The 248,545-nt window shown below is 43.5% G+C and overlaps 6 protein-coding genes, 2 non-coding genes and 1 pseudogene across 15 annotated transcripts; 4 read left to right on the forward strand and 5 right to left on the reverse strand.

Moving 5' to 3' along the window:
- Positions 1-6,466: 6,466 nt before the first annotated feature.
- Positions 6,467-56,602, forward strand: RHPN2 (rhophilin Rho GTPase binding protein 2). The gene is made up of 15 exons (XM_074369844.1): positions 6,467-6,624; positions 18,578-18,693; positions 29,954-30,082; positions 32,551-32,626; positions 39,634-39,711; positions 40,086-40,210; positions 42,091-42,257; positions 44,358-44,545; positions 44,953-45,109; positions 46,640-46,759; positions 48,216-48,410; positions 49,391-49,467; positions 49,808-49,954; positions 50,262-50,417; positions 55,317-56,602. The coding sequence occupies exons 1-15, from the start codon at positions 6,559-6,561 to the stop codon at positions 55,575-55,577; spliced, it is 2,058 nt and encodes a 685-aa protein (XP_074225945.1). The 5' UTR covers positions 6,467-6,558; the 3' UTR covers positions 55,578-56,602.
- Positions 56,603-56,604: 2 nt separating this feature from the next.
- Positions 56,605-60,129, reverse strand: FAAP24 (FA core complex associated protein 24). 2 transcript variants are annotated; one of them, XM_010950041.3, is made up of 5 exons: positions 60,068-60,129; positions 59,641-59,758; positions 59,380-59,519; positions 59,065-59,217; positions 56,605-57,741 (listed from the first exon to the last, which is right to left on the reverse strand). In XM_010950041.3, the coding sequence occupies exons 2-5, from the start codon at positions 59,744-59,746 to the stop codon at positions 57,493-57,495; spliced, it is 648 nt and encodes a 215-aa protein (XP_010948343.2). In that variant the 5' UTR covers positions 59,747-59,758; positions 60,068-60,129; the 3' UTR covers positions 56,605-57,492. The 2 variants fall into 2 exon arrangements, with proteins under 2 accessions (XP_010948343.2, XP_074225946.1); XM_074369845.1 differs by having other exon boundaries at positions 59,641-60,097.
- A 189-nt stretch (positions 60,130-60,318) lies between these two features.
- Positions 60,319-127,687, forward strand: CEP89 (centrosomal protein 89). The gene is made up of 19 exons (XM_010950037.3): positions 60,319-60,501; positions 63,794-63,900; positions 69,008-69,166; positions 72,156-72,342; positions 80,940-81,042; positions 83,720-83,748; positions 87,029-87,071; positions 89,324-89,542; positions 90,708-90,850; positions 97,394-97,444; positions 97,610-97,693; positions 100,431-100,534; positions 101,056-101,171; positions 103,212-103,392; positions 110,041-110,208; positions 110,788-110,929; positions 113,906-113,995; positions 120,136-120,305; positions 124,909-127,687. The coding sequence occupies exons 1-19, from the start codon at positions 60,463-60,465 to the stop codon at positions 125,147-125,149; spliced, it is 2,376 nt and encodes a 791-aa protein (XP_010948339.1). The 5' UTR covers positions 60,319-60,462; the 3' UTR covers positions 125,150-127,687.
- LOC123615371 (large ribosomal subunit protein eL31-like) lies at positions 63,976-66,998 on the reverse strand (annotated as a pseudogene).
- On the reverse strand, positions 64,640-64,711 carry TRNAD-AUC (transfer RNA aspartic acid (anticodon AUC)). The gene has a single exon. It is a non-coding gene; the product is annotated as a tRNA-Asp (tRNA).
- Positions 127,688-129,271: 1,584 nt separating the features above from the next.
- SLC7A9 (solute carrier family 7 member 9) lies at positions 129,272-164,581 on the forward strand. 7 transcript variants are annotated; one of them, XM_074369846.1, is made up of 15 exons: positions 129,272-129,411; positions 129,514-129,665; positions 135,245-135,292; positions 140,066-140,176; positions 142,185-142,332; positions 142,604-142,846; positions 143,312-143,437; positions 143,674-143,773; positions 144,526-144,570; positions 145,069-145,192; positions 145,999-146,102; positions 154,307-154,403; positions 155,394-155,543; positions 162,317-162,491; positions 164,281-164,581. In XM_074369846.1, exons 3-15 carry the CDS (start codon positions 135,266-135,268, stop codon positions 164,343-164,345), a joined length of 1,515 nt encoding a protein of 504 aa, XP_074225947.1. In that variant the 5' UTR covers positions 129,272-129,411; positions 129,514-129,665; positions 135,245-135,265; the 3' UTR covers positions 164,346-164,581. The 7 variants fall into 7 exon arrangements, with proteins under 7 accessions (XP_074225947.1, XP_010948338.1, XP_010948336.1 ...); XM_010950036.3 differs by lacking the exon at positions 135,245-135,292 and adding an exon at positions 137,106-139,717; XM_010950034.3 differs by lacking the exon at positions 135,245-135,292 and adding an exon at positions 137,106-139,450 and having other exon boundaries at positions 139,995-140,176.
- Positions 164,582-165,182: 601 nt separating this feature from the next.
- Positions 165,183-235,861, reverse strand: TDRD12 (tudor domain containing 12). The gene is made up of 33 exons (XM_074370862.1): positions 235,437-235,861; positions 227,060-227,218; positions 224,755-224,891; positions 223,142-223,261; positions 220,245-220,300; positions 219,049-219,134; positions 213,722-213,911; positions 213,086-213,175; positions 199,393-199,487; positions 198,752-198,828; positions 195,381-195,461; positions 193,965-194,025; positions 193,503-193,610; positions 191,201-191,386; positions 189,435-189,591; positions 188,812-188,939; positions 187,193-187,384; positions 186,828-186,956; positions 185,806-185,923; positions 185,050-185,189; positions 184,696-184,916; positions 182,329-182,428; positions 177,923-178,110; positions 176,965-177,175; positions 175,518-175,610; positions 173,567-173,739; positions 171,318-171,685; positions 169,170-169,538; positions 168,080-168,140; positions 167,883-167,996; positions 167,643-167,796; positions 167,486-167,558; positions 165,183-167,043 (listed from the first exon to the last, which is right to left on the reverse strand). The coding sequence occupies exons 1-33, from the start codon at positions 235,503-235,505 to the stop codon at positions 166,952-166,954; spliced, it is 4,596 nt and encodes a 1,531-aa protein (XP_074226963.1). The 5' UTR covers positions 235,506-235,861; the 3' UTR covers positions 165,183-166,951.
- LOC123615380 (U6 spliceosomal RNA) lies at positions 209,531-209,633 on the forward strand. Its single transcript, XR_006722957.1, has one exon. It is a non-coding gene; the product is annotated as a U6 spliceosomal RNA (small nuclear RNA).
- Positions 235,862-239,749: 3,888 nt separating the features above from the next.
- On the reverse strand, positions 239,750-247,695 carry NUDT19 (nudix hydrolase 19). Its single transcript, XM_010950032.3, has 3 exons — positions 246,809-247,695; positions 241,898-242,105; positions 239,750-241,033 (listed from the first exon to the last, which is right to left on the reverse strand). Exons 1-3 carry the CDS (start codon positions 247,514-247,516, stop codon positions 240,828-240,830), a joined length of 1,122 nt encoding a protein of 373 aa, XP_010948334.2. The 5' UTR covers positions 247,517-247,695; the 3' UTR covers positions 239,750-240,827.
- Positions 247,696-248,545: the final 850 nt, after the last annotated feature.

Consider the following 248,545-nt stretch of genomic DNA (forward strand, 5'->3'; position numbering starts at 1 on the left):
TTTGGCAGGTCTCCCATTGAAAAGTGGAGTCCATGTCTCCCCCCCTTGAACCTAGGCTCCATGACTGCTTGACCAAAAGAATACAGTGAAAGTGATAATATAACATTGCCCACACCCAACCTTTAAGAAACTGGTAGCTTCAACTTTCTGTTTCTTGGGATGCTGGCCCTTGATGGACCCAGCCTCCATTCTGTGCGGAAGCCTAGGCCATGAGGAGAGGCTATGTGTGGGCATTCCAGCCCATGACCCAGCCAAGGTTCCGGTTAACAATCAGTATCAATCACCAGACACGTAAGCAAGGAAGACTCAAAATGACTCCATTCTTGGGAGGGTATAGCTCAAGTGGTAGAGTGCTTAATTAGCATGCACAAGGTCCTGGGTTCAATCCCCAGTATCTCCTGGAAAAATAAATAAATAAATCACATGCCCCCTCAACAAAAAATTTTAAATAAATAAATTAAATTAAGTTAAACACACACACACACACCCAAAATGACTCCTTTTCTAACAACCATCTGACTATGACTGCATAGACCACAAGCAAGAACCCCCTAGCTGAGTTCAGTCACCTCTGGAACCATGAGTGATAATAATAAAATGATTGTTCTTGTTTGGACCCATTAAGATTTGGGGTAGTTTGTTAACATCAATAGGTAACTGGAATGACATAGATGATAGAAAACTATAAAGCATTTAAAAATGCTGATGGAGAATGATCGCCAACATATGCTGTTAAATGAGCAAAATCAGAGGAGACAGAGTACACAGGGTGTTGCCATTTATATTAAAAGAAAACATAAATTGCCAAATATATTGTGGCCATTATGTCTACAACATAGGGATACAGTACATCCACAAATATGCTGTAATATATCTGAATTGAACTCCCCAAAGAAAGTGATAACAGTTGTTGCCACTGATCAAAGGAAATCAGGGTAAGAGAGATACATGTATACAGCATTGTACCATTTGAATTTTTATTTTTAGCTACCTCCCTGGTATTGTTTCCAAAACACTTTTTGTCTGTGTCTTAGTTTTCATTTTAAAGGTTTTTGTATGTATTAGCCCCTTTCCTTCCTTGAGAAATTTTAAGTACAAAAGGGAAAGCATCCATCTTTGTTTCTTGAAGCCCTGCAGGGACCCAGCATCATCCTTTGACTATCAACTGTCAGTGGGAATAAATGTAGATATTGAAAGTAAAGAAGGTTGGGGGCTAGTCCATACACATAGACAAATCATGAAGCTCCATGATTTTATTTATAAACTACCTCCAACTAATTTTCTTACAGCTTATTGCTACTAAAGAGGCAAGCAAAAAAACAATAAATTTATTACTGAAAGTTTATTTAACTGGATTTCTGACAACCACAGCATTTGGTGAAACAGTAATAACCAATCTTTCTGGTCTTCAGAAGGAGCGACTGGGTGCTTCATCTGCAACCCTTGTCACTTACGTACCCAATGCTCCCGATTCTTGGCATCAGGAACCTACAAACAATGCGTTTTTATGCAAAGCTGTAGAAGCATTAATACCATATACACTTCCTTCCTTACTCAGACAAGTAAGAAAGCACAAATGTCAGGATCTTATCAGGAAACTGCACATAGGAAAATGAGCTGAATAACCTGGGCAGGGAGTAATTTCTTCCTCATGGTCCACACATGAGTGTTGGCAGTGGGATGGTTATTCATGACATACAAAGAAAACTGCTCTATATCTTGGCTATTGTATATAGTGCTGCTATCAACATTGTGTGTCTTTTCACATTAGAGTTCCCTCCGGATATATACCCAGAAGTGTGATTGCTGGATCATATGGTAAGTCTATTTTTAGTTTGTTGAGGAATCTCCATACTGTTTTCCATGATGGCTGCACCAAACTACAGTCCTACTAGCAGTGTAGGAGGGTTCCCTTTTCTCCACTCCCTCTCCAGAATTTATCATTCATGGACTTTTGAATAAAAGTCTGACAGGTGTGAGGTGATACCTCATTGTAGTTTTGATTACACAATAGCCAAGACATGGAAGCAACCTAAATGTTCATCGACAGATGATTGGATAAAGAAGTTGTGGCATATTTATATAATGGAATACTACTCTGCCATAAAAAAGAATAAAATAATGCCATTTGCAACAACATGGATGGACCTAGAGATCATAATTCTAAATGAAGTAAGCCAGAAAGAGAATGAAAAATACCGTATGATATCACTCATATGTGGAATCTGAAAAAAAGAAAAAGGACACTATGAACTCATCTACAAAACAGAAACAGACTTGCAGACTTAGTAAACAATCTTATGATTACTGGGAACAGAAACAGACTCACAGACTTAGTAAACAATCATGGTTACTGGGGAAAAGGGGTGGGAAGGGATAAATTTGGGAGTTTGAGATTTACAAATGTTAGCCACTATGTATAAAAATAGATTTTAAGAAAGTTTCATCTGTATAGCACAGGTAACTATGCTCAATATCTTATAATAATAATAACCTTTAATGAAAAAAATATGAAAATGAAAAAAAAACTGCTCTGTATGCTTGTGAATCAGTCACTCATTTTTTTCCCCACTGAATATTCTTATTGAAATACAGCATATGTACAGACAAATGCACAAATCATAAGCACACAGTTCTGTGCATTTTCACAAAGTGAACACACCCATATAACAACAGGTAGATCAAGAAATAGAAATTTTCCAGACTCCCAGAAGCAATAATCCCAGAACAGATTAAATTTATCTATTTTGTCCTTTATAATAAAATGGAATCATACTGTATTTTGTTTGGCTTCTTCAGCTCAACAATATTTTTGTGAGTTACTTATCCATTCTAAAGCTGATGGGCATTTGAGTAGTTTCTCCCTAAGGGCTATTTTGAAAAGTGTAGCTATGAATATTCTTGTACATGTTTTATGGAGGACAGATGTACGCATTTCTGTTGGGTATCTACCTAGACTTGGACTTGCTAGATCATAAGTTATGCACATATTCCTCTTTAGTAGAAAATGCCGAACAGTTTTCCAAAGTGGTGGTACCAGTTTACACTCCCACATGTAATGTATGAGCTTCTGGTTGTCCCACATTCTTTTGGTATTTTTTGCCATTCTGTCACTCATTTCTTTTTAATCCATAATCACTTCCCAATATGCCAAAATAAATCACAAAGGATTTAAATCCTCTTAAATCACAGAGAACAGTGTAGTGTAGCATAGTGCGTGGTGTAGCACCAGGCAGCCTAACTTACCAGACTGGTGACCTCTGAGCCACAGTGTCTTCCTCTGTAAAATGGGGATGATAAAGTACCCACTTCACAGGGTGGTGGACTGACTGAGATCATGCATGCAAAGTACATAGTATAGTGACTGGTATAGAGTGAGTATGCAATAAACTACTGCCCTGCATAAGACCATATTTCAGAGCTGGGGAAACTGAGGCCACAGGGATTAAAAGGATCTGGCCAAGGTGACTCAGTAGTAAAACCTGGTGTGGTTTTCTCAAGTCAGTCTTAAAAATTTCTAAGAATTTTTTCATAAAAATTGTAAAACTGGATCTACATTTACAATGAATTTTATTCACTTGTATTCACACATTATGAATTTTATTCACAATGAATTTTATTACCGTGTGATTTCTACTTCTAACTTGGCAGATTTCATCAGATTCTCCAAGAGAGGATGTAGGTCAGACTGCCCTCCAAGAAAATCCCAGTGCTCCTTTTGTCACCAAGCAGGTCTTAGGAGGAGAGATTTGCATTTTACTTGGAGAAACTGAGTCCCTGAACAGTCAACTATTGGCCTCTGCCAGATGGTAAAACAAGGACTTGACAAAATAGTTGTTTGCAGTTGAGATTTTAACCTTTGCCTATCTCAGAAATTCCCATCCAACTCAACTCTTTTGTTAGGAACACAAGGACTCATTGGCAGTTCTTGTGACACATACCACCAACTGGTTAACAAATAGGAGGTTAGATGTTACTCTCCTGCTGGGTCAGCAGCAGCAGCTCTCATTTCCTGATCACAGCAGGATCAGAGATATGGGGTCAGGCCTAGGAGCCATGAGAATGTCTTGAGATGTCTGGTCCTACCCAGCCCCAAGGAGTGACACGCAGAATGCTTACGTGGCCAGGAGATGCCTGCTGGGATGCATAGAGAAGCACTTCTTTTTCTTGGAAGACACCCAGGAGATAGTCTCAGGGTGGACTGGTGTGTTTTTACCACCATATGTTCTTTTCTTGCTCTTATTCTTTTTTAATAAAAGAAGCAGCCCTCAGAAGGCAAAAGGGTTGGGCTAGATTAATTAGCAGATTTTGGTTCTCATTATATTTACTTAAATGTGTCTCTCCCTATAAGGCAAAATACTGCTGGTTTTCCCCTTGTGGTTATGACAGTTATCTTTTAAAATAAAGTTTGTTTAAATAAAATGAGTAATTTTAAAGGAGGCCAGTAAGACAATAATAGTACAAGTGACAAGTTTATATGATAAATTATAAAGACGATTGGAGCTTCAAGGTAGTAGAAGGAGATGACACAAATCTGAAGGCGGTAGGGAGTGATCGGAGTCAGCAGCCCTGAACTAAAAACCTATCTCAGCCACTAATGGGGAGTGTGCCCTTAACCACTTCACGTTACTTCACTAGTCTTCTCACTTGTCAAACGGAGATTATTTAATCCTTTTACTTGCAGAAGGGTCGTGAGAATGAAACAGAATATCTGTAAACTTTTTGGCTAGAGTAGAGGTTCTATTAGTGATAACTTTAGTAGTAGTAGTAGTCGTTGTTGTTGTTTTATAAATGTAATAGAGTGACCCAACACCCCAAGATCCCTGAAACAGAAGCAGTTGTTTTTAAATCCCAGAGTGGGGAGGGGAGCAGATTAATTATAGCTTGACAGACAATGCTGAAATTAACTTGATACTCACTTCCCACCCTAAGAGACAAGGGAAGTTTCTGCAGCTACCACAGAGTTCCCCAAACACCTGTTCCAGCACCGGGCTGGTTAAGACAGTTCAGATTTCTCAGCATTAAAACAGGCTTCCCAGAAAACGCCTTTTCTTGTGCAGCATCTCAGAGCTGGCACATAGAAATGACTAGTTTTTCGTGTTTGTTTGTTTGACATTTGCTTGGTTGTTGTCACCGTTTATTTTAAACTCTCCAACACTCCAAAGGTAACTTTTTTTTTTTGCATGAGCTTTTGTCACTTTATTGTTAACCAATGAATGCTATACAAAATTACAGATGTAATTGTAACTTAATTGTAAAACACAAAATTATGCTAATGGTAAAAGCCTGTTGGAATTTGCCAAAAACTCATTAATATATTACATTTTTTTTTAAATAAGAGAAGGAAACGCTTGGCTTGTTTTGAAAGCAGTGTTGTGTTATCTATCTACCTGTGGCATCTACCGCCACTGCCGTACTCAGCCGTTGCAGCTCAAAGGCGTCCCTTGGTTGGGGAGGGGGTAGGAACTGCAGGACAGCGGCCAGGAGGGGCGTGGGCCCGAGAGCTGGGGGGCTTCCCGCTCCAGCAGCACAGTCTCAGCCTCCTGTCTGCCAGACTTCTGCCCTCGAAGTCCACTGATCAGCTGGGAGTAGGAGAGAGGGCGGTGCGATCCCTGTTTCTAGGAGTCCTCCTTCGCTCCTAAGCTATCTGCGTCCCTAAAACGCAGCTAAGGGTTTATAACCCACTTTGTTGCAATACCTTCCACCACCTCGAGAGAGGGCGATCCGGCCCGATTCTGCAGTAGAGAAAACTAAGATTTCAAGTGGTTAAGAAACGTGCTCAAGGACATTCGCCGCGTCTGTTGGGCACGAAACGCCTTCCGGGGATCCCTCCTTGGGTGGGCTTCTCTTCCCTCGCCATCGGTGACCCCCAGCGGACCCGCTTAGTCTCTGCAGCGGGCGAGTTGGGGGACAGGGGGTAGATCGCCGCGCCAACCGGACTGAGTCACCCGCCGAGGCCATAGGTAGCGCAGCCAACTCTCCCTCAGCGTCCCCGACCCGGCCCCGGGGTCCCTTTCGGCGAGAAGCTGTTCCTGACCGCTCCGCCTAGGGCCCAGCGCTCCCGCCGCATCCCCGATGTGGCGTCAGGTCTGGTCACTGTCCCATCGGGGTCCGCGTTCCTCTGTTGAGGAGCCGCGACTTCACCCGCGCACGCATTTACCGTCAAGGGTCCAGACGAGGGCCCGGTCCCCAATCCGGGCCTCGCTGCAGCCGCAGAGACCCCCGGCCCGCTCCGGCGCCAGCGGACTGAGATTGCAACGACACCCAGATTAAGAGCCTGAGGCGCGGGGAGAGCGGGCGACGAACCCGGGGTCTCCCGCACTCCGCTGGGCCAAACTCGCCTGGGGCGCCGGCTGCGGGAAACCAATCCGGGGCCGGGGCGGGGCCGGAGGCATGGTCTCCGTGGGCCCCTCCGGGTCTCCAGGGCTTGGAGCCTGTCCTCAGGCGTGGCTGGAGGGGCGGTCGCGCGGACGGGGCGGGACGGGGGCGGGGCCGGGCTCCCTCAAGGGCTGGCGCGCCACTGAGCTTCAGTCAGTGCCCCGCGCCCGCGCAACTAGCATGACCGATACACTGCTGCCCGCGGCTCCCCAGCCGCTGGAGGAGAGCGACGGCTACTTTCGGAAGGTGGGCAGCTTTGGGCGGGCTGGAAGTCTGCGGGCTCCAGACCTTTTCCCCCCGGGCTGTGGAACGCGTGGCTGGGGTCGACCAGGCCTGGAGGGGGAGGGGGCGTACTGGCCAGGGGCGCGCGGGGCGGAGGCTCGGGGTGAGGGGCGCGCCCGCAGTGCACCCGGCGCCCGAGAGCAGGTGACTTCCGGGGCGGGGAGGAGGGCGCCTGGAGCTGCCCCGCGCAGGTGTCGGCGGAGGATGGGGCCAGGAGGGGGTGCTTGGGGTCGCTCCCGCCGGCCGTCCCGCGCCCCTGGGGAAGGGATCCGTTTCTAGCGCTCTGGAGCCCTCGGCCTCGCGGCGTGTGGGGGACCTGAGCCCATCTTCCACCCGAGCGCTTGGCTGGGGCGCGTGGAAATAGAAGGAACACCCCCAGGAGGGTTGGCGTTCCCCCTTTGACTCTAGAATACTTCTAGTGTTCGCCTCTTTTACTTTTTAGAGGGTAGGAGGCCACCTCAGGCGTCGCCTCCTTCTCTGCCCCAAGTCACCCAGGAGGGCGTGCGCGCCACAGACGCAAGGGCCGCGGTCTCGCCGCTTCTCCACTTCAAGCTAAAGCGGATTTATCCGATTGTTGGAGATCTACGGGGAGTGCGGGCTCCGCGGGAGCTTGGCACATAGCGTGGGCTCCCTCCCAAGGGGTAACAAGTCTTCAGCTCTGTCCCTCAAAAGCGACCCCAATCCATGGAGCGGGGTTGCTAGGATGCCCACAGGTGGTAAGGCCTGGGCTACAAAGATGCTTTTGAGCCTGGGGTCACCGTGACACCTATCCTTTCTCCTTATGGGTCCCTGTGAGTCTAAAAATAGCCTTTGGAACTTGGCCAGGCTTGACTGGGTGGGTTGAGAAATTGTTTTTTTATATATGACGGTCGGCAGAGTGCGTAATTATAAACAGGGAAGTGAAACTCTTTCCCACAGAACAATCAATTCTTAATTGTTCCAAGCCTAAAGATCCGGTTGGTGAATGCACTTGGCATCTTCCTCCTTCTCCCTTGACATCTTCCTCCTTCTCCCTTGACGCTGCCTTTGGACTTTTGCTCTCTGGTGTGGGGCAGTGGCCCCAGGGGACAGGCAAGCGGGGACGCTGGAAACAGGTGAGGACAGAGTTGGAAAAAATCTTTTCGGTTAAATTGCTTTCAGCATTAAAAAAAAAAAAAAAGAGTAGTTTTAAGGTATAGTTAAGTTAAAACATGTCATCATGGAATTACAGGATTACTTCTAATTATATGTGGCATTTGGGACAGAGGATCACAGGCCATAGAATTGCAGAAGGAGGCCAGGCCTGGGAATCCCTGATCTCAGCCCTAGGGCCTCAGAGCCTGATTGCCACTCCCACAAAATTGCTTTGTAGCCTCCAGCAAGTTGCTCCCTCTCTCTGGGATTTCATTTCCTCCCTGAATTGTTTGTCCTCTGAAGAGTGGAGATCTGGACCTCCAGCAACATCTGGGGGAAATGACAGAGGGAGGGGCAGAAGACATAGTGAACACCTGCAAGGGTTATGTTCCCTAGTCTTCTGAAACAGGTTTTCCAGGGCAGGATCTGCATAGGAAGGAAAGTGGATGGCAACGAAGCTGTGAAAGGATTCAAAGCTAAGTGTTTTTAAGGTGCAGGTTCTCTGGTGGTAGATAAGAGAATAATGGGTGCAAAATAAGATGAATCACTGGTTTGCAATTAGAAATAATACCTCTTTTGAAAACGAGACCTGGTAATGATCATTGTGCTATGTCATACTAGTCCAAAGAATGTTCTTTGTGCAAGGTTAGTAGAAGGTGTTGATGTGGAACCCTCCCTGATCTGTGATCTAAGCCAGTTTGTCCTAAAACAAGTGCTTCTTGAATGAAAGAAAGGTAGACGTTACACAGGTGAAAAGGGGGAGGAAGAACACTTTGGGTAGAGAGAACAGCATAGGTGAAGGCATGGGATTGTGAGCACCTGTGAGTGAACTCTCTGGGGTGTGGAGGTGTAAATGGGAACTAGGCTGTTCAGGGGTCATGCATTCTGGGTGCATGGGAAGGGAACCCAGAGATCCATAAAAATGTTTAATGCAGGACCAGACATGTGAGATTTATGTCACAGAAAGACGACTTTGACAACTGAGTGGTCAGCGGGTGGAGGATGGGGAAGAGGCAGTGGTGGAGCCAGGCAGGGAGGAATGGGGAGGGTTTATCCCCCTCTAATCCTCATTGTCTCCGCCCTACTCTGATACCGACCACTGATGACTTTTCAGTTGGTTATGTAAAGTACAGCCTCATCACTCATCCTTTCCACCAGCTTGCAGCCCCTAACTCAAACCAGGGGTCCAGACTAGATGGAGGCAGGGATTCCAGTGGGGAAAGTGGAATGATGAGAGCCTGAGCTAAGTGGGGGTGGAAAGTACTAACGGACAAGATATGGTGGGGGAAGATGCTGCGGGACAGGAGCCCAAAACGTCTGCCTTAGGGGTCTGGGTAGAGGGTCAGCGCTTCACAGGGGTTGAGGAACCAGGAGACTGGTGTCGGGGGCAGTGGATTTGAGGCCCCCAAGAGACATATGAGTAGTGGTCCCGGTGGAGAGAGTCCACTCCGTAGACCTGGCAGCCACGAGAGTTCCCTGGCTGGAGATGCAGCTTTAGTGGGGACATCAGTGTGGGAGGCAGTGGGATGTTGTGAAAAAGGACCCAAAACAGAGGGAAATAATACCTCCACTGAAGGGACAGGCAGAGATGGGAGGGAAACCAGGAGAGTGACAGTGTCAAGGCAGCTGAGGCAAGAAAGCCATTTTAGTGGAGAGGAGAGGCTGATAAGTCAAAAGAGCCCTGGAAAATACTGGATTTAGTCCTTTAGGAGGTGGAGAATTGGAGACAAAAGTCTTTGTGATGAGGTGGGGGGTGGGGAGAAGGGCAGAGCAGATAGTTACTAGAAGGGGGATGCGGGTAGAGGAGAGAAGAAGGCAGGTTTGTTTCGAATGATAAGGGAGGTCTAGAGCCTTTTTAAAGCTGAAAGTGAAGAAGTTGTGGGGGGCAGGGTTTGAAGATTCAGGGAGAGAGAGCAAGCTGTGTGGAGAGGTCCCTGGAGGCCAGGATTGGAAACAGCTGGGGCACATATTAGCTGGATGAGCCAACCAGGGGCAGTGAGTGAGGACCCCAGACTGGAGATGTAATCGGGTCATCAGACAACTGCTCCTAAGGCGGTTCTCCCCTCCTTCCCCCCAACTCCATCTTATCTTGAGGATTTTACACACATTTACAGGACCAAATTAATTTCCACTAAAGTCAAGTTTCTCCTTCATCTTGTTCTCTTTATCCTACCTTGCCTCCCCTTCCTCCTCTCTCTTTTTTCTTTTTTCTTTTGAGCAGGGGAGGGCGATGATTAGTTTTGTTTATTTATTTTTAGAGGAGGTATTGGGGTTTGAACCCAGGACCTCATGCATGCTAAGCATGCGCTCTACCACGAGCTATATATCCCCTGGCTTCCTCTTCTCTTGAATGTGCCATTCTGCTCCATTCATTCAGAAAGCATTTACTGAATGACAGCTCTGAGCCTGACTGCTGTCACGTTCTGGGCACACTTGACCCTGGCTTCTGTGGCAGTTCATGGCAGGCCTCATTTGTTGGGGTGCCAAGCAGTGCTGGGAGTTGGATAGCTCAGGCCATGCTTGAATAAGAATCAGCTTCTTAGATTTAGTCCAGAGAGCAGAAAGTAGAGGGTTCCATGGTCCATATTCAGAGCTTCAAGTCTGTTTTGTGAGACTTGCACACAAAATGAAGACTAATTTCCCAAAAGTCCACTCTACCTGCTGGTCCTGGACCCTGAATGTGTAAGACAATCATTGGCAGAGAGGGAAGCCCCCTGGCAAATTAGGGTCTTTTGGGGGATGTGTGGGATATGACATGGCTTTACTGAGTCCAAGGACACAGACTCAATTTGACCCCAGGTCAGGCACGGACACCCTCAGCTCAGATCCCGGCCTCCTGAGCTAGCAGCCTGAGGGGATCTCTGAATTAAAAACAAACAAAAAGTGCAGAATACTTTCTGGTCTGTCGCAATAAGTTTCTCTCTTCTCTGGCTTCTCACTTTTCTTTCTTTACATTAATATGTTTAAATAGAGGTACAGCTATATAAGAATAATTAAATAATAAATTACTTTCTTAAAAGAATGACCAGTGGAAGTGGAGCTTCTTTTTCCCAAACAGATTTTTACAGTCCTCCTAAATGAAAGTCTTGGAAGAATGTGTGTTCTGGCCTATTGTTAACACAGAGTAATAGAAGTTTCCAAGACACTGCATCCTGAGAGCTGGTCCCGTCTCCGGGGCTCTCCGGGGTCTGTAGTCCTAAAACCCACAGGAAAACTTGTTCTTGGCCAAAAGAAAACCAGCCAGAGAAAAGCTCGAGAAAGATGTTCCCGGGGCTGTTGAAAGGTCTTAGCAGTATGTGGAAGAAGAGAGTGGTTACAAAGTGCAGCATTGTGGGACCTTATCTGCCTCTTCATCCTCTGGGAACGCTAATGACCCAAAATGAATTTAGCTCTATTGTTTTTACTCAAGAGCTGGAGGAGAAGTTGTTTCTTGTTCACAGAAGCTTCCAGGCTAGACAGGGCCCCAAGGTTCACCGTGTCCTGGTTTATGGCCCCTGTTTACTCTGGATTTCCTCAAGGCTCCAGCAGAGAAGGAAGGAGAAGAATTCTTTTTTTTTTTTTAATCCAAAGGCTCATCTTAGGTTCTTCTCTGCACCATTCATCTTAGTGGGGTGTACTTTCATGGTAGCATCATACATAAGCACACTTGTGTAGGGGGAAGCGTTCTGCTGGGCTGAGTCCGAGGAACACAGTGTGGGTCATGGGGGTGCATCAGCTCCAACTTTACTGGGCCGTGATGATGTCTCTTCAGGTGTTTGGACACATCCCCTTGGAGCCTTTAATCCTTTCCCAGGTAGGAGAGTGGGGAGGGAGGCAGAGGGGTGAAGGTTTGTGATGCTGCTTCCTACCCACCCCCTACCCCACCATGGTCTGAGGCAGGTCCTGAAGCCCAGGCTGGATCCAGGCTGATCGTGGCCTTGATGAGGGTCTGCCCAGCTGCACTGGTACACACCAGCGACCCAGAGGGCGTGTCGCACAAACACCGGTGCGCGTTGCTGGATCCTGGCCAGGAGGGGGTCCCCTGGCAGAAGCAGAATTTTCAGGTGACTCAGAGGAGAGTCAGTGTGATGAGCTGTAACTCTGTAAATGTCCCTTGCTTCCTGGGGCAATTTGGACAGATTCCAAGACACCACCTGATGATCCTGGGCATTGGCTTTAGAGTGATCACCACTTCCTCCTTTGGCTCAGGTACTGGAGTCTCGTGACACAAAGGCTACATTGGAGGTGGCCACAGAGGACAGTGGAACTGCAGGTGCAGCTAAGCCAAACTGGGTGTCAGACTGAGTGCCTGGCAGAGCGGGCAGCAAGAGGTGCTGGCCGGGGCCAGGTCTCCTGCCAGAGACAGGGAGAGATGCAGGGCCATCTGGCTGTCCTAGTCAGACCTGCAGAGCTCACCATGGCTGTGTGCCTCAGAAAATCCCAAGTTTCGATTGGATTCTAAGAGGAGAAAACAGCAAATGATCAAAAGCAACTTCAGAAAGTGTCTCTTTTTCTCCAATATTATTGTATTAGGACAGTAACATAAATAGTAAAAAGGGTAATTACAGAGGCGAATAAAATCATGCACGTATACCAGTCCCCCCCCTCCGCCCCTACACACCCAACCACCCACGTTCTAGGTAAAGACAGTAAACTATTGGTGAATACATCCTACCAGTTGAAATAAACATGTCATTAGCTGAGTCTGGAAATACATTTGACTCCTGGAAATTTTGGTGATTGTAAATCTTTGTCATTCATTCAGCATGTTGGAAAATAACTGTGAGTGGCACACACTTTGTGCACACACAGTAGGTGTTTATAAAGGTTTGTAGAAATGACTGAAGGGAGCCTCTAGTTAAAGATTATGGCCAAGTGTTGATTTGTATTGTGGCCTCCCTACCCCCATGGGGATGGATGGAGACACCCGAGGGAGGCATCTGGCAGAGATCCTGAAAGGGCAGAAGTCCTCTTTACAAGTGCCAGATTCTTGTTTTAATTTTTATGGACGTGGAAAAGCTAGATTCTGTCAATCTAAACTGCCCTCAATCTCCAGCATGGTGAAAAGTTTAATTAGATGTATGTGTGTATTGCAGGGTATTGTTTGCTATTTTTGTGCCTTCTGGTTGACAACTTCTGGCTAACTCATAAACAAACAATTCTGTTTTCCAGAGCTCGGTGGTTGAGTGAGGGATTGCATAACTAGGAAGGAGTGAGAAAGGCAGAGAAAAATATCTTTGCACTAGAAAAGCAGCCAAAAAACCCACTCTTCCATGCCCTGTGTGAGGGTCTCTAGTCAGGAGACCCTGCACGGTCACTTATCAGTCTTACTCCTGACCTGGAGACCCCAAGTTCACACTGTGCCCTCACTTTGCTGGAAGCACATCTACATGGGTGGGCTTTATCTTTTCTGCGTGAAAGAAAGGCCCTCACTGGTTCTCTGGGTGGAGGGGAGCCAGGTACCAGGCACTGCCTAGAGCCGGGCCCCAGCTGGGGAGGGAAAACTGCTCCATTCCCTCTGTGTCTGCCTTCCCACTGTCGGACTCTGCAAGTACCGGCTGATTATCCTTTCCTTTCTTCCAAATCAAGTACCTCTGGTATTGCCTGGGAGATGCTCTTAAATCCTTGTTTCCCTACCAAACAATTTGACTATACACTAAGGGCCTGTGGGTGTCTGTTGACAAATAGAGTTTTCACTCTGGGTGAACTTATTCTAGTTAGGAATTTTTTTAGTTGCAGTTACCAAAAAATCTAATCCCAGATGCTTAGGCAAATAAACATACTATGGTACATCCCAACAATGGAATTCGCAGCGACAAAAAGGAGCAAACCGCTGATAAGTACAATATGGGTGAATCTCAAAGCATATTATTGAGCAAAACAAGCCAGACACAGTAGAACAAATACCATATGATACCAATTTTTAAAAATGGCTTAAGCAAGGAAGGGAATGCATTTGGCTCCTGTAACTGAGAAATCCTGAGGAATGGCTTCAGGCCTGGCTTGATCCAGGGCTCATATACTACCACCCATCAAGACTCAGTTCCTTAGTTCTGCTCCCCACTGGATTGGCTTCATTTTGGGGGAGACACTTCCCTGCTGTGGTCATGTGGCTGTAGCTGCCCAGTCTCACATCCTCCTAGGTTCAAGACCGATGGGGAAAAATGAAAGCCCCTTCTTGGTGGGCTCTGGTTGTTCTATGGCAGGTGCTCACCCCAACTGATCTCAGGGCTGAGGCCTTTGATTTTCTTACCAGCCAGGCATGGGTCAGATGTTCTTCCCCTTGGAAAGGAGGTGTGGGAGTATGGATTTACCACCCCTGAACATTATGGCTGCGAGGTGGGGGAGTGGGACGTGGGTCACGGTGGTCAAAAGATGTGCAGTGATGCTGGACAGCCCTCAGCCAGGAAGCATGTAAAGGGCGTGTAGGGGTTGAGCTGTCCCAGCATTCCCACACATTCCTGCTGCTCAGGCTCATCTCAGAGTGGCAGGAAGGACATGGGCTTAAGTCCCATTCCCACCCTTACTGCCTCTAGCGTCCTGAGTCGCTCACTTAATCTCCAAGCTTCAGAACTGTGGGATTCGAGATGCATACCAGAGTCCACGTGGGCAGTCTGACACATGGGAGACCCCACTAAGCTAGGGAGCAAACTGAGCTTTCACTCTGTGCCTGCTTTTCTCAGGTGTTGGCAGCTGGACCATCCTTCCACGTATGGAGATGGGTCCCCATGCCCAGACCTTAGTCTGATCAAGGAACCGGCAGATTCCAAGTAGTGGACAGACTCAACTTCACTGTAGGGCTTGTGGACAGTGACCCTAGAGGCCAGGACAGCTCATTTGTTCCTACCACCCCTACACCATCCCTTCCCAGTTCCGAGGCCAGGCAGGCATGATGAGTGCTGCCTAGGTCCTGTGCACAAACCCTCAGTCCAGTTTTGGAGCAGCTCTACATCTTAAATGTGAACCGTTTAAGAGCTGAGGCATGGCTATGGGCTGCAGGGCCTCACCAGCACAGAACCCCTGGCAGGTGCCAGTGGACAGCTAGCAGCCTCAGATGATACCAGGGCTCCTTTCTGGTAGTCTCACCCAGATTCATCTCTCAGGGCTCTGGGAAGTTTCCAAACAGCCCCGTGGGCGTTCTGGGTGTTTCCAGCAGGCCCAGCATTCCTACCTGTCAGTAAGAAGTAATGTAGTTTGGGGTCCAATTACTCAGTCAGATCTAATCCTGAGCATTCCTATGTCTTATCTAGAAACTTGACCCCACATCTGTGGGCTAGTTAGGGTGTTGCAACTGCAGACCAGCCAGAAGTTGGGTGAAGTATGGGAGCAGGAAAAAGTTATCATCCGTGAGCTGGAATGGCTGCTTTATCTCAGCTCTGGGAATGTACGTAAAGGAATTAGTTATCAAGGCTTCTCTGTGAAATAGAACACAGCTTTGGTGAACCATGTAATTTTAAGTCAGATTGAGCCATCCCTTCATGGTAATTTCAGGAAGTGGGAAGGAGAGGGGCTGGCACTTATTTTAGCCCTTTAAGTTTAAGTTACCTTAATATTAAAGACATTTTAATCTTATATCTGAAAAAAAGAGAATTGGTTTTGTTTTTTAATTTTTCAGTTATATTAGGTAGAATTGTTACAATTTGACTGCACATATGCAACATATTGCATGTAAATACAAATATACAATATACTGCATATTTTTTTTAACTTACGTATATGTACTGTTCATTGTTTCTAAGAACAGTTTAGAGATTTAGCTTTTTGCACTTACATAGTTATCAAAGGAATAAAGCCAATCACAAAATAAGAATCAATAGAATGCAGTAATCCAGTCTTAAAGAACAGTCAAATGTGCTTACACATATTTAAGAAATCAGTCATCTAAGTTATAAGTTGTTCATTTGTGTCCCCCTTTTTTAGATTCCACATGTAAGTGATATCATATGGCATTTTTCTTTCTCCTGCCTACTTCACTTAGAATGGCGATCTCCAGGTCCATCCATTTTTTATGGCTGAGTAGTAGTCCATTTTAATTTTATTCTTTTTTATGGCTGAGTACTATTCCATTGTATGAAAAAAGAGAATTGGTTTTCTGAGGCAGCCTGCTGGGATATGAGAATGAGAGATCTCTAGAAGAAATGTGACTCATTTCTGACCAGATTTCTAGTCCGAAGGGCACTGATATGGGAAAATTTCAGAGAAACCTGGGTCTGTAAATAACCCATTTCTTTCTTCTTGGGGTCCGGGTTGAGGTCATGGGCGTGGCTTGGGCAGAGGTGTGGGAGGCCAGGTGTGTATATAGCTGTGATGGTAGGGATGAAGGCAGTGACGCAGCTGGAGAGAAAGGGCAGTCCCCTCACCAAATACTGCCCACCAGCCACACCCAGGATGTGAATACAAGCCCTGTCGTGGGTAGTACCTCAAGATAAGCTTCAAGAAGGAATGGAACCTTCACTTAGATTCCTGGGCTCCTACCTGCTGGGGTAGGAAGAACGCTATCAGGTTAAAAGGGAACTTTTTGAATTACTTTGTTGTACACCTGAAACTAACACAGTATTGTAAATCAATATACTTCAATTGAAAAATAAAAGGAAACTCTTATTCTGATCTTGAACTTTTCAAAATGAAGTATTATAATCTAAATGCACCAGGAAATAATGGACAGAAAACACAGTATTCACTGAAAAAGAAATTCAAGTGATCAATAATATATGAAAATATATTACCTTCACTAATAATAAATGCAAATTGGAAGAATGGGATATCTCTTTTTTGCATATCAACTTGGCAGAGATTTTAAAGTAATAGTTTGTGGGAGGAGGGTGTAGCTCAGTGGTAGAGCATCTGCTTAGCACTCACAAGGTCCGGGGTTTAATCCCCAGTATCTCCATTAAAAAAAAAATAAATAAATATACCCAGTTACCCCCCCCAAAATAAAAATAAATAAATAAATAAAAACTTTTAAGCTGAATAATAAAAGGACAGCCCAGTTTTAAAATGGGCAAGGACTCTGAATTGATCTTTCTCCCTATTCAAAAAATATACAAAATAAGCACGTGAAAAGAGGTTCCACTTCATTAACCATCAGGGAAATACAAATCAAAACCACAGTGGGATGAATAACGAAAAAAAAAAAAAAAACCCCACAGTGAGATGCCACACACCATAGGTTGGCTATAATAAGAAAGACAGACCATTACAAGTAGTGGTGAGGATAGAGGTAAATTGGAACCCTTGTATATTGTTGGTGGGAATGTAAACTAGGAGAGCTGCTTTGGAAAATAGTTGAACACTTCCTCAAATGGCTAAACGTAGAATGAACCATATGATACAGTAGTTCCACTCCTAGATAGGTACCCAAGAGAAAGGAGAAAATACATCCACATAAAAACTTCCACGTGCAAATTAGCAGCCCTTTTCATAAAAGCCAAAATGTGATGGAAAAAAAAAACAAACCCCCAAATGTCCTTCAACTGGATAAATAAATGTGTGATGGAATATTAGGAACAAAAAGGGGTGAAGTACTGATTTGTGCTAGCCCATGGATGAACCTTGAAAACATTACGCTAGGTAAAGGAAGCCAATCACAAAAGACTGCATTTTTCTACAATTCCTTTTATATGACATGTCCAGAATAAGCAAGTCTATACAGACAGAAAGTGGATTTGTGGTTGCCTAAGGCTAGTGGGGAGAGGGGACAGGGAATAGAGAGTGGCTTTCTTTCCTAGAGGATAATTGGAATGGTATGTGGGGGCGCTTAAAGAGGTGAGACTCCCTGGAATTTGGCCCTTTTATCTTAAAGGAAAAATTTGAGGTTTATAAAGATTCATGTTTACAAATATGCATCAAATAATTATAGATAAGAGCAGATACTTGGAAACAATCTAACTGTCCAACAACAAGGAGATGGGCAATATGATGTGATTATTAAAATCATGGTTTTGAGAAACATTTCCTAATAAAGGAAATTTTCATGCTAGAGTGTCAAGTGAGAAAACATGATAGTCTATGTGCCACTGTGTAGATAAAGGGTACCATAGCGGTTCTAAGGCTGCTTTCCTTAGGAAGACCTGCTTGCAAGTTAGGCCTCTGCCTGGCATCTGGGAACCTGGCTCTTGGAGTGTTCCCTCCATCCCCTAAGTGATAAAGTTGGCTTGCTGGTCCTGGACTGACAGTGAACACAATGTCATTTACAGCAAACACCTGCTTTCCTTCTGGGAGCCTAGAATTTTGGAACGTACTAGGCAGAGGGTACCTTGGTGATCAGTCCCTCATGAAAATTCTGAATTTTATTTTCTAATGGGCCAACCTGGGCAGTGACATACATGTTGCTGCATTTTTGTTGCTGGGGGAAGAGTGTGTTTGTGTGACCCTTCCTCGGAGGGAGAAAGCGTAAGGAAGTCTGAACGTGGATTCCTCCAGACTCTGCCTCTATCTTTCCCCCTTTGATCCAGCTATGTGTCCTTACTAAACCGATATCATAAATCTGAGCCATGAGTGCAGCCTATATGCTGTGTCCTGTGAAACTCCAAACATGGGGCTGGTCTGGGGAACTCCCGACACAGCCTCTAATGTAGAAAGTAACAATATGCATATATAAAGTAGGTGGGCGGGCTAGAAACCAATTCACAGTGGCTATTTTTGGAGTGATGTTATGATGAATGACTTTTTTATACTTTTCAGTATTTTATATTTTTTCCATGTTGATGTTATTATATTTATTTTCAGAAAGGGTGAGTTTTTAACACATTTTCTGTTGTATGATGTGTTGTTATCATTTTTAGAGTGGCTGACCTCTGAAGGGGCATCTCTTGTTTTCCCTTAGGGTTGCAATCCCCTTGCCCAAACTGGCCGGAGCAGACTGCAGAATCAGAGAGCTGCCTTGAACCAGCAGATCCTGAAAGCCATGCGGATGAGAACAGGAGCAGAGAACCTTCTGAAGTAAGTGTCTGCCAGCTCCACTGCCTCATCTGGGAGCCTGGAATCTCCTGAGACCTATCCATCTGCTCCCTAAACTGCCAGGCCTGCCTGGCTTCTTCTCAGCTTTCGGTTTTGGCTTTGAGTTTCCTCCTCATTCCTGGCACCTGGAGCAGACCCTTTGTCACCTCGAGCTTAGACATGCTAATGACAAGTATTTTACACAGCCTCTGTGTGTTTGGGAACAGGAGGGCAATGGAGGAAGCACAGTTGCCCTATTCTTATTTATTGTCCCTGCTTTCTTGGGACCCGCCTATTTTCTCTATTGCCTAGCACTATGTCTGAGCACTGCTTGCTAAATCTCTGATGAACGTGTAAAGAAAAGGCACTCAGAAAGGAGGGAATGGGGGCATTTCTCTTGCCAGTGTCCATATCTCTAATGAGAGGGGCCCTGTGCAGCCCTGCACTCTTAGGTCACTCATTATTAAGCTCTGGTGGTAAAATAGTTACTTATCAAGCGTTGAACTCACTGAAGCCTTACCTGTAGGCAGCTATAAGCCCTCCCCACACCCTTCAGTGCGACCAAGACAATGTGGCAGCTTCCTCTTGTTTACAAAGAATGTAGACTTTCTTCTTCAGAGTCGCTGTCAGCCCTGCGCTGCCTTCTGCACTGGGTGTGGAGGCAGCCACTAAGCCTGCTGCCCAGCCAAGTAGGCAGATGCCTCCTGGAGCTTCAGAAAGAGACGCAGAGTGTTTGCTGGGACCTGGAACCCGGAAGCCTGGCCGGGAACCCGGAAACCTGGCAGGATATGGATAATGGGTGTTCCCAATGGGTCAGCTTCACTGCTGGAGGACTTAGGGAGCCCTGCAGCTGCTCGGTGGCTGTTGGGAAAAACAAAGACACCAAACAGGCTGTTTATCAAAGAGCCCCAAGGCTCTGGTGGTCACAGATATGTACGGAAGGTGTGATCTGCTCTTCCATGGGCGTCACTCACCTGAGTGCTCAGTAAAGACAGAAGGAGCGTTTCTGACTATGAACTTGGGGTAGATTTATTTCTGAATCAGTCTGTATTTGCTCTTTAGGAAAGATCTCTGAGGTATGAAGTGGGGGAAAAGAAACATGCAGAACAACATGCCCGCATGTGTTTAAAAAGTTCGTACGTATGCTTTTGTGTCTGTGCAGACTTTTTCTAAAAAGGATGAAGAAAGAAGCTGTCAGTAGAGTGGGCTCTTGGGAGCAAGACCTGGGTTGGGGGGTGGGGGTTGGTTAGAGGTGACTCCTACTTGTCATTTTATCCTTTCAATGTTTGAATGGATTACTTTCATTCACTTTTATTGTAAAATACTGCAAAAGCCCAGAAAGATAATATAAGCAGCCCCCTGATGCTGCCCCCGGGTCAGAAACAACAGTGCTGTGCCTGTGTTGGTTTTGTTGCTCGTGGACACAAGTCCTGGGGAGGGGCACATGTCTGGGAACCTCTTTCTCCAGTTACTTCTGTACCAGGGTAGAAGGGACGTTGTTCCTGAGGAGACTGGGAAGATATTGTACCATTTCCGCTTTTAAAATGTCTGACAGTGTTCCTGTCCCCAGAGCAGTCTGGACCCAGGAGTTGTCAGGTCTGCTGCACAGCGGGTCTCAGCGGCCACTGCAGCTCAGGAGAGGCCCCCAATTTTGGGAGAGGCCTCCGATTTCAGGAGGGCCTGCCGTGCGCTGAGCTTGCAGTGCCAAGGAGGCTGCAGGCGCAGTTCCCTGCTTTCCTGATGCGTAATCTCTTGCAGGGGAGCCTTAATACACAAGCAAACAAATCCAGTCACGTCAGGAGGTGATGTTTTCTAGGGCGCTGATGAAAAGGAAATATGATAGAGGTTGACGCAGTGCAGCCCGGCCTTGGAGACGGAGGGTGGTCAGGGAGGCCCTCTCTGACGGAGACTTGGCGTTGCTAAGGCGGGGACTAGGGCAGTTTTGTCTGTCTTGCTCTGTTAACGACACCAGCAAATAGCCTCTCCGCGGCCCAGTGGCTCAAGCTCATTGTCAAGTCGGTGGTTGTTGAGCTGGCTGGGTGGGGGTGGGGTGGAGTTGTTAATGATTCTTGCAATGACCTAAAAGTTCAAAGTGCCCCTCTCTGGAGACTGTTGTCAGAGGAAACCCTAAAGGTATTTATTAATCTGACTTAACCGGCACCAACGGTTTCCCAAAAACAAACAGGGCATTTAGCCAAGCCCAGCTCTGACCCGTAGGTGTCCCTGGGCGGCCAGTTAGAGAGCTGTCTCTGCCAGCGAAGGGTAGTTTCACTCATAAACTGGACCCTGCTGTCCTTTCTGTCCATCTGTCTGTTTTCTGGTTCCCAAATGTCCCACCACAGCCCCCTGATAAAGTTAGAACAGTTGGAAAGTTTGGGGGGTGGACATTTGGGAAAATGTCCCCCCAAATGCAGGAATGTGAGGGTCCCAGTCCTTACCCACAGTGGTAAGGGGGCCTTAAGCCTGGGCAGACACTGTGAGGAGCTGTGTTTTGTACCCCATCAAGGCCTTCTCTGATGCATAGCAGCCAAGAGTCTGTGAGCTTCCTGGAGTCTGATTAGGAAGATATCAGATATTTTAAATGTACTTTTTCAGGCCAAGCAAGGACAATAATTTTCTCTCTTTTCCTAGCTCCCTTCCCTCCCTGGAGAAAAGCTGGGGTAGAAATGGGATGATGTTTCTCAGAAAACAGATGGCCTTTGTGAAATTTAAAGCCAGTTGCCACACAATTCAGTTTTAACTAACTGGTTCTTTGAACGAGGGCGGGTCATTTCACCTCTTTGGGCTTCGGGCTCTCTTCAGGGGGCCAGGTGGGCATGGAAGAGAGTGAAGAGGGCTGGGACTGGGACTGTGAGCAGTAGGGAGGGGTGGGGACTGTGGCGAAGTGCAGAGAATATGTTCTCTGGAGGGGCAACTACAATTCGGCCCATACAGAGGGCAGGGCCACAGTTGCCAGATCTTCAGTTTTGTTTTGTTTTGTTTTCTCAGGAGAAGCTAAGAGATATGCCTTTTTTTCTTTCTTTTTTTATCTTCTGATAGTTGAATTTTAAAATACAGGCAACTAGTTCAAGGGGGGAAAAATAACATTCTGAGAGCCAAGTGAGCAAATCCCATGGACCTCCAGTTTGTGACTTCTGGACCAGAGGCTCATGATGTTCTGGGGCAAGGGTGACCTGGGGTGGCTTCGGCTATATGAGTGACTTGAGGTTAATGACTACTCACACCATCAGTACTGAGAGGGGCTGACGTCTGTGCAGTGGGGTGCACAAGCCAAGGCCTTGGGGGCCTGCACCGACTCCGAGGCCTGCCTTCCTACAATGAGAGATGGGCTGGGAGCAGATGTCCTGCCAGATGGGCTGATCTGCTGCCTTAGCCCAATGGCCACATGAGGGCACCAAGCAGTTCTTGCTCCAGCCTTCCTGAATCCCTGGTAGAGCAGGATTTGGGGTCAGATGGATTAAGGACAAACTGCTCCAGTAAGGTCTCTGAAGCTGGTACAAGCTTGTCTTGCCTGTCAACAAGCCTGTTCCTGGAGGGACAATTTTACTAAAAGACTTGAGAGAAAAAAACATTTCACTAAAACAAATGGAGATATATAGGTCAGAATGCAAAATTCACATGCTTCTTTAAGACTAAACATGGAGACGTTAAAGAAATTTTGACCATCATCCCATAGGAGCATCTTGTGTGGAAAAGTTCTCAGAAGCTCCAGCTTGAAGGACATGTATGGATGTGGGTGGTAGCTTCAGGATATCATTCAATGTGGCCCTCCTTTTCCTGTTCACACATGGTGACTTGATCACTCATAAAGGGCAAGTGGGACACCTTTTAATTCTTGGCTTTTGCAGCACGTGTATGGGCTTCATGAAAAACCCAAGGGAGTAGGCCTTTCCTTGGTGTCCAGGCCAGAGGGAGGCCGTGGCAGGGAGACTCTGGGCAGGAAACAGCTGAAATGCCCTTCCACCTCATCCGGGTTGGCCTCTTTTGGTCGTAACATCAGTTACCAGACCACGGGGTCTCAGAGGAAGTGTGCACCCAAATGAAAGCTGAGAAAAGCCCCTGTTCTTCCAAGAAGGCCCCTAGAAAGGATTCATATTCATCTGGAAAGGCAGCCCAGGTGCAAGCACCTGTATTGAGGAGACCAAGGTTCTGGTCTTCATTGCTAATTCGGGCCCACCGATGCTATCCTTAGCCATTGCCCCAGACTGTTCCCCCGCACGGGCACACACACCACATTGAACGGGTGCACCTTATTCGAGAAGTGCCCTCTTGACTAGTGAATCAGTGAACAAAATCATGACTTGTACTAGAAATAGCTCCCACTCTAGGGTTGATTTCTGAATCATCATTGTAACCCTAAGGTCAGCATCGTGGACACCAACCCTGAGGGCCCCATGTGGCCACTGACCTTTTCCACAGTGACCTGTGACCCATGACCCACCCAAGGAGGTCCACATCCAAAGAGCATGTTGCGAATCCTAAATCTCAAGTTGTTGCCAAGTTGAGCGGAAGGAGGAGTGGCCGATCAATACATAGAGTTGGGAATATCAGGAGGTGGCATTTTTGGAGGTTCTCCAGGTATTTGGGTGGGACTCTTAGGGCCTAAATTGTCATATTTGAGTTGGACCCATTCTTTTGCTGGGAACCAGTCAATCCCCCCACCCCACCACACACACTTACACACCAGTGATGTAGAGGGTTAATAGGCAGAGGTTCTTACTATTTTCTATTTTTTTTTTTGAGGGGGGAGGTAATTAGGTTTGTTTATTTATTTATTTTTAGAGGAGGTACTGGGAATTGAACTCGGGACCTTGTGCATGCTAAGCATGTGCTCTAGCGCTTGAGCTATATCCTCCCCACAACAGGCAGAGGTTCTTGTCCCTCCAGGGGTTACAGTTGTTTGTCTTGCCTCATTCTAAAATGTACGTGAGGGAACTTAACTACTCATACACAGCATGTAAGATTAAAGGAGGAACAAGCAAGCATATGGGGGCATGAGGAAGAAGAAGAAAAGAGAAACTTAGCTGGAAATAAGGCTAGTACACACTAGAAAGTCTTATATCCTGTCTTAGACATCGGCCACAGTTTGTCTCTGAGTTTTCTGGCAGGCAGTGAGAAGGGAGTGTGATCTGGAACACATTTCATACCCATTAGCCAAAAGCCACCCAGTTGCTTCTAAGAAGAAGCTGCCCCAGTACGGAGAGCTGGGAGGACTTCCTTGCACGCTTGTGGACTTTATCGGCTAGTGAATCAGTCCTGTTCTCAGTAACATCTCTGTAGCTAAGGTTTTACAAGTGGCAGGTTGTGACGTATGGTGTGTAATGAAATCAATTCAGTGGGTTGCTGTGGTATAATAAATAAATATTTGGTCCTTGTGCCTTGTTCCTGGCACAGAGCTCCTAAAACCCTTGGCATCTCTTGAGTGTCTTTTGTATGCTAATGGTGACGCCTGATAGGGGAGGGGCCTTCAGGAGGGAGCGCTATTTGCCAGAAAGACCAAGCCCCACCCCTGGACTTCTGGAGAAGGCAGGGCTGGAGATTGAGTTCGGTCACCAATAGCAGAGGGTAGGGTATAGCTCAGTGGTAGAGTGTGTGCTTAGTATGCATGAAGTCCTGGGTTCAATCCCCAGCATCCCCAATGATTCAATCAGTTATGTCCACGTAATGAAGCAATAACACCTCCTTAAATCTCTAAACTGTGAGGAAATTCGAGGTTGGAGAACAGGTTGAGGCGCTGGGAGGGTGGCCTGCCTGGGGAAGGCGTGGTAGCTCCATACCTTCCTTGGCCTATGTCTCTTTTCCATCTGGCTGTTCCTTAGCTGTGTCCTTTAAAATAAACCACAGAGAATGTAAGTAAAATGTTCTCCTGAGCTTTTTGAGTCATTCCAGTGAATTATCGAACCTGAGAGAGGGTTGTGGAAACCTCTGATTTGTAGCTGGTCTGTCAGAAGTACAGGTGCCCCGCCCCCCACAACCCCCACCAACTTGTAACTGGCTCCTGAAGTCAGGGCAGCCTTGTGGCACTGAGCCCTTAACCTGTGGGCTCTCTGCTAACTCTGGGAGCTGGTGTCAGAACTGAATGGAATTGTTGGGCACCCAGTTGGTGTTGGAGAATCAGAGTTGGAGAGTTTCAAATATTACTGTTTTTTTTGTTTTTTGTCTTATTAAAGAAGGTATTAGATTAGAACAGGATATAGTGGAGTGTGTCTCATGTGTGGCAGTGTGGTTTTGTGAGACTTTTGTTTTGGGGGGCAGATGTTTATGCATGTACTGTGATACAAAATGCATTTCTTACTGGGGATCATGTCCTCCAAAAAAAAATTCTCAAACGAATAATCTTCACCAAACTGAGCTTCCAATATCTCATCGCCTGGCTGGGGAACCCAGGCAGGCGCCTGTGAAAACTTACTGGGCAGTGAAGGCAAGTTGCATTGTAACTGCGGGCAGGTCAAGCTCGGCTTCTTCTGAGGGGTCATAGGCTTGTTGTTGATCATGGAGAATGAGCTCAGGCAAGGGAGGGAGGGAGATGAAAGGGAGAGAGGAGATATGAATCCATCATGGAAAGAAACTGATGGGCCCAAATATGTCAAACATGTGGCAAGGCGGGGAGAGCCCCAGGGGAGAGGACGCACTGCAGGGCCCGTGGTGGACTTCGCTCTCTGGAGGAAAGGTGGACAGTTGGTGAGCAGAGCAGCAGATGGATTTCATCAGCTGATGGGGGGAGGTGGTCAGGTGCTGTCTCTGACTGGCTGGAGCTTTTGGCTGATAACCCTCAGGTGTCCTCACTCATGAAATGAGGGTAGTTCTAGAACCTGGTCTGAGCCAAGTCGGAGGACTTGCTGGGGTGGTTCAAGGAAATGTGCTTATTAGCAAGGCCTGGCTTAGTACTTGGTTGTCACTGCCACTGTTCGTTTTGCAGTGATTCCCAATCTGAAAAATGAGGGAGCACCTGAGGGTCTTCACGTATGTGTCCAGACCTCTGCTTTGAGAACTTGGGCAAAGTTTCTTCCTCCATCCTGCTTAACACTGTTCTGTTTTGTTTCTGCTTCGGGGGCTGCTATGAATAATGCTACTGTGAACATTCACAATCCTGTCTTGGTTTGGACATATGCTTTCATTTCTCTCATATGGATTCCTAGGAGAGCAATGACTCGGTTGTATGGTAAGTTTATGTTTTAGCATTTTTCAAAACTACCCAGCAAGTTTCTGTTCTAACATTTTTCAAAACTACCCAGCTATTTCCCGAAGAGGCTGTATCATTTACATTCAGCAGTGAATGAGGGGTCCAGTTTCTCTCCACCCTCACTAGCACTTGTTATTGTATGTCTTTTTCATTATAGCCAATCTAGTGGTTGTGTATTGGTATCTCATGGTTCTAATATGCATTTTCCAATTGACTGGTGACATTGAGCATCCTTTCATGTGCTTATTAGCCATTCATCTATCTTCTTTACTTGTCTATGCAAATCTTTTGCCCATTTTTATGAATTCAGTGAAGTTGCAGGATATATAAATCAATATAAAGAAATCAGTTGCACATCTATACACTAATAATGAACTATCAGAAAGATAAATTAAGAAAACAGTCCCAACACTTGGGCTCTGTTGGTGGGACTGTAAATCGGTGTGGCCGCTATGGAAAATAGGATGGAGATTCCTCAGAAAATTTAGAATAGAACTGCCATGTGACCCAGCTATTCTACTTCTGGGAATTTATCTGAAGAACTTAAAAATACCAATTCAAAGAGATATACGCACCCCTATGATCACTGAAGCATTATTTACAAAAGCAAAGATATGGAAACATCCTAAGTGTACATTGATAGATAAATGGATAAAGAAAAAAAGATACACACACACACATATATATAATGCAATATTACTTAGCCTCAAAAAAGAATGAAATCTTGCCCTTTGCAACAGCGTGGTTGGACCTTGAGGGCATTATGCTAAGTGAAACAAGTCAGAGAAAGACAGATACAGTGTGATCTTACTTATATGTGAAATCTAAAACAAAACCAAACAAACAACAAAAACAAGCTCATGAATAGAGAACAGATTGGTGGTTGCCAGAGATGGCGGTTTGGAGGTTAGATGAAATGGGTAAAGGTGGTCAAAAGGTACAAACTTACAGTTATAAAATATGTAAGTCTTGGGGATATAATGTATAGCATGGTGACTATAGTAAATAATACTGTGTTGTATATTTGGAAGTTGCTAAGAGAGTAAATCTGTTTGTCTGTCTATTTTGTTTTATTTTTGATTGGAGGGAGGTAGTAGGTTTATTTGTTTATTTTTAGAGGAGGTACTGGGGATTGAACCCAGGACTTTCTGTATGCTAAGCATATGGTCTACCACTTGTGCTATACCCTCCCCACTAAGAGAGTAAATCTTAGAAGTTCTCATCACAAGAAAAAAAATTCTGTGACTGTGTATGGTGACAGATGTCAAACAGACTTATTGTGGCGATCACTTTGCAATATATACAACTATAGAATCATTGTTTTGTACCTGCAACTAGCATAATGTTGTATGTCGGTTATAATTCAATTTTAAAAAATCTTCTGCCTATTAAAATTTTTTATTTTATTTATTTATTTAATTTTAGTTATTTAGTTATTTATTATTTATTTGATTATTTTTTATTATTTAATTAACAGAACTCTTTATATATTCTGTCTACAAATTCCTTATCAAATATACAATTTGCAAATATTTTCTTCCAGTCTATGGCTTGTCTTTTTCTTTTTAAAAAAATGATGTGTTTTGAAACACAGAAGTTTTTAAATTTGATAGAGTTTAGTTTATCAATTTCTTGTTTTATGAATTGTGCTTTTGGTGTGTAGCTAAGAATACTTTTTCCAGTTCAAGGTCATAAAGGTTTTGGAGTTTTTGCTTTTATACAAAGCTCTCTGATTCATTTTGACTTAATATTTGTCTTTGGTATGAGATTTAGATTGAGATTTATTTTTCGCCTGTTGTGCAGAAAGGAGTTATCATAGCAGACCTGAGATGGATATCCTTAGAAAGCCCTGCTTGCAAAGTTGGCGCTTGGCTGGTATCTGGAAACTTAGATTTCACGAGAGTTTCCACCATTCCCAGAACAGATAAGAGGGGCCCAATGTGCTTAATTTAAACTATTTGCACAAACAATATGGTTTATTTTGAACAAACTGCTTTCCTTCTAGGGGTCTGGAATTTGGGGACATGCTAGGCAGAGGTGTCTACCTGATCAGCCCCCAGTAAAAACCCTAAATGAGCTTCCTTGGGAGATAGTATTTTTCTCACGTGTTGTCACAACTGTTTGCTGGAGGAATTAAGTGTGTCCCGTGTGACTCACTGTGAGACAGAGAGCTCTTAGCAGCGTGTGTGTGGCTTCTTCTAGACCTCATCCTATACACCTTTCCCTTAGCTGATTTTGCTTGTTGCTGTAATAAATCAAAATCATGAATACAACTGTATTCTGAGTCCTGCAGGTCCTCCTTACTGAACCTGAAGGTCGTCTCGGAGCACAATTACTTCAGCATCATTTGTCAGGAAGACTGTCTTTCCCCCTTGAATTGTCTTGTCACCTTTGTCAAAATCAATTGACCGTAAATGTAAGGATTTATTTCTGGCTTCTGTTCTGTGCCATTGCCTATGCCACGTTGTCTTGATTCCTGAGGCTTTAAAGTAAGTTTTAAAATCAAATAACATAAATCCTCCAACTTGATTCTTCTTCAAAATTGTTTGGCTAGTCTAGGTCCTTTGCATTTCCATATACATTTTAGAGTCAGCGTGTCAGTTTCTACTAAAAAGCTTACTAGGGTTTTGATTGGAATCACATTGAATTGATAGATCAGTTAGAGAGAATTGACATCTTGACAATAGTGAGTCTTCCGATGCATTAAATGGAATGTCTCTCCATTTAATATCTCAGCAATGTTTCGAAGTTTTCGGTATACAAGTCTTGTGCTTCTTTTCTTAAATTTATTCCTAAATATTTTATTCTTTCAGATACTATTTTGAGTGAAGTTGTTTTTCAGTTTCTTTTGGGGGTGGGGTGGAGAATGTAATTAGGTTTATTTACTTATTTTTTTTATGACGGAGGTAGTGGGGATTGAACCCAGGACCTCACGCGTGCTGAGCATGCGCTCTACCACTGACCTGTACCCTCCCCTTCATTTTCATTTTAAAATTGCTCATTCCTAGTATACAGAAATAAAAATGGATTTTTGTGTATTGAATTGTATCCTGTGATCTTGCTAAATTTATTATTTCCAGTATTTGTTTTGTGAATGCCTGGGGATTTTATACATGCAAGATTATGTCCTCTGTGAATGAAGACAGTTTTACTTCTTCCTTTCAATCCAGATGCCTTTAATTTCTTTTTTTTTTTTTTTCCTTTAATTTCTTTATTTACCTCATTGCCACTGGCTTGAACCTCCAGTATAGTTCTGACTAGAAGTGGCGTAGGTAGACAGCTTTGCCTTGTTCCTGATCAAAAGAGGGGAGGAATCAGTCTTTCACCATTAAGTATAATGTGCGCTGTGGGGTTTTGTAGATGCCCTTTATCAAGTTTTGTAAATTCTCTTTTACAAAAAAAAGGGGATTTTTGTTGAGGATTTTTTTAATCATAAATCTGTGTCAGACATGCTTTTTTCCTGCAGCTATTGATTTAACAGTTTACTTTTTGTCCTTCATTCTGTTGATAAAGTATGTTACATTAATTGATTTTCAGGTGTCCTCGGATAAAGCCCACTTTGTCCCAATGTATAATCCTTTGTATACATTGCTAGGTTTGGGTTGCTAGTACACTGTTGAGGATTTTTGCATAAAGATTCATGAAGGATACTGATCTATTTTATTTTCTTGTGGCCTACCTCTGGTTTTGGATCAGCTCATAGGATGAGCTGGGGAGTGTTACCTCCTCCTCTGTTTTCTCTTCCATTTCCTTTTAAGGGAATAATTTATGCTCTCTTCTGGGTGATTGGGAGCAATTCTTTTTTCTCTTCTCAAGGCTAATTCTTTGCAGAGATGTCTTAGGATTCATGTCTGGCAGCTCAGTGGCATTGGCTATATCCTAGGTCCGCTGACTGGCAGGTATGGCTCAAAACGGGGCAGGTGCCCAGCATCCCTAAGACAACTTACCCAATCGCGTCTGGTATCTACATCTGCAGCAGACCCTCAGAGCCAGGGTGGGGGGGAGGGTGGTGTGTGTCAGCTCACACCGCAGCTGGGATGCTTGGCTGAGGATGCTTCTCCACTCTCTCTCTTTTAACAGAGCAGCCACAAACCAAAAGGTGCGGGAGCAGGTGCGCCTGGAACTGAGCTTCTTGAACTCAGATCTGCAAATGCTCAAGGAAGAGCTGGAGGGGCTCAACATCTCGGTGGGAGTCTATCAGAGCACAGAGTAAGTGGTGGCAACGCTTCTTCCAGATACTTTCTGAGCCTTGGAACATGCCTCCTGTATCAGAGATGCTGCACAGGTAGACCTGAGGGTGTGGCAGATCCCACTTTGAGAAGTGAGGGAATAATTAGGTTAGGGGTCTAGCAAGGTGCAAGACTTAAAAGGGATGAACCTGTGGAGTTTGGAAATACCTGGCCAGTTGGACAGGGACCCCTTGGGACATAGTGTTACAGGAGAGCTGCGTGACTGGGTCCAGCTGGGGAATGGCGTCTGTTGTGTGGCTTGAGTGGTGGGTCTGCCATAAAGATGCCTTGGAAGGGCGGCTGTGAGCTTGGAGAGCCAGCCTGTCGGGTGGGGCCCAGGGTGCCCTGCCTTCTTGCCTCTCAGCTTCAGCACCACGCACAGGGCCTGACTCCGGGTCATCCTGTTAATAGAGGGCAAAAACATATAAGCTGCCTTTTATATCAAAGATTTTGAGATGAGTTCCTAAAGACACAGTGTAACTAAGACACTTTGGAAATGTACCCCATTAAGTATTTGAGAAACAAATGTTCTAATTCAGAAGCATCCCTTGGGGAGTGTTTGTAGGGGGCCAGATGCTCAGATTTGGCCTTCGGCAAAGCTAAGAAAGCCTCCGGCCCCAGGGTGAGCTGCCTTTGAAAGAAAAGCCCATCTCTAAGAAGAAATAACTTTGAGAAGCTCTGAAGAAGGGTTTACATACTTTTCGTGTGGGGAAGAGGCACTTCACAAAAGGTAAGGGAGCCCCAAGGGAAACTCAGTCCGAAAATAGTTCCCTGGATTAACAGAAGGAAGCCATTGGGGAGCCTTGAGTCAGCTTGGAATGTGCTTTTTCTGATCCTCCCCAGTCCTCTGCCCTGCCCCTCCGGGGCATTTTTCAGAGCTACGTGTAAAACCTCTGCTTCTCCTTTGGTGACTGTCCATGAGCCGGTCCGCGTGTCCTGTCTCACTTACCTGGGAGCTCCCAGTGTGGTTCTGACATCTAATCAAAACAGCCAAGGAAGGCTTCCCCAAGCTTGAGCTCTGGTATTAAATTCCAGTGTTTTGCCCAAAAGGTCAAAGTTCCTTGAGACGGTGAGGCAGGGCCAGGCTCTGGTGATAAACGTAGGATGTTTCCTATTCCCCCTCATCCGACACTGGGATGTCCATCATGAGGGTGTTCCCCAGGGACATGTAGTTAAGGCCCCCGTGTGACCACGGCATGGCTCTGAAGTGGCCAGTCGGTCCCTTGTGCCTTTGGGAAGAGGATAGAGATGTGCAGATGCATAATGACACTTTGCATTTCCACCGGCCCCCTTCCTGTTTTCAAAGCAGGCTGTTTCTTGGCACAGTTGATCTTTAAACACTTCTGTGAGGCAGGGAAGAAACAGTCTCATTGTGCAGATGAGAAAACACAGGGAGGCCGGAGGTCACGGAAAAAGTTCTATTAGCCCAAGATTGAGGGTGGGGTGCCCTGGCAAGGAGGCCTTGGGACACTGGCTGTGCCTGGATGGTCACAGGAAGAGTAGACCTCGCCTCCAGCCGTGTGCTCAGTGAGGCCTGGAGCATGCTGGGGCCCTGAGGAGAGCGGCTGGTCCATCCTTGTCTCCTAGCCGGATCCAGCTTTCCCTGCAGCCTTTGGGGAAGCCACACACCCCGCTGGGGCTCGCCTGCTTTCATCGTAGTGGCCCTGTTGTTTTCTGTCCCCCACGGAGGCAGTGTCAGTTTACAGCCCATTGTCCGCTCACCCTGCCTGCATTCCTGGCCTCCTCCCCTAGCTGGGCCGAGCAGCCCCAGGTCTCCTGTTACAGGTCAGGGAGCTAAATCCCTGTTTGCAAAACACAGCTGAGCCCGGTTCACTTCCTGTTGTTCATGCTCTGCCCCTAAGACCACTCCCAGGGTGACCTGTGTGGTAACCAAATGGGAGAGGAGGTGGAGGGGAAGGGGACCCACTTGCACAGTAAGTGTCAGATGGGGTTCCCGCCCTCCAAGCCTTCCCTGTGCTGGGGGTGGGACACCTAGAGGGACACGCCCCTTGGGAGGAGCCCACCCACCACCAGAGCCCAGGGTTGGAGGTCTGCAGGAGAGTTGCGATCCACTGCAGTGAGGAGAGGACGAGGAGGGGTTAGGAATTGGGGGCAGCAGAGTGGAGATTGTGGAGCAGTGAGCAAGCCAGGTAACTTCCCAGCACAGCTACTGGAAGGAGAGTTGAGACTAGAGGGATAAATCAGGGTGGAGATGGTAGGGGGCTCCTGTGTTAGGCTGGGTTGTCCAGAAGTCACAGGGGGCCCAGGACCTGTTTTGGAATAGAGACAGGGATGTGACCAGAGTTGTCTTTACGGAAAATGAGCTGCTGTGTGCTAGCTTGGCGGGAGGACGGAGGGCAGGAACCTGAGCTGGGGTGCGGGGGGCAGGCTGTGGGGTACAAAGTGGCAGAATAGGGATGATCGTATCCCTTATTGTGTTCCTTCCAGGAAGGCGTTTATAATTCCCCTGATTCCACTCGGCTTGAAGGAGACCAAGGATGTTGACTTTTCCGTTGTTCTCAAGGTAAATCCGAAAGCAGTGGGCACTGGGCTCACTGTTTGATAGGAAAATGTAGAAATTATGTGTCCCTTGCGAGTGGCCTTAGGCTCAGTGGGCCCAGTGTCAGTTGACTTTGCAGGGTGGCCTTGCGCCCTCTCGGTGGCCACCCAGGGGACCTGTGTCGTCCTGTTACGTGCTCCTTTTCATCTGGTCGCTGGGGCTCCTCGCCTGCCTGGGGAGAGGGTTGGAAACCGGGAGGCCAAGGCAAAGAGGGTCTGTGGTGAATGCGTTTTGAGTTTTAAAATTATATCCTGTTTTAGTATCTTTTTTCTCACATTTTGTATCCAATTTACAAATGTTTTTGGAAGAATAGCCAAAGGTTTTTTCCTCAACATTTTATTGTGAAAATTTCCAAACTCCTGGAAAAATTGCAGGAATTTTACAGTGAACGCCTGTATACTCACTACGTAGATTCTCCCATGAACATTTTACTGTAGTCACTTTACCACATTTTTGCCTATTTGTCTGTGCATCCCTGTATCTATACATCAATCCATCTTATTTTTTGATACATTTTAAAGTAAATCACACAGGGAACGATATTTAATATCTTGTAATAATGGATAATGAAAAAGAATATGAAAAGGATATATGTATATGTATGACTGAAACGTTATGCTGTATACCAAAAATTGACAGAACATTGTAAACTGACTATACTTCAATTAAAAGAAAGAAAGAGAGAAAAAAAGTAAATCAAAGATGTTGGGGCAGGGAGGGTATAGCTCAGTGGTAGAGTTTGTGCCTAGCATGCCCAAGGTCCTGGGTTCAATCCCCAAGACCACCATTAAAATAAGTAAATAAACCTAATTACTTCCCTGCCCTAAAACAAACAAAAAACACAAAAAACCCCACAAAATTTTAAAAAAGATGTTGGTTCACTGCTCTTAAATAATTGAATGGCTAGAGTTTATGGGCCCCTTCCCCCCTAATTCCTGGATGTCTGCCTTCTCTTCTCTGTCTTTCTGTCTCTCCCCGACCTCTCTCTTTCACTCCTTTTCCCGCTCTCCCTTCTTTCCTTACACCTTTTTCTTTTTTAATACTTTTTTTTTCTTTTTAAACAGAGGTACTGGGGATTGAACCCAGGACCTTGTGCATAGTAAGCATGTGCTCTACCACTGATCTATACCCACCTCACCTTCCATCTTTTTTTTTAAATAACAACTTTAGAGGTGTAATTTATATACCATACACTTCACCTCTCTAAAGTGAAAAGCATCTGGCCTCCTCTTCGGCGTGTGTGTCTCTGGCAAGTAGCCGTCCATACCTGTAGGCCCACCTGCGTCTGTCCCTGTGCGGGGTGCTGGTGATGTTCCCAAGGCCTGTGCCTTTGAGGCCTGTGTTTCAGTGGGAGATTCAGGTGGGAAGTGGGAAAGTTGATTTGATGGAGACACCTAGCGATGCCTTGCCCCCAGGCCAGGGCCAGGAGTGGCCTCTCCATGCCTAGAATGCTTTTCTCTTCCCCCTTTCCCCAGATCCATCACTCTGAGTTTTAATGAATCACCTCAAACTTCCATTTAGGAGGAGAAGGTGGCAGTAAGGTGGAAGATGGTGCCTGTCTCTGAGCTTTCCAGCAACAGGCATGATGTTCAGGGATAAATCCCAGCATTGTGAAGAATGCTTCAAAGATTTTTTTTTTCATAGTAATCCTGTTAGTAGACTCATCTTGGACGGCTCTTAGTTTAGAAATGAAAAATGATCATAGGGCATTTTGGGCACTACAGAATATGTCCTTTTAAAAAGCAATTGGTTAATGCTTCGAAAGCTTTTGCATTTGACCTCTAATTTCAAGCAGAGGCTGTGATATGAGTCTAGTCCCTTGACATAAGCCCTTTCACTCAGGGCCTTGTGGATTGCTGCCTTATTTAAATCCAGGTCCTGGGGGGAAGGTAGAGCTCAGTGGTAGAGTGTGTGCTTAGCATGCACGAGGCCCTGGGTTCAATCCCCAGTACCTTCATTAAAATAAATAACTAAATAAACCTAATTATTGCCTCCACACTGCACCCCCCCCAAAAAAAAAGCAGGTCCTAGTCCCTGTTAGTTTGAGGGTTATTTTGAGTTTGGGTGGTGGGGGGGCGTTGGCAGTCTTGTTGGACCCAGGATTACCAAAGATTTGATTTTCTGGGTAGAAAACAATCTACAGCTATATATGCCAGCCTTTCACAAGGTACCTGAACTTTTAGGTATGACGGTTGCCACAGGTCTGTGAGATTCAAGACAATGCCTATGTCTGTGGAAATGTCTTCAGCTGCTTTTGTAGAATAGTTTCTTTAAAATTTAGTTTATTGCCCGGTGTCAGAGCTGCAAGAGTGCAGGCATTGGGGGGTGGGGAGAATAGGAATACAAACCTCCAGTTATATGATAAATAAGCCAGGGCATATAATATACAGCATAAGGAATGGGGTCAGTAATACTGTTATAACTTTCTGTTGGGACAGATGGTTACTAGACATCATGGCAATCACTTCATACACATATGCATATGTGAAATCATTATGTTCTACATCTGAAACTAACATAATATTATAGTCAGCTGTATTTCAATTTTAAAAAAAAACATACCTAGAACCACAAAATGTCTGAGTTTTGAAGGAATTGTGAAGGTCACCAAAAATTAAAAATTAAAAAAGAGTGCAGGTGTTTTAAAGGGAGACTCTTGGAGAAACTTGGGAATTCGATGGGCATCTGTAAGGATCTCAACATGTCATGTGCTGAATTCCACTTTAAAGCCAGTGGGGGCGGGGATCCCATGTTGTGGGCACGGCCAACTGCTATTCAGCTGAGGCTTCCAACCATGTCATTTTAACCTAAAAAGGACTCTGCAAATGTCAGTCATACAAAAATGAGAATGTTTGGGGGACCTTCTGGTTTTCATTCTATGTTTGTGCTTGAAAGTAACACAGGCACGTGCCACATAGAAGTAGTTTGGCTCACTGAATTAGGGCAGTTCAAGTTGTCTTTCAGATCTGTATGTATCCATGTGATATTTCACGATCAGTGAAACTTCACGGTCTGATTTTGTTCTATTTCAAATAAATGGGCTTTACAACGGCTTCAAGAAAAAGCACCAAAATAAATTCACTTTCCAGGAAATTAAAGGTAATTTTTTTCTTTTCAATATGGCTTTATTAATTTATTTTTCCCATTGAGAACAGTATTACAAAACGTTCAGAAAATACCAAGGCATGGTAAAGGTTTGTCACAGCACTTCCACCCAGCTCTGTAAGTAACTTGCTCAGCACTTAATCTGTGGACACCCAGTCTCGTCCTCTGATCAGGCGGGTAGGTGACTCGTCTGGTCCATTCAAGCTTAGTATGGTGGCTGCTGTTAATTTCATTCTTAAGGCAGCTTCCAAATATTTGCTATTGTCAGTGCCTCTGCTCTGAGCATCTTTGCACACTTCACTGAATATTACCTTTGGATAAATTTCTAGATGTGGATTTGGTAGGTCAAAGATACACATTACCTAATTACCCACCAGAAGTGGTCCTGCCTTATCCCATCGTGTGTGGGTATCACCCAGGAGTATGCTGGGTATCATTTTGATTTTGTGCAGTCAGGCAAAAATGATGTCATTACAGTTTGCATTTCTTTGATCAATACTAGAGTTGAATACAATCTCGTGTGTGTTTATTTGCCCCTGACATTTTTCCTTTTGGAAATACCTTTTTCTGTCCTTTGCTTTTCCATAGTATTGCTCTTCTGATTTTTTACAAGAGTTCTTTTCCACATGAAGGATATTAATCCTTGGTTATATACATAACAGATACTTCTCCCGGTATGTTCTCTCCTGTAACTTTTGTTTTACAAGCCATAACAGTTTCAAAAGTATAATATATCTTCCTCTGCCATACAAATTTTATGTTGTTAAGCTTATAAGTTCTTCCCTTTACAATTCTGCCTTGATGACATGTTCCAAAAGGCATTCCCCACACTAAGATGACATAAATATTTTGCTTTAGTTACTTCCAAGGCTTTGTTTAGAAATTTTTAACATTGAATCTGGAGTTTGTTTTGTGGTTAAAAAAAAAAAAAAGGATCAGGGCTCTTAACTTTTTATTTTCACTGAACGGGTAGCCAGTTCCATCTGCGATGCTGGATGCTGTCCCTTTCGTCCTGTGCCCCTCCCTCCCCGTCAGCACCCACAACTCCACCCATCCATCCTGCTCTATGCCAAGGAGGCAGCTACAGGCTCCTGGCCTGTGGCTTTCTGTTGGGTGTGGCCAAGGGGGAGGAGCACTAGCAGCAGATGAGAGGATGGGAGGAGAGGAAAGTTGGGGCTTTTAATTCTTCGGCTCCCTCAGCTGGCTACCTTTTGCCTTCCCCTCCACCAGGAAAAGTCGTGGTGGCTATTGGATGCCTATCTCAGATAGCCACGTGCCTCTCCGGGTTCCGTTGCTCCTCCTTCCCCTTGAATTGATTAGAGCTCTGGGGCTTTAATGGCTCTGGAGGTTCCGCCCCAGCCCTGTGGTTTCCCATAACCCTGACCACAGGACTGTAAGAGTTTTCCTTCAGTGCTCATCAGGCACACCTTTGTGTGCCCCTCCTTCCTCCTGGACCCAATGGATGCTCCAGCCTCTCCCACTTCTTTTTATGTTACATACCTGATTCTCGAATTTGCTTCAGTCTGTTTCTGTTCCATGGCTGGTTTCCTTGTCAGTCCGTTTCTCACTGTTTAATCCCTATGTGGTTTAACACCAAGTAGAGCAAGCCTCCTTTATTTCTGTACTTTTCCAAATGTTCTTGGTTCTTCTTCCATGTTTTGACCTCCATGTTTTGTTAAGTTTCTCCAAAATAGCACTTTTGGGTTTTGGCTGAAATTTCATTAGATTTATAGCTTAATTTGGACAAAATTGCATCTTTACAATATTATACATTTTCATCCATGAACATATTCCTTTTTTGGTGTCGGGGGAGTCATTAGATTGATTGATTGATTTTTTAATGGCGGTACTGGGGATTGAACCCAGGGCCTCGTGCATGCTAAGCATGTTCTCTACCGCTGAGCGATACCCTCACCCCTCTTTTAACTTCTTATTTTAAGTAATTTCTCCCTTAATTTTAAAAACATTTTTGCCAGTGTCCACAGTAGAACTTGACAGAGCAGGAGGCTACTCTAGAAAGGATACTGTTCTCATCCTTGGGCATCTCCTGATGGTGGTCCTTAACGCTGCTCTGAGGGATGTTGTCAGAGAAGCTCTAGCGGAACTTTGTCCCCAGATCATCCTTACTGTAATTAATGTCACTAATAACATAATTATATTCAAAAACCATTTCAGATTCTACACTATGTCATTATAGTAGTAGAGGAGCTGATTTCGAACATCAGCACTTAAAGTCGTAAAGAAAATCTGTAACAGCATCATAGAATGAAGGGAAAAGTTGGATAAAAATGACTAGATTAAAAAACAGAAGGAGCTTTCTGCATATCCTTGGACTCAGCAAAACGTCTTCTGTAGATGTATTCTGGGGAACTAATCAGAGGCGTGCACAAGGATGAATCTTTAATCACAAAAACTTACAAATGACTTAAATGCTAAGGAAAGGGTTAAGAATATCATGGTACATATTGGCTAGCACACACGTAGTGGGTGCTCCAGCAGTTGGATAAATGAACTGTACATTCCTCTGGAGGATTATATAACTATTAAAAGTTGTGTTGTAGAGTATCTTGTGACATATGAAAACATTTGATATGTTGCCAATTCAAGAAAAAAAAATCAAAGCAAAGTTCATTCAATACAATCCCATGTTTGTAAGTGGAGGGGTATATGGTTGTATGTGAGGATCTTCACTGAACATATAAAATGCAGAAAGGACTTTAATGTAGAAAGTATGTAAAGGGAATACTCACAGACACTTAAGAAAACGTAACTGCACAATCTCTCTCCTCTCAACTCTCTTGCAGCCAGGGAGGGCCAGCACTAAGGAGAACGTTATGCAAGAATCCATTCTCCAGACTCTTTCTGCTCTTCTTATTTTCTTCCTGTAATACTTGCCATCTTCCTATATACGATATAATTTACTTCTTCGTTGTGCCTGTTACATATTGCCCATGCTCTCTTGCAGGATGATAAGCTCCAAGGGGAAAGATACTTGTTTTGTTCACTTAGTAGCCCCAGCACTGTGACCAGTGCCTGGCGCTCGTCAATGTATCCTGTGACTGAGTGAACTCATGGAGTGGTCCTCAAACACCTAGTTGAGGAGGCGGGGGGTCCTTTCAGGGGTGCTTTGTGGACATGCCCAGAGCTGCTCTCAAAAAGGTTCCCATCACAGACCCTGGCATGAGTTTCCTTTGCTTGAAAGACCCCATGGTCTTCCTGGTACTGAGGGCAGCCCAAAGGATGAAGTTCTGAGCCCCCAGGTATCCGTGATGTTTGCCAGAATTATTTAACTTATTGTCACTTACACAAGTCACTTAACTGGGCTGCCAAGGCATGTATGTATGTATGTATGTATTTATTTTTGATAGAGGTACTGGGATTGAATCCAGGATCTCGTGCATGCTAAGCATGCTGTCTACTACTCAGCTATACCCACCCCCAACTTTAAAAAAAAATTTTTTTTTTAGTTGAAGTATAGTCAGTTTACAATGTTGTGTCAATTTCTGGCATACAGCACAATGTTTCAGTTATACACATACACACATATATTCGTTTTCATACTCTTTTTCGTTACAGGTTACTACAGGATATTGAATATAGTTAGCTGTGCTATATACCAAGACATTTTAAAATAAGAAATAACTTCAACTTCCCTCTTAACTGAAGCGACAAAAGCAACGTTTTAAAATACACATAAATAAAGTTAAGAAAATAAATCCCACCACTCAGAAAAATCACTGTAGCCTACAATCTCCCATAAGTTTTTTATGAATTCTACGTGTATTTTTAAGGGAAGAGGGGTACCTTACTCTTTTGCCTGTTTACGATTTTGAATCACACCTTACAGCATCTCATTTTTCTTACAGGATTTTATTCTGGAGCATTACAGTGAAGACAGCTACCTCTATGAAGACGAAATAGCAGACCTCATGGATCTGAGACAAGTACGTTTCTGTGCGGGGCAGGGCAGGAGGATGGCTGCTGGAGCTCACTGAGTCTTCAGAGGATCCCATCATTCAAGACAGGATCCCTTGAAGTCTTAAGGAGTCGCTGATGGTCGGGGTCGGAGTTGATAGGGAGGGGCTGTCAGAACCATCCAGTCAACTTGCCATGTAATAAGACGAGACAGACATGCACATCTGGAGCTGGGTTCCAGGACTTCTGAGTTCATCCCAGCCTTTTCCACCTCCCCCAGAGTTTATGATACCAGTAGCGGGGCCCAGGCTCCAGAGAAATAGCGTGTGTGAGCATCTTCCTGGGGGCGGGCCGGTCTGCTGTGGCTCCCCGCTCACCCTCTGGGTGGTTCCTTTCCTCTCAGGCCTGTCGGACGCCCAGTCGCAGTGAGGCCGGGGTCGAGCTGCTGATGAGTTACTTCATCCAGCTGGGTTTTGTCGAGAGCCGATTCTTCCCGCCCACCCGACAGATGGGGATCCTGTTTACGTGGTAGGTGCGGGGGGCTGCTGCTTTTCCACCCCTCCTCTGCACTGCCGCCCCTCCTTCTAATTGTCCCATGAATGCAGGGGAGCCCAGAGACGTGTGGAGAAACCCGTGTTTATTTATAACGGAGGTCCACGGAGGGGAGGTGCCCACAGACCGTGGTTTCTGACTTCTCAGAGCCAGCGAGCCGAGGAGAACAGTCTTTTTTTTTTTTTTTTTCATGCTCATGTTATCGTGGGGGAAACACCAGGGCTCTGAGGTGGAACTAACGAGAAGCAAGATTCTCGTCCCAGATGGGCTGGGGGGTGGGAATCAGGGTTTGTCCCAGTGATGAGGGCAGCAAGCAAATAGATCAGATTTTAAAAACTGAAGAAGCTCCTTTGAGTTTTCCCCAGAGTTGGTATTTTCCAACGATTAATGTTGATTAAACACTTGGAGATGGTGTACCTCCTCTCTGAGTTTGCTTAGCAGTGTGGCAAAAAAAAGAGTAAAAGGGTAGGGGGTTAGGAGGGTGGGGGTATAGCTTAGTGGTTGAACACATGCCTAGCATGCACGAGGTCCTGGGTTCAATCCCTAGTGCCTCCATTATACAAATAAATAAACCTAATTACCTCCCCCTCTCCCCACCAAAAAATATCAAACATAAAAGAGTAAAAGAATAAATCCCAAGAGCTAAGAGGCATATTCAGAATTAAAGTTCACCATGGCAGGTGGCTACTGAGGCTTTCCTTTTGAAAGGAAGGGCACATATCTTTTCCTAAAGATGCATTCGCTGCCTGCACATGGGTGAAAGGGCCAGACGTGATTCCTCCTTCGTGTTGGTTAGGAAGAAGCCCCATGTCTGCCCCCTGCTTGGTGTGGGAACTTTAAAACATGTCCCGAGTGTTTTAGACTTCAGGAAGAATTCGGAGAGGTTAGTGATAGCTGTATTTCACATAGGAGAAGCCTTATATTTTTAAGATACACTTTATTTTTTAGAGCAGTTTTGAGTTCACAGCAAAATTGAAGGAAAGGTTACACAGGATTTCCCATATTCCCCCTGCCCCCCTGCACACTCAGAACCTCCCCCACTTTGACATCCCCCACCAGAGTAGCACATATGTTACAACCGATGAGCCTACATTGGCACACCATCACCCAAAGTCCATCTTTTACATTAGGGTTCACCCTTGGTGGTGTACATTTCATGGGCTTGGACAAACGTATAATGACATGTATTCATATTATAGTATCATAAAGAGTAGTTTTTTGCACTGTCCTACAATCCTCTGTGCTCCACCTAGTCATCCCTTTCACTCTCCCCTAACCCTGGAAACCACTGATTCTGTGTTTCCATTGTTTTTGTCTTTTCCAGAATGTCATGTAGTTGGAATCATACAGTATGCAGTCTTTCCAGATTGGCTTCTTTCATTTAGTAGGAATGCATTTAAGGTTCCTCCATGTCTTTTCATGGCTTGATAGCTCATAGCTTTTTTTTTTTCCCCTTTCTTTTTTTTTTTTTTTTTTCTTTTTTCAGTTTTATTAGGTAGAATTATTACAGTCTGACTGCACATACACACTATATTGCATGTAAATACATATATACAGTATATTGCACATGATAACTCATAGCTTTTTAGTGCTGCATAATTTTCCACTGTATGGATATACCACAGTTTGTTTACCCATTCACCTATGGAAGGACATCTTGGCCTTGAAGCCTTATTTTTGTGTGTGATTGGGGATGTCTTTATTCAGATAGACCCATCATCTTGCTTGGAAATGAAAGCCTCATTGCATGTGCATCTTTGATTTTATTCAAGAAATAAATTTTGTCCATTTTCACCCCTATGTGGCATTAACTGGCCAAGGATTCCATATTCTCAAAACATGTTTCTTTTCAATAGGTATGACTCTCTCACTGGGGTTCCGGTTAGCCAACAGAACTTGCTGCTGGAGAAGGCCAGCGTTCTGTTTAATATTGGAGCCCTCTACACACAGATCGGGACCCGGTGCAACCGACAGACAGAAGCTGGGCTGGAGAGTGCAGTGGATGCCTTTCAGAGAGCTGCAGGTGTGTCTCTGCGGGGGCTGCAGGTGATAGAGACCTGGCCCAGCCAGGTGGGACTGGTACCCCAGCTGAAGAATGTCTTCGGGTCCTTCCCAGGCCCACCCTTGGTCTCACGAGCATGAAAGGGTCATCTTCTCACCCAGAAAATTGCTTGTGGGCTCAGACTCTGTTGTCTCCATCTGAGTGTGACTTGTGTACACAGTGGTTAATGATTAATCTTTTCCAAATGAGTGGCCCCACAGATGGCAGTGAATGAACTGTTGCTTTGAACCTTATTTTGAAGATGAGAATAAGTTTTCTCTAACAGCGAGAATGTAGGCTTTTTCTTTTTTCCTTCCATCGGGCGTACATATGACTCTCTGTGCCTTTCTGTTGTGCTCCTTCTGCAAAGCTTGCTCATCCGAGGTTGCTTGTCTCAGCCCCGTCCAGTGACACTTGCTGCCAGCCTATGGAGGACTGGGAGCTGCCAGGCTGGGTGCAGTGGGCAGGCCTGGCTCGTGGGTCCTACTCCCCTCTAGTAGGGCCTGTGTCCAGCAGTCTCTGCACGGGGAATGTGGGCACACGCAGCGGCACAGTGCACACCACCGCGTGATGCCTGAGCTGGTTCCTCAGAGTTTCCCTCTGTGCCGGTCTTCGTCACTCTGCTTCCGGGTGTTTCCCCCACCCCCACCTCTCCCCTCCACAGAAAACCTTTTGGGGTATCTCACTTTGCTCTACGAGCCCCATGAAGAACCACAGCTTTGCCATTTTGGCTAATCATGGAATTGCTTGGTTAAAAATGCTTGATCCCTTGGGATGAAACGACATACCGAAATTCCACGTGGGAGCCGATCTCTTTCATGTAAATCCTGTTCTGGGCTCATCTTTCTCTCTTGAGGAATCTTAAGCAGGTAATCTTGGTGACCCGTCTCCAAGATGACAGAGATATGGGCAAAAATGAAGCTTGAGAAGAGACTAGGAGTGGATCCCAGAGGGGAGGAACCTGCCCGCAGCCGCTGCCATCCTTCTGCAGGGCAGTTTATGGTTTGCAGCCGAACCAGAGGAACCAGTTAGATGGGATTCGTGCTGGAGATTTTATTTCAGCTCCAGGTTCATTGTTGGTTAATGCTGTGACAGTTTTCTAACATCTAAAAAAGTCAGCCGAGGTCTACAGCATGAAAATTTCTGCTGGAGTGGCTGAGTTGATCCTTCTTGAGGTCCTGGGGGAGAAGCTCTGGATTTCTCAATGACCCAGGGGTTAAATGTGAGTGTGTCCCCACTGAGAGCCCTTCAGTCCTCCTGTCTGCCTGCCCTCTGCTTTCACCTCCGTCAAATGCCTAGTCACGTGTGGAATTTCTCACAAGTGTCCCAGGTGAGACAGGAATGGACGGGTAGCAGGCTGGTTTCCCTGCCTGATACAGATATAAATGTTTTGGAGGAGAATTGGGTTTTTGTTTTCTAACCATGGTAAAACACGCAGAACAAAATTGCCATTTAAACCCTTTTTTAGAGCACCGCTCATTGGCATAAGTATATTCACATTGTTGTGCAACTATCCGTCTCCAGAACTTTCTCATCATCCCGCACTGGAACTCTGTGCCTATTGAACACTAACTCTCCATTCCCTCCTCCCTCCAGTGCCTGGGAAACACCATGCTGCTTCCTGACTCTATGAATTTTTACTATTCCAGACACTTCATCTCAGTAGAATCATACAGTATTTGGCTTATTTCACTTAGCGTAGTGTCTTCATTCATGTTGTAGCATGTGTCAGAACTGCCTTTTCAAGGCTGAAAATATTCCATTGTACGTATGTACCACATTTTGTTTATCCGCATATCTGTTGATGGACATTTGAATTGTTTTTTTGGCTTTGGGGAATAATGCCGCCATGAGCATTCCTGTACAAGTATCCCTTTAAGTCTCTGCATTTCAACTCTGCCGGGTTATACCTGGGAGAGGAATTGCTGGATCTTATGGTAATTGATATTCAGATTTTTTTTATTTAGAGATGCTTCATGACACCAGTTTTATATTTTTGCTTCTGTTGTTTTCGATACTCCTTAGCAGCATGGTGGAATAAATCTGATCCCCAACTAACGTGCAAAACCTTCCCACTTGTAGGAGTCTTAAACTACCTGAAAGAGACGTTCACTCACACTCCGAGTTACGACATGAGTCCCGCCATGCTCAGTGTGCTGGTCAAAATGATGCTCGCACAAGCCCACGAATGCACGTTTGAGAAAGTCTGCCTTCCCGGGATCCAGAACGAGTTCTTCATGCTGGTGAAGGTGGCTCAGGAGGCTGCCAAGGTAAGCCCCGCTGGTTCCTGTGACTCGCGGGGTGGGCGAGGTGCACTGGTGTGGGCCCACTGGAAGCAGTGGGGACTTCCCACGGCAGCTTGCCCGTGACCTGGGCAGCGTGCCCGCCCCGGCTGGCCAGAGTGCCGGCTTGCATTTTCTTGGCAAATAATGGCGTTTCAGATACGGATCACTGCTTCCATCTGCAGCTTAGCCTAAAAACCAGCATAATGACGGTGGCCTGATCTCCCTGTTCACTCTGACACAGACAGCACTAGGAGCCCTTGGAGTGGCTCCCAGATTGCAGAGTGGCCTCTGGCAGGGGCTGCTGCATAGAAGAAAGGGCTCTTTTTCTGCAGCCTGGGGATGTGAAGGGCCCTGTGCCAGGCTCCCCCTTGCCAGTGTTCCTTCTGTTTTAGGTGGGAGAGGTCTATCGGCAGCTGCACACAGCCATGAACCAGGAGCCAGTGAAGGAGAACATCCCCTACTCCTGGGCCAGCCTGGCCTGCGTGAAGGCCCACCACTATGAAGCCCTCGCCCACTACTTTGCAGCCACCCTCCTCGTCGACCACCAGCGTAAGGCTTGGCTGCTCAGGGCGCTGGGCTCTGGTCAGGATTGCAGTTTTGCTGCCTCTGGGCGATTCTGAGAGCTGTCTGCCTGTCCTCGAGATGCTCACAGCATGGGGGCTTAGGGTGGGAGTTACACGTTGGCCTAGTGACTGTCACACAGAGTGGGATTAGGGGTTATGCATTACTGCTGTTGGAGGAAGAGCGGTAGTGTTAATTGTGCCTGGGTTGGAGCAGACAGCTTGACGAGGAAGACGTTTCACTTGGAATCTAGGACCAGTGAGGCATTCGACTCAGGCACCAAACCTAAGGGAATGCCCATAAACTTAGCAGCCGAGACAATACTTTAACATAATAATTGTCAATGAATAAAAACTAATGCAAAAAAAAAAAAAAATCCACAGTGATTGAAATTTTAAATGAAGACACAGATTCATAACAGTGCTGTCCTGAGTCACACCGGAGCCTGAAGCAAAAAGAAATTTTGATGATTTGTTCATCATGAATATTTTTGCACTAGTTTTGATATTTAGAAGATTGCATTAAAATATTGCTGAGTTTGGGGCACCCCTTAAACTTTCAGCCTGAAGTGAGTGCCTCACTCTCCTCACCTTCATCTTGGTTCTAATCTGAGGTTGGGTGGCACTTTTGTTGGCAATTAGTGCTAATCAAGGCAGCCCTTAGAGTAACGAAAAGGATAACCTCTGGGGCCAGACTGCCTGGGGTCATATGTCAGCCCTGCCATTTACTGGCTGTGGGATCTTGGGTAAGTTACATAGCTGTTCTGTGCCTCCGTTTTCTCATCTGTAAAATGGGGGTGTGAATAGAGCCAATCTCATAGGCTGTTGTGAAAACTAAGTGCCTGTATGTGAAGCAAGACAGTGCCTTGTATGTAATGGACTCTCTGAGGGTGTTAGCTGCTGCTGGTAATGTCATATAATCTATTAGGCGGGACGAGTCATGAAAACCAGTGGAAACATAGCGCTTCAGTCATTGTGACAGGAACACTAATAAGGCAGCAGTTGGAGTCCTTGGTGTAGTCATAGATGGTTCCTCAGAGGTGGTGCCACTTGAGTTGGACTTGGAACTCTGAGGAGGACTGTTCCAGCTGAACAGGCAGGGAAAGGACGGCTAGAATGAGAACACGATCTGAGTGAGCCCTGGAATGGAGACTGGAAGTGTTGGGTGGTTTGGTGAGGTTAAGGGCACACATGCCAGGGAGGGTGCAGGCACAGAGGCCACCAGAGGCTTGAAGCAGGTCTGTGCCTGGAGGTTCATGGGATGGGTGACTTGGAGGAGGTCGAGAGTGAGGACTCAGAGCCAAATTGTGAGCCCCTAGCGTGTGGCAGGCCCCGTGCACAGAGACCTGTGGGCTGGATTGCCTTGGGGTGCCTAGGGATGGACAGGAGACCCGTTATCCCACGTGCCTTGCAGAGCTGGAGAAGGGAACCGGATGTGATTGAAAGAGGGATCTCTGAGTGGGTCTGTGGTGCTGTCTCCAGAGCCCAGAAGGGCTGTATCCTGTGGTTCTCATTGCAGTGAAGCCTGGCACAGATGAGGACCACCAGGAGAAGTGCCTGTCCGAGCTCTATGACCACATGCCAGAGGGACTGACACCCTTGGCCACGCTGAAAAACATTCACCAGCGCCAACAGCTGGGTGCGTGTCGGCTCTCCTGCTCCCTGTGCCCCATCTGATGCCCAGCAGCGCCTGCTCATGGACACCCTCAGACAGGTCCCCAGGGTAGGGCCCTGAGAGTAGGGCTTCCTGAGTCATTGTGGCCACTCTGGATTCAGATACCCTGAGGCGTAGTCCTCTAGCCTCAGCTGGCTTCCAAGGCTGTGTCCTCACAGGTCCCCTGAGGACCAGGCCTCCCATGGTCAAGCCAGAGCTTTGGCAGTCTTCCAGCACCCTAGTGGTCCAGGGGACGGTCCTTGGTCATCCTAATCTGGAAGGACACATTTCTTATGCCATACCTGGTCATAAATTGTCCTGGCTTGGTCTCTAACAAGTCTCAGAGTGAGTATCTCTTTCCATGTGAAAACCTGAATTCTTCCACCACCCAAACCTGCCCCCGACCCCACACAGTTTCCCCATCTCAGTGGTGGTAAATCCATTGCTCTAGGTGTGCAGGCCAGCAACTTTGGACTCACTCTCTGCCCACATCTTTCTTTCTCACCCGCTATTTGATCAGCAGATTTGGGAAAACACATCCCAAATCTGACCACTTCTTACCTACCACCTGATCCAAGCTATGCTTATGTAGTGCTTTCTTAACAAACCTTGACTCACTTAAACCTCACACAACCCTAAGAGATACATACGGTATGATCCCCGTTTTTCATTTAAGGAAACGGAGGCCCAGAGAGGCTGCATGGCTTGCCCAGCTTTTTGCCGGAAGCCCTTGTGGACTCCCATCTCACCTAGAAGGAGCAGAAGTCCTCACCTGCACTTCTGTGGTTGAACATGGTCTGGCCCTTGCTCCTCTCTGGCCTCATTGCCTACCCTTCTCTCCAGCCCTCACTCCCTGTAGCTGAACTCCCAACTCTTTGTTGTCCACTCGGGCAGGTTCCTGCCCCAGGGCCTTTGCACTTGCTGCTGTTCTTCTAGGAATGCTCTCTGTCTGATATCCTCATGACTGCTCCTTTACTTCAGGGCTCTGCTTAAAAATTACCTTTCAAAAGAGCTTTTTCTGATCACCCACCATAGCAAGGCAACTCCCCTTTCCCCATCCTCTCATGCCATGTCTGCCTACCCTGCTTCATTTTTCTCCAGAACTTTATTGCCACATGAGCCATCACCTGTTTCTTTGCTTGTGAATTATCTGTCTTCAACTACTAGCATGCAAACTCCATGAATGCAGAGGCTGGTTTTTCTTCACTGCTTTATCTGTAGTGCCTTGAACATTCGGTAAATGTTTGCTGAATGAATGTATTATAGACACAGGTGAGCACATTGCACATGCATTTAAGAGGGACTGGAGCCATCCAGGCAGATTCTTCAGGAAAGAGAACGTCCACTTTCTGGGCTAACCCTTGGGCACTCGGGCTCTCCTTGAGGTACTCCCGTTGCAGTTCATGACGGGTGTCCCATGGTGTTGATTTTCTGTGGGCAGGCAAGGCACACCTGTGCAGAGCCATCACCCACCACGAGGAGTCCATGAGAGAGGCAAGCCTGTGCAAGAAACTCCGGAACATCGAGGTGCTGCCAGAGGTGCTGTCCGCGGCGCACCAGCGGTCCCAGCTCAAGTACACTCAGCTTCGCGAGGACGATGACCTGCTGGACTTGATGGACGCCCCCAGCATCATCTGTGAGTGGCCTGGGTGCCGGGGCCAGGTGCAGAGTGCCCTTGGCTCTCATTTGCTCACTGTGTGCCGGGCCCTGGGACGGGGCCACGTGCTGCTCTTGCCCTGGACTTGTCACCTCCTCATTGCCAGATCCAGGACCTTCATTATGATCTTTGTCCTCGTCAACCCCTTGGTGGCAGCTGACCGCCTCCTGCCCCGTAACACCCTCCTGTGGGGTTGGGGCCCTGCCGCCCCAGTTCTACTCCCACTTCCCTCCACCCTTTTTGCTGTCTTGCCCAGGGTCCCCCCACCCTTCCTGGCATTCTTGAGGGTCTCCTCTCCCTGGTTTGCTTCCTCTAATTCCCTTTCCTGAAAGTCTCACAACCTCCTTTGGGGTTCCAGCCATCACCGCTTGTCAGGAGACCCCTGGAACTGCCTTTCGCCTTGAGGCTTTTCCTGCACTACCCACCCCTCCCCCAGATCACCTGCCTTCTGGGAAACTGTGCTTGGCTCTCTGTCTTTCACCTCTGGCTCCATGGTTTGAAAGCCAACTGCATCCTTCATCCTGCTCCATCTTTCATCGGCACCAACATTTCTTTTTCCCTTGGTGGGGTGGGGTGGGGATTCGGTTTATTTATTTATTTTTGATGGGGGTCCTGGGGACTGAACCCAGGACCTCGTGCACGCTAGGCACGCACTCTACCACTGAGCTATACCCTCCCCTCCAACCCAGAACTTTGTGCTGAAAGCATGCTACTTCCCTAACAGCCACACCTGAAACGTAGGTCACTTCTCGGTAGGATTTCATGAGTGCCAGAGGACGTCCACTAGAATATAAATATGCTCCTTAAAGGCAGGCAGTTTGTCTCATTGTCACTGCTGTGTCCCAGCCCCAGGGCAGGGTATGGTTTATGGTAGGTACCCAAATGGACTTAGACCTGAGTTTTCAAGGACAACTTTCAGTGACAGAAACATTTGCGCCTTCACTTTTAATCTTTTCCAGCTAAAGCTGAGAAAGAGGTTGAAATTATACTGCCCCAGTTCTCCAAAGTGACAGTGACGGACTTCTTCCAAAAGCTGGTATGTCGAACATTTATTTCATAATGACATGAGGGGACAATTTTTTTTTAATAAGTTGCAAGGTGGTAAAAGGCTATTTTTAGGTGTTCTAAATTTTTTAAATTAGAGATGTGATATGACTTTAATTAATATAATTTTATAAAGAACTTTAAGTATATTGCATCTTTTAGAGAAAATGTTCTTGTATGACTTGCTGTGCATGTGTTGTCCCAGACAGTGTCATTGGTCTCTGAGCAGGGCCAAATGAAATCTGTAAGCACAACGAGGCCACATTTCCTTTAGTTTTCAAGTGCTCGATTCAGCCTTCAGATCCTACACCTAATGACACTGTGTTCCACAGGGCCCTTTATCTGTGTTCTCGGCTAACAAGAGATGGACGCCTCCTCGAAACATTCACTTCACTGCAGAGGGAGGGGACTTGGGGTTCACCCTGAGAGGGAACTCCCCAGTTCAAGTCCACTTCCTGGATCCATCCAGCTCTGCTGCGGTAAGTGTGGACCCTTCTAGCCTGGGAGCAAAACTCACTGGCATCTTTGCAGGCAGCTGAAATGGTAGAGTACACAGAAAGCTGCCCAAACAGATCTGGGTGAATGAATTTAGGGTTCCTCTCTGTGAAAGGCCTGGCTTTATGTAAAAAGCCTCTCATGCCTTTTCTTTCCAAAAGAGAAAAAGATTAATTTTTGCCTTCTTGAAGTAAACTCATGCAGATTAGTATTTTGTTAATGAACTTGGGAACTGCCTCGGGGATTTGAATGAATAGAACATTGACCTTTGTTTAAACCACACTTTTATAGGAGGCAGGTGCCAGGGAAGGGGATTATATTATTTCCATTCAAAACGTGGATTGTAAGTGGCTGACACTGAGTGAAGTGATGAAATTGCTGAAGAGCTTTGGCGAGAATGGCATTGAGATGAAGGTCGTGAGCCTCCTGGACTCCATGTCGTCCATGGTGAGTGCCCATGCCCCTCCCCTGGCAGTAAATAGGGGCGTGGAGTGGCATCAGCGTGAGTCCAGCCCTAGTGGTCCTTATGGGGACCGCTGCCTCCTGTCTGCATCTGTGACAGGTCACAAGTGACTGAACTCTTAACATCACTGGGATGTTCTCACCTTGGGTCAGAGAGATCATTTGGAAAACTTTTTCAAAATCCTGTAGATAAAAGAATCCATTGATTTATTTTTTCTGATTTAATTCTTTTTAGTTACAAAAGTAGTACATACTCATGGTTAAAAAAATACATACACAGATGGTACAGAAGGGCTGAAGATGATGTGGGAAGACCCTCTCTGCACATCAGAGACGGTGTTAGCGGTTTCCTGTGAGATCTTGGGGAGTGTCTGAGCCGGGGCAAGTCCCTGTGCAGTGCAGTGTCACATCCCCGTTTCCCCAAGTGGGAGGAATCGTCCCATACACACTCTTCCGCCCTTGCCGCATTTAATTATGGACCTTGGACGCTTCCCTCTGCAACAGTTCATGTATTCATTCAACAAATATTGATTGACTATCAACTGTGTGCCAGGCCCTCCTTAGGTGTTGGAGCTACTGCTGGAACTCAACAGCTAAGGTCCCTGCCCCCACAAAGCTGGCACTAAATAAGCAAATAAGGGATTGTGGTTTTGATAAGTGCTGTAAAGGAAGTAAGACGTGTAACAGGCTGGAATGACTGGGGGTGGGAGAGGCCTGGGCAGGGCTTGTACTGAGACTTGAGCGATGAGGAGGAACCAGCCATTTGAAAGAGGTACAAGAACAGCTTGTGGGCAGAGGGCACCAACAGGTGCCGAGACCCTGTGGCAGGAGTGAGCCTCACCTGCTGGAGGAACAAAAAGAAGGGCTTTGAGCTGTAGCATCATGACAAGGGCAAGGGTGGCCAGAAGTGAGGTGGGAGGGAGGCAGGGCCTCACTGGCCGTGGGGGGAGTTTGAAAGCCACTGAACCTTTTAAGAAGGGGAGTGATATGGTGTGATGGTTTATTTGGAAGGATGTCTAGCTGCCTGGAGGCTGGCTGGGTGGTTGCAGAGTGAACTGGCTGTGGCTGTCATCCAGGCCCGTGATGTTAGCAGCTTAACACTAGGGGGTGACGGTGGAGGTGGGGGGGGGGCACCTGAGACATATTTTCGAGGTAGACAGCCAACAGGGATTTGTAGATGATTTGTGTAAAAAAGATGGTGGAAAGAGAGAGGACTCCTCAGTTTGGGGCTTGAACAACTGCATCACTTTTCATAATGAAGGGAAACGGGGCGGGGGTGAGGGAGGCAGAGGAGAGAGAAAACACGTGTTGTGCTCTGAATGTTTCATGTGCCGTCAGACATCCAGATGTTAGTGTAAAGCAGGCAGCTGGGTGTTCAAATCTTCAGTTCAAGGGAGAAGTCAGAGCTAGAAATAAATATTTGAGGATCATCAGCATAGAGATGGCATTTAAAGCTGTAAGATACTAAATGAAATGACCCTCAAGGGGCTGAGGGCCGAGGACTGAACCCTGAGATGCTGCAAGCATCTGGAGTTCAGTTAGAAGAGCAGTTGGAGCGAAGGAGAGTTCAGACAGGTAGGATAAAAAGGAGCTGCTGAGAACAAGAGAGAATCCTGCCTGGAGGGAGCAGTGGTTGCAATGAACACAGCTGAGAGGTGGAGAATGAGGGAAGCAGAGCCGTGTCTCATATATTTGGCAGCAGGACAAAAAGACACTTTTCCTGGAGAAATGGCAACAGAAGTCAGACTAGAGAGGGTTGGAAAGTGAGTGATTGTGTGATTGCCTTGGTAAGAAATGTCCAGAATGGGCAACTCCATAGAAACAGAATGTAGATTAGTGTTTGTTGGGGAACGGGGAGGAACTGCTGGTGGGTACAAGGTTTCTCTTTGAGGAGAAGGGGGTGGGTGGGAATGTTCTGACATTCATAGTGGTGGCAGACACACAGCTCTGACTATACTAAAAATCACTGGATTGTATTAAAATAGTGAATTTTAGGTTCGTGAATTACATCTCAATTTAAAAAAGATAAAGAAGTCAGGGAATGCACAGAGCATCCTGGGGGAAGGGATCGTGAGGAATGCCCACTTTTAGGGGTGGGATCCATAGATTTACTGGGCTAGTGATCAAGGCCCCCACCAGAAACAAAAGAAGTTTGTCTCAGAGGAGGGTAAATAAAAGTGCTGGGCTCTGTCTGGCCTGAGGCGCTGGAGTAGAGGCGCAGCCAGAGGACGTGCGGCTGAGAGAGCAGCCCTGCCCCTGAAAAGAGACTGAAAGGCTTCTCTGTTAGCCCCGTCACACCTTTGAACCAGGCCAACCAAGAATCTGATGTAGAGGTTAGAGCCAGGATTCTGTACTCAGACTGCCTGCGTTTGAATCCTAGCTTTCACCAGTTCTGTGACCTTGGGCGTCAGGGAACTGCTCAGGAAAATGGAGGAAACTGTGCGGAGCCGGGGACACATTTCAGTTCATAACAGGTGTTGTAATAGTCATCGCCATGATGTGGTTATCCTTTTCACCCAGCGTGGACTTCAGATAATGACAGACGAGCGCTGTTTTTAACTGCCGAGCCTTTTCTGTAAACAATGGGAACGATAAAGTCCAGTGCTGTGGCTGAAATCGGTTGCCTTCTACCCAGCTCTCTCTGGATGATGGTGGGGAACCCTAGTGCTTACCCTGGAGCTCCCCCCTTTTTTTTTCCCATGGAGCCCATTTTGATGACTCCTGGTGTAGTGGCAAGAATCCCAGGCTTGGGATCAAAGACCTGGAATCAGGCCCTGTCTGCTTTTAACAAGCTGTGTGACCTTTAGCAGGTTAATACCCTCCTTAGTCCTCATTGTTCTCACCTGTATTATCTGAGACTCAGACTAGTGCAGTGGTTTCCAGCTGTGCTCCCACAGAGCTCTGAGAGTTCGAGAGGCGCCCCAGTAAGATTTGGGGAGTGGACAGTGGGGAGCATGCTGGATGAGGACAGGAAAAAAAGTGAATGGGAGGAAGGGAGCAGAGACATTGCCCTGGTAGCTGGGAGGGGGGACATAGAGGAAAAGAACGCTTTTCAAAGGTGTGTGTCGATAGCACCGTGAGCTTGTGTGCTGATGGGAAAGGTTTGGGAGACAGGAGCATAGAAAGGAGGGGATACCTGGAGGAGAGAGGGCATGAGATCCAGGCACATGGGAGGGCATGTCTTTGGAGACAGATGTAGGTAAGTACAGTTGGCCCTCCGTGCCCACGGGTTCTGCATTCTTGGGTTCAATGAACTGTGGATCATTTTATATGATGCATTTGAGCATCCATGGCTTTTGGCATCTGCCGGGCATGTTGGAACCCTTCCGCGTGGACATCAGGGGACGACTGTATAAAGCAAGGGTATCAGGAGGGCACGTGAGGGGCTTGAGAGAAGGAATGTAGGAGAAAAGGAATAAAGTTACTAGGGAAATGTAGGAGCCCCAGGTAATGAGGTGCCTTGTAGAGGTTTGGGGTCGGCATTAGAATTTCAAGGGAAGCCAGTCGGCTTGGTAGATATCCTCCAGGAATGTGCGGCTGTTTGGATGCAGGTTTGGGGGAGACAGAGGATAGAGTTGACATTTCCTGGTTTACAGTTGCTGGTGGAAGAGAATCGAGGGTATTTATAAGGGAGTGGTTATAACGATGCATAATGGACACTAAGCAGGTTAAAGTCGAAAAATGTTTGCAGGCATCAAATCTACCTCCAGGACTGTTTGCTTTATTATTGTTTTTAATAATAGCATGTGTGTCAGGTAGAGCATGGTGGGATTAATGGGCAGTTTTATAGAAAAATGAGAGGCAACTTCATCCAGAGGGGCCAAACTCAAGAGGGACATTTTACAGTGAATACCCCTCCTTTATTGCTGCATCACCCAAATTCCCCTCCTGGATTTATATTGTGAACAATGTGCCCAACCACTTTCGATATAGTGCATGCATACTTATATATATGGCCTGATTTCAGTGCCTGGCACATGGTAGATGGTCAGTAAACATTTGGTGAGCAAAGTAATCTCAATGTTAGGCACACCTTAGAAGCAGGTGATAACTTATGTGGAAGTGTTTAGAAAGCAGCCTCCTTCACATTTCCTATTTAACTCCGACACGATCCTTTAAAAGTTCATGGTAGTGGTTGGTGGGTATGGAGTTCATTTGGGGAAGACGGAAAAGTTCTGCAGGTGGATGACGGTGATGGTTACACAACAATGTGAATGTACTTAATACCACTGAACTACAGTTAAATAATGGTTAATGGTCAATTTTATGTATATTTCACCAATTTTTAAAATGGGGAAAAGTTAATCACATCGACACCATAGATTCTGTACTGTCTTTAAAGAGAGTGAAGTTGACCTCTACCTATCGGTAGGGGCTGAAATCCAGGATATGTTAAGCGGAGAAAGCAGGGTGCAGACCAGTGTGTATGTGATTCTTAAGGAAAGACAAATGGTGCAGCATGCTTCTGCACCACATCAATACCTGTGTATGGACGTTATCTCTAAAGTGTAACAGACAGTGGTGACCTCAGGGGAATGACCTGAAAGCTGGGCTGGGAGAGACACCTCCTGTTCACCTTATGCATTTTCGTATTACTGACCATAAGTATGTATTACTTTTTCAAATATAAATAATAAATATAACCTTAAAAAGTCGACAGTGGTCATTAGCCTAAATCACGACTACTGAGCACATTTCTTAAAAACTGTCCTTGTTTTTAAGAACCTAATCCTACAAGCGTTAGTCACCGAGTTTCGGAATTATACCAACTGAGTTTTAAAAAGGATGCTGTAAGCGTGGAATGGGAATCTGAAAACTTGGCAGTCATTTCTTGGACATCTTTGAGGATTTCTAACACCCTTCTCCTTCCTTTTCCATGTGCAGCACAGTAAGTGTGCCACATTCTCGGTGGGAATGCAGAAAACCTACTCCATGATCTGCTTAGCCATAGATGACGATGATAAAACGGATAAAAACAAGAAAGTCTCAAAAAAGCGTTCATTTTTGAGCTGGAGTATCAACAAGAACAGACAGAAGTCGGTGAGCACCCTGTGCCTCCCGTCGGTCGGGGTCCCGGGGCCTCCGGTCAAGAAGAAGCTCCCGTCTCCATTCAGCCTTCTCAACAGCGACAGCTCCTTGTACTAATTAATGTGAGGAAACTAGGACGTTTCCAGTGCAGACTGGGCCTCCGCATCTGTGCCTTAAAGGAAAATTTCTAAATAGTCTCAAATCCCATTTTCTCACAGTGTAGACCTACAACTGATATGTCTTTATGAGTGAAAGTAACAAGAAACCTCTAGATATTTGCGGAAAACAAACTTATTTGGCGAGTCTCACCACATTGCTACAAGTTATTTATTACATAAGGTACTGTAAATAGGATAACTTTGAAAGTATGGCTGTTTTTAATGACTTTTAGTCACTTACTATCAGAGTTAAATTTGGACTACCTGTATTGGTCCTGTTTGTAACTTTCCAGGCTTGGATAATAGATAATTTCTTGACTCAGAATTCAGATGACCCCAAATTAACGCAAGCCAAGGGACTATAATGACAGATTAGTGTTACTAAAAACTGTTCCAAAGGGATGTTTCCCCAGGGGAAATTCGTTAACCTAAAACAACAAGATTTTACTATTACTTCTAGATAATATAATGCTATTTCCAGATAAAGCCTAGTGCCAAATTTGTTGTGGCTAATTAGATAAAAAACCATTTCCCCAACTTTATGTCATTAAAAAGTCGCTAACACAGTGGCAGTGTTAGATGAAGATGCTGTCTACAAGGTAGATAATATACTGTTTGATACTCAAAACATTCATTTTGTTTAAAGTAGAAAGTACGTAACTGTATTTTAAGAGTCTTTAAGAAGAGTTAAAAACATTTTAAAAGGTCAAGATGTAAATGATTCAAGTTTAGAGCTCTATTTGACTTTTGATTTGCTGTAAGTTGGATGATACTGTGATTCTGGTAAGATTCACGGTTGACATAGTACAAATTATATAGCTTAAAAAAATAACAGCATTGATACCTAATTTTGAGAATGCATGAACTTAAATGTTTTCTAGTGTGTAATATCAAAAGGGAAACCACTATATTTGGGAAAGTGTATCCACTGCTCTTAGGGCCACTTTTATATAAATATTTAAATAAACTCATTCATTTGCCTGAGCTAATGTTTTCTACTTTTATTTCATTTTAATTCCCTCTTTTAAGTCATTTTTGCCCTCATGCACAAAATGTTTTTCATTGTGTTTCATTTTTTGATATGGCTAACATTTCACAAAACAGAACTTAAAGGGCTTTCAAGTTATCTCAGTATGTTTGAAAACATAAGATCTTTATTTTTGGAATAGGCTACTATACCTTCTGACCCCAGCCCTTGGCTTTCCTCTCTGGATGCGGCTGCCCCTCCCATTTTCCTGTGTCCCTGCCCATTGTTGGGCTGTACATTTACAAACACATGCCTTCCCTCCCTCACAGACACTGGCTTTTTATCTTAAAATGGGAACTCTAGACTCCAAGCTTTCCATGTTCAGAAGACTGTGCCCACTGACTATAAACAAACTGTGCAGCTATCAGGAAGGAAGAAAGGCAGTACAATTATTTGTTTACACTGGCAACAGCCCTCAAAGCACAGGTGTATTAAGACCAGACCTGAAAACCAGTGGCTCCGCCAGCAGGAACAATGGGCTTATGGTGCACAGTGCTTCATTGTAGGTTTGTTTCCTTTAGACGGTCACATCTGCCACCTTCCGTGATATAGGTCATGGTCATACATTAAAGTCTGCCCAAGCCGGCTTTCTGCTGAATCTGAGAGTCCCTATTTAAATCGACTCCCTTAGAAAGATGCCCACCAGCCCTCTTCATGCCAGCAGGATGGGGGCAGTGCCACCTGGGGCCCACTAACTGAAATGCCTGAGCCCAGGGGGCAGGGCGGGACAGCTGGCAGGTTCCACTCAGGCCTTACTATCTTTCACTAGAAAATCTTTTTTCTTAATGTGAAGACAAGAGAAGATCCTGTAGTCCGTGGTGTAAAGGAGATGCCGGGAGAAGAGCCGTCACCTGGACTGGGTGAAGAACGCATGAATGTGCTGGGCCACTGCTTGTCCGACCACTGGCTCCAGTTCTTGGATGGAAGCATTACTCAGCTGCTGGAGACTTGGAAACCTCTGAAGCAGCAGCGGGGCTTTAACTTTTCCGACTCCTGGGATCTGCTGCACAGTTCGAAGGAGGGCCGACTCAGAGATCAGAGCCCGTTTCTTTCTGAGCAAAGGGTTCTTACTGGGCTCTTTGGCTTGCTCTTGAACCTGAACCAAGATGAAAGGAAAAGCACATGAGTGCCCTCTAGAGGACTGGCAGTTTTCATAAACATTTGTTTTATGGAAATACAGTTTTTCCAGATGGTTCAGCTTGACGTATCACTACAAATGTTTTCATATACCATGAATATAATTTTTCAGACATCAGCAGAGTTATTGAAAGGTGAACCATGTGACTACACCAGGGAGGAAGAGATAAAAATTGATTTACAAAAACTTGAGATTTCAGAAAGCTTAGGATAAAATCAATGAACACATAACTGAGGAATTCAAGCATGTTCCTGTGGTCCACTAAGAAATGTTTCAGTGGTATAGGATTAGATGACAGCTATACCAGCTTGATACAGGACCTGGAAGAAGCTTGCCTATCGGAGGAAAAACCCCGTCTTCAGTTAGTGGTGGATACAGGAAGGCAGATAATAGCATCATAGCAAGGGGAGTTAGGAAGAGTAAGGCAAGGGATGTGGTGGACAGCCGTGGGGATGGAGGGATCTGTGAACCATGCAGGACTGCTTGCATTTTTCAAATTGCCTCTCAACCCTAGCTGCACATTAGAGGGGGAGATTTTAGAACAACACAACAACAATAACTGATGACTAGGCCCTGCCCCCACATTCTGATTTTTTTTTTTTTAAACTGAAGTATAGTAGATTTACAGTGTTGTGTAGATTCTGATCTCTAACTGGTCTGAGGTAAGGCTCATGTATTAGTATTTTTAAAAGTACACTGAATAATCAGTGAGAACAGTGGAGAACCACCAAGTTTTTTTTTTAATTTTATTTATTTGGGGTGGGTAATTAGATCTATTTATTTGTTTTTAGAGGAAGTGCTGGGGATTGAACCCAGGACTTTGTGTATGCTAACCATGCGCTCTACCACTTGAACTACACCCTCCCCAGAGAACCACCAAGTGTTAAAAATAACACAACACATAAACTTGAAGACAGAAGTACTGATGCTTAACAAAAGATATGCGGGGAGGAGGCTGGGCAGCTGTGAGTTAACATTGTCACTAGTGTAAGTGCAGAATAATGCATGATGGAGTCATCACAGCCTGGGAGGCCAAAATCAGGTGTCTAACTTGTTCACTTTATTATATACTTGTCTAGGGTGGAGGGCAAGCTCAGCCGGCTGCAGAAGCCACTTCTGAACTTAAATTCCTCAAAAAGGTTTTTATAAACCAACCCAGAGACTGATATAGATCAATCTGACACAATGCACCTACAGTAGAGTAGCTGCCAGAGAAGGATCCAGGAAGGTCAGTCAAGAGTCAGAAAACAGAGCTACTGGGGAGTAGGAATCAGTACTTACTAACTGGATGAGGAGGCAGGACGCTTCCATCTGGCTGGCCACTGGAAGCAACACCATCCCAAGATCCAGCACAGTAAATTTCTGCATGGCTGGAAAGTACTGTTCACTCATCTGCGTTTTTTCAACCACTACAATCCCTTGAAGTTTACCGGACTTCAAAAAAAAAAAAAAAGGCAAGAAACTATTTTGTAACAAAATTCCATTTAAGATGAAGAAGCTATCCAAGAGTGCTTGGAATGGCCAATGGTTTTACATAAATTATTCCAAGAGATAGAAGTCAATTTTCATTTTCAGTTTCTTTAACTAAGCACTTACATTTCTAACCCGAACAAGTCTCTTTCGGTAGCCATTTCCTGCTATCAAATCCGCTTCGGTGATATAAAGAATGCAGGATCTGCTAGACAAGTAAAAATCTACCGGTGCCAGGCCATCCTCAAAAACGAGTTTAATTTTCCCTTAAAATACAGACAAGAAAATAAGTTCCCTGAGCTTTGGGTGAAAAGACGGCAATAGGTGAAACGTTTTTTAAAAGTGGGGTGGGGTGACAGAGGGCTGGTGTTGAGGAAGCCCACCGACCTTGCATTTCTTGTGCCAGATGCGATCCGCGCCATTTCTCATTGGCCACAATGTGCCCAAATGGCACGTACATGGGGCCTGTGCCATCAGCGGCTTTCCCTTCCATGGCGGCCTCGATCTAATGAGAGGAATGCAAGACGGCGCTTGAGTAGGCTCTCCGGCACAAGGCCCCACACTCCCCTCCGAGCTCGGGCCTCTGGCAGGAGCCCGTCTGAAGAGTGTTCTTGAAAAGACTGGATTATCGGCCAAAGGCTAAGAACAAGGAGATTCCTGTCCTGGTAGCCGCGTCCCTCATTTCCGTCACCTGCCTGGCCCCTGACACCCCCCTGCTCGGTCCGCGCCGTGTTGGCTCAGTCCAATCCAGGGTGGAGGCCGAGCCGGCCGGGGCCCCACTTCGGCCCCAGCCCAGGGGTTCCGGCGACATTACCTTCGGCGCGCCACTTCCGGGTTCCTTCCTGCGCTCTCGCCCGGTCCTTCATCCTGCCCGCCCTCCGCCTCTCCCGGCGCCGGATAGGCTATGGCCTTGGAGATCGACACCTGATCTGGCCAATAAAAGGATGGACAGCGCGCACAGTTTCCGCCCCGGAGAGTGCTTGAATGAGACCTGCTGGTTGCCAAGAGCGACGGGTGTGAAGTAACCTTGGCTCTGATTGGTCAGGCGGAAAGCAGAGCTAACGGTAGACGTGGTTGTTGCTAAGTCCCTTGAGTAGAATAGGCGTCTGGGGCAAGGCCAGCTGGAGGAGCCAGACTTTAGAGAGTGGTCCTTGGCTCTGAGATCTGCTTGGCAGTCCAGTCGGGGTCTGGCCGCCTTCCGCAGCAAGGATGCTCCTGGGATTCCAGAGAGGCCGCAAGAGGCAGTTTGTAAGTAGACTGACTGCTCTCTGGCCCGTGCGGTCAGGAGTTAAGTGGGGAGGGGTCGGGATTTGGGATAGAAACAAGGTAGCGGCTCAAGAGGAAGTGGTTTTCCGTTAGAGTAGCCCTTAGTTTCCGTGTTCTAAAGAATCCTCTATCCCAGGGTCAGCTTCGTGTTCTAAAGAATCCTCTATCCCAGAGATAGAGAAGCCCTTAGTTTTCGTCTTCTAAAGAATCCTAATTGGATAGGACTGTCTCCCCAGTAATATTATCTCTGGTGTCGGGGAGCTCACCCCTGGCGGCGTAAACCTGCTCCACTGAGTGATATCCCCCAGTGGAAAGTCATTCTTGATTCCTCCCTCTGCCACCCACCGCGTACACCCCACCAGCAAGTTCCATAGATGCTATGCATCAAAGGCAATTGGCAGCTGTCTTCGCCCTTACCCCGGCCTCCAGCATCTACCTGGACTGCTGCAGCTGTTTCTCCCTTTTTCTCAGTCTCCACTCCTGTCCTTCCGCTAGGTCCGCTCTCCACAAAGCAGCCAAAGGGATTCTTTTAAAACGCAAATCTGATTATGGCCAGTGCCCCCAACTCACGTGCACAGACTCTCCAGCTTTTCCCATCTTTCTTCTGTTCCGTCAGGCCTTTACCTTTGCCATTCCTTCTGCCTGGAATGCTTCCTTCCAAACCTTCCCATGGCCACTCAGTCACAGCAGGCGTATACATACTCCTGGTCTCATTCTGACTCCTCCTCCTACTAGTGAGCTACTCATTTCCTCTACTATCCTGACACCTACAATTTGTTGACACCTTCCCCTCTCCCCAGTCAGGTGGTCCTACCAATGTCCTCATTGCTCTCTTTCCCAGCCCTAACTTCTAATTCCAGGATCTGTTGTTATAACCACTCCCCAGAGCCTTTGCTCCTGTCTCCCTTTTCCGTATTTGCCTGGTAAAACCCCAAACCTACTTACATCCAGTTCTCCATACATTTAATACGTTAAATGCAGAGAAAGCATTTTGATAAGGGTGCTCCTGAACTCTGTTTCAAATCGGGATCAGAAAGCTTGCTTGACTTGGCTTCCTGTTCTCAGCCTCTCTGACCTGCTGAAATCCTTTTAGATAGGTAGGTGGATGTTGAGAAACAATGAAGGCATAGCTGAAGCATATTTTTCCATTGCGATTATGCTAGTTCAGTCAGCATGTTTATTGAGGTTTTTATTGCATTATTGTGTTCCTACGGTGGGTGTGCCAGATATCCACAATTGATGGATGGCCTATGGCCACGCTGGCTAAAGGGTAGACAAACCTATAAGTCAGTCAGCACAAAGTGCTAAGTCAAGAAGTGCCCAGGGGAGGGCAGCAAAGTCAGCTCAGAGAGTGGACCTGGGCCTTGGGAGGAGTAACGAAAGAGAATTCTGGTGGAGAAAACAGCGTATCCAAAGGCCTGACAAAGAAGGAATCTTTTGTGGCGTGGGAACGGGAAGGCAATTCTGAGTGTCCTACGTGGAGATATGAGTAGGGATGAGGAGGGTCAGCGGGAAATGAATCTGGGGCCATTGGTAGAAACCAACTGATAGCAGCCTTAGCAGCCTTCTGTGTCACCAGAAAACATATATCTGCCAACCAGAGAGTTTTCATGCTGGGTTGAGATAGGATCATCCTGTGTTTTAGAGACAGAGGCAGAAGAACCATAGTTAGGATATGGTTATCATGGTACAGGTGAGAAAAGTTCAGCATACTATCAAAAAGCAAAACAAAACAAAACAAAATTCATGAGGCCTTTTTAGAGGACCTCCTGGATGCCAGCCCCTGGGGATTCAAAGGTGAAGAAAAGCCTTTCTTGTCCTTGAGCATCTGGCAGGGGAGGGGAGTTGGCAGACAGCTGGAGAATGGTGGGATACAGCAGTGACTGCTCTGGAATATCTGCTCTTGGGGTTGGCCATGCATGTGGAACTGGAGTAGGGCATGGGAGGGCTGCAGGAGACATTTGGAACATCTACTCATCCTTCACTCCTGAAGGAGGTCCAGACCCCTGGCTGACTTCCCCTTGGCTGCGCCTCCCTTTCCCCCTGTACCCTGTGCCTACCCCCGCCTGATTAGTCTTTTTCAGGCCAGTTTCAGTGGGTGCTTCTCACTAGGTCACAAGATGTCCTTAGTTTGGTATTAGAACTCTTAAATGGAAACAGTCGCCATTTGACCCCCGCCCCTTGTTCTAGCCCTTCTATCTCAGATGCCCCTGTATTCCAGCAAACCAGAGTACTTGTTTCCAGAACACTGCCACTAATGTCTTGCTTCATTCCTTTGTTCATGTTGTTCCTTCCTCCTGGAATGCTTTTCCATCACATTTCCCAAATGTGACAGCACTGGCCATCTTTGATGACCTGATCTAAATGCTCTGAGATTTTCTCCAATGGGACATGAGAGGTCCCCTTGCTGGCCCCTAGACCTGAAGGAGCCCTTCCCTCCCTGGGCCACCTTGGCATTTTGTCTTTACTCTCCCTTGGCACTTTCCATAATTCTGTGTTGTATGATAAATATCTGGGTGTTTTCCCTCTCTATCCTTCCTTCTTGAGGGTGAGGACAAGGTCTCTTCACTGCTGCTGTAGCCTTTTGCCTCTAGTAGGTGCAAAGGAATGGTTGGTGCACAGAAAGTGAAGATTGGGCTGGACTCAGAAACTTCTGAGGGCCAAAGCAGGGTTCTCCGACTTTCATTGTGTGTAGAAACTAGTTTTTGTTACTCTGCATCTTTGAGATAAACTACCTAAAATCCTGATTAAGCCCCTACCAGGTGTTGGGCCCTGTGCTAAGTGCCAGAGTTCCAGGGCTGATAAAGACAAGAAGGTAGTTTGCTCTCAGAAATCTGATGAAAAGAGAATGAAAATAAATATATGTATATATATATACATATGACTGAAACATTGTGCTGTACACCAGAAATTGACACATTGTAACTCACTGTACTTCAACTAAAAATAGAGAAAATTTCCATTCTGCAGGGGGGCAGCAAATGAGTGAGTAGGATCATCGAGGGCAGTGCTCTGAGACAAGTAAGGTGCTAGAGTGCTCTGAGGGATGGTCAGGGAAGCGGTTTCCCTACTGTGGGCAGCTGTATGGTGCTCCTTGGGTGGAGAGCTTGCGTGGCCAGATGTGGATTGAGGATGGCAGGGGCAAGAATGGGTCTTCTGGTGGGACTAGATCCCCAGGTGGCCAGTGTCCCCTCCCCAGCCTGGAGAGGGGTGGTGACAGGACCCAGCAATGATGCCATATACCACTGACCTCTGCTGGGTTTCATTTGTGCAGAAACACATCATCCATGGCCTTCTCCCTGCAGCCAGCATCGCACCGAAGCCAGCTGTGCCCCGCACACCTCCTCCGCGCAGCCCCAACCCCTCTCCAGAGAGACCAAGGTGAGTCTCAGGTGAACAGGCACTGAGGTCACCCCTGTGCTCAACCACCAGGTGCTGGGTCCCGGAATTGTTCAAATGGGTAAGAAAATCACAAGTAGGCTGATTAGAATCATGTCCTTTAAAATGTGTCATGGTTCCACAATGAAGCACTTACTACAGTTTCTCTGTGGGATAATGGTGTGTTCCTTTCAGGTCTATGGAGTTCTCACATTTCATAATTGAATGCACTTTTTCAAAATATAAAGCATTACAACCCAAATGTTTAGGTTGATAGTACATTAAAAGGAATTTGAATTGTGCACATAGTTTTCTTTTTAAACACAAGACTGCCTTTTAGAAGAACTGTTTTCCAGGAAGGAAGGAAGAAATGTGTTCACTTGCCAGGGCCTGGGATTCCCCCATCCTCCAGTGCTCCTGACACACAGAGACCTGACTTTCTTTTATACATGAGACCCCTGCCTCTGTCCTCCAAGATTTTAGAAGCCAGAGAATTTTAGACTATTGTTTATCCATAAAGTACATGGATACATGGCTTAACTATTAACAATGAGAAATAGTTTCATTCAAAGATGGCACCTTCTTTTTAGTGTTCTTTGAAGCTAGAATACTGTATGCTTCCTAATAATAAACACTTCGAAATATTTTTAGTGTTGTTTTTTTCCGTCAGTATCATCTTTTTTTGAGGGGTGGGGAGGACAATTAGGTTTATTTATTTATTTTATTATTATTATTTTTTAAATGGAAGTACTGGGGATTGAACCCAGGACCTCATGCATGATAAGCACGTGCTCTACCACTGAGCTATCCCGCCTCCCCCAAGTATGATCTTGAAAACAAGAATAGCAATTTACTAGTGATTACTCTGTGCCAAGGACTCTGGTAAGTGCTTAAGAAGCTTTATTTCATTTCATCCTCTCAGTGATCCTGTGAGACAGGTCCCGTTGGCATCTCTGTTTTGAACTCAAGTGTTAGTCATTGGCCCAGAGTCTCACAGCTGGTGGGTAGTGGCATCGCTGCAATGTACCTGTAGGTCTGTCCAGCCCTTCAGCGTTTGTGTGAACAGTTCTTATATTGTGTCACTAGAACTTAAATATTCTATGTAGCAGCAGTGGTGAGAGAGTTTGCTTTACATCCCATTATAAAGCAGAAAACACAAAAACCCACATCATCCCACAGCAAGTGTGCTGTAGACTCATTGGAAAATCTCTAGTCTCCTGTGTTTTACAAAAATATTTTCCTGGATTGCTATCTTTTTTTTTTAACATTTTTTATTGATTTATAATCATTTTACAATGTGTCCTGGATTGCTGTCTTTATAAGCCCCAAATAATCAACATGGCTTTGGCAAATTTGGCGTATTTCTAGGTTATTTTATTCTAAAAACTAACATTCAAATTAATCTCTTATATTATTCTATTTCATATCTAGTGTGAGTGTAAGTATCTCACAGCATCTTGTAATAACCTTTAATGGAAAAAATATGAAAACGAATATATGTATATATACGCAAGAGTGGGACATTGTGCTGTGCACCAGAAATTGACACATTGTAATTGACTCTACCTCAATAAAAATAAATAATATAAATAAATAAACATTATTAAAATATATATTTTTTTTCATAGCTTATGGCTAGTAATTTCTTTGGTTTAACTGATCTCTAGATCTGGATCAAAGATATAAACCCCTTAATGTATTTTTGAAGATATAAACTATTATGACAGTCTATCCCACGGCATGTATTCCAGAAATAAATTCCATTAAAATTTGAGGAAAAAAAAGCAATCTCCCAGCAATTACTTGTGTCCTCCTTCTCATCCTTTGCTACTGTTGTCAGACACTTGAATTCTGTATGTTATAAACCCCACGATATATGGTTATTATTTTTGCTTTCGACAGTCTTTTATCTTTTTCAAAGCAGTTTTATTGAGGTGTAATGGACATATAATAAACTGTACATATTTAAAGTGAATAATTTGGTACATTTTGATATATGTTTATACCCGTGAAGCCATCTCCACAATCAAGATAACATATGTATCTGTCATCCCCTCAAGTTTCCTCATGGCCCTTTGTCATTCCTCTCCCCTGCCCCCCTCTGTCACTTCCCACCTCAGCCCAGCCCACCCTCACCCTCTCCCACACAACCATCGGTCTGCTTTCTATCCCTGTAAATTAGTCTACATTTCTAGACTTTTAAATAAATGGAATTACACAAAATAATTATGCTGGCTTTCTTCACTCAGCATAATTGTTTTGAGGTTCATCCATATTGTTATGAAAATCAGTAATTCATCCTCACAGTTCCTGAGTAGTGTTCCATTTTATGAACATGCCAGTGTTTGTCTATCCATTCACCTTTGATGGATATTTGGGCTGTTTCTAGTTTTTTGGCTACTAGAAATAAGGCTGCTAGGAACACTTGTGCACAAATCTGTGGACCTGTGCTTTCATTTCTTGTGGGTAAATATCTAGGCATGGAATAGTGGGTCATAACAGGGATATATTTAACCTATTAAGAAGCTACCGAACTGTTTTCCAGAGTTGTAATTCCATTTATGTTCCCACCTGCAGTGTACAAGTTCCAGTTTCTTCACATCCTCACCAACACTTGGTTTGGTCAGTCTGTGTGTGTGTGTGTGTGTGTGTGTGCACGCCCACATGCGTGTGTGCATGCGTGCACATGTGCAGTTTTATAACTTTATTTGACAGTTAGCCCTTAATTCTCATTCACATTGACTGTCCATAGGTTTTTGAAAGTGGTGACAGGTGTATAAGTAACAATGTATAGAGCTTGTCTGGTGAATTTTCATCCTCACTACACTTTCAGGACAACCTTATACTGATAAAGTGTGGGACGTTCCTTATTCCTTTGGCCCAGACAGCTGTGTTGAGCCTGGAGTCCATGTGCACATCTGTAGGTCATCTCAATCTCCTGGCATATTTCTGGATCTCTTCCAGCGCCCAGGGGGCACCTTTCTCGAAGCTCACTCCCTAGATTCTTGGGGTCCTCTCTGGTCACCACCTCAGTGATGGCAGAATGGCCCCTTCTCATTACTCTTCTTTCTGGGAGCCATTCTGCTGGGCCCAGGTTGAAAAGGGATTGGCTTGGCCAGTCTTTTAAATTTCGGACGTTCTAATAGGCATGTAGTGGTATCTTTATGGTTTTATTTTGCACTTCTCTAGTAACTGACTAATGGTGTTGAACATCTTTTCATTTGCTTGTTTGCCACTGTATATCTTTTTTTGGTAAAATAATCTGTCCAGATCTTTGGCCCACTTTAAAAAATTGGGTTGTGTTCCCAGGTTACCGTATTCAGAGAGTTCTTTCTATATTCTAGATACAAGTTCTTTATCAAATATGTGATTTGCAAATATTTTTTCCCCATCTGTGGCTTTTCATTTTCTTAATGATATCTTTTAGCAGAAAATCGTAATTTTTATGAAGTTCAACTTGTCAACTTTTTTTTTTTACCTGATCATGATTTCAGTATCATACCTAGGAAATCTTTGCCTCATCCAAGGTCATAAAGCATTTTCTCCTGTATTTGCTTCTAGAAGGTTGATAGTTGTAGCCTTTACATGTAGGTCTATGATGCATTTTGAGTTAATTTTGTGTAGGATGTGGGAAGTATGGATTGAAGTTCATTTTTTTTTTCTTATGGGTCTCCAATTGTTCCAGCACCATTTGATGACAGTTATCTATTCCCATGTAACTAATTACACCAAAACTTAGTGGCTTAAAACATAAAACAGTAGCATTTTTTATCTCATATCTTACTATGCTCTTTTTTTTTAGTTATTTTTTTCCTATTTCATTTTGGTTATTTTCTATTGTTTTGCCTTCAGTTTCACTAACCTTTTCTTCTGCCATGTGTAACCTACTGTTAATCCCATTCATTATAATTTTTATCTCCCCAGATTCAAGTCTTCTTTATAATCTTCCATGTTTCCACCTAACTTTTTGAATGTATGGAACACAATTATAATAACTGTCTTAATGTCCTTTTCTGCTCATTCCAGCATGTGTTCAGTTCTGAATGGGTTTTAATTGATTATTCTCTTCATTATGGGCCATGTTTTTCTGTCTCTTTGCATGCCTGGTTATCTTTGATGGCATACGAGACACTGTTGTTAGTTTTACCTTGTCAAGGGCCAGACATTTTCGTATTCCTCTAAGTCTTCGTGAATTTTGTTCTGGGATGCAGTTAAAATGACTGGGAACCAATTTGACCTTTTGGATCTTGCTTTTATGATTTGTGAGGCGGAGTCTGGAGCAGTGTTCAATCTAGGGCGGTTTATTCTCCACTGCTTTCGGAGAACTGTACCCAGTGTCCCGTGAATTATAATGTTTTCCCATCGTCTGGTGGGAACTGGCACGGTCCCCAGCCATGTGTAAGCACCTGGCACTGTTCCTTCAGTCCCCAGTGTTGGGTAGTGTTCTCGGTGCACTGAGGGGCCTTCTGCTGATTTCTGGAGTTCTCTCTGTTCAGCTCTCTTTTCTGGTACCCTGTCCTACAAATTCACTCTGCCTTGGTGGTCCCGGACTCTCCGCTCCATCTCTACAACTCAGGGAGTCTGCCCAGCTCCACCTCATTTCCTCCTCCCTGTGCTGTGACCTGGAAATTCTCTCTGGCAGTAAGCGGGGACAACGGTAGGTCTGTTGTTTGTTTTGCCTTTTCAGGTGGGAGGGTAAACCCATTACTCTGTCTTTTCCTATATCATAATTTTGAATAATTTGCAAGATTTTAAACTGCCTTTTCCCTTCTCTCTTTTTTTCCATTCTGATCTTTTATTTTAATAGGAAAACTACTTGAATATAGACTGTCTGGATTACAGACCTGGTTTCATCCCCTATTCACTAGGAAATCTTAGACAAGTCATTTCATTTCTTTGAAAAATGGAGATGACAATAATATCTATTCAGACCGTTGATATGAGGTTGAAGTGAGATTATCAGGTGGCGCATAACAGGCCCGTAGTCAGGAGGTGCGCCCCGGACACTGTAGAACTGAAGGTAAACCTTGATGGTTCGTGTGTCCTGGTGTTCAGCCTTCAGCGGGACGGGTTATGTCTCACCGGCTCACTGGGTTGTTTTCGTCCGTAGATCGGCTCTTGCCGCAGCCATTCTAGCAACAACGTTGACTGGTCGGACCGTTGCCATTCCCCAACCTCGCCGGAGGTTCCACTCTGAGAGTGACATGACCTGCATTGAAAAGGACAGTTTCATCGAGCCCTATGCCACCATCTCGGAGCTGAGGCATCAGTAAGGACTGTGTCACAGGCTCAGCTTGCTCGCAGGGCCGGGGAGGAGTAGCTCCGTGTATGCGTGTGCATGTGCATGTGCATGTGGTTGTGATCAGAGCTTTCCTCACCAGTGTCAAAGGGGCACTGCCCCGGGACATTAAGCACTCTTAAGCTGTATCCGAATTTTCTCTGGTGTGGATCTTGTTAAATTAGAGCCTGTGAATTCAATGCTGCTCGTAGCCACAATCTGGATGACGAGGGTTGTCATTCACAGCTTCTCGCCTGTCTCCTCTCTGAGAAGGTAATTTCCTTGTCACCTATACTGTACCCTTCCTTCTTATTTAACGTCATTTTCTCTGTCGCTTGAGCTGGATTAGAGCTGACATGGGGCCAGGGGTCAGGAAGGTTTCCTCTTGAGGAAGAGGGCACTGGGGGAGAGCTGAGGGATGCACAGGAACCAACTGGCAATGGCTTGAGGGTTGACAGGTGGTCAGGGTGGAGCTGGGATGAGCTTTCTAGACAGAGAAGAGGGGGCATGACACACATGAGCAACTGAAGGAAGATGTCTGTGGCCAGGAGGAGTCAGGTGAGATGGGGAGTCATTCAAGATGGGGCTGGAGGAGTGGGCGGGGGCCGGGCTGGGGATGTCTTTGGTGTCAGGTTTAGAAGTTTGGTATCTCCCCTGGGAGCAGTGGGAAGTCACTGAGGACTCTAAGGGCTTGTGGGGTGGCGGTGGGGGATACATGACCAGATTTGCCTTTTATCTGCCATGTTTATTCAATTTTGCTTTTAGGGTTTTTTCCTTTAACACACCAAACGTTCTATATGTTTTATGTAGTAAGATCTGTCAGTCTTTTCTTTGTAGTTTCTGACATTATTGTCAAATTTAGAAAGATTTCCCCTATTACAGCATCATACAAATGCTCGCCTATTTCCTCCTAGGATGTGTTTGCATTTGGGGTTTTTTATATTTTAATCTCAGCTCCATTTTGAGATGTTTGAACGTAGCCTGTTTTCCTGCTGGTAAGAATTCGTACTTTGGCTGAATAAGAACTGATGATGAAGAAATGATTCTGAAATTCACTGGAGAGAATAAGCAGATAAGACCATAAGAGGATATTTGGAAAGGAAGGATACTGACCTACGGGGAGGGCAGCCTTAGCCCCATCATATTTTAAAACATATAGTTGAAGTAGTTAAAATAGAGGCGCGCTGGGTCGGTGATGGGGAGGTGCACGTGAGTGCCCTGCGTTTGCAGGTATGTTGAATCTTTAATAAGAGAAGAGCACAGATCCAAAGGGAAAGGAAAGGATTCAACAGTCTATTGATTAGCAGTAATAGAAAAAAATCAGCTTTGAGCCTTGTCTAATTCATGTGGCCAAACAAATTCCTTTTGAATGAATGGATTAATTTGTATATACGTATAAAGAAGACCGTGAAACCCTATATCCAGGTTCATCAGCCTCTCAGGGAAATGCCTGCTATTTACTAAGCTAAGAATTTGAAAAGTGAAAAAAAAAATTTTTTAATCATCTGTATGTTAAAAAAATTTACATAGCCAAAATTCACAATACAATCAATGAATTAATAAAATCATCTTTTTTTAATGTTCATTTAACAATACTACAGAGGAGAGATGTGGATTCAAAAAAACACAGTGGGGGAGGGGATAGCTCAGTGGTAGAGCGCATGCTTAGGATGCACGAGGTCCTGGGTTCAGTCTCCAGTACCTCCATTTAAAAATAAATAAATGAATAAACCTAACTACCTCCCCCTGTTAAAAAAAAAACACTAAAAATAAGTAAAACAAAAATAAACAAATAAAAATAAAATAAACCAAATTACCTCTCCCTACAAAAAAGTAAAATAAAATTTAAAAAAACACAAAGTCATACACAGAAACAAAATATAAAAACCAAAAGAAAAAAAAGAAAAAAAGACACTCTAGGCATTTCAGAAGGGAGGACAGTGGAAAACTATTTAACAACATTTATAAAAGAGCAAATCTATAAATGAGCGTAATACCAGTAGGACTCACACAGTAACTTTCAATTGGTTTGTCGTGTGTCTCTTAATTCATCTTTTGAGCCTGACCTTGACTCTATATACAACTTTCTGTGTTTTGGGATCTGAACAGAGACAGGGAATTTTCTGTAGAAATTCCTTTGGGTTATATCACTATGGCCTTTTGAACATCCGTTTTATCCTTTTTGGAATTCAAAATAAAATCAGTAGAATAGGAAAAATATGTACAGTAAATAGAAAGTCAGGGTTTTCATTTTAGTAGGTAGAAAAGTTCATTTTAAATCAGAATGGACGTACTAGAAGCAGAGTAGCTAAGTGGACCAAACATGAGCAGACACTTCACATTAGAGGAACCAGGGCTCACACAAAGATACAGAAAAATATCCAGTCTCAGTAAGAAATGCACATTTTTGCAGTGAGGTTTGCATTCTCTTGGCAAGTTTTAGAAAATTATTACCAATGCAGTCACAGGTTGGGGAAATGATTTTGTGCGGATGCACGTGGACCCACAAAATGTTCCTACCGTCTGACTCAGCAGTGCACCTTATGGTTGGTTGTTTTATGGGACTAATCCTAAATGCAGAAGAGATTGTACACTGATGTTTATTACAGGGTTATTCATGACAGTGAAAATCGGGGGCGGGGGGGGGATCTAAGTAAGGGGAACGGCTGACTAAACTGATGTGTCTATCTTGAGTCTTTTACCATTTTGAACCTTAGAAACTTGTTACCAAGGAGGCAGATCATACATGTAGTCAGTGATAATAGCTGTAAAAACCTAGGTGAAAAGCTAGAAGGAAATGCTAAGAGTGTACAAGGGGATGGCATAGTGGGTGATTTCATCCTTTAGCGTCTATGTATTTTGTAACCTGGTTATAGTACTTCGCGGCGGGGCTTGGAGGCAGCGCACTGCATCCCTGTGTGAATACCAGTGTGAAGTGTTAAGGCGCTTGTTTGCTTTGCCCTTGACTGTTCCAATACAGATCACATTGGCAGAATAAGGTGGGAAGGAGATCTTCTTTGCCGTCCTTTGAAATGCTGGGCTACGAGGATGAAGAGGACACTGACACGCACCTGTCATCCAGCCCCAGGGAGTCGGGGGACGCCAGCGCTCGCAAGGAGGAGGGAAGCCTCAGCGAGGCTCTGTACGCCGTGCCGCACAGAAATCAGGTGCCTGTCACGTGCCAGGATTTCTCCTGCACCTTGACATTAACTTATAGTGGATTGCATCAAGTGCGTTAGTAAGGGTTTTCGTTTTTCTCCTCTGCCTTTAATGGCTTTCATTTGGGGGCTTATTATTTATTTTTTTTAACACATCAAGTCTCACTTTCTATCTTAGGCTAAAATTTAAAATTCTCTCCCTTATCTTTCAAGACACATCCTTTAAAGACCAACATCTTCACGTTCTTAACGTAGATTTCCACCCAGTGCTAGTCATCCTGCTCTCTCCTTTGACCCACAAAGCTAATTTTCCTACCGCTTTCTAGTATCAATGTACACATCACAGCGTTTCTTCAAGTTCATTCCTGACAAGGGGAGTGTCGACATTGGTCTCTCCATAGTAGCTGACGTTCTTTGAGAGCTTACCACACATGAGTCTCTGTTTCAAGCTCTGACACTCATTTACCTCCCACTGTCTCGGTGAGGTAGGTTCCATTTATGGCCCTGTCACATGTGGGGGAACCGAGGTACAGAGAGACTGAAGGAGCCTGTTTCTCCACCATTGCCAGCTGCCCTGGTTTAAACTCTTTGGTCCCAGGGTTTTGGAAACTGAGTAGCGCCATTTCTTTAATGGCAGAAGACAGCACCACAGTTTCTTTTTCCTTTCTCTCCTTTTCATCACCACTGTCACATGTTATTCATAGTGACCATGCTTACAGACTTGCAACATCAAACTATTTTCACGTTGGTTATCCTCCACTATATTGAATCACATTTTAAGTGGCCTTAGGGAACTTATTTTGAGGAATCCTTATGTGACTATTTCAGGAACTAACCATTACTTGTAAGTATTGAAGTATAGTTGATTTACAATATTGTGTTAGTTTTAGGTGTACAGCAGAGTGATTCGGTTATACATATACATGTATATATCTGTCTTTTTTTTTCAATTCTTTTCCATTATAGTCTATTATAAGATATTGAACATAGTTCCCTGTGCTATACAGTAAATCCTTGTTGTTTATCTGTTTTGTATATGGTATGTGCATCTGGTAATCCCTTACTCCCAGTTTATCCCTCCCGCCTTCCCCTTTGGTAACTATAAGTTTGTTTTCTATGTCTATGAGTCTGTTTCTATTTTGTAGTTCGTTTGTACTATTTGTTCTAAGTTCATTTGTACTATTTTTTAGATTCCACATATAAGTGATACCCTGTAATATTTGTCTTTCTCTGTCTGACTTACTTCACTTAATGTTGTCATCTCCAGGTCCATCCATGTTGCTACAAAAGGCATCATTTCATTCTTTTTTATGGCTGAGTAATACTCCACATCCTCTTTATCCATTTGTCTGTTGGTGGACACGTAGGTTGCTTCCACGACTTGGCTGTTGTGAATAGTTCTGATGTTTAAGATGCAGAGTTAGGCTTCTCTACAGCAAGGAGCACGGGGCAGACAGCTGCCAAGAGCCCCGAGGAGGTTCTGCTGCGGGGCTCTGAAAGGCCTGCATGAGCTCCCCCTGCCCCTCAGTGCGCACACTTCCTGGCTGGTATTGTAGACTGAGGTTACAGGTAGAGTTGTATCACTCAACTGTTTCGGAAGTGAAGCTTGCTACCACATTTCCCTTAGAGGAGAGAGATTATAGTGACCTATGTAACCTCCTCCTTTGTCATTAACAGGACAAATAGTTTATTTTTTTAGGCAAGTTTGTCGTGGTGGCTCTAGAACCCATGTGCAGTATGGAAATTTTTTTTAATTATAAAATTTGAAAAGTGGAGCGAGGCAACTAACCATGTCAGGGCTTGGAGAGGACGTGAAGGAGCTCTCTAATGCGGTGGGAGTGGGAGTCGGTGCTACCATGACGGAGAACTGTTTGGCACTATCCGTGAAAGCTGGACATATGCGTCTTCTGTAACCCCCAAAAACTGAGAAGTAGAAAATAACACATTAGTGTTCTCATTCTCCAGAATGAGCAAGTATTGACAGCTTGCTTATTTGTTTATTTATTTACTTACTTACTTATTTTGGCTTCAGATTTTTTAACAGAAGAAGTAAAATTACATTTAGGGTTGAAATCTTCGTCTTCCATCTTCTCCATCCCTGGAAAGCCATCTTCTCTTGGGTTTGGGATGTGTCTGTTTTGACCCTTTTATTACAGATAAGTGTCAGTAAACAAATATATTACTGTATATATATTTTTAATTGTACAGAAACCACCATATTGAACCAGTCTTTCCACCTCTTGGCTTTTTCACTAGGCACTGCAATTTTGAGATGGATACATGTTAATTTATTTATTCATCCACTTATGAACATTTAGGTTATTTCCTTGCACGTTTGGTAAGTGTGCCTCATATGTGCCGGATCACGCTAGGTATTGCCAAGTTGTCCTCCAAAGCAACGGTTCCCGTTTGCCTTCCCACCAGCGCTATGCATGTGCCAGTCTCCACCTTTCTGTACATCCCAGCCCACAGGGAAGCCTTTCCCTATGCGGCCCAGGAGCCAGGGGTGGAGCGTTAGTAGTAACTGATTGCAGTTGAAAGGTCTCATCATCACCGGAACCTTATCCTGGCCAGCTGCAGATAGCATGAATGAAATAGCCCTAAAAAGCTGGAGAGGAATTTTCATTTCCCACAGCCTCGCGATTAGGTTTTTTATATTTTGGGTGGAGTGGAGGGTAGACAGTAAGGGGAAGAACACACAGTGCCCTTTTCTGAGCATTTAATGTATGCTAGGCAGCTCATGCATACCGTCTCATATACTTCACACCCTTGAGGGTAAGTGCGTGAAGACAGGATAAATGATTTGCCCAAGGTCACCCAACCAACAACCCACCCATTGGCAGAGGCAGGATTCTGACCAGTATAAGCAATTTTCCCTGTTTAGAATTAAACTCTGTTTTAATCCTTGTGCTTGTCAAGAATATTGCTTAGACATAAAGCTTTTTTTTTTTTAATTGACCCAGTATTCTTAAAGTTATCATATGATATACCTTCGGAAAGAATGGGTGTGTGGAACATGTAAAACTTTTATTTAACCACTAGATGGCACTAGTTCTGAAGGAGATACTGCCAATGGGGTACATTTCAATTTAAAAAAAGTAAATTTGCCTTCCTTGTCTTTTACTATAGATGTTCTATAATCTGAGATAAATTATCATTTTATTCCTTTTTTCAGAATTAGTAAGATAAGGGAACAGACCAACCCAAATCAGGCAATTTGGGTATAAGTCTATTTCATGGCTCTTTCTGTGTTTCAGGGTAGTTTGGGCAAACATCTTCATGTGAAGTGTGCACCCACTCAGAAATGGGCTAACAAATGGAAAGCAAGTCTTGTTTTTAGCAGTCTTCCTGTTGGTACCACCCAAAAGTAAGGCTGGAGGGGCAGTGAATTTGTGGTCGGTTCGCGCGATACCAGGTCTGGTGGGCAGAGCGATGCCAGGGGCATTCAGAGACCTGAGTTCAAGTCCCAGCTGCTCTGCTGCCCAGCTGTATGACTTGGGAAGTCAGATAACCTCTCTGTGCCTCAGCTTCTTTGTCCTGTAAAGGACTGTGTTAGGGAGGAAGCTGTCTTTGGGTAGGTAAATGAGTCAGCGTTATTTGTTGAGTGTCTGGTGCATGCCAGGCATTGTGCTCGGGGCTGGAGAATCAGTATAAGACAGACATAGTCACACAATTAATAGTTAATCAATCACAATTATGACCCATGTCACAAAGGAAGGGCACAGGGTGGTGGGAGACCATGTAGCCTTTTCTGAGACGCCTGCTGAGGGCGACAGCAATGGGGTGAGAAGGGGTCACAGCCTGCTTTCTTCTCCCCTTTGAGGTCACTTGATTTTTCTGCCCGATGCCTTTGTAGGTTCATTCTTTCTCTTTTGAAGTTCAGTAATTTCACTAGGATTAATCGTGATGTTTATTATTTCCTGTTTTTTTCCCCTGAAATTTGATTTATATAATTTAATTCTGCAGACATAGATTTTTATCTCCCTTTCTTACTTTCAGGCAATATTTCCTCCCCTATTTTATTTTATCTTGGACTAAATTTATCATCTAGTTGTTCCATTCTCCTTTGGGAACACTAGTTATGCACCTGTTAACTGTGCTTTATTTGTCTTCATGTCTGTTATGTTTTCTATAGTTCCTTGTCCCTCCTCTTTCTTTTCAGTGCCACTTTATGTGATTTCTTCTGTGTACCCACCTCATCTCTCTCTCCGCACTTTGTCACTATGTTTTATCACTTTTGTTAGAGCTTTTGCCTCTGTGTTGATTTAATTTTTCCTTTTTTTTTAGTTCTGCCAGTTTACTTCTCACACCCTTTTGTTGCCTTGTCACTTTTCTTGATCTCCTGGATCTCTTCTTTGGGTTCCTTAGGTCACTCTGTGCTGTCTTTAGCTTCCTGGAGAGTATAGAGCTGGATTCTGTAAAGGTGGGCTCTCCCAGGCATCTCCCTTTAGCTTCTCCGCCTTCCCTTCTCTGTGGATGTGACTTATGTCTCCTGGCACTGTCACGCCCTTGCTCTCGGCGCACCCATCAGAGGATCACTGTGGACCTTTGTAACCGTGACACGCTGGGATTTTCGGAGCACCTGCCTACCTGAAGCCTGAGGAGGTTTGGCAGCTTTTGGCATTCTCCCTTTGTTTCAGATTTCATAGATTTGGTTTAATAGATTTTGCTTTCTGGCCACTGACTAGGGTTGCTTGCTTGCTTGCTTTTCATTCTTTTGATTGATTTCAATAGGTTTTACAGAAGAGAGTGTAGTCTAAATGTCTTGCTACCATTTTCAAATAGAAATCACTGGTAGGATGTTACTGAAACTCCTCCTGCCACACACACACACACACACACACACACACTCTTGCTATCGTCACATTTGTGGATTTGCAGAGCACCTTGTCATCAGATACCATATTCATTCATTTGGTCATTTATTCACCCAACCAACTGCCAACAAACAGATATTTGAGTGTTCGCCATGTACTTGGATGGAGATCCAGGGAGGAGTCATTCATGTGGGTAAACCAGTTATTTCTAGAAACTTCTGGAGACCAAGGAGTAGTGGAGAATCTTCTGCTCTGCTTTTGAGGATTAGGGATGTTCCCTGTTTCTCCCCACAGCTTTAAAATTTTAATTTCTTTACAATTTCTTTCTGTTACACAGGTATACATGAATATATATATATATATATGTCTTATAAAAACTTTTGATTTTTTATATGATATTTGCATATAAAGCCAAAGCCCGCCCTGAAACCCTGACATTCCAGTCCTCCCCTTCCGTCCGGGAGAAGCCGCTGTGGTCACTTTGATGTCTGTATCACTTTCTTGGCTACAGGTAATCAAATAGACAAAACATAAAGCTTCAACAATAGACATTTAACTCCCTTACATAGCAAAATCAAGAGGCAGGAGATTCCAAAATTGTTTCGGCTGCCTGTCGAGGGCTGGCGCCTGAGATTCCCTTGGCCTCCTCCTCCTGGTCACCAGATGCAGCTGGTTCTTCCTGCAGAAAGAAGTGGGGCGAGGTCCTTCTAGTCGGGCTGCTCTGTGTTCATTACAGAGAACATTTTTTCCTAGAAGTTTCCCAGCATCAGGCTCACTGGTCACATGCCCATCCCTTACCGATTACTGGCTGAGGGGAAGAGGATTACGATGGGCTGAGCCCACCTGCACCAAACAAAATCAGGACGCTCTCAGCCAGGTCGAAAGGGGGCCAGTGACAGCTGCATGGGCGGTGTCGCAGTGCCGCCGTGGCGCGACTCCTGCCGTCTCCCTGTCTGCATTTGCAGGTATGCATGTAGAAATGTCCATGGTCAGTGTCTGGTGAGCGTGTCAGTTATTGACTCTGCTCTACCAATGCAAACCCCTCTGCATGAATTCGACCCTCACTGGTGGCGGTAAGAGGCCCGGATAGTAAGTAAGGCACCAACTCTCACTCCCGCCAGTTTGCAGAAGCCACCCAGAGTGAGCCCTGCCATCTTCCCGCGGTGGGGTCTCCATGTGGCAGCGGGGAAGCATGGATTTACAACGCCTATTTTATTGACCATGATTTACCACATCAGGGCAAGTCCAGCATGTTGTTGGACTTATAAAGGTCCCAGTGCAGGCCCGTGCAGGCCCTCTGCCTTGTAAATTAAAACTGCCCCTTCCAGAGTTGGCCCTTGGTTCACTGCACATTCTGGCCACACTCTTTCTTGCCTGGACTTCACCCTGAGGTGGAGCTAACTGGACACTTCCATTGCTCGACCTCTAGTGACCGTATAATGCCTTTTGGGTGGGGTTCTTAAGTTAGCATCATTGAGAGGGATAGAGCATAGCTCAGTGGTAGAGTGCACGCTTAGCATGCACGAGGTCCTGGGTTCAATCCCCAGTACTTCATTTAAAAAAAAATTTTTTTTAATGTATGAATCAACTGTGTCCACTAGAAATCTAATAAAGCGATGTCTTTTTTTTAAAAAAGCCTTTAAAAATGGAGGAAAATTCCCCTCCTTCTAAGTTGGCATCATTGATCTGAGGAGAGGCATCTGGGGAGGTGACAGTGCCGTTGGGGGCTGGATCCTGTGCGTCATGAGAGTTAATCACTGCCGGATCTTACAGTCATCCTGCCCCACAGTCACAAGAGTCTAGACACTGCAGCTTCCTTGCTAAGTTGTCAGGTTTTCCAACGTCTTGCTGTTACCTCCAAGTAATAGAAGATACCACAGATCAGTTCTGCGTGTTTTTGAACTTTACACGCATGAAATCATAGGACATGTATTATGTTGCATCTGACTATGTTTTCAGGTGTGTACACATAATAAAATTATATCTTCCTGGTAAATCGAACAGTTTGTCACTAAAAATGTGTTTTGCCTTCATGTCTGTTCCACCTGACATTCTCCGTCTTTCTTTTGTTTGATATTTACATGGCCTATTTTTTTCCATCCTTTAATTTTAACCTTTCTGTATCCTTATATTTAGCTGTGTCTTGTAAACAGCATCTGGTTTTTTAAGTTTACTGTGATACAGTTCACATACCATACTATTCATCCGTTTAAAGTATACAGTTCAGTGCAGCATATAGTTTTTGTTAACCAAGTGTGACAAAACTTTCCTTTGTCTTTTTACTGGACTGTTTAGTCCTTTTATATGTAATGTGATATGGTTATACTTGAGTTTAAATTTGCCATCTTATTGTGTATGTCCCATCTGTCCCATTATTCTAGGTCTTTTTTCCTCTTCTGTCCTTTTGAATTGATGAATTTTTTTAGTTCTATTTCTTTCCCTCTCCTAGTTTGCAAATTATACTGGTTTGTTTCTTTCTACTGATTACCCTATAAATTCTAGCATGTACATTTTACCCTGTAAAATCTGAGTTAGTGTCCTACCCACAGGGAGGATGGAGGGGCTTAGGCCAGGACTGCAGACACTGAGGGGAAGGCCAGTGGTGGCATCCATGGTGGCACTGCTGGGACTGGGTTGGCCTCCTCTTCCTCCCCTTCCTTCAGTACCCAGACAATTTTTGTTTTGGTTACCAAGATGATTTTCACAATCAGAAGTATTTGGTAGTTTAAAAAATGTTTTAAACTAAAACTTTTAAATTGGAGTGTTGTTAGTGTATTGTCACAGAATTCTTCAAGCTTATTTATCAATGTATTAAATATATACAAAAGGCACATAAGCCATAAATGAATTTTTACAAAGTAGCCCCCACTCAGGTTAAAAGAAAAAGAACATTACTAGGAGCCCAGAAGTGCCCCTTTGTGACTGAGAAGAGGTTACTAGTCCCCCTACAGTTAACCACCACCTTGACTCCCAAGAGTAGATTAGATCTTAGAAAACAGGCTTTAGATTAGCTTTGCTTGTTCTGAACATTCTGTGAGTTTGATCATCCAGTACGTGCTCTTTGGAGTTTTTGCGAGTCTTCCGTTACTGTGTGTAGCGCTTGTTGGTTCATTCTTACTGCTGTATGATATCTCATTGTACAGCTGTGACAACTGCTTATTCATTTTACTGATGATGACTGTTTGGTGGTTTCCAGTTTGGGGCTTTTAGTGATAGTGCTGCTGTGAACATTCACGTCTCTATATATGTATATTTCTGGTGGGTATATACCACTCATATATACCAATGCGTGGTAAATGTATAATCTAGGGGATTCACTGCTCTTCTCCTTGGGCAGCCACTGTCCTCACCTCCCAGAACCCTGCCAGCGGAGTAGTCTCCTGTTCACCAGGGCTGGTCCAGGTCCTGGCCCAGGGGTCTGTGAGGGACAGCTCTGCAGCCCTGCCACCATTCATGCTACCTCTGTAGGAGATGTTCACAGACAGTGGAGGGGAGGGTCCCCCACCATCAGGAAGCATTTTCAGTGGACTCAGCGCCAGCGAACGTGATGAACCTCAATCCCAAACAGTTGCCTGGACAAGGGTTCTCACAGGGCGGGTTGGCAGCTCTTGTCCCATGTAGAGATGCATGCCACAGCATCAGTACCAGGGCAGGGTGGTGCTGGGTGCTATGCAGGGAGGAGGGAGCAGTGGAGAAGGCATGGAATAAGACATTGGAGTGGCTTGGGAGGAAATTTGATACACAGAGCACTCATCACGGGTTTCTTTCTTTGTCTTTTGTAACAATAAGGTTCCCTTGTCACGTGGGGTGGACAGTGAAGATGAGGAAAATATTTCTGAACAAGATGGGTTTCCAGGCTCACCTCTTACCCCAGAGTGTACACAGGTAAAAGGTAAAAAAAAATTTTTTTTAATATAAAAGCATTTTGTGGCAGTAAATATTGATTACTTTGCAGGAACATCTAGCCATTGCATCTCCATACTGTGGTTCTGTGGTTCCATGATTATAGGAGGAACATCCCAAGTTTTGTTTTCACTGGGAGAAGTTACTCCACAGTTGATTGCCTGTGTGTTAGGGTGTCTTTAAAGTACAAAGTGCTCACGTAGGAGTCCACCTGGTCAGTTCTGTCAGTCACAAGAGGACACCTGGGGTGGAGGTCACAGCTGAAGCTCTGAAGCTTTCCACGCGCCTTCCTCTCTGCGTCCTGGTGTCCAGTGCTATGCGGGGCCAGTGCACAGTGGTCTCCACGGAATAGCCTGGCCAAGTGAGCTTGTCTGTCCTGGTCACCATGCTGTCTCCATCGCCTGGAGCAGGGCCTGGCCCACAGCGGGCTGTCACCACAGGTGTTTTAGATGAATGAGTGCGTGGACATGTTTAGAATACAACTTTATAACTGCACACTTTTGTGTGTTTCATTTGGCACAGTGAGAGAATTCAGCACATCATCACAAAGGTTGTTTTCAGTTTCCTAAGAAGTGGCTTATGTTTGAGAAGTGCAAAGGAGAGCCTGGCTTACAGTGGGCACCAGTAACTGCTTCGTCAGGACCCCTGAGAGTTGCTTGGGCTCCAGGAGGCTCCCATATAGGTCATTTCACAAGGGGACTGATGGGAAAACTGGATGCCAGTCTGCTAGTAACACCTGTGCCAGAAAATGCCAGTTGGTTAGGAGGTATATTTTACCCCTGGGGCAAAATCCATGTGAATATTAAATTCAGGTAAAAGGTATATCTCTTTTTGAATTACAGAACTAATACTTTCTCACTGTAAAAAACAAACAAACAAACAAAAAAACCCTGAAATGCAGACATGTATAAAGTTAAACACACACAATTGCACTCCCATAGATAATTAATTTTAACAACTTAGAATGTGTATGTAAAATCCAGGTTATTTTGTTACGTGCCCTTTTTTAAAAGTCTCATGGCATATTCTGAATATCTCCCTGTGTTCACACACGTGTGTCCATTTTCTAATGTCTGTGCTGTCTGTGGCCCTGATGCATTGACTATCAGTCTGAGTCCAATCAGGAGAGAAAAGGCTCACAGTGATTTGAACAGGGAAAGTTCAATATAAAGGATTAATTATTAACTATAACAGGATTGCCCACTAAGGGGTATAAAGAAATCTAAAGAATGCAGGAGTAGCCGATAGAGGGAACAGTTTCTAGTTAACGTAGAGCCCCCAAGGGAAGAAACATCTGGAAAATCACTGAAGGCTGAGATGAAGGCGTTGGAGAGGGTGCGGCTGTGGCCGCGCTGGCTGGTGAAGTTAGCCGAGGTGTTGCGCTAACAGAACTCGCTGGGTAGCTGCCCTCTCCAGGGGAGTTCCAGGAGAAGCCACCCATGGGAAGTGCTGCTGGCCACCTAGAAGGAGGAACGGAGGGAGGAGAGGAGGAAGAAAGAGGGCCCCAGGGAAAGAGAGAGAGATGAGACAGCTGTCTGGAACCGGGAACCCAGGCGCCTTCCCTCTCCAGTGTCTCTTCAGCGCCCTCTACTGATGAAGTGTATTACTGCGCCACCTGGCCGGGTGGAACTGTATACTGCCGTAACCAAGCAGGCAATAAAGATGGGTTTAGAGGTGAGAGGCAGTGATGACTGGTGCTCTTGGGGAGGTGAACTTGGAGCACAGGTGGTGGTTGGGAGGGAGTGAAGCTCCTGCAGTGGTTTTTGGTTTGTGGTGGTCATTAAAAGCCTCTGGACACCTGTGAAAAAGGCCCCACGCCAACTCCAAATTCTAAGTCAGTGACTCTGGGCTGGGGCCCTGGATGGGGGGGTGGGGGTCTGTATTTTTTAACAAGCTCTTTGGAGAGTCTGCTATGAGTGATCTTTGGACAGCAAATCAGAAACCCTGGATTTTAGTGCTTTGGCTCTGTCATTTCCAGGTGGTGAGAGGCTTGGCTGAGTTACTTAACCCCACTTCTAATCAGTTTGAGTGCTCCTCTCATCAGATTATCGTAAGGATTATATTTAGTCATGTGTGTGAAGCACAGTGCCCTGCATAAATGCCAGCTGATAATTATTATCTAGACACTAAAGCCTCGAGCCCTGCTGGCCCGAGGGGCCACTCTGCACCCTAGCAGTGCCCGGCCTAGATCGGACACTGACATCCTTTGGTCAAGGTACCAGCATCTGACCAAGTCGAATGGCTCCTACCAGGCAGGAAAGGCAGAGAAGGTTGGAGCCTTAGCCCATCTGGGGAGTGGCGGGTGGACCGTATAGGGAGCACCCGGAGGAGAGGTATTGGGACCGTAGGATGGACACCCCCTCACCCCCCACAGGGAAGGCTCAGAGTCACATTGAGGAGTTTGGCCTTGGTTCTGTGGTCATGTGAGCCACTGAAGGTGCTCAGAAACAGCAGGAGGGAGAGACAGAGCAGACAGTTCCGGCTCTTGCCTGGCTTGGGACCAGCTTGTCATGGGACCTTGTGAAGGCTGTCCTCCCACCCCCCCATGCCAGGCCCAGGCCTTGTTTAGGTCATCTGGCAGAAGGTGAGTTCCTAAGGTGGTACTCTTCTGAGTTGTCAAATGTCTATCTGCTTTACAAAGTTTTCTCTCTCTCTTTTTTAACCAGATGGTAAACATTCGGTTCTGAATTTAAAGGTAAGATTAGTTTTTTAAAATACTGGTTTTCTCAATAAACAGAATTTCCACCATAATTTCAAAAGAACTTCAGTGATTTGTAGGGCTAAAAACTCCCCTTAAGAGTTCTTTTCCACTGAATGTTTTTTTCTTTTTAAGATACTGTTAAAATATGAAGAAACTCATGTTTTCCATAGTTTAAAATGAATGTAATGTATTGAGAGATTAGAAATTACTAATATGCATTCTACTTTGTGGAAAGAATAGACAATAATCACTTTGCAGACATGAAAATAGTTATACTTAAGTTTTAAATTCTGTGATGTCAAAGCAGTTTAAAAATTAAAGACTTCTCAGTAGAGTTAATTTATAACTTTATCTACTTTTCAGCAGAGATTAGAATCTTAATATCAGACTATGTGTAATGGAAAAATGAACAAAAGTTCAAAGCCTTCTCTTTCCTCTTAAAATTTGGGTTGAAAAGGAAGATCTTGTATTCTTTGCTCAGCACTTTGAAAACATGCTTCTCTGCAGCTTATGGGGTCTTTCTGCATATTCCCCCCGGTGGAAAGGAAAAAGAGAAAAGACTGGTGGGAGTTTGCTTTGTACATCTCTGCTCTGCACTTACAGTCATATCACATGCTTTAGAATGTGAACTGATGGCCTGTCACTCATGGGACCTGCATGTGAAGACACAGTGACCGACTACAGATAATAAATGCTGCAGAGGGTGTGGAGAAAAAGGAGCCCTCCTGCACTGCTGGTGGGAATGTGAATTGGTGCAGCCACTATGGAGAACAGTATGGAGGTTCCTTAAAAAACTAACATAGAGTTATCATATGTTCCAGCAATCCTACTCCTGGGCATATATCCAGAAAAAAATGAAAATTGCAATTCAAAAAGATAACACGCACCTTAGTGTTCATAACATCACTATTTAGAATAGCCACGACATAAAGTGTCCCTCAACAGATGAATGGATAAAGAAGTTGTGGTATATATACAATGGAATATTACTCAGTCATAAAAAGGAATGAAATATTGCCAGCAAAAAGGAATGAAATTTGCAGCAACGTGGATGGACCTAGAGATTATCATACTGAGTAAAGTAAGCTAGACAGAGAAAGACAAATAATATATGATACCATTTATATGTAGAAATCTAAACAATACAAATGAACTTACGTACAGAACAGAAATAAACTGACAGACACAGAAAACAAACTTATGGTTACCAAAGGGAAAGTGAAGAGAGGGATAAATTAGGAGTATGGGATCAACAGATACATACTACTACATATAATATAAATAAACAACAAAGATTTACTACATAGCACAAGGAATTATATTCAATATCTTGTAGTAACCTATAATGGAAAAGAATTGGAAAATAAATATATATGTATAACTGAATCACTTTGCTGTACACCTAAAACTAACACAATATTGGGGGTTTTTTCCTTTAATTTATTGAAGTATAGTCAGTTACAGTGTGTCAGTTTCTGGTGTACAGCGTAACATCTCACTCATACATATGTACATATGTTTGTTTTCATATTCTTTTTCATTAAAGGTTATACAAGATGTTGAATATAGTTTCCTGTGCTATACAGAAGAAATTGGGTTTTTTAATCTGTTTTATATATAATAGTTAATATTTGCAAATCTCAAACTCCCAAGTTTATCCCTTCCCACTCCCTTTCCCCTGGAAACTATTAAGATTGTTTACTATGTCTGTGAGTTTGTTTCTGTTTTGTAGATGAGTTCATTAGTGTTCTCTTTTTTCTTTTTTCTTTCATTTTTTTTTTTTTTTTTTTTTTTAGATTCCACATATGAGTAATATCATATGGTATTTTTCTTTTTTTTGTAATTTTTTTTTTTGGTGGGAGGAGGTAAGTAGGTTTATTTATTTTTAGAGGAGGTACTCGGGATTGAATCCAGAACCTCATGCATGCTAAACATACCCTCTACCACTTATGCTATACCCTCCCCCTTATATAGTATTTTTCTTTCTCTTTCTGGCTTACTTCACTTAGAATGATGATCTCCAGGTCCATCTGTGCTGCTGCAAATGGCATTATTTTGTTATTATTTATGGCTGAGTAGTATTCCATTATATAAATCTGCCACAACTTCTTTATCCAGTCATCTATTGATGAACATCTAGGTTATTTCCATGTCTTGGCTATTGTATATAGTGTTGCTATGAACATTGGGGTGCATGTATCTTTTCTAATTAAAGTTCCCTCTGGATGTATGCCCAGGAGTGGGATTGCTAGATCATATGGTAAGTCTATTTTTAGTTTTTTGAAGAATCTCCATACTGTTTTCCATAATGGCTGCACCAAACTACATTCCTACCAGCAGTGTAGGAGGGTTCCCTTTTCTCCACACCTTCTCCAGCATTTATCGTTTGTGGACTTTTGAATGATGGCCATTCTAACTGGTGTGAGGTGATACCTCATTGTAGTTTTGATTTGAATTTCTCTGATAATTAGTGATATTGAGCATTTTTTCATGTGCCCATTGGCCATTTGTATATCTTCACTGGAGAAATGTTTGTTTAGGTCTTCTGCCCATTTTTGGATTGGGTTGCTTGTTTTTTTGTTATTAAGTTGTATGAGCTGGAAGTATTCTGGAAATTAAACCTTTGTCAGTCGCTTCATTTGCAGATATTTTCTCCCATTCCGTGGGTTGTCATTTTGTTGTTGTTGTTTTTTTTTTTTTTTTTGCTTGTGGTTTCCATTGCTGTGCAAAAACTTATAAATTTAATTAGGTCCCATTTGTTTATTTTTGCTCTTATTTCTATTGCCTGGGTAGACTGACCTAGGAGAACATTGCTAAGATTTGTGTCAGAATGTTTTGCCTGTGTTTTCTTCTAGGAGGTTTATAGTGTCTTATCTTATGTTTAAGTCTTTAAGCCATTTCGAGTTTATTTTTGTGTATGGTGTGAGGGAGCTAACACAATATTGTAAATCAACTATAGTTCAATTAAAAAAAAAAAAAGACACAGTGACTGAACTTATGGACAAAAACACAGGAAGAAAGTAGGACTTCCCTCCCTGCCTCAGAGAACCTGCCAAGAGGGGAAGACCCTAAAGGTTTAGACTCAGTTGAAAGAAACAATGAATGTGAAAGTTTCTAAAGCTAAAACAAACTGGCAACTACAAGAGCCAACATGAAGGGAGGAGAGAAAAGTGCTTAAATACGTGGTACGTGAGGACCTAGCTGCTTGTGCCACTCTGCTTTCAGAAGATGCTAAGACTCTTAATTCATCACACTCATGGTTTTTCTTCCCTAGGACGGGAAGCCACCATTATGTGAAAAACCTCCACCCTCTCCAGGTACTTGTCTTTTGAATCTCATTGTGATTGAAAAGCTTATTGTTTTAGAGGATATCCAGAATAATCTCACATAAAATAAAGGTCACCGTTTTTCTCCCCCTGCAAAGGCTATTGCTTCTGTCCTGTTATCAGAATTGGTAAGAGGTAGCAGTTTGTTGAACTTCTGCCTTTGCCTTGAAAGGGAGTCCAAGCATTCGTACGTTGGATGGCGGATGTATGTCCCCATGGGATGTGCTCAGATCCTGGAGGGAGGGGAGGGGATCTACCTATAGGATGTGAGCAGACACTGGGAGGGGGTGGATGCAATGGGGGCTCTGCTCAGGGGCTGGAGATACTTTCTAGGGTGCTCTCCCCTTTACAGTTTGGGGAGCCTTATTAAGCTTCCAAAGCGGCTGTTGTAATTTTTCCCTGTTACATCTCACATCGCTCGTCTGAAGATCCTTTCAGGTATCAAGACTTTGGTCTGTCCTCTATGTTGGACTGACTTTGTTTTCATTCTTTCTCCCTCCGTGTTTTCGGTGCTGTATTCTGGGATACTGGTGGGGCTCTAACGTCTCACCCACAGGTTCATTCTTCGTTGTATGTATTCTGCTGCTCAGCCCATCCTTTGAATTTGTGTTATTAGTGAAACTGCTTATTTCCATGATTTCTGTTAAGTACTGACAAGCAGCTCTCTGAGAGTCTTAACCACACTCGTTCTAAACTCTTGTAGTTTGTGCCACAGCCACTCTGTCCCCTGTTAGTTGGTTTTGGTGCTTCTATTGGCTCACATGGTTCTTGGTGATGTGTTCACCCTGGTCCTTGGGAGACGTCCCCTGTTGTCTGCCTGGGGATGCTGTATCCGCGTACTGCGTACTGCGGGCTGCTCAGGGGGATCCAGGGTGCTGATCGGCGTCCCACCTGTCCCCAGTGACTGACGGGGACGGACAGGGCATATGGGGTCTGGGGGCCCCTCTTCCTCCTGGGTTCCTCCAGACTCCTGGGCCTGCTCTGCCTCTCTGACCTCAGGGTTTGTAGGAACCGCCCGGCAATGGGCGCCCCTGCCACTCCCATCTGGCGCTCTAACTGGACACCTCATCAGTCCTTTCTGGGCCACTTTGTGTCCCCACTGCCTGCCAGGGCGAGGCACACCCCTGAAAGCACTCCTGCCTCGTATAGCTGACCTCTCCCGGCATATTTGAGGCTGCAGCTTCCATCTTCAGTCTAATCGCAAATGTTTTCTTTCCGGGATTCCTTGTGGCTCGCCTCTTGTTTTCAGTGTAGCTGTGGAATTACTCATTTCTTAGACTTTCATGTTCCAGGGGTTGGCTATATGTGCACCAGCGGTCAGGGGAGGCTGTCTGGAGCCACCAGTGCTCCCTCCCTGTCTGCCACAAGCTCTGCTTCTGTCCCCACCTCCACTCAGAGGCGCTCCGGCCGGAGGCCCACTGTGGTCCTCACCCCCTTTGCTCTCCGAGCGTACCTCCCTGTGGAACATCGCTCTCTGCTGTCCTCCAGTCTGTCTTACTACTCCTTCCAACGATCCCTTGTGGCCTCTGGTTTTCTTCTCACCCTGGTGCCTTCAGCTTCACCCACGGGCTGGTGGCTCCTCAGTCCCTCCGGCTGAGGCTGCCTTCGGAGCTTGGGGCCCTGAGCACCCCTTCCCCTGCTGCCCTTGTGCTCCTGGTCTGGCTAGATGTCTTCCAAACCACAGATCTTGGCGCTTATCCTTGATCTGCCCCTCCCTCACTGTCCACACCCAGTTGGCTGTTGAGCCCTGCTGAGTTTTTGCCCCTGAATCCTTCTCTCGTGTCTCTTCCTCGCCATCCTCTCACTCACTCTGGGAGCGTCAGGACTGGTCTCCCTGCCTCTAGGCTAGGCCTCCTTCCTATCACTTTCCTCACTGCTGGCCTGAGGGATTCATCTGAGAGTAGAGCCTCTTCCTTTCTGTACTTCTGTCTAAAAGTCTTTCTGGCTCCTGCTGGCCTGCAGGACAGAACCTGCACTCTGCATATTACGGTATGCAAGGGCCTCCGTCGGCTCCTGCCCCGCTCTGTCACCCTCGTCTGGTTGCCCACTGTCATCTTAACAGACCGCAGACTCTTTGCTGTACAGGCCATGTTCTTTGCGGGACCCGAAGAACATAGCATGAGGCCTGACATATAGAAGTTGCTCACATGGTTTTTGAAATAAAGTCTCCTGTAATTTTCATGGAAAATTGTAAATATCAATTACTATTTTAAAATCTTTTTTTTTTTCCTGTGACTTTTTAGATATAACTGGTAGAACACGTCAAAGATGTATGGAAATAACCAAAGAAAAGTTCGAGGAATTAAAAGAAGAAACTTTGCATCTAAACAATGCAAATCAGACCCTTACTCTCGAACTTCACATACTAAAACGAACAATGAAAGAACTACAGTTAAAACTTAAACGGATGGAAAAAGAAAATGGAAAGCTGAAAGAGATTGAGAAAGCATCCTCTCAGGAAGGTGGGGACAACTACACAGTTCTTTTATTAAAGGAACAAATAGGAATTCAAATTTTCTTATTTATTTTGAAAGTTAATATCTTATGTTATAATATTTGTTGATATTAATATTATTGAGATTTTGTTGATATTTAAAGTCTTTTATTAATATCCATATTCTTGTTGAAATTTGATTTCATCTCCTATATCATTATTATTCTAGTAAAGGAATTCCAATACTTCTTTTGTTTCTTGATGCTTAGCATAGTATTTTACACATATTTCATATCAGCTTTTATCCCCATAAGCAGCATATAAAAGTGCCTCTTTCACCACATATTTACCAATCATGAGGATTGTATTTTCCTTGCTAATTTGATAGGCAAAAAAAAAAGAGAGAGAGAAGAATCCTATTTTAATTTAATTTGTATTTAGTTTATTATTGATTAGATTGAATTTTTTTCATTATCTTTGCAGATCATATTCTTTCTCTTTCTTGCTTCAAATTGAGATGCTTTGATCTTTTCTCTTGATTTGCAGGAGCTCTTTACATATTAAGGATTTTAGCCCTTTGTCATGTACGTAATATTTTCTCAGTTTGTTGATAATTCAGCTAAATATATAAGACATTTTTTGTTATGAGCTATGCCCTTTGTGTCAAATTCTTTTTAATGCTAAGTTTATATAAATATTCACTAATGTTACTTCTCTGTACGTTGAAAGATGTTGTGTTTTCTTTATACAGACCCTGAATATTTCTTGTCTTAGGCACATTTCTAGATACTTAATTTGTGCTGTTACTTTGTGGTATCTATTTTCTGTCATGTTTTTTAATAGGACGTTACTATTGTGTAGGAAAGTTATTAGTTCTAATAAATTCTTCATTTATTTTATGTACTTCAAGCACATACTTCTATATAATCTGAAACAGTGACTTTTCTTTTCAATCTAAAACTTTTATCTTACCTTAATTGTACATGCAATAACTTCCACAAACTTCCAAAACGCTGTTGACTATGTGGGGTTAAAATATTCATAACTTTTACTCATTTATATCTATATATCTGTCATTCACTGCCTCTATGGGCTTAAAAGGGAAAGAAGGACAGACAATCAGCAATTTATATAAAAATCATTATAAATTTGATAAAAGTTCGTATAGTATAATACTAACTTTTTTTCAATAGGTGCTACACCTGAATTACATTATCTGAGAAAACAAGCTCAAGAACTAGTGGATGAAAATGATGCATTGAAAATGACTGTGCATCGTTTGAATGTAGAGCTGAGTAGATATCAAACAAAATTCAGACATTTATCCAAGGAAGAGGTAATGTTTCTTATTAAGAAAAATCAATTTTCTGATATTTTATCCTTTACCGTTGAATTGGTTTCCAATTCTGAAGGGTTCATATTTATTATAATTTGGTATAACAAAAGATACATCCAAAGTACAATCTTTCTGTGGACCTTTCTATGTTCTCCCTCCCTCCCTCCCTCAAAACGAAAGCAATAAAAACTCTTTGTAAAAAAAAATCAGGACAGACGTATATAAAGTAAAGGAGTAAAAGTCCACGTTGGCTGCTTCATTCTTAGTCTTTTCCCTCAAGGTTATAGCTATTATTTATCAGTGCACAAACCTTGACATGAAAGCAGACTAATTTTTATAGGCCCCCAGATCACCTAGCTCTTACAGACAGTGGAGCTTGTATTCATGAATTCCACAGGACTGTAGCAAAGAAAGAAGCAGTTTTTAATCAGGCATAGGCGCACCCTTTGTGGCTATCCACCTGGGCTCAGTGCAGAGGGAGCAGGCAAAAACGCCTGTCTCCTACTTTGTTCCTGGAAGGGATTTGACTGCATACTTTCCTAGATGCTGCCTGCAGGTCTGGCTTCTAGTCAGCCTGCATCTAAATGCTGACTGTGAGCCTGTCCTTTGGGACACTGGTGGTTTTGGGTACACCCCCAACTACTGGAAGCCACTAAGAATGAAGACAGCAGCTTGGACAATCACAGAAGTTTGAGAGGCAACCAGGAGCTTGGGCCAGGCAGACTGATGAGGGTCATCTCCTATACAAGACCACTCTGTCAAGACTGGGAGAAGTGGCTGTTTTCTCCAACACAGAGAGTCAAGGAAAATGAAAAAAAGGGAGTATGTTCTAAAGAAGAGAACAAGATAAATTTCCAGAAATCAATCTTAGTGAAATGCAAATAAATGATTTACTCAATAGAGAGTTTAAAATAATGGTCATAAGTGTGATCAGCAAGGTCAGAAGAGCATGAACAAAATGAGAATTTCAACAAAGAGACAGAAACTATTGAACAGTGCCAAACAGAAATCATAGAGCAGAAGAATACAATAATTGAACTGAAAAATTCAAGGGGTTCAACAGCAGACGAGAGCAAGCAGAAGGAAGGATCAGTGAACTTGAAGACAGGGCAGTGGAATTCATCCAAACAGAAGAGTAAGAAAAAAAAAAAAAGAATGAGAAAGAGTAAAGCTAGCTTAAGGACTACCATCAAGTGTTAACGGGAGTCCCAGAAGAAAGAGAGAGAGAGGGGCAGAAAACTCATTTAAAGAAATAATGCTGAAAACTTCTCTAACCTGGGGAAAGAAACAGACATTTAGATCCAGAAAGCCCAGAGGGTTCTAAATAAGATGAATCCAAAGACACCTATATCAAAACACATTATAATTAAATTGTCAAAAGTTAAAACAAGAGAATTTTAAAAGCAGCAAGAGAAAAACAACTTGTTACATACAGGGAAACCCTCATAAGATCACCAGCAGATTTTTCAGCAGAAACTTCGTAGACCAGAAGGGAGTGGCAAATATATTCAAAGTGCTAAAAGGAAAAAGACCAAAAAACATAAAACAAACTGCCAACTAAGAATATACTACCTCGCAAAGTTGTCCTTCAAAATTGAAGCAGAGATAGGGAGTCTGCAGGACATGCAAAAGCAGAAGTTAATTACCACCAGACCAGCCTTACAAGGAATATTAAAGGGTTTTCTTTAAGCTAAAACAAAAGGGCACTAATTAGTAACAGGAAAACGTGAAATTATAAATTTTACTGGCAAGGGTAAAATATATAGTAAAATTCAAGATAATCTAGTTTTGTAAAGTTGGTAGGTTAATCACTTATAAACCTTCTAGTATGAAGGTTAAAAGACAAAAATAGTAAAAATATAACTATAATAATTTGTTAGTTAATACACAAAATGAAAAGATGTAAATTGCTCCATCACAAACATAAAACATGGGGGGAGAGAAAAAATGTAGTTTTGGAATTCATTTGAACTTTAAGTTATCAAGTTAAAATAGATTGTTATAAGTTGTTTTATGTGAGCCTCATGGTACCACAAAGCAAAAACCTCTGGTAGATGCAGTAAAAATAAAGGAATCCAAACATACCTCCAAAGAACAATCATCAAATCACAACTGAAGAGAGCAGGAGAAGAAAGGAAGCAGAGGAATTACAGAAAGCCAGAAAACAACGAGCAAAACGGTAACAAGTCCATACCTACTTTAAGTACTTTAAGTATAAATGGACTAATATTCTTCAATCAAAAGACATAGAATGGCTGAATGGATTAAAAAGCAAGGCCCATTCGTGTGCTGCTTACAAGAGGAAGACACTTCTAAACTCATTTTACAAGACCAGCATTACCCTGATGCCAAAACCAGACAGGAATGCTCCAAGAAAAGAAAATTGCAGGCCAGTATCCCTGAGGAACAGAGATACAGAAGTCCTCAACAAAATATTAGTAAACCAGATAAAGCAGTACAGATGGCCCTCAAACAGCATGGGTTTGAACTGCCTGGGTCCACTTATATGTGGATTTTTTTTCCAATAAATGTGTACAATACTACACAATCTGCAGAGCAGAACCGTGGATGTGGAGAGCTGGCTACGGGACTTGAGCATCTGCAGATTTTAGTATCCATGGCGGGTCCTAGAACCAGTCCCCTACAGGTATTGAGGGACAACTGTACATGAAAAGGGTTCAGCACCATGATCAAGTGCTGTTTATTCCTGGGATGCAGGAATGGTTCAAATCCACAAATTAGTCAATATGATGCACCACATTAAGAAAATGAAGAGTAAAAATGGTATGATTGTCTCCATAGATTCAGAAAAAGCATTTGACAAAAATTCAACATACTGTTATGATAAAAAGCTCTCAACGGACTAGGTGTAGAAGGAACATACCTTAACATGATGAAGGCCAGATATGACAAGCCCGTCACCCAACACCGTACTCAAAGATGAAAAGCTGAAAGCTTCAGGGGCAACACAATGATGCCACTCTCACCACTTTTATTCAGTATTTTTCCAGTGAAGATACACTGATGGCCAACAGGTATATGAAAAGTTGCTCAGCATCACTAGTCATCAGGAAAATGCAAATTAAAACCACAATGAAATATCACCTCATACCTGTTAGCATGTCTTTTATCGAAAGATAGAGATAACAGATTCTGGAAAGGGTGCAGGAAAAAGGGAACCCTTGTACACTGTTGATGGACTGTAAGTTGCTGCAGCCACTATGGAAAACAGTATGGAGATTCCTCAAGAAATTAAAAGGAAAACTACCACACCATTCAGCAGTCCCACTTCTGGATATATATCTAAAGGAAACAAAATCAGTATCTTGAAGAGATGTCTGTATTCCCATGTTCATTGCAGCATTATTTACAATAGCCAATGAAAACGAAGTGTGTGTCTGTCAGTAGATGAATGGATAATGAAAATGTGATTATGTCATATTATATATGTATATATATAAATAATATAATAAAATGTGACATATAAGCATGCAGTGGAATACTACTCAGCCTTAAAGAAGGCAACTCGGCCATTTGCAGCAGCATGGATGAACATGGAGGGCATCATTCTAAGTGAAGTAAGCCAGACAAAGATGGGCAATACTGCTCAGTATCACTTCTATGTGGAATCTACAAAAAAGAAGTTGAACTCATAGAAGCAGAGAGTAGAATGATGATTGCCATGGGCTAGGGTCTGTGGGCAACAGGGGGAAGCAGGTCAGAGGGTACAAACTTTCAGTTATAAGATGAATAAGATCTGATGACCTAATGTATAACTTGGTGACTATGGTTAATAATACTGTATTGTATAATTGAAACTTGCTAAAAGAGTAGAACTTCAGTGTTCTGTCCATTGAAACAGTAAATATGTGAGGTGAGGGCTGTGTCATTGACTTGGTGGTGTGACTCCTTTCACAATGTATGTGTACATAAAGAGAGGAGAAAGCAGGCTAGGTTTTACTCGAGAAGAAGGATTGCAGAATTCAGTTTGACAAACGCACTGAGAAAATCACTGAGTCAGGTGTTGTGAGGAGCCAGCAGCTCAGGTCTGTGCCCTAGAGAGTCACGTGTGTGATGGGTGTGTGCGGGCTGGTGGCGGGGGTGGGGTTGTCAGGATGTGCAGCTGACTGGTCCCTCCTGGGATCAAGGGGAGAAGCCAGGTGCATACAGTGTTCTCACGGGGCTCCTGGGAGTTCAGAGCAGCTCTGTGGGCTTCTGTCTTTCTTCTTGAAGTAGGACTTCATTTAAAAGTTTTTCACAGTAGCTTTGAGATATAATTCACATACCATCCCATTCACCCATGTAAAGTGTGCAATTCAGTGACTTCTAGTGTATTCACAGAATTGTACAAGTATCACCACAATCCGTTTAAGAGCATTTTCATCACAACAAGAAATCTCATACCTGTTAGCAGTCACTCTCCACCACCCACATTGGCCCTGGCAGACCACTAATCTCCTTTATGTCTCTGTGGATTTGCCTGTTCTGAATATTTCATATAAATGGAATCACACAATATGTGGTCTTTTGTGACTGACTTCTTTTACTTAACATGATGTTAACTTTTTAACAAAAACATTAAAGTTCTTGGGGTCCTATGAGCTGAAACAGGCTTCCTAGGCCAGGGCCTTCTGCAGGGCTGTGGACAAACCAGCTCTCTTTAATTAATTAATTAATTTAACCTCTCTTCTTTTTTTGAAGTACAGTCAATTACTATATGTCAATTTATTTAGAATAGAAGGAGAGATAAAGAATTTCACAGACAAGCAAAAACTAAAATAATTCAGCAATGCTAAACCTATGCTAAAAGAAATATTGAAAGGTCTACTCTAAATAGAAAAATAAATTTAAAAAAATCGGAACAGTTCTCTTTAAAAAGGCTACATGACAGGCCCAGTGACAGGCCACTGCCCCCCCGCCCCACAGAGTGCGCACACCCTTCTCCCTGTGCAGCTGCACATCTCTGTGACAGTCTTCCCTGGTCCCTCCAGCCAGAGGTGCTGTCTCTCTGCATCTGTGGCAGACTTGTTTGTACCCCTCTTAAGGCACCTTCTACCTTGTACTGTGTGTGTGTGTGTTATGTTGACTTCTGTGAGAGGATTTAATCTCTGTGTTGGACCATGAACAACAACGATTGCGCTGTGACGTCCACAGTGACGTAGTAAGCGTTCGGTGTTTGCTCAGTGAATCATGGGGTGGGGAATGCATTAGAACATTTTTGTGGAATAGGAAATTATTCCCTCAGGGCCAGAAGCTAAGAAATTACTGTTGTGAGATTTGTGCTCTTACTGTAAGCAACTAGAAAACTGGACGGAATATGTAATACAGCTGTTTACAGACGTCAGGCAGCAGGCAGCTCGGTGATGTTGGAGAGGAGGAAGGAAACAAGCCTTCTGCTCACCTTGCTTTCTGCTTGGGGGTACATCGTCTCGCAGTGCTGGCTGGAGCAGTCCCAGCAGGAGAGCTGTCTCACTGAGTTGAGGAGACTTTCAGTTTCAGAAACAGAGACAAGATTGGCAGGGCAGGAATACCAGAGCGGAAGGAGCTATGGAGAGAAAGAGCTACCTGAGTCTCCAAGGGGTTCCTTGCAGTTTTTTGTTGAATGCTAATCTGCACACGTGAAGGATGAAACTCAGAGGTCAGGCAGAAAACCGAGTTCAGAGAGCTGTGAACTAAATAGTCAGCACCAGGAGACCTTTGGGTTCTGACCAGCCACAGTGCAGAGACCTTGCTGAACCCTGAGGCCTTGAGTAAACAGCCCAGAAGGACCAGGCCTTAGCGGTATGGCCAAACCAGCCTTTCAGTAAAGACCCACCTTCACCAGGGTAAAAAGATAAGCCTCAAAAGCATCAAGCTGATCCGTGAGTAGCAAAAGAAGAAAACAAAAGACTTTAAAAGAAGACAACAAAATCCAGACAGCATAACATTGGAAAAGTTTTATTGGCATCCAATAAAAAATTACTAGATACGTCCCAGATTTAAAATACTGAAAGTTTTGACAACTCAATGCAAAGTGTAATCCTGGATTGGATTCTTTTTTTTTTTTTTTTTTTTTTTTTTTTAATTTTTGGGGGGAGATAATTAGGTTTATTTATTTATTTTTAATGGAGGTACTGGGGATTGAACCCAGGACCTCGTACATGCTTGGCAGGCACTCTATCACTGAGCTAAACCCTGCTCCCCTTAATTGGATTCTTGATCAGAAAAGGACATCAGTGGGAAAATAGGCAAAATTCACATACAGTCTGTAGATTAGAGTATAGCATTGCATCAGTCTTGAGCTCCTGATTTTATGATGGTTCGGTGGTTGAGTTAAGGAATATTTTTCTTTTTAAGAAATGTACGGTGACGTATTTAGAGGAAAAGGAGCGTTATATCTGCAAATTACTCAAACATTTCAGAAAAAATTTTTTTCATATGTAAATATACATACATATCAATGCATAGATAGCTGATGTCTGGTCTAGATGAAGAATATCTTAGGCTGGAGATTTCAGAGGAAGTGTAGTTTAATTTGTCTTCACTGTTGTGTTTTGTTCTTAGAGTTTAAATATTGAAGGCCTCCCATCCAAGGGCCCTACACCACCCTGGTTGGTAAGTGAAAGTTATTTAAGTTCAGGCCCATATTTTCTGGGCTATAATTGAATAGCTATATTAAAGTCCATTCCAAATTAAGTATATTTTCTTTCCTTTTAGAAGACGTGCTGATTGTATTTAGACATAGAAAGATAGTAATGTTGTCTATTCCATTCTGTTCAGTTGGATATAAAGTACCTGTGCCCCTTGTTGCTGGCCTATGAAGACAGGATGAAGGAGAAGGATGAGCTCAATGCCAGCCTTCAGGTAGGTTGGCAAAGGTCTCAGAAGGACAAGGTTTATCAAAAAGAAGACAGATTCTAACTCGGAAGCAACATTTTGCTTGGAAAGATAGGTATACCCAGCATCTAGCAGGTGCCCAAGTGTTTGTTAAAGAAAGGCAAGGAGGAAGAAAGGAAGGCGTGTAGCGGGGTGGGGGTGGGGAGAAGGAAAGAGGGAGGGAAGGAAAGAGGAAAGGAAGGGAGACAGGAGGCAGGCGGGAGTGATGGGCAGTGCAGGAGGGCTGGGTGGGGGTAGATGGGAGAGGTTTGGAGGGAGGAACTGGGCAGGGCTGCATTGGAGGCTGTGGTCTCCCAGACAGGCAGCCCCACGTGGACTAGGATCTTGGGGTGCAGAGAAGGCAGCAGTGGGGCAACTCCTCTCCTGGTACTGTGCAGCTGCAAATAGCGCCGGTAAAAGGGATGTTTGGGCAGACAGGGGAGGAAGAGGAGCAGGTGTTTTAGGCCGACTTAAATGCTTCTTTATTCTATGAAGAGCTGGTCCCAGGGAGTCCAGTTACTGAGCTGTTGGTATGGCGAGAAAGCGAGGGTTTCATTCGTTTCTGCCTTGTTCACTACTCTTTCATGGCAGTGGCCTCTGGAGCAGAGCTCCTTCTGATCATACAGGAACCCAAGGCTGTGCAGGTGTTGTAGAGACATCCCATGGCTTTCTGTGCTACCCACCTCTGCCTACGTTCCTTATTTAGGCAGCCAAGGAGATCTCAGGGGAGAAGTGTTGGTTTTTCTGGGATCCCTGGCTGGAAGGATGTGTTAAGAGTCACCCAGCCTGTTCCTGTAATGCTGTCCCACGTATACGGCCCACATAATGCAGACTTGAGCCTCCTCTTGCAGACTTCCTATTGGACACAATTTTTTAAAGAGGGTGAATTAATCTTATACTAATCGGTTAAATATCAAACCAAATAATAAAAATACTTATTTAGCGTTCCTTCTAAAATAGAGTTCAGGAATCATTTTCTGTAAATATTTACTTAGTGACTGTCTTAGGCTCTGGGAGCCATGCAGGCTCTGTTTGCAGGTACTCAGCTTTGCCTCTGCAGCATGAAAGTGGCCGTAGACCAGGGGTAAACTAATAAGCCTGGCCTATTTCAGTAAAACTTCATACAGAAAACAGGCCACTGGCCCCCAGGTGTTCGTTTGCCTGACCCCTGTTCTGAGAAAGCCAGTGGACTGCCAGTGACTGGGGAGTGTGCCCAGGCAGAAGGGCAAGAGAAAGAGCAGTTGCCTGGCATTGTTGCTTTCAGTGAGGCAGGTGTGAGCCTAAGTGTCCGATAGCTGGGAGGAGAATACTTAGAAGCACCCCAGAATAAATCCTGGCGCCTGAGATCCTTGCCGAAAGGCAGCACGGGGCGCTGGAACTGGCCAGGGGCTAACTGAGGGAAGCCGTAATGGAGGAGACCCAGCACAGGCTATTGGGAGTTGGAAACAGACCGAGAACGGTCCTCACGTGGGGCTCGTGAGCGATGAAGCCGTCCTGACCGATGGCTTTAAGTAAGGGGGGTTTCTCGTGATGGTAACGGGGCAAAATTATGTGCCTCCAGCCCCCACACTAAGCCCCTTCCCACCAAAATGGGCTTTAGTGAGGATGAAAAATTCTTATTTTTATCTAAAAAAGCTCCAATTTATCCCCCAAAGTCTTTAAACAAAGGAAAAACTGTAGTGTTCATAGGCATCTCTGCCTTTTTAAATTCCCTTTTATCATTTCAAATATTCAACAATTAACAGAAAAATGTCATCAAATTAGGAATTGAATATTTAAGACCTGAGGTGCTTTGTCCCATGTCCTTGCCATCGTCTGTCTCCTATTTTTTTCTCTCTAGACTGTGAGCCCCTCAAGGGCAGGCACTTGGTGCTGGTACTGAGTTTAAGTCTGCTGGCATCATGAGATTTTGCTAAAAAGCTATTAACGTTTGATTTTAGTCACAGCAACAGCAGGGGGGCGGGTAGAGCTCAAGGGTAGAGCGCGTGCTTAGCATGCATGAGTGTTGCCGAAATGTCAGCCCCCGTCCCTGACGAGCCAAATAACTCAAAGACCGGGTCTTGGAGCTTAGAGGAAAAGAGGCAGCTTTATTGCTTTGCCGGGCAAAGGGAACCCACAGCAGGCTGATGCCTTCAAAACTGTGAACCCCCCGTGGGGATGGGGTGGGGTGGTTACACAGTCATAGCTTAGGCAGTCAACAGAATCATTTATCTTGTCACAAGATTTCTTGGCGTCAGGACGTCGTCAGGCAGCAGTTCCATAGAGACTGGTAGTTGTAACTTTTCCAGTCTTTTCATCTCGTAAACACCTGTGGTGTGTTTCTCCTTTTTGACAAATTAGCCTGTTTTGCAGGGTTACAGCTCCGTGACCTTCTTCCTGGAGAACGACTCAGAAGCCAAACATGGTTATAAATTTTAATTGCCAGAGTAAAGTAAAAACAGTGAAATCAATAACTTTAGCTTTAACAATGGGCCTGGGGCTGGGAGCAGTGTCCGACCAGTCGGGTTTGCTGACTGTGCTAAAAGCAGGAGGTAAGCATAAAGCTGAGAATTTGTTAGCCTATGTGCAGTCATTTTATTATTTCTCCTTCATGAGGTCCTGGGTTCAATCCCCAGTACCTCCTCTAAAAATAAATAAACCTAATTACCCCTCCTCAAAAAAAGAACAAAGAAATACAAGTATGAGTATAATGTGTGTATTACAATTTATATAAATTTTATTTCAGGAGGAAATGAGAACGTTTAGGATGCGAGTCCAGGAAGTGGTGAAAGAAAATGAAGAATTGCACCAAGAGTTAAATAAGAGTAGCCCTGTCACCAGTGAGGAATGGCAAGTGGTGTTGTGCTTCTGGTATTTTGCTAATTAAAAAAAAAAAAAGATACTAGAATAAACTTTGTTAAATTATCAACTATATCTGTATTTTAACTAAAAAATTTTAAGAGAGAGTTTCTAAGAAATTATTACGGTGCAGTGAAAAAAACCTACTAAATTATTCTAAACTTGTAATTGAAAGATTACTTTAAAAATTCTAGGGGGGGTGGTTATAGCTCAGTGGTAGAGCACATGCCTAGCATGCATGAGGTCCTGGGTTCAATCCCCGGTCCCTCCATTTGAAATTTTACATTTTAAGAATTTACTGAGACAGTTGACGATTCAAACTTCATTACTGTCCTTTCCCCCAGTTTAATGGAAATGGCCAGATTTACTGTGTTAATAACATGTTTAATATTAAAACATGTCCAGATACTTATTACCTGCAACACATCAAGTGCTTTCTTTTAGACTTGGGAGCGTCTCTGTAATCATTCAGCACCCGAATGGCAGTATTTAATTTTGTAAATCACTTGTAGGCATCAGCTTCAGACTCAAGCAGGACTGGTTTTAGAGGAAAACAAGTTGTTGTTAGAGCAGTTGGAGATTCAGCAAAAGAAAGCCAAGGACACCCACCGGGAGCATCTCCAGGAAGGTGAGCGGTCTTCCTTGTGAGTGATGGGGAGGCTGTGATGTCGTTTGTGTGTCGTTTTACACCAGCACCCCACTCACATTGAAAAGGGGGGAAGTCATGTTTTTTAAAATGGATCCTTCTAGTAGGGGAGGGTGTAGCTCAATTGGTAGAGCACATGCTTAGCATGCACGAGGTTGGGGGTTCAATCCCCCGTACCTCTATTAAGTAAGTAAATAAATAAACCTAATTACCTCCCCCTCAAAAAAAAATGTATGCTTGTTAACTAAAATGCAGCTGTTTACGTTACAGCATACCCCAGCCGATGCCTGTGATGCACTGAGTGCTTTCTCTTAGACTCCAGAGTACCGCTCTAATTATTCTATCAATTGTAGGTGACAGCTTTAGAGTCAACAGAACGGGGTTTGGAGGAACCAGTGTGCCATATAAGTGGGAAAAATCAGGGTTGGGGAGAGGATATAGCTCAGTGGTAGAACGTGTGCTTAGCATGCACGAGGTCCTGGGCTCAATCCCCAGTAGCTCTATTAAAATAAATAAATACATAAATACCCAGTTATAGCACGCCCCCCCCCAAAAGTGGGAAAAATCATGTGAGATGAAGGGTTGAAACAACACAAGGACATGTTCCTGAAAGCATGTTGAATGAGTAAGTAGGGACCATTTGCTCTCTACACAGTCTCTCTGTGCCCTTCCTTCAGCGCTGCGGGCACTGTCCTAGGTTAAATCTCCATCAGTTACTTTCTGTGAGTGCCCCCTTCTCTCCACGTGTTCCTCCCTGTCCCTAGCAGCCTCATGGCATATGACAGTGGACTTCGAAGTCGCCAGATTGAGTCATTTCTTCCACTTTGATTAAAACCTAAACTTGCGAAAGACAGTGGCATTTTTTTCCTTTGGCTTCCGTGATTTTTCTTTTCCGATGAAGAACAGTATTGGACAGGAGGCCAAAACACCAGCTGTCCCATGTGAGCCGGTGTGACCCCCTTCTTTCTGTCTCCCCCACCGCCCCTGTTATTTAGCGGCCCCCCTTTCCGCGTGGCGGAGGAGCTCACTACCAGCCTCCGCTGTTGCTGAAGCAGCGCTCGTGCTTGGCTTGTTTCTGAGCCAGGTCGTGTCTGCAGTGAGAGCACCTCTCAGTCCAGCGGGAGTGTCCTCCGTGGGACTCCCCTGCAGACCGTGCGGGCACCAGAGTCGTCGCCTTTCCCCTGGCACTGTTTAGGGTGGAAGTGGGGGAGAAAGTTGTTGCATCTCCTTTGCTTTCAAGATTAGAGATGACAGGGTAATTAGCTTCATATTTACTGAGCATTTAATCTTCTCAAACCCAGCAGATCTAAACAGGTAGGATGATTCTTCTGGTCATGTGGGGCAGGGCCATCCTTTCGGTCTGGATGATTCAGACAGCTGTCCGTGCTGTTTTCCCATTTCCCAGAAACAGCTATTCATTTTGATCAACTACATGTTTTTACAGAGTAGGAGGATTTAGAGTTCTATGCAATAATACTTTTAAGTGCTCATTTCAGCCAATACCTGAGAATTATCTTAATATTACATACTTCTGTGTCACGTAGGATGAAAATGTTTATGATTTTCTTTCACTACAGAACATCAAAGAAAAACTTAATGAAGAAAGGGGAGAAAAATAAATTCTGTCCTTAGTTGGGCTATATTTGATGTCCTTAAGAACCTAGAAAATCTTGCATTGTTAGGGGCAGCATCATGATATGTACTTGCACACCTGTGTGTGACATGGCTTCAGTCTTTGGAAAGTCAGTTCCATGAAGACTGGAATCATGTCTTGTTAAATATCATATATTTAACAATAATATCAACATGTTGAACCCCAGTAAGAAAGTATACATTTAATGAATACTTAATATAGTCCCTGTAATTTCTAAGTAAAAATTCTTTGGTATTAATTTCCAAATCTCCAATAGATTTTTTAAAGGTCATTTTTTATAAACTGGCTCTCATTAGTATTAGTAATCAGTAATCATGCATTATTAAGTCTTCTGTACCAAGTCTTTGTCCATCTCTTTTGTTTTTCAGTTTCTAAACTGACTAAACAACTAATGCTCCTGGAGAGTAAAACACAGAGCCAAGAAAATGAGCTCGCTGCAAATAAGGAGCAGCTGGAGCTCTTACATACCGAATGCCAGGAACTGAAAACGCGCTTGGACGGCAAAGTTGCAATGGACGTTCACACTTCAATTGTAAATGAATTAAAAAGGTGCGGGTGTACTATCTTTCCAAGTGTTAATGCATCACCATGCATGTTGTTGAAGGCAGGTAGAGAGAGGTTGCTCCATCTTTTCTGAGTCACTGAGCCTCACCAGCACAGGTGTCCACAGCTGAGAATGGTAAATATTTTATCCAAGTAGAGCATGGCTGTCCTCAAGGGCTGTGGTCTGCACTTTGCATGTATGTATGGGATTTTTTTTCCCTACTGTTCCACCCTTTCTTGTTTTTAGAACCAAAGTAATAGAACTGGAAATCTGGATATCCAGTCATAGAGACCTGATTAAATGAAAGGATAGAACTGTAAAGTGAAATACAATGCAGCCATTAAACATGATGTCACACAAGGCTGTTTTTGACAGTGGAAAATTGCTACAATAGATTTGTAAGTGAAGAGATTGGGTTACAAAACAGTATGTACCGAATGATTGCAGTTTTATTTAAAAAGAAAAAAGGTGTGTGTGTGTGTGTGTGTGTGTGTGTATTAGGTTGACCAACCATCCCAGTTTGCGTGGGACTGAGGGGTTTCTAAGGATGTAGGACTTTTAGTGTCAACTGAGATTACTGGGATGAGATGCTCTCTCTTGTGTGTATGTCTGTCTGTGTCTGTATGTGTATAATTATATGTATATGTGTATAGAATGACTTCCAGTATAAAATTAGAAGAATGGAAAAATATTAATAGAAATTATCTTTGGTGGGTGATATTATGAGTATCAGTGTTCTCCAGAGAAACAACCAATAGGATATATGTAAGATGTGTGTGTGTGTATATTTGGAGACAGAGAGAGATTTATTTTAAGGAATTGGCTCACGCAGTTGTGGCGGCTAGCAAATCCAGAATCTGTAGTTCAGGCCAACTGGCTGGAAACTGAAACTATGTTATAGTCTTAAGGCCAAATTCCTTCTTTGGGAAACCTCAGTTTTTGCTCACAAGGCCTTCAACTGCTTGGATGAGGCCCACCCACTCTATCAAGGGTCATCTCTCTTACTTAAAGCCACCTGATTGTAGATGTCAGTCACATCTACAAAGTACCTTCACAGTAACATCTAACTAGTATTTGACAACAACTGGGCACACAGACTAGCCGAATTGACCCATAAAACTAACCATCCTCATGAGTAATTTAAATTTTCTTTGTTTTTTTTTCCCTACTTTCCAAATGTTCCAAGTGTAAAATGCACATTACTTTTGTAATAGGGAGGAAGTAGTTTTTAAAATGGTGAGGCTTTCAGCGCAAGATGGCTGACACGGGAGAATAAATGAGTTAGTGCGTATGAAGGGCTTAGCCTGGTGCTTCAGTAAATGTTGACGATTACAGTGACTGGAGGCCAGTGTTTTGACTATCCTGTTACATGCTATCTGGGCTAGAGCTGTACTTTACTTTCCTATTCCAGTAGAAGAAAAAATGTTTTCGAAGTCATGTTCATCCTCATGATTTTATTTTCCTCAAACACCCCCTCCTGTGGCTGATGTTTTTTTGTGGATGTTTCATAACCACATATCCTAACAGCCCCCTCCACGTAAGTACAAAAGGTATGCAAATTTCCAGAGGAAGCCACTAATTGGCAATGGAAGTGAAGGCAAGGGGAGGTGTGGTCATTTGGTCATTGAAGAAACACACATTTGACCAAGTCTCTTTTAAGTGGAAATTGGTTCAGGAATGTAGTGGTAAATAGATAAAAAACAAAAAAAACAAAAACAAGTTTCTTCTGTATAGCACAGGGAACTATATTCACTAGCTTGTAATAACCTATCATGAAACAGAATATATATATATGTGTATAACTGAATCACTATGCTGTACACTAGAAACTAACACAACATTGTAAATTGACTGTATTTCAATTTAAAAAAACACCATGGGGAGAAAATACAATCATTAAATTAAAAAAATTTTAATTATGACTAGAGTTTTTTAAAACTCAGTAGGAAGGCTGAAAGATAAATTTGTGGATTCGCCTAGAACATAAGGTGACAAACAGCTGGAAATGGAGAGAAAAGGTAATAGATGGAAGACCCATCCAAGACATCCAGCCTCAGATCATCAGGAATCTCAGAAAGAGAGATTAAAGAAAGTGGAAAGGAAGACATTAACAGTTGAAGGGCATTTCCAGATATCTGAAGACCTTGACTGAAAGGACCCATAGAACCCAGTGTGTGAATGAAAAAGTCCCACACTTTGATATATCCTCATGAAATATCAGCCAGCCAAGAATGACGAGACAGTCCCATCATCCACAGATGCGTAGAAAGCTGGGACCCCAAAGGGCTGCATCCTCAGGTCAGGTGACCCAGAGGTAACCAGCCCTCAGTCCTCTATAGAGGAATTTAAAAATGCATGGAATTAAAATGCACAACAGTAACAGCATATAATCAGGGAGGGGGTAAATGGAATTGGTGTTCTAAAGTCTTCATGTCATTCAGAAGAGAATACAGGCATTGATTAATATTATAGTTTGAAAATATGCATGATGAAATTTCTGAGGAACAGAATGTGTTTAACTTCCAAACCAGTATAGGGAAAGAAAGAATGATTCAAATAAAAAATCCAATAGAGGGCAAGAAAAGGTAGAACAAGTAGGGAAATAGGAAGCACAAAATAAAATGTTAGATTTGATGGCAAATCTATCAGGAATGGGGAAAGTGAATAGAGAAGTTCGTCACTCCCTGGTCCTGGAGGAGGCCACGCGGGAAGTCAAGGCAGGGTGCCGGCAGAGAGAACTGATTGTCCCCCGATTCAAGTTAGTGTTGGTAAGTCCGCTACTAGAATTCACAGTAGGCATTGGCTGAGGGTCAAAATATCATGCTTCACTGTTTTGATGTGTGCAGTATTGGAATGAACGCTAGAATTAAAATTCAGCAGGACCTGGGGCATGAGCCTTTAATAGAGCTCATTGAGGGGGAGCTTTGGGGTTCCCGGGCTGAGGCCAGATTGGTCAATTAAAGCCCAAAAGAACCAGATTTTGATAAGCTTCAGGGGGTCTTATCTAAGGGGCGCATGAGGGGAGGGCCCTGGGAGGTGAGGGAGGATGCTATCACAAGGGTCATTGGGGGTGTCACATCAGGAACGTACATGGACCTGTGACTCCACTGGCTGTTACCTGGGGCCTGCGCTCCAGAGTGGGGCTAGTGTCAGGTCGAGGCCCCTGCAGGCCACTTGGCCACACAAAGTGGATACCAAGGCAGTGGTATCACAGAGCAGTTTAGACAAACTCTCAACAGCAACTCTGTGCTGTCTTTAAGACATCCATTTTAAGTATAAGGGCACAGAAAGTCAAAAGTAAAAGGCAGGAAAAGCTCTACCTCTCAAACACAAACCAAAAGAAAGGTGGTAAATTATACTAGTATCTGACAGGATAAATGTTAAGGTAAAAAACTCTACTTAACAAAGGAGATCAGTTCATAGAGATAAAAGGTTCAATCCATCAAGCAGATGTTTAAATTCTTATGTACCTAAAAATAAGTTCATGTGAATATCCTTGGAAATTCAGATGAAATAGTCACATTCCTAGAAAAATATAACTTGTCCAAACTTACTCAAAAAGAAAAAGAATACCTGAATATTCCTTTAATCATTAAAGAAATTGAATCCAAAGATCTTCCCTTGAAGGAAGCTACAGTTAAATATCTTCACAACAGAGCTCTGAAAATATTCAGGAGGAAATAATTCCAGTCTTACATAAACCCTTCTGAAGAACAGAGGAAGAGTTAATGCTCTCTCTTTTTAAGAGGTCAATATAACCTTGATACCAGAACCCAAAAGTGATAGTATAAGAAAGGAAAATTACGTTTCCTTTTCACTCATGAATCTAGATGTAAAAACTCTAAAAAAAGGTACTAGGAATAGTTGTGAACTTCCTTAATGGTTCTGTTAAAAAACAAAACTACAGTAAATTTACTGTTAGTCTTAGTGTTAAAATGTTGCAAGCTTTCCTCCTGAGACTGGAAACAGTACAAAGATGCCCTCTTACACCATTCCTAGACTAACTGATAACAGTGCATGTGACAAGAAAAATGAAAGTGATAAGGTTTGGGAAGAAAGAAATAGTAGTGTCATTATTCATAGAGGATTTAATTCCACATGTAGAAATCATTAGAAATAATTATGGATTTTTAGCAAAGTTGGTAGAAACAAAAGCAATTTATAAAAATTAATTGTGTTTCTTGGTAGGAACAAATGTAGAAAATCACATTATGGAAAAGCACCACCACACATACCCCCCCAAAAAAAGGAAAGAAAGGAGGAAGGGAACTATTTACAAAGCCCCACAAATAGAAAGGAGTAGGAAGATTCACAGTACTTATATTGGAAAAATCATAAAACTTTATTGATAATTTTACTGGGTAAAGAATTCTAAGTTGACAGGTTTTTGGTTTTTGAGGTTTCCCCCCCAGTTTAAAGGTATTCTCTGTAGCCTTCTGCGTTGCATTGTGCCTAATGAAAACCTGCTCTTAACATCTTTGTTCCTCTGAACATTGACATGTCTTTTCTCTCAGGCTTCTGATAATTTTTGTCAGATTTTAAGCAATTTAGTTAGGATGTACCTTGGTTTGGTTTCTTTATGTTTATTCAGCTTGAGGTTGATTGAGCTTCTTGGGGCTGTGGGTTTATATTTTTCATCAAATTTGGAAATAATTTAGCTGTTATTTCTTCAATATCCTTTTCTATTTTTCCTTCTGTCACCACTCTTTGTGGGACACTTGATATTGTCCCATGGGCCTCAGATGCTCTGTTCATTTCTTTTTCCCACTCTTGTTTTTCTCTGTTCTTCAGTTGGGCATTTTATATTGCTTGTCTTCAAGTTCACTGATCTTTTCTTCTATAGTATCTAATTGTTTTTATTCTCATCCAGCATGTTGTCTACCTCTTCCGTTTGTTTCTTCCATCTCTAGAAGTTCCAGTTGAGTCTTTTTTATATTTTCTATTTCTCTCCTCATCGTGCTGTTTTCTTCTGCTTCCTTGAACATATGGACTATATAACATCATCTCTTTGACTTCTGGGCCTGTTATTTTTTTTCTCTTGATCATGGGATCTATTTTATTGCTTATTCCCACTCTTGATTGGATATTGAATATCACAGATTTTGTGTTGTTGGCTGCTAGATTTAGTGCATTGCTTTAAATAGTGTTGAGTTTTGTTCTTACATTAGACAGTAGTTGGATTCTTTCAAAGCTTGCTTTTGTTAAACAAGGTAGACCCAAAGCACCCTTTAGTCAGGGATGGTTTAGCCCCACTACAAAGGCAGTAACACCCTTCTAAGGATGATCTCCAGTGTCCTTTTTTACAAGGTCTTTCCACTCTGGCTGGTGGGCTTGTGCAGTACTCCCGGGTCTTTGTGAACGTCAGGAATTGTTCTGCCTACTCGTTGCTAATGGTTCTTTCTTCAGCCTCAGGTAGTTCTCCTCTCACACGTACAGATCAGCTGTCAACCAGAGACTTGTGGTGCCCTGCCCAAAGATCTCCAGAGCCCTTTCTCTCCATGAAACTCCCTCCTCTCTGCCCACAATCTCTAGTTGCCTTGGCCTCCCTGATCTCTGCTTTCTGACTCCTCAACTCAGCGAATCTGCTGAGTTTGGTTTGGGTTTCCCTCCCTGTTCTGCAGCCTGGCAGTGAGCTGGAGCAGTTGTGGAACTGACCCTGTTCCTTCCTCCTCACAGGGATCACAGTCCTGCACTGCCTGTTGTCCAAAGTCTGAAAGCTGTTGCTTCTTATGTTTTGCCTGGTTTTTTAGCTGAATAAATCTGGCCTCTGTTATTCTGTATTGGCTGGAAACAAACAAACAAAAATCTCTGTTTTCAGCTTTCTTTTTTAACCTTTTATCATAAATCCAGGTTAATGTGTCCAAAAAAATAATAGATTGTTTTTCAGTGAAAGAAGTGTATTCTGGTCTTTATACGTTTCTCAGTTACAGATTAACCTTAAAATCATATGTTGTGTATTGCTGCTGCACATGACAAGTGTCAGCTCCTACCACATGCTTCTCTTCCTGCAAATCTGACACCACCCCGCTGCTGTTCAACAGAACGAGTTCACTCATCTCAGATTGCCCAGATGGCACAGCAGTGTTAAATTGCTACAAAAGTTTTGAAGCCATCCTCTCAACTTCTGTACTTACCTTGTGGACAAGTATCAAAGAGCTGGAGACTGACACCCATCTGAGGACCACACTTTGAGTAGCCCTGCCCTAGAGAATCCTGCAAGTATGTGTGCAGAATATAGCCCAGGTGACTGTCAGCAGGAAAATGAGTGCATAGCATTTGGTATTACTGATACAATGAAATATTCTGTAGTCACACAGAAAGATGGGTGAGTCTCGGAGGCATAATGACACTAAAGTATATACAGTCCCGTTGGGTACCTGTTATGCATCTTTGTTCCTGTTACATATGGTTCCAATACCGGCAAATTAAACTAAGCTTGTAGCTATGCACAGATAGGTAATGATGCTATCAAGATGATTAAAGAGAGAACTGTGTTCAATACCTTGTGATAACCTTTACTGGAAAAGAATATGAAAACAAATGTATGTATGTATATGCATGGCTATCTGTCACTGCCCAGCAGTGGCTGCCTCATTTAACCTCAGTGTGCCAGATACAGACTTGACAAGACTTGTGATATTTTTGTCTGTCAGCCAGTTGCAGAAGGAAGAAGAGAAAGAAAATGCTGAGATGGAAGAGCTGATGGAGAAGTTGGCGGTCCTGCAAGTGCAGAAAAAGAGTCTGCTGTTAGAGAAGACCAATCTGACAGCTGAAAACAAGGCGCTGGAAGCTGAACTCGAAAAGGCACAGAAAATAAATAGGTGTTCTATATTTTCTCTTAAGCTGGAATTTTTGGTTTTGGTCGTTAAAAAATTGAATATTCTATTTCATTTTATTTATCTTTTCTTTTTCTAATATTGGTTATAAAATGGAAAGGGATAATCAAGCTTACTGCATATCTAAATATAAAATATTACCAACATGAACCAACATTATCGTTCAATTATGGTTGATAGTCATAATGATGACTGAAAGTTCCAGAATTTCTTTACTAAGTATTTCCCAAAAGTCTAATCCAGGGATGACTGAATTCCTTTTTCAAAAATATCTCTTTCAGAACATGTGCCAAAAAATTAACAGAATAATATGTAATAGCCTGTTAATTGTGTAAGCATTTTGTGATCCCTATTTACTTACTTAGTTTGGAGTCAATAATTATGCTTCCTTTAAAATTAAATTCAGTTACCTTTTCTCACCTTGAAACTTGATAGAAGATTTAGGTTGCTGAAGAATACACTTAAATGCTAGCATGCCTGCTCTTTTATAACACAGATATTCACTATTCCCTAGCCATTTAGGCTAATGAGATTTTTATTCCATCATTTGGGGGAACTCTCTAGGAGATCTCAAAAGAAAATTAGTATCCTCAAAAAGCAAGTGGAAAAAGCCATGGAGAATGAAATGTCTGCTCACCAGTACCTGGCAAATCTTATTGGCCTAGCAGAGAACGTAACCCAGGAACGTGACAATCTCATGTGTTTGGTAAGTTTCCTCAGTTACTTCAATTACACTGCAGGCTAATATGCAAACATAATTTTAAGAGGCTTTTTTTTTTTTTAACAAAGGTATCCAAAGCTTCATCTTTTAAAATTTCAACTGCAAATTTTCAAATTCTGCAAACTTTTATTTTTCAACCAGGGGAAAAAAAAAATTTTTGAAAGGCAAATGACCCGAACTTTTAAATAACTGGCAAATGGCATTTTACAAGGTGAACTAACAGAATCAGTCCATGTAACAAGAACAGTAGTCATCAGATGTCTCTTACATACACACACGCATCTTCATGTTCTCTCTTTAAAGCTGTTTTAACATAGTCCCTGTTTGAAGATGAAACGTAAGAATCCTAGACGAGTTGAACAAAGTTTATCCTAATGACACAGCTTAAAAGGCACAAAGAGGCAGCTGCGGTTTCTAGTAGCACCAGTCCCGAGGAAAGGAACCGAGCCAGTTATTGGGGGCCCTAGACAGTGGAGCACTGCCCAGCCAGCAGGAGGGGTGCCGTGGCCGTGATTCTGGCATCTCCATGTTGGTTTTAAAAGATGTCTTCAGCAGACTGTGCAGTGAAAGAAGACAGGTGCCAGACCAAGCTATATATGTATTGAAAAAAGTCTCGTAGAATTTACCACAAAATGTAATAGTGAGTTAGATCACTGTCTCTCCAAATGGTAGAATTACTGGCAATTAAAAAAAAAATCTTAGAAAAAATTAAATTAAAAAAAAAAAAATCTTTTTGCTTAACCTGCATTTTATGATTTTTTTCTACTTTGAATGCATATTGTTTGTGTACATTTAAAGATGTTTACGTAAGGAATGTTTCAAATCTCTGGTGGTATAGGATCTGAAGTAATAATTCAATGGATGTCATCCCAAATAGACCAGCTGACTTTCCATGAGTCAGAAATCAGGCGACTTGGAAGTAACTCCGCTCTCCTCCAGGGCGGATGAGGGGTGGAGAGGCTGTCAGGATGTGTCACAGGCTTAGTCCCATTTGTTAGAAAGGTACTAAGTTCTTCCATAGAAAAATGGACAGAGGCTTTTAGCCTTTGTTTATGTAAGGGGAGATATAAATAGGACACGGCTCTTAGGGGAAAATGCTGATCTTTACTTGTAACAAAAGAAATACTAATGGTGGGGGGAGGGTATATCTCAGTGGTAGAGCGTGTGCTTAGCATGCACGAGGTCCTGGGTTCAATCCCCAGTCCCTCCATATAAATAAATAAATACCTAATTACCTAACCCCCCCAAAAAAAGAAATACTAATTAAGCCAGTCTATTCTGTACTTCTATTAGAATATTATATATATTTGTATTATTATTATAGTTCCTTCTAGGAGTGTGGTAAGCCTGGTTATACATTGCTAGTGATTTTTAAGTCCCCGAGTCTTTTAGAAGCAATTTGACCTTGACATGGCACGGCGGGAGCCTTAAAAGCATGCCAACCTACTGAATCAGTGGTCCCTCCTGAGAGGTCACTGTCCCAGCCCAAGTGCTGAACTCTCTGGCATTTTCTGTAGCAGCACTGAGCACCCATTTCCCCTTCTGCTGTGCCTCCTGAGATTACCCAGTGGAATATCAAGAGGGCAGAGCAGAAGCTTGTTGAAAAACGGGCAGTGCCAAACCAACCCATTCATCTAGCAAACATTCTTGGGTACCTGGCCTCCATGTGTCAAGGCCATCTTGTTAGCAGGGCCAGACCTGCAGGGTCCCCAGGATACAGGCCCTGTACCTCCTACCTGGGCCAAAGAGCAGACTAGGTTTCCATGATGAAGGTGAGTGCCTCCCCAACCCTTAAACGGTCTCCCTCAGGCCCACCTCTCATACTTGTGGCCCAGGATGGAAATACAAGTGGAGCCATATACTGCTTATCTGAGTACTTAAAAGTTGCAGATTAAGCCAACAGACTGTTAATGAAATATGTTCTGTCCTCCCGCCTTGATCGTTGTTATTATGGCCTGAAAGCCACGCTCGGATTTAGAATCCTCAGACCCCTCAGACGTGGGGGGAGCTGCTGTCAACCCACCCAGGGTCCACCCATCATAAGGGACCTTGGTATATGCTCAGACATGCTGTCCCCTTGGTCCTGCAGGCTCCTTGCCCATGGGAGCCCCAAGGCCAGCCTCTCAAGCTGGGGTTCAGGGGAAGGACTGGCAGCCTCTGCCCTTTCCTGTGACTGTTGGCCGTGCACCCCCACCTTACCCTGCCCTGGTCTCCTGGGCCTTGTGAGGGCCCCTGATATCTTAATTTATTGATATTGGCCTCTTCATTTCTAATCCCACCTTTTGGGTGGGTTTCCATGTGACTTGTGGGAAGTTTAACTCTCTGGATCTTAGTTTCGCTTTCTTGAAAATCACTTGTCACTACTAGTTCTACCTTGGAAGGAATGCTCACCTTTCCTTTTTTTTTTAATTTCACGATTTGAAATAGTTAATTTATAGTGCATAGCAGTTCATGTCCCATATATTAATCTAAATCATTCAGCTTCCATGACATCCCTCTTGGATCTGCTGCCTTTCACGTTTGGTTTGGAGAATGGCATTGCTCGTTCATAAGTTATCCCTAATTTTGTTAATTATTCAAATAGTCAAGTTAGAAGCTTATTTGCATCTTGGCATTTAACTTATTGAGGAATGACGTCTTCCCCAAGAACAGAGACGTGTCCTGGAAGCTCACATTCCCCTTGTTTGAGGGGTTCAGATCTTCCATTTGTGCCCAGGAGGGCGCCCAGACTGCTGTTCCCAGTTCCTGCCCTCCTCAGCTGTTTGCCCAAGTTCTGCCCGCAGCCCTCACACTGTGGGTGGGAATCCAGACGTGGGGGGTGCGAGGGGCATCGGGCCAGGACGAGTGGCAGAATGGAGATTACTTGTGAATGGTAATACTCTTTGCGGAAGAATTTTTCATTATTTTAATTTTTCTGTTAAACTGAGAGCCCGTTGTTTTTCTTTTCCCTTTACCCCATAGGCTAAATGTTTAGAAAGTGAGAAGCATGGCGTTCTCAACAAAATCTTCAAAGACAATATTCGCTTGGGAAGGTTGCAGGAAAGAGTCAAGGTAAGCGGTCGAAGCCTCAGAGATTCTACTGTCAAATGGGAATGGAGGCTTCCTGGGGTCAGATTTCCATGTTTAAGGAAATACTTCATTTTGCTTGGGTGTAACCCTGCTCATCCTCCGAGTAGAGCAGTGTGGGTTTCTCGGGCAGAAATAGCACCTGTCCACTCATTAAATTATCTTTGGTTCACCCGCACAGTAAGGTGATGCACAGCTGCTTTTTAAAGAAAAGACATGGAAAAATCTCCAGGCTGTATTGTTAAGTTGATGTTGGGCTTTGTGATCCAGCCCAGCGTTTGTTGGTTCGGTTAGAAACCGGCTCCTCTCCCGCGAATCCTGACTGCGCCCTCAGTTTCTCTGCCTGAGAAGGCCGCTCTCATTGTACCGACCCTCCTACCCTTGGCCACCTCCCTCACCTGACCTCTGCTCTCCTCCCTGTCACCTGTGTTCCGACTGCCGGCCTCTGGGCATGCATCTAAAGACTCGCCAGCCAAGCTGATTTTCCCTGGGGCAGGGGCAGGGGCGGGGCCGGGAGAGGCCCTGTGAGGGGAGCGTCTGTGAGGGCACGTGGCTCTGACCATGGGGAGTAAGATCTAGGACCTCTGCGCTCAAGTGTGTGTGTGTCTAGGACAGTGATTATAAGGGCCTGTTAAGTAGAGAAATAGATTGGTGACATTTCATATATTGGAAAATTAGCAAACTAGGAAAAATGAAACATTGGCTGGCTGTATGTAAATACTTGTGGTATTGGGTGAACAGTATGCATATATATGTATGTAAACATATGCTGTAAGTTTGTCTGTTTTGTTTTAAAGAATGTACATTTTAGTCCTAAATTATTTATTTTTAAAAAGTTAAGCAAGGAGGGGAGGCTATAGCCCAATGGCAGAGCACATGCCTAGCATGCATGAGGTCCTGGGTTCAATCCCTAGTACCTCCATTAAAAACAAACAAAACTAATTTCCTCCCCCCGACCAAAGTTTTTTACAGGAAAAAGATTCAATTTAAAAAAGAAAAAAATGAAGCAAAATTTAAGATTGCTCAGACTCAAATATATGTCCTAATGTGAAGAACAGATTTTATCTTTCCTATGTTTCATAAATATTGCTTAAGTGACACAAATATTAAGTTTTGGGGAGCCACATTGCCTTGTACGTTCGGATTTTCAAGTAGTACAGAGATGCCAGCTGAAGGTCTTTCTGGTTTCCAGTAGGGTCTGTACCACACGGCATCCTTAAGCTTCTCTGACCTGGATTCTGCGCTTCGCCCAGGGAAGGTCACCTCCCTCGAACTAAGTTCAGGGATGACTAGCACACCCACCAGAGCATCACTGTTCCCATTTATAATGGCCCTGTGTGCTCAGGTACGCCCTCACCACCAGTGCAGAGAACTCCTTCCCTCTTTGGACCAGAGCAGCTCCACCCTTCCCAACTGTGGGCTCTTAGGCATGATGCTACTTGAAGAAAGGAATCTTTTGCTAAGAGGGAAAGTTCAAAATGTCTGTATTAGTCCCACATTCAGAACTCAGAGGAATCTATCCTGTGGCTTCCGGTGGTAGGGATGACTTAATTTAACCAGGTAATTCAACTTGGAGTTGTATTGACTTCTAGAATGTCATCATAAATTCTTAGCCGATATCTTAGTTTTCCAGGAATTTTATTTGTGTGATACAAATGCTGTATCACAGAATGTTCACCAACTGACACAGTTTTAAAATAAATGAGGTTATAGGAAATTTAATCTTTAATCTTAAAGTACACTTAGTTGTCATTATAATCTTTGTTTTTTTTTTATGGTAGTACTAGGGATTGAACCCAGGACCTCATGCATGCTAAGCATGCCCTCTACCACTGAGCTATACCCCCCCCTTAGCTGTCATAATCTGAACACCAAAAGGATAAAGAAAAAGAAATCTATATCTACACGTGTTGTTGTGGAATTGCATAACACGAAAGGCAAAGAGGAAATCTTAAAAGTGGCCAAAGGGTGAAAATGGGTTTTTTACTCCTTTTGTACCAAAAGGTCAAAAATTCAGAAGTTTGACGATACAGGGTGTTTGGCAATGACATGAAGCAGTGGGAAGTTTTCTATGTGGCTACTGGGGCTGGAAATTGGTTCTAACCCTTAGTAAAGGAAAACATTCACACAGCTCACAACCCAGCCATTCCTCCCTCAGCCTTTCCAGAGAAAGAAGCCCTCACACAGGAGCAACCAGAAATCGTGTAAAGAAATGACCCCATCAGCGCTCTTCATAATTGTCCCAAATGAAATGACCCCATATCCGTCAGCAGTGGAACAGATAAATAAATTGTGATACAGTCATAAAGGAATACCTAATAGCAATGAAAATGAACAAACTATATTTACAATATTTAGCGAGCGCATCTCACAAACATAATATTGAGTGAAAGGAGCACAACATAAATGAGTACCTGTAATATGGCTGTATTTATATAAAGTTTAAAACAGGCAAAATTGGGGCACACACAGATTTTAAAACTAAGAAAAAAAAAAGTAAGGAAAAACATATAGCAAAAATGAGATTAATGATTATGTCTTAAGGGGTTGGGACTTCGGTGTTTCCAGGATATTGATTTTGTTCTATCTATTGACTTAGATGATAATTACATGGCATTTGCTTTATTATTAATTAAATTACTCATACTTGTTTTCTATGCTCTCCCCCAAATATCCACATCGTTTTATCAGTGAGGCTTACTTTGACTGTTCAAAATTGCTGTTCATTCATTTTTCCATATTCCTGATTCTCATTTCTTTGCTTTGTTATTTCTTCCATAGAAAATGTCACCTTCTAACAGACTATGTAATTTATTTATTATGTTGATTGGTTATTGTCTCTTCCGACCAGATTGACAAGGGCAGGGACTTTTTTCTGTTTTTGTTCACTGGTGTATCCCAAGCACTGAGAATAGCACCTGACACATAGTATTCAGTTAATTCAATAACTATTGGAGGAATTCAGTAATATATTGTACAGTTTTTAAAATTTAACAGTATCAGAAGAAGTATATAAAATGATATCTCAGCTCTGCATCGGAAAGGCTAGAAGGATTACACTGCACTGTTACGATGAGAGTCTGCCTAGACGTATTATATATGAGTAATAATGAACAGTTATGGTTTGTTTGTTTTTCTTTCCTGGTTTTCCTGTTGGCTTTTACTTCCAAAAGAGAAGGCCTGATCTTCAGAGTGGTTGGCCTTGGGTCATGGGACTTTATCTTATTATTGTTCATCTGAATAAGAATAGTTTTTTTAAAAAGGCCCTCCCAGCCACCCAGAGAAGAAATCCGTGAGCCAGATCCAGGTCAGGCAGGGCAGAACCTCTGGGGGAGTGGAGAAGAGGGACCTGGGAAAGGTTTGAAGTGACATCTCAGGAAACCCCATAAAAACATGACTCCAAAAAGTGAGCACGTCAACTTGGAAGTCAGGGCTGTGATGCAATCTGGGAGGATCAGAGCTGCAGGCAGAAGTGTTTCAGAACCAGGCTGGATCCAGAGAGCTAGAGAAGGGACTGCAAGAGAGGTAGTGTATAAAGCTTGGAAGTTGACCAGCCAGTCATTGCTCCCGCCCTCTCAGAACCTCATCTCATCCCGAAGGAATTGAGTGGCCTCCGTATAAAAATTATATAAGAAAAGGGGAGAAAAATAGAAGTGTAGTTTTGCTACACGTGATGAAAATGCATCAGAGATAATGTTGCCACAAGGAGATCAAAATTGAAACCTATACTCCAAAGGGAATTGATAGGCTAGTAGGTAGACAGACAAGTAAGGAGGTAGACCAGTAGCCAAGTAGCTAATAAAACAATAATGCAGTAAAAGCTAGGAAGAAATACAAAAAAAGCAGAAACACAGATGGCCAGACAAAAGAGGATGTGAGTGGAACCAACACAACTCAGGGAAGAAATAGAAGGAAAAGGGAAACCATTTCAGAAATAGACTAAATTACAAGGAGCACAATGAGAAAGATATAAAAAAGCACGGTGAGGGACATAAAAGGTAGACATGAGGAAGGCAAGGACAAGGAGGCAGAAATCAATAAAAAGAATTAGTAGAAAGTGATAGAGATCCAACATACCTAAAGAAGAAATCAAAACATCCTGCTCCAAACAAACATTCTTAAAACTTCGTATTGATGAACTTTTCTGAAATAAGTGAAGGGTTGAATCTACATGGTGAAAGGGCACATTATGAAAAACTGACCCAGCATGGACCTAGAAAATTGACTCCAAGACCTTTGACTTTAAGATAAAGTCTTGGACACACAGGCCAAAGATGAAGACATAAGAAAAAGCAAATCATGTTGGCATCACACTCCTCAGCGGCAGCACTGAATGCCAACAGTGGAACCCCCTCTACAAATATTCAAGGAAAGAGTATGAGCCAAGGATGTTTCCATCCAGCCAGGCTGCCCTTCTGACTGTTTTGACTATGTAGGAATTCTGGGAACATTTTTTCCATAAACCTGAGGATCAGTCAACTTGAGTTCAGCTAAGAGATGACTGAGCAAATTTCAGAAAAGAACCGCTCATGAGCAAAGAATATATTTAACTGTGAACTAGAACTTTTTTTAAAAAAGCAGGGATAAGGCTGATGGAATAAAATGTGTTTTCTGATAATGTAGAAATACTACAACTAAGGGAAAAATGATAAGTGAAGGGTTGGGAAGGGAGGTGGAGAGTGGCATAAACTTGCTGATTGCTTCATCTGTTAATAACTAAGAGGTCCAAGGATATCGTTTAAAGATGGAAAGTCAAGTAGGAGCTCAAGCAGATTTAAGTGGGGGAAGAATGAAGAAAAGGTTATCATGAGCTAACACTGTGTTACTTTTGATAAGTGAAGGGACTAAGGCCATGTAATATAAAGGCATAAAAATGAAAGTAACCACAAGAAGCAAAAGAGATCCATTCCTAAGTAGCAAAATTACAACAGCAACAAAAGCATAAAAACAAAGAAAATGGATTACATTACAGTCTTTAAAAATGTCTGTAGATAATAAGACATAAAGCAACAAATCTGCCATATAAGTAAATGTAAATGAGCTTAATTCACCCATTAGAAGACAGTTTTAGATTACAAAACAAAACACTATTCCATGTCAGAACCAAGAGATAATCAGAAATAGTATTTCAGAAAGATTAAAAATAAAAGGATGAATGAAGATAATACAGATTTATGCGAACGAAAAGAAAGCAAAGTTGCAGTCTTTACATTTGGTGAGAGAGAATTCAGGCCAAAAGCACTAAATGAGACTAAAAAAAGAGGGAAAAAAAGACAGAGGCCTTAATAATGCCAAAGATTACAATTAATAATATATGGTTGTTATGAATATGCACTAAATGATGCAAAGCAAATTTTATAACTACAGGAGATTCAAAGGGAAATGGAAACAGTGATAATGGGATCTCTCTTCTATATATATAGAAATATATATTCTCTGTGTGTATATGTATAGAATATTCAAAAATTGATCATAGACTGGCTACGAAAAAAAGTCTCAATAAACTCCTAAAGCAGAAATAAGGCAGACATTTGTTGATCAAAAAGATGAATACCAGAAGTTAATAAACAAAATCAGAAAGCAAAAAATGTTCTTTCACCTGAAAATGTAAAAACTGCACAGTAAACTAATTCCTGGGTCAGAGGGGATACATAAATTGAATGTCATAATTTCTAAAGAGAGCTGAATCTGTGTGAACTGTAAGTCAGAATCCACGTGACAGCAGTTTTGGGACTGCTTAGTGGGAAGTTCACTAGCCTTAAATACTATCCAGTGAAAATGTGAGAAGGAAAGTAAATAAATCGGGCTTTTATCTCAGTCATCTGTTTACCAGTAGAGTGTGACAGACCTTGCCAGGTCCTTTGGTTTTACATTTATTTGTAGCATGTAAAAAACTAGGCATGAAACAAGTTAGCAATTTGCTTTTATCATACTTGAAATTCTTTTCTTACTTTCCATATAACTTTTGTGATCCAGACTTGCCCTCCCAGATCAGACCTAGGCAGGGCTTCCTCAGTTCGGTGGGCTGTGACAGCCCAAGGAGTGGGCAGGGAATGTATTCAGGAAGCCATCCACTTGGGCCACGGGCAGCATCCCCTCACTCAGAGTCTGTCCTCCTCCCCCAGGGGTACAAGAAGCAGGCGGCACTGAAACTGGATGACATGAGTCACCGTCTGACAGAGCAGGAGGAAGACTTTGCCAGCAAGACAGCTCAGTACCGGCAGGAGATGAGGCACCTCCATCGGATGCTGCAGGACAAGCAGGATGTCCTGGACAAGGCGCTGCAGCAGAAAAGGTCTGGCTGCCCCAGCCCCATGGAATGTGTTTGTTTTTTAAATGTTTGGTGGCATTTTCCAGTGAAACCCTCTGGACCTGTTTTGTTTATTTGATTGCCTGTTTTTGTTTTTACATTTTAGTTTTATCTGATTTTACTATTGGTCTCGATTTTTATTTGTTCCTCATTTTTTTAAATTTTTTTAAAAGATTTCCCCCCAGCAATTGACATATAACATTGTGTAAGTTTAAGGTGTACAGTGTGATAATTTGATATACTTACGTATTGTGAAATGATTACAGTAGGTTAGTTAACGTTATCCTTCACCTCATATAATTACTGTTTTGTTGCTGCTGCTGCTATGGTGAGAATATTTGAGACCTGCTCTCTTAGCAGCTTCCAAGTATACAGTACAATACTGTTCACTACAGCCCCCATACTGTACATTGGATTCCAGGTCTTCCTTCTCTTTAATCCCTCCTTTAAAGGTTCCTGTTATTTGAATATGGGACTTCCTAAATCAATCCAGTCTTCTCATTGTCCTTCCCTTTTTTCCTCCTCTTTTCCATCTCTTTGATATTTTTGTTTTATTTCATTCTCTTGGGAAAGTTTATTGGCTTTGATTGAATGTTTTATTTCTGCTATAATTCTTTTTCATTTGAGAACTTTAAAATTTTGGATTCGTCCCTTTCTGGAAGATCACAGTCATGAGATCATGGGTATATTGTGTGCTCTGTGGCTGTAAGGGTCTGTCAGTTACACTTTGTCATTTAAACATGTGCTAGAGGAGGCCTTGCTAGTGTATTGAAGACACTCGGGAACATCGCACATTTGCTGAAGGTATACCTGGTGTTCCCGTCACGTTGTCTGTGTTTCACATTTAAGCTGGACTTTTCAGAGTGGCTGTGTTGTCTTTGACAGACTGGAACATAAACTGATGCTTGCAGAACAATCATAATGACACTGGGCTGTGGTTTTCTTCAGGTTATAGTAGGATCCATGTATTTGATACCAAGCAGAATGCAGATAGCGGTTTATGTTTTCTCTCAGCCAGATGCTTCCTACTGCCAAGCAAAATGAAGTCTTATCCAACAGGTTTTCTGTAATCACAGAAGTTCTTACCACCACAAATGGTGATTTTGTGAAAGTTGGGCCGATACCAAGTTTCTTGTCAGATAGGAGGTTTAGAATTGCATTAATAAAATGGAACTTTGATTTTTACTTTCTCTCTTATTCCATGTTGGGTTCTTTTGCCCTTTAATGATTTGAAAGTTAAACATTCTATTTCTGTTCTTCTAATGGTTACCCTTGAAATTTCACTATAATTATCATTATACTTAATTATACTATACTATACTTAACATTAAATTATGCTATACTTAACATTATACTATACTATATTATATCATACTTAGCATTAAAAAAATCTAAAATTAATCAGCATCTCTACATTTCTACCCCCAAATGCAAGATCTAATGCTCTAATCTAATTATTTCTCACTCGGTTTATATGTTGTTGTCTAGTGTCATTACATGTCGATACAGATCTGTGAAAGTGAAACGCAAAATCTATTTTATATCATTATTTTTAGCCCCAGAAATCACATACTACTAGTTTTCATATAGTGTTTTTATTTTGACTTACATAAAGTGTGCCAGTTTCTTTGCTTACTATTCTTTTTTGCATCTCAGACCTTACTTCTTCCTAAACTACACACTTTAGAAGCTTCTTTAGTGAGAGTAAGCTTTCTCAGGTTTTGTTTTTCTGAAAATGTGTGCATTTTGCCCTCATGCGTGTGAGCTGATTTTTGCCCTCATGCGTGTGAGCTGATTTTTACTGGGTACAGAATTCTACCTCGACGGTCTCAGCATATTCCACTGTCTTCTCTGTTTCATTACTGCTGTTGAGAAATTTTTTATCATTTTTAAAACTAGATGTTCCATCATTTCTCTTGCCTCTTTTAAGGTCTCATCTGTCTCTTGTAGTCTGCAGTTTCACTGTGTTTAACTATGGATTTCTTTTTACTTGTCTACTTGGTATAAGTTATTCTCTTATATTTATAATTTTATCTTTCCTTACTTCTAGAAAATTCTCACTTGCTATCTCTTAAAGTAAATCTTTTCTCCTGTTTCCTTTTGGAACTCAGATTAAACGTATGTCAGACCTTCTTATTGAATCTTCCATGTTTTCTATCACCTTGTTTTTCTGGTCTACATTTTGGGTAATTCTCAATATTTCTGTTTTTACTAATTCTCTGTTTGTTTTCAAGGTACTGGGTTTTTGTTTTTGTTTTTTTGCAGGGGGAGGCAGTTAGGTTTATTCTTAGAGGAGGTACTGGGGATTGAACCCAGGACCTTCTGCACGCTAGGCATGCGCTCTACAATGCACTGTTTTACCCAGCCATTGCGTTTTTAATTTCAACAACTGTGTATTTCAATTTCAGAAATACTGTCTGGTTCTTTTGGAAAATCTGTCTAGTCGTTTTTAAAATAAATTCTTGGTCTTTCCTTATTTTTAATACATCTTTTATTTCTTTTAACATTTCATTCATAGTTCTTTTGTATTCTGTGTGTGGCAGTTTCATTACCTGGAATTTGGGGGTCTGAAATCTGGTTTTGTTGACTCTTGCCCTATGTGGCTTATTTTGTTCTATGAACAGTAATTTTTTACTCTGAACCCATGTGTGGGTTGAATTTAGTCTGTGGAGTCCTGGGGGCCTGGATTGAGGGTGTTTTTCTCCAGAGAGGATTTGCGTTTGCCTCTCTTTGATGCCAGAGAGTATTTCCAACCTGGAGTCACTTTAATTTTATTACTAATTTAAAAAATAGTCTACAGTAATGTTCTTCTTCTTTTTTTAATATAAAAGGACTTTGCAAATATCCACAATGCCATTATTACATTTATATGAATGTATAGTTTCTTAATATATATTTTTCTGAACTGCCCTCTGGGTGGCTTCCTCTGCACAATATTTCACTCTACTAATTCTCTTTTTGTCTGTGTACTTCTAACCCATCCATTGAGTTTTTTTCCCTGATTGTCTCGAAAATGTCTTTTAACTTTTGGTTCACTCCAGTTAAGGCCTGAGGATGCTCCACAGTGGGGAACAATGTAGATTCAAACCCCAGATTCATTTGAGAACAGGCCAGTGTCCACAGTCCCCAAGGAACCTCTTGGAGATTTCTTTTGATGATTGGCAGATTTTCCACCCACCCAACCATCCTTTCTTTGAGGGGTCTTCACATGTCTCCACTTACCTGCCTAATTCTGGGAGACATAGTTCAGAGTGTTTCCAGGAAGAAGAAAAGCATGGATATGAGTGAGCCCTGGGGTTTTCTGGCACCCCAGTTTGCGTGGGCCCAAGACTAGTCTCCATTCTACAAAAATTTGGGTTTCCAGCATGGGCTTTTGTCCTCAAAGCAATACCAACGTTTTATTTGCCTACCTCCATGGTTTCAATTTAATCTTCATTTTTTTTTTCTGCCCTTATAGATTTCCTATTCTCTTTGTTTTGAGCTCAGCTATACATTAATATGTATCAAACATCTGGGTATTCTGTGTCAGAAAACAGAAGCCTGGGGACTTTCTAGACAGTGTAATTAAACAGTGTCCAGCACACAGCGGGCCTCACGGGCCTTGGAAGAAAACAGCAGTTCACAAGAAAAGTGACACTGGACAAGTGGCCATGTCCCCAGCCTCCCTGAATCTCCGTGTTCTCTGTGTTAAACAGCAGCCCTAAGTTCCCCTGGTAATCCAGTTTCTGACATTTTCCATGACCGTCTGGCAGTGTCTGTGAAGGAGCTGGCCGCCCCAGCCCTGCCATCCTGCGCAAGGCCTGCTCCTCCTCCCAGGCTCAGGCCAGCTTTTCCACCCTCCTTGGGGCCCACTGTCCCGGGAGGTGGTGGCTGGTATGCCACTCTGCTCCCCCAGTGGACCACAGCCCTGTGAGGACACGTGTACCTTGTCTGCCCTGTTTCCTCAAACCCCCAGCGTGGGGCCCGTCACAGAGTCCTTGCTCGGGACTTGCCTTTTCTCACAAGCTTGGTTCCTCTTGGTCCCCGCGTGGTCTGGGCCAGTCTGTCCTGGGTTATGACCCCCACTCCCCACGGTCTGCTCCTCACCCCACTACCTCACTCTGTGTCTGGGCCCATCAGTGGCTCTGTGGGTGGGGGCTGTGAAAGGTCGCTGAGTGTTGGCAGGTCACAGTGGGGACAGGCAAAGGGGACACAGGGCCCTGCCGTGTGGGCGCCCACAGCCAGGCCACTGTGCTGTCAGTCAGCTACCACAGGGATTATATTTTATTTTTGAACACGTTAATGCTACAGAGAACAAGGGTGTGTGTGCACTGGTGCCAAAACAGAGGAAAAGGCAAAACACAGAGAGGAAAGCTAAGAAGTCGCTTCCAGCCTGTGCCTTTGTGTTTTTTCTATTTCCAGGGACCCCCGTGCTTCGCTCACACTGCGAGTCTTTGCCTCAGAACCCAAACACAGTGGACTCTGTTCTCTGACCTTACACATTCTTCCAGTTGGGTTCTCGCTACTTTAGGATTCATAAAGGCTTTATAAATATTTTTTTTAATTGTGTTATTTAAAAATTTTCCCTTGTTTTGTTTCTTTCTCTCAGAGAAATAGAAGGCGAGCTTGACATTGTGTGGGAGTCCACCTCCAAGGAAAACCAAAGGATCCGAGAGCTGCTCCAGGCCACCCTGGAGAGGACGGGCCCAGGGGACACTGCCAGAGCTTTCAAGGACCCCTGCCTGGATGGCATCTCTCAGGGGGACGTGCTGGATGGCTGCAGCTTCAGCTACTGTGACGTGAAGCCACCTCCCACCACCCGCCAGGGTCTGCGGGAGCCCCTGGGCTAGGGCCCCCTCGGCCGGAGGGGCCCGCCTGGCCCAGGCCCGGGGCGGGTGGCGGGGGCAGAACCCCCCACCGCTGCGGTGTCTCTTCTCCTCAGGGCAAGGAAGGAATGAACTGTCTCAGAAATTCAACGCACTTTTTACATTTCGCTTTATTTTTAAAAAGTGCTGCTGAACTGTACTCAGCCAGGGCACGTCCTCTGACCCCGTTGCCAGGGAGCCGGGCTCTGTGAGACCCGGTGCTCAGGCTGACAGCTGACCTGAGGGCTGGCCTGTCTCCGGGCTCCTAGGTCTGCAGCTGGGAAAGCGCCGGAGGGCACGGCCGGCGGGAGCGCGCGCTCGGCCTGTGTGTCCGATGAGTAAGTTGAATTGGATGAGTCTCGGGTGGAAGCAGTCACAGTGATATCTGTGCATTAACTCTGGGTGCTATTTCATTGTTTGGTTAAAAAAAAAAAAAAAAAAAACAGGTGCTGATCCTCATGCCCCAGTAAGTTGTGCAGAACCTGTCCTGTCTTCCCTTCCCCCCAAGCCCTTCTCTGTCCTCCTGGGGAAGGTCATTTTTCTGCGACCACGTAAGCTTTCTCCCTCTTTGAGAGCCCTGACTTTGATCATCCAGGTGGGGTCCCTGCCCTACTGCCACCACCGAGAAGGATGCCAGGGGCCGCGCCACCTCCTCAGGTAGACCATCCCTGCCTCTCGGGACCAGTCGCGGGGACATCCCGGCAGTGATGCCAGCCGTCTAGGGCTGCTTGTCCCCGGCACGCTGGGAGAACGCAGGGACGTCTGCTACGAAGGACCCTCAACAGTGGTACGGAGGGTAGATCCCATCGCATCCTTCACAGAACCCCTCATAGCTGAGGCCTGTGTCAGTTTAGGTGTGCACTTAGGTCCAGTGTTGGCCCCTGGTCATGTATAAAAGTTGCTCTTTGGTTGCTAGGTATGAAGTCGAGATGGGAAATCATTGTTCTTTTAGATTTCATTAAAATTGTTCAACAGTTAAAGAATTGTAATTTATTTTTGTTTTACCAGAAGCAGAAAGACTCACCAGGATTTAATATTATGTATCATCTCCTAGGAGATGACCTAGCGAATAACTTTGATGCTATTTCAGGGGAATTTGTGCCAGCTGTCTAATAATCCGTAGACAGGCTGAAAGGTGGCAGCAGCCCCGTGAGTCTCTTGCCTCCAGACCGATGCTCAGGAGCTGGCTTCCCCGTGGGACACTGCTGTTGTCACATCACCTAGAGAACCACTTCTGTTGTCCCTTCTCCTGCCTTCAGGGAGAACATTTCTTTCCCTTGAGAAATGAATGTTTGTACATTTCTGCTTCGTCACATGTTACAGATACACTTTGCAAGTTCAGTGACCTCAGGACCTCATCATGGCCCAGCAGGGGTGGGATTGTGCAGTGCTTGGGCTCTGCCGGCCTCCCGCTGGGCGCTGCAGGAAATGGGCAGACAAGCTCAGAGTCCAGGATGCAGAGGAGGGCAAAGCAGGCGAGATGGCAAAAAATGATGCAGTGCGAGGCACCGAGCCCAGCCTCGAGCTGGACCATCCCGACCTTGCAGTGTGGACAGGGTCTCAGGAGATGGAGGAGGCAGAGGGGGCTGTGTGAACAGCAGGAGGGGCTCTGGGGCCGGAGGTTGGGGTGGGCGATGAGGCCTGACTGCTGGGAGGGGGCCCCTGTTCCTCTGCGTCCTGTAGGTTTCCAGTCTGAGTGGGAACTGGTGTCATTCTCTCTTGGTCCTGGTGAGTCTTTACATGGTGCTAGAATGGTCCTGGTCAGGTTGAAAGTAACCCAAGGCAGACAGTTAGATAACGTGACCCAGGAAGTCAAGAGAGCCCTGCTGCCCTTGGCACTATTTAAAAGCAGCCGTGGGGATGTCAGGACTGGGTGGAGAGAGGGGGCCCGAGTGTGGGCGTGGCTGTGGATTTGGCATTGACCGCGGGCGAGAGGCTGTCCTGTCTTCCAGTCGTCCCTTGCAGAGGGGTGGTGGGATCAGAAGAGACCCCTTTGCCCCTCAACCTCTGAGAAGAATGGGAGAGACCCCACCCTTTTCCAACAGTTGAAATCTTCGTAGACCAGTGGTCATCTAACGCTAAGGAGAGGGAGGAAATTCTGGATTTTGTTAGTTATGATGTAAATATATTTATTCAGCAGCTATGCTGTGAATGCTTATGTATGTGCTGTTTGTTGAGAACAATGGCAGTGACAAAAACAAATGTAACTTCAGAGCCACGAGCTTCCAGAACGGGCAGATCTCAGTGCAGTCACGGGAAAGCTGACGTGTGTGCTGGAGCACGTGGGTATGCGAACCTGCCTTTCCAGCTATAAATTTTATGAAATGTAGATATAGGTCAGATATTTCTGATGAAAATCTAGCACCCACATTCAGATGTGCTATAACCATAAATGTATGCCAGATTTTGAAGTCTTACTATGAAGAAATAGATGTATGCAATGTCTCACTAATGCTTTTTATATTGGTTTTATATTGATACCACTTTTATACATTGGGTTAAATAAAGTGTTGTTAAAATTGATTTCACCGGGGGTTTGTATTACTTTTTTAAAAATGTGGGCACTGGAAAACTTTAAATCCCACATGTGGCTCCCATTATATTTCTCTTGGACAGTGCTGCCTAGACCTAAATGTGAAAAGCAAAACTAAGCTTCTAGAAGATACTTCATGACTTTACGAGGGAGGGAGAAGGGAGAGGGGGAGGGAGAAGGGAAGAGCAAGGCGAGCCTCAGCCAGCTCCCCAGGCCTTGCAGGCCCCCAGCCCTGCTCCCGCCAGCCAGGGCTTGTGAACTGTCCACTCGTCTCCTTCCGATTGGGTGACTGTCACCTCCTTGACTTAATCAGCTGGGCTCAGTGTGTGGCCTTTACCTCCATTTGAAAGGACTTTAGACACTCCCAGATACTCCAGACCAGAAGTCTAGATCACTCTGGGCAACTTCTCTGTCTCTACAAGGCTTTCCCGTCGGCAGTGAAGACTCCTCGGGGTGAGACACTTCTGAACCCCACATTCTCTCCTCTCCGTGGAGAGCCCAGCCCCTGACGCGCTGCCCGCCTCCAGACTGGCTGCCACCCCATCTGCTATAGCGCCCGGTCTGGTGCTGCACACCCTGGCAGCTCCCAGCTCGGCAGAGCCACTGTCCCTGTGGGTTCAGGGATGCTGTGCTCTCCTGGCTCCGTCCATTCCTTAAATACTGGGTCCTCGGACCCTGTCTCTTCTCACCCCGTGCTCCCCTTGGATGTGCCCAAAATTCACACACCCAAGTTCCCTCCACAGCCCTGGTGTGCTTCAGTCCTGGGACCACTGGCCCTGATTAAATAAGAAGTTTAATCAAAGACAGAAGCTGTTATGTAGACACTGAGAAAGTGTATAAGCAGCTCATGATAGAATGGACCATTCACAAAGCATTTGACAGATCTGAGCAGGGTCACCCGTGAGGTTGCGTGATTCGTGTACTGTGCAAAGGCACCCAGCCAACCAGTGAGGGGGTTGGAATCTCGCCCAGACTCCTCTCACCAAATGTGTCCTGGAGGAAGAGGCCTCTTGTTCCTCATACCTCCCCACACCATGAGCCCATGGCACTATGTCCCCTTAGAGAAGGCTCCCTTTATTTTTTTATTTTGATTTTTCAGGGGGGTGGTAATTAGATTTATTTAATGTAGGTACTGGGGGTTGAACCCAGAACCTTGTGCATGCTAAGCACCCACTCTACCACCGAGCTGTACCTTCCGCCTCAGAGAAGTTTTTTAAAAGCTGCAGAGAAATGGACCTCTTGAGATCCTGTGCCTTCCTAATCCTGAGCTGTCATATTTATTATTGTTATTTACTGTTGAAGGGAAGCAAAATTTGCCACCCCAACATATCTCTTTGGCATGAGGATTATTTCAGGCTGATTATTTATAAGAAACCGAGACTCGGGGTGGGGGGGCCTTTCTTTTTTCCTTCCCCTTAGCTGCTTAAAGACTTTAGATCAAGGGCCTGTTCCAGGCACAGAGCTCTCACCAGAGATAGCTGCAAAGAGTGTGGGCCAGGTGGTGGGGGAAGCTCAGCAGGGCCTGGAGATCAGAGTCCACTGTGGCTCCCATTGTCCCAGTAAGGCACAGAAAATATTTATTTACCAAACATTTGCTTTTCCATCCCCCTGTGAATTGCCTTCCTCCCCCTTGAAGTCCTAAACCACTGCCCCCAACATCCTCTCCTGTCTTTGGCTGAAGATGTGATTTAAGGCGAGGGCTTTGAACATTTTGGTGAGTTGCTCATTTTTTCCTGGGTCTCTCCAGGTATACATGTTATTAAAATTTTGTGTGATTTTCTCCTGTTAACCTGCCTCATATCAACTTCATTCCCAGACCAGCCAGAAGAACCTAGAGGGGCAGAGGGAGATTTCTCCCTTCCTGACAGTTGGCGTAGTCGGCAGGATTCAGCGTTCCTGTCTGGACAGTAACTCAGCCTGAAACTACTGTAGCTAAGATCCTGGACACCTGACAAAAGCCGGCAGAAGGTGAGAATTCTTACCGTGTCAGTCAGTCTCCCGGATCTCTGCCCCCAGGATCCGCTGGAAAAGAGAGTGTTAGGAGTCTTTTATCTCTTTTCTAGAATTAGATTCGCAGGAGAAAACATTCGTGGAGCTAGTTCCTTGGACTCAGCAACTCTTGGGAAATTTGGAAGGGTATTCATGGTGTGCTGACCCTTTTCCTCCCAGCAATGGTCCCTGTTCTTCTTTGTGTTCTGCCTTTTGTGTCCTTTGTCATAAGCAGGAAAACCATTGGTCTGATCAGGTTTTCCTTTTGTCTTGCTCTGTGTCTTGAGAGCTTGGCTTGTTGACCAGTGAGAAAACGCTCCCTGGCCTCTGCCATCCGGGAGGTGCACATAATGGTGGGCCTTTGGCAAGACTCTGAGCGGTCTCTTCCCTTGGCCGTGCTCTCAGGGCAGTTTGTCAGAAGGGGTCCCAGTCCATAAGAGGCCTTTGTCATCTCCAGCTTCCTTGCTTTGTTAGTGTTGACAGCACACCACCCTTACCACCTGTGCAACAAAGGTCTTTGTTTTCTTAGACTATTTTCGGGTATAAGTTTTCTGGATCTTGTGAGGGCTGAATCCTTTGCATTCCCTTGTGGGGCACTTCTTCACCCATGGTCAAGTCATAACAAGGCTTCCTGGTTTGAGTCACTGTTAAGATTCTACTCATCACTGGCCACACAATGGATCCTTTGAATTGGAAAAACTTAGAAATTGGTAAATTTTTTAAAGACCTCATCATAAACAGCTGTTTTATTGGTCCCTATGGAAAGACCAAATTAAAAGAAATATAATGGTTTACCTTAAGAACTCCCTGAATGAGAAAAAAAAAAATCGGGAAGCCCTGTTCGGGGTTTGGTCTGGACGAACCGTTATGGGTCTTACAAGACACTAATAAAAAAGTTAGGTTAATTAAGAGAATGGGAAGAAGCCAAGGAGAAAGGCAAAGAGACTCATCCCAGCAAGGTGGAAATTTTTTAAGAGTTGTTAAGAAATAAGGTAAATAAAGCAAATATTAAAAGTGGTAGAATAAAGAGGAATCAGAAAGGGAAGAGTTGCAGGACTTGTCCCAGCAGGATGAAAATCTTTAGATGGTTATTTTAAAATGGGATAAATAAAACAGACATTGATGGGATTAAAACAAAGGTTTTATTTTATTATCTATTTGTTTATTTATTTGTTTGTTTGTTTAAAGTATAGTCAGTTACAATGTGTCCATTTCTGGTGTACAGCACAATGTCCCAGTCATGCATATACATACATGGATTCATTTTCATATTTTTTTCATCAAAGGTTGTTACAAGATATTGAACATAGTTCCCTGTGCTATAGAGAAGAAACTTTTTTAAATCTATTTTTATATATAGTGGCTAACATTTGTAAATCTTCATCTCCCAAATTTATCCCTTCCCACCCCCTCTCCCCAGTAACTCTAAGATTGTTTACTATATGTGTGAGTCTGTTTCTTCTTCGTAGATGAGTTTACTAGTGTCCTTTTTTTTTTTTGGATTCTGCATATGAGTGTATCATATGGTATTTTTCTTTCTCTTTCTGGCTTGCTTCACTTAGAATAATGATTTCTAGGTCCATCCATGTTGCTGGAAATGGCATTATTTTATTATGTTTTATGGCTGAGTAGTATTCCATTGTATAAATATACTACAACTTCTTTATCCAGTCATCTGCTGATGGACATTTAGGTTGCTTCTACATCTTGGCTATTGTATATAGTGCTGCTATGAACATTGGGGTGCATGTATCTTTCCAAATTAGAGTTCCCTCCAGATATATACCCAGAAGTGGGATTGCTGGATATATGGTAAGTCTATTTTTAGTTTTTTGAGAAATCTCCATACTATTTTCCATAATGTCTTCACCAAACTACATTCCCACCAACAGTGTAGGAGGGTTCCCTTTTCTCCACACCCTCTCCAGCATTTATTGTTCATGGACTTTTGAATAATGGCCATTCTGACTGGTGTGAGGTGATACCTCATTGTAGTTTTGATTTGAATTTCTCTGATAATTAGTGATACTGAGCATTTTTTCATTTGCCTATTGGTCATTTGTCTTCATTGGAGAATTACTTGTTTAGGTCCTCTGTCCATTTTTGGATTGGGTTGTTTGGTTTTTTTGTTATTAAGTTGTACAAGCTGTTTTATATATTCTGGAAATTAAGCCTTTGTCAGTCACATCATTTGCAAATATTTTCTCCCATTCTGTAGATTGTCATTTTGCTTTGCTTATAGTTTCCTTTCCTGTGCAAAAGTTTACAAGTTTAATTAGGTCCCATTTGTAGATAAACAATAATTGCTCTTATTTCTATTGCCCGGGTAGACTGCCCTAGGAGAACATTGCTAAGATTTATGTCAGAGAATGTTTTGCCCATGTTCTCTTCTGGGAGATTTATCGTGTCTTGTCTTATATTTAAGTCTTAAAAAAACAAAGGGTTTAAAACAGCACTGCCTAAGGCTGGATGAGCCAAAAGGACCCCCTGTTGGTCTCCCAACATTAAAGGACCCCAAACAAGTCTGCTGTATTTACCCCAGTTTGGTGAAATTTTAAAAGCCAGAAGGAAAAAAATTATAGTGAGAAACCTGACCAGCAATTGCTTGAGGCAACAGTTAAGCCAATTAAATTAAAAATTGAAAAAGGACCTGGGTCCCTTGGCTCCATCCCTCACTGGGGAATGAAAGCCTTTTACACAAAAGTGAGTAAAATGACTATGCGATGGAGAGAAGTTTCCAGTTTCCCTTGATGCAGGAGTCCCACAACTGTGGTACCAAGGCCCACTGGTGGAAACCTGACTTTGGCTACACTTCGACTGAGAAAATGTAAAAATGTAAGGATTGAAAGGATTATTAAGGTGGGAATGTTTGAGTGGATGTTACGTGAAGAGGTTATACCGAACTGCCTAAATGTTTTATGGGAATGGATGTTCTGGCTGGCTGGGAACACTTCCCCTACCTAGTATTGTAAGGCCAAGACTTGTTGATGGGGTTCTGGTGGAAACTGTGGTTAGCGGTATTAGAGGTGATGGAATTGAGGTGACAGTTTGTAAGAGAATTAGTGTATCTGAACAGGCAGTGTGTAAGGTGTTTGTGTCTCCTTTGCCTGAATGTATTGTGGGGAAGGACATTGTGTCTCACTGGAGAATGTTTCCCCTGCCTAATGTTGTAAGATAAGGCATGTAAACCCACCCCTCAGGCAATGTTAATTGAACAAAGGAAACCTATAGAGTTGCCTGAACCCACACAGTGTGAGGTGGAAGCTAGTGACTGTTTCGATATGATAATTTTTCTACCTCTGAATGGTATTACCAAAACTAACTTGTAAAAGAGCTCTATTTAATTTAGGCTTAAAAGTAAATGCTTATCTATTCTACAATTTTGAAATCCCGTCTATCCCTTCCCACCCTCCACCCCCTTGGCAACCTGATTATAAATCAATAAAAAATGTTAAAAAAAAATTTTTTTTTTAAAAAGTAAATGCTTATGAATTTCAAATAATTCTAAATCGCAGACGTATAATAGAAAGTAACCCAAATGTTTTTCAAGTTCATACGATCTAAGATTAACCTTTAGTAAATAAAAACAAATTTAAAGTTATTGGTTTAATTAAAATAGGCATGTCTTTAGAGTTATCAGTATTAAATGTAAAACTTTTATTCTACCTATGTTTACCAAAAGTCAAATAAGTTCATGTTATCTCTGTTACAAAATTTGTCAGCAAGAAAAATAGCCTGGTTGACTTTGTCTAATGTCTCACGATGTTTTCATAGATAATCTTCACGTAATTATTGGCAACAAATGACTTTGATGGATGTGAGTGAGATAAAACTTAAAGTTAGCTTACAAAATCTTTTGGTAACTAAAAACTAGAGTTTTGCTAAGTTAAATGATGGGAATTCATTGAATGTCTAGATAATTTCCAAATAAGATAAAATACTGAGACATTACTTGCTAATTAAGTATACCTACTTTTGTCTTATTATAGAAAAACTAAAGATGTTTGGGTCCATTAGAAACATATCTTGTACCACACTGAAAAAAAATTACACTATGAGGAAATATGTTTCTAGAAACTATAAAATGTATTCATAAGTTTGCCAATCAAAAAAATACTGGTATAGCGAACAGTTCATAATTGTTTCCTTTTTAGTTTTCACTAGAAATGAAGGTTTCTAAGGGTTAATAATTCTAATTATTATATGTAACTAAAACCACTAAAACTAATTCTAATCTTTATATGTAAATAAAACTATGAAAATAAATAGGAAAAATATCTTCATATGCAAGAAAATTTTTTAAGAGTATAAGGAATGGAAATGCATGTTGTGAAGGGAAAAGAAAGTAATTTTGTCCTAGAGAGGTCTTAAAAAAAAGAGAGGGAAAGCTTGGGACAAACTCTGAATGTAAACAAGGAAGTTATAGAAGGTTTATGGGAAAGGAACTCTGAGAAGTTTTGTGCATGGTCAGGACTGGTTGACTTGGAATAGAATGAATTTAATTGAGCAAATAAATTTTAATATTGAAAGTAAGCTGAGGTAAAAGTAGAATTTGGTTTTGTTTCTCTGTTAGAAAGATAAAAGTCTGCTAATGATAAGGAAGTTGTAAAAGGTTTTTCTTTACCTCTGAGTAATCTGTCTAAAAAGCAGAGATTTTGTTTTATTAAAATAATTTCTTCTGTGTGTTTTTTAATCAGGTCTTTGATTGCTTAAACTGGGTCTTTTTTAATATTATAAGGGTTAAGTTTTTTTTAAAGAACTATTTAATTTTCTGTATGTGCCTGTGAACTCTTGTCACTTTGATTAAGTGAATAAGTATTATTTCACAGTGACTTTATTTGACCAAGTATTTTAAAACCTTCTGATATCTTTGATAAACTTCCCCAAATCAAATTCTAAGTGAAGTCATTTTGACCTCCATTGAACTTCGGGATTTTTCAGAGGACCCCTTAAACATCTCAATGGTTAGTTAAGATTAAACTAACTAGGGTTAGTTGGCATATTACATTACATGGAAGACACTGTCAAATAAATGATGATAAATCTTCTTAGGATATATTGCATGACTGAAGAATGTTATTAACATAAGTGTTCTAAAAATTATATGAAATTCAAAAAAATCTGATGTGTCCTGATAAAATGCTATCAGTCATAATTCTAGCTGTTATTTCAAAATGTTGTATGTCATAGAAATAACCACATTTCCTTGTCAACTGCATCGTAGTCAGGTCTCTAACCATACCATTTTGTCTTTTTGTCATTTATAGACAGTTATTAGTTTACGTTGATGCTTTTGCAAAACTGCTTCACCTTCAAGAAGATTTATAGAAAGGACTTTTTGACAAATATAGGTTTCTGATAATTTTCAGATTATACCACTGAACTGGGTAATATTACAGAACTCTGATGGAAACCTGATGACTTTGTAACACTGCTAACAAATGATCAAGATTAACCAGAATTAATTACATAGGACTGAATGAGCTGAGGAGTATGATTATAATTTTCATGGTTTTATGGTCTGAAATATTACTGGCTTTTTAATGTTTGTTTTCCAGATTAAGAAAACCATTCCTCTTATGCTAACTATGAATCACAGCAATTTGGTGAGTTCCACCTTTGTAAGCAGAATTGAAACATTTACCTTTCTCCATGCCTCATCCCTCCAGAATTTGGAAACCCTTAGAAGGCATTCTTGTTTCCATGGCAATATAGTTATTTCTATAAATTCACTAAGAATCTGTTCTCTTTGTAACAGGGCACAATTAGAGACATTAGTTATATTACCAGTACTTTGACTGGACTGTCACATTTGAGAATTGCATAGAATCAGATATAACCAGACAATTTTAAAGAACTAAGATTGACAATGGAGCCGTAAAGCTCCTTGGAAAAATACCCTGGTTCCCTGCTTACACGGTTCCCAGCAGTCTTACCAGGTAGGTAAGGAAAGTCACTTTCTGGCAGGCAGAGGAACCTCAGGATATTTGGGGGACCTTCAAGAAGAGAAGAATTCATTCAAAGCTGTAGCTGTTATGGGCGAGTCCGATGGCAAGTCCTTGACATAGCTTCTTATCCTCAAGAAGCTGTTAAAAGTTCTGGATTCTGGAGATTCCTATGAAAAGTTCCAGCAAAGCAGATTTAAAATAGGTCAATTGCTATCCTTGCTGAACTTAAATAAGTAATCAGGCCAAATGTAATGAAACTAAAGTTATTTCGCAAACAAATTAGTGTGAATTTGGCTATCTTTGGTAGAAATGAGGATGATTTTAGAGAAAAAAACTATATTTTAATTAGAAACTATAATATCCAATGAAGAACACACACAACTCAAGAGCAAAAAAAAAAAATGATCTTATTAAAAAATAGGCAGAGGAATCTAAATAGATATTTTTTCAAAGAAGACATACAGATGACCAACAGGCACATGGAAAGATGCTTGGCAACACTAATCATCAGGGAAAAGCAAAATCACGAGATCCCATCTAACACCTGTCAGAATGGATGTTATCAAAAAGTCTAGAATTAACAAGTGTTTTCAAGTATATGGAGAAAAAAGAATACTTGTGTGCTATTATTGGTGGGATGTAAATTGGTACAGCCACTATGGAATAGAAAAACTACCATATGATCTAGAAATTCCACTTCTGGGTAAAAACACTAACTTGAAAAGCTGTCTGCACCCCCATGTTCAATGCAGCATTATTTATAATGGCCAAGATGTGGAAACAACCAAAGTGTCTATCAATGGATGAATGGATAAAGAAGATGTGAGACATATATAATGGAATATTATTCAGCCATAAAAAGAAGGAAAAATCTTTCCATTTGTGACAACATGGTTGGATGTGAAATAAAAAAGTCACAGGAAAACAAATATGAATGCTCTCTCTTGCATCTGTGATCAAAAAAAAAAAAAAAATCCCAAAGACCAAAAAATTAAGAAAAAAAAAACTTGTAGAGACAGAGAACAACAGATTGGTGGTTGCCACAGGTGAGGGATGGGCAAAATGGGTGAAGGTGGTCAAAAGGTACAACTTCCAGTTATAAAATAAATAAGTCTTAGAGAGGTAATATACTGCATGGCAACTATAGTTAATAATACTGTATTGTTTGAGAGTTGCTAAAAGAGTAGATCTTAAAAGTTCTCATCACAAGAAAAACAAATTTGTAACTGTGTGTGGTGAGAGGTGTTCACTAGATTTATTGTGGTGATTATTTTGCAATATGTACAAATATCAAATCATTTTATTGTACACCTGAAACTAATATAGTGCTGTATGTCAATTATGTCAAAATCTGATGGACAAAGTTCTGAAGTAGAATTGCACTATTCCAATAGCTCTTGTATGTATACATACAGACTGTTCCCCAGATAAGAGTTTTTAAATTGTGCTTTCCTTGCTAATTGTTTTACAGTTAGACTGTAAATCCTTGACATTTAAAGACTTTGCACATTCCATTCACTCATTATGAGTCCTCCTGGTTGGAATTCAGGTAGGTAAGAGAACACATCTTCAAACAGCAAGCATCTTTGCAACTGGAAAAAGCACAGTTTGAAAGTGAAGGTCAAGATCTTAAGCAGAAACTTAAGACATAATGGAGTTGTCTGAAAAAAAGAAAGAAAGAAAGAAACTTCCTAGGAAATTAACTGTAAGACGGAATTGACTGCAATGAGGTAAAACTTCAGCCATGTGGTGGAAAAGCAGGATATACAATGAGCCAAAGGTCTTGAAGAAATGGGAGAAAATTTGTGTTACTAGGACAAATCCGCATTATTTTTCTTGAGGAGGGGGGCACAGGAAAAACCTTGAGATAATTGGTTGAGCACTCACTCTGCTGGGGAACAAAACAAAAACAACAGCTTTTAGAAGAGAAACGTTTGCCATGGACCGAAAATGAACTGAAGCAGATTTCTGACGCTCAGCAAGGATCCTCATGCCCAGATGTTCCAAAGGCAGCACTTGGCAGAGGCCCAAGAAGACCAGGGTCTCCTTTGCATGAACAGAGCATGGAAACCCAATGCATCACCTTCTGTAGCCCTCAGAGTTCCGTGAAGGGGGTGTGCCAGTACTGGCCCATTTTACAGATCCTTGGAGAGAGCCTGAGTAACCCTGAGGCTGTGTGGCTGGTGTGGGCTCAGCAGGGCCTTCCCCCTCACCACCACACACTGCCCCACCCTGCTGTCCTCAGGGATTTCCATTAGAACATCAGCCACTGGGGCGACCTTGACCCAGGGAGCATTTTGTAGGGCCCTGCAAGTTCAGATGGGCCTGGCACTACCTCTGAGTGTTGCAGTGTTGACAAATACCTTAGGGGTGACTCAGACAAGCCTGTGCACAGGTCCTGTCTGGGGTGCTGTGTCCTGCCCTGGCCTCTGGCCTCCACACTCCGGAGAGACAGCCCACGAGTGAGCACTTTGCTCGGGTTCTGGCTCCAGTGGGCGAGAGGAGCAGGTGCCCTGATGAGGAGGCGTGGCCCCACTAAGGGGTCAGGTAACAGACTTCAACATCAGGACCCTGACTCTGGGACAGCAAAGGTCCTCCACATTCTCCAGAAGGCTGTAAGAGATGACCCCAAGAAATCTATGCTTCTCTCATGTCTGCCTGCCCCAACGTGCTCCCAAAGTGACCCTCAGTGACTCACCAGCTCTGTCCGGTGACCTTTGGTCTCAACCGGATATCTGGGATGCTGTTAAATCTACCCCAGTGCAAAACTGCTGGAGGAGGCAGGCAATAAAGCAACAGTGCTTCAGGCTGGGTGGGCTTTTCTGTCCCAGGCCTTGATCTGAGATTAAGGATTAGAGCAGCCAGGAGGTGGCCTTGGTGGGGAGGGGTGGGTCTGCCCCCACCCTCACATCTGAGCACAACTGCAGCCCCTCTGCTCCACCTCTGACAGGAGAGGTCTCCAGACCCCCTCTGAGGGGCTTCCTCCCCTCTGGGGCCTGTTGCCCCATCAGGTAAGTGACAGTAAGGAACTGATGGTGTTTGTGCCCCTTTTCACTCTACAGTCCGACCAGCACAGGCCTAGGCCACGTGAGCAGCAACAGCAGCAAGTCAAAGGGGCGGGTGGCCAGGGCTGCAGGTGTGGACGGAGCAGGGCCCTGTGCGGGCCTCACTGCTGGGTCTCCATCTGCCAAATTCTCTGGGTCCAGGCGGTGCCAAAACCCAGTCACTGGCAATGGTGAGTGGGAAGGATTCACTCATCATCCCTCAGACTTGGTCAGTAGCAGGTGGAAGGCGGACCAAGGACCCTGGAGGAAATTGCTCAGTGGAGAGCGAAACGTCCGCCCTGACCTGCAAGTTCCACGTGCAGTTAGTTGTTAGTTTCCATGCACAGCGGTTCCTGTTTATGCTGCCTGCCAGGAGTTGTAAATAGAGCCTATTAAGATAATAAAAGAGTAGGTTTCAAAGTTTATCTCCTCTGGTCCCAGTCTTAAGAGAGAGATTTCTCCTTCCAGGAGACAGCTGATTGTGGGAGGAATCTGGTTAATTTAAAGACAAACTGATCTGAACACAAATGAACAAAACAAAAATATTTGGGAGAGAAACTGGCTTGCCCGACCCTCCCCTTTTTGTGTGGTGTATCCAAGCTTCATTGCTTTAAAAGAAAGGTGTTTAATAATTACCTTCGTTGACCTCTGTACCTTCTGGCTTCCTTCTCTCCTGGGCATGAGACATGGCCATTCCTAGGGCGTGACTGTGCAGAGGCAGGTGGTCAGCCACACCGGGCAGCTCCCTGCGCTCTGCGAGGTCAAAGAGGAGGTAAGGCCTCTGGGTGACGGGAAGGCTGGACACTCTCCTGGCCAGGGACCCTAGCGGGACTTGATTTGGAGGAAGGGCACAGGAAAAGACCGCTACCTAGTTCATCCTTGAACTGGTTTTCCTCAGCAATGCTGTTCATTCTTTGCATCACTCAACGAAAAGAATATCTATATCATGAATCCACTGTGTGCGAGGTGACTTCAGCCTGGGAAGTAATTCTGAGAAAAACCTTCCTGCCTCGGGCTTGATTCCACTAAGTATATCCCAGTATGTTTTAATGTAGTTCTTTTTACTTTTGGAAAAAAAAAAAAAAGTAGAGGTAGAATGACTTTCAGGTGTGTCATTGCTGAGGCTTAGGAGACAGAGGGCGGATGTGGGAGGGCGGGGTGGGGGAGCCCAGGGTCTCACGGGGCAGGTCGGAAAAGAGCTCAGAAGCCCAGCTGCCCAGGGCCTGAACGGCTGTCAAAATTTTGCTGAGACTGAGCAAAAGTGCAATTGACAGCTGCACGTTCCCCAAACAGTAGCTAATCATCTGTCCGCAAAGGCAGCGCCCGCTGAACCACAGGTGCCTCTGCTGGAGCACTTGCCGAGTGGACGCCCGTGCCCTCCTTGCAGCCTCCAGGACTGGCAGGAGGGGAAATGGAGGAGGCCAACCTGAGAAAGAGGAGAGAGGAGGAGAAGTCGATCCAGAGCAACGAACCCAAGACCACAAACCTCCAAAAGGAGGTAAGGCGGTCCCCGGGGCCGGGCCCTTCCCAGGTCCAGCGGTGGCGGGGCGGTGTTGGGGGCTTGAACTATTCTCCCATCCCTATCCCTGATGGAACAATTCTTTGCACCTACCTCTTTCCCTCTTGCCCATGAACTCAGCATGTTCTCATGAAGTTAATACATGTGTGCTTCTGTGTGCTGGGTAAGCACTCAAGGGGCTGGCGTTTGCCCAGACCAATAGCCTGTTCTCGGATGGTCAGAGGGGACTTCTGATGTCTGAGTCCCCTCTATGGCACCTTCACCAAATATCTGTTCCTCATGGTTGAATACCTTCCCCCAAGAGAAACTGCCATTCCTTCTTAGTGAGTCTAGCTGGGGTGGCGACTCTGACATGGGTGTGACATAGGTGATCCCTCTGGGCTGGGCTATAGGAAGGGTGGGATTTGGAGGTGCCTGCGGCCTGGAGGGGCCTGAGTGTGTGGCAGATGGAGCTGGGCCTGCAAGGAGGGGGGCGTGGGGGGAGCAGGGCAGTGCAGGTGGGATGGAGCTCTGAGTTCCACGCTGTGCAGTGATAGTCCCAGGGGGATGGGAGCAGCAGGCGATGGGAGTGGAAGGACAAGCTTCAGGCTCACAGGATGAGGAGCGAGGGCCCCAGAGCAAGGTCAGATGGTGTCGAGGGCAGGACCTGTGGGCTGGGCTCTGGGCAGAGCCTCCGGGAGCTCCCATGCCTGGCAACGGAGGAGATGGGGGAGGGACTAGGGGCTTAACCAGGGGAACGACATGGCTTGACTGTGTGTTGGCCTGGGATCCTGGGTCCCTAGGAGTCGGCTGATGGGCAGCAATACCCTCCTTTTGGCCATGAAAACAGCCCAGCTGAGCTAACCCCCAGCATGCCCTAAACTCAGCTGGGCAGCTTCAGGCCGAATGCAGACCTCAGCAAGGAAGGATTCTGGAGAGCCTGAGGCGTTGGTGAGCCAACCTGGCCGATAGAGGAGGGAAGCGGAGATGGCCCAGAGGAATGGAAGTCGACACTGCTCCCTAGGACCCCTCCTCTGACTGTGTGTGTCCCTTGGTGGCAAGTTACAGCTGGGGTCTTCCACATCCTCTGGGCTCTAACCCCGGGTGCAGCCTCTAGCCAGACAGACAAGCACATACACGTTTCACCTCGGGCTCCAGAAATCAGGCTTCCCAGGGCTAATGTTGTAAGTAGGGGCCTGCATCAGACATTTCCTTCCTTAACAGTGTTATTTCTTGATTCATGTATAATTTACAAGCAGTGAAGTGAGATCTTCAGTGTTCAGACTGATGAGCTTGACAAATGGATCACCCCAGAAAGTTCCCTCTTGCCCCTTTGCAGGTGGGCCCCCCGCCCTGAGTGCTGTCTCTGCGGTTAGCTTTGCCCGCTCTGGATCTGCATAGGAATGGGTCATACGTGTATGTCTTGTTGGTAGCATGTTCATACTCTGCAAAATGACATCCGAGAAAGTTCACAGCCCCCGAGGGTTTCTGTCCCTGAGGCCTCGTTGCTCACCGCCTACAGCCCCGCTCCCCTATGATGCCTCAGGCCAGGCCCCCAAAGCCCTGACTTCACTCTTAGTTTTGGAGGAGAAGCCCCATTCGGCCCTGCCCAACTAAGAGTCTTGTCCCGGGGGCCCTTCTCGTTGGTGATTGACGCCTTTACCATCTGGTCCCCTTTGTCGAGGGCCGTAAGGGTTGGCGCATGGAACCTGAGCCAGGTGTACCCCGCACTGGCTGTGAATCCTGGGGAGTAATGTAACCTTTCTGTTCCTCTGTTTCCCCCTGTAAAATGGGTATGGTAATGGCAGACCGGCCTCATGAGGATTAATCGACTTAATCCATACAAGTAAAGCCCCAAGAGCGTCGCCCTGGGGCTTTCCTCCACTTGGGGCCGGCCCGGCCACATCGAGGGCAGGAGGGAGGGTGGGAGAAAGAGGGCTGCGTCTGGGCGTCTGAGCCCCATCCGGGCGGCAGCACTAACTCTCCTCTCCCCTTCTCCACATCCAAGCTGGGCCTGTTCAGTGGCATCTGCATCATCGTGGGCACCATCATCGGCTCCGGGATCTTCATTTCCCCCAAATCTGTGCTCAGCAACACGGAGGCTGTGGGGCCCAGTCTCATCGTATGGGCGGCTTGTGGGATTCTTGCGACACTGGGTAACGAAGGCCCCCCTCCCTGGCGAACACCCCCTGTTGAGCGTGGGACAGGCTATCAGACCTCTCTCTGCTGCTGCTGGGATCCCCTTCAACGCTTGTGAGCAAATAGCCATAAACTGGGCTTCGCAGAAACGTCCAATGGTCACAGCTCAGGACGAGAGACATGGTGGTGGGCCCCGGGAGCACAGTTCCCACGTGGGGAGCGGGGTTCCCTCAGTCAGGGCGAAGCCTCACGAGGGGCCCGGGGTCCCTGCTCCTCTCTGTGTTCCAGGGGCTCTGTGCTTCGCGGAGCTTGGCACAATGATCACCAAGTCGGGGGGCGAGTACCCTTACCTGATGGAGGCCTTTGGCCCCATTCCTGCCTACCTCTTTTCCTGGACCAGCCTGTTCGTCACAAAACCCTCGTCCTTTGCCATCATCTGTCTGAGCTTCTCTGAGTACGTTTCTGCACCCTTCTACTCAGGCTGCAACCCTCCTCAAATTGTCGTTAAATGCCTGGCTGCTGCTGCCATCTGTGAGTACCCGTGTGAAACCCTGGGCAGGGTCAGAAAAGTCCTGGCACAGATGATGTGGGGAGACTGGCTTGAGCTCCTGCATATGCAGAAAGAGGCCGAGTGGGCCTGGAGGTGCTGGTGAGGAGCAGGGCCGGGACTGGTCTTGGCCCAAAGCCTGGTGCCCTTTGCTATCCCACCCCTGTGCTGCAGGGCCATCAGAGCTGTCAGGGGTGGAGGGTGGCAGTGACTGCAGGCTGTCCCACAAGGCAGCACTTGGCTGGGGCCTGGCTGTTTCTCCACTGTTCTTGGAGGGAGGCAGCCCCGGCTGGATTTCCAAGGTGCATTTGATGGGTGTGGTGGTGAATGGAGGAGGACGCAGGGGAGCCTGGGAGTGGAAAGGAGACTCCTTCCTGGGCCTTTAGAAAGGAGGAAGATGCTAAGCCCACAGACCCAGAACATTGCCCACTTCTGCCTCTTCCTCCCAGTGCTCATCACCATAGTGAACGCGCTGAGCGTGCGGCTGGGGAGCTACGTCCAGAACGTGTTCACAGCAGCTAAGCTGGTGATCGTGGCCATCATCATCATCAGTGGACTTGTCCTCCTGGCCCAAGGTGACCTTTGGCTGGAGGGCTGGGTGGGCTCCACACAGCACAGACCATCTGGAGGTCTTGCTCCTAAGTATACCTGTAAGGCAGGAATTCAACAGAAGCAACCTCAGTTTCCCAACTTTTCAGAGTCTGTTTAATAACCTGAGGTCATAAGCCACCCCCTTCTTTTACCTGGAGATGATGCCAAGTCCCAGTCTGGTCGGCTGACACCCACTATTCACTGTCTGGCTTAATTACAGGAAATACAAGGAATTTTGAAAATTCTTTTGAGGGCCCAAAACTGTCTGTGGGAGCCATCAGTCTGGCATTTTATAATGGACTCTGGGCGTATGATGGATGGTAAGGCACTCTTAAGACGGCACATGCCTGGTTGTGGGTTTCTTGAAACTATCTTACTGAAAACGTGTGAAAAGCAATGCCATCTCCTTTTGGGGTTTTTGCGGGACCCTAATATCTCCCTTTTGTCAAGCACCCCACCCCTCACCCTTCTGCTCGCCTCGGACCCCAGAGACACCGGGGTACCTGCCCCTTTCCCAGTCACGCATGTGGCACCAGCCCTGGGCACAGGGGTCTGTGGGCCCGCAGTGGTGGGGCCCTGTGCCGGAAGCATCACCAGACACAGACAGGCTCAGCCGGACTGGAGGCAGTGAGGGCTGCCAGGCACTGGACAAGGCAAGAATATTCAGTGGCACTTCTATTTCAACCTTGCAAATACTAGTGTGGTCGATGAAATTCTACTTACGTCTAGTGGCCATCCAGGACGCTAGTCTTTCCCTCATGCAAGGCATTTGCAGGTTCATTCTCTTTTCAGACAAAGAATCTTCCGCTTTTTTTCAAAGCACTCAAATTACTCCCAGTAATTGTTGAAAATTCACATGATTCCCCCGGAGGGCAAAGACTTACCAGCTGACGATGTGCAGCTTAGTCATCTCACCATCCCCAGGGCTTCCTCCAAAAGAAATTACCCTGGAATTCCTACAGGGGAATTTTCTCTATGAAGCGTAATGAGGCCAACCTTTATTATTTTGTCTTTCATAATCTTCGCAAAGAAATTCCAAGTTATGTTACTCATGTTACTTTTCTTTCTCTAGGAATCAACTCAACTATATAACAGAAGAACTTAAAAACCCTTTCAGGTAGGAAAGTTGAGTCCAGCCAGAAGGCAGTGGACAGGCGAGCGTATTTCTCTCTCCCAAGCAAAAAGTGGAACTGCGTCCTCCCGGCACTCCACCCCCGCCTTCCACACGGATGGGTTCTTACAAGCTCATTTGCACTCACGGGAGCTCGGTTTTGGATAGTGGGATGGTTGCTGAGAGGAAGGAAGAACTCTAACTTTAGATTATCTTGCTTTATAGACAAGTCACTTTTACTGCTCTGGAGTCTAAAAAGGGAGAGTTCTTTCTCATTTGAAAATGTCACATGTCCCCGCAGGTGGCTCTGCTGTTCCACAAATTCCCTGCTTCTGGGTGGGCCTCAGGGAGGGCAGCTGTGACCCAGCTGTGAGCCCACCACAGGGGGCAGGGGGAGGGCTGGCCGGGGCAGGTGGGAGAAAGATCTAGACGAAGACCAACTTGTGAGTCTCTCATGGGATGCTCTGGTCTGCCTCTGAGCACCTGGGTCCCCGCCCCTCCCAGAAACCTGCCCCTGGCCATCATCATTGGGATCCTGCTGGTGACAGGGTGCTACATCCTCATGAACGTCTCCTACTTCACTGTGATGACAGCCACCGAGCTCCTGCAGTCCCAGGCTGTGGCCGTGGTGAGTCCCAGGGTCGGGGACAGGCCAGGGATCCACGCTCACCATGAAGGAACCTCATGGAAGCGGGGGAGGGAGATAATCGTCTAGGAAATGGGGAGTGTGAACAGGTTAGAGCAACACCAGAGACCAGCACGGAGATCCAGGCCACCAATAGGTGGCAGGTGCTGCTTTCCCAGCCTGCCCGGCCCCAGGCAGGGGTGGAATGCACTTACAGGAGGGCTGGACTTAGCAGGCTTGGGGCTTTGACGGACAAGTATGAGCGAGAGAAAGCGCAAGGGAGTCGCTGAAGGACGGAGTTATAATAACAGGTTGTGGAATTTAAGCCAGGTGAGGAGGGAAGCGAGGACAGAAGGATGGGTGTGAGGGACAGTGGGAAAGGTGGGTGCAGTCCACGCGCTACAGGAGGCCTGGAAATGAAACTAGAAACAGGCAGTTGACTAAGATGGGGAGCGTGGAGAGATGCAGTCTTGGTGATGAGGTCACTGAAGGGAGAACAGGCGGCTCAGGTGGGAGGGAGACCAGGTCATTCCAGGTGAGGGAGAGGCAGGGGTGTCAGGGGATGTAGCACCCCAGTGAGGTACGACAGGGGGCGGTGGAGAAGAGGTTTCCATCACCGTCAGTATTGGCATAGGAGCGAGGCCATCATATCCCCAGCTGGCTCTCCACCTTTCCTCTCGCTCTGGAGGCAGCGTCTTGGAGCCCATCCCTGGGTCCCGGGCCATCGGGGGGTCAGGGGCGTAGCTGCTTGCAGGGTCCATGGATCCTGGGGCGCGCTCAGTCTCAGGACTCACCGGCTTCTCTCGCAGACGTTTGGTGACCGCGTCCTGTACCCCGCTTCCTGGGTCGTTCCACTCTTCGTGGCAATTTCGACCATCGGAGCTGCTAATGGGACCTGCTTTACTTCGGGCAGGTAGGGCCCGGCACCCACCCACAGCTACGAGGTCCTCGGGGCTTCGCCAGACTAAGTTCTCAGCACCCACAGGGACCAGAAAGCCTGCACGGACTGGCACGGGCGCTGGGCCTGGTGGGGTCCCGGGGCAAGGCGGGGCTCAGTGACCGACGGGGGACCGGGGGTGGGGGCGGGGGTGCTGGGAGGGAGAGAGAGGTTTGCCTATGGGAATCTTCACCTAATGAGCTTCCTTGAACATCTTCTCATGTTGATACACACACAGTCTAGATCAGGCATTGGCAAACTCTCCTTAAAGGGCAGATAGGACAGATTTGAGGCTTGCAGGCCATGTAAGTCTGTCACAACCACACAGCTCTGTCTTTGCAGCATGAAAGGAAACCAGCCATGGTCATGTTCCACTGGAACTTTACTTACATAGACAGGCACAGTTTGCCAGCCCCGGCCAAGCCTCTGGCCCCTACCGGTCTGGAGGCAGCAACTGTGTTGGATTCCACTTCATGATGTAGCATAATTTCACATCACCTCCACTCATGGGCTGAGTGCGGGTGGTTTTCATAAGCACTGCGGCAGCAGACACTTGTGAACTGGTCTTTGCCCACCTGTCCAGTGTTCTGAGTAGATAGAGTTCTGAGAGTGAAAGTGCCAAATGTTTACACTTGAAAAATGAAATATATACGACAAAATCATCCCTTAGTGCTAGTCCTCTCACTTCTTTAAAAGTGTTTCGGCTATTCTAGGTTCTTTGCATTTCTATCTGAATTTTAGAATCAGCTTGTCAATTGCTACAAAAAAAAAAGCCTTCTGGGATTTTGATCAGAAGCGCATTGAATCTATAGATCAACTCGGAGAGGACCAGCATCTTGAAAGTATCAATTCTTCCAATCTATGGGTGTGGTCTATCTCCCTGTTTATTTAGATTTTCTTTAATTTTTTTAAAGTGCTTTTTTTAGTAGCAATTTTCAGTATACAGTTCTTGCACATAGTTTGTCAGATATACCCTGAAATATTTCATACTTTTTCATGCTATTATAAATGGTATGTTCAAAAAATGTAAAAACTTTTCAGTTTCTGATAGTTTGTTGCAGGTATATAGAAACACAATTTAAACAACCCTATTGAGATATAAATACCATAAAACTCACTTTGTAATTCTGCAATTTAGTGATTTTCGTAAATTTATAAAGCTGTGCAAACACCACAATCCAATTCTAGAACATTTCCATCACTCCAAAAATTTCCCTCACACCTGCTTTTATTAATCTCTCCTCCCACCTCCAGCTCTAGGCAACCACTGATCTGCTTCTGTGTCTATGGCTTTGCTTTTTCTAGACATTTCATCTAAATGGAATGATGTAATATGTCATTTACCTCTGGCTTCTTTCACTTAGTGTATTATTTTTGAGGTTCATCGATGTCATAGGGGGTATCAGTTCATTCATTTTAATTGCTGGATAGCATTCCATTTTGTAGATGGACGCTTCATTTTCTCATTGACCAGCCAATGGCCATTTGGATTGTTTCTAGTTTGGGCTACTGTGAATAATGCTGCTGTGAGCATTCCTGTGTATGTCTTTGTGTGGACATATGTCTTCATTTCTCTCAGGTAGATTCCAAAGAATAGAATTGCTGGGTCATATAGTAACCTTGTTACTAACTTTTAGAGAACAGCTTACCTGCTTTCTAAGTGGTTACTCCATTTTAATTTCTATAAGCGATGCATGAGAGTTCCAGTTTCTCCAATTCCTCACCGACACTTGGTATTATCTTTTTGATTAAAGTCATTCTACTTTAGTGCCTTCTTACCGCAGCAGGCAGTGCGTCAGCCTCATAAAGTCATTCTACTGGGTATGTCATTGTGGTTTTAATTCACATGTCCCTAATGACTGATGATACTGAGTATCTTTTCGTGTGCTTATTAGCCATTCACATATATTCTGGTAAAACAGCTATTCAAGTCTGTTGTTCATTTTAAAAAGTGGGCTTCTTGTTATCCTATTACTGAGTTGTACACATTCATCATATATTCTGGATGCAAGTCCTTTATCAGGTATCTGATTTGCACATAATATCTCCTAATCTATGGCTCATCTTCTCATTTTCTTAATGGTGTTTTGAACTCCAGTGTTTTTAACTTTGACAAAGTCCTGTTTCTCAGTTTTATTTTTCATGTGTCATGCTTTCATTGCCATATCTAAGAACCTTTGCCCAATGCAAGGTTACAAAGATGTTCTCTTCTGTTTTATCCTAGAAGTTAATTAGGTTTAGCTCTTACATTTACTTATATGATCCATTTTTGAGTTAATTTTGTATAATATACCTGTTCAGCTTGGGGGTTGGCCAGTGGCTTGAACTATATTGAATTATGTTGGATATCATTTTGATGAGGTCAAATCTAAGATTTTTACTTACTGGTTTCTGAGTTTTCTGTCTCACATAGACAAACTTTCCTCTCTACTTTCAATAATACCCACCTATGTTTTCTTCTAGCATTTTACTTTAGCTCTTTGATCAATCTGGAAATCATCTTGATGTGAGGCATAAATCTCACTTTTTTCCTCCCAAACCTTCACCTGTTGTCCTAATATTATTTATAGAATAGTCCACCCTTTCCCCTACTGGTCTGAAATGCCATCATTATCATTCCAATCTGATTGGTCCACTTGGTTTCACTGATAGGTCCTTTCCTGTGCTATTACCATACTTACGACATGTTTCACAGTTTGAGCAATGTAAAACCTGGTAGGACTCACTTACAGTAATTTTGTCAAGTTCCAGAAGTCCTGCTTGCATTTTGAGTGCCTGGAATTTATATATTGGTTAGACTGATGGAGCTGAAACAGTGAATTCACAGCATCATCTTGGGTCTAAGTATCCCCTCCGTGTAGCAACTCCTTTCCTCCCAGTTGCACTGACTTGTTCTGGGAATTGACTTAATACCAGGCTTATGTCTTTTCAAAGTTCAAATATGTAGTTTTAAAAAACTGGCCTTTTGGCCTTTGTATTCATGGCTCCTAATGTCACTGTATTGTCCTCAGAGCATGTGACCTTTACCATATTACTTCAGAAGTTTTAAGACTTCCCTCGTGACTTACTGCCATTTGTATAAATGTTTCCCATGGTCTTGAAAATAACATGTATTCTATTAACTTCTTATAGATTTTTATGTTATCTTTAAGCTTCTACCTTGACAGTTCAAATTTTATGCTTACAGTGGATTTGTCAAGTTTTGCCTTCTGTATTTCAAGAGCTCCATTTTTTAAAAAATTTATTTAGGTATAGTTGATTTACAATATTATATAAGTTTGAGGTATACAATGTTGTGATTCATAATTTTTAAAGATTACAGTCCACTTATAGTTATAATAAAATATTGGGTATATCCTCTATGTTGTACAATATATCCTTGAAGTTTATATTATACATAATAGTTTGTACCTCTTAACCCCCTAGCCCTTCCTTACCCTTTCCCCCTTCCTTCTCCCCACTGATAACCAGCAGTTTGTTCTCTTAATTTGTGAGTCTGTTTCTTTTTTGTTATATTCACTAGTTTGTTTCTTAGATTTGTCATATAAGTAAAAATGTACAGTATTTGTCTTTCTCTGTATGATTTATTTCACTAAGCATAGTACCTTCCAGGTATATCCACATTGTTTCAAATAGCAAACTTTTATTCTTTTTATGGCTGAGTAGTATTCCTTTGTATATCTATACCACACCTTCTTTACTATTCATCTGTTGATGGACACTTAGATTGCTTCTATATCTTGGCTATTGTATATAATTCTGCTATGAACATTGGGATGCATGTATCTTTTTGAATTACTATTTTTTTTTCAGATATATACCCAGGAGTGGAATTGCTGAATCGTATGGAGTTCTATTTTTAGTTTTTTGAGGAACTGCCATACTGTTTTCCACAGTGGCTGCACCAATTTACATTCCCACTAACAGTGTATAAGGGTTCCCTTTTCTCCACATCCTTGCCAACATTTGTTATTTGTGGTCTTTTTGATGCTAGCCATTCTGACAGCTATGAGGTGATATCTCACTGTAATTTTGATTTGCATTTCTCTGATGCTTAGCAATGTTGAGCATCTTTCCATGTGCCTGTTGGCCATCTGTACATCTTCTTTAGAAAAAAAATGCCACCCATTTTTTAATCAGGCTGATGTTGAATTGTATGAGCTGTTTATATATTTTGGATATTAACCCCTTATTGGTCATACCATTTGCAAATATTTTCTCCCATTCAGTGGGTTGTCTTTTTGTTTTGTCAGTGGTTTCCTTTGCTGTGCAAAAGCTTGCAAGTTTAATTAGGTCCCATTTGTTTATTTTTGCTTTTGTTTCTTTTGCCTTAGGAAACAAATCCAAAAGCATATTGCTACAATTTTATGTCAAAGAGTGTTCTGCCTATGTCTTCTTCTAGGATTTTTATAGTCTCTGGTCATACATTTAGGACTTTAATCTACTGTGAGTTTATTTTTATATATGATGTGAGAAAATGTTCTAATTTCATTCTTTTACAGTCTTCCCATCACCACTTATTGAAGAGACTGTCTTTTCTCTGTTTTATATTCTCACCTCCTTTGTTGTAGATTAATTGACCATAAGTATGTGAGTTTATTTCTGGGCTCTCTTTTCTGTTCCATTGATCTATGTGTCTGTTTCTGTGCCAGTGCCATGCTGCTTTGATTACTGTAGCTTTAGTATAGTCTGAAGTCAGGGAGCATAGGTATCTCCAGCTTTGTTCTTCTTTCTCAAGATTGTTTTGGTATTCAGGGTCTTTTGTGTTTCCATACAAATTTTAAAATTATTTGTTCTAATCCTATGAAAAATGCTATTGGTATTTTGATAGGAATTGCACTGAATCTGTAGATTGCCTTGAGTAGTATGGTCATTCTAACAATGTTAGTTCTTCCAATCCATGAACATGGTGTATCTTTCCATCTATTTGTGGCATCTTCAATTTATTTCATCAGTGTCTTACAGTTTTCTAAGTACAGGTCTTTTATCTCCTTAGGTAATTTTATTCCTAGGAATCTTATTCTTTTTGATGCAATTATAAGTGCTATTGTTTCCTTAATTTCTCTTTCTGACAGCTCATTGTTGGTGTATAGAAATGCAACAAATTTTTGTGTATTAATTTTGTATCCTGCAACTTTACTGAATTCATTGATGAGCTTTAGTAGTTTTGTTGTAGGGTATTTAGGATTTTCCGTGTATATCACATCTGCAAAAAGTGACAGTTTTACTTCTTCTTTTCCAATTTGGATTCCTCATTTCTTTTTCTTGTCTGATGTCTGTGGCTAAGACTTCCAATACTATGTTGAATTAAAGTGGTGAGAGTGGGCATCCTTGTCTTGTTCTTGATCTTAGAGAAAATGTTTTCAGCTTTTCACCGCTGAGTATGATGTTAGCTGTGGGTTTGTCATATATGGCCTTTATTATGTTGATACCCATTTTCTGTAGATTTTTTTTTAATCATAAATGAATATTGCATTTTGTCAGAAGATTTTTCTGCATCTACTGAGATGATCGTATAGCTTTGATTCTTCAATTTGTTAATGTGATGAATTATACTGATTTGTGGATATTGAACCATCCCTGCATCCCTGAGATGAATTCCTCTTGATCATGGAATGTGTTGTTGGATTCAGTTTGCTAATATTTTGTTGAGAATTTTTGTATTTATGTTCATTAATGAAATTGACCTGTAATTTTTTGTGTGGATGCTACCTTTGTCTGGTTTTGGTATCAGGGTAATGCTGGCTTCACAGAATGAGTTCAGAAGCATTCCTCTGCAATTTTATGGAACAGTTTAAGGATAAGTGTTAATTCTTCTCTAAATGTTTGGTAGAATTCACCTGTGAAGCCATCTGGTCCTGGACTTTTGTTTGTTGGGAGTTTTTAAAATTACTGATTCAATTTCATTATTGGTAATTAGTCTGTTCGTATTTTCTATTTCTTCCTGGTTCCGTCTTGGCAGAGTGTATATTTCTACTAGATTGTCCATTTTAATGGCATAAAATTATTCATAATAATCTTTTATAATCCTTTGTATTTCTGTGGTGTTGGTTGTAACTTTTCTTTTTTCAATTCTGATGGTATTGATTTGGGTCCTCCCTTTTTCTTGATGAGTCTGGCTAAAGGTTTATTGATTTTATCTTTTCAAAGAATCAGCTCTCAGTTTCATTGTCTTTTCTATTTCTTTTTTCTTTTTTTAGTCTCTGTTTCACTTAATTTTGCTCTGATCTTTCAGTTCTTTCCTTCTTACTAATTTTGGGTTTTGTTTTTTTTTCTAGTTCCTTTAGGTGTAAGTTTCAGTTGTTTTGAGATTTTTCTTGTTTCCTGAGGTAAGCTTGTATCACTATGAACTTCTTAGAACTGCTTTTGCTGCATCCCATAGATTTTGGATCATTGTGTTTTCAGTTTCATTTGTCTCCAGGTATTTTTAAAATTTCCTCTTTGATTTATTCTGTGCTGATACAAATGTTTGTACTACGTTTGTCTTTTAACCTTCCTATTAGCTTTGATAAAGGTTGATTTTCCACCTCTACTGTATAATCACAAGGGCTCCTGTTATGTATATCTTCTTGTAGACTGTCCCCTTTTTCAGTAGGAACTCTCCTTCTTTTTGCTGTAAATTGTATTCTGATATTGATATTGCCGTCTTTTAGACTGCTGCTCTTGGTTACATGTCCCTTCCCTTTTATCATCTACTTCTCAGTGTCATGGGCTTTGGCTTGTGTCTCTTCCAATAAACCAGACCTGAAAGTCTCTAGCTGGGCAAGTGGAATCTGATCACAACTGATGTGATTACTGCTACAGCTAGATTAATTTCTAACATATTCCTTTGTGTTATGTTGGCTTAAAATCTTACCCTGATTTATTAACCATCAAATTGCCTTTATCCCTGTTTTTCTTCTGCTGATGTGGGTGGAAGTTATATTTCTATTCTTTTAGCAGTTACCTTTAAATTTTAACATGAATACCTAATACAGTCTATAACTGTCTCAGTTCTCTTCCATCTCTTGAGGACTCTCCCCTTCATATCATCTTGTATATCAGCTACTTCTTGTTTGCAAACCAAACCAATTCTCCTAAAAAAAAAAAAGTCTGTCATGACAGAAATTTAAAAATCCAATACTTATATACATACCAACATGTTTTATTGGTCTTTCCTTAGCATTGCTTCTTCAGTCAACTCCTTCTGAATTCCAGCTTTTGTCTGAGTCCTTTTTTCTTGGAGTACACTTTTTAATAGTTTTCCATGAGGACTAAAGAACAGTAAATGTCTGTAGTTATTATCTAAAAATGTATTTTGCCAGTAGTTTTGAATGATAGTTTAGCTATGCAGAATTCTAATCTGAAAACCAATTTCCTTCCATCACTTTGAAAATGTTAATTCTCATTCTGATTAGTCCTAATTTTGCAGTTAATGTTTTAAATTTGGTATCTTAAAGTTTTGTTTTGTTTTTTACTTTCCACTATAATGTTTATATCTGGGCATGTTTTTATTCATCTAGAACTGGATTCAGTTTGAAGGCTCAGGGTTTTTCAGTTCTGTGAAGTCTCTCTGCTCTTCTTTGAACTTGTCTTACGCCATTCAATGTATTTGAACGTCTTCCTCTGTTTCTTCTCTTAATTTCCTCTCTACACTTTCCATTTCTCTATGTGTCATACCCAGATCTAGCTTTCTTTTCATTTGTATCTAATTTATCTGTTCTTAATTAAAATTTTAATTATAGTGACTTTTTGTTTTTTAGGAATTCTGTTTAACTCCCCTTCCCTTTTTCTTTAATATTTTAAATATAGCCTTTCAGATTCCTGAATAATCAGAAGTTCTTAGGGGAGGTGGTGAGGTAAGCACTGGGGTCCATAGACCCTGGACTAGTTTTTACATTTGCTTTTTGCATAACTTTCAGGACACAGATCAGGTATCTCCTCTTTGAAATTGCCTCCCCAGTCCCCTCAGGTGACCCCACTGCAACAGGCTGCATTCCTCTAAGATGCATTTAACCATCTCACTTACTTCTGTAAAACTCAGTCACCTCAGGAGGCTGGACTCCTACCTGATGACAGCAGGGTCACAACTCAGTCCCTTTCTCTGTGGCCTCAGCAGCAACGCTCAGGACACACTTGCTGGGTGATGGTACTGCAGCCTGCACTCACATCGACTAACTTCCTTATTCCTGCCTTTTCAGACTTGTTTACGTTGCAAGCCGGGAAGGCCACATGCTTAAAGTCCTCTCTTACGTTAGCGTCAAGCACCTCACTCCAGCCCCGGCCATCATCTTTTATGTAAGTATGAATTCTGCCATGAAAACACCCCCTTAAGGCAGAGGTTCCTCAGTTTGGATGATGGAATAAACCTGATCACTAAGCCCAGTGATTTTCAAATGACCCAGGTCCCCCTAGTCCTCAGGTATATAAACAGGTACATTAAAAAGTTCAAGACAATTCAAATAACTTACAACTTTTGCTCCTTGTTCTGAATTTATCCATGAAACTCACTGAATCTTCCAAGCTTATACCCTCTACATGTCCTTCATGCACATTTGTATGTTCTTGATCTGTGGTAACAGACCATACAAGAACCCACTAGCTTCTGGGGAAGGAGGAGAAGGCATTTTTCAAGGTGGCTACTGACAACAGCGTCTCATTATGGTCCACTAATTCAGAAGTCTGTGGGATCCTTGTGAAGTAAAGGCCCTTTGACACCTTCTGATTGGGTTTTTTTGTGGGCCATGACCCTTGATTGTGCCTTGGGCACCTATGGACCGTCCTCAGGGCCAGACTCTTCCTCCCATCCCCAGAGGAAAGCCCCTTAGTCTCTGTCAACCTTCTCCCTTTGAAGATCAGTAAAACAGACCCAGAATTACAAGGCTCTTGGAATTACAAGTCCGGAGCCATGCAGATAATGCAGTCAAGACCAGACCGAGACAGCCCAGGTTTTATAGAGCAAGGCCCTTTCCTGTGATGAAAACTCTCTGGAAGGAAAATTCGTAATTAGGAAGCTGGTGCAGTAGACGTACACATTTTGTTTCTCCCCTGCTTAAAACCGCAACTTCAAAGAGCCACAGATTTCCCAAGCCCTTTCCATCCCGCCTCAAAGAGAACACCTGTCACAGCCAAAGTCTGGGTCAACCCCAAATATAATGGGACACATTGGAGGTTTCCTTCACACGAAGGTGTTTGGCCACAGGAAAAACTACTTCTTCCGTCTTTTGTGAAGTGGTAAGTACAATGTTTTCAGGTACAATTGACCTAAGAATTCCTTCTTTCTTCTAGGGCATCATAACAACCATTTATATCATCCCTGGGGACATAAACTCATTAGTCAATTACTTCAGTTTTGCTGCATGGCTGTTTTATGGCCTGACGATCTTTGGACTGATTGTGATGAGGTTTACAAGGAAAGAACTGGAAAGGCCTATCAAGGTAGGTCTAGCGCCCCAGGGGTCACAGGTGGCTTTGAGTTCTTGCAATGAATTAGGTAGAGGTAACTTTTAAATTCTAGGAGCAAGTTTTCTAGTCCCAACCCGATTCTTCTCTTGAATATCACATTTTAGAGTGGAGTTTGCCCTTCAGTTCACTTTATATTATAGTTTTTGATCCAGTCAGCCATCTCATTATTAATTTATTAAGGTTATCAAGAATACCTGTGACCTGTCTCTCTAACTGAAGCGAGATGTCCCATTCTGAGATCTCTCATGCACGCACTTTCTGTGGGCTGGTGGGGACCTCTGATTCTGGCCCAGGCCCACTCCTGTGCACATAACCACTAACAGTCCACCTCTGCAGTCTGTTTGGGGTCCTTCCCACCTCTCTCCGTGGCTGCTGTGGGTCCATATACCAGTGAGGAAGAAGAATGTATTTTGTTTCGTTGACGTTAGGGGCTTTTTTTGCTTTAAAAACATGCTATTTATTCTTATGATAATGACAAGTACAGATGTAAGAAAAAGGTAGGCAAGTGGAGGGCTTCAGCAATTAGGACAAAAATAATGTCTTCAGCTTTAGAATTTTGTTTCATAAATTCGGTTAGAAGTATTTCTGGCACGACTATCCCCAAGTCCCCGAACTCAGCTGAGACCTGGAGCAGACTGCTGGCATTAGGCGGCTCCACCTCAGTCAAGCATCCAGCAGGCAAAATCATGATGATCGTAGCATAGATATTTAAACCTGCACACAGTTTCCCAGACAGAAATTAAAAGGATTTGAGAGGAAATAACTGAGACTGAGAAAAAGAGATTAACATGTGTATAATTGGAGTCCCTGAAGACAAAAATGAAAGTAACAGAATCCTTAAAAGTTATGACTCAAGAGACATTTCCTGAGGTAGGAGAGGGGACCACAAAGGGAGGGGGAACTTGAACCAACACACTGAAAGGCATACAGTGTAACTGAGAAATCTGAGCCAGGATGGGCAACAGAGAAACATATTCTGATAAAACTGTGGAGCTTAAAAAAAATGCTTTGGGTATCCATCTCCTCTTTCCTGTCTTCCTCCACCCCCGTTCGCTTATAATGGAAAGAAAATAATATAATCAATCAGCAGCACTTCACATCACAAGGCAGTGGGTAACATGCTTAAGATATTCAAGGAAAAAAATGTAAGTTAAATATTTTATATCCAGTCAAACTGACCCTGAAGAATAAAGTTACCAATGAAAGAACTCAAGGGCATGTATCATTGTATGAGAACTTCCGTCCTAGGGAATCACTAGAGAATGAACTTCAGAAACCAGAAAGTCATCAGCGCAAGGTGAATATATTCAGTCAAAAGACTAAGACTGAATGATGAGAGATAAAGGTAGCAAAACAGGGTATAAACGTTAAGGACTGACAACGTCATACAAGGAAAATGGAAGAGAAGGCGGGTGAGAGTATGCCGGACAAGGAAAATATGCCCGAGAAGCTGTCTTACGAATCCATTAAAGGCAGATGCGGGGGAAAGAGAAGAATTCCTAGCTAATTTCATTGCTGCTTATTACGGACAATCTGAAAAAGAGAAGCCCAGGGTATTATATCTACTGTAACTCTCAGGATAAAACCAGTATTTATAGATACCAAAAAACGTATCCAAAACAAGTAAGTGCACACACACATACACACAAAAGGCCAGTTCATAAAAGAACCTGCATATAAACACTTCAATAGGAAGACAAATCAGCATATTTTCCTGGGTGATATTTTCTTGGTAGAATGCTTATTAGGGTTTTTTCTTATTACTGCTGTTTTTTGATTATTCGTTTTTAACATCCCGAAACTTTATAGAATCTACAAATCATTTAATACTCTCATTTCTAGCTGATAATCACATAGGGGAAAAAATGAATATTTGAATTCCCAAAATGCAACACTATTTTTAATACATGTGTGAGAAAGGTTTCAAATGGCATTCCAAATCCAACCCAAGTCAGGATCACGTGTAGGCATACTAACAAGTGTGAGGCATGTGTGTCTCAGATATTGGGAAACATGTTATTGCATTAAAGGTAACCATTTACTAAAAATCATACTAATTGATCACAAGGAAATCATTTTTTAAGCAGTTTACTTCCAGGTATAGTACAGGTTGGAGATAACATATACACTTATTAGCTTTTCGTTATATTTGAAAACACTGGTTGGAAATCTGGAGTTTCATTTGATATGTAAATTTTCCCACTTAAAATAAAGGAAGTAGCCCCTGGCCAAAGTCTTCCCATAGAATGTCATTCTTTAAGGGCAGAAAACTGACAGTAAGTAAAAGATGCCTATATATGGAAATATAAAACTACAGAGACCAGACTTACCAGTTATATAAGTAAATTGGCTTTTGCAGTTTAAATGGGTTTAAATCAGCCATTAAATATTTTTTTCAGGCATGTTTACAAAGCTGTGAATTCAAAATAAAAGGATAGGCAAAGAAATGCCAAGCAAATGAAAATACACAGAAAATAGGGGTTGTGACCTTATCAGACAAGCACTCAGGCCCCAGCACAAGACAAAGACCATCTAGTAATGCTAAAGGCTAAAATTCACAATAAAGAGTTAACAGTTATGAAAACCTATTCACCAAACCACATAGTAATCATTTTTACGAAGCAGAAACGATAGGAAATACAAGGAGAAACAGACATGCACACTAATAGGAGATTTTAAAACACCTCTCTCAGTCCAAGACAGATCGAGGCACATCACTAGTAAAAGTGACAGAAAATCTAGAAAAATATATGTAACAAGGTACATCTTAGAGATTCGTATCAAACTCTGAATCCCCAAAATATCAAACACACTTTTTCAAGTGCATATGGGACATGCCTGAAATTGACAATCTTTGATGCCACAAAGGAAAACCTTGATAAAAAATTAGAAATAATATAGATCACATTCTCTATAATGCAATAAAACAGGAAATTTTAAAAATTAAACTTCTCAATCCAAAAGGAAACAGGAAATGAAAGTACATAAATTCCTAAAAATAACAATAAAACAAGACATAATCTATGATCGGTGCTTTAAAGAAATTCCACTACATTAAACACTTATATCAATAAAAATCAAAACAAGTAAACAGGCAACTCAAAAGGCCAGAGAAAGAACAAAGAAAACCAAAAGAATGTAGAAGGAATTAATAAACATAAAGAAAGAACTTAAGGTCCTTAATTGGATTATCTGATTTTTAGAATTTCTCCATGAGTTCTGATTCTGCTGGGGCTAGTTTTAGTAAACTATATTTTTGTAGAAAACTGTCCATTTCATCTAGGGGTTTGCATTTATTTGTATAGAGTTGTATAAAATAGTTTATGATTTTAAAAAACTTTGTACTGGAGATTATTTCCCATTTTTGTTTCTTATTTGTGTGTTTGTACTTTCTTTGTTTTTAGGTTAGTTACAGGTTGTTTTACTGATTTTTTCAAGTTATTTTTATGGACTATAACACTGATACCAAACTTCACAAAGATAGCACAAAAAAAGGGAAAAGAGAAAAAAGAGCAATCTCACTTTTGAATATTAATATAAAAATCTTCAATAAAATTATTTAACAAATAGAATCCAATTACATCAAAAGCATATAATGATTAAGTGAAGTGTATGTAAGGATGGCTAAAGATTAGAAATTCATTAATTATGAATTTAATTCATGGTGGATATAATTCATCATATTACTAGACCTATGGTGAAAACCCCTATAATTACCTCCCACAGATTCCAAAGACAACCAGATAAAATTCAAGATACATTACTGGTGAGGATACAAGTAGGAATTTATAACAATTTCCTTGGCATGATCACACACACACACACACACATACCCTACAGCAAAAAGCAATTAAATTGATAAGGTAACACTAGAGAGATCTGTACTAAGATGAAGACAAGAATACCTTCCTTCTATTTCTATTTAACACTGTCCTGAAGATATTAGCAAGGCAGTTAGACAGGAGAAAGCAATGTGGAGCATGAAGGTTAGAAAAGACGTTCAAAAATCTCTCAAGCCTTCTCCTTTCAAAGAAAATAGAATTGTACATCTGGAAAACCCGAAAGGATCAAAGAAAAAAAATCTATAATGAAGTAATGATGTGAAATTAACACACTGAAATCGATAGCCTATTTATAAAATGAAATCCAGTGAAAAGACAGTGAAAGAGAACACCTGATCCCAAAAACAAAAAATTAAAAAGACCCCTAGCCATAAACTTAACAAGAGGTTAGACCTCTCAGTGGAGCTCACTAGGTCTGTTTATTTATTATTATTATTTTTTTTAGTGGGGGTACTGGGGGGATTGAAGCCAGGACCTCACGCATGCTAAGCATGCACTCTACCACTTGAGCTATACCCTCCCCCCTAGACTCTCAGTGGAAAAGTAAAACTCTCTTCAAAGACAGAAAAGGTAACTTGAACAGATGGAAATCTGTACATGTTTTTGGACAGGCAGACTCAACATCACAAGTGTCACTATTCCTTAATTTAGACATTTAATGCGATTGCAATAAAAAACACCATCTAATTTTTTTTCTGGAGTTAGATGAATTGATTATAAAGTTCATACTGAAGAAACTAATAAGAATAGCCAGTAGAAAAAAAACTAAATAATGAGAAAAATATTAAAATCTAAAGGTTCTAAAATTTAAGTATGGTGTTGATGCATGAACATAAATTACTTAGTAATCCAAGAATGGGGAAGACCCTTCCTATGACTTAAAATCCAGAAGTAATAAAAAAGGGGGCAACCATAACCCCAGTCAAGTAAAAATTTATGCATTAAAAAAAAGTTGAAAACACATGAATATAATATAATGGGGAAAATATGTGCAGTAATATCACAAAAAAGGACCAAGATCCCTAATTTAAAGAGTTCCTAAAAATTGAGATGGAAGTTACTAACATTTGAAATGGACAATAAATATAAATGGACAAAAGACATTAAAAAAAGACAGTTCAAAGGAAAAATGCACTGACACTTCAACATGAAACAAATGAACCCCAGCAAACTCACTTTTGTTCCTAACAAGACAGTGCATATCAAAATTCGAATTAGGTATCATTTCTTGCCTATCAGATGGGCAGAAATCCCAGTTTGGCCACACTCCCCGGGTGATGCTCTGGGGAAACAGCCTTCTCACATACCGCTAGAGGATTACAAATGGGATGGCCCTATGGAGGTACACCTGGGGCACCCAGCAAAACTAGACATGCATTTATCTTTTGACCCAGCCACACCCCATTTGAGGCAATCTAGCCCAAAGTGAAATGGACCAAAATATAAAATATACAAAGTTATTTATTGCAGCATTGATTGTAATAGCTCAACACAACCCAAACGTCAATTAATGGGAGATGAGTTGGATAAATTGTGGCACAACCACAAAGTAGAGTGGTATGCAGCAGTAAAAAAAAAAAAATGGCTGAGTAACTTTATATAGAACTATGACGTTGTCTCTGGAATATATTAATGGAAAGAAACAAAACTGATGCAAAACTTTTATGCATTTGCTACCTTTTGTATGAGGGAGAGGGAGATGAACAGTTCTATGCACATTTGTGCACAGAGGTGTGTTTATTCTCAAAAAGAAGGGAAGAATGAAAGCAAAAATCAAGAAAAAAGTTAAATAACAGTATTTTAAAAAATTAAATATAAAATGGAAAAATCAAATCTCTAAAAACTGAAAACAAGTGGAGACAAAGAAACCTTAGTTTATGACAAGTACGTGACATAACCACACAGGGAACATAATTACTACAACTGATATTAAAGTGTGGGGATTTGGATGGATCTCCCTAGTGGCTTATACTCTGTGGTTTAAAAAGAACTGCAAAAAAACCTTGAACTTGACACTATTGCTGATAGTAGCAGTATCGGTATGGTTATTTTCAAGTTCATTATAGGTACATTGTAAGATAAAGAAAATAATTATGTTGAAGCCATGGAGATTTTCAGAAGCATAAGGAAAAAAAACGTAAGTCTAAATAAAGAAAAGGAAGGAAGCACAACCTCACATTTAAGTCAGAACTATCAGTATAAAATTGAGGAATGTTTTTCCCTTCTTAAAAAAAAAAAACTATCTCTGTCCTTGCAAAAAGAACACTGAGTACTCCAATCCCGTGGATTATGGATTATAAAAACCATTTCCTACCAAAAGGGAACAACTCCCTAGAGGAATGGGGGAATCCAGATCTGGTGGCATTGGATTCCTCCCCTGAAACCATGATTGAGTTTAGAGGTTTAGGTGACGATCAGACCTTACACGCCTCATGATGTGTTACAAGAGGAAGTGCACTGCTCCAGCTACAAAGTACTCCTGCCTCCGATCTAACCACCAGCTGACAGGAAGCAGGGGGGACAGAGGAGCAAGTCGTCAGGCAAAGCTAGAATGAAGACCTTGTATAGGTAAACCGTCCAATTCATACAACAAATTAACGGCAAGATAAAGAGAAGAGGGAACAAACATGTTATAAACAGAAAGTCCTCATCTGTTAGAGGTGCAAACTGACTTTTACACATAAAATGACAGGATGGCATTTAAAAAAAATATTCTAGAGAAAAGAAAAAAATAGATGAACTAAGTGGTAATTTTACTTACAAATGACTGAGACTGGAGGAGGGGGCACACGGCGTTCATTATATTCTTCTTTCTGTATCGGTGTTTTGTTCTGAATGAAAATTTACAAAAAGACAACAAATGCATGTGGCCAAATCATGACACCATGTTGTTTTTGCCTGCAGGTGCCCATTTTCATCCCCATCTTGGTGACTCTCTTATCTGTGTTTTTGGTTTTGGCTCCAATCATCACCCAGCCTGCATGGGAGTATCTCTACTGTGTGTTATTCATACTCAGTGGCCTTCTGTTTTACTTCCTTTTCGTCCACTATAAGTTTCGATGGGCTCAGAAGATCTCAAGTAAGTATGGGCGGAGGGATGGCTTTGCAGCAAGTCAGGCCCAGCCCCCCGCAGCCTCACCTGTCCTGACCCCTCCAGGGCCGGCTTATCACAGGAGCTCGCGCAGCTAACAAATTTCACTTCCTCTTTGGGAGGACCTGTGACCCATTCCCCTCAGTGTGATACCTCTGGGTCCACTGTGGCCTCTTTTTTTGTTCCCGTCAATCCCAGTAACAAATAGGAAGAGAAAGCACCATTTTTCTACTTTCTTTAAATGTAATTTACACATAACCATCGTAACCATCTTTAAGTGTACAGTTCAGTAGTGATAATACACATTCGTGTCAGTGTCCATCCCATCTCCAGAGCACCGCCTGCCTTTGCCTGATACACAGGCGTCGTCTGAGGGGCCCAGCAGCATCCCAGAGACACCCAAACACAGAGCTGGCACAAGGGCCTGAGCCTTCCAACAAGGCTGCAGCTCTTGCCTTTTGCTCAGCAGTGCTGGTCCCTCAACTGTTTTAGGACAAAAGTGTAAAAGTTTAGTTACGTTAGCCACTTTCCATTCTGAAAAAGCAAGCAGGGATGGCAAAGTACAGCAGAGGCTCAGAAGTCCCCAAGTGTGTGTCATAGTCACAGCGTGTCCCCCCCCCCCCCCCACGGCACAGCCGACTGCAGGGCGCTTGCTCTCAAGGCCTGCCAGGCTCCCGCGCCCCTCCCCAGGCCCACAATGACCCACGGCCTTGCCTGGTCTCCCTACCTTAACTTTGAGTTCCCCGGAGGCAGGAACTGGGCTGTCCAACAGCCACTTAATACTGAGTAAATGTGATTAAAAAATCTGCCTCATCCTTTCTCCTTCGGCTCGTCTGAACAGGGAAGTACAGGCGTCCCTTTAGGCAAGCCTCTGTGGGGTATTTTTTGGTTTGGGGGGTTTTGTTTTTTTTTACATGCACCTCAGAGGGGCATACAAGGCACCAAAGAGCGAAACCCAACTGCAAGGTGGAGAAGCTGGGCCCCGCGACTGAGCCAGCTCCCTCCTCCATGTCCTCACCTGTGCAATCTGGTACCACCCCTCACCTGACAGTGGTGTTACAAACAAGAACGAATCTGTTTCCTGCTGATTAACAAAGTGAAACCAAAACCAAAATATGGCTTTTTTATTTCCCAAGGACTTTTCTCCTTTCTTGAACTAGCCCCCCCTACCCACAACCTCTTTAAGCCCTAAACTGAGGGAGGGCTTGCAGGGACGCGACTGTAGAAAGGAAAGAAAATGTATTACTATTAGAAAAGCTGCCACTTTTCCCCATGCGTCTGACAATGAATTTGGATTTGATCACACTGACAGACACTCTAGCCCGGATGACTTACAACCTAAAGTTCCAAAACACGTCTTCTTTAGAATATTTAGGCAAGCTGTTCCCTACAAGAACTGGTAAGAAGTTGGAATTCAGGATGTTAAAAGAATGAACAATGTGCATTTTAAACAAAACAGGTTTAGTGACTTCAGATTAAATACCCAACCCTGGTCAGTGGTAGTTAAAGACACGCATATAATCAAGTCATCCATTGTTTTCCTTTGGAGCAAATGGTTTGGTGGCAATAAAAATAATTAGTAGGTTCCTAATGCTTTAATGGGAAATAACGTCTCTCCCAAGAACCACCGTGGCTCCCAGGGATGCTCTGCCTCCCTCTGCCCAGCAGGGTCCCCTGAGTGTGGGCCGTTGGCAGAGACACTCGGCCAAGGAGGAAGGATGAGCGCAGCAAAGCCAGCCGTCGGGGGCGGTCTTCTCACTGCACTTTTCCGCTCCAGGGCCCCTCACCATGCACCTCCAGATGCTGATGGAAGTCGTCCCCCCGGAGGAAGCTCCAGAGTAGCGTGCTCAGCCTCCTGTGGCCAAGTCCACGCTGTGGTTAATTTATTTTTATAAGCAGTATCTGTGGTATGATTTAGCTCTCCTTAGTCCTCTGGGTGGGTGTCTGCTGAAGTCAGCAGGCGAGGCTGGGACCTGGCGGCCAGGGAAGGGCTGAATTAGAACGGCCACCACACCACGCGGTGACTTTAACAAGGGGCACATCACAGCGACTTCAATAAAGGGTATTCTTTAAACTCAGTGACCAGTAAGGTGTACATATATATATGTATTTTTTTATAAAATTGGTGAAACTTGCTTTGATTGAAATAGATTCTTTAAATACTAAAGTACAAATGTTTTACTGCCATCCCCCCTCCCCCCGCCACCCCTCCTGTATTTCATCGGGGATGCACAGGGCAGGTCTTCCCCAGGCTGGATGCCGAGGCCCCGACTGCAAAGCTGACCGTCCAGGACCATCCGCAGCCTGTGTCCACGAGGGGCTCAGCGTCACAAGTGTCCCGACAGCCTTCTCTGGCATTTTGGTCAAACCAGAAAGTGTGGTGTATGAAATTCTATTTTGCATTTGGCACTCAGGGAAAATACTGTCTAAAAAAAATGGAAAAGTAACATTCCTGTGCGAACAGTGGAATTTTATTGATATGCTGCAAAGACATTCACACCACAATTGACTAAGTATGTGAGCAATTTTAGAAGCATAGAGACAAAAGTACTTTTACCCTGCATTTCAGAAGTTTTCCCAAAACATGGAATCAGTACATATTAATAGTAGGGAACAAAAGACAATTAGTAATTGTTTACATCTCACAAGTCAGTGTCCTATGTCCTACAAAATGTTATTCAGAACCTCAAATTGCAGTAAATTTTAATGTCTGAAAAAAGAAATTGAGATTTAAATGTGTGGCCCTCCTCTGCCCAATACTTTCATTCAGCTGTCAGTGAACCGCACGAGAGAATCAGCATTACATCTCTGAGAGCGGGGACCCCCCCCCCCTTAACATGGGAAACACACACTTGTGCAGCTCTGTTACCCGCTACTATCATTTGCTCCGGCTTACGAAGGAGACAACACAACCCAGCACACACTGCTGGTGGCCAACAGCCTCAGGGGAAGCCAGTGCAGCTCAGGAGGCCTAGCCGCCAACCCAAAGGCCTCCCCAGCGGGAGCAAAGCTGTGTCTACAGAAACGGACCCGTGACGAGGATGTCAAAAGAGCTTCGCAGAGTCAGAACCTTTGCCAGCAAAAGACACCAGAACTTCGCGCTTCCCAAGAGCCTGCCCAGTTTAGCCAAGAGGAAGGTGAGTCACTCCCCGTCCACCTCACGTGCCAGTCGGACACCTGCCAGTCCACTCGCGGGAGTCCCAGGGCAGCAAGGATGCACTCCCGGCAGTGGTCCAGGCTGGACGCTGCATCATCCCACCAGAGGACAGTGGCCTGACCTGCCCCGCAGTGCCCTGGGGGCCCCCCAGAGGCCAGGCAAGACCCCACAAGGAGCAGAGTATCTTATTTTACAGATGAGGAAACTGAGAGCCAGAGGGTGACCCACACCTGCTCACAGGACACGACAGCTTGATGACAGCATTCACCTCTCGCTCAGGTGGTGGTTTACACCCGAAACAGACACAAACGTGGGCACCTGTGCCTTCTGATGTATAAAATGACTACAGATCTTGGGGACAGTCACAGCAGTCACGTCCTATTGACGTTCTCCCACTTCTGGGCACGGCTGCCGGGCCCACGGACGCAGTGCTGGGGGGTCCGTATCCCAGCAGCTCTCCTGGCCTCTTCAGTTCACGGGAGGCGGTGCTGACAACACACATGCCTCTTGATAAACCTGGTGCCCCTGGGCGCCGCAGCCTCACCCCAGGATGGGGCCGTTGAGTGTCTGCGGGGCTCACCACACACAGGTGTTCTGAGGGTTACCTCCAGGCACCCCGCACGGCCTCTCAGTCTGCCCAGGACGCTGCAGGTGCCAGGCTTCCTCAGAAGCACCGGCTTTTCCCCCAGGTGCCCGGGGTGGGGCTGGTTTTGCTGAGGCCACCCCCCGTCTCATCCTTGGACCGCCTTGTCACGAGAAGTGAACCTACCCTGGGTAAGTGTCAGTATCTAGAGATTATCAGGTGTACTAGCACACAGACAGTTACGTGGAAACCCAACTAACCAAGCCGCGGTTGAAAAGGTCTGTTAAGCAGTGCAGGGTATGTATGACCTGTAAGACAGAAACCTCCACTTACATGCACAGGACCAGGTTTTAGGGAATGCACCACACACAGGTCTCAATGAAAAAAACGAAACAAACTGACTCCAGATGGAACAACTCGTTGCCCACGTACACGGCGTGCCGTCCCTCCGCTTGAATGTGCCGAGGAGGGCTTCGCGGGAGAGGCGGCGCGAGCGCGGCTGCCAGTCTTGCACCGCGTGTCTGCTTCCACCTTCCCTCCACAGTCTCCTCGTCAGCCCACGTGCAAATCAGTTAAGAATTTTTTTTGCCATTATTTACCCTTGAGATGAAAAAATTGTGAACATGACTGCCTGTTTTCTTAGCTTTCAGTCACGTGTTCGATTCTGTTCGGAGGCCCCTGGCCGCCCCGCAGGTCTTCATTCACATCTCATTCACTCTCACTCTCGTCTTCCTCCGAAGACTCGTCACTGGTGTCAATCAACTGTGCCGCTTTGCGGGGCAGGTTTTTAGAATTTACAACTAAGAGTTAGATATTATTTTAAAATATGTTAATAATTATAGACTAATTAGCAAATCTTTTTCCCCCATTATCTGGTCATTGCAGAAAAAGTCCCTTCGGTTCTAGCTCTATATTTTGCGGCTTATTTTATATTTTCATTATTTTAAGCAAAAAATGAGCAGGTAAAATTTTCCTGCTTACAAATAAATTATCTTCCTAGGAGAGATATTTGTAAAAGTGTTATAAGAAGGTATGTTTATAAACCAAGCATTGATGTCTCCTCAAACCAGAACATTTGGCACCGAGATCAACCCCAAGGAGAAAACGAATTCCCAAGGGCTTCACAGTAACAGACCCATTTCCACAAAGGCCTCATTTCTAAAGTCAGCTGAGTGAGGTGTCCACCCCCAGGGGGCGCCCGGGACCTACAAGTCTGCCAGGAAGTGGGGGCCCCCGTCTCACCCTTGGAGAAGTGGCTATCCTTATCCTCTTCACAGTCTTCCCAGTGGTCAAAGTCAAAAGCCACATTGGGGTTCTGTTCAATATAACAACTGACATTAAGTGAGAGAGTCAGACGCACTCAGGGTGTTCAGACCAGGCACAGCCGACTTCCACTCACCCGCTGTCTGAGCAGGCCACGCCAGGGTTCCCTCCTCTCTTTGGCAAGAGTGATGACGGGTTCATCATGCTCGATGACGCATTTGCAGTCATCTTTTATGATGTTGGCCTGCAGCTCCATATCAGCCAGGTAAAATTTCTCTCCCACCCAGGCACTAGATTTACAGAAAGAAGCAGAGTCAGCCTCCTACAAGGTTAGAAATTACTTCTATTTTACTTTATAAGATACACATAAACCCACCTGAAAACAACTCTGTCTCTAAAATATTTACATTTGTAATCTTTTACATTCCTTATTTTTATCTTCAGTATGACCGCGTCCTCCTTTTGGAACCACTTTATCTGTGGGTGGAAGCTAGAAGCAAAGGAAGAGGGTCACACGCTCCTCACCGTTTGCTCACCCACAGGGAGGGGAGGCGGGGTGCGGTGACGGCTTACCTTTTCAGAGGCGCTGTGGTTTTGTTAATGGAAGCATCTCCAGTGTTTTCAGATGAAGTTTCTGTACAAAAAGCCAAATTTTACAATAGGTTATTTATATGTGACTCCATAATATATGTGTATATATATATGTATTTTTTGCATTTTATGCAACTTTTAGCTGAGGAACTACTGAGAGTATAAATTTCACAGTAACCAAAGTATCCAGCTGCAAAAAATAATTAGAAAAATTAAAATGCACATCACTTAGCAAAACTAGTAAGACAAATATTACATTAATAAAACAAGTATTTGCTTGACAAATATTACAGTTAAACAACCGGGAAGGTACATCCTCTGATTAGGAAGGGCGTCATAGTCGTTGGCCACAGGATACAGATGTGCAGGCATGTCTGCTGTCTTAACCTGCTCGGACCCCAGTAAAGAGGACTTCCAGAACAGTATCCAATACACATAAGGAACCAACGCTGAACAGAACATTTTCTAAAACAACGCAATTTAAACTTCTCAGTCTGAAATGTCTGAAGCCTCCATCCGAAGACTGTAAAGATGTATCAATAGGTGACTGGATAAATAACTTGTAATACATTCATATCAGAATATAACCTGGTAATAGGGAAGTACCACTGCTACTTGCAACAATCGGGATGAACTTCACAGAAACACTGAGTGAAAGAAGCCGCAAGACTGTGTATCATGTGCTTCCAGTGCCAGCAAAACTGACGGTGGCAGACGTCGGGACAGGGGTTTCTGGGAAGGGTTACAGGTGGGGAGGGTGTGTGAGGGAGACAACGGGGGTTCTGGAAACGTTCAACAGTTTGATCTGGACACATGTTAAAAAAATTCTGACAAGCTATATACTTAAGATCTGTGCCCTGTAACTGCATAAACATCATACCTCAAATAGACATAAGGGAAAAAAAGTTACAAAAAAGAAAAAGCACTGAAAGCTGAATTGTGGAAAATAAGAAATGAGGCAGTATCGGTTTACGTTACCTTCTCTATAGTTCATCTAAAGGTGGAAAGCCTAAACGTTAGAAACTTTCCAAGCATTAATGATTTTAAATTGACCAACTTTTACATAACCAACCATGCTTTTCATTTTCTGAGTTTGTCTCGGAGTCAGCGCCTCTCTCTGAGCCCGTGTCTTCCTGCCGCGTGCTCTGCAGACAAGCACCATCTTCTGCTGAAGAAGGCATCCTGGAACGAAGAGGCGGAGGTAACTCTGAGGCGGGGAGGCAGCCAAAGTCCGGCTCTCTACAGAGACTTCCCAGCAAGAAGAGGGAGGGAGGCCAGCGACACAGGGCCTCGAAGTGCCTCCCACCACGAGTCAGACCTGCCCAGAGCTCGTGACCCATCTGTGATGGCAGGCAGGCCAGCCAGCTCTGGGCCCCGCAGTGCCCCCGGCTTCCAGCGCAGAGCAGAGGATCCACCCACATTACCCCATAAATGCCAAGAACTCATTTAACAAAACATGATTTTCAAATCACTTAACTTTGAGGTTACCCACTTCAAAAAGTATAAAAGGGCAGAAAGTTAAAGCCATCTCCCTTCCTGCCCTGGCTTCCCGGAGACACCCCTCATACCAGTGGGGGACTACTTCTGAAACATGCTTTGCGTGAAAAGTAAATACTGCCATCTGTATCTTTCTATCTCTCTCTCACATACACACACACACACACACGTTTAAACACGTGGGAACCTACTCTGTTCACTTTCCCGCCCCTTGTTTTATTGTGCTTAATAACAAGAGATTACTCTGTATCAGTACGTAGAGAACCACCTCATTCTTGTAAAAATTCTGGGCTGTGTTTTTCTTTTGGTTGTTTGAGCAGGTAACCACATTCATGTGGTCCAATATTTTAAAATTTAAAAAAAAAGGTCTACATGCAAAAAAACTCCCTCTCACCCTGGTCCCCAATTTCCTTCCTCATGGGTGACAATGTAATTCATTTTTTGTGCATCTTTCCTTTTGTGAAACTCATTCAAGCCTAAAGGAGCCCACCCTTACAAACACACGTGCATGTGTACACACACACACCTGTGGGGCAGGGAGAGTGCATGTATGTCCCCAAGGGGACTTCTGACTGACACGCATGCAGCCTGGGGCGTGGAGGGCAGTGTCCCAGGGAGAGTCCCTCATCACTGCTGTGCAGCCCCAGACCCTCCATCACCCACCCTCTTCCCCCACTGTGGCTCTGACCTCACTAGACCCTTATCTTCTGGGGTTCCATTCCTTCCTCTTCTCACACTTAATTTAAACCAAGTTTCAACTCTTCAGATACCAGTAAACCAGAGCCTTCTCCAATCATTTTTCTGAGCTCTAGGCTTGTACTTTCAATAACCTACAAGTTATGTCCAAAACCCACTGAGTATCTCCCCCTCTCTGAGCTGGCTGCTGTCCGGGAAACAGCCTGGAACTATCAACCAGGCCAGTGTCCTCTCAGTCGTGAGGGCTCAGAATTATACAATCACACTCCCTTGTGCCTGTCAACCACTAGGGCCCTGTGGCTTCCAGATCTTTCAAGTCCCCAGGCTCTGCCTCCCTCCCAGTCTACTGTAAGAATGGCACCGTTCTCCTCAATTCTGATGCAGACACTAACACCGCCTTCTCATCCATCTCCTGAAACGGAGCCTTGTCTTCGAGGCTGGCTCCCTCTGCAGAATCTCACGGCCTCTGCACATCTCTACACTCCTGCACGACCGCAAAATCACGCATGCAAAGGACCGAGCAGAGTGCTTTGTACAGAGCTGAGGCTCAACAGTAGTTGTGCTTTGTTTTGATTAAACCTACTGAAATGGAAAAAAACCTCAAAAATCTACTGAACTGTAATGGCATCTTCATTTTTGAAAGAATATCTTATAAGTAAGTATGGAGTAATCTGTGTTTCCTGAAAGCGTGCAGAAACCAAAATGTGTCCTAACCCCGCGGGTACGCAACTCGATTAAGATAGAAAAGTCTAAAAACTTCAGACTATAAAGAATTTTAATCTTTGCCATATTCTTTGAAACTCCCTACTTTCAGGAGTAACTTGGGACCCTCTCGAGGTCTCCGACCATCAGTCACTGAGTCCGCTGGGCAGCCTGGCAGCACCTGGCAGCTCGTGGCTCCCAGCTGCGTGAAACCGTTTCCACGTCTGCCGTCCGGGTTGTCCCCCCTCCCAGGCTGCTCCTTCTCAGGCTCCTCTCAGGCGTCCCCCCCACCGCCCCTACCTCTCAACGCCGAGGCCCAGGGCACAGTCCTCTGGGGCGTCATCCAGCAGCCCAGCTTTCAGCACCAGGACCTGCTGACGGGCCCCCAGGGCCACAGGCTCACGACGGTCAGCTGCTCCTCGCGCCCGGGCCCCAGCCTCTGTCACCCTGTCCCGAACTCTCGGCACAGGCTTCGCCCCCATCTCCAGTCCATTCTCAACACAGGAGCCCAGGATGTTCTGATTAAGCCATTCTCTGCCCAGAACCCTCTCACGGCTCCACGTCCTCAGGGCAGGAGCCCACCCCTTGCAGTGGCCACAGGGTCCAACCAGACCTGCCCCCGGGGCTGCTCCGAGCTTCACATCCAGATTCCCCTCGTTTGCTGCTCGGGTCAGCGTGCCTTCCTCCCTGTTCCTGGAACCAGGGAACAAGCGAGCCTCCCCTGTGCCCACAGGAGTCTTCCCGATGCCTGCCTGGGTCAGGCCTCACCTCTGCATCCCTGCTCAGGGCTCACCGTCCCTGCCCAGAACCGCCCTCTCTTCCCCCGGCCTTAAGGGGCTCCATCTCACATACCACCCTCTGACCCGCTGTGTACTTCTGGGACCCGGTTATAGCCTCTCTGTGAGCTGGCCCTTCATCTTTCTTGTTCGCTGCTGCATCCCCAGAAGACACTCAGTAAATATTTGCTGAATAAATGAATTTTAAAACTTCAACGTTACCTAATAGCACCTTCAATTAAAAGCAACTGTTAATTAGGTCCATTGAAACAAAGTTAGATTGAAGAAATATTCCAGCATCTTGCTACCGAAACACACAGAGCAGAATGGAGGACTAGGGAGCTCCGAGTTCCCATTTCCCCGCAGGTTCACTGGAAGAGCCTCCAGGAGCTGTCGCAACCAACCTCCTGCTCCCCCAGCCCCACCCCCAAACCACAGAGGGACAGAGCAGACTGCACTTGCGAATTACTGTGTGGTCCTCTCTGCGCCGCCTGCGGATACCTGAGGGCTTGATGCAAGATGCTTGTCTCTGTTTCATAAAACCCAGAACACAGGCAAGAAAGCTGTGGGCACTGCTCGGAAAAGGGACTCCCGACCCACAGAAGCCTGGGGCAAGGGGGACACAAGGAGACACACAACAGGCCATCCAAGGCCTGGGGGAGAAGCTGGGGTAAGGCTCACTGGACACTAGGACATTCCAAAGCAGCACGCTTGGGGGCATTTAGAAAGCTGCGTGCAAGCCAGGGCAAGACACACACTCAGAAAAGTCCTGAGAAGGCCTGAAGCTCTCACCTCGGTGATTTCTAGGTGAGGATGTGGAGAAAACAGGAACCTTGTGCACTGCTGGTGGGAATGAAACGGTGCAGCTGCTGTGGAAAAGTTAGGCAGTTCAAAACAGTAACCGCAGAAGCGCCTTATGATCCAGCAGTTCCAAAAAGACCTGAAAGCAGGAACGTGAACGGGTACCTGTGCACCCACGTTCACAGTAGCGCCATTCACAACAGCCTGATGCCCACTTGCAGCGGTTTTCGTAGGCTCTCATATATTGCTTGTGGACGTGTAAACTGGCACAATCAACCTGGAAAACTGTCGGGCAGTTGCTCTAATTATGGCTCAGCAATTCCATTCCGCCAGAAATACACTGGGAAGTGCACCAAAGCACATGCAGGAGAATGTTTAACGCGCCACCTGCAGTAGCCCAGAACCTGACAGTTCTCCCATCTCCCATCGACAGCAGAGGGGTAGACAAATCACAGCACATTCACTCAGTGGAACAGGACGCAGCAATGAGAGTTTATGTTCTAAAGCTGAGAGCACAATACGGATGAATTTCAGAAATAATGCCGAGTGAAAGCAGCCAGACATGAACTGTGTGATTCCACCCAAACAAAGTGTGAAGCAGGGAAGAGCCTGCTGCTCTGTGTTGGGAAAGGGGCTCCCTCTGGGAGGAAGCCGGAGGCGGCTCTGAGTCCCGCCCTGATTCTGATCTGGAGCTGGTTTCTGTGCTGAGGATGTGTGCACTTTTCTGGAAGTGTGCTGCCAATAAAAAGCTAATAAAATTCATTCTTTCAGAGATACAGATGAAGTAATACACTTGGAATTTGTTTCATACTACTCGATCAAAACCAAAAATGTGGGCTGAGGTTTGGATAACACAAGACTCGGTAATTAATGAAGCGGAGAGATGGGAACATGGAGACGCGTTAAACTGCTCTGCTTTCAGAAAAATGCCTCTAACACCGATGCATTCTATTTCCACAAAACCACTCTTCCGAAAGGAAGACAAAAATCCACTTACAGGGTCTGCCTTGGGCCGTCTTCGAAAGCTGGCATGTTAGCTCCTTTGCATAATTTTTTCAGTTGTTCTATGTGCTCTGAGTTATCAATGCCCATTCCCGTTGACAAAATTTCAGCCCGGATGTTGTAATCAATGACAGAAGTTTTCAAGTTTGAAAGTTTTGTAATGTGCACCTTGAATCAAAGAAAAAAATAAAACGTTTGCAACAATCGCACTTTGAACTTCAAATGAATCACTCTCACATGGCGTCGCGGTCTCGCTGTGCGACGTGCGATGCTCCGGGGCCTACACACCACCACGTGCAAGGGCCTCACCCTGCAGCGTTCGCATCATTCCATAACTGAGGGAGCACCAGAACCTTCCAGAACCCAGCCCCCCACTGCAGAGCTGTGATCAGGTCTGGAGATGGGGCCAAGACGGAGTCCTGGAACAAAGCTCCAGACGAGACCGATGCGTGGTGCGGTGACCACACGCACAATTCTTACATGGCTCTGGTTTTCCCTCCGGTGCTTTCCCCTCTCCTAACAACGAGGCTCTGGGCCTTCAGGTGCCCCAAAAGGGGTCTCTGCCAAGGCCCGAAATCCTGCATCCTGGACAGTTTCCTCCACTTGTTTTTTTTCTGTAACCAAAACATTCTCATCCATTTCAACTTACATACAATTAAGTAAAACATGAACACGTGCAACAAGCTGAGTCCTATGGGCGGGAGGTGTGGCCCCAGGCCTGGACGTGGGGGGTGGGGGTCGGGGTGAGGGTGGGGAGGGGCCAGGCTGGGGCTGCTGGGGCGCCTTCCCCGTGAACGTGGGACGCGCTCCCGTCCAGGACGGCAGAAGAGCCTGTCTCCACTCGGCCTGGGGACCGAGCTGGGCTGGGGGCGAAGGCAGCAGGTGGGGGATCTGGCTTCCCTCCAGTGCACCATGGACCCTGCTACACTTCGGAGCTGCGGAAGCGTGCTTGCCAGGTGGGTTTTCTTTTTCTGCTCCATCCTCTTAGCTCTAGTTTTAAAAATCCTTGCCTAATAAAGTTTCCATTTCTCTCCTCTGATAAAGAACCACCACAATACTGACAATGCAACATCAACTAAGGCCCCAAATCTCTCCATTTACCTGCGTTGTCGGTCTCTACCTTCTCTTCTACAAACTGTTTTTTCTCCTTTTACTCTTAAATCTTACACCCAAACTCCTCTTTTCCAGTGTCAAGGACTTTCTACTCATAAAAACAACTTTTCAGCAAAACAGTTTTTATGAATTCCTCTCAATCTTACCGATTATCGTAACAATTAAGATTTAAGTCTAACAGAGCAAAACTCTGAATCCGAGTTCCTGGGGTGCAAGCAGAGCAGGGACAGTGTGGCACCGGAGGGGAGGCACCGAGCCACGTGTCCTGGCCTCACACTCAGCCCCGCCCACCCCGCGCCAGCCCCGAGGACTGGAGTCCTCCCCGTTACCGGCCACGTGCCGGGACTGGAAGATTATTTACAGCCAGACCCATGCACGCCTTGCTGTGAAGGGCCGTCCCGAGCCAGGGCTTCCCACCCGCGTGGACAGAGGGCTGTGGAATCAGTTTAACAGTGCACAACCGTCACTTGAAAAAGTGGACAAGAACAGAACTGTAAATGTTGGAGACTGTCGCATGTCCTAAGGATACTTTCACGAAGCTTCTATCTCAGCTCTATGTGCGAGTGGGTGTGATTTATACACATGCCCGGGGGTGCTGGGTTTCAATGTAAAAGATTCTCTTAAAAAAAAAACCCACAACCAATTTCAGGACCCAAATAACATTAAAAAAAAAAACAAAACTAAAAACACAACTCTCCCTAACACAGAGCCCTCATCAAATCAGCCTCCATTTATGTGAGGCAAACAGTTATTCAAGCAACAGGTTCGAGTAATGGGTTCTTTAAGGGGCTGATTCAAACACAGGTTTCTCTTAAAGAGATCTGTATACTTACCATTGGATCAACCCAAACTGTATTTCCTAAAGCCAACATCACTTTTGCATCGTGCAGTTTTCCAGTAATTTTATGATGAATGTACCTAGTAACCTGAAAAACACAAGTCATTTCTCTGAAGCTTTAAGAAAATACCTTGTTCTGCTCTATAGTTGTGCAAGCAGCTTTTCTGTGCATTTCATCTGAGCCTCATAGCCGCCCCATGAGGAGGTAAGGGAGGCCATCGTGCCCCCCACCAACAAGGGAACTAGGGATGGAAGTGAATAAGGACATGCAACGGGGAGTCCCGAGCACAGGTCAGGCTGCGGACTCCGAACATCACCTGTTTCTCACTGTGGACGCGCGTCCCTCACCTCCTCCGTCCACCTGTCTTTGAAGGATGGATATCTATTTCTTCAGAGGCTCAACGAGAGTGAAGTTGAGGGTGTTTCTGCTGCTCCGAGGAGGTCACACAACAGAGCTGCTCAGCAGCAGGGACACTGGGGTTGCGGGGCCCTGGGATCCACCAACAGTGGAATTCTCTCACCTCCATCCTCTGAAGACAGGCTGACAGTGCACAGGGGCGGTGGGGACATGCGTCCATAATGGGAAACACGCGGTGTTCAGAGTCCACGCACAGGCCTGTGCTCGGGACTCCCCCTTGTATCTGTCCTTACTCATCTCCACCGTTTACAACCCAAACTTTTTACTCTGCCAACTGCAATGGCTTCTCTCACGCCTGATTAATCAGATTATACAAAATTTAGCCTTCCACTGAAGAATCGGGGCATCATTATAATCAGGACTCACTGGTCTGCGGACAAGCAGGGCTGTGTGTCTGGCCTCTCCACTCCCGCCCGGGGACAGCCACGTGAGCCCACACGGGACCACTGTTCTGGGCTGTGTCTTCGCACACGTAGGTTTCTGTGCCTTCAGTGCCTTATCTGGTCTACTTGGTGACACCCTAGGTATCCATCCTGAAGGGCCCAGAGGAAATGTCCCTTCCTTTGGAAGCTTCTCTGGTCTCTCTCTTTCCTTGTCCATCCCCCCAACCCCAATGGAATCACCTGGTCTCTCCGGACAGTGTCCATCACCTACGTTTCCCCTTTGACGGGGCGCCCACTTTTGCAGGTGCGTACACTGTCTATTCTCCTTAAGTGAGAGCCTAGTTATTTTCAGCACAGTGCATATTTTACGGCGAGTCTAAGTCCGTGAGCACGCTAATGATAATGATGGCAAACCGTGCCCGGCCCCCAGGGGCTCCGAGCCAGGCCTACGCACCGCGGCCCCATGCACCCCTGTGCCGCAGGGATGCGAGCAGACTGTGTCTTATCCTCCCGGGAACACGGAGCATTTTACCAGAACCCAATAATCCAAATTCAAATACACCTCACTTCTGGGTATATTCCGGGTTAAACGCATCCTAAAAGGATTATATTTGCCAAATATAAAAGCCAAAGTAACTCACCTTTGGATTCCATTCAATTTCATTGTCAGCGGGTTTCACTCTACAAACAATAAACTCCACAGCCTGGGGGGGCAGAGTGTGGAAGCGTTCCGGGAGCTGCAGCAGCTGGTCTCCTGTGACCAGTCCAGTCCTGCCTTCATCTATAAACTTCACCAGAACGTTATCCGGGGCCCATGTGTCTTCTTTTCGGCTCACCTCCAGCACCTGAACCCTGCAGGACAACACCAGCCTCAGTCTAACACAAAGACCCAACAGGGAGGTAATCACTGCCTCGATTTACTCGTTAAAAGCAAAGCATGTGAAATTCAACTGCGAAGATTTACTCCGAACCAGAAATAAAATAACTACAGTCATCAGAAGCATTTAGCCGTGATTTATTTAATTCAAACATACCTGAGTATAAAAAGCAGTGCAGTACGTTGACTGGAGTAAACCCCTCTATCTGACAACACGGTGGAAATGAACATGGTTTCTCAGCCTGGGCCGTTACCACGTGGGGACGGCTGCGGCATTGGAGGGACGTTGGTGCAAACTGGCACGTGAGGCAGGCTGGAGCACTGACCGTGCCACGTACTGAGCTGACCTTTGAAAACTCACATAAACCACCAGGGCTCCATCTGCTTGTATGTAAAAGAGGAATGGTGCCCATTTTAAGGGAAGTTTTAAAAATTAAGTGAGTTAAAGTTGTACGTCTGTGCTGCACACAATGACAGCTCAATGGCTGTCCACAGATGAATGTCACACTGTCATCCGTGCTCTGTGCCCAGCAGCCCCGGGGGCAGGTGAGCCTCCGGTGTACAGTCGTGCTGGGCATGAGGAGACGCCTGCCACCGCCCCCTGGAGGCAGCCAGGCTCAGTACACGCACAGTGGTCAGAGATGAAAACAGGGACCCAAGACCACTTAGTTAGTTACCTTGTGCATCACAACTTTTAGAGATGAAATAAACAGACATTTTACCTGTGAAAAACTGTTTTTTCTGCCAATCCATATAATCCAAATTTCTCCACCTTTTCAATAGTTGTTTTATCAGTGGAATCCTCAAAATACTCCTTCATTTCAGCATTAAGAGTTGCATAAAGATCCACATGCTTACCAACTATACGACCAAAGTAATTCGTTGCATTCAAAATATAAAAGGGTATTATCTGAAACATAAACAGTAAACATATCCAGAAAACAAACTCAGCCTAAAGCAAAGAGGTATCTGACCTAAGAGCCCAAAGCACCCCAACAGGGATTTAAAAATAAACTAGGAGACAAAACAAAGAAAAACCTTAGCATACTCACAAATAATTATAGTTTCACTTTAAATCTAATGCAAGATGTTTGGGGTAAATATTTTAAAACTTCATTATTAGTTGTAAGTGTTAACTTATTTTTTACCTGTATTTTATTTTTAAAAACCCTTTAATAAATAGCCTCCTTGCCTCCTGAGCTCCTTCTGATCTGTTCATGTAACACGGTGTATTTTATTAACAGCCTGTGGTGCAGGAGGCACAGGGACACAGGAAGCATGTGCTCCAGGGCCCTTCTGTAATCACAGGTGCACAGACGTGCCACAGCCAGCGTGTGGTTGAGAAAACAACTCTCCACAGACTCATGTATGCAGGGTTCCTGGTGTGTGAGGGGTGTCGGCACAGGTGTGCAAGGGTATGGAGAAGACATTCCAGACGGGGTGGGGATGGGAGGGCAAAAATAAAAATGTGCATTAGAGCAGTGAGCCCTGGCTCTGGAGCAGATGCCAGGAGTGAGAAGTGGTTACCTGGTGGGATGGCAGAGAAGGCAGTGCCAACTGGGAGGCAAGGCAGCCAAGGATGAGGTCACCCTTCGTGGCCAAAAGAGGCTTTGATCTGACAAGGCTGACAGCCATGGCTCTCCTCTGTGGCTCCCTCCAACTTCACTGAAGCTGGCTCCTGTCACACCCCACAAACATTCCACACAACTCCTGCCTCAGGACCTTTGCACTTGCTGGTTCCTATGCTTGGAATATTTGTCCCCAGATAGTCTCATGGCTGGATCCTTCTAATCATTTGGTCTTCAGTGCAGCTGACCCATCCTCAGGCAGCCCTTCCCTGCCTGTAACCCCTGTCCTCACAGCACACACCCTAGTACTTCACTGAATTTCCTCCTCTCCCTTTGTCACACTTGCACTCACTGCCAACCATCCCCACTGAAGTGGTACCATGGACAGCTACCAAGTCTGTCATGGTTCCCAAGCCAGTCATTCCCCAGCACCGAGGAGAAACTGCCTCAGTAAACCGTCGGTGCTCCCTCAGGCCCGTCCTCATCTCAGGCGGGCAGTTCAGTATTCCTTCCAGCCTGACAGACGGGCTCCCCCAGGGGGTCTTCTCCCCTGTGATTCAGGGCCTCTGACAACCTGGTGGTATTCAGACAGTAGCCCACTCCGTGACGGCATCAGTGGACACGAGGTGCAGAGAATGAGAAAAACTCTCACTGCAATGCTACGAGCACCCACGACAAATAAACTTTTTTAAAAAGATGCACAAAGAAAAACGACAGAGAACATACACTAAGATGCCAACGGTGGCTGTTTTAGGAAGACAATAAAGGGGAGAGTTTCTTTACCCGTATTTCCCGTGGTGGAAGGCTCTGTGTCGAGCCCGGGGGCCCAGCACACACCCACACACCAGTGAGCAAAACCCAGGCCCGAGCAGGCATCAGTCAGGACGTGCAAGTCCCCGCTGCACGGTGTCAGCACATCTACAGACACGTAAAGCTGGCAGGATGGAGGCGGAAAGCAGCAGCTTGGGGCCCAGACCCTCCTAAATGAGGGGGAGAGCATGAGGCCTCCCGACAGGTGACCAACTTGCCCTGTTCCAACACCCAACGTCTCTCATGGTGGGAAGCCCCTCAGTCCTGGGCACATGGGAGGGTCCCTTCCGGTCACACACCTCCCCACTGGGTTTGGTTCCACTCTCCCCAGTCATCCTGCATGTAACTAGTTCAGTCTGTTATGGCTGCAGGACACAAGGTAAGGATACGAAAATCAAGTGCATTTCTTTTATTTATTTAGGTGGGGGGAAGTAATTAGGTTTGTTTATTTATTTATCCTTATAGGAGGTACTGGGGATTGATGCCCAGGACCTCATGCATGCTAAGCATGTGCTTTATCACTTGAGCTACACCCTCCCCACCAAAAATCAACTGCATTTCTAAAACAACTAGAAAATGAAGTTGAAGAAAAAAACAGCATTAAGAATGACATCCCAAACCATGAAATACTAGGGATAAGTTTAACACAGTAAGTAAAAGATCCACATACTGTACGACTGCAACTAATGACATTTGGAAAAAGGCAAAAAACTACAGAGACAGTAAAAGGATGGGTGATTGCTGGGGGTTCTGGGGAAGAGGGAAAGGGGTGGATGGGGGAGCACAGGGGGTGTCAGGGCAGTGAAGGTGCTCTGTGTGACATTGTAATGGTGCGTATGTGTCATTACCCATTTGGCAAAATCCACAGCCTGTACACTACAAGGAGGGAACCTTAATTTAGGTAATAACAACGTCTCCATATTGGCTCATCAGTTACCACACGTGCACTGCACTAACGCAAGATGTTAATAGGGAAAACTGGTGGTGGGTGGATGTGAAGAATACAAGGGAAACTGTGTTTTCTGCTCAGTTTTTTCTGTAAAACTGAAAATATGCTAAAAAATAAAATTATTAACTTGAACAACAACAGAAATAGCAGGTGAGTAAAACCACCCATCATGAGACCTGGGCGGCACTGGTGCCTGTGCAGGACGCAGCACGGGGAGGCAAGAGCGTGAACGAGGGACCAAGGACAGGAGGTTCCACGGCGGTGGCAGGTGATCCCTGGGCACGGCGGGCCCGCGTGACCCGGCAGCTCAAAGTGGAGGGCTCCCACCCACTCTGATGGGGGGTGAAGGCTGGGCCCCTGTGAAATCCCCACACTGTCCACCCGGGGACAAGAGAGACGAAGGAAGCCAAGGGCCAGATACACGTCGGGGAAGGGCACAGAGCCCGGGAATCGCACAAGTCTCAGAAACTGCCTCTCCACATTTTTTTTTTAAATAAGACATGGAAACAACAGAAACAGAAACTCTGTGAGATTAGAAAAGTTACCCTGCCCCACACCTCCCTCTTAAATTTAAGGAAAAGGAATTTTGTCTAAAAATGAGTAACAGCAAAGTATCAAGGTCAAATCCCACATTAAGCTATAAAAATAAAAAAGAGGAGAATGACAGCCGCTACAGACAATGAAAGCACCAGAAAGATGCGGCCACAAAACTAGCTGCCCTTGTAGCTTGTTAATTAAGAAAATGACATATGATATAAAAGAACAACATAAATCAGAATTTTTAAATGTAGAAATTAGGTAAAAGAACTTGGGAAAGAATCAGAAATTAAAAAATAATTTCGCTAACGAAAACTGTACTGGGTTGAATGGTGCTCCCTTTTACCCCAAAGAAAACTATGTCTCTGCTAGCTCCCAGGATCTGTGACTGTGACCTCTTGCAGATGTAACTAAGTCTCTCAGGATGGGGAGATCACTCTGGATTATCTGGGCGGGCTCCCTGTGGAAATGGCAGGGAGAGCGAGGGGAGGGGAGCGTGAGGACGCAGGAAGGGGCTGGAGTGATGGGGCTTCACGCTAAGACAGGCCGCGGAGCGCCTGGAGCCGAGGGAAGGAGGCGGCGGCAGGGAGAGGACTGTCCTCCAGAGTCCTCAGAGGGAGCACAGCCCTGCTGACACCAGGCTTTCGGACTCTGGCTTCCAGGACTGTGAGAGAATCAGTGTGTGTTGGTTTTAAGTCACCCAGGCTGTGGCATCTGTACAACAGCCCCAGGACCCCTGTACAGCGCAGCCACACAAGAAGGGGCACAAGCCCGAATGAATGTAACAGGGAAAGGGCAGGTGAAAGCAGGACACTCAAGCCCAAAAGGAAAGGAACAGAGCAATAAAAAAAATTCCAAGGGAAGTGACAAACGCTTAGCACTCAGACAGACAGCAACTCCAACTACAGCTCATAATCTCCCCCAAAGGAATGATCATGAATGTAATGAAAAGATTCGTGTAATCACCGTCTTATTTTAACAGTTCCCAAAGGGAAACAACTTTCTTTCTCAAAATAGAACTTTAAAAAATCTCTAAATTGTTTAAGGAGTTTATTTTCCCAATTTGACCTTGGTTTTCTAAACAAGCTGGCACCTTAGAATAAGGCACATCCTATGAACTTGTGTCTATTGCCAGATTAACGGCGGTACATTAATACTGTCATGTCATAATGACGTTCTATTAAATTCTACCACTTAAAAAATGAAAAACGTTCATTAACAATGACATTAATCTTTGGACAAAGCGGCCTTTAACAGAACTTACTTTTATGTATCCTAACATTGGAAGAGCTTGGTTGGATAATCTCCTCGGCATGTCTACTTCGGGATTAACATGGTGTCGATCAGGACAGATCCTTTCGTTCCTGAAAAAAACAGTAACAAGATTTTAAAATCAGAAAAAAACATTTTTTTGAACATAGCTTTTAAAGTATTCTTCAGGAAAATTAATCTATAATCAAAATCAGAGAATTTGTATTTCAAATGCTTTAAAGTTAAGTAACCATTTAAAATCCCTTAGATGACACTAACCACATGTGAGTACGTGGAAAGGGGTCCTAAAATTTGACACTGTGTAAACTTAAAGGACAAAGTTACTGCATTATTTCTCTAGACATTCTTAAATGCAGTATGTAAATGAACACAAAGGACTTCCCAAATAAAGATTTTGAATCAGAAACACATCACCATAACCCACAACTGAGGCCAATTAACCTCTAAACCAGGAGCCATTCTGTGACCCAAACTGAGAAACAGTTAAAGCTTCAGTTTTAAAGGTCCGTATTTTACTTAAAGGCATAGTGGAAATTGCTGCTGATAACCTATTTAATGTACCATAATTCAAAATAGTTAATGTCAACAGTTATCTTAAAATTAAGTTCAATCCAGTAGACATCTATCAGATATCCACCCAGTCCCAGAGGCACACCCATCAAGTAGAGTGATTGTGTCGGGATCCCCGAGAAGGCGCATGACTGTTACAATATCCATGCCTCCCAAATTGATTCACAGAATCAATGCAGTTGTCATTAAAATTCCAGCAATGTTTTTGAAGAAACTGATAAGCCTATTTTAAAATGAATATGGAGATGCGGTAGATTCAAAATAGCCGAAACAATCACAAAGAAGAGCAGAGGTGGAGGACTTATGTACCACTTCCCAAGACTCACTACCCGCTACTGTACTTAAGAACGTGTAGTGCTGGTGAGAGAACAGACGAACAGACCAGTGTAACAGAGAGAGTCCACAAACGGACGTGTACTGTCATCTGGTTACGTCAAAGGCACCAACTCAGTTTGAACACAATGATGTTTTAAATACAGAATGCTGGAGCACAAGATTATTCATATAGAAAAAAGTAAACCTTGCCCCACATCAAACACTGTATACAAACATTAAGTCAAAATAGATTATATGTATAATCTAAATGTAAAATGCAAATGTAAAATGTAAATAGCTAAATGTAAAAGCTAACTCGATAAAGCTTCTAGAAGAAAATACAGAAGAATGTCTTCATGACCTGGAGATAGACAAGGATGCTTGGAAACAGCAACCATAAAACACGTCATCAAAATTAAAAACGTCTGTTCAGTGAAAGACTCTTAATAGAGTAAAAAGGCAAACCACGGGCTGGGAGAAGATATTCTCAACGCAGTTATATCTAGAATAGACAAATCACTCCTACAAACCAAGACACAACCCATTTTAAAAATGGGCAGAAGACCTGAACAGGCACTTCACAAAAAGAGGATGGTCAAGTGTCCCACGATCATATAAAAAGACATACAGCATCATTAATCATCAGGGAAACACAAATGAAAACCACGACGGCTTACTCCCACACTGTCATGAATACTGAGTGTTGGTGAGGATACGGAGCCATTCAAACTCTCTCACGCACTACTGAGGGGTCGTGAAGTGGCCAACCACCTCGGCAAAGCTAAACACACGTCTAGCCCACGACCCGGCAATCCCATTCCAAAGTAAATACCCAAGAGAAATGGGTGCGTATTTCCACAAAAAGCCACGTACAAGAACCCACAGCAGCTTTGTACATAACACACCTCACAGGCCCATCAACAGGCGTGTGGATACACACCTTGTGACATACTCACACAATGGAATTCTGAGCCACAAGATAAATAAATAAAACACCAATATGTGCAACAACATAGATGAACGCCACAGACAGTAGGTTGAATGTACTGCAACTGCATTTATAGAAAGTTCAAAAACAAGCAAAATTAGTCCATGTTGATAGACATCATGAGGGTGGTTACTTCTGGAGGAAGGGAAAATTGGGAAGGGCAGGAGGGGTCTCTGAGGGGCTCCCGCAGAGCCCGGTGGAGGTTTACACGGCTGCATACGTATGGAACAAGCACCAAGCTGTCAATTTATCATCTGTGCATTTTCCTGTATGCTGTATTTCAATTAAAAAAAAAAGATGACTTGGGAGGGAGGGTACAGCTCAATGGTAGAGTGTGTGCTTAGAATGCACGAGGTCCTGGGAAACAAAAAGAAAGAAAGAGGGAGGGAGGGAAGGAAGGAGGGAGGAAGGAATAAATCTAGTTATCTCCCCCTCCAAAAAAAAAAAAAACACATTAAAAAGATTTTCAAAAGATGACTGGCTTACTTGCAAAAACCAAAAGCCTTAAGATACGGACAAAGAGGCCTTCTGGCTTTTTTATCTTCTTTGGCTTCCAGAATCCCCGCAGTAAACTCATACAGCTCTGAAGGGATCTTGGCATCTGCTCGCTCCAAGTAGTGCAGGACACCAACTGCGTGGCATGCGTTTCTCTCCGTCAGCAGCAAGACAGATTTGGTTTTTTTATCTCCCTGTTCTGCAGGAGAACCCTTAAAAACGGGGGTAAATAAAGGAAATGGATCATCCATCCCACTCTAAACAATGAAACTTTGTGGACTCTGAATTTGTCACGACATGGAAAATGACAATGGAATGTTAAAAGGTAGTAAAAATCAATCAAACCTGTTCCGTTAAACTCTGAAAATGATCGGACATGCAATACAGGCGTCCACCAAAAATTCTGGGCGAGGAAGGAAAGCTGAAGTGGATCACACAGGTGGCATCAGTGATGGCCAGAAGTGGTACACAGTCATCTGTTAAGGCTGGAGAAAAGGATTCCGACAATTTCCAACGGGGCTGGACTCTTACTTACTGCACGTGTTTTACAGAGCAATTCCAGGAGCCACATCTCAACACATTTCTTTATTGCATTTTGCTTGTTAGATGCAAAGAAACTTCTTTCCCATTTTTTTCTTTCACAAAATTCCAAAGCCCAATAGTTAAAATTCCAGAGAAAAGTGGTCCCCCTTTTTAACTTGAAAAAATGCCTCTATTACAAATTAAGGCTGTCCATGTAGTTTTCACTTATTTTACACATTTTGACTTTTATATTTCCAATATTAAGTCTAACAATCACTTAGGACAAGTTTCATCATAGGCATACATACATATGTGACAGTGGTCCTTAAGCTGGAACTCCAGGGAGCATGTCTACGCTAAGGGTTCTGCCTACTGCCCTGAGACCCGGCAGACACCTGGATCCACCTCAACGTCAGAATCTCAGTCGAGGTGAACTTTCACTTTGAAATTAACTTTACTAATAGATTCTCAATAAATCTGGGAAATGGTGAGAAATTTGGGGAGGGGATAAGTAAATGAAGACATTAATTCCTACTAGCTCAGCCTTCTCAAAATACAAGTAGAAATTAAGACACTTACCTAATACAATGTGAGAGCCATAACTTAACTTCTTCTTCCACTGTTCTAAAACACTTTTAAAATTAAAAGCCATTTCTTTATGCATCTTCAAGCAAAATATGGAACTGCTCTCTACTACCTAAAGACGAAGCCAAAGAGGCTGGTTCACACTCCGGAACACATTGCTTGGAGACAATTTTCCATCAATACTTATCAATATAAACCATTTAAAATTATCTGTGAGGGTATTACCACTAACTCTCAGACTGAGGTGATTGCAAATTTAAATAAATGTATTTTCAAAATTCTATAGTTTCAACCTAAAAACTTGCTCCAGTGAAACAAACATTATTTTGCTAAAACCATTTTCCTTCCTTTTACAATAACGGGTACATACATATATGTACACATATATATGCCTGCATGTATGCACGCTTACCTACACAGGTGTCTGCAGGCATATGTACGTGTATACACCACATTTATGGCACCACTGTCAAGAGTGGCTTTTCCAGTACACCTGCTAGTTTATTACTGCGGAAAGTTGGATGCACAACCGTGCCTTTTATTTTGTATCTGGCCTCGTTTCTCCGTGCTAGTATTAATTTATACACAATTAGATTAAATACACCTTTAACCAATTCATTTGGCTTTTCTGGCTACATGATGATCTATTTTAGTGTTACTGTCTCTATTTTCTTAAACAGAAGTACGGTACAGAAGATGTTGCCACTTCTTCATGAATCGACTTCTCTTAATGCTCCAGCAGGACAAGGTATAAAGCACTGTTCCCCTAGGGGACCGCTCTCCTGGATGCGGAGGCTGGCCCCACCCACCCACCTGGTCCCTCCTCTCAGCCAGGCCCCCTGCTGTCCCTTGTCACTGCCACCACTACTCTGTGCCACAGCCCGTTCTGATGGTTGCTGAACTCATAAAAGTTTATTTCCCTGTCAAATATTTAACTACCCTGGTAACTCTCTAATGATAAGATTCCACATAGTTTAAACAAACAATAAGAATGTTTACTGTGTGGAAGGGCTCACCTTACACACTACTTCTGTTTCAGCTACAGAACAGGTGAAGATCAAGGTCTTTTGTGCCTGACTTGGAATGAAATCAAGAGTTTGGAGCAAAGTAGAGGTTTTTTCGCATTCCAGGCAAAGGTGTACTACCTGGTAATAAAATGTAGTCACAGTGTGATTTTTTAAAAATGTTCAATGTGCCCCAGTTTTACTTTTCATAGGTAAGTCATAATTTTAATAGAAGATAAGGTACAGGAAACCGATATAAATACACAATTACGTTTCTGCGTATGAAATTAACACTATATCCTTTTAATATGAGGCCATGAACAAAGGTCACGGGCTCGTGTTCCTCAGCCCCCGCCGCCCATGCCCACGCCCAGCACCTGCTGCACATCGCCGTAGAGGGCAGCCTCCTCCATGGCCGTGATCACGACGTAGGGGTCATTCATGAACTCTCTGATTAACTGCTCTGTATGTCGATCCCAGTGAACTCCAACTGCAACAATCTGATGTGGAGCAGATTCCCTTTCTTCAATGTCAATATTTTTTTTGAAGTTATCTAATATAGCAAACATCTGAAAAATTAGTACAATTAATTTCATTTTTATTTCAAAGGAGACTAGTAATCAGTTGGACAGAACATAAAAGGTAAAGAATGTATGGTTTCTGTTCTCAGAATGGGGAAGGAAGGCCTTTAAACATAAAGGCAAAGAAAAAAACTAAAAAGGAAAAAATGTTAAGTACAGACAAAATGAAAACAAACAACATCTGGGTAAGTATGTGTAACACAGATAACAAAGGATTAACATCCTTATCTAAAAACTTCTACAAACCAATGAGAAAAAGACGATCCCAGAGAAAGAAAATCAGCCAGGGAAATGAACGAACAGCTCACAAAGGAACGGGCACAAGCAGACAGTATGAGTTAACGCTCAGTTCAACAAAGTAATCAAGGAAACAGAGATTAAGCAAATCAGATGCCACGTTTAAATCCTAGCCTGGAAAAGAAAGCTGGACTAAGGTCCCCTACTACCAGGGGTGCTCAGAGGGTGGCCTGGCAGCCCATGGCTTAAGGGAGTGCCCATCGGTCTATGCTTTCAGAAAGGCCACTGCACAAGGCACTGGTTCCAGATATTACTTTTGCAAATAAGAACTGAGACTTTCGAGGAGCTCAGAAGCTCTGCACAGGCCCACACGGTCAGTAAGCAACAAGGCTGGGACGTGAACCTGGGGCTATCACCGCTCCCAAATGAATGCTGTGGGCCATCATGTTACACTGCTTCCAACAAATGCCTTAGAAGAATTCATAGCCGTTGATCCATTGATCCCCTTCCTAGGAATTTATTCTAAGAAAAACATGTACAAAAAAGATGTGTTTCTTCAGACACACACATATACACACAAATGATGCTAAATGTCCAAATATAAGACAATTATAAAATAAATTATGCTATGCCCAAAGGATTCACTACTATGGCTGGTAACAATCGTGCTGGAGAACCATTAGTAGCAACACTCAAAATGCTATTTACTGAAAAATGCAAGTTGCAAACTAACACATAAAATAAGTTCCTGACATTATTAATTATATGTATCAACAGACACAAGAATTACAAAAAAAAATTCTAAAATAGTAACAGTGAAAATAAAACAAAATAGTAACAGTGTAAGATTATGGATGACGGGGGTTTTTCAAGTGGTGTTCTCGATTTCTCAAATTTTCTAAAATAAAAATGATTGCTTCCATAACCAGAAAAATATTAAGAATTTTAGAAAATCTTCCTAGGAAAAGAATTTTTGCTCTTCAAAGAGAACTTTAACGTTGGGAAGAAAATTCAGATAAATGTTCTTTCTTCTTAATTATAGAAGTTAAAGGGAAAAAATTTTCAGATTAACCGGCTTCTTCCCAACTCGACAAATTTCCTACTTCCTAAAAGCAGCGAAGATTTTAGTTATGCATATATCTGAGTGGTAACAACATCTCAGTGAATGCCATACTCACTTGCTCGTTGGCTTCAGAGAACAGTACTTCCACCTCATCCAAAACGAGGTGACAGAGTCTAAGGAATAACAAGCTTTGATACTGGAGAAGCCTCAGGAGGCTGTGGGGTGTAGTAATAATCACATCGCCTACATTTGAAAAGAAAAAGCAATTAACATTTTAGGTTTCCCACAGGTTTTCCTAACATTGCCTTTGCTAAGGTTCCGCAGACTTTCTAGAAATGCTTTCTAACGAAATAAAAACCTGTTTTTATTGCTTGGGTGGGTGAGACAGGAGGCCTGCCCGGGCTAACCCTGTCACTGTCTGATTGAACACCTGGGCTCCCACAAGACTTTCAGGTTCTGAAAGGCAGGGGGACAGTTTTAGTCAACATCTAACAAACAGAAGGTCTGTAAATGAATAAATAGTTGATAAACGAATAGACAGTTTTTTCAGTGAAACAGATGTGAGCCAAGACCAAAGCTTCACCACCCTCAGGGATCGGGACTTGGAAAGTGAGGTCTGGACTAGTGACGGCTGGCTGATCGCACATGGGCCCCGTGTCGGCGGCAGCTCCAGGCCTGCCTGAGCGGGGCCCACGGTGTCCTCCAGGGGAAACCAAACACCCTGGAGAGAGTGCTTACACCCTCTTGGAAGCTTCAGATTTTTGGCTTCGTCTTTGTGGAGTCCGACTGTCAGCAACATAGGATGCAGCGGCCTGGAGGATGTGCTGTAGTCTCCCAGTAATGCAAAAATAAACTGGGCCTTTTTCCAGCCGGGGCATACGATGACTGCCAGAGGCTGCAAAGACACAGACATTCACGTAATTCTGGACAAAAGTTAGGAATCAAAGACAGTATATGCACAGCACGCATGAATATCTCCTCGCACGCAGGAAGCACCATGCACGTTTTTGCTAACATCACTGTCATACAGGTCAGGGAGGCTCAGCAGAATGGACATAAGCACGCTGGCTCGCATTTTGCTAGGACGAGTTTAACGACGCACAAGTATTAAGTCATTTAGTCCTTAGAGTTCCCTTATAGAGTGAGGCTGATTACCACCTCGTTTCACAGATGAGGAACCTAAAGCACAGAGAGGTGAAGTCAGTTGCTCAAGGCTGCACAGCTATGTATGGTATAGCAACAGGATTTACAGCCAGGTAATCTGGCTCCAGAGCACCTACTCCCAAGCACAAGGATGAACTAACAGCCTCCTAAAAGGGGACTTTAAAAAGGTTAACCTCTCTTCCTTAGGAGATGAGGGTTCCTACTGCACCACCTGAACCCTGCTCTCCACTATCCCACGCGTATCACCTGAAGGTGCACTGCCTGCCCAACACCTTCCTGGACACACGGCCTCAATTAACTCAAGACAAGAACGAGTCTCCTCTTTCTTTGATGCAGATCCAGGCAGCTACCAGCTTCAAGGGCTCACACCTAAATGCAGGTTGACTGCGGAGAATCAGAAAAAGCAAGATGGACACAAGGGGCAAAACCCAGACATCCCCTTCTGGCCCCGCCAGGGTTCTACCTCAGCACAAGCTGCGGCTCACCAGCAGCGTTCAGCTGCTAACTTACTGAGCAATAGAAATGAATCCATCATAACACAGCCGATGCAGATTTCCAGAGGGAACTCATTAAACTACATGGCATAATTAGAAAAATAAACCAGTATCTTTCCTAAAATGAAATTCTAAGTGTCTTTTAGTACTTCCATTTTTCACCTAATAACGAGTGGCAGAACTATCTGTATGTAGTGTATCTTTCGAGATAAGCCCGAGACAAGGGTCTCACACACGAGTTCACACGTGAGTTCACCTAGCAGCCGAAGCCCAGCAAAGCAGACGTCACTCCCCCACCACCATTTGATCCTCACACCCGGTTTCTCTCCTTTCCATCATCCTTCTCAGCTATTTTCCAATTCTTACACGTGGGAAGAATAAAGCAGGATTATAAAACAGTGTGGGGTGCTGTGAAAATAATTTATAGAGGACAAGATGGCAAAAAACTGAAATTTGAATCCCATTTCTTGTCACACTCGTCAGCTTTTAAGAACTTTTACCAGTGACTTCTCATGAGCTTAACGCTCTCATCTATCAAACACTGAAAACAATACTGTGGCCTGACCATCTTAAAGGGCTGCCATGACAATTAGATGAATCCAATCAATGAAATAATTCTATAAACTGTATATTCATCCCCCAAAAGCCAGGATTCTCCTGTCCCAGCCGATGGCCCATAACTAGGGGCTCTCGACAAGAACCAGTCACTGTGTTAAGAGTTTCTCATAGGACAATTTCTGCCCTGCCAGTTTTAATGTAACGTATGCTTTACCAAAGGTTAGGTGTCAAGATATAAAGTAAAAATGTAATCCATTTTATTGCAAAACAAAATTGTCTTCAACTTACTCCGTTTCTGCTTGGTAGTGACTTGTAGCAGGCCCCAGTTTGCAAAATTGTAAGCAATGGTGGAAGGTACAACAGAGGATCATTTCCACAATGAGAAACGACCACCACATCACAGCCACGTGCTATGGGAGGCCAAGAGTAAGACTCAGTGTGGCTGGGTCCCGGAAACTTATTCCTTTGAAGAGCCTATAAAACAGCAATCACAACCAAAACCACAATAAAGCACAGAAAACCAACAAACGCCTGCTCAGCGTTCACTTGACCCCAGTGATGAGTACACACTGCTCAATCTGGTATTTCCCAAGACCTAACTTAAGTCCCCCTGAATCTTTTCTAGCACCGGACTCCTGCTCAAAGGCTCTTGCTTTTCTGGGCTTCAAACTTAAAGGATCTAACAAGCAGCCTGTTGATGGACCAGGTGCTTAAAGCTCACCAGAGCAAGGATGCGGCTTCTCCTCTTTCTTCTGATAATCCGCTGATGCATCAGCTCCACTCATAAAGCTTTTTAAAAACCTGCCTTCGCTTGCTTATTTTTCTGTGTAATTTGTCACCGAAACCTCCCAAATGTTCCACAGAGGAGAGCTGTCCATCCTCACTAGCTTCCAAAGGGCTGGAGCCGTCAGCACCGTTCTCTCTGGGGAGGCCCTGGACCCAGCTGCCATCCTGGGATCCTCCTTCATCACCCTTTTCTCTGCAACTTTCTCGGTTGACTTCCTTGGTTTGGTGGAGAACAAGTTTTGGCAGCTTCTTGACAAAAGGGTACAGAGGGAAAAAAAAAAAAAAAAACTGAGACTAGAGCATGTCTGAAAATGTTTCCGCTCTACCCTCACACGTCACTGATGGTCTGAGTTTAGACCTCTATGTTGAAAATAACTTATCACCAGAATTTCGGAGCCAGGGTTTCTCTGAAAAACTGTGGAGAAGCTTGAAGTCATTCTGATTCCTGACCCTGCTGCGGGACCAGTTTCTTCTTCCTGGAAGCTTTCATGCTCCCAGAATCCCAAGTTTTAGATGCTTCACAGCAACACGTCTATTCGCTCGTGCTCCTTCCTCCGTTGTGCTGGATCTGCGGTCGGCAAACTTCTAATTTTACAAAGTCATATCCACTAAGTCTAGGAAGTGTTCATGTGTTATTCTTCTCAGAATTTTCTGCCCTCTTTCGTTGTTCTTTCTGGAAATCCCATTGAGACGTGAGACCTCAAACTGACCCTCAAATTCTCTCCCCCACCCCATTTCCATCTCTTTGTCTTTTTGTTCTACTTTCTGATAGTTAGCTTCTATCTTACCTCTCACATCTTATGTTTTTTTATTCCTATAGCATTTTGAATTTCTAACAACCCTTTTTCTGGCTGTTCCTTTTTTACAGGACCTTGTTATTATTGCTAAATCCACGCAGTATCTTCTCTTATCTCTGAGGATATTTGTTTTCTTTTGCTCCTTACATTGTTTCTTTCAGAGTTTGTTCTGGTCTTTGCTTTGTTTTGTTTTTAAGGGAAAGGTTTTCTTCCAGTGTGCAACAATCCCAGATGTCTGTTCACATTGAGGAGGACCCTAAAAAGCGGTCTAGATCTGCAGGCAGAGCAAAGCTCGCCACCACGTGGGAGTCACATCACTGCAGGAAAACAGGCGGCAAGCAGGCATTTTTATTTGCTGGGAGGATTCAAAACAGCATCACCTGAACGTCATCCTCCAGGGCCATTCAGTTTCTCCGAACAGAGCCCCCAGCCCCCCTTCTGAGAACCTGGCTGTGGATGTGCAGGAAGCAGGCTGAACAAGTTCACGCCCTTCCGCACATCACTCCTCCCTCAATGTGGTCAGCCATCTCGGATGCCTGTTTCCATCTTCTAAGAGCCTGCAGGAATTTCCTGTCCACTAAAGACTTTGCGCTCATTCTATTCATCCTTGTGGTTTTATTTTCCTTTATTAAAAAAAAATACTTGTTTTTATATCAAGAGGGAAGTAGATCTAAGTGAAACCACAGGGCTATAATAAAGCAATTTTGAAAAGAATGCTAAGTACACTCTAACTGCCCTGACAATTTTCTGTTCTTTCTAAGCCCCCTTCCAGAGGCACACCAGAAAACCCATTGCAGAAAAGCACTTAGGTTTCTCTGCAAAAGAATTACACACTTATATAAGAGGTTAACCTGGACTTACGAATAAATGAGGAATTAACACAAGCTTAAAAGAGAACTCCAAAAGCAAAGAAATTATACAAATGTAACCTCGGAACCGTTTATTAAAATCTTTCTACGTTAAGACAGGTCAGCACTCCTCCACGAGTCTGGTCTGAGCACCTTCACCTTTCTCAGGTCTGCAGAGAGTGGCGCCGTGTCAATGGATAAGCAGGGCTGGATCTTGTTCCGCAGCACCACCAAGGGCTGCCGGGAGCCTGACTTCAGCTTCTGTAACTAAGATCGCAGGCGTTAGACATCTCTGCCCTGCGGTGTTAGCACAGCACACCAAGAGCGATATGGAGGTTTGATACAAGAAGATACAAGAGCTTGATTCCAATGTAAAAACCTAGGTTTATATGATTATCAAAGAAACCACCAAAGCTACCAAAATGAAAGCAAGAGCATCCATCACCCAAACAGAAGAAGGGCCACGTCTCTAAAGCCATTAATTCACTAGATAATTTCCAGAAGGATGGCATCAGGAAAAGTCCTCCACGTAAGAAATTTCTCATCTAGTGGGAGGAAGATGAGGGGTTTAAAGAGTAAACAGTTTTCTCTCTTTTTTGGGGGGAGGGGGAGCTACAATACCTGCTGCAGATCAGAGATTCCATCAGCTCTCAAAGGATCAGGATTTAGAAACTGCAATAATCTGTAAAATAGTTAAAAGGGTAATTTGACTTTTGAAAAAAAAAAAAAACGGTTCATTTTAGTTCTTCCTTGACAGAGGCAAAATGAACTATCTATCCCAAGACATGGCTGCGACATTACTGCTCGATCTGTTTGGCCTTGTCTATTGCAGCACAAGGACCGTGGTGGTCTTGTCAGTCCCGTGCTGCCCCTTCCCCCTCTGAGCCCGAGCTGTGGACAGAGCATCACCAATCCCAGGACCACCTTCTCTGGACAAGGAGAAAGGCTGCATGATCACGAGGTCATCTCACGTTTCTTCAAACAAACCCATTGTCTCCTTCCTTTTCTGCTGTTTAATTCTGAACACCTTCCAGGTTTCCTGGAACCCACAGAATGATACAGCAACTGATGTCGCTTAATCAGGGAGTTCTAAGTCAAGGGTATTTAGCTGAAAGAAATGAGCTGCATGGATAATGCAAGGTCTTTTACTCCTAGGAAAATAACCTCTTGTAGTACCACAACTTTCAGGTACTAGGGGGACAGATGCCCAGGGAGGAGGATGTCAACTCTGGTGCATTAACAGCCACTCCCAGACCCATAGGCTCCATGGCAGCATTCAGAGCCCTCAGCCCTGGATATGGTGAGGAGCTCCTGCTCGGGGAGAGGATGGCACAGGGCCACAGAGTGGCTGCAAGGTTAATACCACCTCCCCAGTCATCCCAGGCCAGCTGGTGGATACAGCAGGCCTAAACCACTTATGAACTGTCTTAAACACACTGTCACTCTGTGGCTTCTGAGCAGCCGTAGTTACTTGGAATGTAAGAGTGTTTTTAGGTTGGAAGGGAAAGAAATCATAAAAACTGGTATGAAAATATTTTGTGTATTAAACAAGTATAAATTGAAGTTATCATCCTATTATTAATAACCTGTAAGTGAATACTTTGTGAATCTGGCAGGACAAAACCAAACCAAACCCCCCCACTTCCACACTGCAAATAATTAAATAGTTTCTCCAGCAGGAGGCAGACCTATTTAACATCGGAAACTGGGAAGCAAGCTAGCACCAGCCCATATAAAACCAACAGCCTCAAAAGATCAACTGTATCTAATTTGTTTCATAAAACTGCTCAGGCTACCAAGAGAAGCGGGAGGGGGAGGATGACTGTTTACAGCGGAACAAAGCTTCAAACAGGAAAATCAGTGAATGGAAAAGAAGAAGCTTCAAAGCCTACAGAAGACACTGTGTATGAATATATTTACTTACTTTATGGGAATGCAGGTTTGAAATTAATAATAAAGTCATACATAAATTCTTCCTGCTTATAATTTTATTACAATTATTTCAATAGAACATTTAGGCCAAGAAAAACCCCATACTTCACACAGCCATTCTTCTCATTGTGCTCCCTCTTCTCAGCCAGCCTCAGCGGCTTTGCAGGTGGCTTCTGATAGGAAGCACTAGAAAGAAATCAAAAACCACTTATTAAAGCCTTTAGAGCCCATTCACCCCAATCCTGAAAATATGTTTACTTTCTGGGAGAAAATTTAAGAAGTACCACTGAGGAACAAGTTGATTAACTGAAGCACATTTTGCGAGAAGTGAAGCGGAGCCCGAGTACGAAAACCGTTCTGCAGGTCCTGGTGCTGCCAAGAGGAAACAAGCCCACTACAGCCTCCCTCTACGAGCAACGCAGGACGAGGAACAAAACTACAGGGAGAGAAGTCAAAGCACGAAAGACCAGAACCGTGGAGCGTTTCCTGGCTGCCACTGTCTTCTATTCCTCGGTGTTCACCTGAGGGTGGCCCGAGTCGCAAATCTGTGTAGCGAATGTAGACTTCAAAACCCCACAGTCGCCGCCCTCAGTATCTGCAGGGGATTGGTTCCAGGAGCCCCTCGGGTACCAAAATCCGAGGATGCTCCAGTCCTTTGGTAACACAAAAGAACAGCTCTGACTCCGTATTAGATCTGTTCCTTTGGCTTTAACCCTGTGCCCTGTTTTCTAGGCTTAGTCTTGCTAGCTCTGCACCTTTTGTAAAAAGAACATTGCCTTTAGCCTGAAATATACAGGAGAGCCTATTCTCAAGGCTCTGACCATTAAGGATGTTAACACTTTTGTGCTTATATAAAGATAACAAGTTGCAGAATGGAAAATAACATTTGTTTTCTTGGAGGTTTACAGGGACACCACGATCTGACCCTCGTGGACAGCTGCAAGAACAAAGAACTCCAAGAACAAAGAATTCCTACACCAAGAAGTCTGCAACAACCAAGCACACCCCCACCCCCTTTTTAGTATAAAAGGAACCTGAATTCTGACTTGAGTAGGATGGTTCTCCAAGACAGCAGTTGGCCATCCTCTCAGTCCACTGGCTTTCCGAGTAAAGTCATTATTCCTTGCCCCAACACCTCGTCTCCCGATTTACTGGCCTGCTGTACGGCGAGCGAGTAAGTTTGGACTCCGTAACACTTTGTAAGATGGTGCAGTACAGTCGGCCCTCTGTACCCGAGGGATCTGTGTCAGTGTGGATGCATAGCCAGCGGACAGGGAGAGCTGACTGTATTTCAAGCCAGAGAACCAGGAAGAGAAGCCTTAGACCAGGGTGTAAGAAATTCTACTTTCCTCTTTCTGTCTCCTGGCCCTGCCCCCCAAGACCAGCTCTGAACTCGAGAGAAAACCTCTCCCTCCCTCTAGGGGAAGCAGGTAATGGGGACTGTATGAGAAAAATGTCCATCTTCTTCTCTGATTTCTCTGGCTGTTTTGCTCCACAAGCAGCCCCAATCACACAGAACTGCATGGCAGCTTCTCCACAAGAAACCACCTATCTGATCAGAGGAACAAGGAGAGGGAGCATCTAGAAAATGGTGAATGTGGGGAATATCAAGGGGGGAAAAAACAGCTGGAGGGGAGGGGGACCCTCTATTTCTGTTTATGACCCAACATAAACCCCTAAACCCCCTGGGGCTCAACCCAAGTCGAGCACGTGCAGGACAGACCTGAAGCAGCGTACCGAAGATGGGGAAACGGCACTGCAATCACCACCCACAGCAGGGGAGACCGAACTTGAGGTCTGAACCTTCAGGGGGTGATGACCTCCTGCTAAAACTAACAGCAAAAACAACAGAAGCAGCGCTCTCCAGAGGATTCTAACAGAAACAAGAGTCGCACACCATAATATTCAAAACATTCAGAATACAATCCAGAAGTACTTGTTCATACAAAGAACCAGAAAAACTAGATGGACTGTAGAGGGAAAAGGCAATGGACAGGTGCCAACCCCGAGATGGCTGTGAAGTGGGGATTATCCAACACCGTGAAGTAGGCATTATAACCATGCTCCGTAAGACAAGGGAAGGTGAGCACTGCTGAATGGAGCAATGAAAGCTCTCAACAAAGGAATATTAAAAAAACACATGAAAATTTCAGAACTGAAAAATAAATAAGAAATTCACTAGATGGGCTCAACAGCAGAACAGAGATGACAGAAGAGACAGATTAAAGATAAATTAGAATTATTAATCTGCAGAATAGCAAGAAAAAAAGAGGTGAAAAAGTGAACAGAACCTCAGGGACATTTGTCTCATCGGAGTCTCAAAAGGAAAGGAGAAAGAGAGGGATGCAGAAAAAATATTTGCAGAAAGACAGCTAAATGTCACGTACCAAATGTGATGAAAGACAGAAACCTACAAATGAAGAACTCCAAAGAACCCCAAGCATAAGAAACATGAGAGAACCTACAGCAAGGCATATGATATTTATGTTGCTCAAACCAGCAATAAAGAGAAATTCCTGAAAGCAGAGGAAAAAGCCATGTTGCAAACAGAGGAACAAAGCAAAAAGACAATGACAGATGTGGCACTGGGAGCAACATGAGCAGGCAACGGTGGACTGACATCTTTAAAACACAAGGGAAAAAGAACTTTCAACCTAGAATTCCATACCTGGCAAAGTTTTTTTTTTTTTTAAATGAAGCTAAAATAATTTTTCAGACATACAAAAGCTGAAAGAATCACCAGCAGACCCACATACAAGAAACAGTAAATGAAGTCCTGCAGGTAGAAGGCAAATGATACCAGATGGAAATATGGATCTACACAGAAAGTGAAAGCATTGATGGTAATAACTACATAGGTAAAAATATAAGGTATCTTTTCCTGTTATTTATTTAAGTCCCTCTAAAAGAAAGCCAACTGTTTAAATACAAATGATAATAGAGTCCCGCATTTATAACAAATGTATAAATAAAATGTATGACAACACTAGCATAAGGTCCTGGAGGGGAAAAACAGAAGCATCCTAATTTTAAGGTCTTACACTGCACGTGAAGTATGAAATAGTACACCCTTTCTGTGGTTTCGTTAATATCACTGACATGTCTTGATGAGGACAGGGTTACAGTCAAAGTCTTTGATGCTCATCTTCAAGCATGTAACAAATGATTCTCTGCTTTTTACTAACTTGTACTGCCAGCTGACCCACATTTACCTGTTCTTTACATCAAGACAACTTCATGGGACCTTACAGAAACAGCTTTGTCCGACAACATCACCGGAAGACTCTAGAACCACTACCAGCTTTTGGTCAACATGTGCTACTTAGCCAGTTGTCACAATATTTTTCTTTTAAATTAATATACGTTAAATCAAAACTCCCAGGGCCACTCTTTTTTTGAAACTGAATATTTTCCTGTCATCAATCTTACAGAACACGCTGTAAGACAATGTATTACGCTGACTTTTCACATCATACCTTGCTGCTGGTGTATCTGGATCAGCATATATGGTTATGCCTCTTTTTGACGGCCAGTACACTGAAGATTTCACATACTGTAAAAAAAAAATTGCAGAAAGCATATGCATGCTAACAAGATACATATTCTTGAGGAATCGAAATTCCATTAGAGTTAGTCTCACAGACAACCATCCCAGATAATGTTCCGGCAACACGGATACAGAGAGACAAAGAACTGGGTGATCATGCCACTGCTGTAACCACTGGGTTGTGTCTGTCCAAATAACAGGCAGCCGGCATTTCAGATAACCAGTATTTAAAACATCCTCCAATTACTTTTACCTGTCTTGTCGAAGGGACTGGAGGAACAGGTTAAAACTTGAACTATCAGAGTGTCCCATAATCTCCGATTTTTACACCCTTGTTAAAATGCGAATATATACCCAATTGTGTGGAGAGGCCAGCAGGCCAAGAACAAAGTCTTGACAAGAGGGGAGCTGGAGTTAACTCTGTTATTCTGAAAGCGATTTAACGAGCAAACTTATATTTTCGTGAATGAAATCATCGTAGCCATATGGTTCCTAGTAGATTTTAAAGGAGAATATTCTAAAATGAACATTATATGAACTTTATATTTAATGAACATTTACAAATACAACCTTATTTACATCTTTTAAAGAGATGCACTGCTGGTTCTTTTCAGGTGTTTTTTTAGGTGAACTCAGTGAATCCGCATTACATTTTATAGTTTTACCTGCAAAATAAAAAAAGTAATAAAAACTATCTTAGAAAACATTATTAACTAGAAAATAGGACAAAGAGGATTATATGAAAAAAGTACTACCATAAAAATTTTTTTAAATCTCAAACTCCCAATTCACCATAAAATCTTAATACATAAAATTAGGGAATAGGGCTTTGTATTAAACTTTACTTGAGGTGATTAAATTTTAAAATCTTATTTCAACCCTCATTATTTAAAAAAGTTGAAAAAAATTCCTTTACTGGCTTAGTAAGAATTAAACATAATTCCCAGTTTGGCAGACTCTACTTTTCAACACCCACGCTCTTCTTACAATGTGACTTTCACACGTCTCCCACTGAGAGATCGGCTCATATTCCGTTCTCAGAAACCTGGATGGAGTTATAAACAAAGAAGTGGTGCTCTGTGACTTCTAAAGCTAGACTGCAAAAACATCATATATTTATGACCTGCTCTCTTTGATGCTCACTCCTGAAACCCAGCCAGCACGCTGTGAGGAAGCCCAGGCAACCACAGGGAAAGGCACAGGTGTTTCAGATGACAGCCCCACCTGAAGTTCCAGACAAAGCCAGCATCAACTGCCAGACATGACCATCCTACAGGCTTAAATCTGACTTTTGAAAAGTGACAAGTTTTTTTAGTGAATAACATGGATAATCAAGCTGGGTAGTTACACTTGGATAAAAATTGAGGTATGACCTCAAAGAAAAGAACAACAAAAAAAGCTCAGTCCAGCTATCATTTATTAGGGAACAACATAGGCAATCCTGGAAAGGTGCTCCCTGTAAGTCTCAATTAAAGAAACACAAATTGAAATGACGGGGAATACTTTTCACCTATTAAATCACTGAAATAAATAGCTGAAGCTGCAAATGTATGATGATATTGTAAACTGGTCTAATCCTTCTTTACAGTAGTTTGGAGCCTAAGTAATTTGCACCTGTGTGACCTGGGGTCTGGAATTATGTCATCTCTTCAGGGGAGGACCTTACAGCCAAAAATACAAACCCTCATCTGGAGCCAGGAGTGCAGGCAGTAGATGAAATTCACCAACGGAAAATGTCCATACAACACGAGCTTTCAAACAGTATCTCAAGTAGTTCAGCGCAGTTGTAAATGTTTTTATTTAAAAAAAAAAAAAACAACCCACAAAGGTTTGTGAAGGGGCGGAGATTCACATTTGTGGATATGGAGATAAAAACAGGAGTCTGAAAAGAAGCCTAAAATAAAACCATTTAAAATACCCAAGAGATAAAGAAGGAATAGTATTCATGAAACAAAACAGGTAAATATGAAAAGAAAGGCAGACATAAATAAAAAGAACCAACGAGAACACTAAGCAGTAAGAAACAGCCACCATCAAATTGAAAACTCAAAAGATGAGGTAGTATTGGGCTAGAAGCAAAGAGGAAAATGGCAGTGTAACAAGTTAAAGTAAAGAAAACCTCTCAGAAATCAACTTAGAGAAATAAAAAGAAAATGCAAAAAAGCAGCTAAAAAAAATGGGTGATAGGTAACGAAATGACTTAGCTATGTCTAATAGATTCGGGAGGAGGGAGAAAAAAAAAATCTCTGAAAGCATTAACATCTAATACTTTTCAGAAACTCAAGTTAGACCTGAATTCTGTAATTGAAAAACTCCCAAGTGTTAACAGAATAAATTTTGAACCACTCACTCTTAGACACACTGTAAGGAAATGGCAGAATATCAAGAATAAAGAGAACATCTAAAAAGTCATATCAACAGAACACATCAATTACTTAACAAAAGAATAACCAACAGATTGACCGACAAGAAGAAAATGAAGTACCATCTTCAGTGTTGAAGGAAAACAACTAAGAACCTAGAATACTGTATCTATTTTAAATAGCACCATATTTTAACATACACTACCCCTTGCCCCACAGTGAAAGAACTACTAAAATATGTACTTAAGAAGAAAAATAAACCAGCAGTGCAATAATAATCCTAATTAACCAACACTTTCTTAGTGCTTATTATGTATCAAGAACTCTTCCAAATGCTTTGCATGAATTAACTAATTGAATTCTATGTGACAGGTACCAGAATTACTTTATTGACTCCTCTATGGTTCCTGTGTGGTATAATTATTTCTTCCTTTTTCAGAAGAGGAAAATGAAGCACAGAGAAGTCAAATAACTTACCTATGTTTATTCGGCTAATAAAGAGCAGATCTGGAATTCAAACCAAGTAGCTCAGTTCCAAAAAACTTAAGAACTGAATGCAAAATATTTATGTACAACAAGTTAAAACTAAAATTCTAGACAACAGTGAGAATAGAAATGGAAGGGAAGGTTTAGAAAAGAAAAGGTAAGGTTCCTGACGTAAGAAGGATAAATATTGATTACCTTGAAACTTTGTTAGAAAGTCTAAGCATATAAAAAAAATTAAGACTAAGAGGAATGAAATGTGATATATAAAAGCATCAAGGAGAACAAGGAAAAAATGCTCAATTCAAGAGGACAGGGAAAAAGGGCCCAAGAAAAATCACGGTGAACTGAAAGACAAAATGAGATGATAAAAATAAGTCCAAATACATAATCACAATAAACGTACCTTATTTGCTAAAAAACAAAATCATAGGTGGCACTTAAGAGTAAGAGAAATGGAAACTACCCTCAGATACTATTTCTCACTTGCAAACAAGAAAATCCAAAAACTTGAAACACTCTCTGTTGGTGAGGCTGTGGGCAAACAGGCACAGTGTCTTAGATTCCTGGTGGGACACCAGGATGATATGGCTCCTATGGACAGGTACCTGGCAACATATTTCAACATCATCATTTGACCCAGAAATCCTTCTCCCAGGAAATCTACCCAAGAGATGGATCACCACAAATGCAAAATAACACAGTGGGAACAACAGTACACTCACACGGAAAAAAATAACAAAGCTGGATATTACCTCACATCATTAACTTCAATGGATCATGGAAAACTAAATGTAAAAACCAAATGTACAAAACACAAGGATAACAAAGATTTCCTAGACTGGACACAAAATCGTAACAGAAAAAAGTTGATGAATCGAATTTAATCAAACTTAGAAACTTTTGCCCTTACAAATATACCAGTAAGAAAATGAAAGGCAAGCCACAGACTGGGAGAAAATTTACTCATGATACATACACCTGACAAATGGCTTGTATCCAGAACATATTTTTAAAAACTCTCAAAACTTCTAATAACAAAAAACAATTTAAAAAAATGGCAAAATATAGACTAGTAGGAATTCTACAAAAGAAAAAACACAAACTGCTAATAAGCACATGAAAACAGGCGAAACATCATAAGCAATCAGGAAAATGATTTTCAATCCAGAAGTCAATCTCTGCTAACGCACCGAGAACATAACAGGGCAGAACACTCGAGAGGCATCTCAGGCATACACAAACCAACACACCTTCTCCTTAAGAAGTAAACTGAAGCTGTGCTCTAGCTGAACAAGTAAACCGAGAAAGATGATGGCACGGGACTGGGCGCACAGGCTGCAACCCCAGAGAGCAGTGAAGAGTTACATGGGAACAAGCGCTAAGAGGGAGACAGAACAACATCATGTACCAGAGAGATTCGGAAAAAATCTGAGTACCCAAGTCACCCATAACATTTGAAGAAATAAATAAAATAAGGGTAGGGAAAAATGTTTATGTTCTTAACGCCGCAAAGGCAAAGGTGGCATTTAAACAAATGGAGCAAAAACTCCAACGGGGGCTGAACTGTGCACGTCCCACTCTAGAGGGAGAACAATTAGCACATGCAATGCAAGTCAACATTACTTCAAAGGAGAAGCACTTAGGAGGAAGGGCTGGGGGAAGGCTGGGATGGGACTGGTCTGAGCTCCAGAAGACTTTGCCTGCTGGAGGAAGTGTCTGCACACTGCCGACTGCTGCTTCCTGCACTGACCAGACAGGTCAGATCGTGCAGGTTATAAACCAGCTGTCTGCACCTGACAGAAGAAAGATGTACTGAGAAAAAGGGACAATTTTAGAGATACAGTAGCACAGACACTGCTGCTTCCAGCCAAGACAAAGTCACAGGGACTGAACTTAAACCCTTTCAAATTGAAACAAGTATGAAACCAGACGAAACATATAAAACAGTGCTTTTCAGATCCTAGGTATCACACAGTGCAGGACAGTGGTCTCTAAGAGGGGGGAAAATGAGATGAGTACTATGATTGTCCGGGCTTACTGTGTAGACAGAGCTTCCAGGATGCAGGGACGGGGGGGGGCCCAGATGGAGCCTGGCAGTCTTCCTGAATCAAGGACTCAGACATGACAGTCCGAAAAGGCCAAGGTGGCCTGAGTACAAGAGAGGACAGAGCAGCAAGGAGAGCGAGCCGTGACAGTTCCCAGGGTCACTCAGTCCACCCTCTACTGAAGGAGCCAGCACACTACTTCCATAAAGGGTCAGACAGGAGGCACTCACTGCAGGCTTCGTGGGCAGGATGCTCTCTGCTAAACTACTCAACTGTGCCACTGCAGCACGAGCACAGCCACAGACAGCACATAGATGAACCGGCACGGGTGTGCTCAGGAAGACTTTATTTGTGGACACTGAAATCTGAAACTCCATGTAATTTTCAAATGTCACAAACTATTCTCATTCTTTAGATTTAGACCATTGAGAAATGGACAAACCATTTTTAGCCTATGGATTGTACAGAAACAGGTGACAGGCCAGATTTAGCCCTTAGGTTGCAATGTACTGACTCCTACTCTAAGATAATAAAAGCCCTGATTTTTAGCTGGGTACGCAGCAGTCCAAAAGAAGGATGTCTCCCCGACCGACCTTCCTCCCCACTGACATGGCCACATGAGAAAGCTCTGGTCGAAGAAATGAGAGCAGAAGCACTGTGTGTAACCGCTGGGTCTTGTCTCCCTTTCCTCTTCCTTCCAACTGGCTGGACTGGAGACAAAGTGATAGATCATCGTGGACACGAGTGTAGCAGCAAAACCCGAAGGAAGCAGGGTCAACAAGACAGAAAGAGCCGGACCCCAAAGACCTTCCTGTGCTTGTAGGACACACTGGGGAATTAAACTTCTCTGTTGTTTCAAAAAGGGACTGGGGAGGGAGAGGGGGAAAGAGAGGGAGAACTGACTCATCAAAACTGGTAATGTATTGTGGGATTTATTACACGCAGAATTAAAACACGTGGCAACAACAGAACAAAGGTGGGCAGGGAGAGAGGAGATGGAGGTACACAGCGTAAAGCTCTCATACTCCCCAGGAAGTGCCCCGAGAGCACTCAAAGGCAGAATGTATTGGGTTAACATATATACTACAAACCCTAAGGCAACCACTAAAAGTACAACATAAAAAGGTTTTGCTTATAAGCCAACAAATGATGTAAAATAGAAGTGCAAAAGGTACTTAATCTAAAAGAAGTCAGAAAAATCAGCAAAGGGAACAAAGAACAGATGGGACAAATAGAAAACTAATAGTAAAATGGTACTTTTAAACCCAACCACATCAATATATTACATTAAATATAAATTACAGAGATTAACAGGTTGGATAAAAAACGCAAGACCCAGCTTATATGCTGCCCACAAGAAACCTCCCTGAACTATAAAGAGACAAAAAGGTTAAAAGTAAAAGGATGGAGGGGGAGGATATCACTCAGTGGTGGGTATCATTCAGAGTGCATGAAGGACATGCTGGGTTCAATCCCCAGTACCTCCATTAAAAAAAAAGAGAAAGAAATTTTTTAGAAATGCCTTTAAAAAAAAGTAAAAGGGCAGAAAAATACACACAATGCTAACATTAATCAAGAAATCTGGGGTGGCTACATTAATATCAGACAAAGAAGACTTCAGATCAAAGAATATTAACTGAGATAAAAGGGTCATTTAATAATGACACAGATCAATTCATCAAGAGTACAAAAAATTCTAAACTTCTGTGTACCTACGTAACAGCTTCAAAATATACAGAGTAAAAACTGATAGAACTGAAATAAAACAATTGTACAGTGGGAAATCTCAACACCTGTCTCTTAGTAGTTGATAGACTAATTACCAAAAAAAAAAAAAGAAATCAACAAAGCGAAGAGCTGCACCACACTAGCAACATGACCTAACTGACATTTACAGAACATCCTATGCAACAACAGCACAATACACAGTCTTCTCAAGTACACACAGAACCTTTTCCAAGGGACCATGTTCTGGGTCATAATACAAGTCTCAATACATTTTAAAAGGTTCAAGTCATACAGATACAAGATACCAAATTGAGAATCTGGAACAACTTAAGGAGCCAATAAAAATAGACAACATAGGTAGAAAAAAGAAAAGTGATTAGAATCACCAAGAAGAAATAAATGCTATATAGTCTTATATTTACCAATTTTACATATTAAAACTCAATTTAACTTCCAGTGTCTATTCCAGCAGGTAAGGAGGCTGGAAGTCACCACTTCATCCTAACACCAAGGAGAAAGCTAATCAAACTGAAAATTACCACCTCTTCTTAGATCTGACATAATAATGAGGTCACAGCAAACCACTTCCCCTACATTTAGAGAGACAGACGGTGGGGGAAGACGGTGAATCACAACTGATGTGAGCAGGAGTCTCCATGGGAACCAGCAGTGGAGCAGGAAAATCTCAACTATAATTGACTGACTGCTGGAGGCTCAGTGTGGAAAAGTAAGTTAACAATTTCAGGGGCCCTGTATACTTTGAGTGAATTTTATCTACTGCAATTCTACCAGGTTCTCACAATAAAGAGCATAAAGATCCCCTTGGGGCTTCCGGTTAGGGGAAGGGAAAGTTAACCACTTTGAAATGTGCCAGAGCATTCTGTTCTTTACAAGGCTCGCCCTCAGGAGAAACTAACCAGAGCCTAAACTTACTATTGGGGTTTCATCAGAAAATAACCACCTTGGGGTAAGGGAAATACCCAAATCTACCTACCTCCTTCAGCCATCCTGTTCTTCCTAAGGCAGTAGAGGTGGAGGACTAGAGGTCCCAGCCCAGGGCGCAGGCTTGCGAAGACAGAGAACTAATCAGAGCACCACAGGGAGCTTCCCCACCCTCTACACCTTACCACCATGTCACTAAGGCCTATCTACTGGAGTTCCTTTCACCCAGTGTATCATGTCTGGCTTTAAAGAAAAAAAGGCAGACTGAAAAGCAAAAAACAAAAAAAAAACAAAAAAAACCAAAACAGGATAGTCTGAAGAGACAGGGCAAGAATCAGAACCAGAGTCAGACTTACTGTATAACCCAGGAATCCCGCTCCTGGGCTTATATCCAGAAGGAACCCTACTTCAGGATGACACCTGCACCCCAGTGTTCATAGCAGCACTATTTACAATAGCCAAAACATGGTAACAGCCTAAATGTCCATCAACAGGTGACTGGATAAAGAAGATGTGGTATATTTATACAATGGAATACTATTCAGCCATAAAAACTGACAACGTAATGCCATTTGCAGCAACATGGATGCTCCTGGAGAATGTTATTCTAAGTGAAGTAAGCCAGAAAGAGAAAGAGAAATACCATATGAGGTCACTCATATGTGGAATCTAAAAAACAAAAACAAAAAAACAAAGCATAAATACAAAACAGAAACAGACTCATAGACATAGAATACAAACTTGTGGTTGCCAAGGGGGCGGAGGGTGGGAAGGGATAGACAGGATTTCAAAATTGTAGAAGAGATTAACAAGATTATACTGTAAAGCACAGGAAAATATACACAAGATCTTATGGTAGCTCACAGAGAAAAAAATGTGACAATGAATATATATATGTTCATGTATAACTGAAAAATTGTGCTCTACACTGGAATTTGTCACAACATTGTAAAATGATTATAAACCAATAAAAAATGTTTAAAAAAAAAAAGAACCAGAGTGATATATGGCAGGGATGTTGGAATTACCACACCAGAAATTTAATACAACTATGATTAATATGCTAAGGGCTCTATTAAAAAAAGCAGACAATATGCAAGAACAGATGGGTAAAATAAGCAAGACATGGAAATTCTAAGAAAGAATCAAGAAAAAAATGCTAGAGACCAAAAATACTAATGGAAATGAAGAATGCCTTTGATGGGCTTATTAGCAGACTGGACTCATCTGTGGAAAGAATCTTAAGCCTGAGGATGTGCCCATTAGAGAAGGAATAACTGAAGGTAAATTAAAACTTTAAAACTTTTTCTTTTTTTAAATAGATGTAACAGACAACAGTTTGTTCAAAATAACAGTGACAATGTATTTACTTATACTCATGCATGCTTGCACATAAGTCAAACAAATGACAACAGTGATACAAGGGACAGGAGGGAGGAATTATGAACACGTCATTATTATAAGAGATTAGCACTACCTGTGAAGTGGTACAGTGTTACTTGAAAGTGGACTTGGCGTGGTTGTAAATGTATATTGCAAAATTTAAGGCAACCATTTAAAACAGTGAAAAAAGAAGTATAGCTAATATGCTAAGAAAGAAAATGGAATCATAAAAAATGCTTAATTAAAGCTACAAATGGCAAAAAGTCAGAAGACAAAATAGGAACAAAAAACAAGGGCAATGAATAGAAAACAATAACCAGTATGGCAGATATTAATCCAACTAAATCAACAATCACTTTAACTAGTAATGGTCTAAATAAATCAACTAAAAGACTGAGATTGTCAGAGGGGATCAAAAAAGAAAACTCAACTATAAGAAATCTACTTTAAAGACACATACAGATTAAGTGAATGGAGAAAAGATACACTATGCTACTAACGCTAATCAAAGAAAGCTAAAGTATAAAATTTGTATGGAAACACAAAACACCCTGAATAGCCAAGACAATCTTGGGAAAGAACAGGGCTGAAAGTATCACCCTCCCTGACCTGACTGTACTACAAAGCTACAGTAATCAAAACAGTGTGCACTGGCACAGAAACAGACACATAGATCAAGGGAACAGGACAGAGCACCTAGAAAGAAACCCCCACACATAGGGTCAATTAATCTATCACAAAGGAGGCAAAATATACAACGGAGAAAAAAGATAGTTTCTTCAATACGTGGTGCTGGGGAACCTGGACAGCTACCTATAAAAGACTGAAATTAGAACATTCTCTAACATCATGTACAAAAATAAACTGTAAATGGATTAAAGTCCTAAACGTAAGACCAGAAATCATAAAATTCCTAAAGGAAACATGGCTCACTCTTTGACATAAATCGTGGCAATATTTTTTGGATCTGTCTCCTAACGCAAAGGGAACGAAAGCAAAAAATAAGCAAATGGGACCTAATTAAACTTAAAAAGTTTTTGCACAGCAAAGGTAACCACCAACAGAACAAAGAGGAACTACTGAATGAGAGAAAGTATTTGCAAATGACATGACTAGTAAGGGATTAAAACAATATAAACTCAACATTAAAAAAAACAAACAAGCCAATTAAACAATGGGCATAGGACCAGGATAGACTTCTCAAAAAGAGACATCTAGATGGCCAGCAGGCACATGAAAAGATTAGCAACATTGCTAATCATCAGAGAAATGCAAATCAAAACCACACTTAAGTATCACTTCACACCCATCAGAACGGCTATCATCAAAAAGACCACAAATAGCAAATGGCGAGGATGTGGAGAAAAGGGAACCCTCATACACTGTTGGTGGGAATGTAAATTGGTGCAGCCACTGTGGAAAACAGTATGGAGGTTCCCCAAAAAACTAAAAATAGAACTACCACAGGAGTCAGCAATTCCACTCCTGGGTATATACCCAAAGAAAACAAAAACACTAATTCTAAAAGATATGTGCATCCCAATATTCATAGCAGCATTATATACAATAGCCAAGATACAGAAGCAATGTAAGTGTCCATCAGCAGATGAATGAATAAAGAAGATGTATATACATGTATATATATATATGTGTGTGTGTGTGTGTGAGTATATATAAATACATATCTATATGTGTGTGTGTATACACACACACACACACACACAAATGGAACACTATTTGGCCATAAAAATAAAATTTTATGTGCTCACTTTGGCAGCACATATACTAAAACTGGAACGATACAGAGATTAGCATGGCCCCGTGCAAGGATGACACGTAAATTCGTGAAGCGTTGAAAAAAAGTGAAAATTGCCATTTACAATACCGTGGATGAACCTGGAGGATATTACACTTAGTGAAATAAGTCAGACAATGGAAGACAAATACTGTATGCTATCCCTTATATGTGGAATCTAAAAAAGAAAACAAACTAGTGAATATAACAAAAAAGAAACAGACTCGCAGATATAGAGAACCAACTAGTGGTTACTAGTGGGGAGAGGGAGGGGGAAGATTAAGAGGTACAAACTACTATGTATAAAATAAACAAGCTACATAGATTATCTATATTGTAGAGCACAGGGAATATAGCCAATATTTTACAATAACTATAAACAGACTATAACCTTTAAAAATTGTGAGTCACTACACTGCACACCTAAAACTTGTATATTGTAAATCAACTGTATCTCTATGAAAAAAAATTTATAGCTTAAAAAAAGTTGAAGTAGCTATATTAATTTCACACAGAGCAGACTTCAGAACAAGGAAAATTATGAAGGACAGAGGCATTCAATAACAATAAAGGAGCAATTCTACATGAAGATGTAATAGTCCTTAATATGTATGTGCTTAACAAGAGAGCATCAAGATACCTGAGGCAAGAAGTTGTAGAATTTCTAGGAGAAATAGATGAGCCCTTTATTATAGTTGGGAGTCGTCAATACCATTCTATCAAAAATGAACAGATTCAGCAGGAAGAAAATCAGTAAGGATACAGCCAAATTCAAGAGCATCACCAATCCACTGGACATACATGCTGTCTACAGACTACTTCATCCTACAGCAGAATATACCTTCTTTTCAAGCTCAAATGGAACCTACACCAAGACAGACCACATTTTGGGCCATAAAACACACCTAAACAAACTTGAAAGAACAGAAACTACACAATGGCTCTCATACCACGATGGAATGAAACCAACTTAGTAACAAAAAGACAGCTGGAAAATCCCAAAGTATTTGAAGATTAAACAACATACTTCTAAATAATACATGGGTCAAGAAGAAATCTCAAGAGAAATTTTAAAATATTTTTAACTAAATGAGAACAAAAATACAACTTATCAAAATTTGGGGGATGCTGCAAAAGCAGTACTTAAAGGGCAACTGATAGCATTAAGTGTTTTTATCAGAAAAGAAGAAAAATCTAAAATTAGTAATATAAGCTTCCACTTCAGGAAACTAGAGTAATCTAAAGTAAGCAAGAAAAAAAGGAAACAACAAAAATCAGAGCGAAAATCAACGAAACTGAAAACAGGAAATCAGTTGAGCACGTTCTACAAGAGAACTGGTGCACAAGGTTCAACAGCGTCGAGGTCAGTGAGGTCAGGGACGACTGGCGGCTGCTGCAGGCGGAGGGGACTGAAGGGGCACGATGAGACATGCTGAGCTGCGTCTGCCTGCCGCTGTCCCTCCTTTATTAGTGGGACAATTGGCAAAATTTGAGCCGTGTCTGAGGGTTAGATGCTCCCATGCATCCATGTTAATTTTGAGTCTGACAGCTGTATTGTGCACATTTCTGAGAACACCCTTGTTTCTAGGAAAAACACACTCAAGTAGTGGGGAGAGATGGGGCATTCCAGGCAAATGGTTTAGGAAAAAAGTTTTTTTGTTATGTTCGCCAACTTTTCTGGAAGTTTGTGACTATTCTAAAATAAAAATTTTATTGAGAAAATAGAAGTAAACTCCAGGAAAACAGAGGCTTTGATTCTGTTTCTGATGAATCCCTAGAACAGTGCCCAACACTGAGCAGATGCTTCCTGAGTACCTGATGACTAACGGTGTGTGGACTAGGGGCACACGAGCTAGTCAGGACGGGGTCTAGAATGGACAAGCCAAGAAATAGTGAATAATCATAATTATTTTAAGATTTAAAGATGACTGCCAAAACAAACAGCTAAGAAAACAGGTTCACCTCTAGGGAGTAGCCTGGGTTAAGAAGAGGCTGAACAAGAGAAAATTATTTTTCATTACAGCCTTTCTGTAGTATTCAATTGTTTAACCAAATATTTAAAAAGCACTACACTTTGATACAGCAACTTCAAAGCACCAAAAATTTATAAAAATATAGTTGAAATAGCTTCTCACAAAATTAACGAAAAAAGGATATCTTTGCTCAAATATGTAACATCTAGTAATTCTGCTTCTTACGTGATAATCCCGTCACATCTCACACATTAGTTTTCTTTTGTTTACCACCAACCTTTTCCTTTTCAAAGATACGCACAGCTCATTCCATCACTGATTGTCATAAAGAAAAGTAGGAAACAATGACTGCCCAGCAACTTGGAGCTACTTAAAATAATGATGACAGATTCCAAACACTAGAAAGCTGTGCAGTGATTAAACACGACGTAAATGCATGGCATTTTTCCTGCTCCAATGGAAACGGAAGAGATACAAGTGGAAATAACACATTCCCATCAATAATGGGAAGTCCTATCTGGGACCCCTACAGGAGGTGCATCAGAACACGGGTGGGGGCCCCACACGTGCCCCAGGAAGTCTCTGACCTGGAAAGATGTTCAGCCATGTATTACATGAAAAACATCACACAGAGGTATGTATAGTAGGATCTCATTTTTGTAAAACAGAAATTATATACACACCCTCACATCTAGAAAGCTCTGGGGAAAAAAAAAAGACTTAAAATTCTAACAAGTATGTGTACTAAAGATGACAGGCTTTTAAAATTCTGATTATCTGTATTTTTCTATGATAAACAATATTACCAAAGTAATTAAACAATTTAAAGTACAGGGAATATTTTAGCTAACTAAAGCTTTACTTTCTTGCTAGGTTCCAGTCTTTTTTTCCGATGGCTGTTTCAGCAGTCAGTTGTGGTTCTGTTGAGGTCCCGAGAAGAGATGAGCTCGTGGTCCTACTACTCTGCCACCTTGACTGGAAATCCTAGCATTAGAGGTTACTTGTGGTTTACTCTGGGTATATGTGAAGTATTATATCCCCAGGTATACACACATTCAATGTAGGAGTGAATCCTGGGGAACCACCACAGAGGGTGAGCCAAGTATCAAAGTGGCTGGTACATTTCACCCCTGCCAACAATTCCAAGTCATTAAATAACCTGGAGATATGGAATTAAAGACTGAGTATTTCTAACTTCATAAATGCCTCTTTCTTATTTTTGTGCATCCTACTGCTTAAAGTAAAAATCAATCATAAATCCATATGCATATTCTGAGAACAAATAATAATCACTGGCCTACGGCTGGGCTGAAATAAATCAGTCCTACCCATGAAAAAGTGCCTGATATGTTCTTTACATTGTGGTAAAAGCCTGAGGACCGCAACACAAATTATGTTTGTCAGCATCTACATCATAAATTGGTGCCACCAAATTAACGGAAAAATAGAGAATTATCCCAGTCCTTCTAATCAGTCCTCATAATGTTTAGGCAGTGAAGAGTGTCCTTTTACGTGGCCTATGAAGTGAAGCAAGAGAACAGAACTCACCCAGGAGACCAGCAGTTGGCCTGAGGTCACCAACACCGTTGGGCCACGGATGCTGGAGAGACTTCGCCAGCAAAGTTAAATCATGTGAATCTGAGAGAGAGAATACATTTCAGGATCAGTGCATGAAATAAAACCCAAAATACAGCTGAGAGCTTGCTGGTACGCCTCTGCTCTCATTTAGGCTGTAAGGTACAGGATACCTAACTCGGGGCAGGGGAGCAACACGAGGGCACTAAAGAAGAGTGGATGGAGAGCGATTTAAAGCTGTTCCGTGACTGACTCTTCTCATATTTTCATGCTAATAAATGGCTCTTTTAAACACCAAGCAAACAAAAGTTTGTTTTCATAGTATCTTTTGATTATGAATATATGGACTCTTGAAAATATAACTCCATGTTAGTAAGAAATTCACAATAGTTTATCTTCTCTTCTCGTAAAAACAGACAGAGGCAGCTCTTTTAGAATCTCAAAACTTGTCACAAACTCATTAGGATTAAAAGTAAAATATTAAATTCATAGCCCAAGTCTCTGCCTCCATAAAAGGAAAAGTTTGTACAACAATTCGTATCCATTCACTAAGATTTCCCATAAATAAGGCGGTTTAAAGGCAACATACACTGATGAGAATCCACTCACTTTCCATCCCTTGAGAATCTTTTCTTTGCAAAAACATTGGCCAGAGAGTAAGTGCTGGATTGAGTTTATTGGAAAAGGATGCTGACTTCATATTCAATCTTGGTTTCTCTAGAGCGTCAAGGTTTTTATTTTCCATAGGTGATATGTAATATGCGAAGTTCTTTGCAACCAGATCATCATTAACACAAACCTGTGTAATTTTAAACATTTCATGAATAAGGCAAACATAGAGAAGTGACTATTAAGAAAATATTCCAAACTTAACCCCGAATTTCAATCTTCATAAAAATTATTTTATAGAACATAATCTGACAGAAATTGATCTCTTGACTTCTGCTCCAGTAATGGTGAACCAGAGCCCTTTGTCCAACCTTCCTGATAAGAAAAACAGTAAGAAACTGTATGAAATCAAAGAAAACATCTTCTTGAAAGCACTAAAGAGCTAATATGACTTTGCCAGACAAAGACCTGGGGGGAGGGTGAAGAGAAAACAATCATGAAAGGAAAAACTGATAAATTAGACTTTACCAAAATTTTAAATTTCTGCTTTTCAAAAGATACTATTAAGGGCAATCACAGAAAGGGAGAAAATATTTTCAAATAGTATCTCTGAATGGACATGTATCCAGAATAAACAAAGAATTCTCAAAACTCAATAAAAAGAAAACAAAATCAATTTTTAAATGGGCAAAAAATAGTAATGAAAACAGTATGGTATTGGCATAAAAACAGATTTATAGATCAACTGAATAGAATAGGGAGTCCAGAAATAAACCCACCCATATATGGTCAATTAAATTCTGAAAAACGAGCCAAGAATATATGGGGAAAGGACAATTACTGCAATAAATGGTGCTGGGAAAACTGGACAGCCATATGCAAAAGAATGAAACTGGAACACTTTCTTTCATCATACGTACACAGAAAGAAACACAAAAATAAACACAAAGTGGATTAAAAACTTGAATATAAGATCTGAAACTATAAAGTTCCTGGAAGAAAACACAGGTAGCAAGCTCCTTGACATTGGTCTTGGAGATGATTTGTCGGCTTTGACACCAAAAGCCAAAGGCAACAAAAGCAAAAATAAAGCAGCAGCACTCCATCAAACCAAAAAGCTTCTGCAGAGCAAAGGCAAGCACCAACAAAATGAGACGATTCTGATTAAGAGAAAATGTGTGTATCATGTATCTGATCTGATAAGGGATTAATATCCAAAATATACAATGAACTCATACAACTCAATAGCAAAAAACAAAAACAAAAGCAAACTCCCTAAATAGTCCAATTAAAAAATGGGCTGAGGATCTGAGGATCTGAATAGACATTTTTCCAAAGAAGACATTCCGATAACCAACAGGTAACATGGAAAGATGCTCTAATCCACAAAAATGTATCACTTCACATCCGTTACAATGGCTACTGTTAAAAAGGCAAGATACACCAAGTGTTGGCAAGGATGCAGAGAAAAAGGAACCCTCATGCAATGTTGGTGGGAACGTAAATTGGTGCAGCCACTATGGAAAACAGTATAGAGGGCTCCTCTAGAAATTAAAAATAGCGCCACTACATGATCCAGCAATTCCACCTCTATGTATTTATCTGAAGAAAATAAAAACATTAACTTGAGCTTTTCAGGGCAGCGACGGGTCTGTGGAGCTGCCCCAGGAGCTGAAGCTGTCATGTCCCCTCTACTTCAGCTTCCCACTGCACACAATAAAGGCCGTTTGTACCACAAAACAAAACAAAACAAAACAAACACTAACTTGGAAAGATATATGCATCCCCATGTTCACTCCAACATTATTTACAACAGCCAAGATATAGAAACAATCTAAGCATCGATTGGTGGATGAAAGGATAAAGAAAATTAAGATGCATATACACACATACAATGGTATATTACTTGACCACAAAAAATAATAAAATCTTTCCATTTGTGACAACATGTATTGACCTTAAGGACATTATGCTAAGTGAAGGAAATCAGAGAAAGACAAATGCCATATAATTTCCACTTATATATGGAATTTTAAAAAAAAACCCAACCAAGCTCATAGATACAGAGAACAAACTGATGGTCGCTAGAGGCAGGGTAGGGGGCAATGTGTGGGGAAGGTGGTGAGATGGGTGAAGGCAGTCAAAAGGTAAAAAATTCCAATATAAAACAAGTAAGTCATGGGCATATAATGCACAGCATGGTGACGATGGCTAGTTATACCGTACTGCACATTAATTTGCAAGTTGCTAAGAGTAAATATTAAAAGTTCTCATGACACAAAAAAATTTGTAATTATGTGTGGTGATGGATGTTAACTAGACTCACTGTGGCGGTCATTTTGTAATATGTATATACAAATATTAAATAATTGCACTTCACGCTTGAAATCAGTATGTTGTAAGCCAAACTTCAAAACAACAGTAATGAAAAAAATGGGTAGAAGATCCGAATACTTCATCAAAGACATACGGACGGCAAATAGCACATGAAAGATACTCAACGCTGTAAGCCATTAGGGAAATGCAAATTTAAACCGCAGTGAGACAGCACTACACCCCAGTGAGAATGACCACACAAGCATTGAGGATGCGGAGGAACTGGAACTCTCATTGTTGGTGGGACTGTACAACGGTCAACCACTTTTGAAAACAAGTCGGTAGTCTCTTAATACCTACAATAAGACCCAAAAGTGTGACTCCAAAGTATTTACCCAAGAAAAATGAAAGCTCAGGTCCAAAGGAAGACTTGTACATGAATGTTCATAGCAGTTGCATTCATAGCTGCCCCAACGGCTACAACTCAAATGGCCATCAACAAGTGAATAAACACACTGTAGTATATCCAGACTACTGACAATAATAGGAGCAACATGGGTGCAACTTAGAATAATTCTGAGGGGAAAAAAACCAGGCAAAAAATAAAAGCAAACACCCTAGGACACATCCTTGTGCTTCCTTTGGAACTTCTGGCCCCATTTTTTTTTCCTGGCAATTATGACCTCATGTATTCACTAGGAGTTCTCTCTGCTAAGCATGCCTTCTGTACTTCACCGCCTTGAAGTAAGAGCAAGCTGTCATCCACAGACAGCCATGTACGCAGAGACAGACCGACCTGTGAAAAGCAGGAAGAAGCAGGTCAGCAGAGAACTTGTTTAAAAGATGTTTCACAAGATGCGTCCAATAGCCAACATTTTGGCATTTTTACCAAGTTGTAAAATAAGCAATGAAAGGTCATAGGGGAAATCAACAAGGTTGTGGGGGATCCCCAAATGCAATACAAAGAGTAACAAACGAACCCGATTACAAATGAACAACATAATGACACCGAACGGGGTAGGGAAGAGAAGAACTAGTCTACGTAACTTTGCATCTAGGGCTGCATGATGCAATACGGCTAAAGACAAATTTCTTTTTCACAGGAATGTGAGTTAGCAATTCGGAAATTACCCTCTGTGAATACTAGGATTAATCACTTAAGCATACTGTAAACCAGGTTTCTTACTGTCAGAGACAGGTATTAAGAATGAGGAGAAGGGAGGGCTAGCATGAACTCTGTGGCCCTGGACTGAAATTAGAGGTACCAGAGCTCTTAATATACATACAGAAGAACAGATCTAGGCATGCATGCAGACGTGTGTGCACGGGGTAGTGTACACACATGCATTTCCTGTCTGTCTGCTGGGAGGGCCTGTAATCGATGACACCCCAACAGTAATGAGCACACCCAGGGCCCTGATCTTGGTATCTGAATACCATTCTTCAATAAAAGGAACCAGTTCTTGGAGAAGTAGCTGACTCCAGGGCTGAGGCTGGAAAATGACAAAATTAGCCTGGAGCATCTTGTGGTACCAGAAAGTAGGGAGTTTTCAACAACGACGGGGCACACTGAAAGGACACACGAGCCACTCTAATATCCAAATCTGCAACAATCTGAGCAAGAAAATAATGACAATAATGGATTGTATCTCCCAGAGTAAAATAAATATTCGAGTCTATATGAAGATAAATTACCAAATCAATCAATAAACGAGGAAGAAGCATCAGTTCTTCCTCGTAGAATTCCAATTAAAAATGTAGGAGGCATGACAGAAACGGGCCAACACCACAGAAGTATGTTTTGCAGACAAGCATCACTGATGCACATCTGCACAGTCTCAAAGGATCTCCCCGTATGATACTTAATAATTTCAGAAATGAAGAAACAGTAACTCTGTTGAGGAACAAATCTAGCAGACACCAGCTTAACCAGGTGATCAGGTTTAACATGACTACGAATCAGCATGGGGAACCCGAGCCATGATGTGTGAGAAGGGCAGAGTACCACTCCCGGAGCGTTCCTGCTAAAGTGCTCAACACCTCAAGCTAATCAGATAAGGCCAAACTGAGCAGCAGTCCACAGATAACTGGCTGGTACTCTTCAGAAGTGTCAGGGTCTTAAAAGACGAGGAAAGACAGGAGCTGTCACAGATTGGAGGAGACTTGACAATCAGATGCAACGTGGGATCTGGGATCAGATCCAAGAACAAAGGGAGGTAATTAGTGAGAAAGGTGGCAAAATTCAAATAAGACCTGTAGATTTTTTAAAACAGTATTTTAGCAGTGTTAATTTTCTGGTTTTAATCATTGTACTGCTTGTCTGTACAGTTAACATTAGGGGAACCCAGATAAAGCACATGCGAAAATCTCTGTACTATTCTGGCATCTCTTTCATAAATGTAAATTGCTCCAAAATAAAGTTGTAAAATAAATCCATGGTTCAGATGCCCTCCGTGGGCCCCAAGCAGGCCTGGATCTGCATCTCCACCCACCTCCACACAAGGTACAGAGCTGCACCCTCTTGCCACTCTTCATAAAGGGCAGCCAGCCAACAGTGAACAGGCAATAACTGGGGTGGGGTCGGGGAGGAGGGCTGTGAGGCCCACTTTCTTTCTAACCTATGTTATCTGAATTCTTCACAATGAGCTCGTATTACATACAATGAAAAACTTCTGGGGGAAAAAAGCAGGGAACTAAAACCGCACCAAATGTGTGTACTCAAAATTATGTCCTCTTATAAGAAAGTAACTTTTCATACTCAGCACTACAGGAATAATTTCTTGTTTTTTACTAAATAGAAGAGTGTCTAAATAACATACTAAAGGAATTTTTTTTCAGTAATTAAAAGAAGAAAAACAGTCCTGGCTAACTTCTGATCTAAGCCAGACCTTGAAAGATTAAGAAAATTTCTATACTACGTGAATGACACCGTTTCCCTTGGTGTTTACTGTTTTATTAAAAAATGTTTAATAATGATAAAGCATTTTTAAAAATACAATTCTTTCACTTACCTTTTCATTTTTTATAGTTACATAGAGGTAAACCTCAAAAGTATCTTCTTCCACAGCACACAATTTGGCTTCCACCTGGGTAGCTGCTGAACAGCATAAATGAAAACATAAATTAGCTGATATTAAAAGTACACTGGATGTGAAGTGACTATACGTCAATAAAAAAAAAGTACACTTGAAACAACTACAACCATTTCTCACCCATTAATCTCTGCTACGCACTTTCGATTACCAGCGCCACAACGTTCCCCCTGCAAAAGGGGCCTGGCGTGGGTGAAGGCTCTCCGGCACGGTCAGTCACGTGGCCCCCCACGTGCAACCCCCCCACAGCATCCTCCTCTCCTACCACCCTGTGACACCATCTCCAGCACAGTTCCTGGCCCTCTCTTCTCTTCCAGTGACCCACCAGAGTCCATGCCACCATGGACTTAATCACCCAAAGAGCATCTCCACGTACAGGTACCAACAGGCGCTCTGCCCGGTCCTCTACAGACATACTTCACCGCACTCTGACCACAACCCTGGAGGTAGTGCCCGTGTCACCTTACAGGTGAGAAGCCAGGCTCAGAGAAGGCAACACAGAGCGGCAGGGCAGGTAGTGCAACCGGGGCACTCTGCCTCCCAAACCTGAGTCTCCCAGGCCCCAAACTCCAAAACCCGAGGCTCTCTCGACCTCCCATTTCTCCCAGGTGCAATGCATCTGGCAGCAGAGGAGAGGGGCCAGGAGGTGTCAGGCAGCACTCCTCAGAACAGCCCCAGTGGTCAGCACAGTTATCTGGCTCAGACTCCAGTGGTTAGGACAGATGCCATAAATCAGAGCGTTTTACAGTCAACAATATAAAATTAAAAAGAGCACACTAATTAGGTGCTAAGACATTCTACACAGCTTAATTAGCAGCGATGGTGATCACACAGCAAGCATCCATTTACTACCCCTTGTTTGCTTAAAAACTGTAACAACTAGGCTTTCCTTAGTTATTGGTTCAATGAAATGCACGTAAGTTTATTCACCCTCAAAATTCCAAGGGTGCAGTCACTGTGACACTTGGGGTGGAAGAAGTGCCAGGTAACTTATGAACACACACGAGGGGGTCAAACAGCTAAGCGTGCATGCCTCAAACTCCCTGATTCACAGAAGGCGAACCCACCTTGGGCGTTAGTTCAAAGTGGCTGCAGCGATCACGCGCCTGCCTTACCTTTCAGAAGGTTCTGAAAGTACTGGACAGCTGCACTGTCCCACTTCTTGGCGGGTCTAGAACAGTGAACAGATGCAACTTCATTATACCTTTTGGCTGAGGCTAGTATGCTAACATCATGTTGTAAATTACACGCTGGATGTTTCTGTTACATGAGGAACGTACGACGCAGGTGACACAGACGGAGCCTGGCTCAGCTGCGCCCCGCAGCAGGCTGCCCTCCCACGGCCGCCGCCCAGGGCAGAGACTCGCCAAGGACCGGGCCTCCACTGGGGCTTCCACCACGCATCCTGTGTCCCAACACCATCACCCCACTGCCTGCGACAGTGATTCTGAGGGTGCAGGGCTGAGCACAGGCGGGCACGGAGTGAGGGCTCCACACATGTTGGTTAAACCAGCTTTCTAGGAGTGGCCATGGGAAACCCAGCCACTGGTCTCCTGTATTCCTCACTCTGCTGACTCCCATCACTGCGTCCCAGTTCTCCCCATCACCTCGCCCTTCCCTCTGTGTGATACTGTGATCTGTGATGAGAAGTATGTATTTGGTCATTGTCCCTGTTTCTGACACACAGCTCAGGGACCACAGTGATCAAGGTGTCTTTTGTTTTGTTAACGAGGTGACGAGTGGAAAGCACGTAAGTAATTTAGCGATGGGGGCTGGTTGCCAGGGGAACTAACTTTGTCATTAGAGGGTGAGAACTTTCAGTCCCATCCCCTTGACCTCCTGGGAGGGGAGAGGGGCTGGAGGCTGAATCAACCATGATAGATAATGAAGCCTCTTTAAACACCAAAAAAGGACTGGGTTGGGAGTTTCTGCGCTAGTGAACACATGGAGATGTGGGGAGACTGACGTACCTGTAGAGGGAAGGAAGCTCCGTTCCCCAAACCATGCTCTACGCATCTCTCCCATCTGGCTGTTTCTGAATTATACCTTTTATAATAAACTGGTAATCTAAAATGTATCTCTGAGTTCTGTGAGCCACTTAGTAAATTAATCAAACCCAAGGAGGGAACCTCTCATTTACAGCCATCTCATCAGAAGCACAAGTGACAACCCAGACTTGAGACTGGCGTCTGAATTTGGGCGGGGTACAGAGGGGTTCTTGTAGGATGGAGCCCTTAACCTGTGGGATCTGATGCTCTCTCAGGGTAGACTGTGTGAATTGCTTGGTGGTGTGTGGCGTGCACACACACACACACACACACACACAGACACACATACTGGAATCAGAGTCATATGTTTGCTTTGGAAAGAAAATCGTAGGAAAAGCCACAGGCAATGGAGGATCATGAGAAACCAGTATTTGGAAGCATGGAACAAAAATAAAATAAAGTAAGTAAGGTTAGAATGGTATGTTTTGTTTCACCACTGGTTTTATTTATCAGAGATGCCACCACCATCCTCCAAGAGTTGTTTCAAAGATCAAATGAGGTAATGCACATAAAGTACTTAGCCCAATTATTTTTATTTTTACCAAGAAAGATACTAACCACACTCCTTCAAGAGAATCACAGAGAGTTTCCAAAAGGAGGTATAAATAAACAAATAAATACAGTGGTTCCAGAAACTTGCTACACAAAGAATTACCTGATCAGTTTTTTTTTTTGTTTTTTTACCAAAAGTGTTAGCCCTTTTGGAGGGAAATTTGATGAAATCTGTCCAAAACTGTAATATACATATTGAGACAGACACTAGATGAGGTACAAACACAAAAGCACCACAAGTCAAAGAAGGTGATCAAAACCCAGTAAGATCACTTCCTGCAAGCCCTCCTTTGCCTACACTGAGCCCCCGAGGAGCACTGTGGTGGTGCTGGGAGGGGGCGTGAGAAAGAGAGGGGGGCTGCCTCTGAGGAAGAGCCAGACACGGACAGCTGGTTGCTCTGAAAGAGGAACAGGGAGGAGGCAGGAGCTGCAGGGGGCCTGGTGGAGTCCAATGGCCTTGGCAGAGTCCAGATGCCTTAGGATTTTATTAGTGTGGATCCCGAGGCAGCCCTGAGAAGGGTGCATTCATCATCCCAAGGGAAATGTTGGTGATGGGGGCTGGGGGACTGGAGGTGGGAGGGTCTCTGCAGATCTCACAAAACCATTCATAAGAGAGAGGCCGCTTCTAAGTTCAGAGAACACAATGCAGCATCACCAGGACACGTAAGCTGAGTCAGAAATGTGCTGCTTCCTACAGCTTTTCTCCCACAATGTCAGTGCTGGAGGGGAGGGAAGGCAGAGTAATGGGAGAGGATGGGGCTGCCCCCAGGACCTCAGGTAGTGCCCATTCCAAACAGCAAAGATCACAGCCATACCCCTGACACAGCCCTGCCCAGTGCAGGGACCCGTCCTGTACAAACGCTGGCAGTATTACAGCCAAAGGCGGGATAGACGTGTGCGCACAGACGTGTGCGCATGTGACTGTGTGACAGTTATGTGTGCATGTGCCTGCATCACGTATCCATCTCTACATCTATACATTTTATCTACATTCTTAGGAGAACGTACAGTGCAAAATGGTTTGGAAACAATCTAGCTGGCTACCAAGAGAGGAATGGTCACATACAGTAGGCATGCCAACGACAGTCAACTGTGAAGACTGAACGTACAAGGGAGTACACGAAGCAACGAGCTTCAACATACACTCAAGTTAAAATCGCCAATTCTTTTACACACATTAAATGCTGAACAGCACGGAGCTGGGGCCTCACTCTGAACCCCTCATGCCGCAGCCCCTAGAGAAGGGGCTGCACCGCCGGGTTTGGCACAGACTCATAAGACACCTCCCGAAGGACAAAGAGACCTTTGAAACCGCTTAGTGCTTCTCAAGAGGACCCGATTCCATGCAAACATCATGCACTCAATGTAAGGCTTTTACTACCGATTCTGCAAAGGCCAGAGGCTGTACTTACGCAATCTCAGAGCTGTCTTCACAGAAGTCAATGTGCAACGTGGCAGGTTTTGTGCAGTACAGTCTGAATTTTTTTGCTCTGTAGGGAAGCTGCATGAAAGCTGCTACTGCAACTCGGATGCTTAACAGTGAGACAGAAACAGTCCCATGATAAAGAAAAACTATACAGAACGTATTTTTTAAAGTACATCTACATAATTAATACACTTAATATAAACAAAAACCAATTCCTTCTGTTTCTATTAAAGCTACCAACAGCAGCAAAGTGCTTGGAGATATTTGCCCAACAAGGTGAAAATTGGTTCTTGGGGGCTGAGAAAAAAATCTTACTTTTTTATGCAGAAAGCACAGATATACATATAGTACATAAAATAGATTCGGTGTACCTTCAGCATTAAAATGTCATGGCATCAGGGCAAGGAGGGATTAGAAAAAGTGTCTACTGGGGTTCCTCAGACTGAGAAATACCGGGTAAAAACAAACAAACCTGGAAGCAAATTCTATTTAAGATTTTTAAACATCAATTCCAATACACAACCAGAATTACCTTGAAGTTTCTGTAAATTGGCAGATGTTTTAAGAACTAGGATTTGTCAGCTCTGCACAAAAGAGCTGGAGGACTGAGATTTGATAAGGTAAGTCCTTCAACATTTTTATTTCCATTTTTCTTCAGGCAAACAACAGAGCACCTGAACTTACCATTTTGACACCAACGGGCCCCCAGGTGCCCTGGGTGGGCGGGGCGGGTCACAGACAGCTGAGAAAAGGTGACCGGACTGACCGCCCCTCGAGGCCTCCCTGGGCTCTGAATCACGTGATTCTCTTGCCCAAAACAAACTAAACTTAAAACTCCTAATACTAAAAGAAAATCTCCCCAACCAGCTAAATATGTTATTTTAAACACCAACTATATTAATAAAGGTGCAGAATCACAAGCTAGTCTTAAAGACATGCAAGCTCCGGGTGTGCGAGCCCTCCCTCCCGCTGCGGATTCGCCCCTCAGGGCACACGCATCTCTGCAGCTGGCACAGCTCTTTTGGAAGAAAGGTCCTCACATTTACTTACTTCTTTGTTACAATGATATCCTCTTATTCTAGGACAGGAAACTATGTAAAAATGATCACAAACACCAGTGGTTTCCAGTCAACTGTGACATGTGGTTCTAGAAGCAGTGAGGGCTCACTCTGAAGCATCCCCTGTCTTCTGTGACAGTCACGCCTCACTCCACTAACAGAACAACCGGGGGTATATGCCCTGAGGCTGTGCCAGCAAACTGTCCCTTCTGTGGAGACGAGGAGGGCTCCCAGGAGGCAGAGAAGCCAAGTCTCCCTAGGGGACCCATTCCGTCACCTGAACAAACTGAGGACTGAGAGCACACCTAACCCTCCAGGCAGGAAGGCGGAAGGGCCGAGTCTCCTTGCTGAGTCTTCATCCTGACCACCTGCTCTCACATTCACTGCTCGTAAATGGGACCTGCAAGTCTCCCCTTCTGGAAGCTAAAGATATCCCAGTTTATGACCTCTATCTCCTTACCTGGAGAATGGACACCCTCCTTTAACACTGACACTTGTCTCCTTAAAGAGCAGAAGGCAGAGTAAATATGTACGTACGTACTTTTTGGATTTCACTGGAATGTATCTGGCAAAATCCACAAGGAAACACCCTGCCAGGTAATGGTCTGCTGAAGACACAATCGACTTAATAACAGCCCGGCACCAGCACTTTAGTTCCTGACAATAAACCACACAAACCTGCAAAATAAAAAGAAAACTGCAGCATTAAAATCGCTAGTCTTACGTTGGGAGAACCAAAAGGTACTCTCAAGGTCACCCCAGCCTACCTTCTGCCTACAGGTGCGAGGAGGCTGCAGCTGCCCAAGCTAAACGCTGCCTGACGGGAAAGAACACAGGGCACCTGAGCTCTCCTGCACCGTGTTTCTTACTATAATCATTTTGACTCCTTAACTAAGGACCATTTTTCGAAAGTAAATAAGCAAAATGCACTACTTTATCTCCTTAAATCAGAAAAGCAAAGCTTGCCACAGATTGTCAATCACGTGCCAGGCCGATGTGAAACTGCTACCCCAGACTCAGCTTCCCTGCTCACTGTTCACTATCTGCACGGCTGGACGTCCACACCACGACAATGGGGATTTTCGTCTTTTTGTTTACTGCCATGTTCCCACCACTGAGAACAGTGCTTGGCATGTACCAAGTCTTCAAAAACTACTCGGCAAATGACTAAATAAGTAAATGCCTGCAGCCCGTCAGAGGGAAATATCCTTGCTGCAGTGACAGCGCTTGGCACTCGACTGTCCCACAGGACTGCTGGCCACAGACAGGCAAACTTGCCCCCAGGCTCATAAAGTGGCCCAGTGGACAGAGTTGTGCCCAACAGGACCGAAGTGGACCACTGGAGATCCCTGCCCTCGAGACCTGAAGTTGGAAAATACAGTGCAGACACTTCTGCAAGGAATGGTTTCTTGAGAGCCTCATATAATTCGAAACTCAAATAATCCAAGAGAAATTCTGCCAAAGGATGGAGGATGTTTCTGTTTTAACACTTAAATCACAAAAATTTGTAGTTAATAACTCACACAACCAGTCAACTTTGAAAAGGCAACAGACCAGGGCTTCCACTAGCCAAAAATGAGATAATTTAAGCACCAAGAACAATGATTATAACTGATGAATATTAAATTAAAATTAAAAGCCAGGAATTCAATATGGTACTTAAAAATGACAAGAAAGAGGGGAGAAATAAAACAAATCTCTGGACACCGATACAGACAACGAGGCAGAAAGCACCATGCTGAAACTTGACAAGGGAAAGGGTCAGGCAATCCTTCCACCCTTCCAGGGTGAACGTGTTATTTCCGGCAGCCAAACCACCCAACAGATGAGGGAGGGTTCTCTAAGGAGAATTCCAGGTCGTGGATGCAGAGAGAACGCGTAAATGACCATTTGCCAGCTTTTAAACGGGAGAACCGGTCTGGGCAGTGGTGTCACTGGATGGCACAAGTGTTACATGAAAAGCCGAAGGGCACCGTGAGGGAGGGCTCGGCTGCCACCACCTGCCCCCCACCAGCAATCTCAGTGTCACCAAAAGTGACACACTCTCCAATTCAATACCAGGTGATCCTCACAGCTCCAATCATTCTTGGGGGGAAAAAGTGACCCTGAATCAAATAGAAGCTTTATAGTTATCAGTCCACAGGAAATACAGGGGACACAGGGAAAAGTTCACCACCACCACCACCACCACAAGGAAGCAGTCAGGCTACCCAAAAGGTGGAATATTTTAAAGGGACAACTGACCTACTAGTTTCATTTCTTCAACAAGTCAATGGCATGGAAAAAAAATAGTATTATTAATGACTATTTGGGTGAGGAATTCAAATTATTTCTAATATTTCTCATAAAGAGTTGATAAATCTCCTATCATGCTATTATAAAAATCCACTCTTCTGAGAAATGACTGACCTGCAGAGAGAAGCAGACACTGAGCACGGAGCTGAGGCTGCAGGAAAGGAAGGAGGGACCACGACGCAGAGGGTGGAAAACAAAGCAGCACAAGCTGGCCAAAGTCATGGGCAACCGAAAGGGACGCACTGGCCCTAGACTGGAAAGCCCCACGCTCACTGTGCTAAGGTCCCTACACCGTGATGAATCTACAATAATCCTCTGGTGCCCAGCCCCAGAAGGATGGCCCCATTGCCTGACTTAAGATGACATTCCATCTCCTGTTACACAGCTGCCACTCTCCATGACCAGCCCAACTCCTGGGCAACCGAAAGAACCTACATAATGCAATGATTGTAAGCAATTAAAACACTCTAAAAGTTATCGTCTTAGTTGCCAAAATATTCTACATTTTGAATGGTATTTAAATGGTATTTAAAGCACATTTAGATACATACCTGTCCTTCTTCCAACATTAATGGTTTTATTTCTATATCTTGACATATACTGTTATAGAAGTCATTCATGGCACTATTGAGTTTTTGATAGTCAACTTCATGATCTAAAAAGGGACTGCACCCTTTTATAACAACCCAGAAGCAACCTGGATCTTCAATCTGTAAAATTTTAGAAAGACAAAACAATGCATGATTTAAAAGTAGAACCATAAGATAATGAACCTTAGAGTCATGATAACTGTTCCTAATTTAAGCAATCTAACAAATTTTTGATGAATACTTCTGTCTTAAATGGTCAGACCGAGGATAAAAGGCCCTCAATACAAATGTATATCAAATCATCAGGTTGTACCCCTTAAACTTACGTTATGTGTCAATTATATTTCAGTAAAGCTGGAAAAAAGATAAAAAGACGCAAGGACAAAATTCTAAAATAAGTAATCAATAATATGTAAGTAATTTAAAATTACGTGCTGTGACTCAGAAAGCAAACAGAAATCAATGCCCTTGATCTCCCGTATTTTGGAAACACCTGTAATATAATACAAACACAAGATTCAGAGCAGCGTTTTTAGTATTTGTCTTTCATAAGAAAGAGAAGGAAATACGAATATACATACATTCTGTTCCCATTAACAGAAAGAAATTATGGCAGATAAACCGAAACGACTCCTCCCTACAGAGGAGCCAGGAATGGGGTAGGAGGGAGGGGGCTGAAAGCCTGACTTCTCTCAATGAATCTTGTTATCTCTTCTAGTCAATCTTCTTCATCGTTAGAGAAAAGATACAAGCATCATATGAGAAGTTAAATTTGAACTGAAATTATTAATAAGAACTCATGATTTTTCAAATGTATTTCCTGCTGACTGAAAGGGCCTGAAAGCAATGGTATCCCAAGATTTTGGAGCCCAGACAGCAGGGGACAGGAGTACTGGTGTTCACAACAGTATTCCTTCTATTTTTCAGAATGTGTGAACATTTTTATAATAAATAGTTGGAAGAAAGAACGGCTGGCCATTCTAGTTCCAGTAACGGCAGAGTGGTTTTTATGGACTAAGCCACCTGCAAGTCACAATGATAAATCTGGAAAAAAAAATCAGAAAAACAATTTGAAGGCACTGAAGAGAGACCAAAAGCAGGTAGGAGATTCAGTCCTTGGAAGGAGGAGATGTCACTGTAACAGAAAAGAACAAATCTGACTCCATATTAGATCTGTTTCTTTGGCTTTAACCCTGTGCCCTGTTTTCCAGGCTTAGTCTTGCCAGCTCTCCACCTTTTGTAAAACAATGTTGCCTTTAGCCTGAAATATACAGGAGAGCCTATTCTCAAGGCTCTGACCATTAAGGATGTTAACACCTTTGCGCTTATATAAAGATAACAAAGTGCAGAATGGAAAATAACATAGCTTTCTTGGAGGTTTACAGGGACACCATGATCTGACCCACATGGACAGCTGCAAGAACAAAGAATTCCTACACCGAGAAGTATGCAACAACCAAGCACACCCTCTCCCTTTTTAGAATAAAAGGAGCCTGAATTCTGACTTGAGTAGGATGGTTCTCCAAGACAGCAGTTGGCCATCCTCTTGGTCTGCTTGCTTTCCGAATAAAGTCATTATTCCTTGCCCCAACACCTCATCTCCCGATTTACTGGCCCGCCATGCAGCGAGCAGAATGAGTTTGGACTCGGTAACATCACTGGGTGAGACCCATGTGTATATACAGCTTTTTGCTGAGAAAAGTCCCCAGTCCAGGTGGTCGGAGCACAACTCAAGCAGAAAGCCACCATATTTGTGGCTTCAGGGACCTGAGAACAGAGCTGGGGCTGCCAGAGCAGCTGTAAATGAAGGGGAGAAATTCTGAAAAAGCCGCAGAGGGGAGAGCCCTGAAGTCTGCATACAGAAACCCCTCAAATCCTTGGCAGAGCCTGAACAGCACAGGTGAGGCTCCAGGGAGTCCTGAGAGAAGAGATGGCAGGAAGGCCCAAGAGAACCGCAGGGCTCTGGACACCAAGAGGCCACCCAGAGCCAGCAGAATCAGGCCGCGTCCCTCCTAAATGCCGCCTGCTGGGAAAGCTCAAGGCTGCTGGGAGAATGACTTCTGTCCCAGCCAACACCCTGACCTAGGTCCCTGACCTTCCTTTCCCTCAGCATGTCCTAGAAGGGCTTCACTTGTGGATCCTCCCTGTCCCTTTGTGATTTGCATCTATCTCCTACTACTCAGGAGCAGTCCTTCCCGGGGACCTGAAAGGACAGGCCGGGTCTCCCAGGCTCTGTGGAAAGCCAGAAGCCTGACGTCCACAGCGAGCGGACACAGCTGCTCATCACTGACCCGTCCTCTGTCAACTTCCCACTGGAGCCCCCTCTCACCCCCACTCTCCCTTTGACGTGCCCAGTTACCTCTACACGAATAGGAATGGAGCTCAGCTCCCTCCCCTACTGTCAACAGTCACTGACTAAAATCTGTTTTCACTGCTTCAACCAGTGTCCAGCTTTGATCCTCTCTTGACACCCATCACAGGAAAATGGAGTTTGGAGCAAGAGTCCTGCCAAGTTAAGAAGGCTCTGTGAGCACCTCAGGGTCCCCACAGAACCCTGCAGGGCCAGGCCTAAGGAGTAAAGACCGTGTTGCAAAACAAAGAGAAAGTGCTCTATCAACAAGGCAAAACCGAAGAGGTGCTCCACAGCAGGCGAGGCAAACAGTGGCTCCCCATCACCATACCCAGCATAGCATGGGCAACGCCAGGCAGGCTGAGAAAGCAGAGTGTGCTACATGCCCAAGGCATCCAGCCGACAGAAAGTGAACCCAGACTGCCCGGATGTTGACCTGAACAGGCAGGACTTAAAAGCAATTATAAATATGATGTTCAAAAACTTAAGGATAAGATGGCTACAGTGAGTTTGTTTTTTAAAAAGGAGAATCTCACATAACAAATGGAAACTATAAAACCAACCAACCTTCGGAAAAGGTTAATTCTACAACTAAAAACTGAAACACTGCCCCAGCCTGGACCCATGGGGCCCAGATTGAGGTGCGGAGCCCCCAAGTCAAAGCTGTTATGTTTTTGTTTTGTTCTATTGTAGCTCTTTTTCCCTTTCCTGAAGATTTATTTTATTTAAAAAAGTAGCTCAAAAAGCCCCGGAAACCCTGGAAGTGCGGAGGCAGGGCAAGGAAGTCAACTAGCTAGGGAGGGTGGGTATAGCTCAGTGGTAGCATGCATGCTTAGCACGCACAAGGTCCTGGGTTCAATCTCCAGTACCTCCATTTAAATAATAAACAGATCAATAAACAAACAAATAAACAAATCTAATTACCCTCAATCCCCCCAAAAAACAAATAAAATGCATTTTTTAAAAAAAAGTCTGTAAGACATGGGGGAAATCTTTGTGACTGTGGGCTACAAAGATTTCTTAAGATATAACACCAAAAGTATAATTCTATAAGCAAAAATTAATACATTGGTCTTAATCCAAATTTAAAACTTCTGCTCTTTGAAAGACATTGTTAAGAGGGAGAAAAGGTAAGCCACATACTGGGAGAAAATATTTACAAATCACATATCCAATGAAGAAACTTCATCCAGATTATATGAAGAACACTACAAACTCAATAATAAGAAAGCTAATCACCCAGTTAGAAGAATGGGCAGATCTGAAAAGATACTTGACAAAAAAAAGACGGAAGGATGGGTGGCAAACAAGCACGTGCTTATGGGAATGCAAAATGGTACAGTTACTTTGAAAATGTTTCTCACAAAATTAAACATACAGGTTAACCTTACTTATTTAGCCATGAAATGAATACTTACATTCACACAAAAATCTGTTTGCAAAGTTTCCAGCAGCTTTATTTATAATTCTCCCCCATCCAGAAACAAACTCAAAAGGCCTTCAACTGGTGCCTGCATAAACTGTCACATATCCATTCAACGGAAAACTACTCACAGTGGCTTAAAAGACACTGACACGTGCCACAACACAGATGATTCTCCAAAGCATTACAGTAAAGTCAAAGCAGCCAGACTCAAAGGGCTGCAAAATACTGCATGATTCCATGTGTATAATTCCACTTTCATGACATTCTGGAAAAGGCAAAACTAATAGGGACAGAAGACAGATGAGGAGCTACCAAGGACTAGAGGTAAGGGAAAGAAATGGCTACAAAGAAGCACAGAGTCACTCTGGGGGGTGATGGAACCGTTCTGTATTTTGATTGTGGTGATGATTACATGACCATGCATTTTTCAAAATCATCACACAATTCTACGTTAAAAATAATTAAAATTTATGGGTAAAAAAGATGTGAGGCAAATATGGCAAAATGTTAAAATCTGACAAAAGTAGATGTGGATGTCCAACTGTTTATAATATTTTCCATACTTTTTTGTATGTCTAGAGTATTTCCTAATAAAAAGTTAGACTTTTTAAATTGTTTTTAATCAAAAGTAATGATTTTTTAAAAAAGCTTCTTGTCCTCTGATGTGTGCAGTGTTTTTACTAAAAATGTTGAACCTGACCACAACCATGAGAAAACAGAAAAATCCAACTTGAAGGATATTTTGCAAAGCAACTGCCCCTACTCTTCACAAATTTCTATGACATCAGAGATACAAAAACAAAAACAGGGAACTGACCCAAATTAAAAGAGACTGAAAGGCTGTGACAATTAAATGCAATATATAATTTTTGATTGGATCCTGGATCAGAGTAAACATACTATAGAATATATTATTGGCACAACTGGAGAAATTTGAGTATGGACTATATACTAGAAAATAGTGTTTTATCAGTGTTACATTTTTCATGTGTGGTAATTGTGGTTATGTAAGAGAAAGTCTTTGTTCTTAGGACACACATGCATAAGTATTTGGAGGCCACCACTAATTCTCCAATGGTTCAGCAAAAGAAAGAAAACACTTTTATATACATATATTTATAAAGAAATATGCAAGTACGATAACTGTTGAATCTAGGTGTAGAGTATATGGTTATTCTCAATACTTGTTTTATAACTTGTTTTTATGTTAGAAAATCTTCAAAACATCAAGTTGAGGAAAGATGTTTATAAAAAATTTTTAAGGGATCATAGATACTTTGAAGTTGCTAGAATGTTCCATTAAAAAAAAATCTGCTTGTATCAGCAACCTCACTTCTGGGTATATATTCAGAGGGAACTCTAATTTGAAAAGACAGATGCACCCTAATGTTCATAGCAGCACTATATACAATAGCCAAGACATGGAACCAACCTAAATGTCCACTGGCAGATGAGTAAGAAGTTGTGGTTTATTTATACAATGGGATACTACTCAGTTATAAAAGAGAATAAAATAATGTCATTTGCAGCAACATGGATGACCCAGAGACTGTCATTCTATGCAAAGTAAGCCAGAAAGAGAAAGAAAAATACCACATATCAGATGTGGAATCTAAAAGAAAAGAAAAAAGAGGACACTATGAACTCATCTACAAAACAGAAACAGACTCGCAGACACAGTAAACAATCTTATGGTTACTGGGCATGGGGGGATAAACTTGGGAGTTTGAGATTTACAAATGTTAGCCATTATATATAAAAACAGATTTTAAAAGAGTTTCTTCTGTATAGCACAGGGAACTATATTTAATATCTTATAAGAATCTTCAATGAAAAAGAATATGAAAACATATGTATGTATGGTTGTATGTACAGGCATGACTCAGACAGAGTGTACACCAGAAATGGACACATTGTAATTTTCTGTACTTCAATTTAAAAAAAGAATCTGCTTCTAAAACCTAAAAAAAGGAGGCCAGGTTCAGTTTCAGTTCAGAACAAGTGGTTCAAGTTGCAATTTCTTCCGTGCACTTTACCAGGTGGGGATGGGCTCACAATTTCTCCCACCGCAACCTCTTACACCACATTTGAAGCCTGCTGCTTACCCTCAGCACCACAAGGCAGTGTGGCCCACACTGCGGGCATTAGCTTTATAGATTTTTTTCCCCTGGATATCTAGATTATTCCAATTGAAAAATATTACCCACATAAAATTTTGGTCCCCTTTCTTTTCTAAATAATACTTGGCCCATTTTTGGCCACGCTGGCCTGAGAAGTCCCTGGACAATTACTGCTTCAATCACAACCCAGCGTCCTCTGGGCAAAGCAGCTACCTGGTAAGCAGCTCTCGCAGGAAAACCACTCCAGAAATTCTGTGATTTCACTGACAGTACTGAAGTCACAAAGGTCAGCCAGCAGAACAGCTGTTTTCACACGAGTGAGGTCACAGCCTGCAGCTTTCAGGATTTCATCTGTGTTTCTAAGGCTTCTTTAGCTTCTTCTGCCACCCCTCCTGGCACAAGCTGTCCCCTGGAAGGGTTCATGCCTAGCTGTCCTGAACTGCAGATGGTCCTGTCGCAAAACAGGACACACCTGAACCTATCCTGTAGTCTTGACTGGAAGACTAATGGTCTTGAGGCTGTCCCTGTGCTGACCACCTTTCTGATCAAGGATGACGTAGCTAATTCTTTTCTCCTCTGCAGCCCCTCTGGGTCTCACTGCATTCTGCCTTCCTCACTTCCCGACCCAACTGCGTATGGCCTGGGCTGCTTCTTCAACACACATTTTTAAACAACACCTTCTTTAGCCTCATCCCCACAGGTTTGCAATGCTAGGCGTGATGTTTTTATTTCTAAAACATGTTACAAATACGTAACTGTCAAACTTTCTTAATTTATTTTTGATCGTGATTAAAAAAACACATGAAATTTACCATCTTAACCAGAGTCAGTGGCACAACTACATTCTTCCTGTTGTGCTACATGGTCGCCATCCATTTCCAGAACTTTTTTCATCTTGCAAAACTGAAACTCTACACTCATTAAACAGTAACTCTCCATTCTCCCCTCCCCTCTGCCCCTGGCAACCACTGTTCTACTTTTTGTCTTTATAAATTTGACTAGTCTAGGAACCTCATGTAAGTGGAATCAAACAATACTTGTCCTTTTGCTTCTGGTTTACTTCACTTAATATGGTGTCCTCAGGATTCATCCACGCTGTATCAGGTTTCAGAATTTCCTTTCTTTTTAAAGCTGAATACTCCTGCCTTGCATGTATACTACATTTTACTTACCCACTCATCTGTTGTCAGACTCTTGGAGGAAAAAAATTTATCCCTGTAAAAGCTAAATTAATCTGGAAAATTACAGCTAGTACCAGTACCACACTTGAAAAATACTCCTATATTGCATAGAAAATTTGCTGAGTGTGAGCACGGAAAGAACCGGCAGTGGGGGCAGATCAGAACTAAGAGGGTAGAGAAAAGGGTTCTTGGGTCTAGCTGAGTAAAAAGGGGTTTCCAAACTAGAGGCAGTGAGAGTCCAGCAACTCGTTCCAAAGTTCTGCCTCAGTGGATTTGCACATGGCAGCATCTGCATCCCTTGAAAGAGCTTTGTGTTTCTAAGGAGAAATCGGACTAGTGTATTTAGGGAGGATGGTAAAGAGGAGCTTGCCACCTGTATCTGAAAATCCTAAAGGTCCGAGAGCAAATCCTCCGTATGAATCAGTTGCTTCAAACGCTTGTGAATCTCTGCTGGTATAAATTAAATAAAACAGGAGGAGAGTTGATGCTTTTTTAAATGCTATCATGTCTCTGCTCTACCCACTTAAATGTAACCTTTTTTTAAAAAAAAGTTATTTATATTTCCTTTTCCCAGTACCCAAAATCCACCCCCTTTGCTCAGGTTTGCGAAAACTCCTTTCTCCAAGAACATCGTTGAAGGCACTACGCCTTCCCAATCTCCAGCACCACTGCGGAGCAGCTCTCAGCAGACTCAAAGGAGAAGCTGCAGCTGTCCGGGTAGCTCTGCAGGCCCCATTTCGGGCGAGCCCCGAGGCGCCTGCGTAGGGAAGGGGTGGCCGCCAGCGTCCTGCGGCGCGAGAGGGCACGGGTCCCCACGAGTAAGGCCGGGACCGACATGTGCTTGGATGGAAAATACGCTGTCCAACGGGGTTGGGGACCCGCCGGAGAGGATCTGCGTCCAGGGAGGGAAAAGGTCAGAGTCTCCGTGTCCGATGGAGCGGGCGCGCAAAACGGCCCTCACCCAGCGCCGACCCCAGACAGGGTGCGTGGGAGAAGGGGTCAGAGCCCGTCCCTCCCCCTGAGGTTCTAAATACAGGACACTTAGTTAAATCTGAATTTCAGAGAAACAACGAATAACTTTTTACTCTAAGTATGTCCCAAATACTGTATGGGACACACCTGAACTAAAATTTTTGGTTGTTTATCTGAAACTAAGAGTTCGGGGTCTCATCCGGCACCCCTTCCCGCGGGTCCGCACGCTGGGCGGACCCTGAGCGGGAAGCCGGTGACCGGCCGGGCCCCGGGCTTTGCGTTCGCTCACCTTCAGCACCAGGACCTGGAGCATCTTCCCCGCGCCTCTCGGGCCACCGGATGAACTCGCCCCGAGCATATGCGCACCGCCGCGGCCGCGCCCCTGTTCTGGCCTCCCGGTTGCTGCTCACTCGCAATGAACTCTGAGAGTGAAATCAGGGTCTCATGCACTGCCGGCCTCCTCCCTCCGTGGAGACCGCACCTTGTCCCCAGGTCAGCACCGCGGAGCCCGCGCGCCCAGCTTCAGGCTCCAGCCCTGCAGCCTCCGCCCGCACACTACGCACCGCAGACGACGCGCCGTCCTCCAAACTAGACGCCGCAGCGGGCACGCTCGGGCTCCCGTACCGCGCCCCAGCTGCCCAGCCTCAGCTCGAGCGAGCCTCGAAGATTCCACAAACCGCGTGGTGAGCCAACCGCCCAGACAACTGCCGCCGCCCCGCGCAGGGGACAGGGTGGGGCGGGGTGGGCGGAGCTGCGGGCCGGGCGGGGCTGCGGGGGCGGGCTGTGGCGGAGCCGCGGGGCGTCACGTGGCTCGCTCCCGGGCCCGCGACCCTCAGGGCGCACAGGGACGCGCGCGTCCAGATCTTACTCGTCCCGTGGAGCCATGGAGCTGGGTGGCTGCCTAGGAGACCCTTACCCTTTCCTTCTTGGCCAGCGTCCACATGGCTGCCTTGGGGGTGAGGAAGAGTCCCTGATCCCCGGCCTTGTGTATTTTTTGTTGTTGTTAAATCACTACAGGGTTCTCTAAATTTTCAACACTTGGATACCTGCGGTTTCTCACCTGAAAATTGGGACTCAGTAGTTCTCAGAATTAGATGAGGTCACACTATGTGAAACAAAAGACACCCAAGAAGCGCTCAAGGAGGGTTAGCTTTTACTACAATCTCAGGACTCTCCAACACTTGAATAAGCCAACAAACAACGAAGTTAGAGAATATTTCTTAAAAGTCAAAGGAACCCATAGTTTTTTTTTAAATGTGCTGGGCCTAGGTGGCCTAGATGAATTCTTTAATATTTCAACTGTGAAAAAACAAAATGTCTTAAGCTCTTGTCAAATTGTGTTAATTTGCTAGTAAAGGAACCAACAAGATGGCAAAAGATTGCTCCCGTTTAGAAAGAGCATGGCAATTGTGAGGTTATATACTTGGGAAACAGAATACTCACAAAAGCAACCAGTTTTAAAGTAAGTTTGAGTTCACAAGGTCAAGGAAACGTGCTTAAAGTCTCAGGCAGGAGAGTTGGAGAGGAGAGCTGTGCTGAGTGCCCATCAGGAGGAAAACACAGCTGCGAAGTATATGAAATTCACCTGTTGCTGAATTGGGCTAACGGAGCCTCACCCCCAATCAGGCACCTGGCAGGACCAACTTAACTGAAATCTCCAGACCTTATTAAAAAATGGGGAAGGACCAGATCCGATTTAAACGGGAGGTCCCAGAGACATTTCCCAAGCCCCAAAGAAGATGCAGAATACAGCCCTCTCCCAGTTTTTAGTATGGGGTCAACACTTTTTTCCTTTGACTAAATGCCATGCTACCATATGGTGTTTCCCAAACGTTTTCACAGCATGGCTCACAGAAAATAAAAATATTTATACATCTTACTGGGATGTGGAGTCAAGACTGCTGCAACGGGGGTTCACTGTGCTCCAGCCACTTAGGCCTTTTGAGGCTAAAGGGGGTCAATATCTCTACCTGTCCCCCTCCCTGCAACTAGTGGGAAGCACTTTGAAACTGGTGAAAAGATAAGAAGATGAAACATAAAAAGATGGAAAGATTCTCAATGCATTTGTATAAGATGGTTAAATTCTGCTACCAAAATCTGACAAAGATAACACAAACAATTACAGACTAATTTCATTTACTAATGTAGGTGCTGAAATCCCAACTTTAAAAGACTTTTGAAGTTTTGTCTCTTACACATTTTTGCATAAATTGAGAGGGAATGAACATTGCAATTATGGCATTCAACCCAAAAACTGAAGCCCGGTGTCTGCGCAGGGGTTTTCCTAGACACCTCAGTTATCTCTTACGGACTTGGTCTATCAGAGAAGGCCTTGTTCATGGTTCCCACTAATATTATACATGTCACATTATCCTCGTTTCTAATGTATTGTTTTCATAGCCCAATACTGTGCTATTCACACAAGATTCTCGTATCTTCATTTTTAACTGTATATTGTCAAAGTCCATCCCTTCTGATTAATACTCTAAGCTCTTCTTGCTTTGTGTTTCCCTCTTTTTATTTTTAGCCTTCTTGCAGAATTGTTTTTAAATAACTTTTATAACTAGAGCTTAATTTTCCAGTTTTAGTTGAGAAATAATTGACATATAACATCTAAAGTGTACAACATAATGGTTTGATCTATGTATATATTGTGAAATGATTACCATAGTAAGTGTATTTAACATCCATCACCACACAGTTACAAAATTTTTTCCCCTTGTGATAACTTTTAAGATCCACGCTTTTAACAGTTTCCAAATACACCATACGGTACTGTTAACTACACTCATCATGTTGTACATTACATCCCTAGAACTTATTTATCTTATAACTGAAAGATTAAATCTTTTGACCACCTTCACAACCCCCCACTCCTACCCCCATCTCAGGCAACGATAAATCTGATCTCTGTTTCTATGAGTTTTTTTTTCAGATTCCACATATAAGTGAGATAATACAGTATTTGACTTATTTCACTTAGCATAATGCCCTCAAGGTCCATCCATGTTGTCACAAATGTCAGGATTTCCTCCCTCGTATGACTGAATAGTATTCCATCATATATTGACATGTATATCTCACACGGTCTTTGTCCAGTCATCTGTCAGTGGATACTTAGGTTGTTTCCATGTCTGGCTATTGTAAAGAGTGCTGCAGGGAGCATGGGGGTAGGTATCTCTTTAGGACAGTGATTTCCCTCCCTTCAGATACACACCCAGAAGTGGGTATCATATAATAGTTCTTTTTTTTTTTTTTTTTTTTTGAGGACTCTCCATACTGTTTTCCCTAGTGGCTATACCAGTTTACATTCCTATCAACAGTGCACAGGGGTTCCCTTTTCTCTACATCTTTGCCAACAGTATTTTCTTTTCTTTTTTTCTTCACATAACAAGCAAGTGGTGAGGAGTCCAAGTCTGGCAGGCAGTTCTGCCGACATCTGGCTTCTGTCTCTGGGTCCAAGGTAGCTGTTCCAGTTGCCACCACCTCCGGCCAGTGACAAAGGAAAAGACAAAGTGCAGGGCAAGCAGGTTCCTTTTTAAAGGACATGACCTAGAAGTCACTTACATCACCCTAGGAGAGAAGAGGGTCTGAGAACAAGTACTGGGGTACCCTCACATCTAAAGGTCAGTTACAGATGAAATTAAAGAAGACAGAGGAGGAGTGGCTAAGGGGGAGCAAGCAGGAGTGGAAAACTGTCAGAAGCTGCAGAGAGGCTGAAAAAACAGGGGTTTGAGGAGAGAGGAGAAACTATGAAATAACTATATGTACCCATACATGAGGTTTCCCCCCCCAAATTATCCCTCAGAAGTCTCCTTTTATTTGCATCCCCTCATATTATAGGGCACTCCTGTTTTACTTTTATTAACAAAGAACTGGAAGGACAAAGACACATTAGCCTGAAATATTGATGCCAGCCCAGTTTTGGATTCTTATGGAGGTCATTCAGAAGCTGACCTTACTCTGCCTCCTCTGTGTGAGTAAAGCACTGTCCTACCCAGTGCCTGGCTGTCCTGTGGTTTCCTTAGTGACTATAATCCCAAGATGTGATGGGCATATGTGTTCAGACTTCTGCTTTTGGTGACAGGCAACATATGCCACCTGCTGGAAAAAGAATCCGGTCCTGCTCCTGGCTATGGCACTAACTAGCTGTGTGAATCTGTTTCTCAGTTTTCTCACGAGCAAAGTCATGTTCACTGAGGTCTCTTTCGACGATGACATTCTATTTTCTGTGAGAATGAAAGAATATTAGGCCCCAGGCCAAAAGTCAGTAAGGAGAACTATAGATTCAGAAGCCAGATGGAATGCCAACGGATTTGTGGTTCTCAAATTTTATATGTTGGAACCATTTACTGAAGACAACAGACTTTCTTCTAGATCAGAATTTCTCAACCTTGGCCAGATGATTCTTCGTCGTGGTTGGCTGTCCTGTGCATTGTAGGATATTAAACTGTGTCCCTGGCCTCTCCCCACTAGGTGGTGGTAGCATCTTACTCTCAGTTGTGACAACCAGAAATGTTTCCAGACGTTGCCAAATGCTTCCGAAGGGCAAAAGTGCCTGGGGTGAGAACCACTGATCTGGACGTATTCCACCAGTCAGGATTAAATAATCCACATAAACTTTATTTATCAATACATCTATTTCATATGTAGGAAAACCAAAACATTTCATGAAAAATAGAATTCATTGTACAATACATAATATAGTCAAAGATCTGAAATAGAATTAGTCTTAACTATTTCCCATCTTTAACCAATAAACATGTTTTTCTTAAGAGGAAGGTGAAAAAATTTTCTATATTAAAAATACTGAAAATAAACATCATTAATACGTACTATTAAATAATGAATAGTTCTACATCTCTCTAACCTCTCTGTATTCTATTAGTTAAGAGAATTATGGCTTTTGTCATGGCTTCATATTTCTTTAAAATAGTCACTAAAGTAATTTCCAATTTGGTAAATCTAATATCTAATGCCATGTAGTTTTACACAGAATTGTATCTTAATCATCAAGCTGAAGTCATATGAAAATAATGACACTGTCACTTAGAGGTTGTCTCAGGCTTCAGTTCACAATCTAATCAGACATCCTTAAATTTATCCTAGCAGAAAGTCTAAGGAATTCATGGCTCGATCTCCTAAGCACATCAAGCAAAGTGTTAAAGTTGCATAGTTAAAAGACAGTGGCAAACAACAAGGACCTACTGTACAGCACAGGGAACCATATTCAGTATCTTGTAATAACCTATAATGGAAAAGAATCTGAAAAAGATGATATACATATACACATATATATTTAACTGAATCACTTCTCTCTACACCTGAAACTAACACAACATTGTAAATCGACTATACTTCAATAAAAAAAAAATTTTTCTTAAGACAATGGCAGTAGAACATCTTACTTAAACTTTTGACAGTAAAACAATACAGAAGTGGAAACCCTTGTGAAAATTTTTTTCTCATTCTGGCAACAAGATCATTAATACTTTCTACTTGTGTGATCCTGTAAGGTTCAAAGAGTAAAATAAGACAACTCCATAATACACTAGAAATATGAGAGGCTGTACTAGAACTTAGATAGGCACAGAGTTCCTTAAGTTCCAAGCAAGTCTGGTCAATTCTCATTTGTCGTGAGGACAACCTCAGGTAGGCCAGCGTACAAAGAAGCAGTTCTCTACAAACGGCTCTTACTTACTACGTAGTTCTTAGGATAAACGTGTTTATGCTTTGACTGAACAGTCACGTGGATGTTATAATCATGACGACTGTAAATCACTACTCGGTGAAACTTCTTCCCTTCCTTCATGATTTCGGCATTCTTTTTTTCAGTGGACATAAGATTTTCTAAAAAGTTTGAATCTTCTAAGTACATCTCATCTCCTGAAAAATAGTAATTTAATTCCAGTGTTATTTTATAAAACATTCCAATATATTAACATGTAAATCAGTATTTTTATCTATTTCACATGTTTAGAACTGAGATGGTTGTTAAATAATCCTAATTTTATGAGAGTACCTCAATTTCTTTGTGTTTTTTAATACCACCCCTCTCACCCTCCCCAGCTCCCAATTTTCCAGCCAAGAATTTTCTTTGGGCACATGAATATTTATGACTGGTATTTTTTTATCATAAACTATAATTTTTTATATTAGTTCATGACTCTCTTTACCCCAGTCAATATTAATGTTGGCCTTGACATCCATATATTTTTGGTGTTTCAATGTGGGCTGCTCTAACCATTGTAAGGTTAAATTAGAGAAATTATGATTTACACATCAAAACTGCTAAGTTGTCCCACTATAGAATAAGTAACAAATAATCACAGTTCTGAGAACTGAAGACAAGTACCCATAAGTAAGACAGGTCACAAAACTCCACTCTAAGCTGTCACAAAACTTCTCTCCTGTTCTTACTCAACAAGAACTGACCAACAACAAACTCTCTAATGCATTACAAGTTCTCATCATTCAAAACTAAACTGTAAAAAGGTGAGATAATATATGAGAAAGAACTTTGTCAATGTCTAGGAAATATACTTACATAAGTGTATGTAAAATACCCAGAATTTCTGTCTACAACAAATAATATGGATGTTTTGTTGACCTTGACCTTATTTAATTAGCACCTCTGTAGTGTGTACAACGCAGAATGTAATTCATGTCTCTGTGTGGGGCAATACTGCCATTCGGCCCAGAGCATTAAATGTGAATGCTAACAAGAACACTGATGCTTCGCTGATTTACCTGGTAAGAGATGCATCATCCCATCAGCAGTTACTAATGTGATCGGCATCCATCTCTCCACCTCTTCTAATTCATGATCCAAGCAAAACTTGTGCAAGTCAGAGAGAGAGGCGAAGTTTTCCAGTCTTCTTATTTCGTAGAACTGTGGGGGTGCAAACCAAATTTCTTTTGATGTGAAACTTTCGGTTGCCTCTGATGGCGATGACCACTGTGGAAGACAAAGGTAGGGTTTCCTGAGGTTTATCCCAGAGACAATCAAGATTTAAGATCCTTAGGTCAGTACCTAAGATCTGACTGAAGATTCCTCTGAAACAACATGAAAGGATTCGGTGAAAAAAGCTAGGCTGATTCCCTTCAGAGGTGGATTATTGGGACAATGATTCTGAGAACTAGTAAGTAAACCAGGAGAGATCACCAAGGGCTGATGTGGGGGAGTGTTCAGCACAACAGGCAGGCGACGCTGAGAAGGCAAGGTGGTCTGGTCACTCCCGAAGGAAGACCGAAGTGTAAACTCATGATAGCAGATTGAGAATTTAGTGCCCATTCATTCCTCCCATCCATGGGGACCTTGACTAGGCCCTGAGGATTCGATGGTGGATAAGACAACGCTCTCTCAGGCCCCAAAGGGCCCTTCAGCAACCAAAATGTAACATGATGTGTGCCACGTATTACAATGAAGGTAAAGAGTCAGGGGTATGAGATGCTTTCAGGAAGGTCAAGAGGCACGACTCAGTCTGTAGTCCTAGGAGTGTAACATCTGCAGGGTATTAACCAGGCAACTTTATCCATTTAACTGAAGTGGACTCACTGCTATGACCTGCCCTTTCCCAAGCCTGCCTTCCACACACATTTAGATAAAGAGCTGATTCAACGAATATGGGATAACCCCAAAAGGGCTTTCTTTGACTAGTTCACTAAATATCCATTTACACTGGGAAAATTGATTTTCACATCCCAAACCAGGGAGTTGAAACTGATTGCCTTGAATACCTATAGGCCAAAGGTTTACAAGCTTGTATGTGCTTAAACATCCCCTGAGAAGCCTGTTAAATCTTCGGTCCATGGCGCCCAGCAATCTATGTTTAACAAGCGCCTTGGATTATTCTGAAGTTGGCCAAGGATACATTTTGAAAAACAAAGCTTGGGCCTCAAAGGACCACCCAATCCCTAAGTTATTTACAAAGCATTCTGCTTTGTCAGTCCCACATGGGTTCAGTGATAACAATGAAGATAAACAGGCATCAACCCACTCAACCTGTTCAGGTTAGTCCAGACTGTAGGTTAAAATAACTTAAATAACTTACTGTGTGTTGGGTACTTGTTATTAGGAAAACATTGCTCAAAATACTTTACATAAAATATTTCCAATCCTTAGGACAGCCCTGCACACTCTCATTTTACAGATGAGGAAACTCAGGAAGCTCCTGTAACTAAAAAAATCTGGGCTTCAAACTTGGGGCAAGGGGAGGGAGCTGGCTCTGAATTCCACCGTTTCCCCTCAGTTTCTGAACCTCAGCAGTATTGACACTTTAGGCCAGATTACTCTGTTAGGGCGGTGGGGGGGAGGGGAGGGGGGAGGGTGGTCCCGTGCACTGAGGATGTTTATCAGCATCCCTGGACTCCACCCAAGGGAAGCCAGTAGAAGTCCGAGTTGTGACAACCAAGAATGTCTCCTGACATCGCCAAATGTACCTTAGGCTGGGATGAGCAAAGCATACCCTGTTGAGAACCACTAGCATAGGCCAGGTTCATAATCATTTCTTGGAACCTTATGCTAGAATTACCTTTGCCCAACATAATGTAAACAGAGAAGCAGACAAATGCTATGAAATCACCATTTTCAGATGCTGAAAAATGCAGAATTATGATTTGTGAGAAGGTAAAAACCAATGAGGTGAATACCACCAATGCCCAAGCTTTCTGCCTAAAGGTAATCCCCAGACTGCTGCACAAGGAGAGAGAAGCTAATCATAGAGCATAGGATTCTCACTGACTTGGGGAGACAGAGATCAGAGTTTGGGAAGGCCTATACAGCATAGACTGAGAAAGCAATGTACCTGAGAGGAGGGATCTGCACAGCAGAGCTCCAGAAATCTGTAAAGGGTGCCCTTAAGTCTTTATAAACACGAATCAATACATGGATAAGGTGAAACCACATGACACTGGAAAACAATGATTCCTGAGAAAAGAACAATTATCTGAGAGCTTTAAGACTAACGATTCCCAGGGCTCACCTAGGGCCAGGACGTTTTCAAATTCTCTCCAACCACAATGGAGCTACCTTGTTGAATATAAGAGGTATTCAGAAGACCCCAGAGGGTCATACATTCTAGGTGCAGCTAAATTAGCCCGAGAATAACAGCTTCTATAGACCTACTCTAAAACCACTTAAAAAACAAACCTCAAAAGGCAAGTTAACTTGCAATAACTTAACTTCCTGCCAGGAAAAGTCTTTAAGGGAACAGGACAAAATCACACCTGAAAATAACAATGTCCAATCAAAAACTATAAGACCTATGTATGACAAAGCAGAAAAATGTGCCCTATAACTAGAAGAAAAATCAGTCAATAGAGACACACCCAGAAATTACAGAGAAGATGGAATTAGCAGAAAAGGACCTTAAAAATCACTGTTACAAGTATGTCCCGTTGGCTCAAAGGTGTAAAGGAAAATACAAACATGATGAGAGAAAGAATTTTAAAAGAACTAAGTAGAACTTCTAGAGATAAAAAATACACTGAACAGTATTTACAGCAGATTAGACACTATATAAGAAAAGGGAGAAAACTTGAAAACATAACAACAGAATCTATTCAAAATAAAGCACAAAGAGGAAAAAATATTGAAAAAAGATGAACAAGGCACCAGTGACTTATGGAACAATATCAAATAGTCCAACATACATGTAATTGGAGTCCCAGAAAATAGGGAGAGGTGAAAAACATTTGAAGAAACAAATAATTACTAACAAAACAAAAAGAAAACCATTCACATTGCAATCAAATCACTGAACACCAACAATAAAAGGAAATATTTAAAGTAGCCACACACCAAAAACACAAACACACATTATGCAGAGAGGAACAGAGAGTTAAAAGCAGACTTTTTTTTCTTTAATTTTATATCTATATGAGATGAGGGATGTTCACTAAACTTACTGTGGTCATCAAGTCATGATATATGTAAGTCAAATTATTATGCTGTACACCTTAAACTTATACAATGCTGTATGTCAAGTATATCTCAATAAAACTCGAAGAAACAAAGCAGACTTCTCAACAGAAGACTGTGCTAATCAGAAAATAATGAAGCAACATCTTTAAGTACTGACAAAAAAAGAAAACCTGTTAATTTATATTGAATTTCATACCCAGCCAAAATATCTTTAAAAAAAAGCAAATTAAAAGTATTTTCAGATAAAACTTAGATGATTCATTGTCAGAAGATCTGAAAAAAAGACATATTCGAGGAAGTTCTTTAGGCAGAAAGATACCAGACACAGACTTAAATCTACACAAAAGAATGAAGAGTGCTAAGAATGGTATATATTTAGGTAAATATAAAAGACATTTCCCCCTCATTTTCACAGTCTTTAACAGATTGTTTAAAGCAAAAACAATCAGACTGTACTGGAAAATGTATAACAGAAATAAATATAGGACAACAAAAGCATAAATGACAGGAGAGGAGACATGGAAGTATATTGTTTTAAAGTTCTGACACTGCACATGAAGTGAATAATGTATACTGCAAACCCTAAACAACCACAAAGTAGAGTTAATAAGTCAATATGAAGACAAAACAGATTCCTAAAAATACTCAAATAATCTGAAAGAAGTCAGGAAAAGAAAGACAGTGCAAAGAATAGAGGGGACAGATAAAACTAACAGCAAGATGGTAGATTTGAATGTAACCTTACTGATGACAACATTGTATATACATGATCTAAACACTCCAGTTAAAGGCAGAAATTGTCATGTTGGATTAAAAAGCAAGACTATATGCTGCCTAGAAGAAACATACTTAAAATATAAAGATAGAGGTCAAAAGTAAAGAATGGAAAAAGATACGCTATGCTTTTGCTAATCAAATGAAAGAGTGACAAGATGAGGACCAGAGTAAAGTTCAGATTTCACAAGAAGGAACACTGCAAGAGATATAGAAGAATATTTCCTAATAACCAAAGGCTCAATCCATCAAGCTTACAAGGGAGCTTCAAAACAGATGAAGCAAAACCTGATAGAACTGAAAAGAGAAAAAGACAAATCCACAGTTACTCTCTGGAGATTTCAGCATTCCTCTCAGTACTGGATGGAACAGGTAAAGGATATGAAAGGCCTGAGGACACTATCAAGGAACATAACCCAACTGACATGTTTACAAACACTCCATCAAACACGGCCAAATACATATTCTTTTCAGGTGCAGAGGAATCAGTCACCAAGATAGACCATACTCGTGGCCATAAAACAAGTCTCAAATTTAAAGAGATTGAAATTGTATCAACTACGTCCTCTGCGGAAACAATTAAACTGCTGTGGGAGATGAAAGGAGTTAATGCATGTAAAGTGCTTATTAGGAAGGAGCCTGCTATCTGATCAGCACCAGCACAGCTCCTGGGATCTCGAGGGGCAGCCCGCTGGAGAAACCGCGTGGGGCGATGAGATACAGTCGAGGCTCTGGGCCTGGGAAGCCGGGAAAAGCAGAGCAGTTCACCCAAGTCACGGCCTTGGCCTGCTGGGCCGGTGGCTGCTGCTGGACCGCCTGGGTCCCATGCCCGCTCAGCCACTCATTGGCTGTAGGGCCCTGAGCAAGCTAATGACCCTCTCTGGATTCTGCCCATCGGGAGGCTCCGGGTGGGCCTGGGCCGCCGGCCGGGGTCCCCCCTCTGCGCCGTGAGGACGCCCTACCTGGCAGTCCACCACCTCCACCAGGTCCGGGAAGACCGGCGGCGGCTCGCGCAGGCAGCACAGGAAGAAGGTCGTCTCGAAGCGGCGGCCGCCTTTGCGCGAGAAGGGCGTGAGCCAGGCGCTCCAGTCGTGCAGCGCCCAGATGTCGGGAGTGCAGTCGAGGTGCGCGCACAGGCGCAGGAAGTGCTGCGGGTCGCGGCGGACGCGGGCGCGCCAGTCGCCCAGGCCCGGCGGAGGCTCGAGAACGCGGCCGGGCTCACGCGCGGCGGGCAGGGGGCCCCGGGGCCGCAGCAGCAGCACGCCCGCCTCCTCGAAGGCCTCGCGGATGGCGCAGATGCGGAAGGCAACGTCATCCGGCAGCGACGCGGTGTCCCCGGCTCTGGGCCAGGCGTCGGGCAGCGCCGGGAAGGCGGCGCGTCGCGTCCGCGCGGGGCCCAGGCCGAAGCGGGGCGGCTGGTGGTGTGGCGCGAAGAGGCGCAGCCAGTCGGCCGAGCGGTCTGCCGCGTCCAGCACCCCGCCCGGGAAGACCTGCGCCCCGGGCAAGAACCCTTGGCGCTCGGAGCGCTGCAGCAGCAGCAGCCGGAAGCCCTCGGGGGGCGGCAGGGGCCGCGATGGGGCGGCGGGGACCGGGCGCGTCCAGCCCGCCGCCAGCACCAAGGTAGCCGCCCGGCGCCAGCCGCTCGGGCCCGGCCGCAGGGGGCCGCTCATCGCGGGCGGCAGCACGCTGCTTCCGGACTCCGGTTCTGGCGCGGCTGGAGCTCTCCTGGGGCTTGAAGACAGAGGCCTGGGTCCTGCTGGGTGAACTCTGGGCGACGCGCGCTCTGGCGATCGGTGAACCCGGGCTGTTTGGCCTTCACCGGCGCCTGCCTGTAGCGGGGGTGTGGCGCCAGCGCCAGGAAGCACCGCCTCGAGTGCCCTTGTTCCCAGCCAGGTCTCGCGGGACAAGGGCTAGCACAGCCTCTTGCTAGGGGGGACGCATCAGCCCCACACAGGACTCTCAGGCCAAGAGCAAGAATGCTTAGGGTCACACAATGATCTATCGAGGTAACAGTGCGATGCAAACCTAGACCTGGTGACGCCTACCCAGCCAAACCTAAGGATTAGGACTTTCTCCATTAAACCATGGATGGACAAGAGAGTTTGTTTCCTTTGGCGGGGGTAGGGGTGGGGGTCCGAGCTTTACAGGCTCACATGAACCCCACCAATGAGAAACTGATGGATGAACCAGGTGCCAAATTATAAATTTCCCACTGCACAGCCTGAGTATGAAAGGGTCTTCCTGGAATCCCTGCTCCCCAGACAAGTTCCTGTCTTGTGTTCTGGACACCTGTTATTGTCAGGACACCTGAGACCACCTTAAGCATCTTGGGTCCATTTGATAATTTTCACTTCCATGTGAGAATTTTTTAAATTGAAATATAGTTGCTGTACAATATTGTATGTTACAGGGGTACAATATAGTGATTCACAATTTTTAAATGTTATACTCCCTTTATAGTTATAAAATATTGGCTGTATTTCCTTTTGGCTGTTGCCCAGAGGCCTCAGTTCCTCACAGCGTTGGCCTCTCCATAGGGCTCCTTGGATGTCTTTGGAGTCTTGGCATTTAACTTACCCGGAGAGAAAGATCCAAGAGAGAGGAAGGAAGAAGCCATGATGTCTTTTCTGACTTAGCCTCAGAAGTCACACTCATTTCCACAATATCCTATTGTTACACACTGGTCCGCTCTATTCTGT

The sequence above is a fragment of the Camelus bactrianus genome, chromosome 9 (assembly GCF_048773025.1).
Source record: "Camelus bactrianus isolate YW-2024 breed Bactrian camel chromosome 9, ASM4877302v1, whole genome shotgun sequence".
NCBI lineage: Eukaryota > Metazoa > Chordata > Mammalia > Artiodactyla > Camelidae > Camelus > Camelus bactrianus.

What these genes read in the sequence shown, in the direction of transcription:
- RHPN2 (XM_074369844.1), top strand. Translation starts at nt 6,559, where the DNA reads ATGACCGATACACTGCTGCCCGCGGCTCCCCAGCCGCTGGAGGAGAGC. An exon ending in GGAGCAGAGAACCTTCTGAA is followed by an intron (nt 18,694 to 29,953) that starts GTAAGTGTCTGC and finishes CTCTTTTAACAG; the next exon opens with AGCAGCCACAAACCAAAAGG. An exon ending in GGAGTCTATCAGAGCACAGA is followed by an intron (nt 30,083 to 32,550) that starts GTAAGTGGTGGC and finishes TGTTCCTTCCAG; the next exon opens with GAAGGCGTTTATAATTCCCC.
- FAAP24 (XM_010950041.3), bottom strand. Translation starts at nt 59,746, where the DNA reads ATGGAAGGGAAAGCCGCTGATGGCACAGGCCCCATGTACGTGCCATTT. An exon ending in GACTTGTTCGGGTTAGAAAT is followed by an intron (nt 59,218 to 59,379) that starts GTAAGTGCTTAG and finishes TTTTTTTTGAAG; the next exon opens with TCCGGTAAACTTCAAGGGAT. An exon ending in CCTGCCTCCTCATCCAGTTA is followed by an intron (nt 57,742 to 59,064) that starts GTAAGTACTGAT and finishes ATCTTGGTTCAG; the next exon opens with GTTCAAGAGCAAGCCAAAGA.
- CEP89 (XM_010950037.3), top strand. Translation starts at nt 60,463, where the DNA reads ATGCTCCTGGGATTCCAGAGAGGCCGCAAGAGGCAGTTT. An exon ending in ATTCGGTTCTGAATTTAAAG is followed by an intron (nt 83,749 to 87,028) that starts GTAAGATTAGTT and finishes TTTCTTCCCTAG; the next exon opens with GACGGGAAGCCACCATTATG. An exon ending in GACATTTATCCAAGGAAGAG is followed by an intron (nt 90,851 to 97,393) that starts GTAATGTTTCTT and finishes TTTTGTTCTTAG; the next exon opens with AGTTTAAATATTGAAGGCCT.
- SLC7A9 (XM_074369846.1), top strand. Translation starts at nt 135,266, where the DNA reads ATGCTAACTATGAATCACAGCAATTTG. An exon ending in CCTGGCTGCTGCTGCCATCT is followed by an intron (nt 142,847 to 143,311) that starts GTGAGTACCCGT and finishes TCTTCCTCCCAG; the next exon opens with TGCTCATCACCATAGTGAAC. An exon ending in AGTCCCAGGCTGTGGCCGTG is followed by an intron (nt 145,193 to 145,998) that starts GTGAGTCCCAGG and finishes CTTCTCTCGCAG; the next exon opens with ACGTTTGGTGACCGCGTCCT.
- TDRD12 (XM_074370862.1), bottom strand. Translation starts at nt 235,505, where the DNA reads ATGCTCGGGGCGAGTTCATCCGGTGGCCCGAGAGGCGCGGGGAAGATG. An exon ending in GAGAAGAATGGCTGTGTGAA is followed by an intron (nt 194,026 to 195,380) that starts GTATGGGGTTTT and finishes ACTATTTTACAG; the next exon opens with ATTATTGCAGTTTCTAAATC. An exon ending in GGATGACGCCCCAGAGGACT is followed by an intron (nt 169,539 to 171,317) that starts GTGCCCTGGGCC and finishes TTGTTAAATGAG; the next exon opens with TTCTTGGCATTTATGGGGTA.
- NUDT19 (XM_010950032.3), bottom strand. Translation starts at nt 247,516, where the DNA reads ATGAGCGGCCCCCTGCGGCCGGGCCCGAGCGGCTGGCGCCGGGCGGCT. An exon ending in TGGAGGTGGTGGACTGCCAG is followed by an intron (nt 242,106 to 246,808) that starts GTAGGGCGTCCT and finishes TGTCTTCCACAG; the next exon opens with TGGTCATCGCCATCAGAGGC. An exon ending in GATGATGCATCTCTTACCAG is followed by an intron (nt 241,034 to 241,897) that starts GTAAATCAGCGA and finishes ACTATTTTTCAG; the next exon opens with GAGATGAGATGTACTTAGAA.